Consider the following 237080-nt stretch of genomic DNA (forward strand, 5'->3'; position numbering starts at 1 on the left):
GTTTCTGATATACTGTGATAGTTCACCGTGGCTAAATGTGTTTTCTTGCTGATTTTCATTTGTACTCAGTGTTCGGTACATCTCGTTGCAGTGTCCAACAAATAGTCAGCCAGCACTGATGGATTCTAGTTGCCCTGATATCTTTTTTTTTTTTTTTTCTATAGTGGTAATGTCCTGGTGAAACTGCACCAAGATTTGTGGGGAAGAAGTCCAAGTGTGAATGTAGGAAGTGCATCTTCAGTAACATGTTGCACTTCATGGTTTTGTATGCTGTGAGAAGTTTGCCAACTGGTTGAATATAGTTTAGTGCTCTGTAACTGCCAAGAAAATTCTCAACATCCTTGAATCCTATCCAGGTGATTTTCTCTGGCCCAACTAACAGGGATCTTCAAACCTCTAATCATTAATGACGTGTCTGATCTGTGGACTGACAAAAATGCCTCTGAGGTGGACTATCCAGCCCAACCGCTGTAGTAGATTCACTACCTGCTCGTACTCTGGCTTTGATGGAGCTCTGATCGGCCACTTGACCAGATAGGAGTGCACCTGGATCTTCTTTGGAGATGAGCTGCAGCCACCACCATTACATTGGCAAAAATGCAGGGGGTTGATGCTAACCCAAATGGGAGAGCCGCAAACTGGAAAAGTTCCTGAGGTACATGAAATCTCATATTTCCTGTGGCCTGGAAAAAAGGGAACATGCAGGTAAGCTTTCGTCAGATCTAGAGAGGTGAGAAACTTCTCTAGATCCGCCACAGCAATTCTAATCAAATGGGCCATTTTCATTGACAGCCTCGAGCTTCAAAAATGGCCTCCAGTCTTCCATGCCTTTCTTGGGCACAATGAAGTACAGTAAAATCTTGGTTTACGAGCATAATTCATTCTGAAAACATGCTTGTAATCCAAAACACTCGTATATCAAAGTGAATTTCCCCATAAGAAATAGACGATTCGTTCCACAACCCAAAAACTTTAATACAAAATACGATATGTACTTGTATTGCAAGACCACGCTCATTTAGAACAGTTACTATACTCCTGTAGCATAAGAGAGAGAAGAACCATCGGCTCAGTTGTGATGATGTGACGCATGTATACTGTATATACTCGTATTGCAAGACTTTGCTTGTTTAGAACAGTCATTACACTCTTGCAGTGTCAATTAGAGAAGAACCATCGGCTCACTTGTGGTGTGTATACTGTATGTACTTGTATTGCAAGACATTGCTTGTATATCAAGTTAAAATTTAATAAAATGCTTTGCTTGTCTTGCAAAACACTTGCAAACCAAGTTACTTGTAATCCAAGGTTTTACTGTATATGGAATATCTGCTGGAGACAGATTCTTTTTCAGGAACTAGTTCCATGGCTCAAATATGCAGGCGCCTCTCAACTGTCGCTCAGACCCTGGCATCTTTCTGGGTATCCTGCTGGTAAATCTAGAAACAAATCTGCTGGACAATAAAACTTGATCCTGTGACCCTCTTGGATGATGTCTAACACCCAGCGGTCCGAGGAAATCTGTTCCCACTCCCTCCAAAATGCCGAAAGCCTTCAACCAATGTGCGGAGGCGCAGCAGCCAACCCAGCGTCATTGGGACTTTTTGGAGTTGATGCAAGATCCTGAGGGTCGCTGGCATCTGGAATTGTCAAACCATTGATTAGTTTCCTGGAAAGATCTCTGAGTGGAGAAACTCACGTAATACTAGCAAGAACTGTGAGAATGAAAATTATCTCTACTCACTCCAGGGAGGCACCAAGATCTGCTCTCTGGTAGAGATCTATGGCAGTGATCTGCCATGGTAGCCATAAGGTCATCTAGACCTTTACCAAAAAGCATTTGCCCCTTGAAGACTGCTTAAAGTGACTTTGGAGGTAGAATCACCTGCCTACTGCCTGATCCAGATGGTTCTGCAGACAAAGAATGTATACGCCGATACCTTACTCATGACCCTGATAACGTCAAATAGGGGCATCCACCATGTAATCTACCCCTTCCAGCACCAGCTGGGGGCAGACGTCCTTCTCCTTAGAGGGATTTCGTCTCAATCTAGTGTGACAGGCCCGTGCTGCAAAGGATGGTGCTGCTGCCGCCTTGATTCCCAAAACTAGCACTTCAAACTGTCTCTTTAGAGCCATATCCACCTTGCAATCTTGAGCATCCTTTAACACTTCTCCTCCCTTACTGAGCAAACCGTGCGTTTGGTGACCTGAGCCACAGCAGAATCTACTTTTGGCTAATTAAACAGCTGCTGGGACACCAGTGCCACTGGGTAGAGCCTGGACATAGCCTTTGTCACCCTGAGGGAGCTCTCAGGGGCTCAGTAACTGTGGCATTGATGTCTGGATGCTTGGGGAAAAAAAGGAGGTCTGATCATTGGAACCTCTCATGACCATGCACTGGGACGAGGAAGGCCGCACCTCCAGCTTCAACTCCTTGATCACATCCTGCAGAGAGGACCCTAATAAGCAAAGAAAGACCATCACTTCCCCAAATGAAATTCAGATTTTGAGCTCATTCTGAATTTTGATTACTTATCAGGATTTTAGGTGGTTACATAACCAAACTGTATGCTGCCACCATTTTTATTCCTACCTCTGTTTGCCCTTACTTGGTTGCTTAGTTGATTTCTAAGTCCTCTTCATCAAAGCATAAAATAAGGATCTCCAATGACAGTAAAAATAAGAAAACAATCTTGTACTGCAGTTGAATATGTAGAAATAAGGATCAACATATATTTTAGTAGACAATACCTTATTTTAAAAAAAATATTGTAAATATTTTCTTCGTATACAACAGTCTGGAGACTGGCAATCTTGTTTCTTTTCTTCTTCAATTGTTTGAATTCCTGCAAACAGCTAGTTTCAATCTTCTTTAATTATGCTTTTATTATAAGTGTATTTGGGATCTTCAATAAAGGCAGGATTATTCCTATGTCAAAATGTATGTTACTGATAGATGAACCAATATTATTGATGCAAAAATCTGCCTAGTTCTGGAACAAGTATCTTTAAGTGTCAAATAATTTTCTGAAATATACCCACTCTGTCTTCTATAATATGCTGTCATACAGAAGCTGGTAAATAGTCATGGCAATGAATAAAAAAAGTCTTCCATAAATTTAACCTCACTTCTTGCAAACTTAGATTTAGATAACTTCAACATTATCAGCATAGAGTTAGAAGCAAATATACAATTAAAATAGCTTGAAAATAAAGTCCTTGACCATATTACACAAACACACATATAAGCAGGTCATAGTGCGTAGGTCATAGGATCTTATTCAACATCAGATTATTTAAGGTCTTAACACAGATTTTTCAATAAGCCGAAATCTTTAGAAGGTGAAATTAGATTCTTACCTAATTTTCTCTCTTTTAGTCCCTTCAGACTGGCACAGAACAGATGGGTTTACGCTCCTCTGCCAGCAGGTGGAGAATGAGACATTGACTTTTGGCTGTAGTACCAGTGGGCTGTATGCAATCCCATCTACAATCAGTCTGACGAAAAGCCAAGCAGGAACTAAGAACTTAAGAACTGTGAACTATAAAATACCAACTACACTCCCAGAAGGAGAATATCAAGCAAATGTCCGGATTGGACAGGAAAATCACTGTTGGATAATGATAAGAATAAGAATCTTAAAAAATGTCCCCACAGCTAAGCCGCTAAGCCAGATTAACCAAATGCCGCTGCTCTAATTGAACTTCTCAACAATCCAGACAAAAAGATACTGTAGAAAAAAACGGTACTCTTTGTGAAAAGACACCAAATAAAAACAACAGAACGGGGTCTGTGCTGGTTTGTAGGGACTAAAAGAAAGAATATTAGAAGGTAAGAACCTAATTTCTCTTTCTTTAGCATCCCTCCAGATAGGCACAGAATGGAAGGGAAGTACCAAAGCAGTACCCATCATGGGAAGGGCCGCCACAAGAACACGCTCACCAAACATCACATCTCGATGTGCCTGAACATCCACACAGTAGTGGAGAACAAAACAATGAAGATCAAGTCGCAGCTTTACAGATATTCACTGATAATCATAGGTTGCATACGCAGGGGTTTCGTCAGCCGTAAGCCTGAAGTCATTATGCCTTTGTATAGATCCATGGTGAGACCGCACCTGGAATACTGTGTGCAATTCTGGAGGCCACATTACCGTAAGGATGTGCTGAGGCTGGAATCGGTCCAGAGAATGGCCACCCGGATGGTCTCGGGACTGAAGGATCTCCCGTACGAAGAACGGTTAGATAAATTACAGCTATACTCGCTCGAGGAGCGCAGAGAGAGGGGAGACATGATCGAGACGTTCAAGTATCTCACGGGCCGCATCGAGGTAGAAGAAGATATCTTCTTTTTCAGGGGTCCCACGGCAACAAGAGGACACCCGTGGAAAATCAGAGGCAGGAAACTGCACGGTGACACCAGGAAGTTCTTTTTCACCGAAAGGGTGGTCGATCGCTGGAATGGTCTTCCACTTCAGGTGATTGAGGCCAGCAGCGTGCCTGATTTTAAGGCCAAATGGGATCGACACGTGGGTTCTATTTGCAAAGTAAAGGCAGGGGAGGGTCATTAGGGTGGGCAAACTGGATGGGCCGTGGCCCTTATCTGCCGTCGATTTCTATGTTTCTATGTGCACAAGAGAACTCTCAGCCCATAAGGCTGAGAATGGAAAGAGCCTGAATGGAAAGACCCTGAATGGAAAGAGGTTTGAGAAAATTCGGAACAGGCTTCTTTTGAAGAAGGTACACCAAAGTGAAAGCCTCTTTGATCCAGCGCACAATCAAAGCCTTAGGAGCAAAGTTCCCCTTACGAGGACCCACTAAAAGGCGAAAAAAAAGACGAACCGACTGATGGAACTCCTGGGTCTGCTGAACGTAAGTATGAAGAACCCTATGGACATCCAATTTGCAAAACTGCCCCTGTTCCAAAGAGTCCTTTCGACTAACCAAGACCAGAAGAACATGGTTGACATGAAAAAGCGAAATCACCTTCGGAAGGAGGGAACCAGCCGCAGCACGACCCGCTCCCTAGAGAACTCCAGAAAGGGAGGCCTACACGAAAAGGCCTGCAGTTCAGAAACATGTCTTGCAGAAGTAATGGCCACCAGGAACATCGCCTTAAGAGTAAGGTCCTTCAACTTGCAGGATCCGATAGGCTCAAAAGGAGGGTGAACAAGCATGGAAAGAACCAGATTGAAATCCCAGGTTGGAACCGAAAGACAAACTGGAGGTCGGAGCAATTTCACTGCTCTCAAGAAGTGAATCACATCTGGAGAAGCATGCAAAATAAGACCATGCAACAGGCAATGAAAAGAAGATAAAACCGCAATGTGCACCCTAAGGGAGGACCAGACAAGGTCCTGGTCCAGGCCATCCTGCAAGAACTCCAAGGTATGAGGCAAAGATGCGCTAAGGGAGAACCACGCCACACGCAGACCACCAATCCTCAAAAAGATGCCAAACTCACACATAACCCGAGAAGTGGAAAGTCTCCGAGAACCTAAGAGGGTGGAGATCACCCTATCCGAATAACCTTTCTTACTCAGGCATTTCCTTTCCAAGAGCCAAGCCGTAAGACAAAAGGCACCTGGTTGAACATGGTAATGCGATCCAGAGTCAGAAGGTTGGGCAAGAGGGGCAGCGGAAGATCTGCCACGAGAGGACGAACCAGATGTGTACCACGGCCGTCTGGGCCAGTCCGGAGCCACCAGGATCACGCAGCCTACGTGCCGAGCAATTTGAAGAACTCTGCCCATAAGTGGCCACAGAGGAAAGACATACAGCAGGCCATCCGTTGCCAAGCCTGCACCAAAGCATCCAGTCCTTCGGCTTAGAAATCCCTGTGCTGACTGAAGAACCTCTGTGCTTTGGCGCTGAAACTCGTGGCCATGAGGGCCATGACCAGCTGGCCCCATGCCTGACCAATCAATTCGAAGACACCACTCTCCGGGATCCAGCACATGACTGAGAAAGTCCGCCTGGACGTTGTCCACTCCCGCTATATGGGAAGCTGAGATGTCCAGAAGATGAGTTTCTGCCCATTCTATGAAAAGAGATGTCTCCTGACCTACCAGATGACTCTTGGTTGCCCCTGACGATTCACGTAAGTCACTGCCATGGCACTGTCCGAGAGAATCCGAACCGAATTGCCCTTCAGCAATGCCTGGAAAGTCAGTAACACCAACCAAATGGCTCTGATCTCCAGAATAATGATCAACCAGGACTCTTCTACCAGTGACCAGCTGCCCTGAGCCAAGTGACTGAGACATTGAGCACCCCAACCAAGGAGACTAGTGTACGTAAGAAGTACTGTCCCCTGGGGATGATCCAGACTCAACCCCTGAACCAGATTGGAAGACTGTAGCCACCAGCGCAGGCTGTGACAAACTAACCCCCAAAGAGGAACTGGACAGTCCAGATCTTGAAACTGTGGAGACCACCATCGCATAGTGAAGGGGATGCATGTGAGCCCGAGCCCACCTGACCACTTCCAGGGAGGCCGTCATGGACCCCAGGACCTGCGTTTCAGGAAAACAACCATCTGCCCCCTCTCTCCCGAGACCATCTTGAGATCAACCAACATGTCCAAGGGGGGGGGGGGAACTAGGCAAGATCAGATACTGAGGGGGACTGAACAGAAGCAAACATCGAAGGCAAAGGCCCCCCAGAAAACCAGAGACCCTCCAGGGAAGAAGCAGGACACCCAACCATCTGCAAGTAAACCTTGTACATGGTTAAAACAAAATCAGGAACAGCCCCTCAGCAAAGAAGAACTCACTGCGGAAGCAGGAGAAACACTTAGGACCTGTTTCGGTCTCTCTAAGACAGGAGGGAGGTCACCTGAGGCCACAGGCAAAATGGCAGAGCTTCCCGTCAAAACTAAGGAAAAGTCTGCCGAAAAAAACTCCCCCAAACTGTAGTGGAAAAGAGGCCTGAACAGACCCAGTTGCTAAGGCAGGACTGCAGGCAGCAGCTGCTGTAGCAAAAAGGGAGTCCCTAGCATTATTGGTGGTAAGGGAACTTTATTTCCCTGACCGTCAGTGGTTGGGGAACTCCTTGTGTGGGCGGTAGGGGAAGCCTGGGCTTCCCCACTGCCTGCAGCTGATGAGCGGTGCACATGTGAAATGAAATCCTGGTCGCCGGCACCCATAGCAAACAAGGATTTCCCCTCGCATCGGCTGGAGCACTTTGTGCACACACCAGCTGTGTTCACTGCTTATCGGGCACACAATGAGCACTTTTTTCCCTTCAAAGTGGTCATTGTGAACCGCTACAAAAGAAAAAACAAAACCGCCGGGTTTTTTTCAAGTATAACTTTTAAAAAATGAGCAGACCCCACAGACTCTCAAAGCTATATGCCTTGCCTGAACTGTGGCATAGCTTATAGCTGAGGCACCTCTAAGCCAAAAATTTAGGGGAGGTGGGAGAAAATGGGGGGGGAGAGACTCAACCAGTCGAGTGTGGCATCCCCGAGGTCAGATGTACCCCCGAAAGGGTCCCCCCAAGATCTATCTAGCACCCACAAAAAGGGACCAAAAAAGGCTACTAATCACATCCAACAGGCCCTAACTAACCAAAAGAAAGACTGCATAGGCTTACCACTCCACCTACTGGAGACTAAGGACTGATTGTAGATGGGACTGCACAGCCCACTTGGACTACAGCCAACAGTCAAAGTCTCAATCTCCACCTGCTGGCAGAGGAGTGTAACCCCATTTGTTCTGTGCCGGTCTGGAGGGACGCTAAAGAACTATTTTTAAAATTACATGCAAACCACAGTACTACAGAACTGCAAACAAGATGTGCCGTTACAGAGCAAGAAGTCTTGGTGAACAGAATTGTAGTATAAAACCTACAAATTCAAAAAAGAAATGACAAAATGCATTATTACTACATGAACCTGACCTGACATCAAGGACAAGAAACAGTTACAAGCACAATCACAAGAAATGTTAAAGTACTGTACTTTTATTACAAAAGTTTATACAGTGAAAATGCCAGACATAGCAATGCAATTAAATCTGGCACTACCTGTAGGTTTAGCCTGTGTGAAGTAAAACTATGTTATATCATGAAATGCCTAAATCTACTATTTATTGCTCAGCAATGATGGCACAAACCACACAAGTATTATCATGCTTATCTAATATGCCCAACAGCCAAAGAACTTGCATAAGAGCACAAAAGGGTCATTTATGAACTAGAATTGGTCTCACCATTCACTTACAAAAAAAAAAAAAAGTGATACTAGAATCATATAAATTTAAGCATTATAAATTCTTTATAACTTTTAAATAGTGCATACTGACCTCTTGCATGTGGTATATAAAATACTAACATTCACATACAACATTACACACATCAGATTCAAGTTTGGATACACCCAAGTGCCTGCCAAGTGACAGAAAAGTAACTGAAATTATATACTCACAATGGGACCAAATGAAAAGTGAAAAATGGTCTCAGGATTGGTTTCCAAGCTCACAATATTTTTAAGGTACAATTTAAAAATTGTTCCTCTTGTTTAAAAAAAATAAAAGGCTGCCATTGGTACGCATCTACTTTTGCGGCTTCATTTGAAGACACAAATCACAGGCTTACAGTAACAGGAAAAAAATGTTACATAACATACAGATGGCATTTGAAGCACTAGAAATATTTTCAACCTATACTGAACACCTACTAACATTGTAGTGCAAATAATGATATACAAATGAAGTGTTTTTGGTCTTTCATTAGCAGTTTGAATGACACTTATGTTTACATTAGCTTGTAAGGTAGTGCATTTAGTGTAAGCATTGCATGCATTACATGCAGCAACCAAAGTGATATACTGATGTCCAAAAAGCACCGAGTTAAAAATTAACACTTAGATTTTACTGAATCAAAAAACAGTTTTATTTTCACAGAAACAGCACATGTCATTGAAAATGGTCATTCAGCGAGGTGAAAGTAATAACCAAAAGTAAGTTTAAGGTTAAATTCTGTAGCCAAATCATGCAAAACTGAGAAGCCACCTGACTGCATTGTAATAGCTAAATTAGGCTTACCTGTGTCCTACCCCTTCTGGTCTTCAACCCCCTTTGACACAGCAAGCTGTACCTCTGAAACGACTGCTGCTTGCCATCCCTGTATCCACACTAACCTACATCACTGTTTAGCCCTTAATGTGAAAACATTCATTTCAGGTGTAAGTAACTTCAGTTAGCTCCTATCTGCTAAAGCTATGACAGTCTAAACATCATTAGGTTCCCAGTGTCCTGAAAAGACAAGGTTTATCATGTTCCCCAATTGATCAAGATTGGCTATGTATATTATAGAAAGACTACCTGGTTTACAACTACAATTACTAGGGGAGGTGCAGCATCTTGGTCAGACAACACATATTCCTTTGTTGTGTACCCAGTGGTTGACAATAACTGATAAAGTGAACAACAATTTTAAGTCCTCTAGGCAGCATGTGAAAGAATTATTCAATTTTCCGAGTAGTAAAACTATATTAAGCAAGGTCACTTTTTAGCTTGTCCATCATTACAATCCAGGAAATGTGACCGCCGAATACAAAATCCATGAATTTCAGAATATTTATTGTGAGGCAGATGGACTTTACTGGTTAAATTTCTGGCATGCCAAACTGTCCCTTGATGGTCCTCAAAGGAATTTTTGCTCTGTTTTGGTGTTTCTTTGAAACTGTGTGTACTTTGTTTTAAGATGCTGCCTCATTTTTCATCATAAGAAAAAGAATTAGGAGTACTTCGGTGTAGTATAAACTAATATCTTAATTTCTTCAGTATTGTAAATGGCAAATAAAAAAAAAAAGTTCAGAAATTCCAAGAAGTTCTCAAAACTTTAAAGAATAAAATACTAGTCTTTTCAAAACAAGATGCATCTGTTAATATAAAACACTGAGGAAAATTATGTGTTTGTTAAAGTTGAACAAAGCAGTCTGTTAATTTTGGAACATTTTTATTTGCCCTGCAGACCAGGCCTACTTGCCTTTTCATATTCTGTAGTCATACCACACTAAAATGCACAGACTTAACTCTTTCAACAGTGCAAGACCAAAACAAGCAAATGCCAAGCAAGTACTATGATGGTTTCAGTGATGGTCTGGGTATCAGCAGTAATCAGAGCACAACTCATATGGATTTTGAGGAATCTTGTTTGCTGATGAGGACTTCCAAAAGCCTAAGTTTTGCTTTGATTTTCTTATATTCCCTATACTCCTCCAACATTGGTGTGCGATCTTCCTTCTGTACATTCCTGCAATTAAAAAAAAAAAAAGAAACACTGTTTCTGACATCCCGTGCAATTCTAGGACCGCCACCACTGGGTGGATAAGGGCAGAAAGCTCCTCCTTCTGAAAAAGTGGTATTTTTGGCAACTCTTGATTCTCCTTAAGGAATAGCTTCCCTGGCTCTAGGGAATCCAAGAGAGGATGGCCCCTGAAGGCCTATGCCAGCAAATAAGAAGAAGCAGCCCACACATGAGGGTGCTAAACGGCATACAACTCAACTGGGAGATGAGCCTAAGCCCAAGCTCAGAAGAAAAGACTTCCCCGGTGAATCAACTATCAGAGCTCTAGGCAAAATATAAGTCACATAGAAATGCAAAAAAACCAGCTACATCAGACCAACCTATACCATCTGCTGGAGGTAGATAAATATTGACTAGTTTCAAGCTGTACATGATGTCACTAGAAACTGTATTTTTCTACCTTCATTTGTTGGTCAGATGATATAAACCGCTGATTTGGACTGATTTAGTTGGAAAAAAAGGAATCATTTTATAGAAACAGGAATTATCTTAATTCTTCTTTTGGTGTTTTTCACCCTTTCTCCGTCTTTAATCTACCTGTCTAAATGCCCAGGTATCTGCTGAATCATAGAAACATAGAAAATGGCGGCAGAAAAGGGATATAGCCCACCAAGTCTGCCCATACCAAGTACCGCCCCCCCTGATCATTGCCAGTTCAAATGCTACCGTAAGAAACAGATATCCTCTCCTTCCCCAAGTTCAAATAAACCAATTATTGATTCATTTTATTTGGATTTATTAACTGCCTTTTCATGAATAGATTCACCCAAAGCGATTTACAATACACTGAATGGTATTCTTAAGTATTTTCCCTATTCGGGGGGAAAACCTTAACTTACGCATTAAGAACAGTACTGCACAAAGAAGCATATATATCAAAACCTATATGGATTTAAATACCATTGTAAAGTATATTGAAATTAAATAAAGGATCTTCACTGATAAGTCAAGTAAAAGTTTATTCCACCTGGACAATATTTTATACTCAGATGGATCACAAATGAACTTCTCCTCAAGAGTGCTCCTTGTGTCTGCTGCATTCATTAATGTCAACAAGCCTCCCATGTCTTACATGGAGAAAAATATGATGACTTCACTGTCCTGCAGCTACAGCAGAAATAAGCTTTGACAAACAATAAGGCTTTGAGGTAAGGTATTCTTATCTACTGGAGTCAAAAATGAGGATATAAGCTTCTGTATCATAGTAATAGGAAAATAACTTCAGATCTAGAACATGAATAGCATTTGAGGAAGATGTTTTCAAAGTCAAATACAGAAGAGAAAAATCTGTATATAACTAACACTGCCATTCTGTATTAAACACTAACCTTCCATTTTGCTGATAAAACCCCTCTTCAAATTCTCGTAATGTTTTCCGTAATTTCTTTTTTTCAGCTCTTGCTTTCCAGAGCTGCTCCAGCAATTCGGGCCTAAAACAACAAAAAAAGAATAATTTCTTCAGACATAGCTTTCTTTTTCCCTTTCTCTTACATAATATGAAATAACCTCTACACCCAAATTCAAACAACCCTTTTAAACTAGTTTTATACTGTTCTATTTAAATTGAACCGCTTTCCACTTTAAGGATGTGGTTTGTGTAATAATACACCAGTTACTATTTAAAATGTTATTTACAGTAGAATCTCAGTTAACTAGCTCTTTCACCCAACTGGCAAAAAAATTGGTGGTGAAAAAAAAAAGTTCTCCAAATCACCAGCGGTCCTGAGCTGCAAAGCCCCCTCCCTCCCTCCTTGAAGAACTAGAACAGGGGTAGGGAACTCCGGTCCTCGAGAGCCGTATTCCAGTCAGGTTTTCAGGATTTCCCCAATGAATATGCATGATATCTATTTGCATGCACTGCTTTCAATGCATATTCATTGAGGAAATCCTGAAAACCCGACTGGAATACGGCTCTCGAGGACCGGAGTTTCCTACCCCTGAACTAGAAGCAGCGGCAGTCTTGAGTTGTGAACCCTATCTCCCTCCCAACCTGAAGCACCAGCGCAGCAGCATACTGAGCTGCAGATCTCCCCTCATTCCCTCAAGCCTCCAGGCAGCTGAGACACAACCCCCCCCTGCTTCCCGTCCCAAAGCACCAATGTGGCAGTGGTCCTGAGCCACAAAGTCCTCCTCCCTTCCTCAAACCAAGTGGAGGAAGCAGGCAGTGGTCCTGAGCCCGAATCCCCTCACTCCCTCCCTTACCCAAAGCGCAGCCGGTCAACAGGAGGCAGCCTCAAAACAGGCTGCTTGCAGCCAGCCCCGGCAGGACCTTTCCTCTGATTTGTCAACACATCAGAGGAAAGGCCCTGCAAGGGAAATTGCGTCAGAGGAGACGCTTCCACCCACACACTCACAACAGCAGGCAGGCAGGCAGACAGACAGGTTCAGCCAATTTGAGCAACTTACTTTACTAATGAGCGTTGCGAAGGTAAGGGGGGGAGGGAAGGAGATAGATTCAGTAGGTAGGAAGGAGGGGGATCTTTTGGTGTGATATCATGGTGCATATGTGGGATTTGGAGGGGGTTATGGATGCCCAATTGGCCTTACCCAAAGGGTATACCTTTGTCTTGATGGGGCCTCTAGTCCCTATGTGGGCTGGAGTGTTTAAGAAGTAGGAGGATGTAGTGAGGGTAGTGGGGAAGGGAGGGGTGGGTTTAGTTTTGACCCAGAGGGGATATAATGAGTATGGTTGCACAGTTCTTGGGGGTGGGGGGAGAGTCCTTAGAGGGTTTGAATGTGGATGGTGGCTAGGGGGTTGAGGGGTAGATGGTAAATACTGTCTCCTGGATTGTAAGGGGCATTCATTCCCCCATTAAGAGAACAAAAATCCTACAACACCTGCAGCACAATAAAGTAGACATAGCTTTATTGCAGGAAACACACTGGGGGGGGGGGGGCGGGCGATTGTAGAACATGTTAAACTTAAACGTTGGTGAGTGGGGAACTTGGTGGCAGCAGATGCAGTGGGGAAGAAAATCGGGGTGACCATATTGTTTAGGAAAGGATGGTAAACAACATTAAGGTGCTCATAGTTGATACAGCGGGTCGATATAGCACAGTTACTTACCGTAACAGGTGTTATCCAGGGACAGCAGGCAGATATTCTTGACTGATGGGTGACGGCACCGACAGAGCCCCGGTACGGACAATTTTAGAGTGATTGCACTCTAAGAACTTGGAAAGTTCTAGCAGGCCGCACCGCGCACGTGCCTTCCCGCCCGACAGAGGCGCGCGGTCCCCAGTTAGGATAAGCTAGCTAAGAAGCCAACCCGGGGAGGTGGGTGGGACGCAAGAATATCTGCCTGCTGTCCCTGGATAACACCTGTTACGGTAAGTAACTGTGCTTTATCCCAGGACAAGCAGGCAGCATATTCTTGACTGATGGGTGACCTCCAAGCTAACAAAAAGAGGGATGGTGGGAAGGTTGGCCATTAGGAAAACAAATTTTGCAAAACAGATTGGCCGAAGTGTCCATCCCGTCTGGAGAATGTATCCAGACAATAGTGAGATGTAAAAGTGTGAACTGAGGACCATGTAGCAGCCTTGCAGATTTCCTCAATAGGCGTGGAACGGAGGAAAGCCACAGATGCTGCCATAGCTCTAACTCTATGGCCCGTGACAGAACCTTCCAGTGTCAGTCCAGACTGAGCATAACAAAATAAAATGCACGCTGCAAGCCAATTTGACAACGTATGTTTAGTAATCTATTCGGATCAAAGGACAGAAAGAGTTGGGGAGATGATCTGTGGGGCTTAGTACGCTCTAAATAGTAAGCTAGAGCCCGCTTACAGTCCAAAGTATGCAGAGCCTGTTCTCCAGAATGCGAGTGAGGTTTCGGAAAGAAGACAGGCAGAACAATAGATTGGTTGAGATGGAATTCAGAGACAACCTTAGGGAGAAACTTTGGATGTGTACGCAGAACCACCTTGTCATGATGAAAGACAGTAAAAGGTGGATCTGCAACTAGTGCATGTAGCTCACTGACCCTCCTGGCAGAGGTAAGAGCAATAAGGAAAAGTACCTTCCAAGTGAGAAACTTGAAAGGAGTGGTAGCCAAAGGTTCAAATGGAGGCTTCATTAAGGCGGAAAGAACCACATTGAGATCCCAGATTACAGGAGGGGCTTCACATTGAAAAGACCTCGCATGAATCTGGACACCAAGGGATGAGCTGAGAGGAGTTTTCCATGAACTGGCTCATGAAAAGCCGCAATAGCACTGAGGTGGACTCTGATGGAAGTAGACTTGAGGCCAGAGTCAGACAAAGAAAGAAGATAATCCAACAACGTCTCCACTGCAAGGGAAATGGGATCAAAATGATGAAGAAGACACCAGGAAGAAAATCGAGTCCACTTCTGATGGTAACATTGCAGAGTGGTCGGTTTCCTGGATGCGTCCAGAATGGAGCGAACGGGCTGAGACAAAAGAGTATCAGTCGAAGTCAGCCCGAGAGATACCAAGCTGTCAGGTGCAGAGACTGGAGATTGGGATGTAGAAGGGTCTCCTGATGTTGTGTAAGCAGCGAAGGAAACAGTGGAAGAAGAAAGGGTTCCCTGGAACTGAGTTGAAGTAGAAGGGAGAGCCAATGTTGCCTGGGCCACCGTGGAGCAATCGGAATCATGGTGGCTCGTTCCCTCTTGAGCTTGAATAAGGTTCTTAACATGAGAGGCAGAGGAGGGAAAGCGTACAGGAACAGATTGGACCAATCGAGGAGAAATGCATCCGCTGCGAGACAGTGAGGAGAGTAGAGTCTGGAGCAGAATAGGGGCAGCTGGTGATTGTGAGGAGCTGCAAAGAGGTCTATCTGAGGAGTGCCCCACTGAGCGAAGATGGACTGCAGAGTTAAAGGATCGAGTGTCCACTCGTGAGGCTGGAGAATTCTGCTGAGCTTGTCCGCCAAGGAATTCTGTTCTCCCTGAATGTAGATAGCTTTCAGAAATAGATGGTGATCTGTGGCCCAAGCCCAAATCTTCTGGGCTTCTTGGCACAAGAGGCGAGAGCCTGTCCCACCCTGCTTGTTGATGTAGTACATCGCAACTTGATTGTCTGTGCACAGCAGGAGGACTTGAGGAAAGAGAAGATGCTGGAAGGCTTTGAGGGCATAAAACATTGCTCTGAGTTCCAGGAAATTGATGTGATGCTTCATTTCCTGAGCTGTCCAAAGTCGTTGAGTTTGGAACTCGTTCAAATGAGCTCCCCAGGCATAAGGGGAGGCGTCGGTGGTGATGACAAGTTGATGAGGAGGTAGATGGAACAGAAGACCTCTGGAGAGATTTGAGGATATCAACCACCCTTGTAGAGACTGACGAAGAGATGATGTGACAGATATTTCATTTAAATTTCCCCAGAATTCTATAGTTTCAACGGTTCTCCCTTCTGCTTCTATTTCCTATCTCCCCTCTTTTCAACCTTTCAAAGTCCTTTAGATCATTGTAGTCTTATTAGAATGTTTATTTTCTTATTTTTCTCATGTCTCTATTTTTATTTCTTCATTACTCTACTAATTGTCATTTTCCCAGGTACTTTAGTTAGATTGTGAGCCTTCGGGACAGTAAGGGAATTTCTAAGTACCTATCTTACTTATAATTTTAATGCACCCTATTGTCTATTTTCTGTAAACCGCTTAGAATCCTAACGGAATTTAGCGGTATATAAGAAATAAATTACATTACATTACATTACATATGTGACGTGAGCAAGGATCCATCACTTGGGACCACTGGGTAGCTAGGGTCCATTGAGGAGTGCGCAGGTGAAGACGTGCGAGGGGTGTGACATGAACTGTGGAGGCCATGTGGCCCAAGAGTATCATCATTTGCTTGGCAGAGATGGAACGTTGTGGAAGCACGTGCTGACATAGAGATTGAAGCGTTTGAAGACTGTTGGAGGGCAGGAACGCTCTCATGAGGACTGTTTCCAAGACTGCTCCAATGAATTGAAGTCTCTGAGTGGGGATGAGATGAGATTTTGGTAGATTGATCTTGAACCCCAGCAAACGTAGAAACAGGATGGTCTGGTTGGTGGCCTGTAGTACTGTCTGAGATGAATTGGCCTTTATCAACCAATCGTCCAGATAAGGAAAGACCTGAAGGTGGTGAGAGCGTAGAAAGGCAGCCACCACAATCAGACATTTGGTGAACACTCTTGGAGAGGAGGCAAGACCGAAGGGCAGCACCTTGTATTGGTAATGACAATGATTGATCATGAAGCGGAGGTACTGTCTGGAGGCCAGATTGACCGGTATGTGAGTGTATGGTTCTTTGAGATCGAGGGAACATAGCTAGTCGCCTTGATTGAGAAGAGGGTAAAGAGTGGCTAGAGAGAGCATTCTGAATTTCTCTTTGACCAAGCATTTGTTGAGATCGCGAAGATCTAAAATGGGTCTGAGATCTCCTGTTTTTTGGGGGACTAGAAAATAACGGGAGTAGAATCCCTGCCCCTTTTGATCTAGAGGAACTTCCTCTATGGCTTTCAGAAGGAGGAGGGATTGAACCTCCTGAAGAAGGAGTGAAACCTGAGGAGTGTTCAAAGCAGACTCTCTTGGCAGACTTTGGGCAGGAAGTGTCTGAAAGTTGAGAGAGTAGCCGTGGCAGATGATGTTGAGGACCCACTGATCCGAGGTGATGGTTTCCCAACGGCTTATGAAAAGAGTAAGGCGTCCTCCTATGGGCTGCGGAAGGTGGGCAGAAGGAGGAAGACTGGCTATGTCCTGGAGAACTAAGTCAAAAGGGTTGAGTAGATTTTTGTGGAGGGGGAGGCTTCACCTGTTGTTGCTGTTGTGCTGGTCTAGCAGCTTGCCTCTGTTGTTGCCTCTGACGCCTGGGTTGTTGTGTGGCCTGTGGTAAAGGACGAGCCACAAATCTACGCTGGTAGGCTGACTGCTGGCGAAAAGGCCTGGTAGGTGGGGTTTTCTTTTTCGTTTTAAGGAGAGTGTCCCACCGAGTCTCATGAGCTGAGAGCTTTTGGGTAGTGGAGTCCATGGATTCTCCAAACAGCTCATCCCCCAAGCAAGGTGCATTGGCCAGGCGATCTTGGTGATTGACATCGAGTTCTGAAACTCTAAGCCAGGCCAGTCGCCGCATGGCCACTGACATAGCCGTGGCCCTAGAGGTCAGCTCAAAGGTATCATAGATTGATCTGACCATGAACTTACGAAGTTGTAAGAGCGATGAAGAAGTTTGGCGAAAGGCAGATCTTTTACGGTCAGGGAGGTAATTTTCAAAAGCTGACAAAGTTTGAATGAGATGCTTAAGCTAGAATGAAAAATGGAAAGCATAGTTCCCAGATCTATTAGCTAGCATCGCATTCTGATACAACCGCTTGCCAAACTTATCCATGGCCTTACCTTCTCTGCCAGGAGGGACAGAGGCGTACACACTAGCCCCCGTGGATTTCTTTAAAGTAGATTCCACCAGTAAAGACTCATGGGGGAGTTGCGGTTTGTCAAAGCCAGGAATAGGTATGACCTTATATAAGGAGTCCAGTTTGCGAGGAGCCCCTGGAATGGTCAAAGGTGTCTCTAGATTTTTATAGAAAGTCTCTCGCAAAATATCATGGAGAGGCAATTTTAAGAATTCCCTTGGAGGATGGTCAAAGTCCAGTGCATCGAGAAATGCCTTGGATTTTTTGGATTCAGCTTCCAAGGGAATAGAGAGAGAGAGTCGCACATCTCTTTGAGAAAAGAGGTGAAAGAAGTTGCATCAGGTTTGGAGGACGGATCTAAACCAGAAGGATCCTCGTCCCCTGACGAACACTCTCCCTCAGAAAGGAAAGGCTCCTCTGAATCACCCCACAGATCAGGGTCCCTCACTTGAAAGTTACGGTCCCGTGACTCCGGTGTGGAGGGTTCTAGGTGTCGAGTTTTGTGAGTCGACTTACCAGACCTCTGAGAAACGGTACCGGGAGATGTTATCAGGTGTGCCGGTGCCAAAGTTTGCACCGCCTGGTGTAAAGACCTCGGTTCCGGCGCTAAAATTGGCATGGACACCGAGGAAGCTGTATGTACCGGTACCGACAAAGTGGATACCGATAAAAGAGGCTGCTCCACTGCCGGTACCGGTAGCTCAGACCGGACCGGGACTGGAAGGCTTGGTGTCAGAAGAGCAGGCAGGAGCTGCTGCAATTGCTCCTTGAGCTGTACTTGCAGGACGGCGGCAATTCGCTCGTCCAGCGAAGGCACCGGTACCGCTTTTTTCTTCTGTGGTACCTTTGGTGCCGCTCTACACTCCCGAAGAGGAACCCGAGGTCGAAGGGCTAACCTCAATCGGAGCGGAGCGCTTCCGCGGGCGCCTCGAGGTCGGCAGGATTGGGCTCGCTGCCACTGAGACCGGAGGACGCTCCAGCGGGGAAGGCTTCTTAGCCGGCTTACCTGAGGAAAGCGACGCCGGCGCGGTATCGCGCGGTGTCGATGAGGTAGGTGCCGACTGCGTCGGGGCCAAAGTCGGGGTCGGTGCCGCCGAATCCGACATCTCGGTACCAAACAACAACCGCTGTTGAATCTGGCGGTTTTTTAGAGTTCTCTTTTTCAGAGTGGCACAGCGGGTGCAGGTGGACGCCCGATGGTCAGGACCGAGGCACTGTAAGCACCAGTTGTGTGGGTCGGTAAGAGAAATGGGCCTCGCGCACCGCTGGCACTTCTTAAAACCGGGTTGGGGGGGGCATGAACGTAAAAACGGCTTCTGCCAAATTGAAGGCCGAGGCCTCGATGGTGGCAGCAGGCCCTGTTGGGGCAAACCCGAAAAAATGAGAAAAAAAGAAAAGAAAATTCTTCTCTTTTTTTTTTTAAAAAAGAAAATAAGAAAAAAAGGAATAAAATACCGAAAAGGTTTACACGAGCAGGAAGGCGTTTGAGAAAAAATTTCAACAGCCGTTGAAAGTGCGTCTTCTTAGCTCCGCGGAAACTAAGAAACTGGGGACCGCGCGCCTCTGTCGGGCGGGAAGGCACTCGCGCGTGTGCGGTGCGGCCTGCTAGAACTTTCCAAGTTCTTAGAGTGCAATCACTCTAAAATTGTCCGTACCGGGGCTTCGTCGGTGCCGTCACCCATCAGTCAAGAATATGCTGCCTGCTTGTCCTGGGATAAATAATATGCCAGCAGGTCGATATATAATATGCCAGGCAGGAGATTATTTTCAGTTATATCTATGCTTCCAATAATTATGATAAGACTTCCTATAAGACGATTATATCTCATCTATTACCACATCTTTCCCAGCTAATTATGGTTGGTGGAGATTTTAATGGGGTGTGGGACCCAGAGATGGATTGTTCTGGGCCTGCCAGATAGATTGCAGGGTTCGCAGGGCATTCAGAACTTTGGTTCCCTCTTATACAAACACAAGTACTCAACTGTGTCTGACTATATCACTTTTTGCATTTTGCCTTTGGTTGTACTTACATGGAAGAGGCTCGAGTATTAGATAATCTGTGGTCCATGGTTATTTTATCTTGATATTCTATACCATCAGGCTCCGCACTTTCAACTTGGATTGAGATAGACTCTGGTTGGACAGCAGGTTTTAAAAAATCATTCATCTCTGATGATAAAGTGATGATTTCTTCCTCCTCTTCCTAAAAAAATGAGGACATGTCAGTCAAAGGCTACACAGCTACACATAGAGTGCTTTTACACTAGTGTTTCAACCCAAACTAACGTAGAATTACCCACACTGAAACATTCTATTAATCAGGGCTTCTTAACCTAAGATCCAAAGATGGGCATAAGGATGTAATAACCAAATGCAAACAATTTATTATTCTTTTTTATTTTTTCATTTTACTTTGAAAACTGTCTTTGTAAAAAAAAAAAAAAAATAATAATTCTGTTACAAATAATTGTTATGGTCTCAATTCAAATAAGAGTAGGGTGAACTGGGATACATGGTTAGATAATTGGCAAACACACTGCTCATGTCTGAGTGTAAACAATAAGGAAAACATTGAGGCATCAATGCACAAAAGGTTTCCTTGCAAGGAAGACTGGTTTTAACCAGTCTTTCTTGCAAGGAAACTCTCCTCAAGAAGCACAAAAAGCTTCTCCATGGCTGCTACTGATCGTCAGTAGCGGTCACCGAGAATCCTATTCAAATGCATTACAAGGAGCTCATTACTATTCTAATGAGCATTCCATGTAATGCACAGCAGGGAAACTCATTTCCTGTGCAGATGACAGATCTGAGCTGTTTGTTTTGGTTTTATTTTATTTATAACCCGCCTTTCCCAAACCGGCTCACAATTTAAACATACACAATAAAACATATATAAAATACATATAAAAAACACAAACAAATAAGTGACAAGATCTTACATCACAAATGACTTAATACCCATATTTCATGTTACAGAATAAATGTCATAGTAGATGACGGCAGATAAAGACCCGAATAGTCCATCCAGTCTGCCCAACCTGATTCAATTAAAATTTTAAATTTTTTCTTCTTAGCTATTTCTGGGCAAGAATCCAAAGCTTTACCCGGTACTGTGCTTGGGTTCCAACTGCCGAAATCTCTGTTAAGACTTACTCCAGCCCATCTATACCCTCCCAGCCATTGAAGCCCTCCCCTGCCCATCCTCCACCAAACGGCCATACACAGACACAGACCGTGCAAGTCTGCCCAGTACTGGCCTTAGTTCAATATTTAATATTATTTTCTGATTCTAAATCTTCTGTGTTCATCTCACGCTTCTTTGAACTGTCTCTTCAATAACTTCTTAAAAGCATCAAAATTACATTGCTTTCTAATGTACAAAGGTAGCCTGCCATACTCACAGTGCCTGAGAGCTGATTGGCTCAGGTACTGACAGGAAAGTGACAGCTCAGACCCGGCTGCAGGCTTGAATCAGAGTTCCCTGTGGCTCCTGCTTTGGAGCTGGCAAGGGAATCCTCAATCAACTGTTTGCTTTTTTTAAATAGGTGCATGAGCTGTACCTATTTAAAAAAAAAAAAAAAAACAACCCAAAAACAACTGACCTCCCTATATGCCGTGACCCCTTCTCCTCGACCCTCTGTACTTTAAAATCATTAGAAGGGATGCCACCTCACTCCTGCCATCGGGATCTCCCCAAACCCGACCCCCATGTACCTTGTATTCATGACTGGCAGGAGGATGCTCACTCCCTCCTGCTGGCAGGACCGCCTTTTCAAAATGGAGGGTCTTCCCCTTCCTGGTGCATTATGGGATGCACTGGGAGAGGCCTAAGGTGCCAAGGCCCCTCCCCTAGGTACCCCTCCTTCAATACAAGGTATTTGGGGGGTGGCTTTCAATTTAAGGATCTGGGGGCTAAGGAGAGGTTGGGCTGTCGGAGGGGGGGGGGAACCTGGCAGCAGGAATTAGTGGGCATCCCTCCTGCTGATTCAAAGTACAGGGGGTCATGTCTTTTTTTTTTATAGGCACAGATGTTGTGCATGCACAACAGATGAGCCCATTAAACAAACAAACAAACAAACAAAAAAACCCAGCTACTCTCCCTGCCCTGTTGAGCAGGACTTGGCTTTGGGGCTTCCCCTGTTGGCTCAGATGATAGCGGCTGAACCAGAAGAGGAAGCCCTGTGGCTCAGCAGGGCAGGGAGAGTAGCTAGTCTGACAGGCGGGAGAAGATGTTCCTAGCGACTGCTTTTCTGAGCTAGCACCAGGGACAGTTCTTGCCCTTTACCAGCAATTCTATGCACAATTAGGAAGGGAAAGACCCCCCCAGACGACCCCTAGAACTGAAGCAGGACCACCAGCCCCCTGTAAATAAGCCTTGTGCATGGCTAACATAAAATCAGGGCTCAACAACCCCGGCGGCAATCCAAAAATCATAGCATGAGCAGAAGACACATTTAAGACCTGTTTCTGACTCAAGACAGGAGGAAGGTCGCCTGAGGCAGTGGGCAAAATGGACACGTTTCCGGCCAAACTGAGGGAAGCGCTATTGCTAAACTGGCACCTGAAATCAAACGTGGCACCAAAACCAAACTTGACCCTGCCACTACATAAACACCAATAGCAGCCCCAGTGACAAGGGAATTTCCCGCCTCACCAGCAGTCCGCAAGTCCGAATCTGCCAGACAGCTGGTAGCCGAGGAAACCCTGGCGTGGGTGGCAGGTAAGTCCCGGTGCGCACGCAAAGGGAAGCCGAACATGCCAACACTCGAAGCAACGTCCCCCTTGAGGTGGATAGAACATTTCGTGCACCCACCAGCAACATCCATTGCTTGGTGCCCACATAAAACACACTTGTGCTGCTTCTCGAAGCACTCATACTGAATGCACCAAAAACCCACTTACAACACCATACAAAAAAGGCAGCCTCAGGACCACTTTATGCTCCGTTCATTCCTTGTGTCTTTTCTTTTTTTTTTTACTTCTCACAGCTCACCAACTGTCTCAAGTTAGAGGAGACCCCCACATGGCACTCTACATTGGAGTCTGAGCCGGTATAGGTGGCAAGCTGTACAATTGAGGCTCCTCTAAACACAGAAAACCTGGGAAGGTGGGGAAAATGGGGGGGAGGGACTTGACCATTTCGAGTGTGGCACCCCCCAGGTTTGTAGGACCCCCAAGAGGGTCCCCCAAGCTCTATCCAGACAGTAAAAGGGACCAGAAAAAAACCCTAACCAGATCCAACAGGCCCAAAACAAACCTTAGCACAGACTGCACAATCTTACCACTCCACCTGCTGGAGACTGAGAAAAGACTGATTATAAGAAGGACTGCACAGCCCACTTGTACTGTAGCCAAAAATTAGTGTCTCAGTCTCCACCTGCTGGCAGAGGAGTGTAATATCATCTGCTTCTGTGCTGGTCAGGAGGGGCGCTGAAGAATTTAGCCTTTTCAAGTGTTCATTGTAATTCTTTCATTCTAGAATAGTTAAGATCACTGGTCCTTCTAAGCCAGTGGTCTCAAACTCACAGCCCAGGGGCCACATGCGGCCCACCAGGTACTATTTTGAGGCCCTAGGTATTATAAAAATGATTCTTTATGGAAAACTTGTGCCTTAAGTGTCTGGTGGTCGCATCCACAACCACCTTCAGCTCTCACCTCCTCCAGCACCGGACACAAGCACAAGCTGCACTGCCTCCAATGGTTACCTTATGTTCTGGAAGGTTGCCCATCTCACTGCTGTAATCTCATGCAAACGCTTTCCTGCGTCTGTACGCGATTGTCCTCTCCAATCCACCTCACAATCACGTACAAACGCAGGAAAGCGCTTGCATGAGGTTACAGCAGTGAGGCAAGCAATGTTCCAGAACGTAAGGTAACCATTGGAGGCAGTGCACCTTGTGCATGTGTCCGGTGCTGAAGGCGGTTGTGGATGTGACCACCGGACACTTAAGGCACAAGTTTTCCATAAAGAATCATTCTTTATAATACCGATGGCCTCAAAATAGTTGGTCCAAAATCTTGTCTCTTGCAGTTGATACTGATAGCTTTTCTCTTTCTGTATGTTGCACTGCTTTCAGCTGTGTATAGCTGAAATTATCAGAAGCAATTAAGGAAATATTTCCTTAACTGCTTCTGATAATTTCAGCTATTCACATATAGTTTATAAATCTTTCCTTAATTGCTTCTTATAATTTCAGATAATCCATATTTTGGATTTGTAGGTACTTCATACAAAGATGTCATTTCTTTAATAAGACATTAACTATTTTTTCTGTGGCCCTACAAGTACCTACAAATCCAAAATATGGTCCTGCAAAGGGTTTGAGTTTGAGACCACTGCTCTAAGCAGAGAGGGGACCCTCCAGCTACAGTATTACCAGTGGAGGATGTTGTTTCACTATCACATTTTGATTAGTGAGGGACAGACAAGCTCTGCAAGACTCTAGGGAAACTGCCTGTCCAATATTGTGTTTTCAGTCACTAGGAAGCACCACCAGCAACAAATCACTAAAGGGCTCCCATTCAGTTTAGAGGGAACAGTGATTAGGATATTAAGATTTCTGGATACTTGATATTAAGGCAAGAAAAGAAACATCATATCTTTACAGTGCAATATAAAGAAGGAAAGATTAGGTTCTTACCTTTGCTAATCTTCTTTCTTGTAAACCCACACTCTATTACTGAACAAACAGATAGTCAATCCCATTTCATGAGATCTCTTGAAGGAAGCTTCATTTGCATAGTTTTGCTCCTCCTCTCTTACATGTAGACTGCCCTCCAGCTTCCAGTGTGTAACAAAGCAGACAGCCATTTCTGTAAAGGACAGAGAAAAGGGAGGGGTATGGGGAAATTCCCCAAGAAACAAGTCTAATATACTCATATCAATAAATATCACAATAAACAGTCAAAAATTTCTTGGAACAGTATAAACAATGAAAAATTGCAACAAGGAGATTCAGCCTGCATTCACAGTGTTAGGGCACATGAACGAAACACTCAGGAGCAAAGCACAAAACCTCTGTGGATGGTATTCTTTATAAGGCTGGTCAAAGAAACAGGAAATACAACTTACCTGTACTTATTGAGGCAGAAAAACAGCGAATCAATATCTCCCAGGGTGGGCTTTAGGAATAGTGTGTGGGTTTACAAGAAAGAAGATTGTACAGCCTCACTCTATTCCTGAACAAACGGGATATAACAGAGCAGTCCTTCAAACTTAGGGTGAGGCTGATTAGCCAGCTACTAAGATAGATGATCCATATGCGTAATCCCTCTTGGCTGCCACATCTATCCTGTAAAACTTTGTGAATGTGTGCAGAGAAAACCAAGTGATGGCTCTACAAATCTTTTCCAGGGAAACCACTGAAGATTCCGCACACAAGAAAGCCATACCTCGTGTGGAGTGGGCCTTCACAGAAATGGGAGGCCACTTTCCGGCTGATGAAATGGCCATCCAGATCTACCTGGAAATGATGGCCTTCGACACTGGTCTGCTTACAGGCTACTCCAACCAGCGTGAATATGTGATCTGACAAACAAAATTAATTCGTGACTTTCAAGTTTCTCAGCAAAAGCCTGCAAAGTATCCAGAGATTTTAACACTATGTTATGCGCGTATAGGTTGGCAAATACACCTCTTGATTGATATGAAATACAGAAACCACTTTTGGCAAGAAAGAGGGAACTGTGCGCAGGGTCGCACCTGAATCTGTAATTCGAAGAAAGGGATCTCTGCCTGAAGTTCAGACACACTAAGGGCTACCAAAAACACCATCTTAACAGTGATATCCATCAGAGAAACTTGGTCCAGCGGCTCAAAGGGCGGACTCGCAAGTGCCCCGAGAATCTGGTTAAGATTCCAAGTCGGAAACGGCTGATGCAATAGAAGGCGGAGCCATTAATACACCGTTTAAAACCAAACCACATCTGGATGAGCCGTAAAAGAACATCTATGGGACTTAGGATTGAAGCAAGAAAGTCTGGCTATCTGAACTCTCAGAGATACAATGGCTAGTCCCTTTTGGAGAAAGAGGAGCACCATCGGGATTGATGTCGAGCTCGGGTCAGCACTCTTTCGAGCGCACCAGGATTAGAAACACTTCCAGGCCTTCATGTGCACTGCATCTGTTAACTTCTTCTTGCTGTATAAGATGATAACTACTTCATCCGAGCAAAGCATACACACTAGAGCTGCACACTCAAGAGCCATGCCATAAAACCAAAGCGTTCTGGATCCTGCAGGGCTATTGGACACTGCATGAGTCATGATAGGGAAGTTTTAGACCCCGATCTAGGTACAGACGAACCCAGGTCCATATATCACAAGCATCTCGGCCAATCAGGCACCACTAGAATCACCCTTCCGCAGTACACCTTGATCCTTCGCTGGAGACTGTCCTGTGGCCATGGCTAGACTATGGTGTTCAGCCCCTCACTTCCTGGTTTGCTTTGTCAACTGATGAAGAGTTGCCTTCTTGATGGATGTCGCCGCCATGAAGTTGAATGTTGGATGTTCCCATCTCTTCACTATACACGTGAAGGGTCTCTGGGATAGCGACCACTCCCCGAGATCCAAGGTTTGGCGGCTGAGATAATCTGCTTATATGTTGTCCACTCCTGTTACGTGGACTGCTAAAAATGCTAGAAGATGAGTTTCTGCCCACTGAAAGAGCATTTGAGCATCCAGATGTAGGGGTACACTACTGGTGCCCCTTTGGCGGCTGACATATGCTACTGCCATGGCATTGTCCAAGAAGACCCAAACCGCCTTGTTCTGAAGCCTACTCTCAGGAGAACCAGCTGGATCATACAAAGCTCCAAGCCATGGAGTGGTGAATGGCCTTGTCCCCCATACCTGCAACAACCAGTTGTTTCCCCCGTTCTGGTGGGCTACCCATGGCTAGCTGCAGGTAATAGTCACCGTGTCATTCTCTACTTTAAATTCAGATCTGGAAAATCCAAGACGGCCACCGTGGGAGCAATTTTACTAATAAAACTACCCGGGAAAACTAAAAAGACCCCTAAAACACTGAGATTTTAGGAAAGACAGGACCTAGGGCTAGCTAAAATCCTAATTTGGAGACCACTTAAAATCCTAATTTGGAGACCTCTTCAAAATCGATCTCACAGGCTGTCAAGCCTGTTACTCACTGTGCCATACTGTGTGCTGGGAGCTGCAAGATGGAAGCTGAAACAGAGATCCTCTATCTCACAAGCCTTGAAACTTGGATGCTAGTCTTCTGACTGCCTCTCGGGCCCAATGAGCTGGCTGGAGACCTCCACCTCACCTGGAAACGCCTCACACATGAACGGGTGGAGGAATGCAGTTGGCCTTGATCCTGGATGCACCACCAAGGAGCCACATACCCTGCGCTCAAACCCATTAGTGGATGAATCTGGGGTGAGCAATGTTCCCAAGGGAATGGTCCCTGAAGCCTGATCTGCGATTGCAGGCTGTCCAGGTGGAAGCACTGCAGAGCAGCCAAACTCCTGGTAAAGTCTGTGATCTCCTGCAGCCAGATCTGTTCCTGCAGGAAACCTCTGCAGCAGGAATACGTGAAGCTGCAAAAATACCACGTTAGAGAAAAACAAACACGAGCAGAAAAGACCAGATCCTACTGTCTTGCTTGTAGAAGACAACTGAAAGTTAGAGGGCAGACCTGAGGTAAGAGGGGAGGGTCAAAAATATGTAAATGAAGCTTCCTACAAGAGATCTAACAAGATGGGATTGATTACACACTTGTCCAGGAATTGTGCAAGAACAGCATGATATATAATGATGCCATATAGTTTTTTTTTTAAATTATTATTTATCATTTTACAAAAAAAATTATCAAGCTTTATATCTTGTACAGTAAGATTGTATCCTTAACATATATAAGAAGAAGAAAACATATAACATATTCTCTTACACTTAAGCAATCTATAGTCCCCAATTATTGGATCCAAGATTTTCAAAGAGTGACTTTACAAATTAAAAAGAAAATAATGCCATATAGTTAAAAAATGTTAAAATAACACCCCCCCAAAAAAAAAACAACAAACAAACCTTACCTTGATTTCTTCAAAGAAATGTGCAGTTTCCCCTTCTATGATTGGCTGTAACATTTGACCCCGCCGCTTTGTTGATGGTGATCCCTGTTAATAGTCATCCTATATATTTATTTTGGATTTAGTTCATTTATGAATTTTTTTATATCGTCTTACCTACAAAAGGCTACGAGGTGGTTCACAATAGTAATAAAAAACAGAAATAATCATAATCATACAATATCACTCTATAAAAACAAAGTCATTCAGTTGAACAATTTGAATAATCTGTCTGTACAGTAACAGGATCCTTCATTTCTCCTAATTCTAAAGATGTTTTTCAAACCGAGGGGCCTACACAGGAAAATGCTCCATCGACTGCAGATTTTAAATTACTGCATATACTCGAATATAAACCGAGATTTGGGGGCAAAAAAAAAAAAAAGCCTAAAAAATGTGGGGGTCTTGGTTTATATTTCAGCCTACCTCCCCTCCACATCCAATGACCAGTGCTGCTATTTACCACCCCTCCTGATGTCCAGCACTGCTATCTTCCACCCCCCTCCGATGACCGGCACTATTATCCCCATCCCCCCAGATGACTTACATTGCGATTCCCCCATGACTAGTACTGCTATCCTCCACCCCCTCCAATGACCGGCACTGTTATTCCCACCCAACATGACTGACATTGCTATCTCTTGCCCCCCCCCACCAATGACCCCTATTCTCCTCTATCCACTCCCCCCTGCCCAAAACTAACATCCCATTCACAGTCTTGATGCTCTAGAAGCCCATGCTCTGTAATAGGCTGAAGGGCCTTGAGCATCTGCGCATGCCCCCTCTGGGATTCTTGAAGGAAGTCCAGCAAACCTTGAGCATGTGCAGTCGCTCAAGGTCCTTCAGCCCAACGCATCGGCTTCCAGAGAATTGGGACTGTACGTGTAATGTTCAAACTGGGGCAGGGGGGAGGAGGATAGGAGTGCCTATGCTACTGTTCTTCGATTCTCCAGTGCTGCCAGTGGCTTCCTCTGTACTTTACTTTTGCCCGCGGTCCACCCACCTCTGAAGCAACTGTTTCTGCTTGGCCAGACCACAGAAAAGGAACGGTGCAGAGGAGTCTGCCAGCAGCGCAACAGAATCACTCCCGCACCAGCAACCTCTTTGTAGTTTTCTTGGTAAGGGGTGTCTTCAGAACTGGGTGAGGGGGGTGGGGGAGAGGAAGAAAAGATAGATGCTGAATGGGATGGACAGAGAGAAGAGGAATGGGGGCACATGGATAGAGGGAAGGGGAAGAGATTGTGCACATGGGATGGAAGGAAGTGAAATAGGAGGGAAGAGATGGTGCGCACAAGGATGGATGGAAGAAAGCAGAGGAGGGAAGAGAAGGTGCATATGGATGGAGGGAAAGGGAAGAGTTGGAAAGATGGAAGCAGAAAAATGAAAGAAAACTGAATATGAAAATCAGTGCTAAAGATGGATGTACGTGAGTACAAGAGACAAAGAAGGAGAGGAAAGAAACAGCGAATGCATAAGGAGGCCTTAGAAATAGAGCTAAGAGCACAGATGGAACAAGATGAGCAGAAAAATAAAATTGCCAGATAAAGGTAGGAAAAATGTTTTTAATTTTCAATTGAGTGATTGAAATATGTCAATTTTGAAAATTTACATTTGTTGTTTTTATATTTTGGACTGTTCAGGAAGAAATGCATTTCTTTCCATTTCTCTTAGTAACACAGTAACATAGTAAATGATGGCAGATAAAGACCTGAATGGTCAAGCCAGTCTGCCCAACCATACATGCACCATAACTTAATTTAAATGGTCCTTTTCTTAGATATTTTAGACCAGAAACCAAGAGAGCCCTGCCCGGTAGTGTGCTTAAGTTCTATCTACTGGAGTCTCCTTCAAAGCTCACTCCAGCCCATCTTAATCATCTCAGCCATCCTCAGCCCGTCCTCAACTAATGTCCATATACGGGACACAGAGCTTGCAAGCCTGCCCAGTACTGGCCTTAGTTCCTTCAATGGATACCCATTATTTTCTGATTAGAGATCCTCTGTGTTCATCCCAAGCTTGTTTGAACTCTGTCACCATTTTCTTCTCCACCACCTCCCTCGTGAGCGCATTCCATGCATCAATTACCCGCTTCGTAAAGAATAATTTCCTAACATTACTTATAGAAACATATAACATAGTAGATGATGGCAGATAAAGACCTGAATGGCCCATCCAGTCTGCCCAACCTGATTCAATTTAAATTTTTTCTTCTTAGCTATTTTCTGGGCAAGAATCCAAAGCTCTACCCGGTACTGTGCTTGGATTCCAACTGCCGAAATCTCCGTCAAAACCTACTCTAGCCCATCTACACCCTCCCAGCCATTGAAGCCCTCCCCTGCCCATCCTCCACCAAACGGCCATATACAGACACAGATCGTGCAAGTCTGCCCAGTACTCTTGAGTCTACCACCCCTCAACCTCAAATTATGTCCTCTGATTTTACCATTTTCCTTTGTCTGGAATATATTTTGTTCTACATTAATACCTTTCAAGTATTTGAACATGTAAATCATATCTCCCCTGTCCCTCCTTTCCTCTAGGCCAGGGTATACATATTCAGGGTTTCCAGTCTCTCCTCATACGTCTTCTGGCGTAAACCTCCTACCATTTTAGTCGCCTTCCTCTGGACCACTTCAAGTCTTTTTATGTCTTTTGCCAGATACGGTCTCCAAAACTGAATACAATACTCCAAGTGGGGCCTCACCATCGACCTGTACAGGGGCATCAACACCTTCTTTCTTCTACTGGTCACACCTCAGCCTAGCATCCTTCTGGCAACAGCCACTGCCTTGTCACACTGTTTCTTTGCCTTTAGATCTTCAGACACTGTCACCCCAAGGTCCCTCTCCCCATCTGTGCATACCTTCCAGCACATATGGCTCCTTCCAAATTCTAATCCCCAAATGCATTACTCTGCACTACTTTGCATTGAATTTTAGTTGCCAGATATTAGACCATTCCTCTAACTTTTGCAGATCCTTTTTCATGTTTTCCACTCCCTCCTCAGTGTCTACTCTGTTACAAATCTTAGTATCATCCGCAAAAACGCAAACTTTTCCTTCTAACCCTTCAGCAATGTCGCTCACATACATATTGAACAGGACTGGCCCCAGCATCGATCCCTGAAGACTCCACTATTCACCTTTCCCTTCTCCAAGCAAATTCCATTAACCACCATCCTCTGGCATCTGTCCGTCAACCAGTTTCTAATCCAGTTCACCACTTTGGGTCCTAACTTCAGCCCATTAAGTTTGTTCAAGAGCCTTCTATGAGGAACCATGTCAAAGGCCTTGCTGAAATCTAAGTAAATTACATCTAGCATATGCCCATGATCCAATTCTCTGGTCACCCAATCAAAAAATTCAATCAGATTTGTTGTGTACTGTGTGCAGAGACTGGCATATTAGGGTTTTGTTTGTGTACAACAGTACTTTTAGTTTTTGGGTTTGTATTTGAAAAGGTTTTGTTCTGCTTTCTGCATATGTGACTGAGGCCAGGTGTTCTGGTAGGGATAGAAGTCCAGAAACTTTAGTTGGTGTTGAGGTCCCAAGTAGGAAAATATTTATTTGTCAGCTCTCCTTCAGCTTTTTTGGACTCAAAATAGCCACAACTGAAAAATTATTGTTTACTTATGGCATGATTCCTGACAAACAATACTCACATAACCCAAATTTCTAACTTCGGTTTCTATTCGAGTCAACCTTTTTTCCTCCTTTTTTTTTTTTGGGGGGGGGGGGAGGAAAGGTTACCTCAGTTTATATTCGAGTATATATGGTAATTCTTTCTGGCAAAGCCAGTAAAGCCTGACCTGCAGAATGCAAGGATCAATTAGGAATATAATTCTGAAGATGCATTTTAAAATAAGGAGGGGCATTCAGGTACAATTCATTGATGGATAGTAACCACTGTTAAGCTTTAAAAACAGATGTTACAAGCTCATCCAAATGAATTTGCACTTTTGGCAGACCAATGTATAACACAATACAGTAGTTCAGGTGAGTAGCAAGGCCTAGGATACTGTTTGTAAATAAAATTTGGCTAAATACAGACAAATATTAGAGAGCAACCAAACCGAATCTGAAGATGAAACTGGACCCCACTCGGACCCTTGATAGATTTACTGGTGGTCTAGTGGCTAGTCAGGACAGGAGTACTCTCCAGTTGCTCCTACTCATGTCAGCAGTAATCTCAAAATGGTTGCCATGATGCCCAGCAGCAATCTCATGAGACTACAACTGGAGGTCATGGTAGCCATTTTGGCAGCAAAGATGGCATTAACAAATGTGGATCACCCCTGCCCCAAGTAGCCACGAGACCACCAGCAGATGTACGGTAGGCTCAGGGGAGGGGACCCTTCTGTTTGGAAGAGAGCGAGCTAGGAGAACCAGAATAAAGTTTTGATTTTGAACAAAAATACATCATCATATTTCAAATAAAACTGAAACAATGCTGAATATGGCTGCCATCAGAAGTGAGGCAAGCATCAAGTATTTTGCAGTTCAAGAAGATATAGTCATGGTCTTCTCAAATGTTTAGGAAATCGGTGAAATCTTATTTGTATGACAAATTTGTTTGAGAAACCTCTATTTGTGAATTCTTTCCCTTACCAAATGTTTAAGGAAACCTGTGAAATCTCATTCATATGACAATTTTGGCTTAAGAAACCCAACCATGCAAGTTATAAATTCAATATGTATTTCATCTGCATCTGGCAGATTCTCTTTGTTGTAAACCGCTCTGAATTGTTAAGATATAGCGGGTTACAAATAAATAATTATTATTATTACAGTAAAACCTATACTGTTTGAACGTAGTTTTGTGAAATGAGTTTGGGCACTGATATTGTTATTTTATTATTATGATAAGTTATTTGGTTGTGGGGGGTTTTTTTCCATAAGGTTTTAAAATACTGAAATTTGATGTTTGTCTTTTAAGAGTTAGTATGATGAATGTGTAGTGTTTTTTGTTATGTTCTTAAATTGTATTTTTTCTTGTGCTTTTATTACCCACATAGAATTGTTGGATATGAGGGATATAAATTAAAAAAAATAAAATAAAATTCCATAAATGGAAAACAAGCATCTACATTACAGGGCTGATATGTAATTTTATAGTTAAAAATAAATTCAGGCTAAATGTCCAGAATTTTCATTATTTTTTCAAATATTACTGAGAGACTGCGTTTACTCTACAGTGTCTCCAAATCAGATTGTCAACACATGGGCTTGAGAGAATCAAGGGAGGAGAAAAATCTGAAGCAGTATACATGCCCTATAATGGTTGGTTATTTACAATTGGTAATGCAAGACTGAATACAGAGAGAGAACGGAAACTCAGTACAGTATTAAGGCTTCAGGTAAAGGGAAAGTGGGTCTTCAGAAGAAAAAGAAGAGAACTTCTTATGGAAGTAGAATGCCAGATTCTAACTCTTCAGCAGAGAATTGGATTTTAGGATACTACAACACCGTGAAAAACATCTCTTTTTACTTACAAGAATAGGAGTAATGCTTGCTCTTGTCAACATTTGTTTCACAAGGCGATATCTGTCATAGAGAGGTTTAACAACTTGCCTTTCCTCTCTTGTAACCTACAGTGAAAATAAATTTAAAGTCCAAATACCCTTGTGGAATTATATCGTTTATTACTTAATTTCCCCTTATACAAAGTAGATTACAACAGTATATTCATAATTAAAACAATAACTTAACATTCATATCTGACATTCCAACCAGATGAACACAAAATAACATGATCAAAGACCTTGTCTTGGGGAGGGGACAAATTTCATCTTTCTTTCTAAATCGCAGAGACCGATTTTAACTGTGAACAAAGAAATATCACCAGATCGACCTATTTTTCATTTAGTCATATACAGCGTGAGCTTCCTAATTTCAACCCCAATAGCTGATAATTACCAAAATTGATTAAATTAAAAATGGCAAAATGTTGATCTTCAGTAAACAATGTAGCGTAAAGCTTAATTTAAATATATGTATGTATAGGATGATATTGTAAAATTAAATCACTGGAGCTGTAATGCTGCATGATGAAAAGAAGGGGACCAGAATTCAAAAGGGCAGTGCTAAGTTCCTATTGTCAACTTTTGGCAGTTCCTGCTAACCAAAAGATTGAATTGTGATTGTGCCTTGACCTGTCAAGTTATCTGAGTTAATACCATCCAAGGTGGAAGTAGATGGTAGAATTAAAAGGAAGAAAACAAAATTTAAACCCAAATGAACACCAGTAAATTAATTTTAACATATCAAATCACTTCACTATGCATCTGATTGAAAGATTAGGTACTTATCTTGCTAATCTTCTTTCAGATAGAAGACATAGGATTCCTTCCTCCTAATCATAATGAACTTTGCAGAAAGGTGTCACTCAAAACTTCCAACTCCTCTCCTTTAGCACTGAAGAACAGCTCTCTCTTCTGTTAATACCAAAGCAATCAAACTGAACTGAAACAAGAAAAGAGGGGCACTGGGAACTTCCCCAGCAGCAAACCATATTCTGTTTTGCTCTCTAAAGTATGATAAATAACAGTCATGAATAACAATTGTTAACAATTTAACACTGAACAACAAATTATGCACAGGAGTAGCTAGGAGCCAACCTGCTAAATGCAACTAGGAGAAGATATAATCCCTCTCCACCCCCCCAAGAAAAAGGGGTTTTGGAGCTGGGGAAAACCTAACCCTAACCTCAAAAACCTTTGAATCTGGGTTTTACAGACCCACCCACCAATTTTCCTTATAGAAAATAACGGGAGTACCCATTATGATTTCTGGTGCCTGTCAGCCTGCAGCAGCCTGCCTGCAGGGAAAGGATTTTTGCCTCCGAGATAGGCAGTAACCAGTCCACCGTCATAGATCTTCTGGCTGCTGGTCAGGCGGACCCTGACCACGGACTCCCAACCCCGATAAATCCAACAACACATTGGGGGGGGGGACTTCAAAGCCGTCTCCCCAATATCCAGAGTGTTGTTATACAGGGGCCACGCAGCCTGCATTTAATTTAGGAAGATCTTTCCTGATCTTGTCTGTATCCATACCTTTTAAAACAAGCTAGTAAACTGATCCATGGCACAGTAATAAGATATTTGAAATATCTTTTTCTACTATGGTTGGAGAAATTCTTCAAAACTACACACTTTGTGCTTAAATCCTATGAGATAGTCACAAATAAGAACATAAGAAGTTGCCCCCGCTGAGTCACACCAGAGGTCCATCTTGCTCAGCGGTCCGCTCCTGCGGCGGCCCATCAGGCCTAGTGCCTGAACAGTGGTCCCTGATTAATTTTGTAACTTACCTCTAATCCCATCCCTATAATCTACCTCTACTCTTATCTGTACCCCTCAATCCCTTTGTCTTCCAAGTGCCTATCCAAAGCTTCTTTGAACCCCTGTAGCGTGCTCCTGTTTATCACATCCTCTGGTAGCGCGTTCCATGTATCCACCACCCTGTGTGTGAAAAAGAACTTCCTGGCGTTTGTTCTAAACCTCTCCCCTTTCAATTTCTCTGAGTGCCCCCTTGTACTTATTGATCCCCTTAATTTGAAAAATCTGTCCCTGTCTATTTTTTCTATGCCCTTCATGATCTTGAAGGTTTCTATCATGTCTCCTCTAAGTCTCCGCTTTTCCAGGGAGAAAAGCCCTAGCTTTTTCAGTCTGTCAATATATGAGGTCCTCCATGTCCTTTATTAGCTTAGTTGCTCTTCTCTGGACCCTCTCAAGTACCTCCATGTCCTTCTTGAGGTATGGCGACCAGAACTGAACAAAGTACTCCAGGTGCGGGCGCACCATAGCACGATACAGTGGCAGGATGACTTCCTTTGTCCTGGTCGTAATACCCTTCTTAATGATACCCAACATTCTGTTTGCTTTCCTTGAGGCCGTGGCACACTGCGCTGACGCCTTCAATGTTGTGTCTACCATCACTCCCAGGTCTCTTTCAAGGTCGCTCACCCCTAGCGCTGATCCCCCCATTTTGTAAGTGAACATCGGTTTTTTTTTTCCCTATATGCATGACCTTGCATTTCCCTATGTTGAAACTCATTTGCCACTTTTTGGCCCATTTTTCCAGTGTTGTCAGATCTTTTTAGAGATCTTCGCAGTCCTCCATGTTATTGACCTTGCGATATAGTTTGGTGTCATCTGCAAATTTAATAACCTCACACATTTTGTTCCTGCCTCCAGGTCGTTAATGAATATATTGAATAGGAGCGGTCCCAGCACCGACCCCTGTGGAACTCCGCTCGTGACTAATATGCTATATTAATCATTATGCTATATTAATCATTATGAATTTGATGGAAGTGCTGAAGAGTGCAGAACTCTGGGGTATGATTAACCAAACTACATCCACAATCTGGCAAACACTTTGTATTGAGGGGGGGAGGGAGGGGCGCTCTCCAGTGTAGGTAATACTGCATATCTGTTCATGAATAACTGATTGTTTTCATCAGAAAATTGACAAAACACTGAACTGTAGCTGCCTAGAAAAAATATATATTTGTATTGCCTAGAAAAAGCATATTTTCTGTTTAAGCAAGTTAGAGTGTGCTTAAACTGTAAAACTGATCTAATGTCAGAAAAATCCCATCAAGTCTACTTACTATTGATCATTTCAACCGTATTAAGATCAATCACCAGATACCTAATGATGGTATGAATTTTGAAATATGATAATATTTACATACTACTCAATATTTTAAAGGTTTAAATGAGTAATCATGATCTGGTTCTTTTCATCCTAGACACTGAAGTTATTGAGTTTGTGAAGGATAGTTTTGTAATATGGCACCTATTAAAAAGATTCTAAATGCCTGCTATTTTATGAAGAGAGAATAAAGTACCAGTATCACACAAATGTTTTCACACAATATTGTGCTTGCTCCAACACACAGCTTATAACAGTGCCCAAGAACTGCTCATGCATGACTTAATGGTATATGTGATGATCTTGTTAGCAAGCATAGTTATAAAATCAAATGTGTCTACATTCATAACATCTGCTTTACTTGTGGAAAATCTTTATAAAACAGCCCTCTTAAAAGTCCAAAAAAGGCATATGCATGAAAGCAATCACTACCATTTCTTTAAGAGAGACTTTATAATTAGAATACTCTGCTCCAAAGGGAGAACTGCACCAATTCATTTTATTCTTCGTGCAAAAATCTGATCTACCAACCATGACATTTAGGATGGCAAAGATCTGTTATATGATTTACAAATGTCTGGCACCACACTAGATCTTTCCAATGGGACTAGAGTGACAAGAGTAGTATTTCAAGGCATGGTAGGTACATTTTAAACAAAATGCCATAAGTCAGGGGTGTCCAATGTCGGTCCTCGAGGGCCGCAATCCAGTCGGGTTTTCAGGATTTCCCCAATGAATATGCATGAGATCTATTAGCATACAATGAAAGCAGTGCATGCAAATAGATCTCATGAATATTCATTGGGGAAATCTTGAAAACCCGACTGGACTGCGGCCCTCGAGGACCGACATTGGACACCCCTGCCATAAGTTAAAGTTTTGCTCTTGTAGATCATACGGGCTCTTAGTGTACTACAGAGCTAAGACACAGCTGCATTTGGCAGATTATAAATGCATCTAAGGCATGTGACGTTATATATTTTCAGATAATCAGAAAATGTACATGTATAGTACATTGGCTATCTCCTTAAATTGTATGGCACTGGGACCTGGGTCTCTTCACTAACATACCTACACTGTTGGTACAATAGTCAAAATTCTATAGAATACTTATGAACTACTAGCTCAATTTAATTTAAATGAAACGCTCTCCGATTTTATATCAGAAAAACATAGCAGATTCACTAGTACATATAAATACCAAAATGCAGTAACACCAAAATTTCAACTACTTACTGGCCGTCCATGAAGACTTTCATAGTAAAGAAGAGACTTTTGAAGTGATGTTTTCTCTTCCGCTAAATTGTCCTTTGTCATTTTCTACAACAGAAAGTTTCAAATTCAAAATAATCTCTTCAATCTAGACCAAGGTTTCTCAAGCTGGACTTGCAATAATCCCTAGACCAGTGGTCTCCAACATCCGACCCCCAAAGTCCTCCGTTGTGGCCCTCAAACAGTTAACTGACATGGCTCTCAAGTCCTACAAATTTGTTACGCTCAATCTTGCCAGCTCATATAGTGCATTAAATGTCTGCAAAAAGAATTGCTGTAGGCCAGGCATGAATAAAGGTCAGTGTAGGGCAGTTGTAGGACCTACTATGCCTGCACCAAAAATATATAAGGCCATACTACAAGTCAAAGATCATGATTCATATTTAGATCCACTTGCAGTGCAATGGTAGGACAAAGCTAGAGAAGCCATAAAACACTTGAATTCAGAGACTTGAAGATACCATAGAAAAGTTTTATTAAAACACAATTGAAAAGACAATTTTCAATTATGTATTTAACCAGTATAGGCTTAGGCTTAAACGTGTAAGCGGAAATGTTCTGGTGGCTCTCAGAGCAGTGTATGACACCCACAGGAACAGAGGGAAAAAAACTGGTTGCCGCGGGTACAGAGAAAAGGCTGTGGAGCAGTGAATGGCCTTGTCTCCGCAGTAAAGTATCTGCCACGAGTTGCTTCCTTTCACACCCCTCGTCACGATTGCTGGAGGGTTACTGGAGAGTAGAGCCCTGTGTGCAGGAAGTTTATAACAGACTGGTAGGCCCACCCCGGGAAACACAAAGGGGCCAACCCAGGAGTCGCAGATTTGTTGTTTTGTTTGGGGTTTTTTTGCCACCTGCCATCAGGAGAGATGTGCAAGGATGGTGGGGGGGTTGTTGGATCTGCGATAGGGAGTTGCTTGGGTTGCTGGACCAGCTGGAGCTGAAGGGAAGGGAGACAGTTGCTGGATCTGGTCTGGGGATTGGGGGAAAGGGAAACAGTAACACTCCAAGATCACACTGCCTTTATTTGAAGGATTGGAGGCAATTTAACCGATCCAATGTTCTAGCTTATTTTAAAAAGGGATTTCCCCTCTACTAAAGGGCAACCATAGTTTGTGCTAGCCACTGTCTTTAAACCCTCAGCTAAGTTTACCTTCATTTCTTCTGGAAGGCCTCTTTCTGCTCGTTTTTCTTTCAGTTTCTTTAGTATGAGTTCAAGTGTATCTTCCTGAGTAGGTTTTCTCTCAACTAAGGGTTCTTCAAAATCCTCTTCGTCGTTCTGATCAAGCGATGAGCCAAAACTTTTTGGAAGCGTATTACTTCGTGGACGTATCTGAGGTACAACTTCAGCATCTGAGCTTTTGTTCTTGGAATCTACATTGTAAAAAGCGTATTTATATATGGAAAGATTAGGTTCTTACCTCAATCTTCTTTCTTTTTTTTTTTTTTTTTATATTTTATTTATAAATTTTTCATTCTTACAATAATTTAATTGTACATAAAGCTTCAATTAATACATGAAAAATTGTGATTACAAATAATTCATCTTACCACATAAAATATAACCCTCCCCTTTTTTCATTTCTTAAATCCATATAATATACATTCCCCTCCCCTCCCCATTCTAATATAATCATTACTAATGTGCTATGAAATCTGATCATTGGAATAACGAGTCAATGGTTCCCAAATTTTCTTAAAATTATGAATATTTCCCTGTTGTAATGCTATTGTTTTTTCCATTTTGTATATATGACATACTGAATTCCACCAAAATGTATAGTTTAATTTGGTATAATCCTTCCAATTTTGAGTTATTTGTTGCATGGCGACCCCTGTCAATATTAATAATAGTTTGTTATTGTTTGCTGAAATCGGACTCTGAGTTCTCATTGCTGTACCAAATAGTATAGTATCATATGAGAGTCCTATATGATTTTCTAGTAATTCATTAATTTGGGGCCAAATTAGTTTCCAAAATGCATTTACACAGGGACAAAAAAAAATTAAGTGGTCTAATGTTCCAACTTCTATTCTGCAATGCCAGCATCTATTAGATCTAGTACTATCTATCTTTTGTAAGCGCGTAGGGGTCCATAAAACTCTATGTAACAAAAACAACCAAGTTTGACTCATAGATGCTGACTTTGTAGATCTTAATCTCCAGGACCAAAATCGTGGCCATTGAGACTCAGATATTGTCTGACCAATCTCAATACTCCAAATATCCCTAAGTCCAGTTTTCTTTTTTTTATTTAAAAATCCATTTAACAATTTATACCATTTTGCGGCTTGGTGACCCAAGAAATCCGCCTGGAAACATAGAACCTGCAGACTATATTGAGTATTAAGCGCTTTCCATTCAGGGAACCCTGCCTGAAGAGCTTGCTTCAATTGCAACCACTTAAAATATTGTGTTTTATTTAATCCAAATTTATGTTGCAATTGTGAAAAACTAAGCATTGTTCCTTCTGAAATAATATCATTCAATGTTCGTATACCTGCAATTATCCATTGTTTCCAGACGATTTTGTATCCGCCAATCTTGATCCTGGAGTTTACCCAAATTGATTGATTTAATGATTTAGCAATTGGTTCTGGTGATAGATTACTAACATATCTTAACGTCTTCCAAGTATCCAATAAAATTCTGTTATCCTTCTATCTTCTTGGCATGTTTATACTAATTAGATGTTCTAGATGTAGTGAGAACAGGAGCCACCATTCTAGATATAGCCAATCTGGTACATTCTCCATGAGATCTGGGAGGATCCAATACATACCCTGTCTTAGAATATAGGCTTGATGGTACCTATAAAAATTTGGAAAATTTACCCCTCCCTCCACAATTGGTCTTTGTAAAGATACTAAAGCAATTCTGGGTCTTTTCCCAAACCAAACAAACTTTGTAAGAATATTATTTAACTTTTTATAGAATGACCCCTGAAAAAATATTGGTATCATACTCATTTGATAACAAACCACAGGCAACATCATCATTTTAATTGTTTGGACTCTTCCCCACCAAGAAAGATGTAAAGGATTCCATTGCTCACACATTTCTGTTATTTTTTTTAATAAAAAGTTTTTCATTTTCTTTGACTGTATCTTCAATTGTATTTTTGATAATAATTCCTAAATATTTTAATCCTTCTTCTTTCCAAATAAATGAATATGAATCAAATAATCCTTTGGTACAGTGAACATTAATTGGAAGAATTTCCGATTTACTCCAATTAATTTTATATCCAGAAAATTTCCCAAATTTCTCTAGAAGATTAAGTAAACTTGGAACAGTATTCCCCGGATCTCTTAAATATAATAATATATCATCTGCCTATGCAGAAAGTTTAAATTCCCAGTAAGAAAATGGGATTCCCTTTATCTCCTTAGTTTGATTAATTGCAATTAATAAGGGTTCTAAAACAATATCAAAAAGTAAGGGGGACAAAGGACATCCTTGTCTAACTCCCCTACGCAAGTTAAATCTATCTGATAAATTGTTATTAATATATAATCTTGCACCAGGAGAGCTATACAAAGTCTGAACCATTTTAATAAAACCGGGGCCTATTCCAAACCATTCCAGAGCTTGATACATATAACTCCATTCCACTCTATCAAATGCTTTTTCTGCATCTAAAGATAGCATAAAAGCTGGATCATTCAAATTTTTCACTAAATTTAAAGAGTGAAATGCTAATCTAGTATTGTTTGATGAGTGTCTTTTAGCAATAAATCCTGTTTGGTGTACATCAATAATAAAAGGAAGAGCTTTTGCCAATCTTATTGCTAATACTTTAGCAAGCAACTTACCATCTACATTTAATAAAGATATAGGCCTGTAATTTGAAACCAAGGTAGGATCCCTGTTTGGTTTTGGTAAGACAATAATTATCGAATCAGCCATAGTACCTGATATATTCCCATTATTTATTTGGTATTGATACAAATTTAATAAATATGGTAAGATGATATTTTGAAATGTTTTATAGAATTCAACAGTATAACCATCACCACCTGGAGCGGATCCAACTCTAAGAGACTTCAATGCTGATTCTATTTCTTTTAAAGATATAGGATCTTCTAAACTTCGTTTTATATGATCCTGAACATTTGGTCCAATAAATGAGTTTAAAAAATTTAATCCCTCTTGTTCTTTATTTTCATAAGATTCAGAAGAATATAAATCTTTATAAAAATCAAGAAATTGTATTAAAATATCTTTGGTGTTAGTGTGTGTGTTGCCTTGTGTGTCTTTAATTGCAATAATCTTAGATTTCGTTTTTTTTTGCTTTGAGAAAATTAGCTAATAATCTTCCAGCTTTGTTTGAATTACCATAATACTGAACTTGCTTATAGAAGATATCTTTCCTCACAAATTGAGAAGGAATCTCATTATATTTCGCTTTTACTTTTAATAAATTTTGTAATGTATTATGTTCCCATTTCTCAATTAATTTATTCTCTAATACTTTAATTTGTTTTTCCAAATCAACATATTGTTTTTTAAGTTGTTTTTTGATAAATGCTGAATATGAAATAATATTTCCTCTTATTATTGCTTTAAATGCGTCCCACAAAATCTCAGCATTAATATTGTCCGAATTATTTATTTGAAAAAATTCATTCATCTTTAATTTAAAATCTTCCAGAAAGTTTGAATCCGCAAGTAAAGCATTATCAAATCTCCAAATTGGATTGAAATGTTCTACATCATTATTCTGAAAGTCAATCCACACACCAGCATGATCTGAAATTACAATGGGATCAATAACTGCATTCATCAGTCGCTGCGCTATATTATTAGACACGAATATATAATCAATTCGTGAGAAAGATTTGTGGACCTGAGAACAAAAAGAGAATTCCTGATCATTAAAATGAAGAATACGCCATATAAACCTAACGATTTCATAATTCTACTTGGTCTCTTATCCAAAATTGGATCCATTACAGCATTGAAATCCCCTGCTACTATTAAATTAGAAGTAGCCAGTGGTAACAGTAATTGTTGAACTTGTTTGAAAAACTCCATTTGATTCGAATTAGGAGCATATAAATTTAATAAATCCAGGGTTGTATTTCCCAGAACCATATTGATATGCACCCATCTTCCTAAAGGATCATGGTTTATTAATTTGAAATCAGCAGTGCATTTCCTATTTATCAGGACAGCAACCCCAGCTTTTTTCCCTATTGCAGGTGCAAAGAAGCATTTAGAAATCCAACCCCCAGATAACTTTTTAGATTCATGCTCAGAAAGGTGCGACTCTTGAATAAAATATATGTCCGCATTTTGCTTTTTAAGGAACGTTAGTACTTTCTTTCTATTAATAGGATGATTTAAACCATTGACATTAATAGAATAAATTTTTATATCCATTTATTTTATAATTAAATTTTGGCAAATACTTCTATAATAATAAAGATGATCAGACCTCAGCACATTAAGTAAATATATTTTCTTCATCCAATCCCCCCATCCCTTACCCCCCCCCCCCCCGAAAATAAGATTATAAAAGAAAAATTCAAATTTTACATTTATCCCATTTTCAATAAACATTTCAATTTCTGCATTTTTCCCAACTTCATGTCTTAAAGAAACATTAATCATCCCACTCCCCCTCCCCTTCCCTCCATCCTATTCCCACCCCCCACCCTTTAATAAATGTGTAAGCTTGAAAACACACATAGATAATCAGGTAAAGAGAATTCCCCCCATAGAACATTCAAAAAAAAAAAAAAAAAATCTATAATCATAAGTTACACAAAAAATATTTTAACAATTAAACCCTTTCCTCAAATCCCTAATATCTAAACCGACCCCCTTAAAAGAATTTTCTTTAATAAAAACCAAACAAAACTTTTATGTAGAACCTCAATCAATATTAAGAATAAAGTGATTCATAACAAAAATCATTTTTTTCCCTCCTTTCCTGTTTTTTTCTTTTTTCCTCTTCCTTTTCCATTCCAATAATCTTTTTACATAAAAGCATATTACTATATAAGTAATACCATATGAGGTTACTCATCAAAACTACATTAGCATAAAAAATAAACAGCCTGTAAGTGATTCCATAACTCCATAAAAGGATAAGATTCCAAATATGAAACCCTTTCAATTCTAAAGCCAGTAAACTGTATTAACTGTATTAATGACTGTATTAAAAGCACCAAATATATAATACCTTGAACTGCATCTTTTAAAGAAATTGAAATGCAACACAGAGCATCTAAAAAATAGATAATAAAGTCCATGTCTCTATGTAATCATAATTTCCTCTTGTTTCTGCAAAAAGTCCTGCAACTCTTCTGGTTCCTTGAAATTCATTGTTTTATTCTTGAAAGTCACTTTCATCATCACTGGATAAATCAGCCCATATTTTGCTCCAAGACTTCTGAGCTGTGGTCTCATATCAATAAATTTTTTCCTCTTTGCTGCAGTGGCAGGAGCAAAATCTGGAACAAAGTGTATGCGAGAGTCCTGAAACTTTAAGTTCTTATTTTCTTTAGCCAGCCGAATAATATCCAATACTTGCTGATGTCTTAAGAGCTTGAATATTATTGGACGAGGTCCCCTTTGAGTATCAGTCCTCCTGACTGGTATTCTGTGAGCTCTTTCGATTTCAATAGGATATTTAAAGTTGAGAGGGAGGATTTTAGGGAGGAGATTCTCCAGAAAGGAAGTAATATTATTTTCTTCTGCCCCTTCCGGGATCCCAAGTAATCTTAAATTACTCCTTCTCTCCCTATTACTACAATCCTCCAGCATTTGCATAAGTATATCCATTTTATTTTGCACCGGCTTGAATTTGAATAAATCTGTTTCAACTGCCAGCATTCTATCATTAAGATTAACAATCTTATTCTCCACCAGCTCCATTTTCCTGTTAAGAATATTTACTTCCTTCTTAACCTCTTTAATATCCTTGGAGTTTCCTAGCACAATTTCTTTAATTGCTTTCAGTTCCTTCAATATTTCAGCTGTTTCAACAACTTCCTTCTCAGCCTGTTTTTTCGAAGGGGTCGGAGGCTCGGGTTTGGCTCTTTTTGCACTTGCCAGTATCACAAAAGCTGAATCAGCTTTGTTATTCTTTCCAGACGCCATATTTATAATTAATTCTCCCGTATCCAACAAAAAAAGTTAACTTTTGTAACTTAAATAATCTTTAAAATGATCTATCGGGACGGAGCTCACCGTTCACCCGACTGTTGCCATGCGCTTCCAAGCCACGCCCTCAATCTTCTTTCTACTAGATACGACACTTTATACCTGAAACTTTGAGTGGTCAACCCCTTCTTGTAAGAATTCTTGTAGAGAACCTCCTGTCCCTCTGGGCTGTCCTCCAATTCCTCAGTTTGTACCAAAGCAGACGATCAGCCATAGATAGGAAATAGAATAGGAAGGGTTCGGGGCTCACCCCGAGAAACATGTCTGTTCTGCCCATATCATTAACATATAACAGATGAAATAAAACTTAACCATTTGCAATATATAACAAGGTGAAAAGAAACAAGTCACCAACCTTAGCACAACCTGAGACAGTGACCATTCCCTTGGATCTAGGAAGTCTGCTTGCACTGTCCACTCCTGCCACATGCTCCACCAATAGCGCCAAAAGATGGATCTCCGCCCATTGAAACAGCATTTGGGCTTCTAAGCATAAAGTAGCACTCTTTGTGCCCCCTAGCGACTGACACAGGCTACCGCCATTGCATTATTTGAGAAAACAAGTACCGCTTTACTCTACAGCATGCTCCTGAATGCCTGAAGCGGTAGGCAGATGGCTCGAAGTTCCAAGCAATTGATCGACCACTTCCTCTGAGAAGGGGACTAACGTTCCAGCATCGGTCACCCTTTGCAATGAACACACCAACCGTATAGGTTGACGTCCATCATCAGGGTCACCCATGCAGAGATACAAAGGGGAACTCCTCTGGTTAGAGACAGATGCCCCAAGCATCAGACTAGACTGCGACGTGCTTCCATCGTCCAGGGCAGCTGCTGCTGGAGCGCATCCTTCTGTAGGCACCAGCAGGAGAGGAGTGCATTCTGGAGCAGACGCCAGTGCGCCTTTGCCCAGAGGTCCACGTCCATGGTAACAACCATTGATCCCAGCCCCTACAAATAATACCAGGCCATTGGAGCTGTTTAGCTCTGAAACTCCCGTATCTAATGCAGAAGCTTCTCTGTGGGATTCTGGGAGGAACACCTTGTTCTCCCTTGTGTCGAACTGGACTCCCAGATACTCTAAGATCCGAGTCGGCTCCAGGTGGTTTTCTGAAAGTTGACCACCCAGCCCAGCTTCTGCAACAGCTGAAGCACTCTTTGAACAGCCAGTCAGTCTTCAGATTTGAACTGGGCTCTTATCAGTCAATCATCCAGAAATGGATGTACCTATGTACCCACTCTGTGCAGGTGTGCTGCAACTAAGGTGTGTGGTGTTGTGACCATCATGAAGAGTAAGGTTGCAAACTGGAACTATTACTCCAGCACATGATGCAAGAACTTCCTTTGCTCTAGTAAAATGGGAATGTGTAGATAGGTGTCCATCAAATCCAGCAAGGCGAGAAATTCCCCAGGAGCCACTGAAGTAATTACTGACTGCACCGTCTCTATCTGGAAATGGGGTATCTTGAGGGCCACATTTATCGCTTTGAGGTCCAGAATCAGAATCCAGTCTTCTGAACCTCTCTTGAGCACTATGAAGTATATTGAGTATCTGCTGGGGCTCAAGTCTCTCTCTGGTACAGGCTCTATGGCATCCAGATCCAGCAGCCTTTGCACTGTTGCTTGGAATTTTGACTCATTTTTCTGGCTTCCCAGCCAGAGAGTCCAGAAAGAACTTGTACTTGCTCCCTTCTCTTGTATAATGTCCAGCACCTAGTGGTTTGTAGTGATTTCCACCTACATTCCTCAACAGTCAGATAACTTCCTTTCGATGCGTGGAGGCTTGGCATCATAACTGCTTCTTGGGAGTTGCGACGGATCAGGATCCTGAAAATTGAGGGCGCCTGGTCCCTCCAAATCTTTGTCTGGAGCTTTGAAAAGACTCTGGCCCAAAGGTCCTCCCAAGATCTGGAGATATCGTCTGGAGGTCTGAAAATTACTGTCATCAGACCCCCTAGGGGCTTGATGTCTGCTGTCCAGTAAAAACTTTGGCTTGTAATCCTGCACACTGGCCATAAGATCATCCAGACCTTTCCCAAAAAGTAAATGTCCTTTAAATGGTAATTTGCTCAAGGTCGCTGTGGAGGAGGAATCCCCCGCCCACAGTCTCGTCCATAGCATCCTGTGGGAGGAAATGGAATAAGCAGACATTTTGCTCATGACTCTGAAAAGATCAGAACATCAGTTACATAATCCACTCTAGACATTAGAAACAGGTGATCCCTCCGGGATATTGCCTCAAGATCATGACACAACTTGGAGTTGCATGCCTGGGCAACAAAAGAAGCCACTGCAGCTGTTTTTAAACCTGAGGCCATGTCCTCAAAGAGCTTCTTATGAATAAAATCCAACCAGTGGTCCTCAGCATCCTTTAATACAACGCCACCTTCACCATCCAGACGGCCCCTGCAGACGCTCATGAGCTCCTTTCTGGAGTTTTGTGACAGCGCCATGGCTAAGCTTTGCAGGGGATACACTTTTGTTGCTGCCCGGCTCAAATCTAGACTTCTTTCCTGGCCCTTACAGCATCTGGGCACTAAACACCTCCTGAGGGACTATGGGAGGCTAAGCCAGCTGCTCCTGTCCCCTCTCACGCACCACGTGGGATGTGTACGATTCTCAGCTGGCCATCCAGTGCAAACAAATTTAAGGTATCCTGGCCTAAGTCCATGACACCTGTTTTTAATCAAAAACGAGGTATTTCAAGGCAGATAGAGGGTTTTATTTTTAAATTGGGAAATCTAAGATGGCCATCATGGCAGCGATTTTAGCGCCATAAACAGCATAGGGGAGCTATACTGGGGACCAAAAACTAGCGGCTTTGAGATTTTAGAGGTGGGGATCCCTGACTTTAACCCCAGAACCCACAAAAAAAACCAACCCTGATTTTAAACACACCTTCTCCCAATTTTGTTTTTCACTATGCCATGTTATGTGCTGGGAACTGCAAGTGCTGAAGCTGCAGACAGCTTACAGGGAGAACTGCCTCAACAAGCCTGGAATCCAGATTGCTTGTCCGTTCAGACTGCCTCTCGGGTCCAATAAACCGACCAGAGATCTCAACCCCCAATGGATCTCACACGTGCAGATGGGGGAAGGAAAACAGTCGGCCCTGATCTCCATGAAACCACTCAGCCTGCTCTCAAGCCCACTGCAGACAAACCTGGTGCGAGCCTTGCTCGTAAGAGATTGGTCCCTGAGCCCCTGAGCTTTTACTGCAGGCTGTCCAAGTGGGTGCACTGCAAAGCAGTTTGCACCTGGGAAGCAGACACTCAACCCTCTCCCGCAGCTCCAGATGCCCCAAGATTGGTATTCCTCTGCAGTACCAAAAAGTCTCACAAACGGTAAGTAAAGACCAAATTTAACTGAAAAATAAACATGAGCAAAAAAGACAGGCTCTTACCATCTTGTTGAGAAATTGGAGGACAGCCCAGGGAGATGGGAGGTGGAGCAAAAAAAAATGCTAATGAAACTCTCTAAGAATTCTTGCGAGAATGGGTTGACTATCCAAAGATTCAGGAATAAAGTGTTTGTTGCTCTAGAAAAACATATATGAAAAACTGTTTGGGAGAGGCAACTTGACTTAAAGTTTTGAAAAGCAAATGAGTAGATGAAATGAGTATAGTCTGAGGGGAAATAGAATTTACTTTTGGTATAAAATGATTATCCTTCACAGAACATCAGATTAGGTTTTTAACTCGATAATCTGGGTTCTCTTAGGATACACAGGAGTCCATACTTTAGCTGTTGATTACCACTTCCCGTGAAACTGCCGAAGGGTATCACTTTAAGAACTTGAAACTCCTCTCCTTCTGCAGTAGAAAACAGCTCCATCCTCAAATTGGTACCAAAGCAATCAAATTCCACTGAAAAATAAGACGGAGGAGAGGCACGGGGAATTTCCTCAGCTACAAACATATTTTGCTCTGCTCTGAAATTTAGGAAATAGAACGATCAATAAACAATTAATAAGCAAACAGTGAACAATAAAATCAGTTACCTGAGTAACTAAGAGCAAATCTGCTAAATGCAACAAAATAAGGGGAAAGAACACCCTCCCAAAAGAGAAAGAGAAAAGGAAATCCCCCTGTTCCTCTAATAACGTTTCTGCTTAATCTCAGATACAGTAGAAGAGGTGCAAAGACCAACACCAGCAATGTCAGGCACACCAAAAAAACATTCCGCACAGGGAAGGCAGTACAGACTCTTGTGTATCCTGACAGAACCTAGATTATCGAGGTAAGAAACTAATCTGTCATTGTGTCGCGGATACATAATAATAATAACAGTTTATAAACCGCAATACTGTTAAGTTCTATGTGGTTTACAATAGATTAAGCGAGGTACAAATTGATTGAATTTAAGAGGGGTGAAGAGGAGAGTTAATAGGACCGGAAATGCGTTGTTGAGGAGAAAGAGATTAATAGGACAGAGTAATACGTACCAAAGCAGTACCAGATGTCTAAGGAGGGACAGATGAGCCTGCCCGCAGAACATAAGACCCAAAAGCAGCATCCTCTCAAGCCTCCACATCACTCTGTAGAAATTAGTAAAGGTGTGGAGAGTAGCCCAAGTAGCTGCTCTACAGATTTATTTTCTTTTTTATATTTATCAAATTTCAATTATTATATCAAGTATTAAATCTTGTACAGAAAAGATTGATACAGTCAAATAAATTTCAGGAAAACAAAAATGTATAAAACGAACATTATTGACTAATCATTCTCCCTTCCCTGCTCCCCCCTGTCCAGCAGCAGCATTTCTCTTCCCCCCCCCTTCCCTGGTCTTCCTTCTCCCTCATTCCCTCTGTCTCCCCAAAAGGGTGCTGCTGCAGCATTCCCCCCGCGGTCTCACACAGCCGTCAGCAGCATTTCTTCCTCCCCCCGCGGTCTCACATAGCCATTGGCAGCGTTTCTCATTTCCCCCTCCCCCCGGGTCTCACATAGCCGTTGGCAGCGCAGCATTCACAACTCACTTCGGTCCTTCGTCGCTGCCGGGTCCCACCTAATTTCTGTTTCCACGAAGGCAGGACCCGGCAGCGAGGAAGGCCTGAAGCAAACAGGAGCAGCGAGTTGAAGCCTCCCTCCCTGCCCTATCTTCCTTCAATGCCGCCCTAGTCAGGAAGTGACTTTGGCCATGCTCTGGAGGCTCTAACACTGTGCTTGCCGGCTTTGTTTCTCCTCCCTCCCTCCGTCTCCTGTTTCGGAGGAACAGGGTCAGGAAGCTGGCAAGCACAGCATAGTCAGAAGTCAGCCGGCGTCGAAGATTAGGAAATCAGCTTAGGCAGGCACTGCGCATGCTTGGGCACAGCGCCACCTATCACAGACCCACCAACTTTGAAGTGCGCATGCACGCTAAGGGAATTAATATAGCGAATTACTAGACCAAACTAGAAAAGCAATAAGAAATTAAATCATCTGACGCCTGGTTCCAGAGACAACCAATCTTTTTAAGAGCTCATACTTCTTACTCCCTCGAGGCGCTTCATGGATAGGAAAGCAGTTAGATGAGAAGATTCAAAAAACACATATTTCATAGATTGATACTTCACTTTGCATTTACATGGGTATCTCAAATAAAAAGTCCCTCCTATGAAAGTAACTCCAGATTTCAAAAGCAAAAACTGACGCTTTTGAGTATCACGAGAGACATCTGGGAATATCTGATCTTAAACTCAAAAAATTCATTATGTCTGTTTTTGAAGAACATTTTCAAAATCCACATTTTATCTGGCAAAAGTGCCACTGAAGCCACTAATGATGAGGATTTAGCTGACTCTTTATTAGAGGTCTCCAAAATAGTTGAACTAACTGTTCTTCATTTTGATTAGGAATTTTCTGATTTTGTTGACTCCTAATTGGAAGATGATAGACCTGGGAAAAGGAGAAATTGAATCCTCTGGAGGGAGAGTAGGGAGTAGATAACCAGGACTCTGCACACAACCAGCTTGTTCAAGTTTGTCCTGTTTGGCAGAACCTGTAGGTTGAAAGGTGGGCAAACGAAGTTCCTGATTAACATGGAAAGCGGAACTGAGGATGCCGTTCTCCACTGCAGGAGAGGAATTTCAAGTTCTTAAAGTGATGCCCTTGTGCAGTTTGCAGGAAATGGGAATCAATAGCTACAGTATGGACTCTTGTGTATCCGCAACAGAATAATAATTAATGAATTAATCAAAGCATTAACTGTGATTTACTTGCATCCCTAATTTTCATATAATATAACATGCCTATTGCAAATTAAAAATATTTTATACCTTTTATTTGTTTGCGCAATTTGGTAAGGTCAGTCATCCACTTTATAACCTTTGGATTGGCTGCAATGTCACTATAGGCAGGCTGAAAAGTTAAAATAAAAGATAAATGACCTGCAATCGACTAACAAATGCATAACCATTTTTTTTCCATAGAACAATTTTTCATTTTGAGACAAAAAAATCCTTCACTTCTCCCAAAATCATCATTATATATTTAATATTTAAATAATAATCCATAGATGAGGAAATATAATTGAAAAGGTTAAAATAGTAGAAGTTCAAATTGTATTTAACAATGCTGGCTTGTTGTTTGGATGCATGTATATTAATTCTTATGATTTCCAGGAAGTTTTCTTTGCAGCAACTAAAATGTTAAGGTGGGTCACGCATGTCACGGTACGTACTAACTAAACCTGTTTGGAGAGACAACCCCAAGATTATCCATCACACCTAAGGTATTTTGCTGAGAAACAAGTATATTAGATGGGTAGAAAGCCAAGACTACTATAGGAAATTCAAGTTTCATTAAAATTTGATAAAAACGTTTAAAAGAAATTTCTAAGTGATACAGTGTAAAAATAGACATTTTAAAAGACAATACCCAAAGTCAAACTTATTGGGGTGTATAAAATGGAAGAACTACAATTTTCTAGAAAAGCACATAATTGGGGAAGGACATTAGGGAAAGGATTAAGAGCTGTCTAAAATGCTAGCAAACAACAGTGCAGAAGGGCTGGATCTTATAAGGCTATCTCTTCAATCCTTGGCTTTCAAGGGAACAAATACATGTGGGGAGGATGCTTAAAGGAAAACGACAATTATTTCTATGGATAAAGTGGTAAAATAATACTGTTAACCTACTTTAGTACTGTTCTCTCTTTCAAACTGTTCTTCACATTGTTTAATTTTCTTCTGTAACTTTTTCGCTTGTTGATATGGCGTCTTGTCATATTTTTTATCATCATTTGAACTAAAAGATGCTCTGCAAGTTCTTAAAGAAATAAGTTTTTAAATTATTAATTTTCCAACCCAATAAGGTATTTATTTAAGAATATAACAAACTATCACTTTTCCCTCTTAATAGTGTAAAATTCCAAAGAATAGAAGAACTACACTTCTCCCTCTGTATTCGCTGTGATAGGGGATTAACAGAACCGCAAATATAGAAAACCGCAAATAACTTTTTCATATGTTATTCACTGTTTTCTATTAAAAACCATTGTGAATATAGTGAAACCGTGAATAACACGGTGGGAGACCTGGCTTGTTCCTGAAGGAGAGGCAAAACACGGTAAAGAAAGTGCTGGGAGTCGGCGATTTTCTCTGTAAACACTTGGAATTAGCGATTTCTCTATGAAAGCTGATGTAATTGGGGGGGGGGGGGAGGAGCCAGCAAGCTAAAAACCATGAATAATCGAAACCACAAATGCTGAAACCGTGAATACGGAGGGAGAAGTGTACATACAACTCTGGAAATACTTCCATATAACTATTGTTTAACTGTGTGTGAAATGAAATTCTATGTTCAAATAAGGCCTATAGCAAAAACAGCTGAAGTACAGATTGCTCTTCAAATGACTATTACATTTTGTACTCAAAAGTAGAGCATACCTAACAAAAGAAAGTGCTTTAGATGAATCAGATGACTCAGAATCATGCAAGAAACGCTGACTCTGTCCAAAATCCAAGCAACGATGTGACAATACAGGGTGGAGATCATCTTCCAATGGGCTATTCATTCTTCCAGCTTGTGGTGAAAGCTGAGCTTCTCCAGATTCAGCGTCCTCCTGCCATGATTTAAAAGCAGGGAATGGTTCTACAAAACACAAATGAGAAATGAAAACCACATGGGAATACTACTAAACCAGAAAAAAGCAAAATGGTGGTGCAAAATGTATGAATTCAGTGTGTTGACCAACATGTATGTTAACATTCATACAAATTAAGGAGATGTTCTGATGGAGATCACAGTGTGATGCTTTAAATCCTGTCAGTTTGTCATGTGTATAAAATGGAAAGAGCATTGGCTATTCAAAAAAGTTATTATAATAAATTTAAGGATGTGTGGGGACCTTTATTAAATTATAGTAATGAATAAGTTACACTTTTTCCAATCTTAATACACATGTGGATTGGGGGGGATTTCTTGTTTTTCCATTAAGAATATATAGATGATTGTCGTAAGATATTATTTTCATGTGGTATATATTAGTTGTATATGAATTTGGGAGGGGGTGGGGGTTAAATCTTCTTGGTGTATGATATTGAAAATTTTTCAAGTGATGTTGTATTATATTTGGTTGATATTTACTGTACACTTGATGTAAGTTTAAAAATGAATAAAGAAATTATAAATCCTGTCAGTTTGCACAAATCAAAGGAAGAGACCAAAGTAAACAAAATACAGTAATTGCATTCACATTTAAGCCTTTCTTTTTGCATATCAGAGAACAGCAGGTTCATAAAAAGTGTGCATGTGCTGGTAATTTGAAGAATTTGTGATAGTCTTTGGGAAAAGGTGGCAAAAGCCTCAGAATCAGTATGAAACAATTATGTTTGAACTTCTCTAGCTTATTTTTTCATATAAAAGGATGGGGTTTGGACCGTTATAATACAAATTTCTTACTCTAACTGAATTCATTAGAACCTAGAAACATAGAAATAGACGGCAGATAAGGGCCCACGGCCCATCTAGTCTGCCCACCTTAATGTCCCTCCCCTACCTTTGCCCTGTGAATAGATCCCATGTGCCGATCCCATTTGGCCTTAAAATCAGGCACGCTGCTGGCCTCAATCACCTGTAGTGGAAGACTATTCCAGCGATCAACCACTCTTTCAGTGAAAAAGAATTTCCTGGTGTCACCTCGTAGTTTCCCGCCCCTGATTTTCAACGGATGCCCTCTTGTTGTCGTGGGACCCTTGAAAAAGAAGATATCTTCCTCCGCCTCGATGCAGCCCGTAAGATACTTGAACGTCTCGATCATGTCCCCCCTCTCTCTGCGCTCCTCGAGCGAGTATAGCTGTAATTTGTCAAGCCGTTTTTCGTATGGTAGATCCTTGAGTCCCGAGACCATCCGGGTGGCCATTCTTTGCACCGACTCCAGTCTCAGCACATCCTTGCGATAATGCGGCCTCCAGAATTGCACACAGTATTCCAGGTGGGGCCTCACCATGGATCTATACAATGGCATAATGACTTCCGCCTTACGACTGACGAAACCCCTTCGTATGCAGATAGAAACCTGACTTTTTTTGTTTGTTTTGCAGACTTTAGTCATCTTTTCAAAGAAATTATTATATTTATTGGGCTCCTCACAATTTACAAGGGCTGATTGAAAAGTAATGAAACTATCTCTGTTTTTCAAAGCAGATGTGGCAATGTCACTATAGGCAGGCTGAAAAGTTAAAATAAAAGATAAATGACCTGGTTCTTGTAAAGCTCAAACATAAGCATTTCTGAACCTGCAATGCCAGTGTCTTCATTTCTGGGTCCCAATAAGAGGAAAATCTTTGCCTGCTTCGTCATGGTAGATGAGGAAGACATGTCTGTGAGAGTACACCAGAAGTGTGCGATTGAATTTTGCCATAACATTTCAAAAGGAAAATTAACCGCTCTTTCCAAGTTTAATACAAAATTCAATCACACCCTCTAGCGTACTCTCACAGATATCTTTCTCATCTGCCATGACAAAACATACTAAGTTCTTTCTCTCGCTGTGACTCAACAATGAAGACTATGGTAGTCCAAATGCAGGTCCCGAAATACCGATGTATGAGCTTCACAAGAACCAGCACAGCGTTGCCACGTCTATTTCTTGGAAAGAAAAAGAGCGGCAATCTCATTACTTTTCAATCAGCCCTCATTATTTAGAGGCAACAACAATTATAACTTAATTAATGTTACTGGGTATATTAAATGAACATAAGAATTGCCATAGTGGGTCAGACCAACAGCCCATCTAGTCCAGAATCCTGCTTTTCAACAGTGGCCAATCCAGTTTACAAGTACAGTGGTATCTTGGTTTGCAAGTGCACCGGTTTGCAAGACGAGCAAAACATTCGCAAACTTGGTGCCTTGTAAACCGAGCTTGCCTCGCTGTACAAGCGCCCCCCCCCCCCCCCCCGCGAACCAGCACCTTCCCTCCCGTGATCCGGCACCCCCCCCCCCCGCCGCCATCGGGCACCCCCCCCCCAGCCGCGACCTGAGATCCCCCAACCCACCCGAACCCTCTTCTTACTTCCAGTGTAGCCTCCGCATCGGCATCGACATCAGCATGTCATGTGCGTTGGTGCCGATGCCCGAAAATCTGCTTCCTGTGCCGGGCCTTGAGCATGCATTGAACGTAAACTCTCAGGCCTTGAGCATGCGCACATGCTCAAGGCCCGGCACAGGAAGCAGATTTTCGGGCACCAGTACCAACGTACAGGACATGCTGGTGTCGGTGCCGATGCGGAGGCTACACTGGAAGTAAGAAGAGGGTTCGGGTGGGTTGTGGGATCTCAGGTTGCGGCGGGAGGGGGTGCCCGATGGCGGTGGGGGGGTGCCGGATTGCGGGGGGAGGGTGCCGGTTCGCGGGGGGGGGGGGCCTTCGGGGGAGCAATGCTGGTTCTCATGGGAGGGGGGGGGAGTTGCGCTGCTGGCCTCGGGGGGGGGGGAAGGTGGGAACATATCAAAGCAAGTTTCCCTTACTTCCTATGGGGAAACTTGCTTTGATATACGAGCATTTTGGATTACGAGCATGCTCCTGGAATGGATTATGCTCGTAATCCAAGGTACCAATGTACATGGTAGAAATCTAAATAGTAGCAAAATTCCATGCTACCAATCGCAGGGCAAACTGTGGCTTCCCCCATGTCTATCTCAATATGAGTAGCAAGCTTTTTTAAACCCAGATACACTAACCGCTGTTACTATTACATTACATTAGTGACTTCTATTTCGCCTATACCATATCCTCTGGCAACAAGTTAGAGCTTAACTATTCTTTTGAGTAAAAAATATTTCCTCCTATTTGTTTTAAAAGTATTTCCATGTAACTTCATAAAGTCCTCTAGTCTTTGCACTTTTTGAAAGAGTAAAAAACTGATCCACTCGCACACATTCTACACCAATCATATCCCACCTAAACCATCTCTTTTCCAAGCTGAACAGCCCTAACCTCTTTAGCTTTTACTCAAAAGAGAGGAGTTCCATTTACTTTTATTATTTTGGTTACTCTTCTTTGAACCTCTTCTAATTCCCCCTGAAGCCACCAGCCCAAACTTCTGCGAGCCAGTACCATCCAGGGGAATGACAGCTGAAGGGGATGACGCTATGAAGACCACTGAGAAAGGAGGGACTCCTGTAAAGGGCACATGTGCGCTCTGGCCTAGGGGACCACCTCCAAGGAGGCTATCATAGACTCCATCATCTGCAGACAAGGCCAGGCTGAAAGAGCCGGACAATCCAGGACAACTCTGATCTATCGTTGAAGCCTGTGGCCGCATGTCTCATGAAGAAACACACGACCCTGCCGTGTGTCGAAGAGAAGGTCCAGAGATTCCAAGGATTGGGATGGTGTCAACTGGCACTTCCAAAAGTTGGCAAGCCAACCTAAGGCCTGCAGCAGAAACACTACCGTCTCCAGCGCACATTCGCACTCCTGTCAGAACAGAGCTCAGATCAACCAATCATCTAAGAAGGAAGAACCAGGACATCCTGCCGGCAGAGAAAAGCCATCACTACCAACACTTTGGAGAAAATGTGGGGTGCAGTCGCACGGTCAAAGGGCAGAGCTGCGAATTAGAAAAGCAGTTGCAGAACAGGGAAATGCAGAAGTCTGTGACACCCAGGAAACATTGGAATAAGGAAGAAAAGCCTCCATGAGATCAAAGGATGCTAGAAATCCCCAGGAGGCAGCAGCGACTGTACTCACAGCTTCCCTTCAGAAATAAAGAATGTCCAAGAAGCAAGTGACGGATGAGAGCCAGAATGGACCTGCAGTCCACCAATTGTACTTCGGCAAGAGAAAGAATAAGAGTATCTGCCGAAACATGTTTTGGAACGTTACTAATGTCTGAACGCTGAAGAAACGCTGTTAAGAAGTGCAGACATTTGACTCCTCTTCTGGCCAACCTGCCGATGAATCCAGAAACAAATCAGGAGGCTGGCAAAAGAAATCTTTCTTGTGTCCCTCCTGAAAGATGTCCAGCACCCATGTAGCCGAGGACATGCGAGTCCACTCCTAGTAAAACTGAGCTAGACGGACCTCTGGAAGATTGTATAGGAGCATTAGCCCCCCCCGGGATCTGGATGTCGGAGGACGGCTGGAAGTGTTGTCACAGGGACTGTATCCCTGAGAACCTCTCCAGGAGGAAAAGCCCCTAAACTCCAGCAAGACTTATTCACAGGGAACAAGGTCAGCCAGATCTGTCCCAAAAAGAAGCCGGCTCCTGAAAGGAAGTCTACTCAAAATGGCCTTGGAGGCAGTGTCCCTAACCCAAGGACAGTTCTAAAAAGGTTGGCACGTAGACACCGCATAAGCAGTAAGAACTCGAATGAAATCAGAAAGGGTGTCCGCCCCATAATCCACACTGTCCAGCACTGACTGGGGAGACATCCATTCCGCAGAGGACATCCTATGCAATCATGCGTGATAAGCAAATGCCACAAAGGAGGCTGCCGTCGCCTCGAAGCCTGAAGAAGGCACTTCAAAGGGGTTTGTTTTTATTTATTTATTTTAAATATCCACTATATGATCCTGGGAGTCCTTAAACACTGCTCCTTTAATACCAGGGAGGTCCTTATGTTGGGTATCCTGCACAACCGCGGAATCCACCTTAGGATGCTCAAAACTACAGAAAAACAGGAGCCTGCAGAGAAAGCTTAAATATAGCTTGAGAGAGTAAGCAAGAGCAGCCTGGGCACCCAATTGCCTTTAACCAAACCAAGAAGCTGTGGATGGTGGAAAAAGGAAGAAATTATTTTTCTTTTTTTCGCTCTTTAAGAATCCCAACAGTAAAAGAGGGAAAAAACTCTGCATAAAAGGCAAATCAGCCGGATCCAAAACAAAGCAAAATAATAAAGTAATCACTCCTGTACTAGTTCCAACATCAACAGTTTCAATATTGCATACACATATTGGTAGCTTTAGTGCTCAGAATCATAGAAATGTTAACAAAGACACTAATGCCCCGACGTTACCGTCTCACCACTCAATTATCGCATCTTCAAGCACCATTTATAAATAGTATGAATATTCAAATGGTCAACTTAAGTGCCAAGACGGCAAACTACTTGTTCTTCTTTGAATTATTAGTTGAAAACAAAAAACTTATCTTGTAGTTTGCAGGTATCAGGTTCCGATATGACACTTTTCGTAACTGCTTCAGGGAACCCACAAAGTTGCGGATAATTTTTATTATGAGCGGTGTAGACTCACTAAATGAAACTCATTTAAATAATCATGCAAGATGTTTGTGTTTCCTCCTCTCGTGTCAACCGGCACTAGAACTAAAAAAGGGAGCTCTGCCACTGGCACAACTGGGCTAAAGAAACAGACCCGCCTGTCAACTGTGTCCAATGAGCTGGGTCCAAAGAATACATTTTCCAGAGGCTCCCAAAAAAAATTCTGATGAAAAGCCACACCGAGCACTGCAGAGCCCTGCTGAGGCACTTGCACCATGCCAAAAGAGTCCCCAAACTTCAGAATGGCCTCTAGGAGAGAAATTGCCCCAAAATTGCGGACCCAGGATCGCTCCCTAGCACTGGGGGACCTGAAGAAGGCAAAGCCCATAGCTCCTGCTCCCTTCCAAGTATGCTATGGCATGCGGTATATGATCGCAGATCCGGCACAACCAAGGTACACATCCGACAGATTAGGGGCTGGAGAGTCCATCCCGAATGATTTTTAATCAAATTGAGGGGTTTTATACAGATCCAGGCTACACAGTATTAAAACGTAAAAAAGCATTAGAAACAATATACACACAAAGGAGCATTTCAACTTGAATTGCCCCCTCTACAGGACTCAAAAGAAAAGCACCTGCCTGGAAATCAACTTCAGAATGTACAGTCTGACGACCGACTCTTCACAACATAAGCTCTAACTTGAAATTCTTACCTGCTTCTGTCAAAGAAAAACAACTTACATACTTTGGAAACACAATCTGTTCAAGTCAGAATAATTATCTTTCCAGTATAAAAGAACATGAATCTTGAACAGTGGGTTATTCACCTCCACTCACGAGTTTTTATAAAATAAATCATCTACAGCTTTTCAGCTCTGCCTCCTTGTGTCAGTGGGCAGTCCCCATCTCCTCAGCTTGTACCAAAGTAGTTGATCATCCTTAAAAGAGGAGAAATAAAAAGTACACAGGGAACTCCCTGACCAAGTCAAGCCTTTCTGCTCTACAACAAAAACATTTAATTAAAACTCATGAAACTTAATACAAACAAGGTGGATCCAAACAAGCTACCTACCTGAGTGCAATCAGCACTAACATTTGGACAGCTATTATAGGTTCTTCCAAGCACTTTGCCATAGCATATTGTACTTGCTGGACAGTCAAAAAAATAAAACAATCTTTAGACTCTCTTGGATGAACAAGATGATGTTAGTGCCAAGTCATAGGAGGTGGCGTTGTCAGAAACTCTTCTGTTTCCTCATGGGTTCTGAGGCATCTGCGCATTTGCGTTTTGCCGACGTCAAACTACATTTGAGAGCCCTAAGAGGGATTTTTGACCCAACATTTGGGCTTCCTGCGACTCTATAGGGGGCTAAGCCCAGGTTTTCACCCCTCCTCACATGCCCCATGGCACATTGGCACTCCTTAGCTGGTCATCCAGCACAAAACTGGATACAGGGGTAAAATGGCCTGGGGAGCCCATATAAATCTATTATTCATATAATTGAAGTGTTATGAGGCAGATAGAGGCTTTTTAAATAAAATCGAGAAATCCAAGATGGTTGCTGAAGTCCTGTTTTAGAGCCAAGAAATGGCCCAGGAAATCTAGATAAAAGTTTCAAAAACTTAAAAAAGGGTTTTTTGGAGGTGGGGGACCATATAACAAGCTCCAGAGAACCTCAAAAAGTCCATTTTTCAACCACTTCAAATTTTCCCAATGACAGTAATAGACTGTACACACAGAACTGCCTGGTGCTGTGCCTGCATCAGCTCACGCTGCGGCTGGACAAAGGAGAAGATTTCTGCCTCAGATAAGGATATAAATTCCTCCAGAAACTTGTCTCTTTGGGTTGCCTGAAACTCTCAACCCCACTAGCTTCTTATGTGTCTTCAGGGGAGGGGATGCAGCCTGTATCTGCTACAGCCCTCTGGACCAACATGGGGCCAATTCAGCCTGTGCTCAAGTGCCTGATAAATCAGGGATGAGCTGAGCTCCCAGGAGAATGCACTCCGAGCTATCCTGAGTGTTAGTGCAGGCCATCTAGGTAGGTGTCTTGTGAAAGGGGTGTCGTCCCTGCTACAGCCCTCTGAACTAGAGGCTGTATCTTTTTCCAGGCAGAGCTGTCCCAGACATCCTGGGAACCTCTGGGGCATTGTGAAGCCTCAAGCTTTGGATGAGAAACCCAAAAATAATAACTCAATTGCAGAGCAGAAGAAAAGACACCTTCTCAACTCGCCTGTAGAAAGAAAAACTGAGAAGATGGGAACTTCCCACCGACACAAGGAGACAGAGCTGTAAAACTTTAGATGATTCCTTCTGCAAAAACTCACGGGTAGAGGTGAATAACCCAATGGTCAAGACTCATGTTCCTTCTGCACTGGAAACTATCATTAACAAATTAAGAATATATCTCTATACTTTCCAAGAACAGCAATATAAAACTGACTGTTTTGAAATAATGGACGTGAAGGGCTAGCCAAAAACACACACAAATTAAGAAAAGGACGACTTTAAAATAAACGTGATTAGGAGTTCTCAATGTAGATTTGTAGCAAACCATACTTACCTTCCCCATCTCTCTGCAGATGCAGTGTTTTGAAATCAATAAGGGGAATAGTGATAGAGCATGACACTAATAAAATGGGGAAAAAATGGCAGAAATACTGTGAACACACAGCAGCTGGAACAAGCCATACATACAACAAAGAAGGAAACTACAATGAACACGTTCTCAATGATGACAAACACTTATTAGAACACTTTTGAAAACATCTGACAAAGCAGTGGAATTGAGAAGTACTTAACATGTAAGCAATACTGAAGAAAATCTGAAAAAGACAACACCTCTTTCCCCACCTCTGTATTGATAGCTGAACATGTAGATGCTTACATGTAACAAGGGTTTTCTGTAGACAACAGGATAAATCAGCCATACTTGGATTGGATTTGATATACCACCCTTTACATAAGTGTTAGGCAGTGTACAAAAAAAAAAATACATAATATATAACAATCTCTAATCATATCAAACAAAGCATATATAACACGTGACAATCTCTAAACAATAATATATATATATATATATATACAGTCAAACCTCGGTTTGCGAGTATAGCGGTTTGCGAGTATTTTGCAAGATGAGCAAAACACTCGAGCAAACTTTAACTCGCAAAACGACGGCTTCTCTTCCCCCTCGGCCCACCTCCAAACCCTCACCTCCAGTGGACACCAGTACTGGATGAGAGGAGCAGGAGGCTGGCGGCAGAGAGCAGTACGCTCCCGGAACAGAAAGTACTCCTTCACGCAGGCCTGCAGGGTCAGGTCACGAATGTTTAAGGGCTGTAGAGTGGAGCTGGGGGGGCCCGGCGGAGTAAAGGGCACCTCCACACTATCGGCCTCAGTTGGCAGCAGGGTTGAGGGGCTGCTCTCCGAGTCCTTCAGCTAAAGCATGCCTGCCGCGATTTCGAGCTCCTCTCCCACCACACTGCGACTGTTTACAACCACCAGCTCACTTCTGACCTCTCTCCCATTGGCCCACGTCATGGACGTGGCTTGGTACGTCGGGCTGGCTTCTCCGCACAATGCGTTAGCCGGACGTTGGAGAGAAGCAAGGGAGCTTCCCCCGCCCAATACAACTTCTCCCGCTTCCAGATTGGAGAGCTTCTCCTGACGTCGCCCTGGTAATTTTGTGAACCAGGTTTGAATGTTGGCAACGTGGTGATGGTAGCCTAATGATGATGTTCCCTGAGAGTGCTTAAATGTGGAGGGGAGAAACCATCCGCCCACCGCGCGAGCGCAGGCAGCTGCCAAGGTAAGTGTGCGGCTGACATTCTTTTCAGAGTTGTGGGTTAAGCTTGGCACCAGAACCAGGGAGGTGGGTTGGCAGTGAGGGAGCTGGTTTGTGCTTAGAGAGGAGAGAAAGAGGAGGGCTGGAGGTAGAGGAAGACTTTCTTGAGCAATAGTGCACAGAGGAAGTAAGGAAAGCTACTCAGGGGCCAGCGGCTGATGCTGTGTTCTCCGGTACGGGTGGATTAGATGCAGAAATCTGAGGTATTGTGGTGGGGGGTACTGCAGTAGATACTGAAAGTTTGCAGGGGAGGGTGAGCTTTTATTTGCAACATAGGCCTGTTTTGGGGATGTGAAATGAATCGTCCGAGTTTCCATTACTTGCTATGGGGAAAATTGCACTTTGCACGAGCACTTTGGATTATGAGCAAGCTTCTGGAACAAATTATGCTCGCAAACCGAAGTACCACTGTATATATATTAATCATTTTGAAAAAAGAATAGTCATATTACACTGGTTGATACCAGCCTCCTATTTTGCAAATAGGAGACAATTTTAAGTATCCATACAATGCACTGCTGAAATAAATACTCTTTTGAACAATTTCTGAAAAGAAAAATAGGAAATATGAGATTGAAAACTGTCCTGCCAGAAGTTCCAGAGTACTGGACTTATGGACAAGGTCATCCAATGGCATTGACACAGACCCCAATCTCTCAGAACTCAAAGAGTATTCATTCCCCCATTTTCAATCCTTCACATACAAGGTGCTTTATTAATTAATTCACTAGTACAAAAGGAGAGAATGAGTGGCTGATTTATCCTATCCACACAGAGTCCACACATGTAAATAATTATGTTTTCTTCATCAACAAACAGGATGGAAATCGACCATACTTGCATAGCCGAGGCTCACATTCCTCCATTTCAAAGGGCAATAGTTCAGATAGTGAGATGGAAAGGAAGTAAGAGCTGATTAACTGTGAAGTGTGAACAAGACCTGACATATCTTGACAGAAACTACTGTCAATAGGTTGTATGGTACCAACGCAGTGGTAGGACTTTTTAAGTATGAACTGAAGATCAGGTAGCTGCATTGCAGACATCATCCACCAGAAATGATTAACAGTAAAGATTGGAAAATGCAACCACCCATGTTTGGTGGACCTTTGCCCCACCCTGAATGGGAAAGCTAGCAGACTAGACACTCTGTTGCACTGTCTACTAACCTGATGGTCACGGTGTCGATGCAGGCTCTGTGTTGGGTCCCAAATCTCCCATCATGCTCAATGTTGATGCCAAAACAAAAGATCTTTCATAATGAAGTTGTCGGGCTTTAAGTGTCCTCTTTTGCATATGCAGACAGAGGTCACAGTGAATGTCCCAATGGTCAGGAACACACCAATGATGAGAGTCAGAGCTTAAAATGGTCCAATTACATTCAGTACAAATTCTTGAAGCCACTTGGCACCCTCTATGACAGAGGGAAAAATGGCTGATGCAAAGTCAAAAGGCTCGATGGCCTGGAGGAGCTCAAGTTAAAAGTATACTGAAAACGATGCTCCCTGGGGCAAAAAAGGTCTCAAAGTGTCCCAAAGGCCAAAAATGAAGAAAATTTAACCAAGTTCAAGGGAATGACTAAAAAGCGAGAAAAATGAATTATGAAGAAAAAGTACAATAAAATAAAAACAGCCAGGCACTAAAAGATATCTACATTTGACGTACTGAGGAAAAACTGAAAACATGGTTTCTCAGCTCTGCGGAAAACTAAGAACTGATAGTCCTGGATGGGAAGAAACCGGCACATGTGTGGTATGGGCACTGCCTAAGGATTTAAAGTGACAGTGCACTTGGCAGTAGATTCCATGGATGTCATCCACATATGAGAATATTATGCCTGCTTGTCCTCAGAGAAAAATATGCATTCCATAAAGAAAAGAAGAATTAACTACTGCCAGATCTTCCTACTCTATCCACCCAAAATCAGAGCAAAAATAATGGATTTTCAATAACAATTGAAATTTACTCAGGGATTCTTTAAAACACATGTCACAGGGGAGAGTGTTCCATAACCAGGGAACAGAAAGAAAAATGCATTCCGCTTTGTGACATTGAGGTGTGCAAAGGCTGACAGAAAGGAAATCAGACGGCGATCACAAGAGGAAGGCAAGTTGTAGGAAGGCTGGTAAAGAGCGATCAGGGCAGCCAAATAGCTTGGTATGTTATCATGAAAAGCTGTAAAGACTAGCAACAATAACTTAATTTGAAAACAAGAAATGACTGGCAGCCAATATAAATAACATAAGAGAAATTGGGCATGATCAAGCTGTTGGATCTGGCAGAGAAAACATGCAGCAGTATTTTGCAAGACCTTTTAATCAATACAGGAACAAAAACAAATTATACTGCAATAATCTAACTTTGAAAGCATAGTCACATGCATAGACACAACTAAAGTAATTACACAGAGCATGATCTGATCATACTCGAAATGTGAGGGCCAAAAGACAAAGCAGAATCTATTGTCACCTCTAGATATTTGAAGGTGTCTAGAGTAAGGTATTCTAGGCCACCAATTAGGCAATAATACACCACCATCTTTAACCTTAGGGTGGTGGTCTGCCAACCAACAGGCAACCAAATTCAAACAGACCACTATGGTATAAGATTGGGGTTAGAAAGCAATATGTGGAAAAAGCAATAGGATATCAGAATAAAAATGGAAACCGATTTCAAAATTTCTTTAAAGTGTCGGCAATGGGCTTCGAAAAAAAATCTGAAGTATAATAAAGTAAGGGAAAGGATGAAATACTGAAGGAGATGGACCGTGTTGGTCTTTATCTGCCATTATTTACTATTACTATACTGAAACCATATAGTCTCCGAGAACAAAGTTTTCTGACCACTACTGCTTCCAGTATGTCCTTAGGTTTGTTGCGAGAAGCAGTCAACTGCAATGTTATCCATGCTATTAGAACTGGCGATCCAGTTTGGATTCAGAACTGTCCTGCTCAGTTGAGTTAATAGAGAAAGCAAAATTCTCCAGCCTCCATTCAGTATCTACAAACAATTCAGAAAGACAAGAAAAAAAAAAACCCAATATCAGGTATGGCCTTCCAGTCCAAGTTATTTGCTACCTTTTCTCTTGTCAATTTATCCACGCGGCTGTGCAAGATTTTCCTAAATACCATTTGAATAAGACTAGTTTGGTCATGATGGCTGATATTCAGCCAGTACTGAATACCTCATTTATAGAGCATGTAAGGTTTATCTTTCATCAAGTGATATATCCAGACTCTTCATGATGTCAGCCCTGACATCACACAGGGCTTTATCTACAAGCAGTCAGAATGTAAAAAGAGATTAGGTTCTTACCTTGCAAATATCTTTTCCAGTAGATAGGTGTGTCATTCTGGACAAGATTTATCTCCCAATGACCACCTCTGCAGAAGGAATCCAGTACAGATTTTTTTCTGTAACCCTCCTACTTCACTGAGAGCTCTACTGCCATCTACAGTTAGTCCACAAGCAAAAACTCTTCTGAAATTAGGTGAAGTAGGGAAATGGAAAAACTTCCCCAACTCATAAAAACTATCCCAACTCATAAGTCTGTTCTGCTAAAACCAAGTAACATAAGAACTATGAAAAGAGTAACAAACATGCCAGCAGAAGCATCAAAGGAGCTCAAATAGTACCCCAAAATACACCAGTAGTAAATTACTCTTTATGGCCCCAAAGGGCTGAATGGCTTCCAAGTAATAGACTTGGAGAAGAACACTTTTAATGAGACAGTAGGCAGGCATAGGAAAGAGAGACAGGGCGAAGGTTCAGAATAACACGTCTATCTACTGGAAAAGATACTGGTAAGAACCTAATCTCTTTTTCCAGTGCAATAGATGTGTCATTCTGGACAAGTGGGACATACAAAAAAGCAGTCCCAGAAATCTAGGGCAGAATGACTGTACCAACACGTAGCACTGATGTTCAAAAGGCAGAGTCTTCCCTTGCTGCCATATCCACCCCGCAGCACTTAGCAAATGTATGAAGAGTGGACCAAGTCACCGCCCTATAAATCTCCATGGAGCGACTGCCCTAGCTTCTGCCCACGACAAAGCTACACTTCTGGTTGAATGCGCCTTCATGGAAACAGGGGACTGTTTTTCACAAACAATGTATGCTGACAAAATAGCCCTTCAGATCCACCTGGAAATCATGGCCTTAGAAGCAGGCGTAACTCACGAAGCTGGATTAATCAGCACAAACAGATGGTCAGACCCTAAACTCATTGGTGACTTCCAGATATCGAAGTAGTACTCTTCTCACATCCAACTTCTTTAAAATCTGGTCCTGTGGACTGGAACGCTGGCAAACGAACTTCCTGATTGACATAAAAGGCCAAAAAGATCAGAGATTTTAAGGAAAGGCTCCCTATAAGAAAGAGCCTGGAGTTCCGAGACTTGTCTTTAGAGTCAAATCCATCAGCGACATTTCCTTCAGGGGCTCAAACGCAGCTTGGTCGAGACCCTGCAGAAAAACATTAAGATCCCACGAAGAGAACGGGACTTTGATCAGAGGTCTGATGCATAGTGCATCCTTCAAAAATCTGGCTATGTCAGGATGAGAAGCCAGACCTGCGGTCTCGAGGTCTGAAACAAGAGAGCCTGGCTACTTGAACTCGAAGGGAAGCCACCGTAAATCCCTTGTGAAGGCCGGCTTGGAGGAAAGCCAGCATCACAGAAACCGGAATTGAAAACGACTCCACCTTTTCCTGGGTACACCACTGCTGGAAAGTCTGCCTTACCTTAGCATAGGCCAAGACCGTTGTCGGCTTCTTAGACTAGGAGAGTGGAAATGACCACTTCTGAGTACCCTTTATGTGCTAATACTTCACGATCAAGAGCCATGCTGTAAAAATAAAGCGATCCAGATCTTCTAGGCACACTGGACCCTGGAAAAGAAGATCCAGATGCACCTGTAACCTGAGACTGACACACCAGACCTGCATACCACAGTCATTGTGACCAATCCGGAGCTACGAGAATGACTTTTCTCCAATGACTTGCACTCTTCTGAAAGATTCAGCCAATCATGGGCCATGAGGAAAAGACTTATAAAAGTATGCTCTGTGGCCATGGCTGGACCAGAGTGTCCAGACCTGCGCTTCTGGGCTCATATCTTTGACTGAAGAAACTATACACCTTTTTTTCTTTGCCATAGCCATGAAGTCGAATTCTGGCCGACCCCAGTAGCAAACAATGGCTTGCAATGCTGTCCCCTAACAGTATCCATTCGCTCAGATCTAAGGTCTGTCAGCTGAGAAGGTAGGCTTAGACACTGTCCACGCCCGCTACTTGCACTGCCGAGAGCGCCTGCAGATGACGTTCCACCTGGGTGAAGAGCAAGCGTGCCTCCAAACACAGATAGGCACTCTTGGTGCCCCCCTGATAATTGACATAGGCCACTGCAGTAACTGAGGAGACCTGGATCAACTGGTCTTCCAGAGTCCTCTGTAGTTTCACCAGAGCCAGACGAATGGCTCGGAGTCCAGCTGGTGGATCGACTACTTCCTCTGAGTGTGCGACCAACGTCCTTGAATCGGTCGACGGTTGCACTGAGCTTCCCAGCCGAAGAGATTGGCAATAGAGAATTACATTACATTAAAATACATTTCTAGACTGCAATACCTTCCAGATGATGCGATTTACATCATCAAGAGACTGTACATCACAGTGAAATACAAGAAAAATATCATCTTCCTTACTTTCCTAAGAATTTTACAAAAAGATGTCTTTAATAGTTTTCGGAAATGCATATATGAAATTGAAGCAGCAAACAAAATGTGCAGTTCTGAATCCCAACTAGCAGCCTGATATTCAATTCAATGCAAAAATTTCTTGTAAAGAAATCCCCACAGGAACTCAATTTCCTCGTCCCATCCCCATGGGTTTTGTCGCTGTCCCTGTCCCATTCCTGTAAGCTCTGCCTTAACTGCACAAGCCTCAAACATTTATGATTTTAAAGTGTTTGAGGCTTGTGCAGATGAGGATGGAGCTTGCAGGGAAAGGAAAAGAACTCACGGGGACAGGATGAGAAAATGAGTTCCTGCAGGGACGGGGAAAAATTTGTCCCCATGTCATTTTCTAATTGGCATCCACCATTACGACTACCCAAAATTATGTCCTAAGGGGCATGCCCTTGGTAAGGGATTGAGGGCGGAGCCACCAATCCATGCTGGCCCAGGCCTCCAGCATTCAAGGTAAAGACCTTTGTAACAAGTGTCTGCAGAGACCAATGCGTGAGTAATGCATGCTGGAGAGGACACATGCGAGCCCTTGCCCAAGGAACCACATTTATCATGGCCGCCACTGAACCTAGGACTTGAAGATACTCTCACATTGATGGAGCTGGCTTGGTTAAGAGGCACGTTATCTGAGAGCAAAGCATGCTTTTGGAAGATAGATACGGCCTGCAGCCATGTCGAACAAGACGCCCAGGTACTCCAGGGATTGTGTCCGAGACAAATGGCTCTTTTGGAAATTTACAATCCAACCCAGACCCTCTAGGACTTGGGTCACCTGATCTACCACTTGATAAGCCTCAGACAAGGAGGCCATATCAACCAGTCGTCCAGGTAGGGATGCATCTGCAGGCCCATCCTTTGCAGGTGGGCTTCCACCATCACCTTCACTTTGGTGAATGTGCAGGAGAGCTGTCACCAGGCCAAAGGGCAAGGCTAAGAACTGGAAATGTTGTTCCAGGACATGAAACCTTAGCTTTCTGTGGTTCAGGAAAATGCAAGTACACTTCTCCCTCGGTATTCACGGGGGATAGGGGCAGAGCCGGACTGCAAATGGAGAAAAATTGTGAATATTCTCATCCGGCTCTGACCCACCCCCGCCTCCCTCCCGCCTTCCCCCCGGCATCCCGGCCTTAGCTGGTGGTCTAGAAGGCTTTCGGGGCAGGAGCGATCTTCCTACGTAGGAAGATCGTTCCTGCCCTGAAAGCCTGCTAGAGCACCAGGTAAGGCCGGGATGCTGGGAGGAAGGCGGGAGAGAGGCAGGAACGTGATAAAATATGGGTTTCCCTCCCCCCCCAAAAAAAATTGTGAATTTGAGAAACCTTGAGTGTGGAAACCGCGAATGGAGAGGGGGAAGTGTAGGCCTCTGTCAGATCCAGAGAGGCCAGGAACTCTCACTGAAAAACTGCAGCTGTGACAGATCGAACCACCTCTATGTGAAAATGTGGGACCCTGAGCACTGCATTTACGTGAGTAAGGTACAGAATGGGTCTCCAAACGTTGATGTCTTTTTTTAGCACTTGAATATTAACCCCTCGGTTTATAGTCTAGTCAACCTTTATTTTTATTTTTCTTCCTCTCTCTCTCTCTTTTTGGGGGGAAAAGAGTTGCCTTGGATTATATTCAGGTTGGCTTCTATTTGAATATATACAATAACTCAAATAAAATAAAGAAAAGAGCAGAGCAGAACAGAAACATTCCTTCTAACTCGTATGCAGAAGCAAAAAATTGTAAGTGGCAGTAGAGCTCTCAGTGAAGTAGGAAGGTTACAGGAAAATTCCATAGTGGATTCTTTCTGAAGAGGTTTGTGGCCATAGGGAAATAACCCAGTCCAGAAAGACAACATTTGTGAAGGTATCATAAGCACATAAGCATTGCCTCTGCCGAGTCAGACCATAGGTCCATCATGCCCAGCAGTCCGCTCCCGCGGCGGCCCCCCAGGTCAATGACCTGTAGTGATCTATTACTCAAGAGCATTTTGTCTTGTATAGTAACCCTCTAATTGTACCCCTGGATTCCCTTACCCTTTAGGAACTCGTCCAATCCCTTTTTGAAACCCAAAACTGTACTCTGCTCAACTACTCCCTCTGGAAGCGCATTCCAGGTGTCCACCACCCTCTGGGTGAAGAAGAACTTCCTAGCATTTGTTCTGAACCTATCTCCCTTCAATTTTTTTGAGTGTCCTCTAGTTTTTGTTGCCCCTGCCAGTCTGAAGAATCTGTCTCTCTCTACCTTCGCTATACCCTTCATGATCTTATAAGTTTCTATCATATCCCCTCTAAGTCTCCTCTTTTCCAGGGAAAAGAGCCCCAACTTCTCCAGCCTCTCAGCATACGAGAGGTTTTCCATGCCTTTTATCATTTTTGTTGCTCTTCTCTGGACCCTCTTGAGTATCGTACTACATACAGTTGGTGGACCAAGATTCTGGCACCAAGCATGATGCTTTAAAAGACATTCTTCCCCCACCGGTCCCTGGATATCACTGCCCTTGAGCATTAACTCTATAATTATTCAATTTTAATAAGATATTGTAAACTGCCTATATGGTATCACTGATATAATATGGTATCACTGATATAATATATCAAATACTCGATAAACTTTAAACCTGAAACTTGACCATTACCAAATAGAATGGGAGCTAGACCTTCTCAAAGACTGGACATGATTACTCTTTGTACTTATGTCTAGTTTCTGTACTGCTGGCAAGTTCTGACATGTCTGCAACTGGGGTTCAAGCTTCTGGAAGATTCTGTGAATTAAAATGAACTTTTTTGGATTAATTCAATAAATGGCCATATACATCAGTTCTTAGTTCGTTTACAAAAATTGGATTGCTCTAGGTCTAATAGATGTTGGCATTGTAACCTTGATGCTGGAACTTTAGATCACTTGTTTTATTGCCCATTCATTAAAAATTTTTGGATCTCTATTTGGGATCAAATAAATCATTTAATGGAAAATTATGTAGCATTATCATATGACACAGTTTTATTTGGCATGCTGATGAGAGCTAAGCCTCAAATATCTGCTAATAATAATAAGCTTTTGATGATATTGACAGGAGTTGCCATTCAACAAATAACATATAAATGGAAAGATTGTACAAGGTTGAATTATTGTTTCTGGTGGAATTCAGTATGTCATGTGTTTAAAATGGAAAGAGCGTTGGCAGTTTAAAAAGGTTACTATAATAAATTTAAGGATGTGTGTGGGCCATTTTTAAATTATTATAATGAATAATTTACACTTTTCCCAATTTTAATTCTTACATGTGGATCGGGGGGGGGGGTTGGATTTCTATTAATAATATATATGAATGATAAGATATTATATTCATGTGGTATATTTTTTGTTGTATATGGAAGTGGGAGGGGGTGGGGGTTATATCTTTTTGTTGTATGATATGGTAGATTTTCAAGTGATATTGTATTCTAATTGTTTGATATTTACTGTACACTTGTGAATTATAAAATGAATAAAGAATTTAAAGTTCTGTTCCTTCTGGATGAAAATTGGGTAGGACAGTTTCCATTTTTTTGAATAATTCTACTAAATTCAGATTTTTTGGGAGAGAAAATGGGAAATAACAGCTAGACATATGAATAGAGGGGCCCAATGGGAAATCTGTAGTCTTCCTCAGAGACCACTCTAGTGTTGAGGGCCGGTGTCCGAGCACAGAGAAGACTACTTTCATCAGAAGCATTGTAGATAGGGTGACATCCTCTCAAGAGAATTATTCTTTCCTTGTTCCATGAAGACAATATGCAGCTTCCAGTCTGCCACAAAATTTGGATGGAAAATGGCATTCTCTAGGCACACTCATGAATAGCCTCAACTGCCTCCTCTGAGCCAGACAGATCCTTCAACTTTATGGGCAAAATATCCTTAAACAAGGTTCTCACATGATGAATGAACTAATCATATGTGGGACAATGAGTCACTTGATTTGAAGATACAGTAGTCTTGAGGCAATGTTAGCCACTTCCGATACTAAAATGGGTTCAGAGGTCTTGTGTAGTATGCCATGCTTGGCTGGTATCTAGGACTGTGTACTGACCTTGGCACCAGGAACTTTCATGTGTCAAAATTCTAATTTCCCTCACTGAGAAGATCTTACACACCAAATTTGGTGATTTTGCTGTGGAAACCAATGGCTCCTGTTTGGTGCCAATGAGCTACATTAGCTGTGCTTTGGAATTTAGGGAAAGTAGATGTCATCAATAACTCTGAAGGCAGCAAGGCTCTTCCCCCTTAATTATCCCACAATGCTTTGAACAGCATCTTCCCCATCACCCACTGGAATCAGATGAGTCACTTTACCTTTCACCACCATGAAAACTGAATAGGGATGCCATTTATGGATCAGAGAGACAAACCTGAAACTTCCTGGCACATGGAGGCATCCATGTACAGTACTTATAGTTATGAATGTCATGATAAGGCTCCAAACGATATCTCCAGTCAAACATATGAGAATACATTATTTTTTTGTGGATCCTCAGATGGCTATCCAAAAAGTTCAATGTAGAGTTAAACCTATATCTTCATTGATCCATTTTTTTCATATTTATAACTATATTATTCTTCTTGTTCAGAACTATTTCTCAATATGTATAACTGTAAATGGCACTTGTTTCATTTTTTTCTGTGATTCACAATAAATTTACATGTCGAGTCCATGTATCCCTCCCAACATGAATTCATGTTTCACATACTTTTTCGGGGTTGAGGTGTTACATGGTTAGCTGAAATTTACAATGATATAAATCTTAGGAGGAATTCACTTCATGACTTTTTGCCACAAGCACAGCAATCTTAGTATAGATTGAAAAAGACAATGCAGAGTCACCAAAGACTTAAGCATATAAGCAATGTTACAAAACATAAGCAGTCAATAAAAAAAGCTATTGATAAGATCAAGAACTCTCTTTCCTACTGGAACTTTGCAAACTGCTCTCTTCATTCTAATACTGAAGATCTGGGAACAGCCTTGGATTTTCCATCTAAATACAATTGCTCCTGAAGGTTTGAATGAAGAATTAGACTGGCTCTCAGTTTTCAACTATGCCAGCTTGGTGTTGAGCAATAGGAAGACTCTCTCGTAAGTCTGTTGATTTTTTTTTAATGTAGACACTGACAGTAGCTATCCAGAATGAAGAGAGCAGTTTGCAAAGTATCGGTAAGAAAGACAGTTCTTGATCTTATCAATAGCTCTTTTTTAAAAAAATTGAAGCTTATGTTTTTTAACTTTGCTTATATGTTTAAGTCTTTGGTGACTCTGCCAGTGTCTTTTTCAATCTATACTGAGATTGCTGTGCTTGTGGCAAAAAATCATGAAATGGTTTCCTCATAAAAGATTTATATCATTGCAGATTTCAACTTACCATGTAATACCCTCAACCCTGAAGAAGTATGTGAAACATAAATTCTTGTCAGGAGGGGTACATGGACTTAACATGTTAATTTATTGTGAATCACAGAAAAAATGAGATAAGTGCCATTTACAATTATATATATTGAGAAATAGTTCTAAACAAGAAGAATTATATAGTTATAAATATGAAAAAATGGATCAACGAAGATATGAGCTAACTCTATATTTTGTTTTCTGGACAGCCATCTGAGGATCCACAAAAAAATTATGTATATGTTTGACTGATGTGGTGGAGATATAGTTTGGTATTTGTTCACAAGTCAAGGATTTAGCCAAGCTCCAGGCAGCAGCAGGCATCAATTATCTTGGGTTTTGGCCAGGTACTAGCGACCTGGACTGGCCACCGTGAGAATGGGCTACTGGGCTTGATGGATCATTGGTCTGACTGAGTAAAGCTATTCTTAGGTTCTTAACCAAAATTGGCTGTTGAACTCTTGCATGTTCACTCACTATCAGGAAAATGGCATGAGTTAGGTCAAACTCAATGTTACAAATCAGAAGGACGACCCCAAAAAAGGGAATTTCCCTCAATTTTGGAAAAAGAAGGAAGGAAAAGGGAAGAAAGGTGAAAAAAGTATGCCACAAAGGAGGAAAAATATAAAAAATGTAGAGAGAGGTGAATTTGTGTTTGTGGACAAAAATGACAGAACCATGTGACTTTCCATACCTGCTCAGACAACTTTTAGCCTATCTAGGCTCAGAGAGAGAACTATGTACTGGTACTATCTGATGATAGTGCCCACAAGTGTGGCCAATTTCTACCCTGCTCGTCAACAGGAAAACATATGTAAATAATTTTTGATAATTGCTTTGTTTGTGAAATTTAGTTTATATTCTTACTCTCATCTTATGATTGTTCTTGGTCCACAATCAAGTTGCTACACAATTAAAGACTGATGTGAAAGTGGAACATGTTACCCGTGCTTAGAAACATCTTTGTATATTCCATTGCATGCAGAACTTACATGCTGCAGTTTATTATATGATGGATAAGAAGAAGGAATCAAAATTTGGGGGTCTATAATTGACTGCAGCATGGTTACTGAGTTGATGATTTCTTCTGCCCACTTCAATGATTCCTTATTAAGCGAAAATAAGAAGTTCGACAGATTCATTTTTAAGTCCACAATTTATAATTGTGATTGTATGGTTGCAAGAAATTCACTGGCCTAAAAATTTGATTTGATTAATCCTCCTCTTCCTTAACCACTAAAATTTCAGTGGAAGACAAGAAAAATGAAGCTGGAGCAATTAATAATGCTGTAGAAAAAAACAAGTGAAATAAATTTGGCAATAAATTTTATAGGCATAAAAGTTAATTTACACCAAACCTTTCAAAGACAACCGTGGCCATCACTACCTGCTAATGTATGTCTTGATAAATGTTACTACTCAAAACCTTTAGAAAAAGGCCAACTAAAGATCAAGAAGATCCTCGTAAACGGGGATGAAGACTATATATCCCAAGTGCCCATAGCCAGTTACCAGAACTAATCTTAGTTACTTGGCTTACAAATGGGCTATCATTGATAAACGTCTTCTCCACTATGTAAGCATTATGTGTATTTAATATTTTATTATTGTTTTATTCTTAAGCCAACTTATTTATTCTTAATATGCAGTTATGCTGTATACAGTGGAGAAGACGTTTATCAATGATAGCCCATTTGTTTTTGTTTTTTTTTTTGGGGGGGGGGGTTTGGGCATTAAAGAAAAACACACATTCCAAGTAAAACAATAATTATAATCAAAGCAAAAATAATCATAATCTCCTCCTCAAGTGCTCAGTTAATGGATCCAAGATGTAAAACAGTGAGCCTAACAAGAAAATCTTAGTAATATATCGAAAAAAGAAAACAGGGACACTGTTAACTGAAGGAAATGATCAAATTAAACAATGAACATTCATGTTATTATTGTCCCAGCTTTCAGGTGTGCAGCTGACAGAAAGGTTGTCAGTTGTATAGGATCAAAGAAAACATATTTTTGCTTTTGGTATATTATCACACATTTGCATGGGTGTCTTAAGAAGAAGGAGGGCTCCAAGAGCGATAACTCCCGGCTTCAAAATCAAAAATTCACGACGCCTCTGGGTATCTCGAGCCAGATCCGAAAATATTTGTATTTTAAATCCCAAAAATTCTTTTAACTTATTTTTGAAGTAAAGTCTCAGCAACAAGTTTTTATCCGGTGCTAAGGCAATAGTGAGAAGTAAAGTTGCAGGTGTCGCAATTTCCTTATCCGACTGTTCCAATATCAATGAAACATTTAAATTCTGTTGGACCTCTATAGGTAATTGTGGTTCTTGATGTTGTTGTTGTTGTCCTTCAATCTTTCGTATAGGCAGGTAATAAACCTGAGTTAAAGGTGGAAGCAATTCTTCTGATATATCCAATATTTCTATCGTATATCTTTTTATCATCTCTCTGAGATATTGTTGCCACTCTGGGAAAATTGATCAGCCTGAGATTGTTATTGCGAGAAAGATTATCCAAAGCTTCCAATTTTCTTCTCTTATTCATATTATCTCTCATTAATGTTTCATTAAGTTGTTTGGTTGCAGCATTTCAATCTTTAAGGTCCTGCATATCAATTTGTAAACATTTAATATTTGTTTCATGGGTATTTAACTTTAGTTCAATTTGGGAAATTTGAGGTTTGATAGATTTTGCCAAATCTGCCACCAGATCCCATATCGCTTCAAGAGTTATTTCTCTAGGTTTCTCTATTTCAACAAATTGTTCATTCTTAATAGGAAAATTAACTATAGCTGACCTTTCTTCCTGAATGCTGTTCTCCTGGAAGCTGCATTCCCTCTTGCTGTTCTGAACCTCAGCCATTACTGGACTCACAACATAGGAGTCCAAATCCAGTCTCCCCTGTCCGATGATTGAAGCCTCACAGGGCAGGAGCTCACTGACATCTGATGGCTCTACTGCCCGAGGGGAGCTGGTGTTCCGAGGAAGAGGGGGTGGAGTTCTGGCGTTGGGGCTTAACGAGATCTCTAAGCCCGGGGAGACCACATCCTGCTCACCACTGAGAGTCCCCAATGGGGAAACCGCCGACACTTCCTGCATCCGGCGGATTAGATCTTCGATATTGCCGAGCATTGCGGGGTCAGGGCGCCGCGAGGCTACAGCGGCACTTCGGCCCCTTCTCTTCGGCATTGTAGGTAAGGGCAAATGCCGCACAAAGAAAAACGACCTGGTATTCAATCTGGGATCTAACCGGGACGCTCAGCTAGCTGTCCCGGCGGCCATCTTGGATCTGATAGCCCATTTGTAAGCCAAGTAACTAAGATTAGTTCTGGTAACTGGCTATGGGCACTTGAGATATATAGTCTTCATCCCCGTTTACAAGTAAGCTGGGATCTTCTTGATCTTTAGTTGGCCTTTTTCTAAGGGTTTTGAGTAGTTATACTGTTATTTGGAGTGGATTTCCTTTGATAAATGTTACTGCCATATTATGAAACACATTTCTCTCTAGTATGAACTTAAGTTATACAAAAAAAAAGTCAGAAGACTGCTCAATAATTACTTTGACACTATCAGACAGTGGAAACACTTTATGCGCTACAACTGTAAATAAATTAGAGGCCTCTGTATCAATCTGTGTGGAACAATTAATACTAGAAGTCAATCAAATTTTGGGTTTGGATTCAGTCATGTTTCAGTTTCAGCCAACAATAATGCTGCATTTTCGGTTGAAACCAACCCTCCCCCCCCCCCCACCTTACAAAAAACACTGTCCTCTCACTACTTGTAGGCCCTTTCAGGCCTACCCTGGAAGCCCTGGTGTCTAGTAACCTAGTTGAGGCAGGAGCTATCCTCCAGTGGCTCCTGCCCATGCCAGTTCCAATCTCAAAATGGCAGCTGCTACCTCCAACTGCTGTGAAACTACTGCAGAGCCAGCATGGTCATCAGTAACTGGGAATCACTCCTGTTTGGACTAGGCCACTAGACCACCAGGACTTCTAAGTTGAGACCAGAGAAAGTGACAGTTTCAATTTCAGCTGAAACCATGCGAGAAATTTTGGCCACAGATTTCATTTCAGCTAAAACCGAAAAATCCCAGTTTCAGTCACCCTCTACTTAATACAGGCAGATATCCCAGTGTCAAATTTATAAAAGAAGGTCTAAAATTACCTTCACAGTTATCACCAGAAATGTTTTTCAACTCTAGATTTGGAATTTGGATGCACACAGTGCCGTCATCAAAACTTCCAGTTTCCTGCACTTCTGTTTCAGAATTAGCATTAAGATCACAAATCTTGTCAGAGTCCTGAATTTAAACACAAATATTTATTATATAGTGTTGCAGATACAAAATATGATTTTGAATAATATGAGGAATTATTTAAGTATAACTAGATAGTGAAATTGCTTACCTGTAAAGCAGCGTTACTTACCGTAACAGATGTTATCCAGAGACAACAGGCATATATTCTCACATGTGGGTGACGTCATCTATGGAGCCCGGTACGGACAGTGAAAACTGCACCGGCACTTTAAGAATTAATAAGCTTTTAGACTGCCTGCACTAGTGCCTTCCTATCCGATAACCGCAGTACCTCAGTTCCATACGCAAGCTAAGAAGCCAACCAGGGGAGGCGGGAGGGATGTGAGAATATCTGTCTGCCTGCTGTCTCCGGATAACCTGCCTCTTACCCCTCTCCTGAATCTGAAATGTCTCGGATGGGGCTTTATTTCTATGCGGCACTCCAGTGAAAACAGCATCTTGCTGCCAGACAGCATACCTGGTCGTCTCTCTTTGCTGCATTCCTTTCTCGACATCTATTTCTTCTCCCCCCTCCCCAAAGCTGCCACTGTGTGTCTTCCTTAAATTTCTTAAAAAAAAACCAACACAGCACCCACCCTGATGTTGGCTCCAGAATTTTTTCTTCTCTGCGGCCCGCTCTGACAACTTCCTGTTTCTACTGGGGCAGGCTGCAGTGGAGAGAAGACGCTGGGGCCGACGTCATGGTGGCACTGTGTTTTTACAAGAAATTTGAGGTGGACATGTGACGGCAGCATGGTGGTGGTGATGGTGGTGGTGGTGTTGGGATGCAGAAGATTTGGGGAAGGTATGCGGCAGACAGACAACCAGCAGATGCGCTGGCCAGCAGCAAGATGCTGCTCCTATGCCTACATCTACGAGTATATGTTCTTTGTTTTCTCTCTAATCACAGCGAATTTATTTTACTATTGAATCCATAGAATATCAGCAGGAAAAGCAGTGAAACTCATTCTGTATTAATGCAGCATTATTAATAATAACGGAAACACTGCAAGTATACTACATTTAGGAAAAAACATTTTAAAGTAAAATCAGCCTTACCAGAGTCAAAAGTGAACCAATTCTTTCATCGTCAAATGATCCATTTTCTTGCCTTTAAGATAATAAAATAAGCTTTAGAAGGGAAATTTCAAAATCAACCAAAATATGTTCAAACAGGGCAGATTGCCTGGAAAAGCCCAAATTAAGTTGCTCTCTATATAAATGTGATCTGGCTAGGGTACGCAGGTTACATTTCTATGGAAAGGAAGCGAGTCCCCCCCCCCTTCCCCCACAGCAGCAGGAGAGACTAACAAAAATTCTAAACTCAAGAATTCCTGCACCCCGAGCCGTCATGATCTGGAACTCCTTCACTACCTCAACCTGGTCTCAATTTCACTTCCTATTTTAAAAAAATGTGTTCAAACATACTCTCCCATTGACTCCTGCACACCTGCTCTAATGTCTAAAGCCTCAAATAAATTCCTAAACAAAATAGAACGGGGCAAGTAATTCAAGCACAAAAAGTTGAAAAAGAGTGACTAAAATGTCAATATACAAGTAAGAAAGTCACTGCAAAATAATAACTGTGTTTTTCACATAATGTTAAATAGAACTCTGCTCAGAGACATGAAGGCAATTTGTTCAGCCTCACCACCCAATCATTGCAGTGTTCTAAAACTGACTTCGCTCTCACTACTCAATGGCTAGCTGATACAGCTATGCTAGGTATCTTCATTCAAAATATGATATTTGAAAAAATAATAATTTGAAAAACTTTGCTTAGCAATGTGGCTGGTTCCGACGTGCCACGTTTCGACCCTGCGTCAGGGAACCGACAGCAAAAGCAATTTACAAGTAGGAGGAGAAGGCTCATGCCAAAAACCGCGATTACACAGCACGTCGGAACCAGCCACATTGCTAAGCTAAGTTTTTCAAATTATTATTTTTTCAAATATCATATTTTGAATGAAGATACCTAGCATAGCTGTATCAGCTAGCCATTGAGTAGTGAGAGCGAAGTCAGTTTTAGAACACTGCAATGATTGGGTGGTGAGGCTGAACAAATTGCCTTCATGTCTCTGAGCAGAGTTCTATTTAACATTATGTGAACAACACAGTTATTATTTTGCAGTGACTTTCAAATAAATTCCTGGCAGATCTCTACTTCTGGCTAAAAGACACATTAAACAAAGGAAAATTTCCAGCTAAAAGAGGATACATCATTATCAGACCCATTATAAAAGACAAAAAAAGTGCCACTTCTCAGCTTCACAACTACAGATCCATCGTACTAATCCCACTTTTTATAAAACTGATGGAGGGAGAAGTACAAATTCAATTCATGAGTCACCTGGAACACTTTCAACTACTCCATGACTCTCAATCAGGCTTCAGACAGTCATTCAGTACTGAGATGGTAATTGCATCACTTACTACCGATCTATATAATTTAATAATAATAATAATAATTTATTTTTGTATACCGCCATATCCAGGGAGTTCTAGGCGATTCACAACAGATAGATGAATTACATACAGTGCGGTTGAAATTGAAGAACATAACAAAGCAATCATAGAGTCAAACTGGTTTACATTTACAATTTAGGTGAGAGAAGGACTATATACAGAGCATATACAGTGTATACGGTAAGAGAATACATTGAATTTAAGAGAAGGGAACAAAGCATATTAGTTGAGTGGAGGGAGCAACAATCTTAGAAGGGTGGGGGGGAAGAGGTGGAAAAAGTTAAGGAAGAGGTGAGAAGCGTTGAGGAGGAGATGGGGAGCGTTAAAGATTTGGTCTGTTGCAAAGAAGAGTTTTGATCTGTTTTCTAAAGTGGGGATAAGAAATGTTAAGGAGGAAGTGGGAAGCGTTAAGGATTTGGTCTGTTGAAAAGTAGAGTTTTGATCTGTTTTCTAAAGTGGAGATATGAAGAGGTGTCAAGTATAATTTGAGCGAGCCATGAGTTCAGTTTGGCTGCTTGAAAAGAGAAGGTTCGTTCGAAGAATCTTTTAAAATGAAATGATTTCAATGAGGGAAAAGCGAACAGAGTTATTCTGCGGGAGCTCTTATTATTGTAGTTCAGGTTGAAGTGGGGGTAAAGATAGTCCCATGACATACCAGATACAGTTTTGTAGCAGATGCATGAGAACTTAAATAGAACTCTGGATTAGAACGGCAGCCAGTGCAACTTGTGGTTCCCATTTCTTCAAGCCAAAGATGAGGCGGACGGCAGTATTTTGGACCAACCTCAGCTTCCTGGTGATTTTCTTGAAGGCGCCTAGGTATATGATGTTACAGTAATCCAGGACATTCAGAATAGAAGATTGGACCAGCAGACGAAAGAAGGCGTCAAAGTATTTTTTAATGGTGCGGAGTTTCCAAAGCACCGAGATACTTTTCTTAAATACTAGGTCAGTATGTTTCTCCAGTGTGAGATGCTTGTCTAAAATGACTCCTAGTATTTTTAAGGATTGCTCAATACAGTAGTCTAGTCCATTGACATGTAGCGCAGATTCCTTGATTTTGTCATTTGGGGAAGCTAAGAAGAATTTAGTTTTTTCTGGGTTTAGCTTTAGTCTAAACGCTGTCATCCAAAGTTCGATCTGATTTAGGGTGAAAGATAGAGAGTTTAGTAGCTCTGAGGTAAAATAGGAGAGCGGAATGATTATGGTGATGTCGTCCATGTAGATGAAGAATTTGAGCTTTAGACTCTGCAGGAGATTTCCTAGGGAGGCAAGGTAGATGTTAAATAGGGTGGGGAACAAGGGGGAGCCTTGTGGGACCCCCACAGGGGTTGTTCCAACCGTAGGAGGTAGTGTCGTCCTTGAAAACCTTATAGGTTCTATTTGTCAGGAATCCATGGAACCAATTGAGAACATGACCTGAGATTCCAATAGATGTCAAACAGTCTAGTAGAATGGCAAGCAAGGGTCTAAACGCGCTCGTCCTCCAACTGGATCTCAGCAGCGTTTTCAACCTTGAGGATCATGAGCTGCTGCTATACTCCCTAGATACCTACGGACTATTAGGAAATGTACTGAACTGGTTCAAAGGCTTCCCGAAATCTCTCAACTACCAAGTCAAGATTGGAGACACACTATCTATGGCATGAACCAGTGACTGAGGAGCCCACAAGGTTCCCCTTGCTCTTCAACATCTACCTTATTTCCCTAGGAGAGTAATTCATGTCTGATGCTCACAGAAATACACATAATAGACAACATCCTGTCTACAACAGAAAATTGGATGACCCTCTTCAAATTAAAACTGAACACAGAGAAAACAAAATTCTTCTTAGCCATAGCCACCAACTCTTCAATAAACTTCATAACCCTAAGAGGAACCAACTTCCCCATCTCTTCCTCAATCAGAATCCTGGCCATGCATCTAGACAGACAAATGTCCATGTACGCTCAAGTCAACCATGTCACACACAAAGGATTCAACATACTCTGGAAACTCAGATCCATCAGAAAATACTTTGACCAGGCGCCTTTTAAATACTTAGTCCAAACATTAGTCCTAAGCATCCTAGATGACTGCAACATCATCTACTTAGCAGGACTACGCAAACACTTCCAGAAACTAATCTTCATCCAAAACGTCGCAGTGAGGATCATATTCAACCTGAAAAAAATTCATTCACATCACACCTTTCCACCAAAACCTTCACTGGCTGAAAATTGAGAGCCGAGTACTTTTCAAATTTGGATGTCTCTTCTACAAAGCTCAGTATGGTCTACTGCCCAACCATCTCACCAATCAGTTCACATTCGCCAGACCCAGATGATTTACTCGATCATTCTTCACCTTTCCCTCAATTAAAGGAAGCACCCATAAGAGACTCATCAACAGACTCCTTTCCCTACCAAGCAGCCTCCAAAGACCCTGAATGGAGCCAACTGGTCAGAACCTCTTACATGCACTTCAGAAAGCTCCTAAAAACACTCCTCTTTCCCAAACAGGACGACCCGCCTTAAATGTTCCTTGAAAAGACTTCTGACCCACTGACTCCCTATTCCACATTGTTACTCTCAGACTATGAACATTCCTACCTATTTATTTCCCTCCTTACATAATCCTGCCTAACCTCACTCTATGCAATCTATACAATTTTACAGTTCTTTCTTCATTGCTGTAGCTCACTGACTCTCCTCAGCCACTTTTCCTGTAAAATGCCTAGAACTGAAAGGCTTTTGCGGTATATAAATAAAGATTTGTTATGTTATGTTATGTTATGTTAAATGTTTACCTGCAGCATCTGGTGTGGAAGTAGGAGAGGGTTGCGAGGCCATAGAAGTACCCACAGGAGGCCTCCCTGACTTGTCCTTTTGTTGTGACGCAGCTGGCAGGCTGTTTCTGCTGGCCTCGCACTGACTTCATGGAAACTGGTAGGAGAGGTGTTGTACTTGTCTCCCCAGCTGGCTGCTTCTTCTTACTGCTGGCCACGGGCGCCATTTTTGCTTTAACAGTGCCAGTGAAGCGCTTCCCTCCCCCATTGGTACCTGATATGGGCCATGAGGAGGAATAAGCGGCGAAGAACGCAGCCTTGGAGATCTTCCGGCATCATTGGCACAAAGCGCTGCTCACCATGAAGGAAAAAATATTTGCAGTCCTAGCAACTGCCCAATTACTGCTGGCAGAAAGACTACCGGTTATGTAAAAATACCGGCGTTCACACTTCCTCTCTGTTTGTTGTTTTTTTTAACTGAAGAAAAAGCAGTGACACCGTTTGAAGAGCCCTGCCGTTTTGTTTTTTTTAAGAAGTACTGTAATAAAGAGAAAAGCCTAACGTTATGAGAACAGAAGTTCTATTGTTTTTTTTTTAAGAGGTAAGAGAAGGTGAGCTTCAACCTGTGCAGAACCTAGTCAAAGAAAAAACTAAATAACCTGGGGTAGAGCTCGGCGAGGCAAGATGTCCGGACATGCTCAGTAGTTTAAAAAAAAAAAGGCCCCCCCAAAAAAAACTACTGAATCTAGAGGAGAGTACCGGCATGCAGGCTCAGTCAGAGGACTTCACCAGTAAGTGTGCCTACATTTCCCCTGCTTGTCTCCAGAGAACCTGCATCCTTTCTTGGGCAGAGGATCCCTAAGAATGAGGTCTCAGGGCACCAAAGCCTCAGAAAAAATGAACTTAGCCAAAAAGAAAACCAAACCTAAGCAGAGCAGAACACCTCTACACAGTTCGCTTGCAAAAGAAAAACTGAAAAGGAACACTGGGCTCTGCCCTCCTTGTGGGAGGTGCTCAAAGCTGTAAATAGACTTAGACATAGACACAGACAGACATAGAAAGTGACAGCAGATAAGGGCCACGGCCCATCCAGTCTGCCCACCAATGACCCTCCCTTATCTTTCTCTGTGAAGAGATCCCACATGTCGATCCCATTTAGTCTTAAAATCAGGCACGCTGCTGGCCTCAATTACCTGTAGTGGAAGACTATTCCATCGATCAACCACCCTCTCAGTGAAGAAGTATTTCCTGGTGTCGCTATGCAATTTCCCGCCCCTGATTTTCCAGATTCCCTCTTGTTGCCGTGGGACCTTTGAAAAAGAAGATATCCTCCTCCACCTCGATACGGCCCGTGAGGTATTTGAATGTCTTGAACATGTCTCCCCTCTCTCTGCGTTCCTTGAGTGTGTAAAGCTGCAATTTATCCAGCCGTTCTTCATATGGGAGATCCCTGAGTCCTGAGACCATCCGGGTGGCCATTCGCTGGACCGACTCAAGTCTCAGCATATCTCTGCAGTAATGTGGCCTCTAGAATTGTACACAGTATTCCAGATGGGGGTCTCACTATGGATCTATACAATGGCATTATGACTTCGGGCTTACGGCTGACGAAACTCCTGCGTATACAACCTATGATTTGTCTGGCCTTCGATGAAGCTTTCTCCACTTGATTAGCAGTCTTCATGTCCTCACTGATGATCACCCCTAAGTCTTGTTCTGCTACAGTCCTCGCTAGGAACTCACCATTAAGGGTGTAAGTCTTGCATGGATTTTTGCTGCCAAGGTGCGTGACCTTGCATTTTTTGGCATTGAAACTTAGTTGCCAGGTCCTGGACCAATACTCCAGTAGGAGAAGGTCGTGCGTCATACTGTCGGGCATTGAGTTTTTGTCAGGCCCTGTTGTGCTCTTGCCTACTATATTGCATAGTTTGGTGTCATCGGTGAATAACGTTAATTTACCTTGAAGCCCCTCAGCCAAGTCCCTTATGAAAATGTTGAATAGGATCGGGACTAAGACCGAGCCCTGCAGCACTCCACTGATCACCTTCGTCATTTCGGAGGGGGTGCTGTTCACCACCACCCTCTGAAGTCTACCTCCAAGCCAGTCCCCAACCCATGCAGTCAATGTGTCACCCAATCCTATAGAGCTTATCTTGCTCAACAACCTGCGGTGTGGTACGCTATCGAATGCTTTGCTGAAGTCCAAGTACATGATGCCCAGGGACTCCCCAATATCCAGCTTCCCCGTCACCCAGTCAAAGAAGCTGATCAGGTTGGATTCTTTGTAAATCCATGTTGACGGGGATCTCGTAGATTCTCCTCGTTCAGGATTTTATCCAATTGGCGTTTGATTAGAGTTTCCATTAGTTTGCTCACTATTGATGTGAGACTCACTGGTCTGTAGTTCGCAGCCTCCGTCCTGCATCCTTTTTTGTGGAGTGGAATGACGTTAGCCATTGTTCAGTCTAACGGGACTCTACTTGTACTAAGGGAGAGATTGAAGAATGAGGATAGCGGCTCCGCCAAGGCATCACTTAACTCCCTGAGTACCCTGGGGTGTAGATTGTCTGGCCCCATCGCTTTGTCAACCTCACTGTAGACACTGCTGGGCGTAAACTCAAAATTACAAAACGGGTCTACCGAGCTATTCCCTGTCTGCAGCTGAGGGCCGAATCCCGGCGCCTCATGGGTGAAGATTGAGCAGAAGTATTCATTTAAAAGTTTAGCTTTTTCGGAGTCCGATTCTACATAGTTCCCGTCTGGTTTCCTAAGGTGTACTATCCCGCCTGTGTTCCTGTTTCTATCACTAATATACCTGAAGAATGATTTATTGCCCTTCTTGATGTTCTTCGCTAGATTCTCCTCCATTCGGAATTTGGCCTCTCTGACTGCTGTTTTGACGGCTCTTGACTTGGTCAGATAGTCTTCCCTGGAGTCCTGCTTCCCTGAATGTTTGTAGGAGATGAATGCTCTTTTCTTCTCTTTTATGAGGTTTGAGATCTCCACAGAGAACCACTGTGGTTTATTGTTTCTTCGCCGTTTACTTACTGATTTTATATATCGGTTTGTTGCTTCTTGTATGGTTGCTTTCAGAGTTGACCACATTTCCTCTACATTATCTGTTTCTGCTTGGTTGATCACCATATGTACAAACTCCTGAGTGGTGTACAGATTTGTCCATCTACACTAGAATTAATTTGTTGGATAGCCGATCTCCGAAAGACTTTAGAACATTTCACATCGCCCTTAATTCCAAGAAATCTGGTAAAGTTTCTCCTGGGTAAACCATAATCCCCAAGTATGAAGCCCAACTATGTGGACTCCCCAGCACAATCTGGATACATCTGAGAGGCCAATTTAAACTGGGGGAACTGGAACAGATTAGACAGGTCCATATCCACCAGGACAGAGTCCCATTACAGAGTCCAATAAAGGTTTGAGCAGAGTTATCTACCCAGACTAGGAATGGAAGTGTTTCCTCTTTTGACAGGCCTAACTGGGATAATGTACGATGAACTCTGGCAACTCCAGCAGCCAGATGGCTAGAGACATGGATTTCTGAGCTCCCTTCCTCAGATGTGCTCTTCACCAACCAATTGTCAAGACAGGTAACACTTGCATTCCTAGTCTGGGTAGATGCATCACTACTATGACAAGGCTATGGCAAAGGAGAATCTGATACTGGGCGTGCTGATTCCCTATAATGAATTTGAGAAACTTCTGGTGACCTGGATGAAATCTCTATACAAGGGTAGGTATCCTTTAAGTTCAGATATCACCAGTTCCTTTATGAAGGTAGATGATGGTGCCCAGATTTGCACTTACCTCGAAAAGAAATAGCGCTTCTTGGTATTTCCTATGTGAAGGGTTTGACCATGATATTGTTAGTGGGCAATGTATGTAATTTTGAATAGAAGACAACGGTAACCCAAAGGTTATAAAGAAGTCAAGGATCTGCAAAAAAATCTCAGCTACCCTCCTACTGGAAGGCTGTCCAACAGATATACTGGAACCCTGGCAGAGGACAGAAAAACCATGATCCTGGTTTTGGATGCAAAGTTGGATAGAATTCTGGGCCATGTGATGTTTTTGATGAGAGCAAGATGGGAAGAGGTAGATACCTATGCCTATGAGAGTTATAGAACCTCCTTGAGGAGCCTTGGAGAGGGATTAAAGGGTACCACTGTGTCATTTTGTTAGAAAAAGTACCCTCCTTAAACATACTTCCAAACAGCTTCTCCCCAAAATGGCGCATTAGCAAACATTTCCAGCACTTCATACCTTAGGTCCAGTCATTAGTCTTCAAGCACCAGTAAACATAGCACTATCTTTCTTTGCTGTCTCAAACATCATAAATGTCTTGGACCATATGTTTTCTATACTCTTTTTACTCTGCCCACTAGAACTAGTTTGGTTATTCAGAGTACGTTCTGTAACATTTTTGACAACTGACATAACAGGATATATTCATATATCTATTCTCAATATGAACAAATATTTTAATATCAACAATCAAAGAAACCGCATTACCCCCCAGTTTAATAATGAAAACCCAAGAGACCAGATCCCCTAAGCAGAATTACAGAAAAAAGAAAGTTTACCTTTTACTTTTAACATTGTTTTCTTCATCAATAAATGAATCAGCTTCAGTGCTTTCATTAATTAGTTCCAAAAGTATATCTGGAGCCTGCTGATAAAAATATAAATATCATTCACTGATTACATTTTAAAATAGTATTTTTTTAAATTGTTATTTATTTATTTAACCACTTTTTTCATGAAGAGGTTAATCAAAAGCAGCACTGAATAGTAATCAGGTACTCAAATATTTTCCCCATCTGTCCTGGCAGGCTCACAGTCTAAGGGCTCCTTTTATTGAGCTGTGCTAGTGGGGATAGCGCGCGTGACTTTTCATCACGCGCTAACCCCTGCACTGGCCTAAAAACTACTGCCTGCTCAAGAGGAGGCGGTAGCGGCTAGCGCGGTCAGCGGTTTATCGTGCGGTATCATGTGCGTTAAACCGCTAGTGCGCCTTTGTAAAAGGAGCCCTAAATGTAGTACCTGGGGCAATGGTGAGTTAAATGACTTGCCCAGAATCATAAGCAGCAGGCTGGGATCAAACTCTCAACTTCAGGGTGCTGAGGCAGCAGCTGTAACCAGTAGGCCACACTCCTCTTAGATACACAAAGTAGTTACTATGGTACTATGTGTGTCTAAGTACTTTGAAAATAAGCTTCTAAATCATTTTTGAGAAGTCTTCCAGAACAGAACTGGTACTCTGTAAAGCAAATAATACATTTTTCAAAAGCCAACAAAATATATATATTTTTGATTACAAAACAGTCAATCTCAAATCAACCATACCCTGTGGATGGTTTATGCTGGATTTTGAAATTAGAATGCAAACACAAACACATCGCAAGGAGAAATTGGAACTTAGCTGCTAATTTTCTTTCCTTTAGTCTCACCAGAGCAGTCCAAAACTTGCGGGTGTTCTGCCCGTCAACCAGCAGATAGAGAATACAGAATTGTTTTCTCTGCCCATTAAGGGCATTTACAGCATTTTTCTTAGAGTGTGTACTATGTATGTATTTCTTTTGCGATAATGCACATGTATGATGGTCTGCATATGCATGCACTATCAGGAAAGTGTGTGCCCTCTTTGTACATAGTGTGCACACTGTTAATGACGTTCGTTCCAAGATTTTCTGGCAATCCATCCCTAATGTGCAGCTGCAGCAGTTCAGCATTTTGATATCAAGATGGTGGAAGATCTTTAAAGCTGCATCAGATAGCATTTCCTTCCTTCCTTTATGCATCTAAAATCAGCATTTACAAAATGTTTGAGTAAACAAGAAAAATTTGAACTCAGAGAAGACTTCCAAGACAGACCAAATATGCAACTGCTATCTACTGATAGCTAATTAAGAAAGGGCTTCAACAAACCAATCTTGAAGTTGCACAGATCCATCATCTACCTACTGGAGAGAGATAATAAAGAATTGTTGGATCTACTGTATAATGGCATTATGCAGCTGCTGCAGTTCAGTATTTTCCTATCTCTACTTGCTGTTCAATGAATTCAACACCAACAAGCTTTGGACTAGCAAGATAAAGTCGTCCATCAATTCTGTAATATTTGGTGTACATATGTTTGAAACCCAAATGTAAACGACAAAACTGAAAAGAAGCACTGAAAACAAACACACACACACTGGAGGCATACATAAATCTGAACATACATAGACAATTGTGTGTGGATATAATTTTTCGGATATAATCTTTCGGTTTTGTGATTCAATGGTAAAAATTCAAGAACTGTTGGGTGAAAATGTCTCAAAAACATTCTTGAAACAAATTATGAAAGCTCTTCCTGCAAGGGGAACATACTGGGTCAGACCAAAGGTCCATCAAGACCAGTAGCCCATTCTCACAGTGGCCAATCCAGGTCAGTAGTACCTGTCCAAACCAAAAAGTAGCAACATTCCATGTTACCAATCAAGGGCAAGCAGTGGCTTGCCCCATGGCTTTCTCAATGACAGACTATGGACTTCCTCCAGCAAATTGTCCAAACCTTTCTTAAAAACCAGCTATTCTATCCGCCACAACCTCTGGCAATACATTCTAGAGCTTAATTATTCTCAGAGTGAAAAAATATTTCCTCCTATTGATTTTAAAAGTATTTCCCTGTAACTTCATCGAGTGTCCCCTAGTCTTTTGTCATTTTTGACAGAGTGAAAAATCGATCCACTTGTACCCGTTCTACTCCACTCAGGATTTTGTAGACTTCAATCATATCTCCCCTCAGCCATCTCTTTTCCAAGCCGAAGAGCCCTAAACTTTTAAGTCTTTCCTCATACGAGAGTTCATCTGATTAATCATCTTGGTCGCTCTTCTTTGAACCTTTTCTAGCGCCACTATATCTTTCTTGAGCTAAGGAGACCAGAATTAAATGCAATACTCCAGATGAGGTCACACCATGGAGCATTTTAACATTCTTAGTCTTGTTAACCATCCCTTTTTAAATAATTCCTAGCATCCTATTTGTTTTTTTGGCTGCCGCTACATATTGGGCGGGAGATTTCATCATATTGTCTACGATGACACCCAGATCCTTTTCTTGGGCGCTAATCCCCAAGTTGGACCCTATCATCCGGTAACTGTGATTCAGGTTATTCTTCTCAATGTGCATCACTTTGCATTTGTCCACATTAAATTTCATCTGCCATTTGGACGCCCAGTCTTCCAATTTCCTAAGGTCCGCCTGCAATTTTTCACAATCCACATGTGTTTTAACAACTTTGAACAGTTTAGTGTCAGGTTTTTCCTGTAAATAAACTTTTTTACCTTACTATTGTACACTTATAGTATTGTAATTCCAATGCTTTTTTTCACTGTTTGTAATCTTAATTAATTGCTGTGAACCGCCTAGAACTCTCTGGGAATGGCGGTATACAAAAATAAAGTTATTATTATTATTATCTACAAATTTAATCACCTCACTCGTCGTTCCAATTTCCAGATCATTTATAAATAAGTTAAATAGTACCGGTTCCAGTACAGACCCCTGTGGCACTCCACTGTTTACTCTCCTCCATTAAGAAAAATGACCATTTAACCCTATCCTCTGTTTTCTTTCCGATAACCAATTCTTAATCCACAACTGAACTTTGCCACCTATCCCATGACACTTTTAATTTTCTCAGGAGCCTCTCATGAGGAACATTATCAAAAGCTTTCTGAAAATCTAGATACACTATATCAACTGGCTCATCTTTATCCACGTTTATTCACACCTTCAAAGAAGTCAAGCAAATTTGTGAGGCAAGATCTCCTTCAGCTGAACCCATGCTGACTCCGTCTCATTAAATCATGTTTGTCTACATGTGCCACAATTTTATTTTTTATAATCGTTTCCACCATTTTGCCCGGCACCGAAGTGAGGCTTACCGGTCTGTAATTTCCCAATCTCTTCTGGAGCCCTTTTAAAAAATCGGCATAACATTGGCCATTGGGTCCGATACTGTTTAATATCTTTGTATGGGACCTGCCTCAGGGACTTAGAGGTAAAATTACACTATTTGCCGATGACGCTAAGCTATGCAATGTGGTTGACAGCACAACCATGCCCGACACTATGAGGCAGGACCTACTTTTACTGGAACAATGGTCTAAAACTTGGCAACTGAGCTTTAATGCCAAAAAGTGTAAGGTTATGCACCTTGGTAGCGGTAACCCCAGCAGAACATGCACCCTGACCGGGGAAACCTTAACAAGAACTGTCGAAGAACGGGACCTGGGTGTAATCATTAGCGAAGATATGAAGACGGCCATTTAGGTGGAGAAAGCTTCGGCCAAGGCTAGACGAATGCTGGGTTGCATCCGAAGAAGTTTTGTCAGCCAAAAGCCTGGAGTCATAATGCCGTTGTACAGATCCATGGTGAGACCTCATCTGGAGTACTGTGTTCAGTTTTGGAGGCCACATTATCAAAAAGACATGAAGAGAATGGAATCGGTCCAGTGAATGGCCACCAAGATGGTCTCAGGACTCAAGGATCTCCCATATGAAGAGCGTCTAAAGCAGGCTGCAGCTATATTCTCTCGAAGAACGCGGAGAGAGGGGAGACATGACAGAGACGTTCAAATATCTTACAGGCCATATCGAGGTGGAGGAAGATATCCATTTTCTTACGGGTCCCATGGCAATAAGAGGGCATCCGCTCAAACTCAAGGGTGGGAGATTTCATGGTGACATCAGGAAGTACTTCTTCACCGAAAGGGTGGTTGATCGTTGGAATGGCCTTCCACGTCAGGTAGTTGAGGCCAGCAACGTACTCGACTTCAAGAAACGATGGGATAAACATGTGGGTTCACTTCGGGGAATTGCTTAGGGTGGGCAGACGTGTTGGGCCGACGGCCCTTTTCTGCCATCATATTCTATGTTTCTACCCTCCAATCTTCAAGTACTACAGACGATTTTAGCGACAGGTTACAGATCACTAGCAGCAGGTCAACAATTTCATTTTTGAGTTCTTTTAATACTCTGGGATGTATACCATCCAGTCCTAGCAATTTATCACTTTTTAACTTGTCGATTTGGCTCAGTACATCTTCCAGATGAGATGTACTGAGCTCTTGTTATAGGTGGTAAATTTTCTTCTGTAATTAACAAGATTTCTCTTAAATATATCCGCATCATTTCCACTGGAGAAATTAAGAGACTTAGGAAAATTTAGCAACCTTAAATTATTTCTTCTCTGTTGGTTCTCCATATATTCCAATTTTCTTTGGATGGAAGATCTTTCTTTAACTGTTTCCAATTCCAAAGTCTTTATTTGAGAAATTTGTTCTTCATGCTTTTTAATAAGTTTGCTTTGTTCTTTTATCATTACCCCTTGTATATTGATCTGAGTTGTAATTGAGGCACAATCAGAATGTACCATAGTTAAAGCTTTTTTGAGGTTTGAATCCATGGTTACAATGGCTTTTCATAAATCCTCCATACAAACTTTAGCAGGCTTAATTAACTCTCCAAACTGTTCTTCTAGAGAAGGTAAGGTCTCACCTGTTTCTGCATTAGGTACCATTGGTCGGGCTGCAGCGGGGGTCTGCCTCTCCAACTCTCCTTCTCCCGCTATTCCTCTGGGGCTCACTAGCTGTGGGGTCATTCTCACAAGCTGGATTGCCTCCTCCTCCACATCACACACACTCCCAGGCTGGAGATGGGCCTGTCTCTGGATCGGGCTCAATGAAGCCTGATCGAAACTAAGGTTTGCTGATGAAATCAGAGTCTGGGATGTTTCCTGTGGCTGCCGCATCAGCCCAGCGTCCAACGTCATCTGCACAAGATTCCTGGTGCTTCCAACCACCGGGAGGTCCAGGATCGAGAGGCACCCTTCCACTTCCACATATTGAAAACCGCTCCAGAGCACTCCCGACAATGATCAGAAGAAAAATTAAAAGACGGGCAAGTCACGGCCCAAAAAGAAACACAACTTCGCTAAGAAGTTATGCACCAAAGGTAAATATTTCAGTCACGATCCAGCTCTGTGCGGTCAAACCGGGGGAGAAAAAGAATGAAGCAACGCTATTGTGGAGCTCTGCTGCACATATCTGTCCTGGCAGCCATCTTGGATCTTCCTCTATTCTTCTAATTTTAGTTGCCAAACATTAGACCATTCTTCTAACTTTTGCAGATCTTTTTTCATATTTTCCACTCCTTTTGGGGTATCCACTAGTGCTGCCCGACTCGAATAGATTCACTGATTCATACTAGTGCTGCTCGATTCACTTTGGTGAATCAATTCGTTCTTCTAAAAGATTGGGCTCACCAATTCAGTGACCAACCCCCTCCCCCCCAGTAAGATCAGCCTCCGGGCCTCCTAAAGCAGCAGCAGTGGTGACCAGCTATCCAAGGCCGAGCTCTAAACAGGCTGGTGAGGCCTGCCCCACTAGGGCCTTCCCACTGCCGCTTCATTGATGACAACACTGATGATATGGCAGAGGGAAGCCCTTGAAGGGCAGACCACAAACAGCCCGTTCACAGTGCTGATTCTGCTTTGCCTGCCACTACTGCTGCTGCTGCTTTGGGAGGCCTGAAGTTGTGTCAGATCTCTCAGTGGGGGGGGGGGGGAGGGGGAGCATGCGTTGGTTAAGAGGTGCTGCACAGGGGGATATAGAAGGGATGGATTTAGGATGATGCGTATGGGGGGGAGAGAGGAAGAATTGTTGGACACGGGGTAGAGGAGAGGAAGGAAGAGATGCAACAAAGAGGTAGAAAGGGGTGAGAGGGAGAAATCTTGCATATGGTGGAGGAGAGGGAGACATGCATGGAGAAGAGAGAGGGAGAAATGTTGGACATAGGGTGGAGGGCAGGGAGAGATGGTATATGGAGAAAGAATTGTTGCACATGATAATGGAAAGGAGGAAGGAAGAGATGCTGCATGGAGGAAAATAGAGAGGTTTGACCCAGGGCATAAGGCAGGGTGAGAGAGAGATGGCAGACAGTAGGAAAGAAACAGAAATGTTGGATATAGCAGTGAAAGAGAAGGTACAGAGATGGAAGATGGATGGTGAGCATGGAGAAAGAAGAAAACGTCAAATGGGCAGGAGACCCTGGTGAGGGAGTTAATAGAAGACAAATAGAAATCAGAGCCTGGGACCAATATGATTTGAATAATAAAATGACCAGGCAACAAAAGGTAGAAAAAATAATTTTCTTTTCTAATTTGTGATTACAATATGTCAGATTTGAAATGTGTATCCTGCCAGAGCTGGTGTTAGACAGCGAGCGTGAGCTAGGACCTAACAGAGAGAGGAAAAGTCTCGTTTATTTTGTTTTCACCACAACTACGGCGTAGAGTTGGAAAGGCAACGGGGGTGGGATGAGTGAAGAGGCTACAAAATAAACCTGACAGGACGTTTGAAAAAAATGCCCAATTGGGTGGGAAAATCGAATTTAAAAAATCAATTTATTAGGCCAAGTTGAAAAAGTTTTCCCTAAATCAGGCATCACTAGTGTCCACTGTTACAAATCTTGGTATCATCTGCAGAAAGGCAAACCTTAACCTTCTAATCCTTCAGCAATGTTATTCATAAATATATTGAACAGAAATACATTACATTACACTGATGTCTTCTATCCCGCCAATACCTTTCAGTTCTAGGCGGTTTACAACAAGAAATTAGCCTGGGCATTCCTAGGGAGATTACAGCCTCAACACTGATCCTTGTGGCACTCCACTACTCACCTCTCCTTTCCATGCCTAAGCATTCTCATACTGGGAAAGACCGAAGATCCATCAAGTCCAATATCTTGTTTCTTTCTAACAGTGGTTAATCCACATCAAAAGTACCTGGCAGGATTCCAAGGAATAGCTGAAACACTTCTATATGATCACAGAGTATGAACAGCAAAGCACTCTTTCAGCTTTTATAGTGGTGGTTAATTTTCCAAATCAGAAAACAGATGCAGATGCGTTTGCCATGTCTCAAAAGCGAAACATTTGGATCCAAGACAAAGCAAAACAGAGCAATCAAATGAGATTTGGCAAATTGTTTGCCTATCGAGCCCCATAACACTTGACAAGTGGAAATGGTTAAAAAAAAAAAAAAAAGGAAAGAAGAGTTACTTTAAGTATGTAGACAAGTTGCACATTTCTAATACAAGCTTATTTTTATGGGATTCTCTCATCGCACTATTGTTAAAGGTTTCATCAATTTATTTTTAAAAAACTGCAAACCACTAAATTAGCTACAGTTTATATGGCTGATAGCAAATAAGCACTATATCACCACTTTCTGTGCCACATCCCAACTACTTTTAACAGCAGCTTTCATGCTATAAGTTTACGTGCATGCCTAATTCCTAAACTCATACTTCAAAATTATACCAGCTGTTCCATGACCAATGAATTATGGGTAGCCTTGTTTTTCCCATCTCCACAGAGGACACACAATGCTATAAAAAGAACTCAGCTGATAAACAACCAAAAATGCTGACAGGCATAAAAATTCAGCACTAGTAACTATCATGTCACCACCATGTTAGAAAGGGAGCTAGATATTATAATGGAAGGGTTAAGAAAAAAAAATGCTATCATGGGCACATATAGCTATAACAATGTGACTGTGAATAAAGCACAGTTATTTAACTGTAACAGGTGTTATCCAGGGACAGCAGGCAGATATTCTCACATATAGGTAATGTCATCTACGGATCCCTGGTATGGACAGTATAAAAAGTGTACTGTCACTTTAAACATCTTAGAAGCCTTGAGACCACCCATACCGTGCACGCACCTGTGCCTTCCTGCCCAATGTTGGCACACAGGACCATCAGTTTAGTGAAAAAGCTAATAATTCAGTTAGGGAAGATGGAAGGGTTTTGAGAATATCTGCCTTCTGTCCCTGGATGACACTTGTTAAGGTAAGTAACTGTGCTTTATCCCAGGACAAGTAGACAGTATATTCCCACATGTGGGACTCCCTAGATAATATGGAAGGGATGGAAGAAGTTGGCATCTAAACAGAGAATACATTTTGTAGATCTGCTTGGTCGAACCGACTATCCCATTTATTTATGTAATTAGTTTTATAGCCCATCCTCCCTAGGAGCCCAGAACGGGTTACAAAGATACATACAGAGAAGTCTTCAGGATCAACAACACACGTTACAGAACATTTAAGACAGGTATCAATAGCACACATGCTATGTATGGAGAATCTAAGAACACACATGCTAAATAGAATCTAAGTATGAGGATGTGACAGTATGACTTGAGGACCAGATTGCTGATTTACAAATATCCTGAATAGGAGTGGAAGTAGTTAAGCCACTGAAATTGCCATTGCTCTTACTTTATGTGCTATGACACGACCTTCCAGTTGTCCAGTTCAAGCACAGCAGAAGGAGATAGTCTCTAACCATGAAGAAATTGTCCTTTTGGTTACAGGAGCTCCCCACCTGGTAGGATCAAATTACAGGAATAGTTGAATGGAAGTTCTACGAGGCTTGGTCTGATCCAGATAGTAAGTCAAAGCTCATTTACAGTCCAATGTGTGGTGTGCTGCTTCAGCAGGATGGGAATGTGGTCTTGGAAAGACGACAGGCAGAACTATAGACTGGCTGAGATGAAATTCTGAAACTATTTTTGGTAGGAATTTGGGATGAGTGCAAAGAACAACTCTATCATGATAGAATGTTGTTTAGGGGAGATCCTGACAAGTGCTTGAAGTTCACAAACTCAGCATGCAGAAGTGATGCATATTAAGAAAACTACTTTCCAACTGAGGTGTTTGAGTGATGAAGTCATTATTGGTTCAAATGGAGGCTTCATCAAGGTGGAGAGTACAACATTGAGATCCTAAGGTATATGAAAAACACTGATAGCACAGAGTTGCACCCTTATTTAATTATTTATTTTATGCATTTATATACCACCTTACTGAAGTTGTGTTTAGACCAGAGTTGGAGAGATGTAAAAGATAGTCTAAAACTGATGGTGGAGGACAAGTCCGGAAGTAATGTTTGCTAGTGACACCAAAGGGTAAAATGAGTCCGCCTGTAATGATAAAGGCATTGTGTGAATGGTTTCCTGGAAGCATCTACTATGGCTGATACTGGAGCAGAGAAACTGAATTTGGCTGTCCACTAGGAGAGAGATAATAGGCTGTGAGAACTAGAGAATGTAGACTGGGATAGAGAAGGGACCCTTCATTTTGAGTCAACAATGCTGGAAAATTTTTCAGTGGGTTCCCTTACACCGAGTTCAAAGAGAAGGGGAAACCAGGGTTGTCTTGGCCACCTAGGAGCTATGAGGATCATGGCGGCTAGTTCCTGTTGTAGTTTGAAGTGTCTTCCCTATCAGAGGAATTGGAGGGAATGCATAGAGAAATCTGTTCGTCCAATCTAGGAGGAAAGTATCTGTCTCCAGACGATAAGGAGAGTATAGTCTGGAACAGAAGTGTGGAAGTTTGTGAATGTTTGGAGACTTGAAGAGAACAATCTTTGGAGTACCTCAGATTGAGAAGATCTGATGTAATACTGTTATGATAGGCTATTCTAAGGTTTCTTTTAGAAGAAATATACTTGATTGTCTGTCAGAATTAGTATTACTTGGTTGAGAAGGCAATCTTGCAAAATCCAAAGAACGACGTGAATCGCTCAGCATTCTAGAAGATGGATGTGGAAAGATTTTTCTTGAATACTCCAAGTGCCCTGAATGTGAAGGTCTTCTAGGTAGGCTCCCCACCGAAACATGGAGGTATCTGTTGTTAGTATTTTCTGATGTGAGAAAGTCGGCCCTCTGGCGTCATTGGGGCTTTTTAGGAGCAGTAGCTGCCCGGGATCCAGATGTCTGCGAGGATCCCCGACGAAAACGGCAAGAGGGATGAAAATTACTACAGTTCCCCTCCTGAAGTCCTGCAAGACATGTTCACAGGGAGAGACTTAGGGCAGCGATCAGCAACAATGGCCATAAGTCATCCAAACCTTACCCAAAAAGAAGCTGACCTATGAAAGGAAGTCTGCTTAAAGTGGCCGTAGAGGCAGCAACCCCAGCCAATGAAAGGTCCAAAGAGTCTGGTGCATAGACACCTCATAAGCTGAGATAATACTAAGAACTCAAATGAGATCATAAAGGGCATCCACCACATAATCCACACCATCCATCACTAGCTGGAGACAGACATCCACCTCCACAGAGGGCACACTGCACAATCCCATGTGACAGTCATGCACCACAAAGGAGGCTGCTGCTGCTTTGTTACCTGAAGAAGCCACTTCATAAAGCGTTTTTTGTTTTCTTTTAACATAATATCCACTCTGCAATCCTGGGAGCCATTAAGCACTACTCCCCCATCGTTAGGGAGGGCCATGTACCAAATAACATGCGCCACAGCGGAATCCCCCTTAGGTTGCTCAAAAAACTTCGTAAAATCAGGAGTCAGTGGATAAAGCTTAGTCATAGCTTTAGCGTGCTGGAAAGAGCTTTCCGGGATATCCCATTTTTCTATAACAAGACCAAGAAGCTGTGGATGGGATAGAAAAGAGGAGCATGGCACACTAGAAAGGTCCATGAGTGAACACTAACATGGAAGGTGGAGATTCCAATTTGAGCTCTTTCAGAACCTCAGCAATAAAATGATGGGCTGCCAGTCGATCAGATTCCAACTGTAATCTATGCCCCCCATGGATACCTCTCCATGCGACCAAGGGGGGAGGGGCTAAAACGCATCCTGCGCCCTGAAACCCGGAGGGATATTTTATTCAGCACGCATATAGCCTGCACTTAAACCCGACAGGGTCAGAGGGCAAGCGAACTCCTAGGGGAATTGACCCAGAGGCTGAGAAGGGTAGCACAAGCATGCTGGCTCCACAGATCCATCAAAATTTCTCTGTGAAGCAGCAGTCTGGCTCCACGGGACTGCATCCTTTCCTCCAGCAGAGGACACCACTAGGGGTCTTGCGGCACTGAAGCCACCAAAAAAAAAAAAAAAAAAAGATGCAAAGAATATCCAAAAGACTTCTGCACAGACTGTTTGCAGAAACTGAAAACTGTAGGGGGCTCTAACTCACTCTCTAAGGTAGGAGAACAACATGCTCAGAAAAGTGTTTGGATTTCTGCAACTCCTGGATTGCAGGAAAGGATCGTTCTGTTGGTTGGAGCCTGCTTGCAGCTTTTCCAATGCAGCTGAAAGAAAGAAAGGGCTTTTCTGCCTCAGATACTTCCTGCGACTATTTCAGACCATGGAATCTTCGGGCTGTAAGCCAGACGAACTGACCTCCACCTCCCAGGGACCTCAGAGTGCAACAGGGGAGGGTAAACACACAACCTGCACCCTGAGGGTTCTTAATCATGGTACCCACAGCTTGCGCTCAAGCCACTGAGACACTGAGAAGGCGAGCAGGCTCCCAGGGGAATGGAGCCTGAGCCCAGAAGAAAACACAACAGGCTGGCCCTCCAGGTTTATCCAAAGGCTTGCCCTGCAGAGTTGCAGACCGGCACAGTGGGTCTGTGCCTTTCTCAGGCAGAGAATCCTCAAGAATGGGGTCTCAGGGCACTGACCCCATTCAGAAAAAATTAACTTTAAATGCAAGAAAGCAAAAAAGCTAAGCAGAGCAGATCAGAACCCCTCTGCACAGTTTGCTTGCAGAAAAATAAAACCTGAGGTATGGACTGGGGCTCCACTTCTATAGGGGAGGTGCTCAAAGTTGTGAAGTATTCTCTCTGCCAGTTCACGGGAAGGGATAAATCACCACATATATGGAATCCTGAGTAGATGTAACAGAAAGGGAATTATAAAGAATGATATCTAAAGGCATAAAAGTATGCTTGAGAAGTCAATACAATGGGAAACCAAAGGCCATCTGCTTTAAAATGATAAAATAGTCCAAATTCTAACTACTTGGGTTTGTATTCTTTACATATATTGAATCTATTCAACATGCAAATAGCTCTTCTAAAATCTCTCATCTTCTACTGCTCCCAATTTCTCTTCTTTCCATAAATTTTTTTTAGATATGTACAGAGGGAGCATAGTACTATCGTTGCCACCACTATGGTCTCACTGGAAAATTAATAATTGCACATCAGTTACTCCTAGTCTTTCTTGCTAAGTGACCTTCACTCATCTGACTTGAAGCCACTAATATCAAAATCATAATAACAGTATTTCTAGTTCTATTATCCCAGATTTCTACTCTCTAAGAATTGGTATTCTTTTCAAAAGTCTTCTATTAGTAGCGATCAGCTGCAATTCTATTTGGTATATAAATATACAGCATTCAATTTTTTTTATTTTTTATATTACTCATGCTACTTTTAAAATTAATAAATCAGCAAAATATATGAAATCACTGTTGGTTACCAAAGTAAAATCTAAGTGTTTCAATGGTATAAATTCTTTGGATTATACTTATTCATGTTACTGTTTAACTAGGATACCTATAGTATGCAAATACTGCACAAATATGGAGGGACAACAACAAGAGAATATAAAAATTAAACAAAATAAAAGATAAATCTACCTGCTCTCTTGCTTCTTCTTGGTAAAAACTAATATTCAGTCTTCCAGGCTCAGGATACAAAACTTCATTTTCTGAATCAGTGCACCTTATAATCTTCAAACAGTCTCTACTGTCCTCCGTGGTTTTGACATTATGTTCAGAAAAATCATCCCTAGCAAACCAACAATAACAAAATATATTATCCTACGAACCTCCTGTCTTAAAAATACAAAAACAGATTCTACCTACTAAAAAAAAAATGGAGTCAGCAAAATACCCAAATAAAAAGTCAGCTAATATACAATCAAGACCTGTAACAAATTATCCGAGTGTGAGCTCATCAGTAGGCAGCCCTTTCTGGTGCACAGTGCAAGAAGTGCTCAGTCTTCAACTTCTGAAAGATTACCACAGTTTAAGATTTGTTCTAGCGGAATGGCAAGAAACAAATATTTTCACTAACATTCTCTTCTTTGGAATTCTTGACTCACAGATTGTTATTTGGTTCAATTGGGTACTACTGCATCAGAATCTGAGTTCCTCAGAAGTCTGCACTCTCACCAGTTCTGTTTAACGTGTCTAGTTTTAGCTTCAATCTTTCTAGCCTAGTTGTTAAATTATACTTTATTTTTTATTCTGTTCTGTGAAATACTAGAATACCGTAACTAATTCTTTTTTGGATGATTTCTTTTAAACTTGTGACAGAATAAATGGCAAGACACAGATTGAAAATAAATTTTACTAAGGCTTACTTCTCTGACTGGTACATTCTGACCAAGTTTGCCCCTATAAATCTCTCTAATATCATGGACTCCTGTCCTATTTACTTCTTTACATGCCTTGGGTATATTATTAGGATATTGCTTCATCACTGGAAACGTGATTGGGGACACTGATGAAGAAAACTTTTAAGCAGCTTTGTGTGTTATAGCCAACATGTTGTCCAGGTTGCCCATACTGATGAAGTTAAACTATTCCACTGTCATTTTTGGGGGATTACTGAAATAAAAATCCTCATTAAAAGAGATTAAGAATATTGTCGTGAAGATGGTACTTGGAAAGGAAAATGAAAGCATACAACATCTTTTTGAAATCTTTTTACCAGATCCATGTCCTCTCGGAAGTTTCAGTTTCATCTTCAACAAATTTGAATTACATGCATACCTTTGAGAAAGTTATCAGCTATAGAGGCTAAACTGCCAGATAGTATTTGAATCTTGGAATTCTTATGAGTTGTTTAAAAGGCATTTTAAGACTTGGCCATTCAAAAATTATGAATAGTGTGTGTAACTGGGATCTTGTTATTTGTGGATGACCAATACTTATGGGTGTAATTTATTACATATTTTATTTTGACTGGTTTTTTATTGTAACAAGTGTTATTTTTCTTTTTTTAGTTAACTTTTAGTGTTTTTGCTTTGTAATCTGCCTTGAACTATATCTTTGGGTTAAGTAAAATATAAAATAAATTCTTAGTAAATGTCGGCAGTCCACCCAGTCTGCCTAACAAGGTGGCTAGAGTTGAACCTGGCACAATTCACAGAAAGCAAAACACAAACATAAAATTCAATGCTAATCTTTGTTCTCTGTTACAATCATAATACCTTTCCAGTTGGTGTTACCCACGATACACTCCTGCTAGTGGCCACTGCCGAGACAGCAGCCCCTTGTGTTTCCTAGACAAAAGTTAGCTAGGCACTCTGGCTTGAACATGCAGAGTCTAAAGCATCTTCGGGCTTAGGGTCATGATATATAAATGGATAGCATTACTTGCAAAAATATCAGTACTATATGGTGAACAGATTGATTTATACAACAGTAGGCTGAATCGCTGGAGACGCAGTCTACACAAGTTGTTTCAGTGTTGGTACATGTAAAGGCAGCCTTCATCTGCAATGGAAATTTATGACATTATGCTTCATGGGCATTGTGGGCTGTAGAGCGATGGCAGGCACCCTTGGAGATGCTTAGGCTGTGCATATTGAGAGGAGATGAGGTGCAGATAAAAATGATCAGCTAGAATGGATGGGACATCCAGGGATGAGTACGGGAGAGAGGATTTTGAGAGGATTGTCTAGCAGAAGGTTAGAGGGAGATTATTTTGTGTGTATGGATGAAAAGAGGGGAGAATTGGCAATAGAGATGTGTGGGAGATGGGATTAATATGGGTTTAGAGGAGAGAGTAAAAGGGCTACAGGGTACCAAGGGGCAGAGGAAGTGGAGATATTAAAATGGAGGATGATTGGTGCAATGTAGAATTTCTGTATTTGTAGATATCTCAGCTGGTTTGCGATATAAAATGAAATATCCTTCTTACTGGTTATTGCTTTCTTCTTCCTTACAGCTGATATGCTCTTCTTCAGTGTTACATTCCACTCTCTGTTCCTGTAAATTTTTAAGATCTTGATCTATGCTGGTTTGCAAATCAAAAAGATGTTGTTCCACAGCTGCTCTAATTGTTCTTTCTAAAATGCTGAAAAAGAAAAACAAAAAACATTAGCAAGTAAAAAATTATCTTCTCACATTTTATTTAAAAAATAAAAATTGTCATCTCGATGCTGGAACTTTAGACCATTTATTGTTTTACTGTACATTTATTATGGCTTTTTGGAAGTCGATTTGGGGCCAAATAAATTGTTTGTTAGAAAATCATGTGGCATTGTCGTATGACACAGTTTTATTTGGCATGTCTATGAAAGCTAAGAGCCAAATATCTTCCAATAATAACAAACTTTTAATGATTCTGACAGGAGTTGCCATTCAGCAAATAACATAATTCAGTGGTCTCAAACTCAAACCCTTTGCAGGGCCACATTTTGGATTTGTAGGTACTTGAAGGGCCTCAAAAAAAAATAGTTAATGTCTTATTAAAGAAATAACAATTTTGTATGAGGTAAAACTCTTTATAGTTTATAAATCTTTCCTTTTGGCTAAGTCTTAATAATAATATTGTAATTTATAGCTAAAGAAACATATTATCAAGAAACTGTTTTATTTTACTTTTATGATTGATAAACATACCAAGGGCCTCAAAATAGTACCTGGCGGGCCGCATGTGGCACCCGGGCCGCAAGTTTGAGACCACTGATATAATTGGAAAAATTGGAACAGATTGAATTATAGTTTTTGGTGGAGATCAGTGTGTCATTTATAAAATGGAAAGAACTTTAGCTGTTCTAAAAGGGTATTTTAAAAAATTTCAGGATGTGTGGGGACCATTAATAAATTATTGTAATGAATAGATATCATTTTTCCCTGTTTAACATAAATGGAAGTATGGGGTGGGTTTTTGATTTTCATTATTTGATATGAAGGGAAGGACAGAATTTATTATATTATATATATTATTTGAGATTAGTATGGTGGGAGGGATGGGGATAAATTTTATTTGAGGAGAAATTTGTAGAATTTCAAGTGATGTATTAATTTAATTGTTGATATTTTCTGTGCACTTGATGTAAAATATAAAATGAATAAAGAATTTAAAAAATTTATAATCCACACTATATACTGTGGTCTAGGTGGATCACAGTAAAAATATACATATTTTTTTTAAAACCCAAAACTCTTAATAGACTTAAATCAAAATTACCCTGTCTGCAAAATTCACACTCCATCTTCAAGCTAAGAGAAAGCTCAAAACCAATCTATGTTAGTGAAAATACAGAGGCCAACCAGCCAGGTCCTCTTCCCTCTATTCAAAACAGATATCTCAATCCCCACCCAATGGCTGAATGACAAAAAGGATACTCCGATGACTGAAAGATGGAAAGTAAGCTTTCCATACCACTTCCTAACAAAGTTCACCCCGACAAAGTACATTAATTAAACACAGAAACATAGAAAATGATGGTACATAAAGGCTATCGTTTTCTGCCCATTCATATCATCTGCTATCTCTCCCTCCCCTCTAAGAGATCCCACATGCTTGTCTGTCTGATGGGTTTGCTGGGAGACTGAAGACCTTGAGCTGTCTCTCCTGTGCTCACCACACAGCAGCAACACCAAGTTACTGGGCTAATCTAATAGATAAGAACATAAGAGTTACCATACTGGGAAAGACCAAAGGTCCACCAAGCCTAGTATCCTGTTTCCAACATTGACCAACCCAGGTCACAAGTACCTGGCAAGATCCCAAAGAGTAAAACAGATTTTGTGCTGCTTATCCTATGAATAAGCAGTGGATTTTCTCAAGTCCATCTTAACAAATTAGTTAGTACCATAATACACTAACTTGTGTCTTTTCTATTTATAAAATAACTATTTTTCTCACTCTCTGGCCTCTCACGTTTCAGCTATAATTAAAATGTGCTCAATCAAAAAAGTAGCAATACATGGAGAATCATATGAATGTGCATCTTACAAAATACAGTATTGCTGGAAGTTTAATTCCAATCCATATTAGACTATGAAAAAGTATAAAGTCAAGTAAACCAGTACACAGGAACATAAGAGTTGCTTTACTGGTTCATGAATTCTAGTATCCTGTTTCTAACAGTGGCCAACCCAGGTCACAAGTATCTGACAAGATACCAAGGAAAAAAACAGTGGATTTCCCCAAGTTCATCTTAATAATGGCTTATGGACTTTTCTTTTAGGAAGTTATCCAAACCTTTTTTAATCCCCGCTAAGCTATTTGCTTCCACCACATTTCCAGCAACAAATTCTAGAGTTTAATTACAAGTTGAGTGAAGAAATATTTTCTCCAGTTTGTTTTAAATTTACTACATACATATGTGCAAGAAATATTTTACATATTTAGATATGCATTATTTGCCTGTTATCGGTGGGAGTATATTATTGTTTTATTAGAATCTACATAGAACTGACAAATTTCCAAGTGTGCATCTTTAATGAACATTTGTAACACTTAGGTTTACTTTAGAATGTAAACTTTCATATCTCAAAAATTAAAGAAATCTTTTACAATATTACCACTGGAAAATTTATTGCAAATTATCTCTACATTAATTTATAGAATAATTAACACTTACTCTGCAGATGCTGGCAAGATGTTGATGGAGCCGATGTGAGAGCTGTAATAAAAAAAAGTTATCTTCAAAAGAAGTGCATATTAAAACGAAAAAAGCCATAAAGAGAATTTTCATGCAGTTCATTTGCAGAAAACATAAATATGTTCTAAAAAACCACATTTTTACATACTATATTACACGCATATGTCCAATTAAACAGGAACAACTAAAACAAAAAGGGCCTGTACCTAAGCAGTAAACATGTGCCAAGCAAAAGGTGCTTTTAAGCCACATGAAGAGTACAGAGTGAAGAAACACTACCCAGATTACTGCCGCTACATATCCTCTGAGTACTTTTCACTGCATCTGCAGATTTTCCGTATTTGCATTCCTTTTAATTCAACCAGAAATTAAGATGATTTAAAATCCAATGGAATATATATGATCCTGGTTCACTTTGCCGAATTGATCGTACAAGTTAATTGTTCTCAATTAAAAAACTTTTAAGCACTCTTAGCTGAGCTCATCTTGGAGGTCAAATCAATTGATTGTTCACTCAACAGCAATTGTTATAGGCTAGTTTATTTATTTATTTTAAAAACTTATATACCATTTAAAACTAAACGGTTTATATGATTTACATACACAGTATTTAAAATAAACACAATAAAAACAAATTCATAGTCAAATAAACATAAAATAATCTTCAAAGAAATACCATGATGTGGATAAAAAAGATCATGGATAATTCACCAACTTTATCAAAAGTAACTCTGGAGTCTGTTGCATAATCATTTGCTCAAAACAAAATAAGCTAAATCTTATTTACATTTTACTTATTTATTGGGATTTATTAACCGCCTTTTCATGAAGAGATTCACCCAAAGTGCTTTAGAATTCATTGAATAGCAATCAGGTACTCTTAGGGCTCCTTTTACTAAGGTGCGCTGGCGGTTTTAGCGCGTGCACTAAACACTAATGCCTCCATAGAGCTTGCATTAGTATTTTTCGTTTAGCGCAGGGTTTGCGCATGCTAAAAATGTTAGTGTACCTTAGTAAAAGGAGCCCTTAATATTTTCCCTATCTGCCCTAGTGGGCTTACAATCTAACTGTGGTACCTGGGGGCAACAGAGTGTTAAAAGAAGAAGAAGCTTGCCTGGATTGAACTCACAACCTCAGAGTGCTGAGGCAGCAACTCTAACCACTAGGATCACTTGTTCTTGAAAGGTGTAGTAAATATTGATAACCTAATGTCTTCACTCAGGGCTCCTTTTACGAAGCCGCATTAGCGGTTTAACTCGCGTAATAGCGCACGCTAATTTACCGGCCGCGCTAGCCACTACCGCCTCCTCTTGAGCAGGCGGTAGTTTTTCGGCTAGCACGGGGGTTAGCGTGCAATATAGCCGCTAACACGGCTTCGTAAAAGGAGCCCTCAGTGTTTAAAGATCTACAAAAAGCATTTACAATCACCTTTCCTTTTGTACCATGTTTTACTCTGCAACTGGCCAATTAAAAATCAGTACAGTATATTATTAAAAAAAAATTCACATGCAAAATGAAAACCATCAATCTAAAGTCAAACCCCCATTAAGATTAAATGAAAAAATGAGATATAGGTTATGCAACACTGCTCTATTTCATCTGTAGAAGGAAAGATTAAAAGATTTTTGCTATAGAGCAGTTACCTACAGCATAATCTGTTTACTTAATACAAAATACAATAAAATAGCAGTTAAGTTGTCCTATGAACCAACAAAGTCAAAATTATTTAGATGAACTAATTCAAAAGATCTTTTTTTAGAAAAATAGAAATATGGTCAGATCTATCTATGTAGGCTACTCCTTTTCATCAACACATAAATGCCACCATATTGTTTTAATTTTGGAAGATCAAAATTCAGTTGGAATAAAATACACACACTATTGCAAAGCTGATAGTATGTGATGTGTCAACAGAATTAAAATGAGTATGTCTGACCACTTTCAGCTTACAGGATAGATTTTTCTCCATTAAGCTTCTATAATCTTTCTATTCAAAACCAATCAGAGAAACAGAAAAAATGAGAAAAAATTCTGATTGGGATATTATATAAACACATTCCTTCCATAGCTTATATCATGTAAGGATATCCACAATGAAAAGAGCCAATTTAGCTGAGGCAAACAACTGAATTACACATCACAGGAAAAAAAAACCACCAAATTTCAAGGGGGTCCTTTTATTGCAGTTAATACACCAATCTGATGGTTCCACCCTAATATGCCATCTTACACTGTAACCTGCTTCCTGATTCTAGTTCATAGCCTGCAGTGCCAGCTTGTTTCTAAGCCATGTTTCAAGCCTATAGCTTGCTTCCTGACTCCATTTTAGACCTGTACTAGTCCTCATTCCAACCTTTCCTATTTCAGACTTCTGACCAGACAGAGCCTGACCTGGCTCCACATTCATACTCCATTCCTGTTCCAGCTTCAGATTTATAGCTGTTGCATACGAGAAGTTCACTCCCCGGTCACTCCCTGGCACTGTTCAATATTCAACAAAAGTTTATAGTGAGCATGTAAAGTAAATTTCATTCTAAGTTTATCCTAATCTATAGGTTCTTAAGTTAAGGATCCAATCTGACTATGACCATGCGTAATATACTTAACAACTAAAGCTAAATCTGTCAACAAGGTTCCAAGTATTTTAATAGCTGTTTATTAACATGACCAGCCTGGGACTTTATAACTGAACCTGTCTCGAGAAAATTTTAAACAAATGCAGCTGAGCACAGCCATATATCCATTTTCTCTTCCCACTGCAGAATCTATTAAGCTGTGCGACAGCCCTGCAAAAAGCTGTTCATTTCCTGTATGCACAACATTTTGCAAATGCTCTGGGATGTATTTTGTTTGGGGCAAAAAAAGAGGCACATCAAATAAAAATGCATTTAAAATTAGGGGAAAAAATTTTTTAAATCAAGCAAAAAAAAACCAAAAAACCCCAAACAAGGATTTTATAAATTACACCAGTAATCCTGGTACCTGCTCCTAAATACCCTATTAGGCAGTTTTCTAGGCTTATGTACACCAAATCAAACTATAAAGACACAAAGAAATCAGGGATAAAAGTAAAGTACACAATTATCCAAAAACATTAGCTACTTGTTTTCTTTTACTGCATCCCAGATCATTTAGGCATACCACTATAAACTATGATCACAAAACATTTGACAATGAATAATCTGATTAACTTGGCATGCTATTAAAAAACCCCAAAACATTAACCGCCCCCCACCCGAATGCTCTGCCAAATGAAAGTTCCCATTTACATGTTTACCCTGTTAATGAAGGGTAAACATCTGAGTATTAAAATATAAATTGTTGCTTTAGAAATACATATCTACTGTATGAGATTATATTTTATATCAAACTTCAATAATACTTCTATTCCTCAAAGGAAAACTAAATATCTCACTAAATAGTACATCATTTAATTGTTTTTGACGGGTTGAAGTTGCCTTCACAAGATTATTTGATAAATATCAATGAAGATTACATAGAACTAAAACAACAGTCACAGAAATATGGATTTAAAAAAAATTTCATCAATAAACATTACTATAAAATAAACAAATTTAAATACCAAATATGCTGGAGAGAAAGAAATTAATTTACCTGTGCAGTAAAACTTTGCATGCCATTTCTCCCTGATTTCTTCTGAGCACTTCTAACTAAAATCAATGCAGCATAATATTTGCTGTGCATAGTGGATGTCAGACTTCAGTGCTGGTGGAAACTGCACTGTGGAGTCCTGTGCCAAAGCCTCCAGTAAAAGCAGAAACAGACTGCAATGTGACGCAGCTATTTAATTGGTAAACCACCAATCCCCTCTGAAGTCTTTCCTCATATGTACTCCACTGAATATTCTTGTAACAAGATCCAGCATCAGGCTTAGAAGCTGCTACAGGCAGAATTTCATTCCACATTCTGGTTTTCCTTTTAATAGGAATATACTTTTTGAATCTCCTAGTTGGGATGTATGGAAGTGGTAAAGATAATGATTCTCCCTAGGTTTTTGTACCTATTCCAAGTGTTACCTATAGAAGTTCCAAAAATGTACTTCCAGAGATGGAATAGAATGATAATGAGATTTATATGGGGAGGAAAACGCCCAAGGATTGGAATTTTTCCACATATTAAAAATAAGATGTGTGCTTAAACTTCTAAGTAAAAACATTTTATTCATCTAGCTCCTAATAAATTATGTGGCTCTCAATAAACATACTGCAGAGAAATGATTGATCACTACTGTTCTGTACCAAGAATATACTGAAAAACCATTAACAAGAAGTTATTGAAGGTGTTCTCTGCAGCAAAACCAATAAATTACATTTTTTCCTTAAAGATAAAAATCATCATTAATTTACTAAATTTATATCAATTTCAATTAAATAAGGGTTGTATTACAGGTACTATGGCAGAGTCTTTGACTATTGTTTTGACAAAGCCAAATAAAGATCCTACTTTGGTCTCAAATTATAGGCCTATATCTTTAATTAATGTGGATGGAAAACTATTAGCTAAAACATTGGCATTGAGGTTGGCTAAGGCTCTCCCTTTTATCATTGATGTACACCAAACTGGATTCATTGCGAACAGACATTCTTCTAATAGTACAAGATTGGCTTTTCACACACTAAATTTAACAAAAAACATGAATGAACCAGCTTTTACTGTTTCTTTAGATTTATTCAAATGATTCAAACTTTGTATAGCTCCCCTATGGCAAGATTATATATTAATAATAATTTATCAGAACGTTTTAATTTGCATAGGGGAGTTAGACAGGGTTGTCCATTATCTCCTTTGCTTTTTGATATTGTTTTAGAACCCTTATTATTAGCGATTCAACCGGCAAAGGGGATACAGGGTATTCCTCGTAAAGAGTGGGAATATAAACTCTCTGCATATGCAGATGATATTTTGCTTTATTTGAGAAATCCTTCCATAACCATTCCTTGTCTGTTAGAATTGATAGAAAATTTTGGAAATTTCTCAGGATATAAAATAAATTGAAACAAGTCTGAAATTCTTCCACTTAATGTGCATTGTACAAAAAGTATGTTTGATGCATTCTCTTTTGTATGGAAGGAGGATGGATTAAAATATTTAGGTATCTGGATTAAAAACACATTAGATGACACTGTGAAAGAGAATGATAAACTTTTATTAAAAAAGGTAACAGAAATGCGTGAACACTGGAATCCTTTACATTTGTCTTGGGGGGGGGGGAGAGTTCAAACTGTTAAAATGATGATATTGCCTGTGGTTTGTTATCAAATGGGTATGATACCAGTGTTTTTTCAGGGGTCTTTTTATAAAAAATTAAATTCTATTCTTATCAAATTTATTTGGCAGGGTATACTCCAGAGTCCTCTATAAATGTGCCTGCTTAGCCTTCAAGATTCTACATGGCGTCCTTCCTCCCGTTATCCCACTCTTCTGGAATTCATCAAACCCGCTCTCTTCTAGACCCTCCCAAAAACTGACACTATCTTTCCCATCTATAAAAGGTATATCCCGCGCAGGAAAACTTGGAACATCCCTCCCCTTTAGAACCACTGAACTCTGAAACAACCTCTCATCCCCGCTCAGAAATTCTAGCTCCTTCCAATCCTTCCGAAAACGCTTGAAAACTTGGCTCTTCTCAAAAATCTAATCTCCTCCCGTGTTCTAGTACCCTGCCCCTCTCTATCCTCTCAGTCCCTCTCCTATATCCCTTCTTTGTAATTCCTTTCCTCTTAACCTCTGTAAACCGTACCGAGCTCTGCGCATGCGGAGATGGTGCGGTATACAAACCTAATGGTTTAGTTTAGTTTAGTTTAAAACTCCCAGAATTGCTCTAGTATCTTTACAAAAACCAATTAAGGAGGGTGGGATAAATTTTCCAAACTTTTATAGGTACCATCAAGCCTATATTTTACGTCAAGGTATGTAGTGGGTCCTCCCTGAGCTCATTGAATACACTCCAGATTGGCTATATTTGGAATATTATATTTGGATATAATATTTCCTTTATATCTTTAATACTATAAACTCCTCAACGTTTGCCAAAAGGTGCTTAAAAAGATACAAAAAGAGAGGCAAAAATGTCAATAAGGACTCATGAGTGGGTCTATCAGCCAATCACTTCTAGCAAACCAAACCACACTAATAATAAATGTCAATTTAGAGATAGGGACGCTCTCAGTGTGAGGTTATTAGCGACGGGAGAACAAACTCCATCGCTTCCACTTACAAAGGCGAAAGTGAATCACCCCGCCTGCACACCATCATCGGGCGTCCCTAGTGTGCAAAATCAATAGTGCATCAAAATCAGCAGTTTACCTTCTGAGATAATATCATCTAGAGTTCAAATTTTTATAAAAAGTATACAACATATTAGAATACAATTGATAAATATTCAATAACTTTTTTATATCTAATACAATATAATCTAAACAATTTTTGTCCCATTTCCCTCCCCTCACCCTTTTATTACCTTTTATTCATACGTTACATTTTGTATAATATATTATAACATACTATGTATAAATTAATTTTTCTTACCCCCCCTTTATGTGTGTCATAAAAAAAAAAATCCTTAAAAGAAGAAAAGAAGAAGAAAACATCATATTATTTATTCATTACAGTATTTTGTCAATGGCCCCCATATTTTTATAAATTTATTATATGTCCCCTTTTGTATTGCTATTGTTCTTTCCATTTTAAAAATATGACATATTGTATTCCACCAAAATGTGTAATTTAGGTTGTTGTAATTTTTCCAATTGTTAGTTATATGTTGAATGGCAACCCCTGTCATAATTAATAAAAGCTTATTATTTTCTGGTGAAATTTGACTTTTTATTCTCATCATTGTTCCAAATAAAATTGTATCATATGATATTGCAATATGATTTTCCATTAATTTATTAATTTGTGGCCAAATTGAATTCCAAAAAATTTTAATATAAGGACAATGATATAATAAATGATCTAATGTCCCTGGTTCTAGATTACAGTGCCAGCATCTATTAGACTTAGAACTGTCTAATTTTTGCAAACGAGTAGGGGTCCAAAAAGCTCTATGTAATAAAAAGAACCATGTTTGTCTCATAGACGCTGACACTGTACATCCCATTCTCCAAGACCAAATTAGTGGCCATTGAGATGCATTAATTTGATGTCCAATCTCAATGCTCCAAATGTCTCTTAGACCATTTTTTGGTTTTTTATTTAAATATCCAGATATTAATTTATACCACAATGCGGCTTGATGTCCTAGGAAGTCTGCTTTAAAGCATAAGAACTTTAAACTATATTGATTGTTTAATGATTTCCATTCAGGGAACCCAACCTGAATGGCCTGCTTCAATTGCAACCATTTAAAACTTTGTGTTTTATTGAAACCAAATCTGTGTTGCAATTGTGGAAAATCCAGCAGTTTACCTTCTGAGATAATATCATCTAGAGTTCTAATGCCTGCATTAATCCAGTTCTTCCAAAGGATTTGAGCTCCGCCAATTTTGATCTTGGAGTTTATCCATATGGATTGATTAGTTGATTTGTATATTGGGATGGGTGTTAATTTATCAATAAATCTCAATGTTTTCCAAGTATCCATTATTATTTTATTTTCTTTGTATCTTTTAGGTATATTAATACTTGGTAGATGAACTAAATTTAGGGGAAACATAAGGCGCCATTCCAAATATAACCAATCTGGTGCATTATCTATAAGTTCTGGGAGGATCCAATACATACCCTGACGTAGAATATAGGCTTGATGGTACCTATAGAAATTTGGAAAATTTACCCCTCCCTCCTTAATTGATTTTTGTAAGGTTACTAAAGCTATTCTAGGTGTTTTACCAAGCCAAAGAAATTTTGTTAAAATTCTATTAAGCTTTTTATAAAAGGACCCCTGAAAATAAATAGGTATCATACTCATTTGGTAGCAAACCACAGGCAACATCATCATTTTAATAGTTTGAACTCTTCCCCACCAAGAAATATGTAATGGGTTCCATTGCTCACATAACTCCGTTACTTTTTTTAATACATATTTTTCATTTTCTTTTACAGTATCTTCAATTGTTTTTTTAACTTGAATGCCTAGATATTTAAATCCTTCTTCTTTCCATATGAATGGAAAAGTATCAAATAATCCTTTTACACAGTAAACATTCAAGGGTATAATTTCAGATTTATTCCAATTAATTTTATAACCTGAAAATTTGCCAAACTTATCAATTAATTCCAATAAAGAAGATAAGGTAGACTCTGGATTTCTCAAATAAAGCAAAATATCATCCGCATAAGCCGAAATTTTATATTCCATATCTGAATATGGAATACCTTGTATCTCCCTCGTTTGCTGTATTGCTAACAATAAGGGTTCTAATACAACATCAAATAACAAAGGAGATAAAGGACAGCCTTGTCTAACTCCCCTCTGCAATTGAAAACCATCAGATATCATATTATTAATATTTAATCTTGCAATCGGGAAGCTATACAATGTTTTTACCATTTGTATAAATCCAGAACCTATACCAAACCATTCTAAAGCCTGATACATAAAATTCCATTCTACCCTATCAAATGCTTTCTCGGCATCTAATGAAACTGTAAAGGCCGGTTCATCCATTTTTTTTGATAAGTTTAGCATGTGAAATAATAGTCTAGAGTTATTGGAGGAATGTCTTTTAGCAACGAAACCCGTTTGATGCATATCTATAATATGTGGGAGAGCTTTGGCTAATCTCAAAGCCAAAATTTTCGCCAAAAGTTTATTATCAACATTTATCAAAGATATAGGCCTGTAGTTCGAAACCAAAGTAGGATCTTTATTTGGCTTAGGCAAAACAATTATTATTGATTCAGCCATAGTACCTTTTATATTACCTTTTATAAGTTGTGTCTGATATAATTTTAATAAATGTGTGGAGAGGATATTTTGAAATGTTTTATAAAATTCTACTGTGTAACCATCACCACCTGGAGCGGATCCAACTCTAAGAGATCTCAATGCTGTTTCTAATTCTTTTAATGATATAGGTTCTTCTAAACTTCGTTTTATATGATCAGGAATTTTAGGTCCATTAATTAAATCTAAAAATTTTTTTCCATCTTTTTGTTTCTCCAAATAAGGTTCGGAAGAATATAGATCCTTATAAAAATTTAAAAATTGTTTTAATATTATATTTGTTTGATTTGTTATTATACCATTATCATCTTTTATTCCATTAATATTAGTTCTCCTTTTTTTTGCCTTAAGATAATTTGCTAATAATTTTCCCGCCTTATTAGAATTTCCATAATACACTGTTTGCTTGGAAAACAAATCTTTTCTTATCATTTTTGAAGTTAATTCATTATATTTACCTTTTACTTTCAAAAGAGCTTGCAAAACTTCATATTCCCATTTACTTATCAATTTAGCTTCTAATATTTTTATTTCTTTTTCTAATTCTATATATTGTTTTTTAATTTGTTTCCTAATAAAAGCTGAATATGATATAATATTACCCCTCATAGTTGCTTTAAATGCATCCCATACATTCTCTATAGATGTATCTTCCACTAAATTTGTTTGAAAAAATTCATTAATTTGTGTTTTAAAATTTTCCAAAAATTTGTCATCCACAAGCAATGCATTATCAAATCTCCAAAGAGGTCTATTATTTTCTAATTGATCTAATTGTAATTCTATCCATATTCCCGCATGATCCGAAATGATAATAGGATCAATGGAGGCTTTAATCACCTGTTGCACTTTATTTGTTGAAACAAAAATATAATCTATTCTTGAAAATGATTTATGAACCTGTGAACAAAATGAATATTCCTGATCATCAAAATGAAGAATACGCCATATATCCTTCAAATCGCATGATCGAACTAAATTATCTAGACCTAAAGATTTAATATTTTTACCTGGTTTTTTATCCAATAATGGATCCATTACAGCATTAAAATCTCCAGCCACCACTAAATTAGAGGCAGCCAGTGGTAATAACATATTTTGTAGCTTTTTGAAAAATTCTGATTGATTCGAATTAGGGGCATATATATTAAATAACGTCAGGGTATCATTTCCCATACCTATATCGATATGTATCCATCTTCCATGTGGATCTGAACTTTTTACCTTTATATTGGCCATACATTTTTTATTTATAAGAATTGCAACCCCTGCTTTTTTACCCACTGCTGGAGCAAAAAAACATTCCTTTATCCATCCACCTGATAATTTCTGTGATTCCTTCATATTAAGATGGGTCTCTTGCAGACAGTAAATATCCGCATTTTGCTTTTTTAAAAATGTTAATATTTTTTTCCTTTTAATTACATGATTCAGGCCATTGACATTAATAGAATATATTTTAAAAGACATTATACATTTTAATACTTTTCATTATCTTATTCTTCCTCTCCTCTTTCATATTTAATATCCAAAAAATTTTCTTCATGACACACATATTTAACCCTAATGTATCTCCCTTAATTATTCTAGTAAATATTCTCCTTGTCCCTCCCTTTCCCACCCAGTACATTGGCTGCTTAAGGATACACATTGGAACTGTAATCCAAACATTCTCCCCATTCCAGGCAATCAATATTCAATATTTAAACAAATTTCCCTTCTATCTATCTATATTGATCTTTTATATCTTTAATCATTTTCCATAACATTTCATTAATGTATCATTATCCATTTAACAATATCCATTTAACATTATCCATTTAAAAAAAAAAAAAAAAAATAATGGAAGTGCAGCTGAAGGAAAGGATAGTGAAGTTCCTATAATCTAATGGGTTACTTAGATTTCAGCACAGTCTTAGACACAGTTCTTCATAGCAGGCTTCTGAATAAACTTGATGGGCTGAAATTAGAGTCCAAGTGGTGAACTGAATTACAAACTGGTTGATGGAAAGATGCCAGAGGATGGTGGTTAATGGAATTCACTCGGAAGAAGGAAAGGTGAGTAGAAAGTGATTAGGACTTCCTAGAAGTAAGTATGGTTTATGTGAGAAGGGGATTGTTGAAATCTACAGGAGAGGTGAGGTGGGGGGCAAAGATGGAGAATGTAAAACATATCTGATCATGCTCTCCAGTTGTTTCTGCCCTTCTCTTTTCCTTTATGGGCTGAAAGTATAAAGAGCAAACAACAAGAGCTAGGCCAACCACCAGCAGTACACTGCTGTCCAATGGACACTTATGTTTGGCCAGGAAGTACAACTGGACTTAAGGGTATTCACAGAGATTGCTCGTGGGGTGAAGGGGAAAGGAGGCCTCATTGTAAGCATGCCACCTTGAGCCTTCCTCACAATACTGGTAGAGTTCTAAGAGCTCAGCTGTACATTTAAAATTTTAGATCACAAAGCAAACCATCAGAAAGGCAATGGACAACAGAGAAAGAGAAAGAATGCGGGGAAAATAAGCAAAATGAGAACAGGAACACAATTAGTAAAAGTTAGAGGCATGGCTATTAATGAAAAGCGCTTGCTTGTGGACTATTGAGAGCAATCATATAGGGTTCCATAATGTTGTTGGAACAGTATTGTCTTCAATTGTTTCTGGAAGGAAATGTAGGGTAGTTCTTCAAGGAATCCTGGAGAATGGAGTTCCAGAAGCTAGGACCCACATATGAGAAAGCTCTTTTTTTTTTTAGTTAACTCAAGTTTTATATCTCAGACCAGGGAGTACAAACCATAAATCTGTCTCGCTCTGTCCACAGAAACTTTGCTAGCTTGTACTCACATGTATTTCAACTCTGCTTTAATTCTAACATGGCTTTTTAAAACAGGACCACTGAATTTTGCTTTTGGATTTGCTTTGTACCATTGAGAAAGTAATCCTTTTATTAGGTCACTTGACCAATTAATCAGTGCTGCAATTTAGTCTGTCTTGATCACTGATGTCTCTCAAATACAACCCATATCTAATGAGATCCCCGACAGTTGACAGTTCAGTTACAGATGGTTCTCTGCCTAATCCCACCAAATGATTTGAGTACAGACTTGCAGTCTTGTCTTTTTTTTTTAGACATTTTCAAAGCAGTTTCACAAAAAGAATAAAACCAAATGGATTATTGGCGTTACCTTGTTGATGCTGTAATATTGCTGCATTCCAAAATGTTTTCTGTCATCTCTAAGTGCACTGCATCTGGTATTTCATCAGATTTATCAATGGTATCTTCTGGAAGTTCTTCAGATGGCTCAAGTTTTTCATCTTCTTCCTCTTCTTCTCCTAAGAGATCATTAATCTAGACAAAAATAATGGTTGTTCATAATGCAGTAAAAGAAAAAGACAATAGACAAGAGCTGCAACTCATCTAGAGTGCAAAAACTGTGTCCTCACACACTATACAGACCCCAGTGGATTTCAGGTCTTTATTTCTTAATGGCTAAGGACCTTTTATGTTTAACCTGTTCTTTAAGCTCTAATACTGTTACTGTCATCACTATTTTCTCAGGCCAATTCATGCTTCCCTCACCCTCTACATAAATGGGAAAAGGGAGAAATGTCTGGAAAGCAGTTTATTCCAATGCTCAAAGTATGGGATACAAGATTCAGGATCTAGAGGTTGTGATGGAAGAAGATGAGCTGGATTTAGTGGCAATCAATGAGTTATTCTTAATTTCCTTTATAAATGGAATAATCCAGATCTTAACAACCTCAAGCTGACACATAAAATGTTGTCTTAATACTTAATAATTATTTTTTCTTTCTTTGTAACTAATCTAGAAGCTTAACTGTCTATCATTTTTAATCCCATCCTCTTCTAAAACAAGGCCATTCCTTTTCTGAAATATGTTTTTCAAACATCTATAATTGTTTGCTCAAAGAAAGAATTAAATTGATTTAGTTTAATCGGTTTGCTTGAGTGTTTTTTCCCAAGTCATGGTGGCATGTTTCAGGTTCCAGTTGATTAACAGACTGTACATGGAGTTGTACAACCTATTTTGAAGGGCAAGAGAGAGGAAAGGGGTATTTTCTCATTAACCAATTTCATAATTGTCTTTCTTAAATACCTTTACTAGAATTTATAGAAAAAATTGATGAGTTTATCAGTTCAGGTTTTAGAAGAGTCATATAGCACCAAAATACTTAGATGCATAGTTATCAGAGAAGACTACAATTAAGACATGTTATTTTACCTCTAATTTGTGCTATTTTAGTACAGGTCCCATTTTATGTAACGAGACCTAGCTACTACAAAAAAATTGCCTTGATAAGTTCCAATTTGGTTCTGACATGCACACAGTGTCAAATTGTTAATGATCTCAGTATTGGAGACTCTGAGGGAAGGGATAAACGTAACAAATATCTCATGGTCTCTGGTGCATATTGACACTGTAAATTTGGAAATTTTATTAGTGAAATTGAAACAACTAGGTCTAGCAGATGTGTTAAAATGGTTCACATCTTCTCTAAATGAAAGAGCTTTAAGGGTGAGAAGTAAGGGTGTGGTGTCAAGAATAGTGGAAGTTAAAAAAGGAGTCCCACAAGGGTCCGCCTTATCGGCCATGCTGTTTAACATCTATATGGCTTCATTGAGGAAGAAATTTAAAGAGATGGGTGTGCAATACAGAATATATGCCGATGATATTGTTCTTCTTCCCGATAAACGGCCCTCCTTTTGTACTTACCTTTCATGTGTCCTTTACTATGCTTATTGTAGTTCTCCCAACTTCCCTTATGTATCAGTTTGTCATGTTCGTGTGTGGTCGTTGTAGCTAATAATTAAGACCCTGTTTTTAATTGTAAATCGCTTTGAATTCATGATATTGCAATACATCAAAATTTTAATAAAACTTGAAACTTGCAAAAGTATATGGAAATGATCGTAAGTTGGATGAGTGAACATGATTTGAAATTAAATGTTAACAAAACAAAGGTAATGGTGGTGAAAGGAGTTAATTTTGAGTTGGAAAATGTGGTTATGTATGGGTAAAAAATTGCCATTAAAAAAAAGATGACTGTCCTGGGAGTGTGCTTAGATAGCTGTTTGTCAATGGAAAACCAAATATTAAAAATAATCAGGGTGGGATACATGCAACTTCAAGTGCTTTATAGATTGAAGCCAATATTACCAGTATATGATTTCCGTACTGTGGTTCAGACATTGATCCTGAGTAGGGTGGATTACTGTAATTCACTATACTTAGGAGTTGTGAAAGGGAAGTTGAGGGTTTTGGAAATGTTTATCAAATCCACTGCAAGATTAATCACAGGGGTTCCTAGGAGTATTCATATAACTCCTGTGTTAAAGAAACTACTCTGGTTACCTATGCAACAAAGAGTGCAGTTTAAGATTGTTGTGATTATATCATGCTTCCCCAAAGATCTTACAAGAATTATTTCAGATCTATAAACCGAGAAGAGAGCTTAGAGAAGTAAATGGGACGAAATTAAGTTTGGAGGGTAGAATATTGACTATTCATGCTAGGATTGGAGCATCAATGATATCTGTGGCTGGCGTACAACTATGGAATGCCTTGCCTGGTATCTCTCTGTCCCTCCATGAATCCACCTTTTTCTTCCTCTCTACTTGCCCCCTTTCTTTCTGTCTTTCTTTCTCTCTCCCTGCCTTCTCTCCTCTTTCTTTCTCTCTCCCTGCCCCCTCTCCTCTTTCTTTCTTTCTCCCTGCCCCCTTGCCTTTCTTTCTTTCTTATTTTAACAAGTTTTATTGAATTTTCACAATGGCAAATATAGCACAAAACAAAACAACTAATACACCAGATAGCCAAATCCCCACCCCAAAACATAAAGTCATAAACAGTCTTCAGTATAAGGCAATACTATCCAACCCAAAATTCCCCCTTCTTATTCTTTCTCTCTCTCCATGCCCCCCCCCCTCCTTTCTTTCTGACTGTCTTTCTCTCTTCCTGCCAACCCCCCCTTCACCGATTTCTCCTTGCTTCTCTGACACCAGGCGTACAAGCGCCGGGCCTAAAGCCTTCCCACCCCAATGTCAATTCTGACATCAGAGAGGAAGTTCCGGGACAGCCAGGCAGTAATTGGCTGGCCTGGAACTTTCTCTCCGACATCAGAATTGATGTCGGGGTGAGAAGGCTGTGGGCCCAGAGCTTGTACGCAACTGGCCTGGCATCAGAGAAGCAGGGAGAACAGAACACAAAGGCAACGCGAGTCTATCACAGAGCCTGGGATGGTCTCCGCGATCGACCCGTGTTGCCTTTGCGATCTACTGGTCCATCGCAATAAACCTTTTGGGCACCCCTGCACTACATACAAAGCTGAACCAATTTATAGGGGATCCTCTGCCTTAGAGAGCTGGAACGCTGGACTTCAAGTCTTCTGATTGCCCCACCGGCCGGACTTCCACGGCTGGGTACCTCAGCCACCCTTTGACACACCGCGCAGACGCCTGGTAGAATAAGATAGTCGGGCTCCGATCCTGAGCATGTCTCCACGGAACCACGCAGCCTGCACTCAACTCACTAGCAAACAAACCTGGGGTGAGCAAGCTCCCCAAGGGAATAGTCCCTGAGCCCCAATCTGATGTGCAGGCTGTCCATAGGATGTACTGATAGGCGTGAACCGTCAAGAAGCAGACTTTTTGAAAGGTATGCGATCTCCCGCAGTCAGAGCTGTCCCCACAAGGAACCTCTGCAACACAAGGGCGAAAACTGCGAACGTAAAGACTGAAATCACATGAAATAAAACACGAGCAGAAAAGCAAACTCCTACAGCCTGGCTTCTAGGAAGGAAAACCGATTCCTAGAGGGTCAGTGCTGAGGTAAGAGAGGGTGGGGTTTAAGTCTCTGAAATTTGAGGTTTCCTACAAAGTCCTGGTGGTTAGACAGAAACAACCCATTGGTCCCAGAATAAAGTGGGATTGTACAAGAATAATAGATTCTATGAACTAATGGTCTAATTCAACCTGTTCTTAAATTACCTCTACAGTAACAGATTTATTGCAATTTCACCATGCACTAATATTAACATTTGGTAATCTGTCTTTCACAAACAAGTGCAGTATTTAGATATAAAATAACTTCAATGGACTTTTTATAGTTCATAATGACTATACAAATCAAATTTTACCAACAGTTCAGAAGCATCTCTATATTCCTTTCACATATTTAATGACTTGATAAGGTACCAAACATACATACACAAATGAATGTAAATGCTCACCTGCTCGGTTATTGAACTTATATCATTAGTAGATGAAAAATCTTCTTCCATTTCAAAGAATTCATAATAGTTTTCCAGAAGGACAGCCATTATTCTATTGACAGTTTCTTGCTCTCTCAAATCTTCCACATCTGTATAAATGCTGGGGATAAAGATTTCCAACTGCAAATTAATTCAAAATTAGAAAGCAAAGTTCCTTACCTGTAACAGGTATTCTCTTAAACACCATTCAAAAACACACATGTGGACTAAGTTATTACTTACTACTCAATATGGAAAAATGATGTCTGTCTTGATAATTTTTTTTATTTTAATCAAGCAGATGAATCCAAAGACTTGTGGGTTATGCTCATCTACCTGCAAGTGGAGATAGAGTACTAAACAGAACTCTTGTCATATAGGATGGTGTGCCTTTTGGTCATTTGGGGCCCCTTTTACAAAGCCGTGGTAGAAATTCCCACAGGGCAAATGTGATGCAGACCATTCAATTCCTATGGGCTGTGTCACATTTGATGCACCGGGAATGCTACCCTGGCTTTGTAAAAGAGGCCCTTAGTATTTCTAACAAAGCAGAAGGAAGAATTATTCCAAAATTTCCCTTTCCTCACAAAAATCAATGTATGAAAAACAAAACTAGAAACAGCAAAAAAAAAAAAAAAAGCTACAACTCTAAACAGAAAAATCAATAAATTGTGCAGAAAAAGAAGGGTGGGGTTCTGGATTCATCTGCTGTGATAAAAGGAAAGAAAGTTATCAGGTTAAGACAAGTTTTTTTTTTTAATTCTTTATTCATTTTAAAAATCTTTCATCAAGTGTACAATAATCATAATAAACACAATAAATCAAGGCACTTGCAAATCTTATCATTATAATCTAAACATATAAATGTAACCCTCTCCCCACCCTCCCTCAAAGCCCTTCATTCATGTAAAGAAACCTATATTTGAATCCCTCCCCCCTCCTATTACTATATGATGTCTGACTAATAGGAAAATGGCATTTAATCATGACAAAAAGACGTTAATGGCTCCCAAATTTTAATAAAATTATTATAATTTCCATTTTGTATCGCTATTGATCTTTCCATTCTATATATGTGGCATAATGAATTCCACCAAAAATTTAAGTTTAACCTAGTATGATCTTTCCAGTTATTAGTAATATGTTGGATGGCAACTCCAGTCATGATCATTAAAAGTTTATTATTACGATGATATCTGACTCTTTTTTCTCATATACATTCCAAATATCACAGTATCATAAGATAACGCTACATGGTTTTCCAATAAACAATAAAAAATAGATAATGCTCTCTTTGATACTGCAATCTCAAGCTTGCTGGGCCAAAACAAACAAGATTGTACTGACTTAAGATCCTAGTCCACGACAGACTAGACTGCAGCAAACTACCTCTAAGTGTGCAGGGCTTCTGAACCTCTCTTTGAATGTGGCTTTGGAAAACATATTGATAGGATATCAGTGATTAAAGTGAAAGCATAAGATATATGTGGTGATGAAACTTAGTAAAAGGAGATAGATAAGTTCCTAAAGGTCCAGAGCTTACCGACCCTGCAGGACAACACTATCATCACCAGAAACTGAACTCTTGTGGGCTAAAAGGAGCTTTCATCAACTTTGTTAAACCCATACAGAGATCCCTTTTTTTCTATAGCAAGTGGCTGGGTGTACAATAATAAAACTCAGCTCACATACAGGCCTATGACTGACCTATAAAATGATCATGCAGCAAATACGGTATGTAGCACTGATGAATATTCTTTGCAATTCGGATGTCATTTATAGATGGTCAACATGGGTTTTTTGATAGACAAACAATGTATAATAAAATTTCTGAGACAAATGAAGAGTTATGGAGTGAAAATGTTTCTTAAAATGTTTCCTGAAAAACAATGGTCACTTGTAAAATTAATATTAATGGTGATTTCAAATGCTGCCCTGATAGCAGTCAACCCTAAAGTCATTGGCCAAGCTGAAGATCTAGTATTAAATCAGGACATTTCGCAAATTGTAAACTGACAGTGCAAATAATTAAAATATAGCTAATTTTCGTATGCAAATTGATTCTGAGTCTAACCATTACGTCCACATTTTTTTCCCATTTATTCATATGTTTCAAAAGTACCTTTATTATGTGATGTTTGTAAAGAATTCTCATTCTACATTTTGGTACATGATCATTTTATAGGTCTATCTATCTACGAGCCATTTACAGTAAAACCTTGGATTGCAAGTAACTTGGTTTGCAAGTGTTTTGCAAGACAAGCAAAACATTTTATTACATTTTGACTTGATATACAAGCAATGTCTTGCAATACAAGCACATACAGAATACACACATCACAACTGAGCCGATGGTTCTTCTCTCTCTGATACTGCAGGAGTGTAGTGACTGTTCTAAACAAGCAAAGTCTTGCAATACGAGTACATACCGTATACACGTGTCAAATCATCATAACTGAACCAATGGTTCTTCTCTCTCTGATGCTGAGGGAGTGTAGTGACTGTTCTAAATGAGTGAGGCCTTACAATATAAGTACATATAGTATTTTGTATTAAAGTTTTTGGGTTGTGGAACGTCTGAGTTTCCATTATGTCTTATGGGGAAATTCGTTTTGATATACAAGCGCTTTGGATTACAAGCATGCTTCTGAAACGAATTATGCTCGCAAACCAAGGTTTGACTATATTTGTTATAGAGAAAACAGGGTCCTATTATTGTTGTACGTTCCACATAACTCAGCCGATTCTTATGAAATTTAGTGCGCTATGTCCTGAATGAAGTGGAAGTAAAATGTTATAAATATTTCTCCTGCTCTCTGCCACCATTCCCCACAGTACAGGCCCACTTTATAACCACAGGCTTGCACTGCGGGGAATGGCAGCAGAGAGCAGGAGAGTCCGACGAGCAGGCAAGAGAGATCAGGGCAGAGCAGAGAAGGGCAGGCAGGAGAGATTAGGGCAGAGCCCTGACAGCAGTGACAGGAGGCTGCTTCTCCTGTCACTACTGTCAGGGTCTGCACATGAGCGGGGATTGCACATTTGCGATCGCCCCCATTTGAATACGACTGATTTGTGAATCAGTCGGACCTGCCCAAATTGGATACGGATTGTTCCAATTCGGGCAGGTTAGTGAATCTAGCCCATAGTTATTCCTCCGTTGTAACAGTAAAAGAAAAACATACACATTTGAAACAATTTAAATATAGAGCTACAAGCAGTTGACTTACTGAAAGACATCTGGCCCAAAGACTGAAGCCAAAGCACTTGCAGACCATACTTCATGATGGGACGCTACATTGGCTAAAAATCTGCACAGAAACTTTAGCAAACTATAATTAAGAGGTGGAAGCTGCAGCATGATGTATTTCAACTTTCTTCCAAATTCATCTTCATTATTGTAGTCTGTGAAAAGTGATTAAAATCAATCATGTTTGGTAAGCACAGTCCGAAATGACATGTTAAACTTTAATGCATGTTTTGTCATCATTAGGATAAATAGTTGCTAATGCCACCACTACAGCAGAAAAAAAAACCCTGGAAACTCAATAGTCTACATTGAATTAAAATTTTGTAGCAGTATAAACAGAACTAATGACCCTCAGGATATAAAATTAGGTAAGGCAGTAGTTTTAAATTAAGAGTAAATATTAAAGGAGAAAACTATGGCCCTGATTCTATACAGATTGCCTAAAAAAATCAGTGCCGACTAGTAAAGTGCTAATTGAGATTCTATAAGTTAGGCGCCCTACCTAAGCAGCATTAGGCGTAACTAGACATCCCAACTTTTAGGCTAAATGTACGCGCCCAAGTCAAAAACGAACACCTAACTTGAAAAACACGCCCACTTTCAAGTGCTTTGTATTAGGCCCCTACTTTTTACAGAATTATATTTTTGTGTTAGGTGCCTTCAATAAGTCCAACTAACAGCAATTATGAGGTGTTAAGTGCCAATCATCAGCACAAATTAAGCCTATGCAGACACGGAATTTACATCAATCATCACAGTTGATATATAGTCCTTTTTATAATGCAAGTCAAAATGGTTTACAATTAAAATACCACATGAGAGAGATCAGTCGTAGTTTCTGTCGTAAATTGCATCCGGGCAAGAGGGCTTAACCATCGAACATTTCGTGCATTTCTAGAAGAAGCTGGCACTCATTTTGGGGATTTATTGTATCAAAGGGAGGTTCGTTGGCTAAGCTGTGGAAAAGTATTACGTTTCATTGCATTCAAAGAGGAAATCATCGAGTTTTTGAAAAACGATCCAAAGGATTTTCCCGAATTGAAAAAAGAAGATTGGAACAACGACCTATGTTTCATTTTTGATATCACCACTGAATTCAAAACTGCAGGGAAAGTCACAGCTTATTTTCCAACTTTTGGCATCAGTAAGAGCTTTCAAAATGAAACTTACACAGTTTAAAAACCAACTGTCGAAAGGAGACATGAGCCATTTCCCAACATTTAAGACTATTCCTTCAAACAAACATGCCATGCTAGGAAAGAAATATTCTCACGACGTTGATAAATTAATTCAAGAATTCGACTAAAGATTTAAGTTGTCAAGAGAAGAAGAAATCAAATTCATAGAAACATAGAAATAGACGGCAGATAAGGGCCAAGGCCCATCTAGTCTGCCCACCTTAATGTCCCTCCCCTACCTTCGCCCTGTGAATAGATCCCATGTGACGATCCCATTTGGCCTTAAAATCAGGCACGCTGCTGGCCTCGATCACATGCAGTGGAAGACTATTCAGAGCGACTTAAGACCCTTTTTCTGTGAACCTAGATGAAATTCCCATGGACTTACAGCTGAAGATCATAGAACTTCAATGGTACTCTCTTGAAAATATTGGTTTGCCACCCTACATTTTCTGACTTTCGTTGCAGCCCCGGATCATTTTTGAGTTGTGCAGGGCTGCTCTTGTCCATAAATATCTTCAGATTATTTTAGGGAGTTGTTAAATCCCCATATCCTTTCTCCTGGTATTGAGATCACCTCAGCAAGCTTTATCACTCCTTAGTTCTCCGCTATAAAATCAGATACTACCAAAGGTTGCACATTCCAATGTAGTACTTCAGCTTTATGGAACAAACTTCTCAATAAAAAACAATTCTGCTTCACAGTTTCTGTCCTACAAGCCAGGCTGTAGGAGATTGTGTCTTTTCTGTTTGTGTGTCTTTTCTTCTCGATGGCGGTTTTCACCCTCGTACAGCAGAGGTTCCCTGCGGGAACAGCTCTGACTGCAGGAGACTGCAGGTCTTTGAAAAAGTCTGCTTCCATGGGATTGGCTGCTTATCAGTACACCCTCTGGACAGCCTGTATTTCGGATCAGGGCTCCAGGGATTTTTCCCTTTGGGAGCTGGCTCACCCCAGGTTCATCCTCTAGTGCAGGGGTGTCCAATGTCGGTCCTCGAGGGCCGCAATCCAGTCGGGTTTTCAGGATTTCCCCAATGAATATGCATGAGATCTATTAGCATACAATGAAAGCAGTGCATGCAAATAGACCTCATGTATATTCATTGGGGAAATCCTGAAAATCCGACTGGACTGCGGCCCTCGAGGACCGACATTGGATACCCCTGCTCTAGTGGGTTGAGCGCAGGCTGCGTGGCTCCAAAGAGTTGTGCTCAGGATCTTAGCCAGACTACATTCCTCCGCCATGCACCTGAATGGCATGTCCAAGGAGGATGTCTGGCCGGTGGGGTAATCCGAAGATTTGAAGTCCAATTTGCCTGTAAGCTGTTTCAGCTCTCTCAGCATTGTTTTTTTCCAGTCAACACGTCACCTTCTTTAGACTACATCAAATTTGTTCAGTTTCAAAATTCTTATGCCCTAAGTCACTTAACACACTAATTCATTCTCTGGTGATTTCAAAAATTGACTACTGCAATGCTCTATTTAAAGAAATTGTCCAAAAAGAAATCAGATGTTTACAGATCATTCAAAATGCTTCAATTAAACTCATAATGAAAGCTAAGAAATTCGACCATGTGACACTTCTCCTTAAGAAAACGCATTGGCTCCCAGTTGCTCACCACATAACATATAAATTAAGTCTGCTGACTCAAATCTCTTCTTTATAAAACTCCCGCTTCCATTCATAGATTATTGATTCCCCATACTTCTACAAGATTACTCAGGTCTAACGACCAACATCTATTAATAGTTCCCTCACTCAAAAACATTAATACACAGCGGCAATTCATCTTTTCTGTCACAGCCCCCCAAATATGGAATTCCCTCTCTATTTACATTCGGGAAGAACGCAATTTAGACAGATTCAAGAGCAAGTTAAAATGCTTTCTTTTTAAAGATGCATTTGACAGCTAGAAAGCTAAATTAGGAGCCTCAATTGAATCTTATTTCTTAACTTTTTTGAAGCCCACTGCTCTCCCCCCTCCTATTGTTTTTTCCTTTACTCGTCTTATTTACTATCAATAACTTGTAGTTCTTCCCCATTTTTTCCTTCTGTATTATATATTCTGTAAGGTTAGTCGTATTTATTTGGTTTGTTTCCCCTGAAATTTGTAATTTTACTGTTTTGTACATCGCTTAGAATTTTGAATAAGCGATTAATCAAATCTATAATAAACTTGAAACTTGAACAGTGAGTATAGGCTAACAGCTTGAATCAGCAATCTGGGCCTGTATCCAAACCAGTCTGATGAAAGGCAAGAATTACCGAGATCGGAGCTGAATAAGGGTCCACCTGGACTTGTGCACACCAATTGTGAAAGGCCTTCCACACATATAGCATAAGCAGACACCGCAGACGACTTTGTGGACTTCCGAAGAGTATCAACAACCAGGGCAGAATATTCTGTCGCTCTAAGACTGCGCGCCTAAGAGTCAAGACGGACGAGCAAAGTGACCCAGATCCTCCATGGATACCAGTCTCTACGTGAAGAAGTCTAGAGAGCGAGCTCTGCGCAGGCACAGCAAATCTGTATACCATGGTCTGAGAGATCAATCTGGAGCCACCAGAAAGACGCAGCCTGGAAGAGCTGCAATCCTCCGAAGGACTCAGCTGTCTATTGGCCAAGGAGGAAAAACATACAGGAGAATCTCCAGAGACCATGGCTGCACCAGAGTATCGATTCCCTCACTTCCGGGCTTGGATCTTCAACTGAAGAAGCGATCCACTTACTTGCTTCTTGTCGTGGCCCTGAGGTCAAAACGGAGTCTTCCCCACTATCGCATGGAACAACTCTGGGGACAGAACTCAGTCGCCTGGATCTAGAGGCTGTCTGCTGAGAAAGTAAGCTTAAACATTGTCTACTCCCGTCACCTGCGTTGCCAACAGCACTAGGGCATGACGCTCCAGCCAATGAAAAAGAAGATGGATTTGCTGAGGCAGAGGAGTGCTTTTGGTTCCTCCCTGGTGAGTGACGGAAGCTACTGTTGACATATCTTTTTGTCCACCAGCGTCTTCTGTAATCTCGACAGAGCTAGTCGAATGGCTCTGAGCTCCAATCGGTGGAATGACCACTGCGGCTGAGATGGTGTCCAACACCCCTGAATAGGACAATGATTGCAATGAGCTCTCCAGCCCCAAAGGCTGGCATCTTTCATCACCACGATCCAGGAGCAAAGTGTAGTAGAACGCCCCCGGCGGAGTGATTGCAGGAGAAGACACCAGACTATGTTTGCTCAGCTTCCAGAGTCCAAGGTAAACAGGGCTGCAAGGCATTCTTGTGCAGAACCCAGTGAGAGAACAAAGCATGTGAAGCACATCCAACGTGGCAACTGTTGATCCCAGAACCTGAACTTAGCGGTGGATCAGAAAAATGGGGATGGGCGAGCACATCTCTGTAAGATCCAGAAGGGGCAAGATACTGTTCTGCAGATCTCCATTTGAAATCATGGAATCTTGAGAGCCACAGTCACGTGCGGAAGATCCAGAAGAGGCTTCCACTCTTCAGAGCCTTTCTTAAGCACGAGAAAGTATATGGAGTATCTGTCTGAGCCCCAGAGGTCAGGCGATACTGGGTCCATAGTTTGAAATTTCAGCAAGTGTTGAATAGTGGTTGGAATCCTGAGCGCTTTGTCCGGGTGATTTGAGCAGAGCCCATTAACCAATCTGTCAGAGGTTGAGCAAATTCCAGTTTGTAACTTGACCAAATAGACTTTAAGACCCACTGGTCAGGCGTAATGCTTCCAGACAGGCAGAAATATTTTGAGATGGCCCCCAATCCGCAGCGGGGCATCCATTGACCTGGCAGCAATGTGCATGTGCATCAGGAGGCGCAGCATGGAAATCAGGAGGCTAGGAATGGAGGCTGGCCAATCTTCACTGGCTCCCAGTGATTTCCAGAATCCAATTCAAATGCTCCTACCTGGCTTTTAAGATCATTCACGGCATCCTTCCTTCCCTAATCCCACTATCGTTTAACTCCTCGTGCCCTGGCTCCGCCAGACCTGCCCAAAGATATAAACTATCCTTCCCCTCCCTACACGGTATTCTCTATGCAGGCAAACTGGGAAAATCACTTCTCTTCAAAATCACAGGTCTTTGGAATGACCTTACTATCAAGCTGCGGAACCTGAGCTCCCTCCACTTATTCCGCAAGCAACTGAAAACTTGGTTCTTCTCTAACATGTAATTCTATTTCCCCCTTTCCCTTCCACTCTATTTATAAGCTCATGTAAATCTTTTCCTGTCTTTTCTTATATTTTAAGTTCTTGTAAACCGTGCCGAGCTCTACTTCCGTGGAGAGGATGTGGTATATAAATTTAAGGTTTAGTTTAGTTTAGGAATGTCTATAGCCATACCAGCATGAGAAAACACCTGCACACAGTTGGAAGCGCTGGGCGCCAAGAAATCAGAATGACCAGAACCCCAGGAGGGCCGTGTCTGCTATCAGGCCGAGTTGTAGTGCAACAGTCCAGTCTACAATCCATGAAGTCATCCAGACCTCTGCCAAACAATCACAGCTCCTGAAAAGGCAGCCCAGCCAACGAAGCCTTGAAAGTGGAAAACAGCAGCCCACTAAGGGCAGAGCTGGATTACTCTGATTCCAGAGTCAAACTCACATAAGGGCATACAATTCATCCAGCATATAAACTGCGCCTGCCAAAACAAAACTGAAAAGAGGGAACCACTGGCTAAATTTCCAGAACACGCTTTTGAGCGTAACATGCGCAAGCGACACATAAGTGAACATAAGAATTGCCACTGCTGGGTCAGACCAGTGGTCCATCATGCCCAGCAGTCCGCTCATGCGGCGGCCCCCAGGTCAAAGACCAGTGCTCTAAATGAGTCCAGCCTAAGGCAGCTGCATGAAAGAGCTTTCTGAGGACCACCTCCACACGGTAGACCTGTATATCTTCCAATACGAAACCACCCACATTGGGAGGAAAAGTGCATTTTGCCACCTGTGCTACCAAAAATCCACCCTGGGCTGAACCAATGTTGCTGACACTCCCTTGCCAAAACATAGCTCTAGCAAAAGTCAGACTACTCTCCAGAGAATTAAACTTGTTCCAAGACCAAAACGCACATATCAGGGTACCAGGGGAAGGTAGCAAGTATACGCCACAAAGCCAGGAGGAAGAAGTGGACGGAGCTAGCTGAGAGACCAAAAGATTGCCTGTAAAGATTCAGAAAGAAGGTCTGGCAAAGCCACAAATTCAAATAGGCGCAGGCTCGTGAGAGCATTTCCAGGCTCCCAAAACACCAGACGGATCCACAGATCCAGCACACAGTCCTTGATCTCCCATCCCAGGGAGCTCTGCACCTGTAAATAAGGAGACAGAAAGCAAATCATCCGCATCTGGATCCCCCAGATCAGGGTCAGGCAATGCAAGCATGGCGAGTCTAGAACATGTCCAAAGAAGTAACACCACTGAGAAACGCTGTGTAGGTGTATTGGGACTGCACAGGGGGGAAACACACAGTAGTCCAAAATCCAGAGTGCAAAAATTTCAAAAATGTTGCAGAGGTGTCCAATCTCTTGGGGCATAGTTCACATGAAGGTAGCTAAATTGATCTTTTCTGAGGCTGCGCAGGGTCCGCAGCCTGGCAGAAGGAATTAACAGCCTTGCCCAGCCCCAAAACCCAGGAAAGCTGCCCTGCTGGGCTAGCTGAGCGTTAGGTCACCTGCTTCAGCAAGGAAGAGGCCAAGCCGGATGCTGCTGCTGCTTCAGCCCTCCCCCCCCCCCCCCCCCGACTGCACCACGTGGCGTCAATAAGCTCTAAAAGCACTAAAATTGTGCAATTCTGGCAAGAATCCACAAGAGGAGAGCCTAAGGACTCCATTCCAGCAAGTTTCCAGGCAAAATTTGCAGTTATGAAGAAGCAAGGAGCTTTAGAATATAAATACGCCAAAAATCCAAGATGGCCGTCACAAAATTCATGCCAAAATCACAATATTTTTCACATTTCCCAAACTCAAAAATGGCAATTTTAGGATTTTTCAGAAGGAGGGAGAACACAGGGAGACATTCAGAAACACAGAAAACCCCACTTTTCACACCTCCCCCTAATGTCTCTTGCAGATTGTCAGCTGGCGTACTCACTGTGACCTGAGAGAAATCAGAAGTGCTATAAGTCTGCATTCAGCTGTCACAGTAGCAGGATGAGAATAATCACTGCCACAATGCTGGGAATGCTTTTACAAAGCTGATTTTCGGGCTGCCAGTTAAGACTCCAATGTCTGACTATACCGCTACAATGTGGCCAGCATCCTGCGAGACACCGCAGAGCCTTCTAAGGGCGCCTAACAGAGAAAACTATGCAGGCTGGCCAACAAGTACCTAGAGGGATCGGCCTGTCAGCTACAGACTGAAGTCTGTGATTTCTCAAGCAGGCAGAGCTTTAAAATTGTTCCAATAACTAAATTACCCGAAAAGGGGACACAATTACATCAAATTAAAACAATGAAATGGGGAGAACAGAACACACACAACTGCAACCATAAACTGCAAAGTGAAGTACTATAGAGGCAGAGTGAAAAGTCTGAAGTAGATTCCTTCTGCAGCTATGCAACTAAAGGGAAATAACCCTACTGTCTAGAATGTCTCACCTATTGCATTGGAAATTGTTTTCTGAACAATCTGTAAATACAAAGCATTCAATGCCTACACCACGGCTAAGAGAAACCACTAAGGTGAAATTTTGGTCTTACCTGATAAATTCTTTTCAATTCCTGCTATACCATTCCAGACCAACAGATTATGTTTCACTACCAGCAGATGGAAGCAAAGAAACTAAACAGTCCCAGTGACATCACCAGCGCAGACTGGAATATGCAAAGCCAAAGCGAACATTCAATCACAATGAACATATATATAAAATCATGAAACCCTTTAGGCAGTGATCTTCACTGGGGGTTACTTTGGGGAGAAAAATGCTTAATGTGACAGTCAACAAGCAAAGTGAATATCACACAGGACAAACAGGGAGATGCGGGATTCCCTGTACAATACAGCTAGCCTAGTGGCTACTGCCTCTAATGTAGTCTGCTTAAACATAGAAACATAGAACATGATGGCAGAAAAGGGCCATGGCCCATCTAGTCTGCCCACACTAATGGCCCACCCCCTAACTACCTCCATGAAGAGATCCCACATGCCAATCCCATCTTTTCTTAAAATCTGGCACGCTGCTTGCCTCAATTACCTGTTGTGGAAGATTATTCCAGCGATCAATCACCCTTTCGGTGAAGAAATATTTTCTGGTGTCGCCATGAAATTTCCCACCCTTGATTTTCAACGGATGCCCTCTTGTTGCCGTGGGTCCTTTAAGGAAAAAGAGATCCTCTTCCACCTCGATACGGCCTGTGACATATTTGAACGTCTCGATCATGTCTCCCCTCTCTCTGCTTTCCTTGAGTGAGTACAGCTGCAATTTACCCAGTCATTCCTCATACGGGAGATCCTTAAGTCCTGAGACCATCCTGGTGGCCATTCGCTGAACCGATTCAACTCTGCGGCCTCCAGAATTGTACACAGTATTCCAGATGGGGGTCTCACCATGGATCTGTACAACGGCATTATGACCTCAGGCTTACGGCTGACGAAACTTCTACGGATACAGCCCATGATTTGTCTAGCCCTGGATGAAGCTTTCTCCACTTGATTGGCAGTCTTCATGTCTTTGCTAATGATCACCCCCAAGTCACGTTCTGCTACAGTCCTTGATAGGATCTCACCATTTAGGGTGTAAGTCCTGCATGGATTTTTGCCAAGGTGCATGACCTTGCATTTTTTGGCATTGAAACTTAGTTGCCAAGTCTTTGACCAATGCTCCAGCAGGAGTAGGTCCTGCACCATACTGTCAGGCATTGAGCTTTTGTCGGGCACTGTGCTTTCATCTGTTGTGCGGTTGCCTACCATGTTGCATAGTTTGGCGTCATCGGCGAATAATGTAATTTTACCTCGAAGCCCCTCAGCCAAGTCTCTTACGAAGATGTTAAATAGGATCGGGCCCAAGACCAAGCCCTGCGGCACTCCACTGATCACCTCCATCGTATCGGAGAGGGTACCGTTTACCACTACCCTCTGAAGTCTACCTCTAAGCCAGTCCCTAACCCAAGCGGTTAATGTTTCACCCAGTCCCATCGAACCCATCTTGCTCAATAACCTGCGGTGTGGGACGCTATCAAACGCTTTGCTGCATTCCAAGTACACGACGTCCAGGGACTCCCCTATATCCAGCTTTCTTGTTACCCAGTCAAAGAAGCTGATCAGATTTGATTGGCAGGACCTTCCCTTCGTAAAACCATGTTAATGGGGATCTTGTAGATTCTCCTCGTTCAGGATCGTATCCAATTGGTGTTTGATTAGTGTTTCCATAAGTTTACTCACTATCGATGTGAGACTCACCGGTCTATAATTCTCAGTCTCCGTCCTGCATCCCTTTTTGTGGAGTGGAATGACGTTAGCCATTTTCCAATCCAACGGGACTCTTCCTGTACTTAGGGAAAGATTGAAGAGCGCGGATAACAGTTCCGCCAGGACGTCACTCAACTCCCTGGGGTGTAGTTTGTCCGGTCCCATAGCTTTGTTCACCTTGAGTCTTGATAGCTCCTCGTAGATACTGCTGTGCGTAAACTCGAAATTTTGAAACGGGTCTTCCTAGTTTTCCCTCGTCGGCAGCTGAGGCCCGGATCCCGGATCCTCGTAAGTGAAGACCGAGCAGAAGTATTCATTTAAAAGTTTGGCTTTGTCGGAGTCCGATTCTACATAGTTCCCGTCGGATTTCCTAAGGCGTACTATCCCATCTGTGTTTCTTTTTCTGTCACTAATATACGGGAAGAAGGATTTATCGCCCTTCTTGATGTTCTTCGCAAGGTTCTCCTCCTTTCGGAGTTTGGCCTCCCTGACTTCGATTTGACCACTTTTGACTTGGCCAGATAGTCTTCCTTGGATTCTCGCTTCCCTGATTGTTTGTAGATGATGAACGCTCTTTTCTTCTTTTTTTTATGAGGTCTGAGATCTCCGCAGAGAACCACTGTGGTCTATTGTTTCTTCGCTGTTTACTTACTGATTTGACGTAGCGGTTGGTTGCATCGTGTAAGGTTGATTTCAGAGTTGACCACATTACCTCTACATTATCTGTTTCGGCATGGTTTTGCAGTGCACGATGGATGAAATCTCCCATGCTTTCGAAGTTTGTGCCCTTAAAGTTGAGGACCTTGGTTGGATGTGCTTGACTTAGTGAAACCTTTCCTGAGGTTGAACCATATCATGTTGTGGTCACTGAAGGCCAACATATCGCCTACCGAGACCTCTGTGACACTTTCTCCGTTGATGAGTATTAGGTCTAGTATCGCCCGATCCCTAGTGGGCTCTAATACCATTTGTCTGAATCTCGCTCCCTTTATAGAGGTTAATAGCTTCCTGCTGCCGCTGATTGTAGCGGAAAGATTGTTCCAATCCACATCAGGCATATTGAAGTCTGCTTACACACATTTATAGTGACTGATCTAACTAAAAAAAAAGTATACTGTGCCCCCCGCTCTCTTTTTTTCCTGTGTCCATACCACTCCTACAAATTCACTATCTAAGCCCCCTACATGTTCTCCCCTGCTCCTCTCCACTACACTTTTCCATCTGAACCCCAATCAGCCTCAGCTTCCATTCCCACCAGTTAGCCTTCACCACCCGCTCTATACCCTCAACCCCTTCTAGCTGCCCTCACTCTAGTTTTTTTAACCCCCCTACATTTTCCTTAAGATATGATATCCCCTTTCACCTTCAACCTATGCCCTCTCATTCCAGAGCATCCTTTCAGCTAAAAGATGCACATTCTATGCATTTATGACTTAGAGGTATTTAAATATCTATTAATCATCATCTCTCCCTTCTCCTGCCTTTCTTCCAAAGTATACATATTGAAATACTTACGCCCGACTCCATAGGCTTTAGGGCAAAGACCATATTAGTTGCTGCCCTCTTGACCAACTCCAACCTATTTATATCTTTTGAAGGTATGGTCTCCAGAAATGTATACATTGGCATAGTAAGGGGGGTGGACCGCCTCAGGCGCCACCTTGGTGGAGGTGCCAGCACCTCTCCTCTCTCTCCTGCCACCCGGTACCTCTCCAAATCTTTGCCAGCTGCAAGCAGCATCTCTTACCTGCTGCTTGCACCAGCCTCATCCCTCCCTCCCTGTTTGTGAGGACCAGGAAGTGATGTCAGAAGAAAGGATGAGGTTAGCACGAACGGAGATGCTGCTCGCAGCTGGCAAAGATATGACGATGTATTGGGAAGAGGGCAGAGGGAAAGGGTGCATTTGGGGCTCACATGGATAACCTAATTACAGTCTTCAGCATTAAGGAACAGAGAGATAAAGGAAAGTGTACTTTCAGAACAGCATCTTAACACAAAATCAAATAGGCTGAAAAACATACTACTGTAGTTTGTGTATAGCACTTCATACCCCATGCAGTCATAAAGAAAAAAATGTCTTTATTTGCTACCAAGGGGTCAGTGTTTATTTGCCGTCACCTATCTTTTGTGTTTAACTCTATTCCCATAAAGTATTAAAATTTGGAACTGTTTCTTCATTATCTACTATGGGAGAAAAAATAAAATGGTGACCAAGGATTTAAGACCCTCACATTCAGTATGAAAAGGAATGGATTTATTTTTTATTTCAAACACTTTTTACCCGCCTAACACCTAGGCAGTTTACAATAAAAACAAACACTCACATTCAAATAAACAAATACATGCCTGTTTTATCCTTCAAACCATATTGAAGTATTAAAAAATATTATGTATAAAATCATGTTCTTAGTGGTATGGTAGTTTCAATATATACATATGTGTTTAACCAACAAAATGGAAACATTTGCATATATTTCAGTAATATGAACAAAACAAAAAAGGTAAAGCTACCTTGAGAAAGCTGCATCAAATGAATGTGTAGACAGGCAGGGATCACAGGTTCAGGAAGTTTCTGAAGAAAATATCTAAGAAGACTGATAGCTGAGGGTACATCTGCTTCTTTGTCCAAGTCCACCTCTTCTCCATTATCATACCTCTGACGGAGCCACTCCACAGTCTCAGCATTACCATTGACTTGAAAAAGTCCTTCTTGTTCCAGACCACCTAATTAGTCAGGAATTCGCAATTTATAAAGCTATTCATGGAAATGCACCACTGCATCTTTGCTCACATATTTCAATAATATATTCCAACCTAGAACTTGTAGTTTGCTATCCAAGTATTATTGTAAGTACCAAAGTCTTTATTCATTTTTCATCTTACATCAAGTACAAAATATTACATCAATTGTATTTATACACATCACTTGAATTTATTTCAGTTATTATCTTAAATACATGTAATTTATTCCCTCCCAATCCACCCTTCCCACAAATATTTAAACATAAATTTTGTATAAATATTACATTCTTATCTAATGATTAAACCTTAAATAGAACTTTATACCACCCCCCCTTCCCCATATTATAAATGTACTTTCAGTGGAAAATGGCATCTAATCATTGTAATAAGTTGTCAATGGCCCTCATATCTTTTTTAAATTATTATAATTTCCTTTTTGTATAGTAATTGTTCTTTCCATTTTGTAAATATGGCACAACGAATTCCACCAAAAAGTATAGTTAAGTCTATTATAATTTTTCCAATTCTTGGTGATATGTTGTATGGCGACTCCTGTCATAATTAATAAAAGTTTATTATTGCTTGATGAAATTTGACTTTTTATTCTCATTGAAGTACCGAATAGAATTATATCATATGATAATGCTACATGATTCTCTAATAAACAATTAATTTAAGACCAAATTGATTTCCAAAAGGCCATGATACAGGGACAATAGAATATTAAATGATCCAAAGTCCCTGCTTCCAGATTACAATGCCAGCATCTATTAGACTTAGAGCTATCCAACTTTTGTAATCTAACTGGGGTCCAAAATGCTCTATGCAACAAAAAGAACCAAGTTTGTCTCATAGATGCAAACACTGTACATCTCATTCTCCAAGACCAAATTCGTGGCCATTGAGATGCTGAAATTTGATGCTTAATCTCAATGCTCCAAATGTCTCTAAGACCAGTCTTTGGTTTTTTATTCATATATCCAGATATCAATTTATACCATTGTGCGGCTTGGTGTCCCAAGAAATCCACCTGAAAGCATAAGAACTCCAGACTATACTGATTATTAAAATTTTTTCCATTCAGGGAACCCCTCCTGAATAGCCTACTTCAGCTGCAACCATTTAAAACTTTGTGATTTGTTAAGACCATATTTATGTTGCAACTGTGAAAAATCAAGCAGTTTACCATTTAAAATAACATCATCTAAAATCCGTATACCTGCAATAATCCAATGCTTCCATACGATTTTAAATCCGCCAATTTGAATCTTGGAGTTTAGCCATAAAGATTATTATTATTGTAAGTACCAATTAACTACTAGTCATTAGACTCTCCCTTCCTTTGGAATTTACTTCCTTTTGAATTAAAAATGTTGGAGGAATCTTTTCTGTACACATGGAAAAATCTAGCTACTCAGCTGTTTTTCAATGGTCTTGGTCATGTTCATATTTTATTTACTGTTTTGAATATATTTTATTATATTAACAACCTCATAGGCTTCAGGAAAAAGAAGTATGGAAATCTGACAAATTTTATATCAAAATATGTGAACAAATGTTGACAAAGCTCATAAGATTTACCAGCTGTCAAGAAAAAGCTATATACATTCTATACCTGTTCACCTTCCTCCCCCGTCCACAACCGACAGATTACAAAGAAATGTATATTGATACAAGATCTCCTGTGTGTCGCGTTGGGATAGAAACTTGTGTTGAAAAATCTATGACTAATTTAACCTGTAAACTATATATTATGGATATTGGTATTAGATCCCTAGTATGTGTTGAGTTAGGATAAAAACTTGCATCAGAAAAACTTGTACTGTAAATATGGCAAATTGTAACCTGTTAACTATATCTTGTATATGTTGACCTGTAACCCGTTCTGGGCTCTTTGGGGAGGACGGGATAGAGAACGAATTAAATAAATAAATATACAAAATAATGCACGTGGATGGTAATACAAAACAGGGTGCTTAAGATTTCAAGGAATAACTGCACATGTTGAACTTTCATAAGGGCGCCTATTATAAAATAGCTTAATTCCCACAATAAAAGTTATACCTGCACCAAGGCAGGGGTAATTTTGTGCCATTTATGTGTTGGAAGAAATCAGCACAGGTGTACATTTATTTTTCAAAACATACGTTACTGCCAGTTTTCTACATTTTGTAAGCTATCATTCCAAGCACGGTAAAGTCTTCCATATTCTGTTTTTTTTTAGGTTTTTGCAACTGGTGATTTTAAATGACAGTCAAAAACTTTTCTTTCTTTCTTTCTTTATTTTAGGTATTTATATACCGCCTATCAAAGTTATCTAAGCAGTTTACAATCAGGCACTCAAGCATTTTTCCCTATCTGTCCCGGTGGGCTCACAATCTATCTAATGTACCTGGGGCAATGGAGGATTGGGTGACTTGCCCAGGGTCACGAGGAAAAGCATGGGATTTGAACCCACAACCTCAGGGTGCTGAGGCTGTAGCTCTAACCACTATGCCACTCCTTCCTACTTCCTAAACATGATGCTATAAGCAAAGGTTTTTGAAACAAGCATATACCAGAGCGATATATAATCACCAATAACAAATTGTTGTCTACAGTGAATGAACATCACATTGAAAGTAAGATCCATACTTTTCTTACCAAATATACCAATGCCCAGTTAAAAGCCCACCTCTTTGAGAGTGCTTTCAACTCCTAACTCCTTTCACCTTGGGTTCTGCATCCCCAACTCTATATGTCGTGTCTGTCTGTCCAAATTAGATTGTAAGCTCTTCCGAGCAGGGACTGTCTATAAATGTCAAAATGTACAGTGGTGTGTACGTCTTTCAGCGCTAAGTAGTAGTAGTAGTAGTAGTAGTAGGATTATGAAGAAAAGATTGGGGGATTGTGCACACCCATGAGATGTTTAAAGGCAAATTTTAAGGACCACCTACTCCCATGGGAAGAATTTAAAGGCGATTTTGAGCCTTTTTGACTTACCAGAAACCAGGAGTATTCGATCGAGGAGTTGTGGGTCATTATAAATGTGGCAATTGCAAAAACTGTGAAATGACATTACAAGCAACTACTGTACTTTTAATAACTCAACATTTGGATTTTACAGTAGATGGGAGAGTTTATCACCTTAAGCAATTTAATAACTAACAGCAAATACGCAATTTGTGATTATATGCCCTTGAAATAAAATTTACATCAGTTACACCATTAGAAGTTTTAAGATCAGGTTAAATGAACACTGTTCAAATCTCACACATGGCAAAATGAAAGCACCACATTGTAAACAGGAAAAAAAAAATATCAAAATTTCAGTCAGCTATGATGTCTTATCATCAATATCATCCCTAGATGTAAATGTGGTGGTGATCATGCTAAGAAATTACTACAGCATGAACAGCATTGGATTTCCCCTTTATAATTATTAGAACAATTTGGTTTAAATAGTTTTATTGAGTAGAAGATAGACATTCATATAGATATATTTTTCACATTCTGTGTCACTAGTGATGTTTTTTAAGTAAACCCTACTGGGTAAAGCTTTTGTACAGTCGATGATTGGCCGTTTACTTGATGACATCTGTTAAATAGTGGTACCATATTAAGTTTTTAGAAGCTCAAGATGGACTGAGAGTCACAATTTGCCTCCAGTTTTTAAGTTGCATTTCATTGCTTTATTTATGATTTCTAGGCATGCAGTGTGTGTTTATATTAAGCACACACTGAATCATATTTGCACATATTAAATGTTTTATTGCCTTCTTTCTGTTTTTAAGGTAACGTTCACTTTTTTGGATAATGCATATCCTCAAGTGAAGCATAGATGGGAAGATTAGGTTCTTATCGCGATAATCTTCTTTCTAGTAGAAAGGCATGGGTCTTGAATTAGTGTGTTATACACCTCTACTCGCGAGTTTGTGCAGAAGGTGTCATCTACATTTTTCAGCTTTCTAATAGAAAGACATGAGTCTTGAACTAGTGGGTTATTCACCTCTACTCGTGAGTTTGTGCAGAAGGCGTCATCTACATTTTTCAGCTCCACCTCCCCTATCTCTGCACTGTGCTCTGCTCCTCAGTTTGTATGTACCAAAGCAGATGACAGCCACTACAACAAGAAAAAGAAAGAGAAATGGCACAGGGAAACTCCCTAATGAAGCAAAATCTGTTCTGCTCTTGATCATCTACCATTAAAGAAAACCAATGCCAATAGAACTTAAAAACAAGGTGGAAAACAAAAAGCCATATACCTGAGTGCAATTGGCACTAACACTTATGCAGTTCCATCTCTCTCCCCTTTGATCTGTGCAAGATTCTGCTGCACAACATATTCTGAGAGACCCACCATGCTCACATTAATCCTCTCCTCAAGTCACTTCACTGGCTCCCCATCCATTTCCAAATACAGCAAAAACTCCTCTTACTGACCTACAAGTGCACTCACTCTGCAGCCCCTCAATATCTCTCTACACTTCTTGCTCTAAGTTCCCACCCTTCCTCCTGTGAACTCGGTTCATCATGAAAGTCCCTCCTATCCAGACCCTTCTACTCTACTGCCACCTCCAGACTCTGTCCCTTCTATCTTGTCGCACAATATGCATGCAACAAACTGCCTGAGCCATTATGTCAAGTGCCATCTCTGACAGTATTCAAATCCAAGCTAAAATCTGTTTTACTCTTTTGGGATCTTGCCAGGCACTTGTGACCTGGATTGGCCATGATTTGGAACAGGATACTGGGCTTGATGGACCTTTGGTCTTTCCCAGTAAGCAACACTTATGTTCTTATGAAGTCCACGAGGAACTCTAAATTGCACACGATGTCTACTTCTTGCAGCTCTCAATACTTGCATAGTGGTTTTCAGGGTTGTTGCTACAAAAGTCAACACATGAGAAAAGCCAATGCTGCCTATAACTCCCATGACTCTTTCCAATTTCACAGAGTGTCAAATAAAAATCACTACCAATAAAGCAGTACATCTCTCCCCTACCTTACTCCATCCTTCCACACGCTCCTCTTGCACTCCCAACTAATTCCCTTCAAGGCATATTTAGATTCATCGCCTCTGCTACACATCCTCTTAGCCTGTCTCCCTCCACCCTCCCCCCACCCCCAATATTCCTTTAGCTCCTGTCCTACAGCTTATTTCTACCCCTAACATCTTTATTTATTTCATCTCCGCTGGCTCCTCTCTCCCATATAAGCAAACTGATTTTTTTCTTGTCTCCTTCAGCAACTTCTCCCCAGATATCTCTCTCAACTCTGCCTCTCCAGCCCTTCCATCTTCTGTTCGACTCTTCCATCTTCTCTGTTCATCTACTGTAGGCATTTCTCCTTGTAGTTATCTTCTTTGTGAATTAAGTAGCTCCCTTAAAACGAGAGCCATGTGGGACCTGAATGCTGTTTTCTAAGTTTGCTAAGAATAGCACATGGCGAGCACTGCTGGGATTACACTCAAAGAACCATGCAATGCAGGAACAAGATCGCATGGTTTCTCTGCAACCACAGATAGCTGTACTGGCTTCACCTCTGGCTAGTTGAGGCAAATCCTGCATCATGAGGGAATTCTGCACAAACTCATCATCACGCAGGATGCCTCCAAGAGTTGCAGACTTTTGCACCCAATTTTTCTTTGAAAAATAAGCAAGCCTAAATTTTAAAATATAATCTTGATGACTTATCTTCCAATCCTGCCTCAAACATATCTTCCAACAATATAGCTAAACAGAATGAATGCTATGGAACCCTAATCATACTTTCAGCCCTACCATTTAGTTCTTGTAAACAAGGCATAACTCGGCAATCAGATCCGGAGCTATGGCCAAATGCCCATAGGTTTTAATTATCTAAAAGATCGATGCACCACCCTGTGAATATCTAAAAATAACCAATAACTATAAGTATTTTCAATCACTAACTATTTACAACATGGGAGCTCATTTTTGTACCAGAGCACATACTGCAACAGATCTACCAAAACATCCCATTATTTTCAAAGGCAATACACTAGTGGCAAAAATGGCACAAAGGTTTAAATAAGCCCCATAGTGGAGGAGCATGTCTTTGAGAGAATTTGTTTTCAACTTAAGTGAAGTCATACATACCATGTTCCTCAATATAGTCCACAATTTGGCGGACTATGAATGGAACCTCATTGTCTGGATGTCCTTCTTGTTGCAGTTCATCGAGTGCAATTCCAAATATTTTGTTAGCAATATCGGAGTTGCAGTTAACCAAGGATGGTGAGGAACTCTTCCTCATATCTTTATGGCAGCCAGAAATCACAGCTTCTTTTCTGTTAATAAAAGGAATTAAAGTTAGGATGACAACAACCCACAAGTTGATAAACAAAATAAAGACAGCTCCTGGTGACTGAGTGTCTGGCTAATATACGTAAAAGCCTGTGCGCTAAAATACGAAGTGCTATCAAGGCTGAGAAGCCCAAGGAGTCTTCTAACTAAATCAAAGCATCAATTTAAAGGAATAAAGGGTCATGGATTTGATATACCATCGTAATACAACCAAAGAAGTTTACATTTATTATTTGCAGGAATACAGCCACCATGTTCCATCCCATAAGGCCTCTCTTCCTTGGTTGGAGTATTGCAGCAGGACTATTACTGCTGAATTTTTGTACCAGTGAGAAGTGTATTCTTTGTGCTTAAGTACTCTGGATTGTTTGGTAAGCTGTTACACTAGAGAGAAGCTTGCTGTTTTTTCTCTCTAGTTTTGCCTCTTAACATAGCCCTCTGGTGAAACGTGGCCATGTCAAGCACGTTACATTAAATTTCTTTTTGCTCTATATACTCATTTGGTCTGCTCTTTGTTCTACCTCTCTTCCTGTTTTGACATGCTCATGTATTTTCCCTTTACACCTTTATTTGACCTTGTGAGGCAAAGACCAGGACACAGAACTCTATAGTTATTTCTAACTAAGATTACTTTTAGACAGCATTACTGTGCCAATGCTTAGCCATTAGAGAGAATCTAGTAAATGAGATCTCAAAGAAAAGAGGAAAAAATATTTTAAAATAGAATGCAAGAACAACAAAATGTCTAATAACCGCAATATTTATTTATTTCACTAAATATGTTTAATGATAAAAAATAAATTAAATTCAGAAAGTAAAATTTGGTCTTTCCTAATTTCCTTTGTTTGATTGCTGTTTGACCCATCCAAGTTCACCCCCATCCAAGAAGGGGAGAGAAGCAAAGGCACACTAGTCCCAAAACCCCAGGGCAAAAATCTATGCTGGATTGAGGGAAGAGACCCAACTACCCAATTGTACAGGAATGGCAGAGCTCTCTTAGTCCTTTAAGCTTTCCAACCTTCTCAATGGAATTTGGAGCCAAGTTCTCTTCTCCCACCCCCACCCCAATTAGCTTGCTTTAACCAGACCCATGCAATCAGTCCCAGACTGTACAGGATAAATTATCTACCATCTATCAGAGACTGAGAAATACTGGCTGGTTGAAAGTTACATCAAATACTTATAAGGTTTCAAGTCAGTGGTTCTCAGTCTTCATCTGCTAGTAAGAGTGTATATAAAGCATAGTTACTATATTAGGTTATGCGGTATATAAATGATAATGTAATGTAACAAGTGTTATCCGGAGACAGCAGGCAGATATTCTCACATGTAGGTGACGTCATCCACGGAGCCTAGTTCGGAAAGTGTAAAGTGAACCGGCACTTTAAGAGCTTAAAAGCTTTCAGTCTGCTCGCACAGTGCATGCACGAGTGCCTTCCCGCACAAGGGCTCACGGTACCTCAGTTCCTCAAGCAAGCTAAGAAGCCAACCAAGGGAAGGTGGGAGGGATGCGAGAATATCTGCTTGCTGTCTCCGGATAATACCTGTTACAGTAAGTGCGCTTTATCCTAGGCAAGCAGGCAGAATATTATCACATACGAGACTCCCTAGCTTACTGTAATGGGATGGAGGGAGAATTGGCCATTAAGAAGAAAATAGATTCTGCAATACTGCTTGGCAGAAATGACCATCTCATCTGGAATAGGATTCTAGACAGTAGTGAGATGTGAATATGTGGACTGAGGACCAAGTGGCTGCTTTGCAAATTTCATCAATGGGAGTAGATGGGAAGAAAGCCACTGAGGCTGCCATCAGAAACCAATGCTTGAAATTCGCTGACTCGACGAGTAGAAGTGACTGCGTTCATGAAACCAACTTTCCAAGTGAGAAACTTCAGATGAATCAACGCTAGTGGCTCAAAGGGTGATTTCATCAGCTTGGCAAGGACTACATTAAGATCTCAGATAACTGAATGTGGTTTCAGCAAAGGTTTGGAATTGAAAAGTTATTTCATAAACCTGGAAACCAGAGGATGAGTGGTCAGAAGTTAATCATTGACAGGAACATGGAAAGTACTAATAGCACCGAGGTGGACTCTTGACTGAAGTGGTTTTGAGACCAGAAGCAGAAAGATGAAGAAAGTAATCCAGAACTGAAGAAAGTGAAGAGTATGAAGGTTCTTGGTGGTGAAGAGATCACCAGGAGGTAAAATGTGTCCACTATCAGTTGATAGCATTGCTGGGTAGATGGTTTTCTGGATGCAGCAATAATGGCTTCAACAGGATCAGAGAAATGAAAATCTGTTTGACATTACACTGAAAGGTACCAAGCTGTCAAGTGTAGAGACTGCAGATTGAGATGCAACATGGATCCTTGATTCTTACAGAGTAGAGATGGAAAGATCTGTAGAGGAATTGGATCCTTGGCAGTAAGCTGAAGTATAAGGCAGAACCAAGGTCATCTGGGCCACCGAGGAGCTATCAGTATCATGGTGGCTGATTCTCTCTTGAGTTTGACCAAGGTTTTCAGAAATAGAGGGATTGGTGGAAATGCATATAGAAATTTGTTTGTCCAATCCTGAAGGAATGCATCTGCCTCAAGACGTTGCAGAGAGTATTGTCTGGAGCAAAATCGAGGCCGCTTGTGATTGAGGGGAGACGCAAACAGATCTATCTGAGAAGTTCCCTAACTGGAAAATGTGACAAGTACTCTGAAGTTGAGGGTCCATTCATGTGGCCGGAAGAATCTGCTGAGTTTGTCGGCCAGGATATTTCATTTCCCTTGTACACATATAGCCTTTAGAAATATGTTGCGAGGAATCACCCAATTCCAGATGCGTTGGGCTTCTTGACAAATGAGGAGAGAGCCCATACCACACGGTGCATGTAGACAAAGCTTTTAAGCTCTTAAAGTGCCGATGCACTTTTCACTGTCCTTACCGGGCACATGTGACAATATGCTGCCTGCTTATCCTAGGATAACCCCACATCTGGACTGGTCTATTGGGACGCTAAAGAACAAATTATATGCTATTAAAACCTTTGTCCTTAATGAGCAAGCATAACTAATCTCAATAAAGACTCACTAGCAACATATGCCTCTACTTTGAATTCTGCCATGATTCTGGCTCCTACTACCTCTTTGGAAGGCCTGTTCCAGGTGTCTGCCACACTCTCAGTGAAATAGTATTTTCTGACAAATTATTTTTCCCTGTGACTTGCTTCATTTGTCAATGCCCTAACTAGTAATACTAGTCTTTATGCATCTAAATAAACTATAAGCTTTTCCAATTGCTTTTTCCTATCATATGGCCAAGTCTAAGATCAACACAGGAATCACTATTTTGATAATTTTTCACCTTTAAAAATGCATTCGGTTCTTGAATTTCTTCATCCCAAATGATTTCATATCTTAAATCAAAGAAATACAATTGTCATACCTTTCACCAATTTCTTTTGCCTATTTTACGAAGGAAAAGAAGGCGTATGAAATCTGTGCAGCTGTCACCCCCTAATTAAAAAAACAAACAAACAAAAAACTACTATTGCATCTGGTATCCTATGTAAATTTAGAGGACTTGTAAATGGAGAGATGAGAATTGATAGGAAGAAAGAGTGTGGACCCATGCATATATCTGGGCTGAAGACACGTGCTCTAAAGCAGGTTTCTATAGTTCTAAGCAAAACGTCTTGTTTAAAATCATTTGTTTAAAAAATTACCCATCATAGTTGTACTCTTCCCAATGTTCATGTCACCTGCAATTTCACTTACAAATACAATGAAGAGGATTGGTCTTTAACTGATCTTTGTTGTACTCTTTCTTAGATTCAACCCCATGGACTACCACTTGATCCTCTTATTCAGTGATCTTTATCATCAAGTTTGTAATATTTCCTCCAACTCCCACACTGACTAGATTGCTCACTACTCTAAAAGAAAGAGTGTCAAAAACTTTACTAAAATCTGGATGAGCTATGTCTACTTTACTACCAGTAATTTAGTAAGCTACTCGCGTCAAAGAAATCTAATAATATTTTTGGTGAAATTTTCCCTTTATTGCTTAAGATCCCGTAATCCACTAGCGTCAAAGTACTGCACTATTCTATTCTTCAGATGTGCCTAGGAGGTCTTGTCCACCATTAATATTTAATTAAAGACATCTAGTTTTCTGCTTTTTCCTTGCTCATACCATCACTACATCTCTTCTCTAGTCTTGGAATATCTCCAGTTTAAAAGTGGCAAAGCTATAATGAGTACAATTGGCATGTCCTTCAGCAAGGTATCCCAAAAGGTACCAGTACCTTGAACACTACTTTTTCAGTAAATGGTAATGCGTTCACTTCTTGTCTTTGCCTTTAGTTCTCTACTGTGTTTTCCCGAAATAAGACAGTCATATTAATTTTAGGCCCAAAAAAGGCACTAGGTCTTATTTTCAAGGTATGCACATGATCATCTCTCCCTTCCTCTCCTTCACCCCAATTCTTCCTCTTTCCTTTCCCCCACATGTACAACATCTTTCCTCCCCTCCCTTGCGCAGCAAGACCCTTGCCCAGCTTCTATCCAACCCTCCCTCCCATCCCTTGTGCAGAAGGAACCTTGCCCAGCTTCTATCCTATCCTTCCTCCCATCCCTTGGGCACAAGGACCCTTGCCCAGCTTCTATCCTACCCTTCCTCCCATCCCTCGTGCAGCAGGACCCTTACCCAGCTTCCCTTCCCTCCCTCTCCTTGTGCAGCAGAACCCTTGAGAGAGCACCCCCCCCATCAGCAGCCGCACCTGAATGAGCAGCCGAATCCCCTTCCTTCCCACCCTCCCATCGGAACTCCGCCACAAGTCCTACTTACCTCCCTAAGCAGCGTCAGGCTGGCAGCACTCTAAACAGGCTGCTTCAGCCTTGTCTGCCCATGAATTCACTCTGCCACGTTACTGATGATGTCATCAGTAACGTGGCAGTGAATTCATGCACTGAAGCTGCTGTCCTCCTTTAGTCACAAGCTTTGCAGAAGGATGTCACTAGCATCTTTCAACTCTTCCCCTTCACCAATAGAGAATAGCTCCCTCTTCAGTTAACATCAAAGCAATTAAACTCCACCGAAACAGAAGAAAAGAAGGAGGGGCACAGGGAACTTCCTCGGAGACAAACTACATTTCTGTTCTGCTCTGTTAACTTGTAACAAAAGAGCAATAAATTAACATGAACATGAATTTAGGCGTATCCAGGAACCAACCTGCTATGTACAACACTATTGCTTAAAAACCTCAAAGTTTAAGAAGAATAGAGCTATTCATAATTCTGTAGCTTTGGGAATTTTTTTTTTTTGGGGGGGGGGGGGGCGGGGGTAACTCATCTAAATGACAGGAGAAATCGTCCCATGATGGACGCCAGCAATGTCTAAGACTAAACAGGCAAATTGGAAGTCTGCATAGGGTCCCAAGTACCTAGCTAGATCCCAAGTAGTAAAACAGATTTTATGCTGCTTATCCTAGGAATAAGCAGTGGATTTCCCCAAACCATCTCAATAATGGCCTATGGACTTCTCTTTTAGCAAATTATCCAAACTTTTTTTAAACCTCGCTAAGCTAACCAATTTCACCACATCAGATCCGTGCACTAAGGCTGACAAGGCAAGTCCAGAGCTACCAGTATTACCAGACCCTGGTGATTCGAGACTCTGCAGATGATCCGGCATACCATGGCCTACGGTGGGAACACAGAGTAGACTCTCTGTGAGCCAGGGCATCCAGTTTTGCACTTTGTTTTTTGCTGCCAGAGGGAGGGAGCAAGTGTCGCAATTGCAAGGAGGGTTGGGAAGGGAATCAACGTGGCAGATACTTTACTGCAGGGACAAGGCCATTCACTGCTCCACGGTGAATGGCCTTGTCCCTGTACCTGCGGTGGCCAGTTTTTTTTCCTCCCTGTTTCGGTGGGTTACCCATGGTAACAATCACCATGTCATTCTCTAATCCAAACTTCCTTTTTGTATCAGATTGCTTACACCAACCAAGACTTCTTAAATATAATCATTCAGGGCTAGATTCTTAAAACTTAGCGGTAAAATTCGATGGCCTGCTGTCGCAGCTGTTATTGTAGCGATTTCAAAAAGGTGAGTCATTCTTCAAAAACCTCGCATGCAAATGAGGTTGGCAGAGAGTAGCAAAGATTCACTAAATTTGCATGTGCTGGTGAGAGCAATGGATACATGCGCAGAATAAACGCAAAAAAAAAATAAGAAGAAAAATCCCAATCCAAATCGAAGATTGGCAGGAAGGATGCCCACACCCCCACCAGCACAAATAGCAGCAAGAGAAATGCCCACTCCCTCCCATTGCCGGTCAATCACCCCCCTCCTACAGCAGCAGGAGAGATGTCCACACTCTCCTGCCATCAAAGTCAAGCACCCGTCCCCCACAGCAGCAGGAGAGATGCCCACTCCATCCCGCAGCCGAGCAACACATCCCCCTAACTTATTTATGATGGCTGTCCAGAGAGATGCCTACTCCCTCCAGCCAGCAAGCCCGCCTCTTCAAAATGGCAGGCCTTTCCCTCCCCAGTGCATCTTGGGATCGCCGGGGAGGGGCCTAAGGCTCTGATTGTTGTTTAAGGCCCTATGGGAGGGTCTTTAAGCACCTGGGCCAATCAGAGTCTTAGGCCCCTCCCTTGTGCATCCCAGGATGCACTGAGGAGGGGAAAGCCCGCTAATTTGAAGAAGAAAGCCTGCTGGCCGGAGAGAATAGGCATCCCTCCGGCCAGCCATCGCAAATAAGTGGCGGGAGCTTGGGGTCATCACAGGCACCGGGGTGGGAGGAAGGGGAGTTATAAGAGCCTGGCTTGGCAGCAAGAGTATGTCTCTCTCCTGCTGCTGTGGGAGGCAGGTGCTCAACTTCGGTAACGGGAGTAGTCATCTCTTCTGCTGCCGTGGGGGTAGGAGATATTAGCAGTTTCAGGTGATTGTGTGTGCAGCAAGAGAGAGTGGGTATCTCTCCTGCCGATCTTCGATTTGTTGGGTTTTTTTGGGTTTTTTTAAATAAATCTTTATTCATTTTTGATTCTTACATCAAGTGAATTATAATAAAACAATTTTCACAAATCACTTGTACTTACAATCAAATATTCTTATAAGATAAAATAAATACCCCCCTCTTTATCAATATTCCCATTTCCATATGATACATATTCCCCATCCCAACCCAAATATAAACTACCCATGATTTGTTTTTTTTAATATTTTTATTTGTGTGGTGGAGAGGTCTGAGCTGTCAAGCCTTACTTTCCTGTCAGTTCCTGAGCCAATCAGCACTCAAGCACTGGTCAGAAAGTAAGGCAACGACAGCTCAGACCTGTCGGCAAATTTTGGCCACAAATGTGGCACGAGGTTACAAAATGATTCGACAATTATAGAGAATTACTCGGAGTGCTCATTTTAATAGTAATGACCTCGTACTACATTTGCATAGCAGTAGGAGACTGGCAGAAAACTCAGAAAAGACCACGGTAAAGCCATTTGAATAATCAGCTGCTAAAGTATATGCAAGCTAAACCATCTGGAACCGGTTTAGCGAGTACATTAAAGGCCGATTTTAGTTTTAAGAATCTGGCCCTCAGTTTCTTAAAGTCAGACTTTTCTGAAATCTAAAAGTATTGTTCTAGTTTAGAAAGAAAAAATACCTTTTGTACCTTAGTGCTCAATGTGTAGAGACGCTGCTTAAAGCCACGTCCTGACGTGCCGCTTCATTAGGATTGGTGGACAGATGAGCACGTTTACATGTGCTGCATTGCACACTGCTGGTGACAAAAGAAATCCTTTTATGAAGGCATTTGAACTTTTACTTAAATATTTTAAACACAAACAATAGTAGCTAGTTTTTAAGAAATCCTCTAGCAATCTTGGGACAAGTTCCAAAAATAAATAAAAAAATTTTTTTTTTATTTTTTTTTTTATTCATTTTTGAATTCTTACAACAAGTGAATTAAACATAATACAAACAATTTTCACATATCACTTGTATTTACAAACAAATAGTCTTGTAAGATAAAATAAATACCCCCCTTTTTATCAATATTCCTAATTCCATATGATATACATTTCCCACCCCATCCCCACATATCTGCTACCCATGTGCTAAGATATCTGATCATTAGAGTAATTAGTCAATGGTTTCCATAATAAATAAAAAATGTAATACAAACTAATGAACTGAGAGATACTTTTCCACTTTATTTTAGGAAGAATGAGGCACTCAAAAACTTCCACAAATGCTACTTCAAAGATAATGAATAAGCCATTTCTAAGAGATTCTGGTCCAATTTAGATAGTGCAAGCGAGAACTATTTGATAATATAAATTTAAAAAGAGCAAGCAAGCGACAGAGTCCTAGGCAATAAGCATGGTTTTCCATAAACATAACAGGGGTGAAAATCTTCAGTAAACAGGCCCCGGTCCACAGAAAAAGGTCTGGGTTGAGATCTTCAATAAGGATGTTTCAACAAAGGAAATACTCCTAGCTATGTCATGCTGGTCAATGAGTGGTATTAAAGGGCCTGATGTTAAAGGAGGACATCGATGAAGACTCTCAGAAAGATGGTGGGAGTGTAGGTCTATCAACAGGGAAGAAGCACAGTTACTTTACCTGTAACAAGTGTTATCCAGGGAGAGCAGATAAATATTCTCACAGATGGGTGACATCATCCATGGAGCCCTAGTATGGACAGTGCAAAAGTGTACTGTCACTAACTTCTTTAAAAGTCTTGAGACCGCCCATACTGCATATGCGCCAGTGCCTTCCCACCCGACATCAGCTCAAGGGACCACCAGTTCAGTAAAAGAGCTAAGAAACCAACTAGTGGAAGTGGGAGAGTTATGAGACTATCTGCCTGCTGTCCCTAGATAACAGCTGTTACAGGTAAGTAACTGTGCTTTATCCCAGGACAAGCAGGCAGCATATTCTCACAGATGGGACTCCACAGCTAATATGGAAGGGATGGAGGAAAGTTTGTATCTAAACTGAGAATAAATTTTGTAGAACTGCTTGGCTCAACCGACTAGCTCAGGGGTGGGCAACTCCGGTCCTCAAGGGCCAGAATCCAGTCGGATTTTCAGGATTTCCCCAACGAATATACATTGAAAGCAGTGCATGCAAATAGATATCATGCATATTCATTGGGGAAATCCTGAAAACTCGACAGGATTCTGACCCTCGAGGACCGGAGTTGCCCACCCCTGGAATGAGTCTCCAGACAGTAATAAGGTGTGAAAGTAAGTATGGAGGATAAGGTGGCAGTTGCCATTGCTCTAACCTTATGTACTGTGATATGACCTTCCAACAGTAGACCAGCCCAAGCACAGCAGAAGGAGATACATACAGTCCACTAACCATGTAGAGATTGTTTTTTTGGTTACAGGGGCTCCCTGCTTGCTAGTATTGAAGGACAGGAATAGTTGAGTAAAAGATCTATGAGGCCAGGTCCGATCCAGATAGTAAGCCAAAGCTTGTTTACAGTCCAATGTATGGAGTGCAGTTTCACCAGGATGGGAATGCGGTCTTGGGAAGAAGACAGGTAAGAACTATAGACTGGTTGAGATGAAATTCCAAGACTACCCTTAGTAGGAATTTTGGATGAGTGTGAAGGACAACTCTATCATGATAGAACGTTGTATAAGGTAGATCTGAGACAAGTGCTTGCAATTCACTAACTCGGCTTGCAAATGTGATGCAGATTAAGAAAACTACTTTCCAAGTGAGGAGCTTTAGCAACAAAGTTGCGAGTGGTACAAATAGAGGCTTCATCAAGGTGGATAGTACAAAATTGAAGTCTCAAGCTACTGGAGGTTGTTAAGAATGAAATAGGCCTTTCACGAACCTGGAAACGAATGGGTATGAAGTCAGAGGTTTATTATTCAATAATATATGAAAAGCACCGATAGCACCAAGATGCACTCTTACTGAAGTAGTCTTTAGAACAGAATTTGAGAGATGTAAAAGATAATCCAGAACAGATGACAGAGGATATGTATCCGTAGGTAATGTTTGTTGGTGACATCAGAGGGTTGTCCACTTGAATTGTTAACAGTGTTAAGAACATAAGAATAGCCTTTCTGGGGTCAGACAAATGGTCCATCAAGCCCAGTAGCCCATTCTCACGGTGGCCAATCTATGTCAATAGTACCTGGCCAAAAGCCAACGAGTAGCAACATTCCATGCTACAGATCCAAGGAAAGCAGTGGCTTCCCTCATGTCTCGCAATAATAGACTATGGACTTTTCAGGAAATCATCCAAAACTTTCTTAAAACCAGCTATGCTATCCGCTCTTACCACAACCTCTGGCAATGCGTTCCAGAGCTTAACTATTTTCTGAGTGAAAAAATATTTCCTCCTGTTGATTTTAAAAGGTACTTTCCCGTAACTTCACTGAGTGTCTCCTAGTCTTTGTAATTTGTACCCGTTCTACTCCATTCAGGATTTTGTAGACTTCAATCATATCTCCCCTCAGCCGTCTCTTTTCCAAGTTGAAGAGCCCTTATTAGTCTTTCCTTATACAAGAGGAGTTCCATCCCCTTTATCATCTTAGTTGCTCTGAACCTTTTCTAGTGCTGCTATATCTCTGAGATAAGGAGACCAGAACTGAACACAATACTCCAAGTGAGGTCACACCAGGGAGCAATACAGAGGCATTATAACATTCTTAGTCTTTTTAATAATTCCTAGCATCTTATTTGCTTTTTTGGAAGCCGCTGCTGTCGCACATTGTGCAGAAGGTTTCATCGTATTGTCTACAATGACACTAACCCCAAGGTGTCCCTAGCATCCGGTAACTGTGATTGGGATTATTCTTCCGAATGTGTATCACTTTGCAATTGTCTACATCAAATTTCATCTGCCACTTGGATGCCCAATCTTCCAATTTCCTAAAGTCTGCGTGCAATTTTTCACAATCTGTATGCGTTTTAACAACTTTTGAAACAGTTTAGTGTCATTTGCAAATTTAATCACCTCACTCATCAAGTTTCAAGTTTATTAAAAGATTTTTTAAACCGCTTAATCAGATTTCTAAGCGGTATACAATATAAAATTTACATAAAAACATATTAAAACTGGGGATACTGGATAAAATCTAAGCGACATAATAAAGCACTGATAAGACGTATAGACCTACTTCAAACAAAAGGGAAAAGGGGAAGAACTACAATTTCGAGATCATTTATAAAATAACCTAAATAGCACCAGTCCCAGTACAGATCCCTGCGGCACTCCACTGTTTCCTGTCCTCCATTGAGAAAAATAACCATTTAACCCTACCCTCTATTTTCTATCCGATAACCAGTTCCTAATCCAGAACTGAACTTTGCCACCTATCCCATGACTCTTTAATCTTCTCAGTAGCCTCTCATGAGGAAATTTGTCAAAAGCTTTCTGAAAATCTAGATACACTACATCAACCAGCTCACCTTCATCCACATATTTATTCACACCTTCAAAGAAATCAAGCAAATTGGCTGAGCCCATGATAAATGTCTCATTAAATCATGTTTGTCTATGTGTTCCACAATTTAATTTTTTATAATTGTTTCCACCATTTTGCCCAGTACTGAAGTCAGGCTTACCGGTCTGTAATTTTCTGGATCTCCCCTGGAACCCTTTTAAAAAATCGGTGTAACATTTGCCACCCTATAAACTTCAGGTACTATAGATGATTTTAGTGACAGGTTATAGATCACTAAGAGCAGGTCAATAATTTCATGTTTGAGTTATTTTAGTACCCTTGGATGTATATCATCTGGTTTAGGTGATTTATCACTTTTTAACTTGTCAATTTGGCTTCGTACATCTTCCAGATTCTCCGAGATTTCTATCAGTTGCTCCACATTATCATCATTGAAAACCATTTCCGGTTCAGGTAGATCTCTTGCATCTTCTTCTGTAAAGACCGAAGTACAGAATTAATTCAGTCTCTCCGCTATGGCCTTATCCTCCCTGAGCGCCCCTTTTGCTCCTTGATCATCCAACGATCCCACAGGTTTTCTGCTTCTGATGTATCTAAAAAAATTATGAGTTTTTGTCTCTTTGGAAAGTTTCTCTTCATATTCTTTCTTAGCTTTCTTTATCAATGCTTTGCATATGACTTGCCAGTGCTTTTGTCTTTTCTTCATTCAGACCCTTTATCCATTCTTTAAAGTATGGTTTTTTTTGGCTCTAATAACCTCTTTCACTTCACCTTTTAACCATGCCGGCTCTCGTTTCCTCTTCTTTCCACCTTTGCTAATACGTGGAATACATCTGATCTGGGCTTCCACAATGGTATTTTTAAATAACATCCACATCTGGTTTACAGTCCTAACCTTTGCAAGTGATCCTTTTAGCTTCTTTTTAATCATTTTCCTCATTTTATCATCTATTATGACTGATACTTGAGCAGAGATACTGAATTCATCTATTTGTTGGGAGAGATGTACCAGGCTGTGAGAGGTAAGGAACGTAGATTGGAATCGTAAAGGGATCCTTCATTCTGAGGAAGCAGAGTTGGAAAAATCCATAGTTTAAATGGGTTCCCTGAGTTGAAGAAGAAAGGAAAACCAGGGTTGCCTCTGCTTTGGGGCAGAGCCATATATGCTGGCTTTTAAAGGCCAGTGTCTCTTGAAAACACATTGTTGGTATCTGGAGATATTGGATCTTCTTCCCCTAAAGCACATGTGTCAAACACAAGGCCTGTGGGCCAAATCCGGTCCGCCTGGCCATTTTATGTGGCCCACGGTGACTGTGCGCCTGACACTACCACCTCCCCACCGTTGAAATTTAAAATCTTTGAGCAGCCAACCCACAGCCAGCCTACCACCGTCGGCCTGTCCCACAAGTGTTCTTTCTGCAGCATCCTGCCTATGCAGGAAGAGGAAGTGCTGCAGAAAGAACACTTCTGGGGCAGGCTGATGGCAGGAGGCTGGCTTCGCGTCAGCTGCCTGAAGATTTTATTTTATTTTTTTAAAATTCTTTATTCATTTTTAATCTTTCAACAAGTGTACAATAAGAGTGATACATAGATTTACAAACAACACTTGATAAATCTATCAAGATAATAACAAATGTATATATATCTAAACCCTTCTCCCCCCCTCCCTTTCCATACTATTCTTCTTAATTGAATCAATCTTTTTCATATTTTCTTTTACCTATTTCTTCATTTATACAATCCCTCCCCTTTCCCCTCCATTCATAAGTTATATTAAGAAAATGGTGTTTATTCATTACAAAACAATGTCAATGGCTCCCATATTTTATTAAACCTTTTATAATTTCCATTTTGTATTGCTACTGAACGTTCCATTTTGTATAGATGACAAAGTGAATTCCACCAGAAATTAAAGTTAAGTCTGCTGTGATCTTTCCAATTGTTAGTAATATAATGCATGGCAACTCCTGTCATAATCAATAAAAGTTTGTTATTACTTGCCGATATCTGACTCTTTTTTCTCATAGACATGCCAAATATCACAGTATCATAAGATTTTAAATTTCAGCGGCAGGGAGGTGGTAGGTGGGTGAGTCGGAAACTGGGGACAGGTCGTTTTGTAGGATCCAGCTGAGAGGGGAGGGCTGGGGTTTGGAATTAGGGAAAGACATGCTGCATGGGCTGTGGAGGGTTGGGAAAGCAAGAAGGACAGATGCTGCACGTGTATGAGGGGGTTGGGAAGGACGGAGGCTGCACGGGCTACGGATTAGGAAGGGAGGGAAAGAGATGCTGCCGGTGGGTGAGGGAAGAGAAAAAGAAAATTCTTGGACAAGGGTGTATGGAGTGGGAGGGAATGAGATGGAATACATCATGGGGAAAAGCAGAAAGAGGGAGAATTTGGGGACATTTTAGTGGTGGAGAGGGATGGAGGGAGAAATGTTACACTGGGAGGGAGGAGAGATGACTCAAAGAAAGAAGAGATGCCTGATTCTGGAGAAGGGTGACAGAAGAAGGGAAGAGAAAGATGTCAGACCACTGGAATAGGAAGGATAGAGATGCCAGACCAGGGAATGGAATGGAAGGAGAGATGGCAAACTGCAGGAAGGAGAGGAGAGAGATGCTATATCACAGAAAGAAGAGAGAGATGTTAGACCACAGAAAAAGGGAGGGAAGAAGAGAGATGCCAGACCATGGGGAGAGGAGAGATATTCCAGGCTATGGGAAGGAGAGGAGAAAGATGCCAGACCATATGAGGGGGAGAAGGGGAAGACAGATGTCTGACCATGGGAGAGGGATGAGATGGTGCACACGGATGGAAGGGAGACAGAGGGAGGAGATGGTGCACAGCAATAGATTTGGCAGGGAACAGATAAGAAGAAATGCTTCTTATGGATAGATGGGAATAGGGGTGAAGAAAGAGGGAGGATCCAGGGTTTGGGGGGAGGGCGGAGAATCACAATTCTGCTAGCCAGAGCTTTCAAAATCAACAGACTCAAATCAGGACCAATATGATCACAAATTGCACAATAGCAATGCTGCTGGCTCCTAAACCACTGGCTCCCATAGCTATAAGGCATAAGGTTCTACCCCCCTCCTCCCCATTTCACCCAACAATCTCAATGGCTAGCTTTTTCCTTTTATATTTTTGAATCCTTTATTCTCCCTTACAAAAGGCAAGGAGAGAGATAGATACCAGTCAAATATAGGTAAAACTTCTTATTTTTATTAATTTTTATTTTGCTGCATGAGACTGTGATCAGGGAGAGGACCACCCCACATGGACCACTACCAGCAGCCACAAAAAGTTAAAGCATGCACGAAAGGAAAGTACGGCAAGGAATGTAGTCTGAACCTTAGAAATGTTTACAGCTGAAAGACTTAGCCACTTGCACCGCAGGCCATTGACTGTATTCTAGAAAGACAGGCCTAAACCAGGGACCCACTGCACCAGACCAGATCTATCAGAGGTAGAGAACACTGGAGATTTCCAGTGCACTAGCCCTTATATTGGTGATGTCACTGGAATAGTGTGGTATCTCTCTCTGAACTAGTCTAGCAGGATAATAAGGAAACATGAATTTTAAATTTATAATAATTAAATGCTTAGAAGACATAAAACTGTAATAATGACCTTAACACTGGATCATTTATCTGACCAGACATATAAATTGCATACCTCAAGCATATTAAAAAATGATTTCATACAAGTAAAACTTACCTCTGTTTATTGGAAAACCTACGTTTAAAAACGTTTAAAAGAGTTTTCTGCGCCAGTTACCCTCAATGAGCAAGTATTCTTTTCTCATTTATGGTTGTTTGAGATTATGGCAGAAGATCAGCCTATAGTTCCTCATTGAAGAAATACAGAACCCGATCAGTAGTTCAGCAGTTAATCTAAAAAAAACAAAGACATTAAGCAACAGATTCAGAGTGAAATCAAAGAAATGTATACAATGTTCATTATTCAGACGGAAGAAGTGGAAAGAGATTTAATATTTCAGAATATATCTAAACAAGGGGACGTTAAGGGAACTTTAAAACAATCCAAGAACATAAAACATTTGAAATCAAATTGATAAGGTATTTTGACACCTATCGGACAGGATTTAACAGAGATCTGGGCTCTATTTCCCACTATAAAGACATTTAAAACTGCTCTGCCACCTTTCTGTCTCCTGCCCATCCCTCCCTCTTCCTATCCCCAAAATGCTTTCATGTTTTCCTTATATATACTGATATTTTTCAACATTTGCTTTTTTTCTGAAGAAGGGTTACCTTCGAAAGCTCATCATAAAATGCAATGAGTTAATCCAATAAAAAAGGCTTTCCTTTATTTTTTGCTTTATTTCTTTATACTACCTTGGAAATTGGACTAACACGGCCACCACACCATTTTACTTTATATATAAATATATCAACACTTTAATTTTAATATTAAATTTGTCTGGGCAAATCCAAAATTTTGGAGGGGGGGGAATTTGGTTTGAAAATTGTGATATATTTTTACTTATCAATTGTAAGCTGCTTTTATGTAATTTGAAAGGAAGCATCATACAGGGTGTCCACAAAGTCTCTTTACAATTTCAAAAAAACTACTAAAAAGGCAACTGATGAGATATGTTAATCAAATTTGTCCTATGTACTCGGTTATCAAAGTTTGTAATCACATTGCTTTTGGGTATTTCCGGTACACTGTTGATGAAAGAGAGGCTGTTGGCTACTCCTCAAGAAAAGGTGCAATGTGTATCGTGGTTTATTGAAACAAAATCGGTTACGCAGACTACAGGACTAAGTATGGAAAACATCCACTGACGGGTCCGAAATTCGTGCATGGCACAAGAAATTTATGGAGACAGGGACAGTATTGGATAAAAAAGAAGTGGATGACAAAGACTATCGGAGGAAAACATCACTCGTTTTAAGACAATCCTTTGCTTGTTCTCCTTCAAAATCCATCCATATAGAGGTATATTAAATGAGGCAAAACAAACTTCAATATCTACTCCTCATCCGCTATAATAACACCCTTAGAGCGCATGCACAGTTGAAACTCCATGCGGCCGTGCTTCGTGATCCATGTTACCATATGCGCAGCGCAGTAGGAGCCTGCAGCGGTTTCTCCTTCAGCCTCTGTCCTCATGCGCATATGCGACAATGGCTTCCCCCCTCCCACACCCCAGCCAGCCTGCGCCTCGACGAACAGAAAATGTCCAGGCCTCTAGGGGTCAAGGCACTGCTGCCAGAAACACACACAGGAAGAGGAGCCAGAAGTAAAAGGGAGGAGAGCTGCGATCGGACATCTTGCCTGAGAGAGACAGAAAGCCCCGAGGCTTCCCGGACTAGCGGATGCTGGACAGGGAGCAGGGAAGGGAGAAGGGGTATTACTGGACAGGGGGGGGAGATAAAAATACAGGAGAAGGGCTACTGCTGGATAGGGGGAGCAGGGAAGGGGTGCTGCTGGACAGGGGGGAGAGACAGACAGACAGAAAGGAAGATAGCAAGCAGGGAGAGAGACAGAAAGAAAGACAGACAGACAGGGGGCCAGAGAGAGAGAGAAAGACAGACAGACATACAAAAAGAAACAGAAAGAAAGAAATGCTTAAGTCTACACATCTATTCTAGCACCCATTAATGTAACGGGCTAAAAAACTAGTTTTATAATCATTTCCACAGATTTGTCTATTCATTTGTTTTTTAAAATAAAATCTTGAAATTGTAAAGAGACTTTGTGGACACCCTGTACATTATATTTACCCCCCCCCCTTTTACACAACAGCACAAGAGGTTTTTAGCTCTGCACTGTTCCGACAGTCATAGACTCCTATAAGCATCTGAGCAACACAGAGCATTCAGTGTGCCAGCCAGCCCTAAAACCTCTTGCGCAGTTTTGTAAAAGGAGGTAGGGGGGTTAGCTTGGTATCTAAAGTAGATAAGCACTACACTTCCTTAAAAAAAAAAAAAAAAAAAAGTGTAAAGTGTAAAGATTTGATATACATACTACCTTTTTGTGAAAAAAATTAACTGTTCTCAGTCATCATCGTAATTATGTTAACATGACTAACATCCTTTTATAGTATCTATAGGAAAACATCAATAGTCAATTGAGTTAAAAGACAATCCTGCTATCATAACATGACAGTTTAAGAATAGCCTCTGAAAACTTACAATGAATGTTGAACAGGAATTGAAGCTAGAATGATTAAAATGCTGAAAGGATAATTTCAGTGCAAAACAGTCACACAGTAAGTCTATTATTTGGTGTTACAGATACAGCGCAGAATCCATTCTTGATCAGACACACTGCTTCTAACGATGCTCGTTTGAGCACTGGATGAAAGCAAAAGAAGTACTAAAAAAGTAAACATTAAAGATGTTTTGAGCCAAGACCTTGCTTTTTACAGCATGGCAGCAATTTTTGGACCCGACATGCTGCTCTAAAGGCAACACTAGTCTGCTTTTCCTTCCAGAGAACCATCTTTGATCGGAGACCGTGCTTTTACAGCAAGGGAACCATGGTAAGATCCTTGTGCACAATGAGTTTTATACAGTACTGTATAAACACCTATTCCTGTTTGTTTACATTTACAGCACTTTCTTTATTCTTACTCTCATTCTTGGATCTGCTCTGCCTGTGAACTTGGAATGTGGAGAGTTTCCAGTTTCAGTTCTGCTGTCTTGATGTTTGCTTCATACTGTTATTGACTGGAGAAATATGGCTCCACTCATGCTTAGTACAATTGTTATTCACATTGCATGCCGTAAAAGACAACTCAAGATAGGCTGAGTATGCAATAGATATTGTAAATATGATACTCTTGATCGGTTCTGTATTTTTTTACACTACCTTTGTACAATTTCTGTTTTGTATAGTATTGTGAAATACTCTACATTATACTGCTCTGTGTTTGTGTTCAGACTGCCTACTATAGAAGAAGCAGAGTCACGCCCTAAACTATTTTTCATTTTTGTTGCCGATTAGTGCTAATAAACAATATTTTAAATAGATACCCCATGCCTGCTCTTTAAGCATTAAATATGTTTTCCATGCATTTAAGGGGTTACCATAGCTGTATTATCCAACAGGTCTGTCCCATTTACATCAGATAATCGAGACTGTTAATATATGTCCGCCCTTTTTAAATCCTTACTTTAATTCTACCCATGCAAGCAGACTGAAAAAAAATAAAATACAGTATGGTACAATCTAGTATCAACAAAAAAGGAAGAAAAGAAGGTACCAAGCATCGGAGGAGTAAAACAAGAACAAAAAAGAGGCACAGCAGAAGTCTGAACCAACTATTACATGTACTTTTATTAGCAATTTTTCAAAAGTCCAAAAGCAAGTCCTTGATATGTAAAATGGATTTGGTCTCGACTAGGATCCAAGTTTCAGCAACATCACCTTCCTCAGGGGACAATAAAGGACTTACACTTTTTTGGAAAATAAACGCTGAGGCGCATCGGCATCTCTGCTTGAGGAAGAAGCACCATTAGGAATATTTTATATACTTTCTTGTCAAAAGTTTGCACATCATAAAAATTTAGAAGTACTGTACTTTATTACATTGTAAGATTATTTTCTGTTTTTATTAAATTGCAAATTAGTGTGATTGCCATTACATTTAAGTAAACAATATATATATACACACAACTTCATTTAAGGGGGCCTTTTACTCACCAACAGTAGAATCTGCAACTATCACTATCTACCACAGGATTTTACCACACAGTAGCTACAAATTTAATGCAGCGCAGCAACTTGGGGGGGTGTTGAATCTGAAGCTACTGCACACAGCATCTCCTATTAAGGAAGTGGTAAAGGGCCCCATTGTGGCCTGGGGACCACTTTACTACGCTGTAATAAGTGCTAGCATGTGCTTACCTCAACATGAAATGGCTTGCTTACCACAGGATGCATTCCAAATCAGCATGACATTAAAATATTTTAGAATTTTTGTTGGAGTGGATATTCCTGCACTGCTCAGCACAGTTACATTACTGTCATAAGCACCAACACCATTAGTGCTTAAAATAAAAATTGGACTATCAAGCCATTTCACTGCTGCATGAAAAACCTATAAAAGAGGGTGTGCCAAGGCCACTTTTTACCAGTTTAATAAATAGGACCCAAAGATTTGCAACCCACTAACCACCAAGGCCATGATTTTTCAAGGCGCATATCGGCACCTAAAACCACCGTAGGCATGAGTGATGCCAGAAGTGGCATTAGGCACCATAAAGCGCCTACGTAGGTGCAATTCACGTCAAAGGTAGAAGCCAGAAATGTAGGCCTTGAAAACCTAGGCCTACATTTTCACCACCTACCTTTACTAGAAATGCAATTCTCTAAATGGCGCCATCACGTGGCTGACATGCAATTGGTGGCCGCCAGCAATGGTGCCGTTTAGAGAATCCAAGCCCAAATGCCTTCCAAACCCCCAGCACAAAATGCATGATTCACTTTGCAAAAATACCACACAGTACCTAACATGGTTGTGTGATAAGTTACCACACTGCAACTGTGCATTAGAGAATGATGTGGGGACAAATTTTTCCTGTCCCTGCAGAAACTCGATTTCCCATCCCGGCAAGTTCTTTTCCTGTCCCTGCCCCATTCCTGAAAGCTCTGTCCTCATCTGCACAAGCCTCAAACACTTTAAAATCATAAGTGTGGTTAAGGCAGAGTGTGTGGTGCAGTGGTTGGATCTACAGCCTCAGCACCCTGGGATTGTGGGTTCAAACCCCACGATGCTCCTTGTGACCCTGGGCAAGTCACTCAGTCCTCCATAGCCCCAGGTACGTTAGATAGATTGTGAGCCTACCAGGACAGATAAGGAAAATACTTGAGTACCTGTTTATAAAACCGCTTAATCTGCATAAGCGGTATATAAAAACCTAATAAACTTGAAACTTACATGAATGGGACAGGGACAAAACTCAAGAGGATGGGACGGGGAAAATGAGTTCTTGTGGGAATAGGGAAAAATTTGTCCCCGTGTCATTCTCTACTGTGCATTAAGGGCTCCTTTTACGAAGGTGCGTGCTAGAGTTTTTAGCGCACGCACCAGATTAGCCGCTAGCCAAAAAACTACCTCCTGCTCAAGAGGAGGCAGTAGCGGCTGTTAAGGCCCTAACGCGCCTTCGTAAAAGGAGCCCTAAGTGCTCAACCTCTTTGTACAATCTTTACAGTATATGTTTACTAAAATGCAAATAACACTAATTTGCAATTTAAGAAAAACATCTTACAATGTAATAAACTACTTCCAATTAGTTATTTTTACGATATATACTTTATCAGAAGTTTGTGTAACATATTTCTAATGAACAATACTAAATTTAGTTAATATATGTCCTCCCTGTTTAAAACCTTACTTTTAATCCCACCCATGCAAGCACACGCATCCTCCATAAATCTCTTTGATGAGAATCAATATTTAAACATAGCAAAATTTACCTCATATTAATTCTAAATATATAGCTAATATATGTGGCAAGATCCCCCCCCCCCCACACACACACACACTTTTTTAAAGTGGAAAACTAAACAATCCCAGCCACTATTTAAATTTCCATAACTCAAATTTTGTTACTATTCCGCATGAAACAACAACTACTACTACAACCACAAAAAATGTATCAGATAAACCCAAATTCAGCCAGTCACTCTTATCTTCCTGCTCTTTTAATAAACGATTTCAACAGACCACAAAAGTCAAAACAAATAGGCAACACACAATCTACATGATTTGAACTGCCAATTGTCCTTTAATAACCGTGGAAAAGGTGAAACACTATATTGGCAAAAGAACCAATTAAACACCATGCATTGTTTGGGGGGGGGGGGAAATAGCTAACAAAACAGTCTAGATATTAGATCAATAAAACAACCTAGACCGGCAAAACGTGGTCTATTTTGCTAGCAGCAGATGCATTTAATTTAAATCCAAGCCCTAGAGATCGGCGTTGCTGTTGCAAAGCGAACAGCTTCGGCTACTGGACGTCAAACGCGATTACAATAAAAACGGGACAAAAATACGCAAGTTAAGATCACTGGTGTTGGCGGGATCCGGACACTAGAGGTTCCCCGTAATTTCCACGAGCACCGTAGGCAATGTATTGAGCAGAATAAAACAGCCACTATTTGCACTGCAGCGAGACACAAGTACAGGGAGCCGGGGGGGGGGGGAGGGGAGGGGAATGAATGAGCAGAGAGCGAGCCGCAGCTCTTTCTTTCCCTCGACTACACTTACCAGCTCAGATCCGCCGCAGGAACGCCTCAGTACCCGGCCTTCAGCGGCTGAGCTGCATGGGGAGCAAGTCACATCAAAACCATGGGGCTCCGTAGCCAAGAAAACCCGCCGCTGCTGCTGCCGCCGCTGCTGCTGCTGTGAAGCCGGAATCCCCTACCCGCGAAAAAGGAAGAAGGGACGAGAGCGGGATTATTATTATTTTTTTTTTTTTAATTTTTGTTTATTTATTTATTTATTTTTTTTCTTCCTTTCAGCCGGTGCGTCCTGCGGCGACGTCGACACCAGGAAAACAAGAGGACCAGTCCGCTGCCACCGCCTCACGCCCACTAGGTTACCGTTACTGCTCATGCGCAGAAGGTGCGCAAGGGGAAGGCGGGTGCGGGCTGGGCGAGCGAGCGTGCGTCTGCGCGCCACTTCCGGTCAGCTGCGGGTGGGGAGGTCGGAGCCGGCGCGCGCCCTGCTCTTCCCGAGCTCCCTTATAGTTTTTTTTTGCTGCTTATTCGGGGGGGGGGGGGGGAGTTGGCATTAGTAATTAGGTGAGCTTTATCTATCCCGCCCCCAAAGAAATTAATTGCGATTAACCGGGAACAGTGGGGGGGGGGGTTCACTTGCTGAAAAAGCGTATGTGTGCGTGAGTTTGCTCATTTGGCATGGCGACTGTCGACTTCGCTTCGTTTAAGAACCCGGAAGAGAACTGGCGAGCGGGGTGGAACTTAGGGTTGAGGCAGCCAATAGCGATAACTAGACTTATTCCATAGCCGGAGGGTTGAGAAAAGGTCCAATGAGAGGGGAGATATTATGAGACTGCTCAAAGCCCCTTTTCGGGTGACGGCAGGCAGCGGCGGGTTTCTGATTGGACGAAGGTGGCTTTCCGTCAATTGTGATGTTCCCGCTCTGTTTAGGGAGCCGGGGGGGGGGGGGGGGGGCTAATGTGAGTTCAGGAATGTGTGTGTCAAGTAGGGAGGTTTATTCTCTTATAAACGTTGACTCTGCCATCAAAGACGAAATGTGTGCATGACTAAAGAAGAATTAAGGAAGCCAATGACTCAACATGATCAATCTAAAACAGTGGTCTCCAACTCAAATCCTTTGCAGGGCCACATTTTGGGATTTGTAGGTACTTGGAGGGCCTCAGAAAAAATAGTTAATGTCTTATTAAAGAAATGACAATTTTGCATGAGGTGAAACTCTTCATAGTTTATAAATCTTTCCTTTTGGCTAAGTCTTAATAATAATATTGTCATTTATAGCTAAAGAGACATGTGATCAAGAAACTGTTTTACTTTATTTTTGTGATTTTGATAAACATACTGAGGGCCTCAAAATAGTACCTGGTGGGCTGCGAGTTTGAGACCACTGATCTAAATAGACCAATTCTTAGAAGCGCTGCAGATCCCATTCCACTGGCAATGCCCAGAAAATGCTCAATGGAAAGGATATTCCCAAATTATATAATAATAATAATTTTATTCTTTTATACCACCATAACCAAAAGTTCTAGGCGGTTTACATGAAAAAGAGCTGGTCAATCGGCGAAATACAATAATACAGTAAAAAATACAAATATTTGTAAAATAGAATTTCTATAATAAAACTCACTAAGTAATAAACTTATCGAACAAAGTGGTCTTAATTTCCGAAAACTGCAATAGGGTAACAGCTTGCTGAACACATTTGCTTAACCAAGATTGTCAAAAGCAAGGCAGAGAAAAAGACCTGTGCTTGGCACCTGCATAGAAGCTTTCGCTGTAAGCGCAACTCCTGGGGTGCACGCACTTGGCAAATCTGACCCCCCCCCCCCCCCACCAAAGCGCATGTGTAAATACAAGCTTTTCCCATTTATTTTGCACCACTCAGATCTTTTATCTGCCGTCAGTTACTATGTTACCTGCAAGGCTTATAATTAAGCACAGAAAACGGGCACCAACGCGTGCTTTCGTTTTCAGGTTTTGCTCTGACTCGTGCACATTACAGACTAGCATGGGCTTTTTTTTATCCACTTCTGAAATAAATCAAAACCGGCAGGTTTTAAACTGGAAATCAAAAGAAGCCCTCTCTAAAACCTTCCGCTACTAGCCCTGAGCTGCTGTTATTTTTCCAGCTGTAAGAGCGGGGTTTATGTACAGTTTTCTGAGCAGGGAGAAGGCTTAGCAAACGACGTCATTAACTTATGTTTGACTACATTCAAATACAGTTTGCAGCCATCTCTGTAATCCACATTGTTTCCCATGCTGGAATCCTCTGAGCAATCTGCAATTTATATGCGCCCTATTTCCACAATTGTCCTTACTGCTGTTGGTAAGGTTTAACAGTTGGCTTGCAACAGCAGGGATACATAAATATGTAAGGATATTGGGGGTTTAAACGTTCAAGCAGGGTGTAGAAACTACACATTTTTTCCATTCCAGTTGCTCATGGGAAAATTATTGGGTCTATCTACTACCTTTCTACTAGGAAAAGCCTGGAAACGTGCTTATTCCCACTTCTTACCCAGATTATGGAGCGAAATCCTGCTAATTATCAGATCACTGGAGGGACTATTAAACTTCAGCAAAGCAGTTAAAACTCATCTTTTCTCTTAATTACCGCCCATAACGATAACTCCTAACCCTAAACAAACTTGACAAAATGTATGTATTTATTCAGTTTCCTACACCATTCACTACAGGGAGCTCAAATCTCATATGGTATCCTGGGATGCACTCTCGATGATTTATAAAGAATTGTCAAAACTCTCCTGTTGTAACAACTTATTGTTATATTGCTACTATTAATGCCAACTCATATACTAGATTTCATTCTGCAAACAGAATTTGTCCAACTACTTTGCGCCCATATTGCTAAAAGTGCCTTAAGAATCATCTTGTTTTACTACTGTACATGTCTGAGGCTTGATCTACTTCCCACAGAACCCTCAAGAGAATACTTCTAAATCTCCCTTCCACAAAAAAATCTGCAATACAAACGTGTTTTCCACTCCATGCTCACCTTTCTAGGCGTAAAAACTTGGAATGACCTTACTGAAATGACCAGGACGGAACCTAACCACACCAAATTCCGGAAGAAACTGAAAACTCATCTATTTGACACCTAATCACTTGTATCCTCTTCTCCTCCTGTATCTTCCTGCCCTCCATTGTACTCCCTACCCTCTTCTAACCCCTTCCTCTGTAATGTCGCCAAGAGCATATATAGGTATGTGCAATGCACAAATGGAAGAAATTAAATAAATAAATAAATAAAAGGTTCTGTTTCTTATGCAAGTTTATTGATTTATTTTAGGTATTTATATACCACCTATCAAGGTTATCTAGGTGGTTTACAATCGGGTACTAAAGCATTTTCCCTATCTCCTGGTGGGCTCACAATCTATCTAATGTACCTGGGGCAATGAAGGATTGAGTGACTTGCCCAGGGTCACAAAGAGCAGTCTGGGATTTGCTGAGGTGGTAGCTCTAACTCAGGGGTGTCAAAGTCTCTCCTCAAGGGCCGCAATCCAGTCAGGTTTTCAGGATTTCCCCAATGAATATGCATGAACTCTATTAGCATACAATGAAAGCAATGCAAACAGATCTCATGCATATTCATTGGGGAAATCCTGAAAACCCGACCGGATTGCGGCCCTCGAGGAGGGACTTTGACACCCCTGCTCTAACCACTAAGCTACTTCTTAACTTGAAGTGATGGAAGCTGCCACAAACAGCGCTGAGATGAGCGCAGCCATCAAAGTATTGTTGTTTGGATAATTTGTCCCTTAAATATGCTGGTGTTTCTAGATAAAACCTTTAAACACCAAACATAGCATCTTGAATGTAATCCTGGTAGAATAGATCCTTCTCAGTGGTTCCTTTAATGTGGTTGCTGACTATACAAAATACTGGAGATATTAGTAGATTCTGTTTGCACACATAGGGCATGTTGTTTGGTGAATAATTGGAGTTTGTCCTCCATAAAATGTGTCATCTTCGATATCTCATCAGATAAGGGGTTTTATTTTTTAATTTATAGTATCATAAAGCAGATGTTTTCTGTACCTCATCTTTCAGTAACACCATACCGATTTAAATCATATTAACTGGCATTCAATTGCTCTGTTCAACAGGAAATGTGCAGAAAAACATCTGTGGCAGAGTAGGGTGAGATGTGAGCAGTGAGCTCTACCATAGGAGCAACTTATTAAAACAATTATTGATGTTACACTCAACACAAATTAGCCCTTCCCAACACAGGAAGGATTTTGCTCAATATTGGAGATCCATGAGCACAGAGCTCGATAGAGTTGGTGCCTATGTAAACTCCAGTGCATTTAATATGCTCTTAGCATTCTGGTAGTTTTGCTATTTGTTAATATGGGAAAATGAAAGGGCCGGTCAAGTCTTTGCCCTTGGGAAATATTTGCACTGGACAGTTCCTTTTTATTGCTAGAGCTCAAGTGCTGGGATCAAATTATTTGCATCTGAAGTGTTGGCAAGAATAGCTTTATTGTCTTTTTACTTAATCAAAAATTATAAAGGCTAGGGGTCACTCAATGAAGATACGGGGAAATACTTTTAAAACAAATAGGAGAAAATATTTTTCATTCAGAGAATAGTTAAGCTCTGGAACTTGTTGCCAGAGGATGTGGTAACAGCGGTTAACATAGATGGGTTCCTGGAGGAAAAGTCCATAATCTGCTTTTGAGGCAGACATGGGGGAAGCCTGGGATTGGTAGCATGGAATGTTGCTGCTCTGTGTGGTTCTGCCAGGTACTTGTGACCTGGATTGGCCACTGTGGAAACAGGATACTGGGCTTGATGGACCATTGGTCTGACCCAATATGGCTGTTCTTATGTTTTCTCCTGTGTTATCTCGGTCACCTAGTCCTCTTATAAATAATAGTCATTCTAACGTTAGGAATTATTGACTGTAGAAGTTATATAATCAAGTATGACATCTATCTTTTTCTATAAGGAAATATTAATTGACTGAATATATCATACTACTGTTTATAATTTCTGTAACGCTGAGAGGAGTATGCAGTGCTGTACGCTTAACAAGCAATAGACAGTCCCTGCTCAGAGGAGCTTACAGTCTAATTTGGACAGATAGGACATATAGGGTTGGGGAGTTTCTTACAGAGAAAATGATAGGATGGACATAGGTGTTGAAAGCAGCCTTGAAAAAAATGGGGTTTTAACTTGGATTTATAATACTTAAAACATGCCCAAGCTGTAACTTCTCTTTTGAACAACTATGAGGTCAATATTCAAAGCAATTTAACTGAGCAAAAACAGTTCCTGCCAGTTAAATTGCTTGTTTGGGGCTAATTGTAACTTCTGTTGGAACCATCTAAGCATGTAAACTGCTTAATACCAATGTAAAACGGTATATCAAGTGAAATTAATCTAACCCAGCTGCTAATTTTGAGCAGCGCTTAACTGGTTAATGCCACTGGAAATAACAAGCCAGCACTGAGCTGAAACTGGTTATTTGGAGGGGAGGGGGCGTTCTGGAAGTAGAGTCTGCACTTGGCCAGTTCAGAACTTAACTGGCCACGTGTTAGCCAGCTCCACAAATTCAGAAATTCAATGCTTGTGCCAGGCATGGCTGGACATTGAATTTCTAGTTAGGGCAGTTAGTGAAATATTGATCACTGTTGGCTGAATATCGAGCCCTAATGCAGTGATTTTTAAACCTGTCTTGGGGAACCCCCAGCCAGTCAGGTTTTCAAAATATCCCTAATGAATATACATGAGGCAGCTTTCACCTCTATTATATGCAAATATGCCTCATGCATATTCATTAGAGATATCTTGAAAACCCAACTGACTGGGAGTCCCCCAGGACAGATGTAAGAACCACTGTCCTAACGTGTCAACGGTGTTAAAATTCACTTATGCAATAATTCACTTTAATAAGTCTAGCCTTAAGCAATCAGGGTCTATGTAACATATAAAATGAGTTAAAAAGATTAAAAATACAAAATATTTAAAAATGCCAACATTTAAGTGCTTATGTACATTTTTTCCCCCCTGTATAAGCCTTGATTCAGAATACATTTGCAAATGTTACCCTTTGCAAATAGTCCACTATGCAGCAAATTTTACTAAAATGCCCAGCTGTGATGCAATGTCGTGCAGAGCATCTCATGCTGATGTGTCAAAACACCTTCCCGGGCCATTTTGCAAAAAGGACAGCTATACCTCAGTGAGGTGTAGTTATCATTTTCAGCCAGGCTTGTAGCTAAATTTCTGGCAAATGTGTGCTATGGAACTCATTTGCATTCACAGTAAAATTTTGTGGAACTGGGCCTGTAGGTAGCCTTCATGAAATACCATGGGTTAGTACATCAGCTCCCAAGTGAGAAAAAACAATTACCGTATGTGAATTAGACGTTTAGCAACAAAAAGAGGGGGAGAGAGAAAGAGGTGTGTTTTTATTAGGATGCTTGATATATGTGAATACTAAAGCTCTTGCATCACTGAAGGAAAGTGAAATTAGTGAGTTGTCGATTTGCCCAGGAAACGAAAGTGATACAACAAAAACAGGCAATGAAAGGAAATAATGAAAAGGGGTGTGCACTTAGACAAAATAAAACTCGTTTTGCTTTCTGTATTTTTATCATTTTTATTGTGACAAATATTCAACCCAAAGTAGTCAACAGTTTTTAAGCCTCTTGTCAGCCACAGGCTGAATCAAGCACAGATGTTCATTGCCAGGCCATATCTGAGTACCGTCATTGAATATTTGGGTCAATGCCTTTTTGCTCTCCTATCTTTATACTTAACTGGTTAGCAAACTGTTAACTGGTTGAGTGCTAGCTCTGTTCATGCTCTGCCCACAGACTGCCCTGGCACTAATTGGATAGTTTTAATAACAAGGGGTTAAGACGTGAATTGTACATACAAAAATAATGAAAGAACACATCTTTAACTGCCCATACCAAGCAGCCTGCAGAGCAAATATAATGTTAACTTATACAGATGGCCTCAAAGTCTAAAAGGGGCAACAGCTCCTATAAGGCAACAGCTCCTATAAGGGGAACAGCTCCTATAAGGTGAACCTCGTTTAATCATAGGCCTGCTCCGGACACCATACCAAAAGGAAAAAAAAACTTCACAAAAAGAAGGGAGAAAAAAACCCTTTGGTTAAAGTCTGGACAACAAAAAAGCTCAATATTTATAGACTATTGAGATGGACAGATATGTAGAACAATGTGAAAAATATAAAGAGCCAAAAAAGTAGCAAATAGGTCCCAAACACTTATCTTAGTCCATCGTTCAGTTCATTCATGGCCAACCTCCCTTGGCTCCACTCTTCATCCACGACGATTGTAATCCAAAAGTGTGATCCTCATTCTTCCAGAAAACAGACTAATAATAGATCACTGGCTCTTCTCAACAAGAGTCCAGGCAAGGCCTTGTTTCGCACAAAGTGCTGCATCAGGAGAAGGCTCAAACTCACAATGACTCTCTGTCCAGACTGAGAATAATGGCACCCACGCCTGTAAAAGAACTAACTATGACATCACAAGCCCACGAACAACTCCTCATTCAGACGTTAAAGGGGCAGAACTCCGTACCAGAGACTGGTTATTTGAAGAAAACCTTCCATTCAATAGTTGAATTCAATCCTGTGGGTTCAGTCGTTCCTAACTGAAAAATGAGTTGCTGCTCCAATCTTCTAAGTTGTTTCTTAATATCCCCTCCACGAGCAGACACCATCAATTACTGTAAAATTGTACATTTTAAATCTTCAAATTGGTGGTGCTTTTGTATACAGTGTTTAACGAGGGGAGCTGATTGGATAGTGCCACAGGGGTCAGAGGAGATATTCAGCACCATTGCCTGTTAAATGCCACCGATTACCTCTTCCCACCCCCCAACTCAATCAGTATAGTTTAACCGGGCAGGAGCATCTCTGAATATATCGAGATGATCACCACATCTCAAAAAAAGATAAAAAGTGGAATTAGCAAAGGTACAGAGAAGGGTGATGAAAATGATAAAGGGGATGGGACAACCTCCCTATGAGAAAGGGTAAAGTGGCTAGTAGGACTCAGGAGAGATATGATAGAGGTCTATAAAATACTGAGTGGAGTTGAAAGGCTACATGTGAATTGCTTGTTTACTCTTTCCAAAAACATTAGGATTAGGGGGCTTGCAATGAAGCCACTAAGTTGTAGATTTAAATAAAGCCAGAAAAAATATTTCTTCACACACTCTAGAATTCATTGCCAGAGAATGTGTTGAAAGCAGTTTGTAGTTTAGCAGATTTGAAAAAAGGTTTGGATAATTTCCTATAACAGAAGTCCATAAGCCATTATTAGGATGAATTTGAGGAAATCCAATGCTTATTCTTAGGATAAGAAGCATAAAATCTGTTATACTTTTTTGGGATCTTACCGGGTACTTGTGACCTAGGTTGGCCATTGTTGGAAACAAAATATTGGACTTGACAGGCCTTCAGTCTGTCCCAGTATAGCAACTCTTATGTTCTTAATTTATTTCATTTCGCTAAGAGAGCAATTATATAAATGGGTACCTATTTTTAGATGCAAAAAAATGTGCCTATATGGAGCCTGTTCGAGAAAGAAAAGTAGGCACCCCCTTTTCTTTATAGAACACTAGCATGACAGGACTGAAACCCTAACTCCGTTTGTTGGATACAAGCCTCGGGTGAAGCAACATCAACTTGCAGTGGCGTTGCTGATACCTACAACAGGGAGCTGCTTTTCCGCAACTGTGGGGGGGCCATGCATCAGGACTTAGAGTAGTATCTAGCCCAAGGAATCCTGCCGAGTCTCCACTCTGCTCTGATAGTTTCAGTGGGCAAGTGTCCGACTGTTGAATGGCCCCTGTCCTCCTTGTGAAATTATCAATCAGGCCTACTGTGGTTGGCACCAAATGCTGCGAGGTTCTAGCATCAGTCTTTTCTCTCCACTTCGGGATAGGGGTGCTTAGGGGTGAAAGATATTTCAAGAGGGGTGCAAGGTTAAATGTTTGCTTTGGGTAAATTCTTTATCCCAGGACAAGCAGGCAGCATATTCTTTACGCATGGGTGACATCACCGACGGAGCCCTCGGTACGGACCTTTTTAACTAGAAAGTTCTAGTTGGCCGCACCGCGCGTGCGCGAGTGCCTTCCCGCCCGACGGAGGAGTGCGTGGTCCCCAGTTTCTTCGTTTCCGGGGAGCGAAGAAGACGCGTGTGTTTTTTCAACGGCCGTTGAACTCACTTTTTGCCTTCCCGCTCGCGAATTTTTGTACTTTTTCTTCCTTTTTGCCTTCGGGTTTCTTTTTTCTTTGCTTTACAAAAAAAAAAACAAAAAAACATATTTTTTTCCCCTTTTTTCGACTTTGCCCCGGCAGGGCCTGTTGCCATTATACAGGCCTCGGGGTTCGATTTCTTTTTAGCAGCCCCTAACGATAAAATCAAGGAAACTATGATACATGTGAATGGGATGGATTATAATATTGAACAATCTCTCAAAATACTGGGAGTAACTTTGGATAAACATCTTATTAGAAAAACATTCTGACTTAGTATTCAAGAAAAGTATTTCAGTGCTCTGGAAACAGCGTACTATTAAAAAGTATTTCGACGAAGTCTCCTTTCGTCTGTTAGTGCAATCCTCTATCTTGAGTATTCTCGATTATTGCAACATTATTTATTTAGGCGCTCCCAAGAAAATTATTAGAAAATTGAGGGTGGTCCAGAACACGGCCGCCCACCTTATTTTTGGCCTAAAGAAATGGGAACATGTCTTATTAAAAGCTCCATTGGCTGGCATTTGAATCTAGAGTTCTGTTTAAGTTTTCATGTTTTTGTTATAAAATAACATTTGGTATGTTATCGAGTTACTTTAACCTGAGCTATACTAATAAAGAGTTCTAGAAGAATGCATTTTTTTGTGTATCCCTCAGTAAAATTTTGCCAGTATAAAAGGTTCTGTGAAAGAACCTTTTCCTTTCAGGCGGCTAAATTAAATATTTGGCTTGCCAAGTTTGTGTTAGAAGCCTCTTTGTACCTTGATTTTAGAAAACAGATAAAAACTAAACTTTTCCGAAAACAACTGAAAACCTGGCTTTTCTCTAGCATATAACATCTCTTCTCCTGTTTACATCCCCCTTTCTGCATGCTTTTGTAAATCCTTCTCCTCTCTCTTCCTTATTTTTATACCTTGTAAACCGTGTCGAGCTTCACTTCCGTGTAGATGATGCGGTATATAAACTTAAGGCTTAGTTTAGTTTAGTTTAGTTTAAATTATTCAATAGGCTATGGTCTTAAATACATTTTTATAATTTTATCTTTTACTCTTTGTAAAATTCTCCGCACTCTTTTACATCGCATGTATTTTACATTGTATGTATTTCTTTCCATTGTATGCCTTTTAATTTGTTGGATTTTTTTCTAAATAACTTGCACTGTTTGTATCATGTTCAATTGTTGTGAACCGCCTAGAACTTTCGGGTATAGTGGTATATAAAAATAAATTTTTTATTATTATTATTACTTGGTACCAGTGCTGTAGCTGTGACACACCATGTCTGATTGGTGGAAAAGAATTATCAATAAACAAAGAAAATATAGACTGATTGCCAATATTTCTGAGCTAAGAACCTCTGCACTAAGCAAAGAGACCAGTCTGTGGTCTATTTTCCAGCTCCAAAGTTCTTTTGCAAACGCTGAAATTGTCAGTTCATGCAGAGAGAGATCCGGCACCTTGCCCGTTTGTTCAGTAATCCTCAGGATCAGTTTTAACTTCAGTGTGTATTATTAACTAAGTAACGAGGAAACTATTGATAACAAACACTATTGTTAGCCCATTATCATGACTGGTGCAGGGCGAGTTATTTTTCAACAAAGAAGACACTGTGCAGAATTATTCCTGAGTCATCCTGATCTAAGACCCAAAGATTGCCTTGAAAATCCTCTCGAGGTCTCTCACTGTTCTCCAGCCAGGGAAGGAAAGACCGTCAGGAAGTAACTGTACAGCGTGAGTACATAATTTTATTCTTTAACTGTGTATAACTTGCATAATGCATATTTGACAGACAGGCGTACACATAGGTGGAGTCTGGGCAGAGCATGGGTGGGACTGACATGCATAACTTATAGAATACTAAAGGAAAGTAGGTATCCTATAGGCACACTATTATAGAATTACCCCTTAGGACCTGATTCTATATTTAGCGCATAAAAATTGCTGATCATAATGGCACTTAGCACGATTTTTATAAAAGGTAAGTGCCATAATATAGAATCGCACTTAGCGGTCATACATTTAGGCCAAGAAAAGCTAGGTCTAAATACCTGCACCTAAGTTGTGCGCGGGTCGGGAGATTGAGAGGGGACATGATCGAAACATTCAAGGTACTGAAGAGGATAGACTTAGTAGATAAGGACAGGTTGTTCACCCTCTCCAAGGTAGGGAGAACAAGAGGGCACTCTCTAAAGTTGAAAGGGGATAGATTCCGTATGAACGTAAGGAAGTTCTTCTTCACCCAGAGAGTGGTGGAAAACTGGAACGCTCTTCCGGAGGCTGTCATAGGGGAAAACACCCTCCAGGGACTCAAGACAAAGTAGATAAAGACAGGTTGTTCACCCTCTCCAAGGTAGGGAGAACGAGAGGGCACTCTCTAAAGTTGAAAGGGGATAGATTCCGTACGAACGTAAGGAAGTTCTTCTTCACCCAGAGAGTGGTGGAAAACTGGAACGCTCTTCCGGAGGCTGTCATAGGGGAAAACACCCTCCAGGGACTCAAGACAAAGTAGATAAAGACAGGTTGTTCACCCTCTCCAAGGTAGGGAGAACGAGAGGGCACTCTCTAAAGTTGAAAGGGGATAGATTCCGTACGAACGTAAGGAAGTTCTTCTTCACCCAGAGAGTGGTGGAAAACTGGAACGCTCTTCCGGAGGCTGTCATAGGGGAAAACACCCTCCAGGGACTCAAGACAAAGTAGATAAAGACAGGTTGTTCACCCTCTCCAAGGTAGGGAGAACGAGAGGGCACTCTCTAAAGTTGAAACGGGATAGATTCCGTACGAACGTAAGGAAGTTCTTCTTCACCCAGAGAGTGGTGGAAAACTGGAACGCTCTTCCGGAGTCTGTCATAGGGGAAAACACCCTCCAGGGACTCAAGACACAGTTAGACAAGTTTCTGCTGAACTAGAACGTGCGCTGGTAGGGCTAGTCTCAGTTAGGGTGCTGGTCTTAAACCAGAGGGCCGCCGCGTGAACGGACTGCTGGGCATGATGGACCACTGGTCTGACTCAGCAGTGGTAATTCTTATGCTCTTATGTATTCTATAACAGTGCGCATAACTTTTAAGAATGCCCATGATCTGCCCATGCTCCTCCCCTGGCTATGCCCCCTTTTGTAGTCCCGTACAAACACTAACAGGAAGATTAGGAGTGTGGCTCCTCTGAGAACAGGATATTGAGCCCACTGCAGATGAATAAGGTATATGAGTTGGTCCAAAGGATGGCCACCAGAATGATCTCAGGGCTTAAAGGTCTCTCGTATGAAGCAAGACTAAACAATTTGCAGCTCTACACTCTCGAGGAACGCAGGGAGAGGGGAGACATGATTGAGACGTTTAAATACGTCACTGGACGTATAGAAGTGGAAGATAACATTTTCCTTCTCAGAGGCCCCTCAACCACAAGGGGGCACCCGCTCAAACTCAAGGGCGGGAAATTTCACGGCGACACCAGGAAGTATTTCTTCACGGAGCGAGTGATTGATCAATGGAACAAGCTTCCAGTACAGGTAATCGAGGCCAGCAGCGTGCCAGATTTTAAGAATAAATGGGACGCCCATGTGGGATCACTACGTGGGTCAGGGCAAAACATTGGCTAATCTCAAGGGGAGGGTCTATAGAGTGGGCAGACTTGATGGGCCTTGGCCCTTTTCTGCTGTCATCTTTCTATGTTTCTATGTTGTGACTTTAATGATAGCTGATTGTGCATTTTTTTATCTTATGTACACTTAGGAATATGAGGGGGTGTTGAAAAGTTCTCAGCCCATCCAACAAAATTGGGGCAAGCTCCATTGAGGGCTAATATTGGGTATCATTAAGAAGGGTATTACGACCAGGACGAAGGAAGTCATCATGCCGTTGTATCGTGCAATGGTACGGCCGCATCTGGAGTACTGTGTCCAGTACTGGTCACCGTACCTCAAGAAAGACATGGCGGTACTTGAGGGAGTACAAAGAAGAGCAACTAAACTGATAAAGGGAATGGAAAATCTCCCATATACCGACAGATTGAAGCAGTTGGGACTTTTCTCCCTGGAGAAGCGAAGACTTAGAGGAGACATGATAGAAACCTTCAAGATCCTGAAGGGCATAGAAAAAATAGACAGGGACAGATTTTTCAAATTAAGGGGCACCACGAGCACAAGGGGGCACTCGGAGAAATTGAAAGGGGACAGGTTTAGAACAAACGCTAGGAAGTTCTTTTTCACTCGGAGGGTGGTGGATACATGGAACGCGCTTCCAGAGGCTGTTGTAGACAAGAAAACCTTAAATGGTTTCAAAGAAGGTTTGGATAGATTCCTAGAAGAAAAAGGGATTGAGGGGTATAGATAGATATAGACCATTGCTCAGGCAATGGGCCTGATGGGCCGCCGCGGGAGCAGACCGCTGGGCAGGATGGACCTATGGTCTGCCTCAGCGGAGGCAACTTCTTATGTTCTTATGTTCTATGTACTTAGTCCAGCGAGTTTCCACTTTTTTTGTTCAGTACTTTTCCCACGGAATGAACAAAGTGGAAACTCTCTGGACTGAGTTAATATCCCTCGATGGAGACTGTCCCAACTGAAGTTACTTGGGCTTAGACCAGGGGTGGGCAACTCCGGTCCTTGAGGGACGGAATCTAGTCGGGTTTTCAGGATTTCCCCAATGAATATGCATGAGATCTATTTGCATGCACTGCTATCAATGCATATTCATTGGGGAAATCCTGAAAACCCGACTGGATTCCGGCCCTCGAGGACTGGAGATGCCCACCCCTGGCTTAGACCTTTTCAGCACCCCCTTGTACATTGGGCTGCTTTGTCGAGGTAATTGGGCAAGATTATGAAAAAGTATCTGCCATCCTCCCTTTTTTTTTTTTTTTTTTAGACTCCAGGCCATTATCTTTTCCTCAGAAACCCATGTAAGAAGTGCCAACACACAGTCACTGTTACTTTATATATGGGGTTTGTTTTTTTCTGTTTGTCAAGTTAGAATGGACGCGCTGAGATTACTATATATTTCTATTCATACACTTTAGTAAGATTTCAAAAACAATAAGAATTTTACTAGTACGATAATTATCATTTAGAAGAAAGAAGGCTGCAGACAGCTTCCACCACAGCTAAGCTATAATCAAAGTTGTCTTCCTTCAATAATGGTGTTAAAAGAGCTTCACGCACATGTTTGTGTTTCTTGACATGTTGTTTTAAAGACAGATATAAAAACAGGACAAGCACCGGGGAGGCCATTGATTCCCAGAGGATAAGACTCGCACCTCAGAGGCAGAAAATCTATTTATTACTATCCTGTTGTCCACACTGGTATTGGAGGACAACAACAGAATTCATAATTACACAGTTAGGACATTTCATACATTACTGTGAATTGCTCCCACACTTGCGGAAAATAAAAGATGTATTCACAGAGCTGAGATTCCAGGAACCCTCTTAGCATGAGCTCTTGGTCTTCATGCAAAAAGCTTTACAATATTTAGAGCAGTGTCTCACAAAGTTTTTCAAGCTGGGGCACACTAAATCCTAGTGTCCCTGGCTCGAGACACCCAGAAGTGTGCTGGTGTCGGCGTGATAACATCACGCTGTCGTATGCACAAAGGCCCTTCAAATGGGCCTTGCGCCGAGAGAAGGACCTGAGCTGGAGAGAAGGGCCGACAGAGAGAAGAGGTGCCAGCATCGAGAGATTGCTTATAGGACGTGCCTCTTTGCAAGAGGAACATCCTGTAGACAGCTGGCACCTCTCCTCTTCCCCAGTGTACCATGGCACACCTGAAATCTCAGGAGGCACACTGGTATGCCGTGGCACACAGTTTGCGATACACCGATCTAGAATTTGACTGTTCGCTTCATTGTCATCAAGCAATGCATTAGGGCAATGTAACCAGTGTGATTGCACAGGACATGATCTTTTAGAGATGCTGCTATGGTTTCAAAGGGACGCCCAAGCAGCGACTCCTACCCCACTGTACTTGCGGGTCAGTGGTTGTGGCCATTCATACTTTGATTCTTATGTGAGCCAAGGATAATGAAGCCATTGTGACATCACTGATGTGACTGGCTCTTAGGCACTGGTGGAATGAGGCATTATGACATCACAACATCTGCTCTGGATACCAGAGACTGTCATTCTTTAGTGTCTATTTCAACCTCAGTCCTTCTACACCAGCATTTTTCAAAGCAAAGCTTGTGGGTCAGTGGTTGTGGCCATTCATACTCTGATTCTTATGTGAGCCAAGGATAATGAAGCCATTGTGACATCACTGATGTGATTGGCTCTTAGGCACTGGTGGAATGAGGCATTTATGACATCACAATATCTGCTCTGGATACCAGAGACTGTCATTCTGTAGTGTCTGTTTCAACCTCGGTCCTTCTACACCAGCATTTTTCAAAGCAAAGCTTGTGGGTCAGTGGTTGTGGCCATTCATACTCTGATTCTTCCCTCTCTCTTTAAAGAATGACATGAAGATGGTTTCCCGCGGTTATCCGCGGGGATGGGAATGGTGATGAATTTTGTCACCGTGTCATTCTCTAACTTACATAAAGTGGCCTCAAAATCAGCTACAGGTTCTAAAGCAGTTTACTATATAATATACCAGAATACAATATAACAATAAAAATATTTTAAAAGTCTGTACAACAGCATAGTTCAACAACACAAAGATCTTAATCTTTAATAAAGTTTTCTGAAACAGTAGATATGTAGAAATGCTACTTAAATCAGATGGGAGTGAATTTCACAACAGTGGTCACCATAGCAAAATCCCCCATTCCTGTGAGTTATTAATGTTAATTAAAGTCATGTTTCAGTTCCTTGTTGTTTCATGTTCATTCTGTAAAAAAAACACGTTTCTATAAATACACTACATTATTGATTGATAAAAAGGTGGCATTAAAAAATCAGATTCCAAGTGGTCTAAGTGAAAACATGAGATTTTTTTTTACTTCTTAATATTAGCATTAACATCATTTTGGCCTCAAAAGCGGTCTAGTGGTTATAGGTAAAATATTATTACCTGTGCTATAATATTCTGCGTGCAACCGTGAATTTCTGGTGTCGCAACTCTTTTAGCCTGTGCATAATCTTTGTTTGCATGACTACAAGAGACCACACCAAGAAACAATAAGTTTGTGTACTCTACGCAAGATGGGTGTGACAGAAACGTTTACCGAGCTCTAATGTTGCACCTTTAGGCAAAAGGAGTTATGGAGCATTCAGTATTGATTTCATCCTAGAATTCACTTCGTTGTAAGCTCTATTGAGCAGGGATTGTGTCACATGTATAATGCACAGTGCTGCGTAAGTCTGGCAGTGCTATAGAAATGCAAAGCAATAGCAGTACTGGAACAGGTCTGGGAGTAGAGAGGGTATGTTCCGTGCTAATTGGTTAGCACATGGGCCCTTACCGCCTACGAAAGGTGGCAGTAAGGCTTCATGTGCTAATGGCCATGCACTAAGGGGAAAATAGAAAACTCAGCCAATGTACCCCTATGGTAAAAATGGCCTTAGTGCAAGAGAACGACCCATGTGAAGATATGCCAAGGCCAATTTTTGTACCACATTTTGGTAAAAGGGCCCCTAAGATTGTTCGAGCCAGGAACAGGAAAGTTCGTACTACACCTGGATATAACTCACCTTGAACTAATGAGAAAAGCGTGTAAATCCAAATCGTTTTACCTTTACCATTTCAAAAAATATTTTCGTCCTAATGGAGAGTAATTTTTGGTAGGACGTCTAAGTCCAACTTTTGATGTTTCTGCAAAGAAATCCAAAAGTGGGTCTGGAAAATGACCATTTTCAAAACTGCAAGATCTCTCTCTTTTTTTTCTTTTTCAAAAATGTCCTATTTAGATATTCTGGCCCTTTTTTTTTGCCATTTTCAACAATCAAAATCTCCAAATGCAAAATGTCCAAAACAAATCCATTTGTATGTGGGAGGGGCCAGCCTTTTAATGGACTGGCCACAAAGATGCTAGCAGAGTAGTGGGGGCACCTTAGAGGGCACTGCCAGTTGAGTTTTCAAGATATCCCTAATAAATATGCATGAGATAGATTTGCATGCCTGTCACCTCTATAATATGCCAATCTGCCTCATGCATATTCATTAGAGATATCTTGAAAACCCGACTGGCTGGGGGTCCTTCAGGACATGTTTAAGAACCACTGGTTTAGATACCCTTGAGAGAGGTTCATTTCAAGATGAAATTTTTTCCCTTGGGTTGTTTTTTTTTTTGTTTTTTTTAATGTACCTGCAAAGCGAAGAAGCTTGAAAAGAAATGCTATCACTCTTGAACATTCAAAAGGCAAATGCTGGTTCATAAGCAGATTGTTCATAAAAATATCTTCCCCTCAGAGATTTAACAGAACAGGCTGAGGTCCTAGACCTTGAGGGAATTCTAATTGCACTCAGCTCCTCACCACCAGAAAACAACCAGCCTCGCTGGCAAAAACCTTCGCAGGATAAGAGAAAACAAAAACAAAAACCCTGAGCCCGCATGCCATTTTCTTTCCAGCATAAAGCTGGATCTCTGAATTGCCTATTCTCCCAATACGAAATTCTTGGTGGGGAAGGGAGGGCAATGGGGTTTTTGATGATCTATTTTTAAAATTCTTTTTCAGTGTTACATTTTTAGCTCTAACAACAGTGGTGGAGAATTTCAGAACCACGTGGCCATCTTTTAATAGAATTCCCAGAAGAATTTCCCTGCTTGGCTCCTAAGACTGTTATCATTTATTTGGAGAGAGGGGGAGGGAATGGCAGGTTTATACAAAGCAGCACATCAGAATTCAGAAGGTGAACATCTATTAAGAAAAAGTACAAGTTACCAAATAAAGGGGTCCTTTTACTAAGGTGTTTTAGCGCACGCTAAATATTAGTGTCCGCTAAACGCTAATGTGTCCATTATAGAAACACAGAAACATAGAAGATGACGGCAGAAAAGGGCTATAGCCCATCAAGTCTGCCCACCCTACTGACCCATCCTCTTAAGTCTATACCTAGCGACCGATATTCCAGTTCGACCCTCGTAAGGATCCCACATAGGTATCCCATTTATTCTTAAAGTCCAGCACGCTGCTGGCCTTGATCACCTGCGCTGGAAGCTCATTCCAACGGTCAACCACTCTTTCTGTGAAGAAATACTTCCTGATGTAGTCTATGGACGTGTTAGCATTTAGCGCGTGCTAAAACGGCTAGTGTGCCTTAGCTCTTAAAGAAATCCGTCGATTGCAACTAATACAAAACACCTCGATTAAGATTATAATGAATAGGAAAAAATTGGATCATGTGACTCCTCTTCTCAAAGAAGCTCATTGGCTTCCAATTGTTCACAGAATCTCCTACAAATTAGCAATATGAACATTCAATATATTAACAACTAAAGCTCCATCATTTTTAGAAAGGTACATTATTCCATATATTCCTACTAGAGGTTTGAGATCAGAGGACAAAAACCTTCTAGTAATTCCACCAATTAGGGGTCCTTTTATCAAGCTGTTAAACCGCCTGCCGCGCTAGCCGCTAACGCCTGCATTGAGCAGGCGTTAGTTGTTTAGCTGGCCGCGGGGGTTAGCGCGAGATGAAATGTCCGACGCGCTAACCCCGCTAGCGCGGCTTGATAAAAGGACCCCTAAGTATAATAAATACAAGACAAGATTCGATCTTTGCGGTTACAGCGCCCAGAATATGGAATTCCTTCCCATCATTTATTAAGGAAGAAAAATCGCTAAGTACATTTAAAGGACTGTTAAAATGCTGGTTGCACAAGGATGCTTTTGAGACCTAATTATCGGAGTCTCTATTGATCCTATTCATTGCTTAAACTCACTTGTCCTCTGTCTTAGGCTCTGAGAAATTGAATTTAAAAAAAAGTTCTTAATTTTCTATTATATTTTTGTCAAGTTTCAAGTTTAGTACACCATTTTTTTGTTTTCTGTTCAGGTAATTAACTTATAAACCCCCTCTTTTACTAAGGCTGACGTGTCCATTATATTATATGGATGAACCCTGCTTCCAAAGCCTTCCATCCCCATGGGAGTCCCGTGGGCCAGAGGGGGGTCCCCATGGGAGTCCTCTTTTTAGAGGGCATGTCCAGATGGCTTTTCAAAACCCGGCAGTTTGTCCAGGCTTTGAAAAGCAGATTGCATCCAGAGGGGCATCCGCACCTGGAACACGGAGATGTCACCAAGGCGAGCAGGCTCAGGGGGGTGGGGCTAGGGGCTTGGCGTGGGCATAACAGGGTGGGGATGGGTGGAATTGGGCAGGCCTGGGGGGGGCGGGTCTATGGGTCCAGATTTTACGTATAGGCCTCACATCTAGTAACATAGTAGATGACGTCAGATAAATACTGGTCCGTCCAGTCTGCCCAACCTTACCTACTCTTTAAATTACTGTTTTAATTTAAATTTTTCTTCTTCTTAGCTATTGCTGGGCCAGAACACAAAGCTCTGCCCGGTACAGGCATTTTATGAGCCTCAATATTTAAGCTACTATTTACCTGAGCATGTGCACACTTAGATGCATACATGCATGAAACAGGTATGAAACAGTACAAAAGGAAGCGGGATCGGACAATGAGCAGTGGAGTGCTCATTGTCCGTTCCCACTTCCTTTTGTACTCTCTTATATAGTAACACTACCACAGTTAGTTAAAGAGGAAATTGCTAGTGTGTATAATCTTATAAAGAGTCTTTTGGAGTTGAATGCTGCCTTAAATTATAGGTTACTTTTTCCATGACATTACCTTACATGTCATGTACGTTATCCGTCCAGTTCCTCCCAATAAAATGGTTAGAAAAAGCCAGTTTATAGCTGTACATTTCTCTGCTAGCATATTTGGTGCTCTAAGAAGTTCTTTCTCATCTGTTTTTCCGAAAAACACACAGTAGCACATTTTTCTGTCCAAAATCTTAGCAAGAATGTCACAAACAGCAAAGTCAGTGGGCCAGCGTTGGTGGTTTCTAACCCAGCTTAGGCCTTCCACTCTCCCTGTGGGCTAGAAATGCTGCAGTAACTTGTATTTATTTTCTTTTTAACTGGCTGAATAACACAATTGTTTTGTTTGTTTGTTTTTAAACAATGCCCCCTTACTTATTCATCCTTGCAATGAATATAACAGAACCAAATACTAAAGTTATCTTCCTCCCTCTACTTTAGAAATGTGACTATTTCAAATAGATTTTTTCTCTCACCACCAGGTGGCACCAACACTCCAGTTAGCGAATTCTAATCGTGACTTTTTCCTCTAATACATGGTGTCCAGAAAAAAACCCAAAAAACCCAGGACCCTTAACATTTTGCCAAATCACCCCAAAATGTTCTACTGCAGAAAAAAAAACTTCTGCCTGAAATTTGAGTCATTTTTAAGAACATAAGAATTGCCGCTGCTGGGACAGACCAGTGGCCATCGTGCCCAGCAGTCTGCTCCCACAGTGGCCCCTAGGTCAAAGACCAGCGCCCTAACTGAGACCAGCCCTACCTGCATATGTTCCAGTTCCACAGGAACTCGTCTAACTTTATCTTGAATCCCTTAAGAACACGGTTCAGGCTTCATTTTATTTCACTGAGCGGTATTTCCAGTGGCATAGACTCCTACACTCCTCCTGTAGCAAATTCAGGAATGATGCATGGCCAAATTAAGAACAGTGTGTGGTTGTGCATGCTATACCTTAGAGGGAACACTGGTGGACAGTTGGCCCTTTTGTCAACTGGGAGCAGAAGGACGCAGCAATAATCTTAAAATCTGCAAGTTCTGAGTTCCATAGAAATCCGACTTAACAGCTTTAAAAACGTAACTCGTTCTTAACCCGGGGACTGCCTGTATAGGAATAATCAAGCTATTGTGACATCACTGGTGAGGTTGGCTCTTAGGCATACGCCCCTTCCCTTTCCTTCCCTTGAACCTCTTTAATTTTTCCTGCGTGAGCAGCATTACAAACTTACGGCCTGCGTCAGTGTCGCCTCTCTCTGACGTCACGTACAGGCCCCGCACCTAGGAAGTGACTAGAGGGATAGCTGCTACGACGTGGGCAGCAAGTTTGTGCTGTTGCTCTCACCCAGAAAATTAAAAAGGTACTGGGGAAGGGAAAGGGGGCGTGCACATGGCAGGAGGGGTTGGCAGGGGAGGAGCGCCACCGCCCTGGCTGCCACTTACCCTGGCTATGCCGCTGCCTGGAATTTACATGAATGAAAATGATCATAGACTGAAAATGAAATAAATAAATAAACAGCAAACTGAACTCATCATACACCTTCCTGTACCAGATAAATTACAATCCCTGCTAAGTTAACCAGGAGTGTTAGCCTTAGGAGCAATCACGTCACCCATGCAAATGTATAGTCTAATATTCCTCACAGAAATATGTTTTCTTTGAACCTTTCCAGCTGACGGCTTTCCTGTTGTTGTCACACCTGGAGAAAGAACAAGATTAAATCTAGCCCTAGATAAGAAGTATTTTTAGGGAACCCTGAGCTCAGCCTAATTTAGCCGTGGCATTCTTCTATGATATATTATTTTCTATTATTATTAAATCCGCTCTTGTTCCGTCTTGATCTGTTTGTGAAGGACTTGAGTTAAAATTTAAGTAAACTTTATGTTGAGGATTCAATTCTGATTAATATGGTTTTGTATTACTAAGTTTGTATTCCTGATTTGATTAATTGGTTATGTACTTCTGACTTAAATTTTACTTTCTGTACAAGTTTATACTTGATAAATAATTCTAAAATGATAAATAAATAATAAAAAAAGTTTCGTAGGATCATCATATTTTATTTATTTATTTATTTATAAATGTTTTCAAAAATACAGTTCCAAGCATTAAACATCTTGAACAGATAGATTGATTAAGAAGCACAATTTTAAACCAAATGAGTTGAAATATTACAAAAGAATTTATAAGGCAAATAAAGTATTACTTCATCAATCTCAAGCCCTCAAAAATTTGGTCCCAAAATTTGGTCACATACGAGCGAGAAAATAGAAGAAAAATTTTACATAGAAGAAAATGTGTAATCTCTTACCGGGTAGAGAGAGTCTAATTCTATTCATTAGAGGACGTCATTCCTTCTTTATCAAGGCATCTTCGAGATTTTTTTAAAAACCTAGGGGCTCCTTTTACTAAGGTGCCTAGCGTTTTTTAGCGCACGCGTGAAATTACCCTGCGCTAAATCCCGCAGTACGCTTCTAGAATAACGCCGGCTCAATGCTGGTGTTAAGGTCTAGCACGCGGGGCAATTTAGCGCCTGCTATTCCACGCATTCAGGCCCTAACGTACCTTAGTAAAAGGAGCCCTAGTGAACTGAGATGGATCAAAGGAAACATATGGAAAGGACTGGTACCTAAATATGCGCTTGCTTGGATCATCGTATTTTAATGGCACCAAGGTAGGGGGAAAGGGTATAAAAGTTACCATGTTGGACCCTAAAATCCAACCCCCTCTTTGACTAAGGTGCGCCATGCTTTTTAGCGTGCGCTAAACAAGCGCTAAACTCTAACACGTGCATGTTATCCTATGGACGCGTTAGCGTTTAGCATTTGATAAACATGCGCTAAAACACTTAGCGCACCTTAATAACAGAGGGCCCCAGTTTCCAAGTTTCATTACAATTTGATCTATCGCTTAAATTAACTGTCTAGGCCAGTGTTTTCAACCTTTTTACTCCTATGGACCGGCAGAAATAAAAGAATTGGTCCGTGGACCGGCGGTTGAAGAACACTGGGCTAAGTCGTGGGCCAGACCCCGCCCCCATAATAGTACTAATTGCACCTTGCACGTCTCGTGCCTCATCTGGAAGCCTTCCCTCTGACGCTGCGATGTCGGAGAGAAGGCTTCCGGTTCAGGCGCAGGATGCCCGTAGGAGTTACTGCCCGTGGCTTTGTGCACCGAATCAGTTAGGAAGAAGGAGCTGGCTCGAAGATAACGCCGCATCGATCGCACCGTGGACCAGCGGTTGAAGAACTCTGTTTTGGGCCTGATGCACGTGCTGGCCCTGTGGACCTGCAGGAAATTTCTGTGGACCGGCACTGGTCCATGGACGGGTGGTTGAAGAACACTGGTCTAAGCGGTGTACAAAACTAGAGAGCAAAAATATTTAAAAACTTTAGGGGATTATGACGAAGCCATAAACATTACAAAACATACAGGTACAAGTGGAAAGGAGGGCTGAACGACAATTGTAATAGGAAAAAAGAATGATTATGGACTATACCGGGGGTGGGGGGGGGGGGGGAGGGGAGAGCTGGACCCATCTTTCTGAATCAGCAACGATTAATATAATATGTGTTCTTGGAAACTAGTGACACTTCGGGATGAAGTTGTTCTTGACCTGGATATGACTCTCAAATGATTATTTTATGGAGTCAATTATGCGAGTTGAATAGGAGTCACAGCACATGAAAACAGCAATTCTTGTGCGTGCCTAAGGTCCTTGCTCACTTAAAAGAGTTCCCTAAAACATCCAGGCCATGTGAAGTTACTCCGCCTCCACTCAGGATCCTTCTAGTAACCCAGGTGGAGTAGGTGGAGTTTTATTGTGGAACAGAAAAGCAAGATGAATTTGTCATTGGGGCTGTGAATTTATCACTTGCTTGAGAAAGGAGGGTCTTTGCCTTTGGATTGTCTCTCCTAGCAGACTGGCAGCCGGCTCTTCCACCCGTAGGGCTCTCACTGGAAGTAGAATGGGCAGGGCATGTCTGAAGAGTATTCCTCACAGCTATACAAGTTCCTCAAGGCACAGTGTTTTTACAAATCACTGCTGGATTCGGGGGGGGGGGGGGTGAGGATTGCTTGGTGTCAGGAGGGAGTGGGCATCTTTCCCACTGCCTTGGGGGGAGGGTTGCTTGGCTTCGGCAGTGGGATGGAGTGGGCATCCCTCCTGCCAATCTTCGATTTTGTTTTTTTGTGCTTTTATTCTGTGCATGGTGCCGTTCACTATCACCAGCAATGAGCACGTGCAAACTTCACGACCCTCCGTGACTCTCCCCAAACGTCATTTGCATGTGTGTTTTTTTTAAAGAACGACTTGCGTTTTTTGAAGTTGTTACAGTAGCGAACGCAGCAGCGGCCTGTCGGATTTTACCGTGAGCATTTGAGAATCTCTTGATATGTGCTGTAGGCATTACGGTGAAGGAGCTTACTAAAATCATAATTTACAGGGCAAAAGTAAAATAGTACTTAGGGGCAGATTCTGCATTATGGCGCCATACGTTAGGTGTTGTTAAGAACATAAGAATTGCTGTACTGGACAGACCGAAGGTCCATCAAGCCCAGTATCCTGTTCCAACACAAGTACCTGGCAGAAACCCAAAGAGTAGCAACATTCCAGGGCTGAGATTGTGATGTCATAATGCCTCATTCCACCAATGCCTAAGAGCCAGTCTCATCCGTGATGTCACAATGGCTTGATTGTCCTATACTGGGCTCATATAAGAACATAAGAATTGCCATACTGGGACAGACGGAAGGTCCATCAAGTCCAGTATCCTGTTTCCAACAGTGGCAAACCGAGGTCCCAAGTACCTGGCAGAAACCCAAAGAGTAGCAACATTCCAGGGCTGAGATTGTGATGTCATAATGCCTCATTCCACCAATGCCTAAGAGCCAACCTCATCCGTGATGTCACAATGGCTTGATTGTCCTATACTTGGCTCACATAAGAACATAAGAGTTGCCCTACTGGAATTCTTTACCGAGTCATCTGCGCTACCAATCTGATATAAAACGATTTAAATTAAAAACTTTTTTATTCCAAGATGCTTTTGGATAATAATTGCCCTTTTAAGGGCTAAATTTAAATTTAAATATAAAACTTCTGCTACTTTTTACCTAACCTCTTGTTTTATCCTTTTATGTCTTACCTTTTCTATATCAATTGTAGTTCTTCCCTACTATCCCATCGTTGTGTAGTCTGTACGTCTTTGACTTTTATCTATTATCCCTGTTTTTATACATTCTTATGTAATTTATTATTTGTTTTTATGTAATAGTATATTGTTAACCGCTTAGAAACCAGAATAAGCGGTCTAAAAAATATTTTAATAAACTTGAAACTTGACAGACCGAAGGTCCATCAAACCCAGTATCCTCTTTCCAACAGTGGCCAACCCAGGTCCCAAGTACCTAGCTATATCCCAAGTAGTAAAACAGATTTTATGCTGCTTATCCTAGGAATAAGCCATGGATTTCCCCACCCATCTCAATAATGGCCTATGGACTTCTCTTTTAGGAAATCATCCAAACCTTTTTAAAATCCTACGAAGCTAATTGAGTTCACCACATTCTCCAGCAACAAATTCCAGAGTTTAATTACACGTTGTGTGAAGAAATATTTTCTTTGGTTTGTTTTAAATCTACTACTTAGTAGCTTCATTGCCTGCCCCTTAGTCGTAGTATTTTTAGAAGGAGTGAACAAGTGATTCAATCTACCCTTTCCACTGGTCTTTAAAAGCTATGTTACCCTGGAATAGAGGTTGTAAAATAAATGGCCTGTTTTCAAGGAAAACACTGTAGCCCTGTGCTTATAAAACAACGGGGCTGGTTAATTTATCCCCTCTGACCACTAAGGATTCGGGTGAGCTGGAAGAGCTCTCCCTAGGGGTCTTAATGAACAGCTTGTCACTTCAAAACACTTGACATTAGGGGACTTCGAAGAGTCTGGTACTTGGAGATTATTCCCACCCTGAAACCTGTTTCTTAAAACGCCTCACAGTCCATAGTCAGGTATAACTGCATCCCAGTCGTGAGGAAAGGAGAGACAGGGGAGATATGATTCAGACGTTCAAATACTTGAAGGGTATTAACGTAGAACAAAATCTTTTCCAGAGAAAGGAAAATGGTAAAACCAGAGGACATAATTTGAGGTTGAGGGGTGGTAGATTCAAGGGCAATGTTAGGAAATTCTACTTTACGGAGAGGGTGGTGGATGCCTGGAATGCGCTCCTGAGAGAGGTGGTGGAGAGGAAAACGGTGACTGAGTTCAAAGAAGCGTGGGATGAACACAGAAGATTTAGAATCAGAAAATAATATTAAATATTGAACTAGGCCAGTTACTGGGCAGACTTGCACGGTCTGTGCCTGTGTATGGCCGTTTGGTGGAGGATGGGCAGGGGAGGGCTTCAATGGCTGGGAGGGTGTAGATGGGCTGGAGTAAGTCTTAACAGAGATTTCGGCAGTTGGAACCCAAGCACAGTACCGGGTAAAGCTTTGGAGTCTTGCCCAGAAATAGCTAAGAAAAAAAAAAAAAAAATTTAAATTGAATCAGGTTGGGCAGACTGGATGGACCATTCGGGTCTTTATCTGCCGTCATCTACTATGTTACTATGGTTCTCTGTGAACCATGTCTCTGTGACTGCCACTAAATTCAAATCAGCTTCTACCATTAGAGCCTGTAGATCTGGAATTTTGTTTTCCATACTACGGGCATTGGCATACAGAGCTTTCCAGCTATCACCCTTTTGTCTCATTTCAATAACGGTATTTGACGCCTTATATTCCTGAGAGTTATTAATTACTTTGGGGTATTTTATTTCTAATATTTCTAGACCGCCTAAAACAATTGAAAAACATTCATAATAATTCACATGCAATACATTTACAACGTGCATTCAAATAACATTGCAATCGCAGAGCAATCTCATCCCCTAAAAATAGTTTTGAGAACTCAAAAAATTTACACATTAGCCATCACTATATATAAAGTGCAATAATCACAGCTTAAAATAAATCTACCAGGTATGTATATAAAAAAAAAAAAAAGCCTCCACAAACAGTTGTGTCTTCAACATCTTTCTAAATTATAAGCAGTCGGAACAGGTCCTCAGGATACCAGGGAAGGAATTACAAAATTTAACCCCTGCTACGGACAACATTGCCACTCAGTGGCCAATCCAGGTCACCAGCACCTGGCAAAACCACAAATAGTGGCAACATTCCATGCTACCGATCCAGGGCATTTTGTTTGCTTTATGTTTGTTTGTTTTTTTAAATGTGGGTTTTTTTTAACTTGTTAGCTGACAGTGTGGTGAAGGGAAAGTGGTGGAGATGAAGAAGCTTAGCTCTGCAGGAATACACTAACACTCACCCTCCACCACCTTCATTAAACAGAATTTTGCATTCATCACATTCTCCACAATGGGCTACTTTAAACCCTCTGGATTCTCCCACTAGAGTCTGCAGCTTTGCCAGACTAACCCCAGGTTTCCCTTTCAGGAGATCCTAGGTGATAAACATCTTCGGTCATTTGCTAATAAACTCTGGAGCCAGGAGCAGAAACTCCCTCCTTCGCCCTCCCCTCTCCTCCTCCTGCCTTCAGTAGACATGAAAAAAACCCCAAAGGTAAGCAAGTCCTTTGGTTGGGACTAAAGACACCTCTTTTATTAACAGTAGAGACGCAATGGGACTTTGGTGAATCAGGATATGTTAATGCAATCCTATTATTTCTCATTCTGGATTAGCTTGCCACATAACCAGTCCCACATATTACTAAACTAAAATTTACTTTTAAATAATAATAATAACTTTATTCTTATATACTGCCAGTAATCTTGCGACTTCTAGGCGGTTTACAATAAAAGAAACTGTAAATACAATCAAGAGAAGTTTTACATACAGCAAATTAGAGAGTATAGCAGTGTATATCTCGTACAACGACTAAAAGAGTATAGCAATGTATATCTGATAACATTAGTATTGTTAACGTTAGTTTGTGTGTTGCAAGGCCAGGAAGTGCCAAGTTGTTTACACAGAAGTAGAAATATTCCGTAGGTTCATAGAGTATTCATATTTAGTGATTGAGGGGTTGGGGTTAACAGTTTGCAAGTTCAGGTATGTGGTGATGTTACGAGGGGGGTTGATGTTCCGGTTCGTTACCTAGGTATTTCAAGAATAGGTAAGTTTTTAGGTGTTTCCGAGTCATCAACCAATTTGGAGCTCAACTCGGTTAACATTAAGAATAGAGTAATAGAAAAGAACAGAACCAAAGAAATCTCATTTGGAAAAAGTAGAATAATTAATTTCCAAAACGTTTGGCGCACAAGACTGTCTTCAGAGCCTTCGTGAAAGATAAGAAGGGGCCTAAGCTTCTTAGCGAGAGTGGAAAGTTGTTCCAAAGCTCGCTTGTTCACTTGTCCATATAATTTGCCTTAAATTTGGCAACCCATTTATGCCAATGACTTTGTCCTTCCCATCTTATCTTTCATAAGAACCTAAGAGTGGTCATATTGAGATGGACCAAAGGTCCAACAGGGGCCAACCCAGGTCACAAGTACCTGGCAAGATCCCAAAGAGTAAACCAGATTTGATGCTGCTTATCCTAGAAATAAACAGTGCATTGTCCCAAGTCCATCTTAATAATTTTTTATGAACCCACGCCCTCTTGGAGAGAGTACAGGCACCCGTCCTCTTCACTCCCCCCCCCTCCTTCCCTGCCCCCTCCTCCCCTACTGCTGCGCATATGTGCCGCTTCCCTTCCCCCATACCTCTGTAGCGTTACTTGCGTGAGCAGAAACCCCCCATGTTGCTGTCGCACCAGCGTCAGCTGTTCCTCTGATGTCACTTCCAGAATTTATACCTGTTAAACTTTCGACTATCGTTGCCGGACGACCAAGTCTAGGTTGGCCCACATCCCACCTATCTCCTGCCCTAACCACTCCTCGAAAAACCGCCCCTTTTCACTCCGGGCGCACAGCGGCAGTCAAAAGGCCTAAGCTGCTTTCAGATAGGTCTAAAACCCGTTTCCATTATCGGTACTTGGACGACCTGTCTTTTTGAAAGTCCAAGTGCAGATTTAGGCAGGGTTTATAGATGCATTTTCTTTTCGATTATGAGCCCCATAGTATATGACAACAGATAAATTCCCGGTTCTGAGCACTTCTTCAGTTACAAGGAAGCGGTTAGAGTGCATTGCAAGAGGTGCCCTTTTAGCTTGTGATATTGAATTTTTTGACTGGGTTACACTCTAGCGTGTTCAGTTATTTTCCCAGTAGTATTGTTTGGGGATTTGCCATATTTGGGATGTAGACCACAGGTGTCAAAGTCCCTCCTCAAGGGCCGCAATCCAGTCTGGGTTTCAGGATTTCCCCAATGAATATGGATGAGATCTATTTGCATGCACTGCTTTCATTGTATGCTAATAGATCTCATGCATATTCATTGGGGAAATCCTGAAGCCCTGACTGGATTGCGGCCCTCGAGGAGGGACTTTGACACCCCTGACGTAGACCCTAGAAGTCCTTCCAGTTCTGGCCTTACTTTCCTATTACTTGAATTGCCATCTAAGCACCAGGAAGTTTTGTTTTGATTTCATCCTTTTACCAACCCTCCCCTGGAAGAAAAAAAATTGATCCTAAGGCAATAGAGCAGGGCTGCCCAAGTCCGGTCCTCGAGATCTACTGGCAGGCCAGGTTTTCAGGATATCCACAATGAATATGCATGAGAGAGATTTGCATACCAAGAAGGCAGTGCTGGCAAATCTCTCTCATGCATATTCATTGTGGATATCCTGAAAAACCTGGCCTGCCAGTAGATCTCGAGGACTGGACTTGGGCAGCCCAGCAATAGAGGGTTAAGTGACTTGCCCAAGATCCCAAGGAGCAGCAACGGGTATTGGATGCAGGCTTCCCAGTGCTCTAACCACTAGGCTACTTCTCCGCCCCAGATTCACTTTGGTTTTCAGCGTCGGCACATAAACAGCTGCTGTGATGTGCTAGGAATCTGGCTTATACCATTAATTCTCTCTCTGTATTCTTATCTAATGGTTAGTGAAGGGGGCTGAGAACCTGGAGAATTGGGTCTGAACATAAGAATTGCCATACTGGGGCAGACCGAAGGTCCATCAAGCCCAGTATCCTGTTCCAACACAAGTACCTGGCAGAAACCCAGAGTAGCAGCATTCCAGAGCTGAGATTGTGATGTCATAATGCTTCATTCCACCAATGCCTAAAAGCCAACCGCATCTGTGATGTCACAATGGCTTGCTTGTCCTATACTTGGCTCACATAAGAACGTAAGAATTGTCCATCAAGCCCAGTATCCTGTTCCAACACAAGTACCTGGCAGAAACCCAGAGTAGCAGCATTCCAGAGCTGAGATTGTGATGTCATAATGCTTCATTCCACCAATGCCTAAAAGCCAACCGCATCTGTGATGTCACAATGGCTTGCTTGTCCTATACTTGGCTCACATAAGAACGTAAGAATTGTCCATCAAGCCCAGTATCCTGTTCCAACACAAGTACCTGGCAGAAACCCAGAGTAGCAGCATTCCAGAGCTGAGATTGTGATGTCATAATGCTTCATTCCACCAATGCCTAAAAGCCAACCGCATCTGTGATGTCACAATGGCTTGCTTGTCCTATACTTGGCTCACATAAGAACGTAAGAATTGTCCATCAAGCCCAGTATCCTGTTCCAACACAAGTACCTGGCAGAAACCCAGAGTAGCAGCATTCCAGAGCTGAGATTGTGATGTCATAATGCTTCATTCCACCAATGCCTAAAAGCCAACCGCATCTGTGATGTCACAATGGCTTGCTTGTCCTATACTTGGCTCACATAAGAACGTAAGAATTGTCCATCAAGCCCAGTATCCTGTTCCAACACAAGTACCTGGCAGAAACCCAGAGTAGCAGCATTCCAGAGCTGAGATTGTGATGTCATAATGCTTCATTCCACCAATGCCTAAAAGCCAACCGCATCTGTGATGTCACAATGGCTTGCTTGTCCTATACTTGGCTCACATAAGAACGTAAGAATTGTCCATCAAGCCCAGTATCCTGTTCCAACACAAGTACCTGGCAGAAACCCAGAGTAGCAGCATTCCAGAGCTGAGATTGTGATGTCATAATGCTTCATTCCACCAATGCCTAAAAGCCAACCGCATCTGTGATGTCACAATGGCTTGCTTGTCCTATACTTGGCTCACATAAGAACGTAAGAATTGTCCATCAAGCCCAGTATCCTGTTCCAACACAAGTACCTGGCAGAAACCCAGAGTAGCAGCATTCCAGAGCTGAGATTGTGATGTCATAATGCTTCATTCCACCAATGCCTAAAAGCCAACCGCATCTGTGATGTCACAATGGCTTGCTTGTCCTATACTTGGCTCACATAAGAACGTAAGAATTGTCCATCAAGCCCAGTATCCTGTTTCCAGGTCTCAAGTACCTAGCTAGATCCCAAATAGTAAAACAGATTTTATGCTGGACAAGTCGCATAACCTTCCATTCCTCCATCTACATAACTTAGATTATGAGCCCCTTAGGGACAAAAAAAAAAAATTGCCTACATATAGTATATGTAAACTGCTTTAGTTGTACCCACAGAAAGACAGTATTTATACACTGCGTGAGCTAAAGCCCAAATACATAAATTGCACAAATTTATTTGATTCCACTGGAAAAATACCAGTAATAGTACTTGTAGCGCAAAACACCAATAAATTTCATTTTTGTCCCGTCCTAGAACTCCTAATTACCTCGAAAAGAAACACCTAGATTTGCAATGTACAAAAACCTAGCAATAGAAGCCTTAGACATGAGTTAGCCCTGATGCAGGCTCTGACAAGGCCATTTGATTACATTTTTAGAACTGATCGTATGTTTATACGTTGATCATCTTTTGCACATCTGTTTATTTTGGTTTTATGGCTCTATTGGATATTGCGATGCTATCCGTCCTATGGACACTGGGCCAGCTCGGGGGAAAACTCATCGCTGCCTGTGGAAATCTACTTCTGGGGCATCCACATCCCTTAAAGCTTTGCAAAATAAAGAACCCACACAGTTCAGACTGAAGCATAACAGAGTCTTATATGTATCTAGTGAGACAGAGCTGCAAGTCTACAAAGCACTTAATATTAGAACTCGCTCTGTGGAAATCATTACATAAAAACATAACATAACATAAGAATTTATTTCAAGACTGCCATTACCGTAAAGTTCAATGCGGTTTACAAAAGACTAGCTACAAATCAACGTGAAATACATAAGAACATAAGAAGCGCCATCTCCGGATCAGACCTTCGGTCCATCAAGTCCGGCGATCCGCACACGCGGAGGCCCCGCCAGGTATACACCTGGTTTATTTATAGCCACCATATCTTTATATGCCTTTCTCAAGGAGATATGCATCTAGTTTGCTTTTGAAGCCTGGGACTGTCGATTCCGCAATAATCTCCCCTGGGAGAGTATTCCAGATGTCCACCACTCTCTGTGTGAAGCAGAACTTCCTGACATTAGTCCTGAACTTGTCCCCCCTTAGCTTCATTTCATGTCCTCTTGTCCGTGTCAAATTGGACAATGTAAATAATCTTCTCTGCTCTATTTTGTCGATTCCTTTCAGTATTTTGAAGGTCTCGATCATATCCCCCCGCAGTCTCCTTTTCTCAAGGGAGAACAATCCCAGTGTTTTAAGTCGATCCTCATATACCAGTTTCTCCATACCCTTCACTAGTTTAGTTGCTCGTCTCTGCACCCTCTCCAGCAGTTTTATATCCTTCTTTAGGTAGGGAGACCAATGTTGGACGCAGTATTTCAAGTGAGGTCTGACCATTGCCCTATAAAGCGGCATTATTACTTTCTCCGATCTACTCGAGATTCCTTTCTTTATCATGCCCAACATTCTATTTGCCTTCTTTGCCGCTGCCGCGCATTGTGCCGACATAATGAAGGTAAAAAATGGATGATGATTAAACCACTTGAAATCCTTGTCCCATAAAGCAATTTGAAAAGAGAGGGTTTTATTACATTACATTTCATTACATTAGGGACTTCTATTCCGCCTATACCTTGCAGTTCAAGGCGGATTACAAAAGAGCTAACTGGACATTTCCAGTGAAGTTACAACAGTTTTGGGTTTTTTTTGTTTTTTGTTACAAGGGAGGAGAGGTACCTGGATTAATTCAGGAAGAACTTGCAAATTGGATATTAAATTGACTGTACGTTACTGTGTGATATAACAAATAGATTACAGTTAGAGTACAAATAAGATTACATTACATTTCAGGGATCTGACTGCTTGGTTGGTGTTTTGGGGAGGAAGAGATTATTTAAGTGGAGGCTTTGGGGGAGAATTTATCTAGGAGGAGGGGGAAGGGTTGGGTTAAGATATCTGGATACATTTTTTGAAAAGTAGGGTTTTGATTTCTTTTCGAAAAGTTTTGAAGTCGCCCGTTGTCGTCAACAGGTTGGAGATGGAGTGGTTAAGTTTTGCTGCTTGCGTCGCCAGAAGGTTATCAAATATCCTTTTGCGCTGAGTGCCCTTGAGTGGAGGGAAGGCAAAAGGGTTCGGAGTTCTTCTTTGTCTTGAGGTGAGGATCTGGTTTAGGTGATTGTTTAGATGGGGGGGGAGGGGCGGAGCCGTTTAATGCTTTGAATAATAGACAGTAGAATTTGAATTGAATTCGTGCGTGCATAGGTAGCCAGTGAGAGTCTAGGAAGGCAGTTGTAATATGATCATATTTTCTCAGGGAGTAGACCTAAGACTATCATATCTTTTGTACCGACAGCCCTTAGATGGAGGAAAAACAAAAAAGGCTTTGGAAATTCACAAGTAATGCTTAGAAGAATAACAAAACAACTCAGGCCTAGATTCACTAACCTGTCCGATCCATGGCCGATCCGAGGCAGGCTGACTGATTCACAAATGGGGGCGGTTGGAGGCACGCCCCCCAGCAACTGCACGGATCGCCGGAGAGCATACGCAGACCATCATCTTTGCCTGTAGATGGTTTGCGCATGCTCACCGCGAAGGAAGAGCGGGAAACGTTCGCGAGCCCGTAGTTTTTACCCACGGGTTGAAAGCAGGGCTGCACCGCGGGTTAAAACTAAGGAGTCGAGGCAGAGAGCAGGAGAAGCAGAATCGTGGCAGAGAGCAAGAGAATCGGGTCAGAGAGCAGGGTTTTTGCACAAGCGACTGGTTCTCAGCAGTAACTTGTTTTTGGATCGGCCAGCCCAGTCGGTGTTCCTGAAATTGTTTTGTGAATCATGTCCTTCCTACTTCCAACCCCCTCTTTGTTATACCTACTTTCACAGATTATACCTTTACGCAGACTGTCCTACCTTCCTATTTTCTTTGACTGTACCTATATTCGCTGATTGTCCAGTCCTTCTTTGTTGTAAACCGCCTCGAACTACTACGGCTTTGGCGGTATATCAGAAATAAATGATTATTATTATTACTTTGCATGCCATTCCTCCTCGTTTGCATGCGCGGATCGGATCGGAGGATGATCGGCACAGAGGTTAGTGAATCGGGTCGGAGGAAAATCGGGTCGGTACAGGATCGCAAACACGATCGGTGGGTTTAGTGAATCTAGCCCTCAGTTAGGTAGGATGGAACCAAACCCCCTTAAGAAAAGGACAGGATGGGAAGTAGAGATAATTTTTTTTTTTTCCTAAAGGAGGGGGCTGATAATTATCTTAGTAAATAAAAACCTAAATCCTTTAAAATGTTTAATATAATTAGACGTTTTCTATTGTAAGCTAAGATTCTGCTAATTCATTAGAGGCTCTCAGAGTGACAACACCTTTTGAAGTGCAGCTGTAGGCGGTGCCTTGCCTTCTAACCTATTGGCCGGCAGCCCCAGCTTACCTCATTGGATCATCGGATAACAAAGGAATAGTATCCCTGTCATTCCAAACTCAACAATATAAATATCAGAGATGCTTCTTGTCCTGTAACCTCATTTTGTCCAGTTTAAACCCAGTTCCCTAGGAAGGAGCTATTGATTCACTATCAGAACTCAAGAAAGCAACATCTGGACAGAAATTTGGAGACATGAGAACCACCAAACTTTTCAACTTAATCACCCTGGGGATATTTTGTACCATTTTCACTACCTCTGCATGGTATGATGGCAAAAAAAAAAAGGGAAAAAAACCAACTGAAAAAAAAACCTCATTTAATATATTTTTCTTAATTATGAGTTTTCTTTCCTTTAAATTTTAGGTCTGTGAATAACTTCTTAATGACTGGACCAAAGGTAAGTTTCAATATTTTGAGTCAGAAAATTTTCATGCTTTCAGAAGTTAAAAACTAATCCATAGGGTAAAAGAACTCCAGGTCGTATTTCTTCGAGCACCAAAAAGAACTAATTTTTCATATAAATTTTAAATTCTTTCTATTTCTTTTTCTATTGAAGGCATATCTAACATACTCTACCAGTGTAGCAGTAGGTGCCCAGAATGGCATAGAGGAATGTAAATTTCAGTTTGCCTGGGAGCGCTGGAATTGTCCAGAAAGTGCCCTTCAACTTTCGACTCACAATCGGCTTAGAAGTGGTAAGTGGGAATGCTACATGGTTTCTTTCGTTCTTCCAGCATACGGTATGTAATATGTATTTATTTACTGGAATTTATTAACCACCTTTATGAAGAGATTCACCCAATGTACAGCAGCTACATTTGAGCACAAAACTTACAATTTTGTTAACAGCATAACAATGATAATATCTAAATGTAAATACTCAAAATCAGCAAACATAGATCTAATAACAGAACTACCATGAAATGATATAAAATATATAACATTTAGTAGCACTAATACTTAAATCCCAATAAATAAATGTAGAATGCAGTGTGTGAGAGAGAGGGAATTTTCATTGATATTGAAATGACCCTTCTAGAATAAGGATACCTTAGTTTAGGGGACCCAACTACGATATAATCGACAAGATTCTGTTTATGTGTACTGATCTTCAAGATTCAAGTTTATTTAGTCTCTGATATAGGAGGGGCCGCTGAAAAGTTCTCAGCCCAACTGAGACGAGAGCGATATGGAGCCATGAAGCTTATAAGTTATTTTATACTTTTCATTTCATGTCATATCATTGAAAACGAAAAGGGTCCAGAAAGGTGTGGAATAACTTGTAGATTTCATGGCTCCACATCATTCTCTTCTTGGTTGGGCTGAGAACTTTTCAGCTGCCCAATTAAATGACTTTCTGGACAGTGTATATAGAAACCATAATTTCAATGATAAACTATATAGGAAAAAGAAAATAGAAAAAGGACAGAAATAGCTGTGAATTGTGCATCGCTGAACCACATGACTTCACGAGGAAGAGTATTTCTAAGGCCACTCAAAAATCATATGTGAAAAGCATCCTGAAATAAAAAAGTGTTCATTTGGGGGCTTTTTAAAATGTGTCTAATTGCATATTCTAATGATTAGACACCTTGGACACATTTTTATTACATAGGACTATATTTAATGTGGGGATGGGGAGGTATGTTATGTGATTTAATGGGTTTATTCCTGATGAATGGGATGGGTGGGGGAGGGGGTCTTTTTTATATGCATTTGACAATCATTGTTAGACTGTCAAGTGATTTGTACGAATTATCTGATTGAATTTTGTACACTTGTTGCAAGAGTTAAAACTGAATAAAGAATTTAAAAAAAAAAAAACAAAAAAAAATGTGTCTAAAGAACATTATTGGACAGGCCACCAAGGTAATTCACTGTAAAAATTTATTCTAAAATTCAGATTCAAAGAGGGGCCGCTGAAAAGTTCTCAGCCCAACCGATAAAGTCGGGGCGGTCTCCATCGAGGGTTATACACCGAGTCCAGCAATTTTCCACTTTTTTCGTTCCATATTTTTACGAAAGAACGAAAAACGTGGAAAACCACTGGACTAGCGTGTCTAGCCCTCGATGGAGACCGCCCCGACTTTGTCGGATGGGCTGAGAACTTTTCAGCGGCCCCCCTCATAACGCAATTAACTCTTTGGGATATTTAAGCCCATCTTGACCGCAAAGGATGTCCAACTCAGCTTATCAAAAACACACACACACAAAAAAGGTGTCAGGTCAAAAGCGCGCCGGGACAAAGGCGCGAGCAGACAATTGAGCGCAGCGCAGAGGCGCACGCCGAAGAAAAGTACTGTTTTTAGGGCTCCGAAGGGCTCCGAAGGAAACCCCCCCCCCACTTTACTTAATACAGATCGCGCCGCGCGATTTGTATTAAATAAACTGGGGGTGCTCCCCAACAAAACCCCCCGTCGGAGCCCCTAAAAACAGTCATTTTCTTCGGCGCGCACCTCCATCTTGCGCTCAGTTGTTGGCGCGCACCTTTGTCTTCCGCGTTGTTGTCTATGAACCCCCAAAAAAACCCCCGATATAGAAAGACTACGGGCTCCTTTAACGAAGGTGCGGTAGCGTTTTTAGCGCACGCACAGAATTACCGCATGCTACACCGCGCGCTATGCTTCTAGAACTAATTCCAGCTCAATGCTGACGTTAAGGTCTAGCGCGCGCAGCAATGTAGCATGCGCTATTCCACGCATTAAAGCCCTAGCGCACCTTCGTAAAAGGAGCCCTATGTGAAGCAGTGTAAAAATGGATTCTTTCTGAATGAGCTCACTAAAGAGATATTATTCATTGGTGACCACACTAACACTTTCTCTAACAAAAATAAATTGTGTGAGAGTGAAGGTCCTCAGTATTCACAACTCATTTGAAGGAACTTCCCTGGTCCAAGAGTTGTTAACATTAGTCTTTAACATTAACACATTAACAGGTGCTAAAATAGATGTGTGTGTCTGTCATTCTTTGTTTCTTTCTCTCTCTCTCCTTGGCCGCTTTCTGTCTGTCTTTCTTTCTGTCTCTCTCTTTTTTTGGCTGTCCACCACCACCCCTTCCCTGCTCCCCCTGTCCAGCAGCAGCCCTTCTCCCTTCGATTTACCTCCTCCTGTCCAGCAGCACCCCTTCCCTGCTCCCCCTGTCTAGCAGCAGCCCTTCTCCCTTTGTTTTACCTCCCCCCTGTCCAGTAGCACCTCTTCCCTGCCCCCCCTGTCCAGCAGTAGGCCTTCTCCCTTCCTTTTACCTCCCCCCTGTCCAGCAGCACCCCTTCCCTGCTCCCCCTGTCCAGCAGTAGGCCTTCTCCCTTCCTTTTACCTCCCCCCTTTTACCTCCTCCCTTTACCTGATCCCCCTGTGCAGTAGTACACCTTCTCCTTTCCCTGCTCCCCCTGTCTAGCATCCGGTAGCCCGGGCAGCCTCAGGGCTTTTGCTAGGTTGGCCCACCTCACATTATCGAAGTGGGCCGGCCTAGCAAATGCCCCGCAGCTGCTGTGTTTGCTGGTCCGGGGGTGAGAAAAGGCATCCTGGCAACGTAGGAGTCAAACCGCCACCGCCGATGAAATAGCTGCACGCGCCGCAAGCAGTCGCATGCACCTTAAGCCGCCACAAGCGCCGCAAATAGAACATGGCACGGAAGCAGAAATCACGGCGGCAGAGATCACGCCATGTCAACTGCGCATGAGCGGATAAGGGTTTTATTATGGAAGATGGGTAATTAATCATGAAACATCCTTGGACCTTTTCATGTGTGTTTCATAAACCAAAAATAACGTGAAAAATCAACACTGTTGGCATTTTTTGTGTTCATGTACAACAGGGGTGTCAAAGTCCCTCCTCGAGGGCCGCAATCCAGTCGGGTTTTCAGGATTTCCCCAATGAATATGCATGAGATCTATTAGCATATCATGAAAGCAGTGCATGCAAATAGATCTCATGCATATTCATTGGGGAAATCCTAAAATCCCGACTGGATTGCGGCCCTCGATGAGGGACTTTGACACCCCTGTTGTACAAGAAGGTGCTGATACCACGAGACAGACCTGTACACAGTATTTCTCAATAAATTGTGCCTGTCCTGGATTCACGAACATCGCGCTGTGGTACTGCACAACTTATCTGCTGGTGGTTTTCTGTAGTGAAGATTCCAGGCGACAGTGGGAAAAAAAGTGCTCGAAATAGCGAACTCCATCTGCATTTTCCTGTACGATCAAATGCTATAGAACTGATGCTGCAGCTGGTCTAAGGATGAGTCTGCGTTTTCTCTGCTTTCATTTAGAATGATCTTTTCATAGGCTATTCAAGTTTCAAGTTTTATTACCATTTGATGAATCGCCTATACAAACTTTCTAAGCGATGAACAGTTTTATAAAAAACAACAATTTAGAGGACAAACAGCTTTAAAACACAAGTAAAAAGCTAATATACTTATAACACTTAACAAATTTCATCATACATGTGGATTAAGGACAGACATGATATAAGAGGATAGGAGGGGAAAAGTTACAATTCTCTCAGGTAGAAAAAAACATAAGAGGAAAGAACAAGAGGAAGGGAAAAATTGAATTCTGGATTAAGTTAACAGGTCTCAGAATTTAATTGTTAAAAGCATCATTAAATAAGAAAGTTTTTAGAAGTTTTTTTAAAGGAAATAAGATCTTTTTCTTTTCTGATATAGAGTGGCAATGAATTCCACAATTGTGGAGCTATAACAGAAAACATGTCATCTCTTCTTGTGCCCACAGTTTTCAAGGAAGGGACAGTTAATAGGTCTAGTGATGTTGATCGAAGAGAACGAGGGGCATAATAAGGAATGATCATTCTAGACATTCCTGGGAGAATGGAGGAAACCTCTGTTTTCTGCCCCCAGTCCTGTCTGGGCTCCTGTTGCTGCTTCATTTCCAGCCCATCCCAAAATTCTAAAATGCTCTGTTGTACATAAATCCTTCTTTCACCTATTCGATATTCATTTTATTTATCATTTCAACACTCATGTCAACCAGTCTGATAGAGGACAAGTTGAACATAGTACCCAAAACTAGTATTATATGTGTATTTACATAGGATGATTGACTATGGTATAAATGTGGTCTGTATTGAAAACCATCTCAGAAAATGCTAACTCTGTATTGTAACACCTTTACAGAAGCTCATGTATTGTAACACCATTACAGAAGCTCATGTATTGTAACACCATTACAGAAGCTCATGTAAACCACTTTGAATTGACTCCCCAGTCATTAGTAGCAGTATAGAAACTTTCAGTAAGCAATAAACATATATGTAAAACTTTCTGCTTCAAAGAGCTTACACTCTAAATAGATATACCCCCCTTTTTTTTTTTTTTTTTACAAAGTTGTGCTAACGGTTGCTGTGAGGCAAAAGCCCTGAAGCCCTTTAAATCTCAATGGGATTTGGGGCAGTTACTACAGCGGCAGCCGTTAGCACAAATTTGTAAAAAGGAAAGGGGAGGAGGGATAGTTTGGTATTTCCATGTGTCTGAAAATCCTAGTGGGACCCTAGTCTAACTGACCTGTGCCTAAGGGAAACTTTTCCCACAATTCTTGCTGCTAGGGAAGTTTTTCTGAAACCTTGTAAATTGCCTCTTTTTGTTTAGAGCAGAGAGCAGAAACCTGTTACGTCATGTCGATGGATTGCTTTTTTTTTAAATTATTTTTTTAAGTTTCAAAGGGGGATTTTTCTTTCTCATCCCTTCATTTCAGCTACCCGGGAAACATCTTTCATGCACGCCGTCAGCTCTGCTGGAGTGATGCACACTCTTACCAGAAACTGCAGCATGGGAGATTTTGATAACTGTGGATGCGATGATTCCCGAAACGGCCGAGTCGGTAAGATTTGTGGTTATTTTTTTTTTTTTAATGTTATTTATGCAGATATTCTCTTCTGTAGAGTTTCAAAGTTGTCTTGGTTGTCAGTACTAAAAATGCAACATTTAAAAAATAAAAATGCAGGATGCTCTAAAAAAGAAACTGTTTATAAATCGTTCGCATGCCGGGGTTTTGATGTCAGTTGAAGTTCACTGGAGTTTATTTATGCATTTGTATAGTCTGTCTTTCAATAGATGTATTCAAAGTTGGGAATGAGTCAATGCCATTAACAAAATACAACAGACAGCATAGAGCAAAGTATATCATATTATGGGGACTTTTGGTTCATAGACAACCCCGCTAAAGACAAAGGCGCGCGCCGACAACTGAGCACAAGACGGAGGCGCGCGCCGAAGAAAATTATAGTTTTTAGGGGCTCCGACGGGGGGTTTTGTTGGAGAGCCCCTCCAGTTTACTTAATAGAGATTGCACCGGCGTTGTGGGGGGTATGGGGGGTTGTAACCCTCCACATTTTACTGTAAACTTAACTTTTTTTATATAAATTGTAGTTCTTCCCATTACCCATTTGTACCAGTTTGTACTAATTAGTAATAGAACAAAATGATTTGTATGTAATGTCTTATCTTATTTTATTTTGTCCACTTCCTGCTCTCTTTTTATGTATTGGAAACATGTAATACGCATTGAAATATATGATATTGCATAAAAATCAAAATCTATTAAACTTGAAACTTGATTGTTTTCTACTTTATTTTAGGTGGCCGAGGATGGGTCTGGGGAGGCTGCAGTGATAATGTGGAATTTGGAGAAAGAATTTCCAAACTGTTTGTGGACGCTTTGGAGACGGGACATGATGCTAGGGCTTTAATGAATTTACATAACAACGAGGCAGGCAGACTTGTAAGTAAAAGCATATCCTTATGGCTAAACTTTAGATTTTTAACATTCCTGGGCTCCAAGGGCAGAATTCATTGCATGCAGACCTAAAATAATATGCCAAATTTTGAGCTCCTAAATTAAGAAAAGAAAATAAGATAATAATAATAATAATCGGTTTATATACCGCAAGGCCGTAAAGTTCTATACGGTTTACAATGAGCATACTTGACTAGTCCTTATTCCATGGTCTTAACTTTGATGGAATGTTAACATTTTCACATTTATTCAACATTTCTGAAAGTTGCTGTACCCAAGAGACAGAGGATGGAAATGTAGAAAGTGTTCCTTGCAGTCCATTTTAAAAAATCTGCCCAGGAAACTTAACTGTCTGGTACCTGGGAAAATTCCAAGCAGCACCTGACATCCTCGCTAGGGCTTCAGAAGCCAAAGCTAGGAGATTAGTAAAATGGGGAAGGCGACGTCTTGAAGATGTTCTCAATAGATTGTCACAAACAAACTAATTCTTTAAACCTGTGGTTCCAAACCTGTCCTGGGAAACCCACAGTCAGTTGGGTTTTCAGAATATCCACAAATAATATGCATGTAAGAAATCTGCATACAGTGGAAACAGTGCATGCAAATTTGTCTCATGAATATTTACTGTGAATATCTTGAACAAACAGGACAGATTTAGAAGTATTTCTGTATAGAGAACCTGAGGTTGAAGGAGATGTTGACATTTGGGTTTTTGCCAGGGACTAGGGACCTGGACAGGCTGGTGAGCTTGATGGACCATTGGTCTGACCCAGTAAGGCTATTCTTATGTGAGCCAATTATAGGACAGTCAAGCAAGCCATTGTGACATCACTGATGAGTTTGGCTCTTAGGTATTGATGGAATGAGGCATTATGACATCACAATCTCAGCTCTAGAATGTTGCTACTATTTGGGTTTTGGCCAAGTACTCATGACCTAGATTGGCCACCGTGAGAACGGCTACTTGATGGACCATTGGTCTGACTTGAATGGGCTTGATGGACCATTGGTCTGACCCGGTAAGACTATTCTTAGGTTCTTATGACATTTGCCCTTATTCTCTGGCCTGATTGTTTTTTGTTTGTTTTCTTTTGCAGGCTGTAAAAGCCACCATGAAAAGGACTTGCAAATGTCATGGTGTATCAGGGAGCTGCAATATCCAAACCTGTTGGCTCCAACTGGCTGAGTTTCGAGAGATTGGAAATTATCTGAAGATTAAACATGACCAAGCCCAGAAACTGGAGATGGAGAAAAGGAGAATGAGAGCGGGGAACAGTGCAGATAACCGGGGGGCCATAGCAGAGACCTTCACTTCCGTGGCCGCAACGGAACTCATCTTCTTGGAAGACTCTCCGGACTACTGCGTCAAAAATGTCAGCCTGGGGATCCAAGGCACCGAGGGGCGGGAGTGTCTGCAGAGCGGCAAGAACCTGTCCCAGTGGGAGAAGAGGAGTTGCAAGAGGTTGTGCACGGAGTGCGGCCTGAAAGTGGAGGAGAAAAGGATCGAGATTGTCAGCAATTGCAACTGCAGATTCCAGTGGTGCTGCAAAGTGAAATGTGAACAGTGCAAGCAGGTGGTGACCAAGTACTGTTGTGCCAAACGGGAAAAGACTCCCTCTCCCAACAATACCAGGCGGAAAAACAGGCCCAGCACAAGATAATACTGGATAAAAAAAAAAACAACAACAAAATACAATGAGGACTTTTCATGTACACAGTGGATTCCTTTTCAAAGACCATACCACTGATGTCTTCTCAATATCCCATTAGGGTCCTTCCTATGGAAGTCATTCCTTTTCTAAGGAGATTTTATGGTCTGGTTCAGGGGTAGCCTTCACTTACTTTAAGTGCAGAACCCTGACTCTTCCCCCCCCTCCCCCGCCACTTCCTCCAGAAATGTGTTACAGGCACGATTCCCCAAAATTCTATAAAGTCGACCTAAGGTTAGGCACCTACATTGGAACACCTAGTTGATGAAGGCGCCTAACTTAATTAATAGACTAAATAATCACCAATATTTGGCACCAGGTGCACAACTTGTAGGCACAATTGTCTAAGAGTTAGGTGCTTTGTTCAAAGCGCCTGTCTAAAAGTGGGCTAGGTAAGGGACACATCATGGGCGTTGAAAAAAAAATTATGCACACGATTATAGAATATGGGTTAACATGCACACGACTTAGACACAGGCCAAGAAAACCCTGGGTGCGCCTACATGTTAGGACGCATAGCGATGCCTATCGTTGCTTAGGCGACATCAAGGGTGATTCTGTACAATGCACCTATCTTTTATAGAATCACCTTAGTCGGTGTCGGTTTTTTTAGGTGACATATATAGAACCGGGATCTATCTCTCTATAACATTTCTTCTGCTTTCTCTCTGTGCTGTGCAGGTATTCTCATAAGACTGATTGAGCAGGGTAGGAGCTCTGGCACCGTGTGGTATAAACTTATATGGTGGTGGAAGAAAATAAAATAACTGTTCAAAAATAGCGCCACTGCCAAGCCTCCGGAGAAAGTGCACTCCTCCCTCCATATTTGCAGGGGTTAGGGGCAGAGCCGGCCCGCAAATATGGAAAATTCGCAAATAACTTTTGGGCCGACTCTGACCCACCCCTGCCTCCCTCCCGCGTCCCGGACCTTACCTGGTGGCCTAGCGGTGACGCGGGGCAGGAGCGATCTTCCTACGCTCCTGCCCCGTGCAGAGCCATCATCAAAAATGGCTGCCGTGAGTTCCCGTTGTAGTCTCTTGAGACCACGGGAACTCACGGCAGCCATTTTTGATGACGGTTCTGCATGGTGCAGGAGTGTAGGAAGATCGCTAGACCACCAGGAAAGGTCTGAGGAGGTCAGGGATGGAGCAATTCACTAAGGGGGGGTCCTGGGCCAAAAAACCGTGAATAACCGAATCCGCAGATACTGAAACCGCGGATTCGGAGGGGTGAGTATATGGGGGTGGGAGGGGGTTTAAGACCCTGGGAAGAGAAACAACATGAAGAGGATGGTGCGGACTCAATGTTGAGTGAATATCGATGCTGGCTGATGTAGGGTTGGAGAGTATGTACTTTGGAAAGAGCGTGCGTGGGGCACCCAGGCTGGAGGACAGGATCAGAGACGTTCCCCTTCTCCCTTTCGTTCTCGCCGTTCCCTTTTTCTTTTTATTCAATGTATCCCGCCCGTTTCCCTTTTGTAGCATGTCTTGTCAGTCTTATCTTGTAGTTTGTCTTTTTTATTACCCTGCTTTTACTTGTATTTTAAATTTTGTACAATGTAAACCGCTTTGTAATTAAAGAGGTATAATCAAGCCTAAATAAACTTGAAGGAGAGAAGCTTAGGGAAAGAGATTTTGTGAGTGAGCAGAATGGCCAGTTGCTGCCTGTGTCATCAGAAGGCAAATTCCTCTTTGCCCCATGTGCTGGTTGCTTTGTCCAGTGATGGCCTTGGCTCTCACGTTGAAGTTCTTGAACCAAAGTGGCTCCATAGGTGAGGCCCTGGCCCAGGGAGCTGGATATCAAAATCCCAGTCCAATGTACCTTCAAACTTCTAGAAGGAGAGATGCTAGACTGGGATTTTAGCATCAGTTCCTCACCTGGTCCAGCAGGAGGGGGAGACTTAAGAGAGGAGGGGGGGGGGAGATACCAGATCACAGTGTGTGTGTTGGGAGGATGGAGGTAGGGGGAGGATTGAGTTACCAGATTTTGGGTAAAGGGGGCGGCGGGGCACCACAGTCCCAAAGTTCCAAATGTACAAGAAAACAATCCACATGAAAATGAAATAATCCACACAAAAACCTAAAGGACCTAGTCCGCTGGTAGCGCAGGACCCAACACGGTCCCAAAAAGGTCCTATGAGGGTAGATTTGTGGTAAAACTGATATGTGGAGAGAAGAGCTCTGCAAAAACCAATAGCAATGAAAAAGATTTTTATGTGGATTATTTCATTTCCATGTGGATTGTTTTCTTGTACATGTGGATGGAACTTTGTTTCTTTTTATTAAAGTCCTTTTCAGGATCATCGTCACTCCACAGTGTTTTCTTGGTTTCTCTTGGACTTTCTTCTCTGTGGAATTCTTGGGGGGGGGGTGTCAACTTTTGTGGTTTTAATGTGTTTATACATTACATGGAAACAAAATAAATAACACAAGGCCCGTCTAGTCTGCCTACTCCCAATAAGGCATTTCAGCTATGCACAGACATCTGTCCTATTGCTAGTAAGTTTGTTCTAGAACAGTGGTCTCAAACTTGCGGCCCGGGGACAAAATGCGACCCGCCAGGTACTATTTTGAGGCCCTCGGTATGTTTATCATAATCACAAAAGTAAAATGAAACAGTTTCTTGATCATGTCTCTTTAGCTATAAATGACAATATTATTATTAAGACAGCCAAAAGGAAAGATTTATAAACTATAAAGCGTTTTACCTCATGCAAAATTGTCATTTCTTTAATAAGACATTAACTATTTTTTTCTGAGGCCCTCCAAGCACCGACAAATCCAAAATGTGGCCCTGCAAAGGGTTTGAGTTGGAGACCACTGTTCTAGAACTTCTTTTAATTGCATTGAGGTATTTGAGTGTCTCTGCTGTATTCTCTTCTCCCTACTTCAGCATGTACTTGTTAGGTTAGAACCTAAAAACTGCTCTTCTGGTCCATCAAGCTCAGCATCCTGTACCTATCAATGGCCAGTCCGAGTAAGATCCCAAAACATAGATAGACAACACCCAAAGACAAACTGTGGCTGTTCCTGTCTATCTTGCTAATAAATTCCTGTCTATCTTGCTAGTAGAAAGGACGCGATTCAAATGCAGGCACACTGACTGGGCTGGCCGATCTAAAAACAAGCGACCAGTCGCTTGTGTAAAAACCCTGCGCTCTTCCCCAACTCTCCCGCCTTTCCCCGCAGTGCAAGCCTGTGGTTTTAACCCGCGGGTTTAAAACGGGTTAAAACCAGGGGCTCATGAAGTTTGTTAAGAGTATAAAACTCCTGGCCATTCTCCAGCAAAAAAAAACCAGTAAGAGACTGACTTTTCTAAAACCAGAAGCAGCTTATGCATTCCACGCTTGCCTAGCTTCAGAACTACCTCGATGATTTCCGTGTACTTTCATAAATTCAGAGACAAGGGAAAAAAAAAAAAAAAATCTAATCTCTACCTCTCAAATCTCAGGGAGACGGCTGGAAATGACAACGGAACGAATGAAAAGTCGAGACCGGACCTTCAAAACATGTCGATTAAAAACCACACATCAATAGAAAAAGATTTTGTTTTCAGCTCTGCCAGGCACGGAGAGACAGTGCATGCGCAGATCATCTACAGATGGTCTCCACATGCATCGGGATCGCTGGACAGCGATCCGTGCGGTCGGTTGGGGGGGGGCATGATTCCGATCACCCTCATTTGCATCGAGGGCACTTCGTGACTCAGCCCCCCCCCCCCCCCCCCCGGCCACGGATCGGATCCAGGGCCTTAGTGATCTAGCCCTAACTCTACACATCGCTCTACAAAAGCAGTGTAAAACTGAGAGTTGATGCAACTGCACTGTACAAGGATTCTGAGAGAACAAGGAAATCTGTAAGATGCCTTTTGTTTATTGCTAATTAGAGAATGACACGGTGACGAAATTCATCACCATTCCCGTCCCCACGGATAACCGCGGGAAACCATCTTCATGTCATTCTTTAAGGAGAGAGGGAAGAATCAGAGTATGAATGGCCACAACCACTGACCCGCAAGCTTTGCTTTGAAGAATGCTGGTGTAGAAGGACTGAGGTTGAAACAGACACTACAGAATGACAGTCTCTGGTATCCAGAGCAGATATTGTGATGTCATAATGCCTCATTCCACCAGTGCCTAAGAGCCAGTCACATCAGTGATGTCACAATGGCTTCATTATCCTTGGCTCACATAAGAATCAGAGTATGAATGGCCACAACCACTGACCCGCAAGCTTTGCTTTGAAGAATGCTGATGTAGAAGGACTGAGGTTGAAATAGACACTAGAAAATGACATGGGATTATTTCCCGCGGTTATCCGCGGGGACGGGAACGGTGATGAATTTTGTCACCGTGTCATTCTCTATTGCTAATAACAACAATTGGGTCGTTGCGAGGTCAGTTTATGAAAAGATCTGCAACTGGATGTGTTCAATCTTTTCTTTGAACCGTCAGTCTCCCTCGCCAGTTACTGGCAGGTTCTCATGCTCACCTAGGACAACGTGTTTGGCTACTTTTAGTAAATTCTCTAATCCCTGTCAAGTCTTTTTGACTGCTTGCTAATTTTGCTTGAACAATGAGAGCAGAGCCTCTTGCGCTTTGATGTGGTAAATATCAGGCCTTGTCCCCGCATTCATTATCTTCACGAACAAGATCAGTCTTTGAACTTGGAATACTGAGGGAAAGCTGTGAATGGGCTATGCATAGGTTCCCTGTGGGAGACTGGCCTCCTGCTGCTTCTTATCCACACGGGGGTGTCAAGCATGTTTCTTCTCCCCTCACCTCCAGTAGTTTCTTCTGTTCCTTTAGGCTTCCAGTCTAATCCAGAACTGGCTTGAATTGGGTTTCAGGCATTCACAACTACCTGTTGCCCCTCTCCAGCTCCTTACCTCACTCAGCGCAGCCTAGTGACTGTACTTGAGCAGAGGTCATAAATTGTGTTCCTACGGACACCAGTTAACTTTAGAGTGATTCTGAACCTGACCATTAGGTGTCACTGCTGAGCAAAGACTGGGCTCTCACCTCCCAGGAGTGGTGAATGCCACCTCTGCAGGGGGCTGATACTCAACACCTAACCAACCACAAGTCCAGACCAGTCTTGTTTTCATAAATACTGTTCTTTTCAGGAGAGTAGTAATGCAATCGGATCATACCATATTCAAATATATAAAGTTGAAAGAGCCATCAGAAGCAGTACTCCATGGTACACAAAAATGCCAAACTTATGGAGCTAAACGCTGCTACGCTTCTTCATCGGTTCCTCTATTTTTAAACAGAACTTATTGTTAACACATGTTCATGAGGTTATTAGATATTTAAATAGCTTATATTTTAAAGTTGATCAGACTTATCTGTAAAATCCTGGCAAAGCATATAACTTAGCTTATGCCAAGAAGCTGAAAAGCACCTTCGCTGACATGCATGTTTCATATGCAAGATACTGCTTCAGGGCACGGTATTTATTAAATTTTGAAATACAAAGCAAGCAAAAAAGCTTATTTAGATAAAGCGAAAGGAAACAAAATATAAAGAAGTACATTTTTTACAATTTAGACATCAATAACTTCTTCTTAGACCCCAACAAAAATTCTAAGGGCGCGCTAAATTGCAGCTATACTCACTTGAGGAACGTAGAGAGAGAGGAGACATGATTGAGACGTTTAAATATATCACGGGCCGTATCGAGGTGGAAGATGATATCTTCTTTCTTAAAGGGCCCACGGCCACAAGAGGGCATCCGCTGAAAATCTATAGACTAGCGCTTGGCGCTAATTTTTTTTTATCGGCGCCCAAATGGGGGCACCATTTAGAGAATTTAGTCCATACTGTGTTGCTATCCTGATAAACGTTTACGTTTGGGAGCCAAAAGAGTGGTGTTTTGAATATTCAGTTGTCATTAGTAAATACGTATAAACCTTTAATTGCCCAATTGCTGATACAACGCTCTTTCTTCTAGGATAAGCTGAAGCCTTTCTTCAAGCACAGCCCATTAATATAAAAGGCATGGGCTTGAATATATTGAGGCGTCATTCATGATAAGGCATCCGTATGAAATGCACAGATTTGCATATCTAAATTGCAACTCTACATTTACAGAATGCAAGAACCAGAGCTGTAGTTGCAAAGTATCAGCCGGGGTGGCTTTATCTCATTACACAGCAGGCAACTGTAACAAATCACAGGATAAATAAACCTCTATTGGCCGTCTGCACCAGTAAATTACATCCCTGGTACCAATACAAGGCATGTGCCAGCAGAGAAGATAGTGAGAATGACTAAAGATAGCAGAGCTCCCAACTTCCGGTGGTTTAAGATGGAAAATGCCAGACCAGTAAATGCCTTGTCACTGGGCTCAGAGATTGTCTGACTGTCAGGAAAGAAGCAGTGCCGGCCAGTGGCATGGGGGGTGGGGAGGGGGCAGACCGCCCCGGGTGCTGTTTTTGCAGGGTGCCAGCACCTCTCCTCCTCTCTGCCCCCCTCGTGTAACTCTATGAATGTTCACCAGTGCGAGCAGTACCTTCTAGCTGCTGCTCATGCCAGTCTCGTCTCCCTTCTGACGTCACTTCCTGATCACGGGACCAGGACGCAGGGCCGGATTTAGATGAAAAGAGGCCCTAGGCTATTCCACTTATGAGGCCCTTTCACCTCCCATTTTTAAGTTTGTAAATTACATGAGAGATAATAAAATACATCATTACTGTGATATATATCAATATGTTAAATGAAACATGTTGTTATTGGTACTAACCTTTATAAAAAATGTGACACGGATAATAAATAAAAAAAAGTCGAGAACACTTATTTGGACATTTATTCTTAGCACCATATATACCGTATTTTCACGTAGATAACGCGCACCCGTGTAAAACGCGCACACGGGTATAGCGCGCGGAAAACACAAATTTATGTAAAGAAATTTTTATATACTGCGCTCACGCGTATACCGTGCAAGGTTATGCACGGTTTGTAAAAACACGTATAACGCGCGCGTTATATGAGTGAAAATACAGTAGTACTTGTAACAATAACTAATCAAACATAACACACAACATTGCCCCTTCCTATGTCCATAGTGCCCCCAGTGTGTCTTTCCTCACCTCACCCCCCCTCCAATGCCCGCCTGCCTCCCATCCTCCTTCCACTGAAACCCCCACCCCCACCCTGATGCCAGTCTGGGCCGCCCTGTCCTGACAGATCCATGTTTTGCCTCTCTCCCCGCGGGGCTGGGCTTTGCCCAGCTGTTTCCGGACTGACGTCTTTCCCTCCCCGATCCTCCTCCTAGGACGAGAAAAAGAAAGGGAGAAGCCAAGTCAGTGCCCCGTTGCGGCCGGAGCCGGTTCCAATCCTGAAGCGTAGATTTTCTCCTTATTTTCAGTTCAGTGTTTTAGTGTTCACTGTTTTTAGAATAGTGTAATTTTAATTTTGCTAACAATTTGAATGTAGGCCCCTCTTGATCTTGAGGCCCTAGGCTGAAGCCTAGTTAGTCTATAGGAAGATCCGGCCCTGCCAGGACGTGACGTCAGAAGGGAGCCAAGGTCGGCATGAGCAGCAGGTGGAAGATGCTGCTCGTGTCGATGGATATTTCAAGAGGCACATGAGGGCAGGGGGTGCATGGCATGGCAGGGTAGACTAGGGGGGCACACAGCATGGCGATACCAGGCGCCAACCTCCCTCACACCACCAGTGATTAATAGCAGTAGGAATCCTCTCTTTTCCCCCACATATTAAAAAGATGCACTGTCAGTCCAGTGGATTCCCAGCCCCTCTTCTGACCCCACCTCCCCCATCCCATAGTGTTTTAAAAAAATGCCCTGGTGGTTTAGTGGACCCCTTCTAAGTCTCCCAAAAATCCCACCCCAAGCCTAGCCCTGCCATACCTGGAAGAAAGAAAGCGATGCCCACTCACTACTGCCTCTGGGTGCCATTTTCTGCCAAAATATGGTACCCCTCCCCTGCCCTGTGTATCCTGGAAAGCACTGGGAGGGTCCTATCTACTACTCCTTCCAGGTATGGGGTCTGGGGGGGACAACTAGACTAACAAGGAGTTTTTTTTATGGAATGGAGGGGTTGAGGGGGAAGAACACCCTTGACTACCAGGGAATTTTTGTGGCAGAGAGGGAGCAGGGCCATTAAACCTCCCAGGAATCTTTTTATATTGGGGGGGAAGTAATGGGGTGCCGGGTCAAGGTGGGTGTCGCTAGACACCAGGGATATGTTTGGGGGTGCTGGGAAGATGTGGCAGGTTAGGGATAAGCGTGCCACGGCATTTTTTTTATTTTTAATCTTAACTTTCCTGTCAGTGCCTGATTCAATTACCACTCAGGTACCACAAATCTTTTGAGCATAGGCCCATAAGTTAAATACGTGGTCTTTTTGTTCCGTCACCTTGAGTTCTGTGCATCCAAGCACCTTAAAGTAGCAACTGTACTACCTTATCTATACGAGAGGAAACATTTCAAGTGAATATGCTGAAACAGCAGAGTCCTGCGGAGAGGTGGGGAAGGTTTCCTACAGTACCCCCTGGAGGTCAAGGCACTTAAAGAGAAACATGATGAGAAGTCTTGGGTCAGCCTGAATTCTTAACAGGCATTTCCAGCCTTTTGACTAGAGATGGCTGGAACCTGCATGTTGATGAGGGCCAGGAGACCGATCTGTCTTATGTGCTTTTCACCCTTGTCAGGCCTCTACAGAATTAGGAATGTATCTCATTCTTTAGGCAGACATTTGCATATTCTCCCCACAGTAAAAAGACAGCAAGCGCTCGGTGTTGGCCTGACCAGTTTATGCCTTTTCTCATGCACAAACAGGAAGGGATTTCCAAAACCCGGCAGTTTATCTGGGTTTTGGAAGTCCTCATCTCGTCGACATCTGTGCATGCGCAGAGGTCCTCCAGAGACTGGAGGTTCACGTGGGGGTGGGCTGGGGTGGAGCATCTTACTTCTTTCTGCTATGCCATATGTTAAGTTTGCTTTTTCATCGCCTCTAGGCTGTATTTCCTTTCAGGTATTTTGGGATGCTACAAGTGGGAGAGTGTGGCGCATTGGTTAAAGCTACAGCTCCTTGTGACCCTGGGCAAGTCACTTAATCCCCCCCTTGCCCCAGGTACGTTAGATAGATTGTGAGCCCACCGGGACAGACAGGGAAAAATGCTTGAATACCTGAATAAACTCATGTAAACCATTCTGTGATCTTCTGGGAGAACAGTAGAGAAAATTGAATAAATAAATAGTGTGAAAAGTTTCAGCCTCTGATAACTAGAGCTGATACTGTGATGTCACATAACAGCGGTACCTGGAGTGGCCCGCTTCCTGTTAAACTTGACACCCCCTGTCCCAGCATACCTCTTACCAATCCCAAGAAGACAAAACACACCTTAGTTGGAAAACACCTGGCCGCAGCCCTGTTTATTGAATAATAACATATTCTTAAGACATTTAACACAATTAAATATACATAAGTTAACAGCCAACATCAAAACATTAACAAAACCCCATAACAATGGTATCACCATTGTTACCTGATCCCGAGCTACCATCCGAAGTAATTGGCCCCCGACCCCGCCATCCAAGCTAGGGTCTGAGGGGTGGCATGTCCCACACATGCCCCCATTATCCAGGGTCAACCGACCCACCAGGCACGGCTCCCAGCCGGCCCACCGCTCATCCCTTGATGAGCCCCAGTAGCCAGTAGCTCGGGATACCGCCACAGGCCTGTAACCAGTTACAGGCCCCACCCCACTAGGAACAGAGCTGCGGCTAGGAGACCAACACTTGCTCACAACAGGTGGCGAAGTCATCCAATAACAAATCCCAACCAATATCGGACAGATGGACCCGATCCCTATAAAACAACCCCCCACAAGACACATCCACCCAGTCATGCCTAACCTGGATACCTCCCCGAGACTCCACCCATCGACCGACCTGCCTATTAACCTTAACGAGCCCTCTGGTCCATCGCCGAGACGCCAGTCGGCTGGGTCGAGGAATGATATCGCACCAGACCAACCGCGCCTCGGGGAACCAGCCCTGTACCACTCCCAAATCCCCAATTACCATGTCAATAAGATGTTTGCCACTAAGAGCATCAACATCATTGCCCCCTAGGTGAAGAATCAATAGATCCGGACGACGAGGACGCCTCCGAAGATCGCTCAGCAGAGGGAGCAACTGGTGCCAGCGCATGCCCCTCTGCCCCCACCAGGAGACAAAGACACCCTGATGCCCGAGGCCCAAATGACGACCGCTGGGCCGGACCACAGCACGCTCCCCAGCCCAGTGGACAAAGGAATGCCCGAAAATCCAAACAGACAGGACCTGCAGCACAGCACCTGTAAAGCAAACCCCGCAAGTAAGACATCGACCACTAACATCCAAAGTTAGTAAAATGGGAGTCATGCAGGGGCCCCCCCCACCCTCACCCTACAACCCATAACAATACCACCGACCCGAACATCAACCCCCACCAGCAACCCACTATTCCAAGCCCCCCCAACCGCAAATCAAGGCGAGTCGAACCCGACGGGCGAATATAGCCACGATACGCATCCGACGACCACCTACCCAGCCGACGAATGGCCGCATCCGGAACTCCCGCCACGAACGCACTGGTAGCCGCCCCAATGCGAAATGAGTGAGTGCCGTAACTGGCCGGGTCCTCACCACACACGCCTAAAGCCAGACGCAACACCATCAGGAACTGATACCGTGAGAGAAGAGCATCATCTTCATGCACCAACAACGCCAAGGCTGCGGAAGGAAAGATCGCCATATAGGCAGCCAGCGATCGGACGGGGCATGACGTACAACCCTCCACCTGATGCAGGATCAACGTACGCCCCCTGCCCAGCTGATCCGCTTTAGAACGAGCAATGAACACTCGTAACGTGGGACCGGAGATACACACCTGACTGCGCAGCAGGCCACGCAGGCCCTGTACATCCGACGGGTGGACCAGCAACTCGCCCACTCGCAGCGCTCCAAAAAAGGATAAGGAGAAAGCCGCCCGAAACAAGCATGCCTCAAAACCCGATCTCGTCACCTGATGCAGCACACTGACGAGATCAACCAACAAATCATGTGTAATAGGCAAACGAGAGTCAGGCACCCGCTGAGCCATCCAACCCCAAGCCGCCAACATCCGACGAGGCAGAAACCCCGACGAAGGGCAAGACCACCCAAAGGCCCTGCAAAAGAATGTGAAGCCCGCAAGATGACCCACCGCCGCGCTTCGAGAGCAGCCCTGAAGCTGCGACGAGGCCAAGAAGTCTGCCAGCTGCGTCTCAGACACAGGTCCAGGGGTCCATCCCCGAGACTGAAGAAAACCAGATATTGTTACAAAACCCCTGTTGTACCGTACCCACGTAGACGGAGCTACCGAGCGTTGTAAGAAGTACCAGATCCGATCCCCACCAGGCTCCACAAATGCTCTGGCATCTGCAATCCCTCTGGCTGCGCTTCCGGTGCCAGCTGTCGAAACTGCAAAAAGCGAAAACGAGAAAGAGTCAGCAAGTCTGTTTTGCACCCCAGGAACGTGCCGCGCCCGAATGAACAGGTTAAGTCGCAAACAGCGCACGACAAGCTCGCGCATCAACGCAGTTAACCGTAAGCATTTTGCCGACTGCCTGTTGACTACTTCCACGACCCCCATATTGTCACACCAAAACACCACTCGCATGTTCCGCAACCTGTCCGGCCATAACTCACAAGCCACCAGCAATGGAAAAAGCTCCAGCAGCGTGACATTACGGGTAATTCCCGCCAGCCGCCAAGCCTCAGGCCAAGCCACCGTGCACCAATCGCCCTGGAAGTAAAGACCGAAACCAATACCCCCCGCCGCGTCAGATTGCAGTTCGAGATCCAAATTAGTAACCTCCGGCTGTTGAATGGGAAGCGAACCGTTGAAGCACTCAAGAAACAGAGACCACATCCGCAAATCGGCCCGAATCCCGGCCGAAATCCGCACAAAGTGTCTGCGATCACGAACCCCAGCTGTCGACGGAGGACCAAACCGTTTAAGTCCTCCGAGCATGCCTCCCTTTTAACCCCTCCCACCCACAATCCCCTTCGGCTGCGACAACCCGAGGAGAGGAGGACTACGAACCGCCCCCCCCCCCCCGCCCCCCCCACTCTCTTATTTTCTACCTATCCTACTCCCTCTTGTCTAGCTAGCCCAACGAGCGACTCAGCGGGCCACCCAGCCCTGCGTTAGGGTCGCCCGTCGAGACTAGCTCTCGGGCTTGCTTATTCCACCAATAAGAGCCAACCTCATCAGTGATGTCACAATGGCTTGATTGTTCTTTACTTGGCTCACTTTTATTATATTTTGATTTCTAGAGTGGTGCAGTGGTTAAAGCTACAGCCTCAGCACCCTGAGGTTGTGGGTTTAAACCCACGCTGCTCCTTGTGACCCTGGGCAAGTCACTTAATCCCCCCATTGCCCCAGGTACATTAGATAGATTGTGAGCCCACTAGGACAGACAGGGAAAAATGCTTAAGTACCTGAATACATTCATGTAAACCATTCTGAGCTCCCCTGGGAGAACGGTATAGAAAATTGAATTAAAAAATAAAAATAAAAGCAGCTTTCTTCCTTTAAAGCTGTCTATGGGGGAGGAGTGTTATTTTATATAATAATAATAATAATAACAACTTTATTTTTGTATACCGCCATACCCAGAAGAGTTCTAGGCGGTTCACATTGGTTAGAACAAATTACAAGTGATTACATGCCAAATTGATCATAGAGTTGCGAACAGCAAGGAGAAAGAAGGGGGGAGAGGAGGGAGACAGGGGGGGGGGAGAAGTTTCGGTAGGAGGGAGGAGGAGGATTGAAGAAGGGGCATTAAAGGTCTTGGTCTCGGAATAGGTGGGTTTTAAGTGCTTTTCTGAAGTTGAGGTAGTTCTGGACTTTGAGGACCATTTGGGCCAGCCAAGGGTTTAGTTTGGCTGCTTGGAAGGCATAGGTTTTGTCAAGGAATTTTTTTGAGTGTATATAGGATTCTCCATGTGTAAAGTTGGCTTTACCTGCATGAGATGCTTAAAATTGCAGAGCCATTTACGTGCATAATGTCTGTGCACCTCCTGCAAGATATGTGTAGGTATTCTTAGTGGGGGGAGTGTGTGTGAGAGACAGAGTTGCAGTACAGGCACATATTCCCAAAATCTATATATGGCACCTAAAAAAATCACCGCTGATCAGAACTGTGTATATGATTTTATAAAAGGCACTCGCCTTATATAGAATCACACTTAAGAACATAAGAATTGCCGCTGCTGGGTCAGACCAGTGGTCCATCGTGCCCAGCAGTCCGCTCACGCGGCGGCCCCTAGGTCAAAGACCAGTGCCCTAATTGAGTCTAGCCTTACCTGTATACGTTCCGGTTCATCAGGAACTTGTCTAACCTTGTCTTGAATCCCTGGAGGGTGCTTTCCCCTATAATAGCCTCCGGAAGAGCGTTCCAGTTTTCTACCGCTCTCTGGGTGAAGAAGAACTTCTTTACATTTGTACGGAATCGATCCCCTTTTAACTTTAGAGAGTGCCCTCTCGTTCTCTCTACTGTGGAGAGGGTGAACAACCTGTCTTTATCTACTAAGTCTCTTCCCTTCATTATGCTTGACTAACATTTAGGTGCACCCATTTGGGACAATGAAAACCAGGCCTAAATACATGCAGTGAGCACCTATTAAATAAGAAATGTTACTCAGTGGCCCAATATAGCAAGGAATGCCCTTTTTCTTCCCATTAAACAACCTTATAAGGCACTATTTCAAGTCTTATTCCTGGAATTATCACCATGTAGCATAAATCCAATATTCAATTCCAAGCTTCCAATCTTTAAAGTATTCTTTCTATATTACACCTTTAGATCCTTATCTGGCGTTGCTGCTTCTGTTTTAGCCATAGACCTCAGAAACACCCCTCCTCCGTCCCATACGGGCTATGTTCTCATAACGGGGAGATTCATGTGTAACCTCCTCATCGGTCAATGCTTAAATTTTAATAGCTAATGCTCAATACTTTTATGTTTTTTTAAACACTTTTTATAACTTTTAAAACGACTAATGAAGTATGTGTACTTATCTTCAAAAGTGTTGCTGTACTAGGCTGGTGGACCCGACATGTTTCGCTGCCGCTTCGTCAGGGATCCACACTAAAGCAAAAAATACAGAATCATATTACTAAGCCGCTCACGCAACTCCCTTAGTCCCATACTGTAAACTATCACTACCAAAACTTTTGCTGTCTCTTACCATGCCGTTAACCACCGTCCCGCATAGACTCTTCAAATACAAGATGGCGGCGGCCAGCTTCAAGTCTCTTTTTAAAGTGCAAGCTGTGAAAGACCCGCCCCCCCCTCTCTCCATCCTACAACCTATCAGAGGGCTGCTTGGTGCTGACATCAGCACTTGACAAAAACTAACTAAATAGATGACCATTCATTCACAAAATAGCCCCCAAACAGCAGCGAAACATGTCGGGTCCACCAGCCTAGTACAGCAACACTTTTGAAGATAAGTACACATACTTCATTAGTCGTTTTAAAAGTTATAAAAAGTGTTTAAAAAAACATAAAAGTATTGAGCATTAGCTATTAAAATTTAAGCCTTGACCGATGAGGAGGTTACACCTGAATCTCCCCGTTATGAGAACATAGTCTGTATGGGACGGAGGAGGGGTGTTTCTGAGGTCTATGGCTAAAACAGAAGCAGCAACGCCAGATTAAAGGTGTAATATAGAAAGAATGCTTGAAAGGTTGGAAGCTTGGAATTGGATATTGGACTTTTTCTTCCCATGACATGCATCCTTTAAAAAATGTTTATTCCTCATCTCAAAATGGGAATGAACATCTATGTCCTAACAGAATGGCACTGGGAATTACACCTGCTACCTAGGAGATCTATTGAGCAATGTTCAACTGCACGGATTAGAGGAGGCTGCCCCCACTAACCCCCAGTGCTTGATTTTGCCCTTGAAAGCCAAACTGGAAAGGGAGAATTACATTACATTACATTACATTAGGGACTTCTATTCCGCCTATACCTTGCAGTTCAAGGCGGATTACAAAAGAGCTAACTGGACATTTCCAGTGAAGTTACAACAGTTTTGGGTTGTTTTGTTGGTTTTTTTTTGGTTACAAGGGAGGAGAGGTAGCTGGATTAATTCCGGAAGAACTTGCAAATTGGATATTAAATTGACTGTACGTTGCTGTGTGATATAACAAATAGATTACCGTTAGAGTACAAATAAGATTACGTTACATTTCAGGGATCTGAATACTTGGTTGGTGTTTTGGGGAGGAAGAGATTATTTAAGTGGAGGTTTGGGGGGAGAATTTATCTAGGAGGAGGGGGAAGGGTTGGGTTAAGATATCTGGATAAAATTTTTGAAAAGTAGGGTTTTGATTTCTTTTCGAAAAGTTTTGAAGTCGCCTGTTGCCGTCAACAGGTTGGAGATGGAGTGGTTAAGTTTTGCTGCTTTGCGTCGCCAGAAGGCTATCAAACATCTTTTTGCGCTGAGTGCCCTTGAGTGGAGGAAAGAATGACACGGGGACAGATTTTTTCCCATCCTCGCGGGAACTAATTTTCCCATCCCCTCCCGGAGAGATCTTTTCCTGTCCCTGCCCCATTCCTGCAAGCTCCAGCCTTGTCTGCACAACCCTCAAACACTTTAAAATCATACGTGTCCAAGACTTGTGCAGTTAAGACAGAGCTAACAGGAATGGGGCAAGGACAGGGAGAAACCTCGCGGGGATGGGACAGGGAAATTGAGTTCCTGCAGGGACAGGGAAAAATTTGTCCCCGTGTAATTCTCTAATATGGATCTCTATGACTATGGTTCTAAAATAGCTGAGATGTTTATGTTCTGGCACATAAGAATAGCTATGCTGAGTCAGACCAATGGTCCATCTAGCCCAGTATCTAGCCCAGTATCCAATCTTCCAGGTCACAAGTACCTGGCAGAAATCTACATATTAGCAACATTCTAGAATCCCAAAGAGCAGCAAGATTCCGGAATCCTAAATTCAGACACAGTTTCTGTCTCTACCGCCTCTACCAGGAGACTGTTCCATGCAGCTACCGCTCTTTCTGTAAAAAAAGTTTTTCCTTAGATTACTGCGGAGTCTATCACCCCTTAGCTTCATCCTATGCCCTCTCATTGCAGAGTTTCCTTTCAAATGAAAGAGACTCGACTCATGCCCAAGAACAGAACCTTGAGGTACACCACTGGTAACATCCCTTTCCTCAGAGCGATCTCCATTGATCACTACCCTCTGTCGCCTTCCACTCAACTAGTTCTTGACCCAGCCTATCACTTTGGGACCCATCCCGAGGGCACTCAGTTTATTTATTAGACATCTGTGTGGAACACTGTCAAAGGCTCTAAGATAGGGGATCCCATTCTAAAACACTAGTGGAATGTGACACATCCTGACCTAGATGTCTCAATTCCAATTCGAATGTCCTTTCTAAAATGCTGCCGTGTATGTTTTTCTGGATTTAAATGAATATGTAAGATTTCGGAATCAGTACATTGTGACTAATTTTCATCAACTAAAGACCCAATCCCTTTCCCCCCTTAAGTCTTCCACGAAGCAGCCCAATTGGGCAAAACATGGACCACGCAATGGTTTCCCAATGCAGTTTTCTTGGGTTTTGAAATGAGGACTTTTAATGAAGGGTTCTTTCTTTCAAGATACAATAGTGATATGATTTTAAATGGGTTTAAAAATAAAATAACATTAGAAAACACTTATGGTTAAAGGACTTTAAAGTTAACAAGAGAAGGTTCTTTAAAACCTGAAGTTTCAAATCATAATAATTAAAAGTCATATGTTTTAAGTTATGTTCAGACTTATATCCCACCAAATCCTCACTTAGTGGAGTTCTAGGCAGATTACAAATATTGTATTAGACATGTAGACTTAACAGCAATCTTTTCCACAGGTTTTTACTCAGATGTGATCTTATTTTTATTATATAGTTTTGTTATTATTCAGTTTAATGACTCGCCTTTTTCTTCTTTCTGTTTTGGATCTATAATACCCAATATAACAACTGGTTGAAATTCAAACAGATATGGGTCGTGAGTTTGTGAGAGTGTATAGGGTTTGATTACTTATAATGGTTGGTCTCTATCTTCTTTCGTTAGGAAGTTGTTGAACTTGATGTTCCATCCAGCATGGGGGTTCTCTGAAGAAGCCTGTCGGCGAAATGCGTTAGGACCTACCTGTACCTGCTGTAGCAAGTTGGCTTCCTAAATACTCACAGTTAAGTTTTGCCTACTTTGAGGATCATAGTTTTCACTTAAGCATTGGACATTTTAAATGGACATTTACTAGAAAAAAGAAGAAAAATAGTATAAAAAGACACTCACCAAAATTTAAATACCTTTCTACCGTTTGAGGATGATGCAATGAGAGACTCTTTGAAAGTCCTTACAGGGGTTGCTGCCCTGGTTTGGTCACTTTCTTACCATATATTGGTTCTGAGCACTTTCATTTGTTTTTTGTTTCCTTTTTCGTTTTTGTTGGATCTATAATAGCCATCCAAGTCTACTGTTGCCTACCAAATTTACACCATTTGGACCAATATATAAAGCCTGTTAAAAGAACATTTTGGAAATCAATTTGGCCTCAAATTAATAGGATGTTGGAAAATCCGGTAGCCTTGACATATGATACTATTTTATTTGGAACAACAATGAGAGCAAGGAGTCAAATCTCGTCAAATATTTATTTTGACTGGAGTAGCAGTACAGCAAATAACATACAATTGGAAAAAGTATGACAGGTTAATTACAACTTTTGGTGGAATTCTGTATGTCATATATACAAAATGGAACGTACAATAGCAACGCAAAAAGGATATTTTGGTAAATTTCAGAAGATCTGGGGACCATTAACAGATTTTTGTAATGAATGATTAACTTTTCCCAAGATAAGATATTTGATTAGAAGGGAAATGGGTGGGTTTTATTTTTGTTATTTCATAATATATGATTATATCAATAGTTTCAATGTAATGGTACTTGTATGTAATATTGTGATGGGAGGGGAGGGTTTTCTATTTAATAAGAATAATTTAAATATTAGGTTTATTACATAATATTTAAAATATTATAGAATATTAATTTGTAATGAATTGTTATACTTAATGTATTATATGAGAGTTAATCAAGTGTGTATTTTTAAGTTCATATGAGTTTATCTGCTACACTTGTTGTAACATGCAAAAATGAATAAAGAATTTAAAACATAAAAAATGTAGATTTTTTTTTTTGACACAGTTGGTATATTACTGGTATCAGCTACATGTTTCATAGATTATGAATGTAATAGTAGGTTCATTATGATAAAGCTTCATCCTGAGGAAGCGCTGTGGCTCACTGGTTGAGTTTCTGCCTCTGCACCTGGAGGTTGTGAGATTAAATCCTAGTGCTGCTCCTTGTGTCCTTGGGCAAGTCACTTAATCCTCCAGTGCCCACCGCTTTGAAATGCCAAAGCGATAAAAAGTCAGTATACAAGTCCCCGTTCCTGTTCCCTATATTAGTCTCATAATAATTGGGAGATCTTTCAGCTTTGTTCTTTAGTATTTGTCAAGACCATGCCAGTAAGTGACAGTACAGTAGAGGTCATCTTTCAAACAACACAAAATACATATGTCAAACACAAACTGGCAGCAGTAAAAGGAGGATGAATTGTAGGAGGGAAAGAATTGATCTTCCCCACAGAGTAATTCCTGATGGAGGTGGGCCTAGTGACTGGCCCTTAGTAGAATCAGACAAAGAGAAAACCTGGTTCTTAGCTTCCTGCGGGGCAGGCTGCTGGAACTGATAGGCCTAAAACATAACATATGGATGAGTGATGGCTCTGTTTATCTTGTAATGCAAGTGCCTTGATTTATCTACCTCAACAGCCTATCTAAAAGACATTAAGTTGGCCCTATCAGTCAGATCAAAACTGTGTTCCACACAGCTTGGTGCACTGCTTCGGAGACAATGTGCCACCGCCTACGTTCACCAGAGTTGTGTTAAATTAAAACTGTCCAAGCTGATTTGCATAGCCACAAAACAAGAAACGTCAAGAGTAAATGTGCAATTTTCATGTGTTAAATTATGAGCCAGTGGTTTTAAACGTAAGAAGAAGTAGTAATAGTATAAGCTTTATTTTTATACCGCCAATACCTCCGACAAGTTGTCAATGTCAGAAATATTTCCAAAAAGCAAACGGGCGACCGATCCACATGATCCAGGTTAGGGAACGAGAGAGGGGATCAAAAAACAACAAATGTCCAAAATTCCTTCGCAAAATTTATTCGCTACATAAAACAATAAATAAATAATTAAAGGCCCGACACAACCATGTTTCGCCCTTACAAGGACTATATACGGAGAGGAAGAAAGCATTTGCTATTAGGTAATATTTGTTGGATTGCACCTGGTTTTACAGCTCCTGATGCAGCCCTTGCAAGGGCGAAACATAGCCATTTTGGGCTTTTAACTATCTATTGTTTTATGCGGCAAACAAATTTTGCAAAGGAATTTTGGACGTCTGTTGTTTCCTAATCTCTCTTGTTCCCTAATGTCAGAAATAGGACAAGCTTGCACTGAGGTTGGAAATGACAAAGAGCTAGATTTGGCTCCCTAATCTGGCATCTTTCTTTCACAAGATTCCTGTTCATGGATCTACGAAGCAGCATTTAGGCAATAGCATTAGCTATTTATTGCGGTTCGTAAAAAGCACTAAAAGTTGTACAAATGTCATATATTGATCCAAAGGGCTCCAGCATAACCCGTGGCACGATAAGGTATCATTTACATGAATAGGAAATTGAAAAGTGGTTCCACTTCCTAAGTCTTTGTTGCTTTTGTTGAACTGAGCTTTTGGGTCTATTCAACAAGTCAGCATGGGGCCTGTTTACAAATGACACTTGCAAAACAAAAGCCAGTCATGGTCAAAACTCACTTCTGTAGCATGGAAGGACATTTTGGGAAAAGAAGAAACAAACCTAAGCCATAAATATCCAGCAGGAAACAAAGAATGAAAACATAACCTATATTTTTGTTGTTTTCATAGTATGGAACAAGGCCTGCACGTTATGTTGTATGGAAAATCCTAGTGGAAGATGCTGTACCTGAATATGAGGACTACTGAACATAAGAACATAAGAAGTTGCCCCCGCTGAGTCAGACCAGAGGTCCATCCTGCTCAGCGGTCCGCTCCCGCTGCGGCCCATCAGGCCTAGTGCCTGAACAGTGGTCCCTGATTAATTGTGTAACTTACCTCTAATCCCATCCCTATAATCTACCTCTACTCTTATCTGTACCCCTCAATCCCTTTGTCTTCCAAGTACCTATCCAAAGCTTCTTTGAACCCCTGTAGCGTGCTCCTGTTTATCACATCCTCTGGTAGCGCGTTCCATGTATCTACCACCCTCTGTGTGAAAAAGAACTTCCTGGAAGGAATGAGAAGGTGTAATTTCAATGGAGAACCAAAGCTAATAGGAAAAATAAATCTCTCATAAAGACAAAGAGAATGAAAGCAGATCAACTAAATCCTTACAACTAAATCCTTACAGCTAAAAATTGTAAAATGAAACAAGTACAAAATGTACAGACAACCAGGAAAACCTGGTTCAAATCCCATGTCGCGTACCATTCCACGGTCTCAGGTACAAATGTAGGGGTCCTTTTACGAAAGGATGTTAAGCTCTTAACGCATGGTTAGAGCACGCCAAAAGGCCACTGTAGAAATGTGTTAAAGTATTTTACCTGTTTGCATGTGTTTTATTGATTTTTTAAAATATTTTGGGAGGGGGCGTGTCATGGGCAGAGAGTGGGTGTTCCTGTATTATCCAGCTGGTGCCTTATGACTAGTGTGTGCTAACTGGATAAGAGGTGGTAAGTACTTCTGTATTATATTTTGCCCTTAAAAGTACACTGTTAAATCTAGGCTTAATGCACGGTAAAGTCCCAGTTCGAATGCTAAGCCCAGATTTCACCGCAGTAGCAAAAGGGCCCCTTAGGCTGTAAGTCCTCCAGAAACAGGGATATTCCTGGTGTACTTGAATGTAGCTCACATGGAACTATTGAGAGTTAAATCCAAATAAATAATTTCACTGTATGTACATATCTGAGAGTGGAGCTTGTGTTACCCAAAATAAATGGAGTTTTAAAAATATAGCCATATTAGTGGGCTTTGAATATTAAACTTTTTATGTGACAATTCAGAATGAATGAATCCTGGTAAATTATTCCAGAGCTTCAGAGCCAAAAATAAAAAGCTGAATGATGAGTTTGCATCCAATGATCTAATAATGAAAGAAGAGCCACAGGCTGGATTCCCTAAATGATAGAGCTTATGAGCCTTATCATATGATGGTGCACACTTTGTCAGTGGGTAAGAGGGTGTGGAGTAGTGGTTAAAGCTGCAGTCTCAGCACCCTCAGGATGTGGGTTCAAACCTCCCTGTGACCCTAGGTAATTCACTTAATCCTGCCCCTGGTACGTTAGCTAGACTGTGAACTCACCAAGACAGATAGGAAAAAATGCTTGCAATGCCTGTAGGTAAAACCACTTTGAGTATGTTTGTAAAACTACAAAAAGGTGGTATACAAGTCCCAATCCCTTTCTCTGATGTCATAATGCCTCCTTCCACCAATGCCTAAGAGACAACTTCATCAGTGATGGCTTCATTGTTCTATGCGTGGCTCACTTCCAAAGGAGAGTGTGGTGCAGTGGTTAGAGCTACAGCTTCAGCACCCTGAGGTTGTGGGTTCAAATCCCACACTGCTTCCTGTGACCCTGGGCAAGTCACTTAATCCTGTATACCCCAAAAAATCTTCTATACAGGAATGAGAAAGAAAATCAAATCCAACTCCTATAACTTTCTCACTTATATTCATGCAATGATTTACTTATGCCACAATTTCATTGAAAGTGTCATGCACAATACATCACATCTGAACGTAGGTACTTACAAGCTAAGTAGTTTTGACTTTTCTGACACCATTTTGAAACATTTACTGTGTCTGCTGTAGGTAGGAGGGGGGTCAAGAGCCGGTGAAGATCTTTTCCCTTTCTAGTGCAGTGATTGACATTATTACTGCACGGGGTTCTGAGGCTCTCCCCTCATTCCGATGTGATGTGCATGACACTTTCAATGAACCTTCAAAGTTGTGTCTACCATCACTCCCAGGTCTCTTTCAAGGTTACTTACCCCTAGCAGTGATCCCCCCATTTTGTAGCTGAACATCGGGTTCTTTTTCCCTACATGCATGACCTTGCATTTCCGTACGTTAAAGCTCAATTGCCAATTTTGGCCCATTCTTTTAGTGTCGTTAGGTCCCTTTGCAGATCTTCGCAGTCTTCCGTGGTTTCAACCTTGCTGTAGAGTTTGGTGTTATCTGCAAATTTAATAACCTCACATTTTGTTCCCGCCTCCAGGTCATTAATAAATATATTGAACAGGAGCGGTCCCAGCGGAGTTCCGCAGGGGTCGGTGCTGGGACCGCTCCTGTTCAATATATTTATTAATGACCTGGAGGCGGGAACAAAATGTAAGGTTATTAAATTTGTGGATGACACCAAACTCTACAGCAGGGTTGAAACCACGGAAGACTGCGAAGATCTGCAAAGGGACCTAACGACACTAGAAGAATGGGCCAAAAAGTGTCAAATGAGCTTTAACGTACGGAAATGCAAGGTCATGCATGTAGGGAAAAAGAACCCGATGTTCAGCTACAAAATGGGGGGATCACTGCTAGGGGTAAGTAACCTTGAAAGAGACCTGGGAGTGATGGTAGACACAACTTTGAAGGCGTCGGCACAGTGCGCCACAGCTTCAAGAAAAGCAAACCAAATGTTGGGTATCATTAAGAAGGGTATCATGACCAGGACGAAGGAAGTCATCCTGCCACTGTATCGTGCAATGGTGCGCCCGCATCTGGAATACTGTGTCCAGTACTGGTCGCTGTACCTCAAGAAGGACATGGCGGTACTTGAGGGAGTCCAGAGAAGAGCAACTAAACTGATAAAGGGTATGGAAAACCTCTCATATACTGACAGACTGAAAAAGCTGGGGCTGTTCTCCCTGGAAAAGCGGAGACTTAGAGGAGACATGATAGAAACCTTCAAGATCCTGAAGGGTATAGAAAAGGTAGACAGGGACAGATTTTTCAGGTTATGGGGAACCACAAGTACAAGGGGGCACTCGGAGAAATTAAAAGGGGACAGGTTTAGAACAAACGCTAGGAAGTTCTTTTTTACCCAGAGGGTGGTGGACACATGGAACGCGCTTCCGGAGGCTGTGATAGGCCGGAGCACGTTACAAGGCTTCAAAGAAGGTTTGGATAGGTTCCTAGAGGATAAAGGAATTGAGGGGTACAGATAGGAGTAGAGGTAGGTCATAGGGATAGTCAGGGACCACTGCTCAGGAAATGGGCCTGATGGGCCGCCGCGGGAGTGGACTGGGCGAGATGGGCCTCTGGTCTGCCTCAGCGGAGGCAACTTCTTATGTTCTTAAATTGTGGCATAAGTAAATCATTGCTTGAATATAAGTGAGAAAGTTATAGGAGTTGCAAGTCACTTAATCCCCCATTGCTCCAGGTACATTGGGTAGAGTGGGAGCCCACCAGGACAGAGAGAGAAAAATGCTTGAAATACCTGTATGTAAACCACTTTTATGGTTGTAAAAGTACAAAAAGGCAGTATACAAATCTATAATATACACTAATCTATGCATAGGTATAGCTGCTCCAGAGAAGGTGCAAATGTCCATGTCTGCCATTTCTCCCACTTAAACTAGTATTTGATAGAGATAAGTAGGTGCCTAGTTATCGTTATCAACATATATTCCTACTAGAAGTTTGAGATCAGAGGACAAAAACTTTCTAGTAATTCCACCAATTAGGGGTCCTTTTATCAAGCTGTTAAACCGCCTGCATTGAGCAGGCCTTAGTTGTTTAGCTGGCCGCGGGGGTTAGCGCGAGATGAAATGTCCGACGCGCTAACCCCGCTAGCGCGGCTTGATAAAAGGACCCCTAAGTATAATAAATGCAAGACAAGATTCGATCTTTGCGGTTACAGCGCCCAGAATATGGAATTCCTTCCCATCATTTATTAAGGAAGAAAAATCGCTAAGTACATTTAAAGGACTGTTAAAATGCTGGTTGCACAAGGATGCTTTTGAGACCTAATTATCGGAGTCTCTTTTGATCCCATTCGTTGATTAAACTCACTTGTCCTCTGTCTTAGGCTCTTAGAAATTGAATTAAAAAATTTTTTTAAAAAAAGTTCTTAATTTTCTATTATGTTTTTATCAATACTTTTAAAATTTCTTACCCTCCGTTTGTATTTTCCTTTTATGTATCCTTTACTATACTTATTGTAGTTCTCCCTACTTCCCTTATGTATTGGTACGTCATGTCCGTCTGTGTTGGTTTTAGTTAATAATTAAGACCATGTTTTAATTGTAAATTGCTTTGAATTAATGATATTGTGATACATCAAAATTTTAATAAAACTTGAAACTTGAAATAGGCACCTGAAAACACCTCTTGCATTAGGCACCCTCTTAAACCTTCACAGCAGGTAATTTTTTAATGACGTGCTTAGGTTGGGAGGCCGAGAAAGTGTCTATTTTATAAAGACTAGCACCTTCCTCTCTGGTCATGGTACATGGGCCAGTTGTGCCACTGGAGCTTGCTGAAAGCTATGCCGTCGGTAGTTTCACTACCGGTAGGTCCTCCCAAGGTGGACAGGCTTCAGCGGAGATGTCAGACTAACGACGTACCACCCATCTGGGCGGCAGCAGATGGGCAGTGTTGGAGGCGGAGGATTGCGTTGGATGCGACAACAGTGACAATATCAAATTTAGATTGCGAAGAAGAAAGGCCTGGCAATCTACTTCTGTATTCTACCATAAAAACTTGATGATGTTCATCAAGTTGCTAGAACTTGAACATGAGTCAATGGCGTCTAACAAGAACTTTCCTATTATGCACCTCCTTCGACAACATGGACACTGTTTTTGCCAAAACCAGCTTTGCTTCCATGGGCCCTAAAGCATGAACTTCTTCATTCTGCATAGACAGTAGCTGCTAAATCAACCCCCAGAGCTGTGCACTGCCTCATCTGAACTGCCCCTCATCGCAGATGGGGCAGTAGAACCTGGCAGTGCTGCTGATGCACCAGCTCCCTTAAATCCCACACTTCTTCCAACCCAGCATCAGGAGATCCCGCTGCTACCAGGCTGACTGGTGATCTCCTGCAACACCACTGCCAGTTACCAGAACCCAGAATCCTCTCCAGCTCCCAAACAACTTTTGATTCTAGATGCAAACCACTAAATGAGACAACCTACCTTCTCTATAATTTTAGCCAAAAAACTTACTTATAATGCATTTTTCTGTTAGCGTTATTGTTTTAAGACACTTGGTGGTGTGGTGCATAGAGGTCGAGAAGATCAGAGGGTCAGTTAATCAAATTATAGCAGATAAACTTTAGTTAGACTTTGATTATATTTGAAAATCAATTTTATCTCCGTTCGCCTCTGAAGCGTCACAGATGCTAGATCCTGATACAATTCAATTTCGAAGGTATCCCACTTGAGATTAGGTTAGGCTCGAGCTGCTTTCATGACTGCTTCTTTAGTTTTAAAGTCAGAAAAACAGGCAATTATATCTCCCGGCCAATTGCCATGGATGGTTCTGAAGGCTCGACGCACCTGTTCGATGCCAATAGTATCAGGAGACACCAAAGAAGTATCTGTGGAGAGCAGCATGCTAGCCACCTGCTGTACTTCTCTTTCACAGTTGGCATATTAAGCTAGTTCAGGTATGCCGTGCACTCAGATATTCGAGCAACTACCCCGGTTCTCCAAATCCTCCAGCTTACCTAATATATATGTTTGCTGCATAAGTAAATCTTTTGCATGTAGATCTAAGTCTTGAAGCTGATCCTGGTGCTCATCCAAGCATTCTTACGTCTCTGTGATGCGGTGCCCAAACTCCGCTATCTCACCCCGGAGATCCGCAGCCAATGAAGAAAGCTCAGCCAGCACCGATTTTAGGTCTGCTTTAATTTCATACAGGAGATCTTTTAATTCCCCCATCGGCTCCGACGGGGCCAGCACTGAGTTTTCCAACTCCGGGGTTACAGCTGAGTCCAGTGTGGTCGCAGGCTGTGCAGCCTGCGCCACCATCTTGGAGGCTCCCACACTACCCAACACAAATGCAGAGTCTTTTAATGTTTTACGGCTAGTGGAGGCCATTCACACTATACAGATGCTAGCCACGGGTCCACCTTATGTCCACGCAGCTTTCATACGCCAATTAAATGCTGTTCTGGCGATAGGGGAGCTTAATTAAGGCCCGGGCATGTGGAGCTCCGCGTTCAGCTGTCCAGCTTGGGTGGCGACATCACTTCCCCCCTCCTGAAAATCAACATCACTTCCCCCCTCCTGAAAATCAATTTTATTAAAAAAAGATTGTCAATGCAGTACTGTATGATGCCTTCAAGGTGTTTATGGTATGCCTATTACTCTTCAAGGTTCGTTTCACTAATTTACTAGCTGTAAAAGCAACGGTGTAAAACGAAAAGAATGTGTTAATTCTGAAGGCTATTCTCAGCAACCTGAACATCAGTGAGTAATCACTGCTATAGAGCCAACCAAAGTCAACGGTTTTATGATGCATTCAGATTTCTCCACATGCGTACGTTAAAAACTCTTGAGAATTTTCTCACACTGGGAGAGGACAGTTCTTAATCAATTCAAAACATAGCTGTCATTCATGCTGCAACACAAATGCCACACAGCGAGATAAGGTTTACAGCACCTACAGGAGATAAGAAATGGTAACCAGCGTAGCAATCAGACACTTAAGCACTGCAACTTTTCCCGGCCTTACAAACATTACATATTAGGAGTTGCCAAGGAAAACTATTTACTTCTTCAGAAGGAAATGAGAGCTTCAACATTTTATTGTCCTAAAGCAAGCAGAAGAAAAATAGATAAGTCTTCCTTCAATTGTCCTTGATAGTTTGATGGTTTATAAATCATTCCTTCAAATACTACATAGATCCAGTTTGATGGAAGAAGGGAGTAGCTCAAGAGAACTTTTATATATTCATTTAAGTTTCAGGGGAGCTCAGAACGGTTACACAAATCTATTCAGGTACGCAAGCATTTTCTCTGACTGTCCTGGTGGGCTCATAATCTGTCTAATGTGCCTGGGGCAATGGGGGGATTAAGTGATTTGCCCAGGGTCACAAGGAGCAGCGGGGGTTTGAACCCACAACCTCAGGAGGCTGAGGCTGTAGCTTTAACCACTGCGCCACTCTAGAAATCAAAATGTAGCAAAAGTGAGCCAAGTAAAGGACAATCGAGCCATTGTGACATCATTGCTGAGGTTGGCTCTTAGGCATTGGTGGAATGAGGCATTGTGATGTCACAATACCAGCTCTGGTTATCAGAAGCTGAAACTTTTCACACTATTTATTTATTCAGTTTTCTCTACCATTCTCCCAGGGGAGCTCAGAATGGTTTACATGAATTTATTCAGGTATTAAAGCATTTTTCCCTGTCTGTCATGGAGGGCTCACAATCTGTCTAATGTATCTGGTGCAATGGGGGGGATTAAGTGACTTGCCCAGGAGCAGCGTGAGTTTGATCTCACAACCTCAGTTCTAACCATTCTACTGAATTCTCAGATATGGTAAAAGATAGCATGGCAAACATTGACAAAGATGGCAAAACATAGTTAACAAAGCATGGTAAAACAGTATGATAAAACATGGTATGGGGAGACATAGATTGGTGAATACAGTTCGGCAAAACAGCACGGCAAACAGTATAACAAAGCATGGTTAATATAATATGGCATGACGAAACACAGAACTATGGATTTAGCTGAAGTAGCTCAAATTACATTCAAGCACACCATGTATTTCTAGGTCCCTGGAAGTCTCACAATCTAAGCTTGTATCTGAGGCATTGGAAAGTTAAAGAGACCCTTTACTAAAATGTGGAAACAAATAGGGTCAGTCTTGCCCCAATTTTCCATATCTCTCATTAATGAAGTATCTATTTAATTGCTATTAACATGTGGCCATTTTAACAAAATGACCTGGGAGCACTTATTTGTGGGTGATAAGGCTCCCGTGCTCTCTGGTTCTAACCAGTTTGTGTGCAGTAACGTAGATGCACCAAGGTCCCGATGCACAAAAGCTTTCCGTGGCAGTAAGACTCATTATAGCAGTCTTACTATCGTGAAAAGCTCTCCTCCCGATGCACAAAAGGGTTCTCCGTGGCTGCTACCGATCTTCGTAGCAGCCACCGAGAACCCTATGCAAATGCATTGCAAGGAGCTCATTAGTATTTAAATGAACTCTCCTTGCGATGAACAGGGCAAAATTTTCCAGCAGGTCCAGCTGTCCTGCGTGTATTGTGTGAGGCACACAACACATGCATGTCCATTAA

General features: G+C 41.6%; 2 protein-coding genes across 18 annotated transcripts; one reads left to right on the forward strand and one right to left on the reverse strand.

Annotated features, from left to right (window-relative positions):
- Window positions 1-8877: 8877 nt before the first annotated feature.
- Window positions 8878-165769, reverse strand: FAM13B (family with sequence similarity 13 member B). Of its 16 annotated transcripts, none has more exons than XM_033927206.1 (26): window positions 165322-165768; window positions 158790-158965; window positions 151306-151410; window positions 146990-147041; window positions 143425-143615; window positions 137096-137308; window positions 124971-125145; window positions 121723-121864; window positions 117660-117823; window positions 105549-105590; window positions 102872-103027; window positions 100579-100729; window positions 87650-87741; window positions 78874-78925; window positions 77682-77817; window positions 61082-61147; window positions 52740-52944; window positions 51990-52119; window positions 51129-51210; window positions 38855-39075; window positions 37669-37752; window positions 33264-33359; window positions 27737-27820; window positions 19714-19886; window positions 11649-11750; window positions 8878-10266 (listed from the first exon to the last, which is right to left on the reverse strand). In XM_033927206.1, exons 5-26 carry the CDS (start codon window positions 143579-143581, stop codon window positions 10143-10145), a joined length of 2847 nt encoding a protein of 948 aa, XP_033783097.1. In that variant the 5' UTR covers window positions 143582-143615; window positions 146990-147041; window positions 151306-151410; window positions 158790-158965; window positions 165322-165768; the 3' UTR covers window positions 8878-10142. The 16 variants fall into 16 exon arrangements, with proteins under 16 accessions (XP_033783097.1, XP_033783094.1, XP_033783095.1 ...); XM_033927203.1 differs by lacking the exon at window positions 146990-147041 and adding an exon at window positions 147071-147141; XM_033927204.1 differs by lacking the exon at window positions 146990-147041 and adding an exon at window positions 147071-147141 and having other exon boundaries at window positions 151297-151410.
- A 10408-nt stretch (window positions 165770-176177) lies between these two features.
- On the forward strand, window positions 176178-209512 carry WNT8A (Wnt family member 8A). Of its 2 annotated transcripts, XM_033927479.1 has the most exons (6): window positions 176274-176297; window positions 200500-200533; window positions 200693-200831; window positions 205853-205978; window positions 206736-206878; window positions 207991-209512. In XM_033927479.1, exons 2-6 carry the CDS (start codon window positions 200519-200521, stop codon window positions 208552-208554), a joined length of 987 nt encoding a protein of 328 aa, XP_033783370.1. In that variant the 5' UTR covers window positions 176274-176297; window positions 200500-200518; the 3' UTR covers window positions 208555-209512. The 2 variants fall into 2 exon arrangements, with proteins under 2 accessions (XP_033783371.1, XP_033783370.1); XM_033927480.1 differs by lacking the exon at window positions 200500-200533 and having other exon boundaries at window positions 176178-176297.
- Window positions 209513-237080: the final 27568 nt, after the last annotated feature.

Source organism: Geotrypetes seraphini, chromosome 18 (genome assembly GCF_902459505.1).
Source record: "Geotrypetes seraphini chromosome 18, aGeoSer1.1, whole genome shotgun sequence".
NCBI classification, from domain to species: Eukaryota; Metazoa; Chordata; class Amphibia; order Gymnophiona; family Dermophiidae; genus Geotrypetes; species Geotrypetes seraphini.

What these genes read in the sequence shown, in the direction of transcription:
- FAM13B (XM_033927205.1), bottom strand. Translation starts at nt 143,581, where the DNA reads ATGAGGAAGAGTTCCTCACCATCCTTGGTTAACTGCAACTCCGATATT. An exon ending in TTTGGGCCAGATGTCTTTCA is followed by an intron (nt 121,865 to 124,970) that starts GTAAGTCAACTG and finishes CTTTATCCCCAG; the next exon opens with CATTTATACAGATGTGGAAG. An exon ending in GCCTTCCAGAAGAAATGAAG is followed by an intron (nt 37,753 to 38,854) that starts GTAAACTTAGCT and finishes TTTCTGTTGTAG; the next exon opens with AAAATGACAAAGGACAATTT.
- WNT8A (XM_033927479.1), top strand. An exon ending in TCACAATCGGCTTAGAAGTG is followed by an intron (nt 200,832 to 205,852) that starts GTAAGTGGGAAT and finishes CCTTCATTTCAG; the next exon opens with CTACCCGGGAAACATCTTTC. An exon ending in ACAACGAGGCAGGCAGACTT is followed by an intron (nt 206,879 to 207,990) that starts GTAAGTAAAAGC and finishes TTTCTTTTGCAG; the next exon opens with GCTGTAAAAGCCACCATGAA.